At 35.3% G+C, this 272,249-nt stretch overlaps 12 protein-coding genes and 1 pseudogene across 23 annotated transcripts; 9 read left to right on the top strand and 4 right to left on the bottom strand.

Annotated features, from left to right (window-relative positions):
- Positions 1–1,476: 1,476 nt before the first annotated feature.
- LOC128230863 (sulfotransferase 1B1-like) lies at positions 1,477–2,726 on the top strand. Its single transcript, XM_052943296.1, has 4 exons — positions 1,477–1,561; positions 1,811–1,967; positions 2,250–2,368; positions 2,626–2,726. The coding sequence occupies exons 1-4, from the start codon at positions 1,477–1,479 to the stop codon at positions 2,724–2,726; spliced, it is 462 nt and encodes a 153-aa protein (XP_052799256.1).
- Positions 2,727–12,331: 9,605 nt separating this feature from the next.
- On the top strand, positions 12,332–16,750 carry LOC128230864 (sulfotransferase 1A1-like; annotated as a pseudogene).
- Positions 16,751–18,327: 1,577 nt separating this feature from the next.
- Positions 18,328–22,189, top strand: LOC128230866 (sulfotransferase 1B1-like). Its single transcript, XM_052943297.1, has 4 exons — positions 18,328–18,332; positions 19,728–19,839; positions 21,293–21,464; positions 22,059–22,189. Exons 1-4 carry the CDS (start codon positions 18,328–18,330, stop codon positions 22,187–22,189), a joined length of 420 nt encoding a protein of 139 aa, XP_052799257.1.
- A 2,122-nt stretch (positions 22,190–24,311) lies between these two features.
- On the top strand, positions 24,312–28,812 carry LOC128233086 (sulfotransferase 1A1-like). Its single transcript, XM_052946966.1, has 6 exons — positions 24,312–24,569; positions 24,972–25,128; positions 25,515–25,681; positions 25,912–26,015; positions 27,826–27,997; positions 28,593–28,812. Exons 1-6 carry the CDS (start codon positions 24,389–24,391, stop codon positions 28,721–28,723), a joined length of 912 nt encoding a protein of 303 aa, XP_052802926.1. The 5' UTR covers positions 24,312–24,388; the 3' UTR covers positions 28,724–28,812.
- A 2,117-nt stretch (positions 28,813–30,929) lies between these two features.
- Positions 30,930–56,602, bottom strand: LOC128231465 (mitogen-activated protein kinase 1-like). Its single transcript, XM_052944326.1, has 9 exons — positions 56,451–56,602; positions 54,606–54,732; positions 52,824–52,879; positions 48,195–48,384; positions 47,606–47,810; positions 41,716–41,874; positions 41,251–41,360; positions 37,859–37,973; positions 30,930–35,576 (listed from the first exon to the last, which is right to left on the bottom strand). Exons 1-9 carry the CDS (start codon positions 56,564–56,566, stop codon positions 35,563–35,565), a joined length of 1,092 nt encoding a protein of 363 aa, XP_052800286.1. The 5' UTR covers positions 56,567–56,602; the 3' UTR covers positions 30,930–35,562.
- A 9,521-nt stretch (positions 56,603–66,123) lies between these two features.
- LOC128230387 (SH2B adapter protein 1-like) lies at positions 66,124–94,773 on the top strand. Its single transcript, XM_052942605.1, has 7 exons — positions 66,124–67,040; positions 74,190–74,291; positions 75,276–75,412; positions 77,172–77,224; positions 77,692–77,820; positions 78,411–78,616; positions 90,415–94,773. Exons 1-7 carry the CDS (start codon positions 66,222–66,224, stop codon positions 90,808–90,810), a joined length of 1,842 nt encoding a protein of 613 aa, XP_052798565.1. The 5' UTR covers positions 66,124–66,221; the 3' UTR covers positions 90,811–94,773.
- Positions 94,774–95,109: 336 nt separating this feature from the next.
- On the bottom strand, positions 95,110–117,393 carry LOC128230388 (bleomycin hydrolase-like). Of its 3 annotated transcripts, none has more exons than XM_052942607.1 (12): positions 117,258–117,354; positions 113,234–113,254; positions 110,839–110,993; positions 110,307–110,459; positions 109,279–109,509; positions 108,740–108,832; positions 108,386–108,577; positions 104,651–104,812; positions 101,892–101,959; positions 101,345–101,462; positions 100,720–100,783; positions 95,110–95,927 (listed from the first exon to the last, which is right to left on the bottom strand). In XM_052942607.1, the coding sequence occupies exons 4-12, from the start codon at positions 110,436–110,438 to the stop codon at positions 95,773–95,775; spliced, it is 1,215 nt and encodes a 404-aa protein (XP_052798567.1). In that variant the 5' UTR covers positions 110,439–110,459; positions 110,839–110,993; positions 113,234–113,254; positions 117,258–117,354; the 3' UTR covers positions 95,110–95,772. The 3 variants fall into 3 exon arrangements, with proteins under 3 accessions (XP_052798567.1, XP_052798568.1, XP_052798566.1); XM_052942608.1 differs by having other exon boundaries at positions 113,234–113,251; positions 117,258–117,340; XM_052942606.1 differs by lacking the exon at positions 113,234–113,254 and having other exon boundaries at positions 117,258–117,393.
- A 3,473-nt stretch (positions 117,394–120,866) lies between these two features.
- LOC128231662 (palmitoyltransferase ZDHHC8B-like) lies at positions 120,867–138,559 on the bottom strand. 2 transcript variants are annotated; one of them, XM_052944715.1, is made up of 8 exons: positions 138,373–138,559; positions 135,860–135,978; positions 135,485–135,642; positions 134,725–134,897; positions 133,256–133,358; positions 132,833–132,924; positions 132,285–132,414; positions 120,867–128,058 (listed from the first exon to the last, which is right to left on the bottom strand). In XM_052944715.1, the coding sequence occupies exons 1-8, from the start codon at positions 138,462–138,464 to the stop codon at positions 127,306–127,308; spliced, it is 1,620 nt and encodes a 539-aa protein (XP_052800675.1). In that variant the 5' UTR covers positions 138,465–138,559; the 3' UTR covers positions 120,867–127,305. The 2 variants fall into 2 exon arrangements, with proteins under 2 accessions (XP_052800675.1, XP_052800674.1); XM_052944714.1 differs by having other exon boundaries at positions 120,867–128,211.
- Positions 138,560–138,781: 222 nt separating this feature from the next.
- LOC128231701 (uncharacterized) lies at positions 138,782–158,093 on the top strand. Its single transcript, XM_052944798.1, has 12 exons — positions 138,782–138,962; positions 141,503–141,568; positions 143,739–143,958; positions 144,238–144,350; positions 145,901–146,032; positions 147,364–147,555; positions 148,730–148,800; positions 149,350–149,448; positions 151,378–151,451; positions 151,689–151,843; positions 152,280–152,372; positions 152,736–158,093. The coding sequence occupies exons 1-12, from the start codon at positions 138,837–138,839 to the stop codon at positions 152,835–152,837; spliced, it is 1,443 nt and encodes a 480-aa protein (XP_052800758.1). The 5' UTR covers positions 138,782–138,836; the 3' UTR covers positions 152,838–158,093.
- A 1,358-nt stretch (positions 158,094–159,451) lies between these two features.
- Positions 159,452–169,121, bottom strand: LOC128232227 (pleckstrin homology domain-containing family A member 8-like). Its single transcript, XM_052945664.1, has 6 exons — positions 168,947–169,121; positions 167,749–167,804; positions 164,010–164,140; positions 163,279–163,447; positions 162,931–163,008; positions 159,452–162,776 (listed from the first exon to the last, which is right to left on the bottom strand). The coding sequence occupies exons 1-6, from the start codon at positions 169,053–169,055 to the stop codon at positions 162,666–162,668; spliced, it is 654 nt and encodes a 217-aa protein (XP_052801624.1). The 5' UTR covers positions 169,056–169,121; the 3' UTR covers positions 159,452–162,665.
- Positions 169,122–169,190: 69 nt separating this feature from the next.
- On the top strand, positions 169,191–176,530 carry LOC128232226 (DNA oxidative demethylase ALKBH2-like). The gene is made up of 7 exons (XM_052945663.1): positions 169,191–169,583; positions 173,044–173,186; positions 173,461–174,574; positions 174,933–175,113; positions 175,242–175,412; positions 175,816–175,974; positions 176,393–176,530. The coding sequence occupies exons 1-3, from the start codon at positions 169,272–169,274 to the stop codon at positions 173,804–173,806; spliced, it is 801 nt and encodes a 266-aa protein (XP_052801623.1). The 5' UTR covers positions 169,191–169,271; the 3' UTR covers positions 173,807–174,574; positions 174,933–175,113; positions 175,242–175,412; positions 175,816–175,974; positions 176,393–176,530.
- Positions 176,531–178,182: 1,652 nt separating this feature from the next.
- LOC128231690 (unconventional myosin-Ic-like) lies at positions 178,183–209,098 on the top strand. Of its 9 annotated transcripts, none has more exons than XM_052944775.1 (30): positions 178,183–178,200; positions 184,708–185,034; positions 185,395–185,510; positions 187,780–187,978; positions 189,477–189,557; positions 190,651–190,830; positions 191,205–191,303; positions 192,326–192,439; positions 193,199–193,270; positions 193,551–193,670; positions 196,162–196,229; positions 196,663–196,768; positions 197,042–197,122; positions 197,525–197,662; positions 197,955–198,050; positions 198,531–198,611; positions 199,035–199,258; positions 199,756–199,869; positions 200,128–200,204; positions 200,344–200,412; positions 200,731–200,815; positions 201,102–201,261; positions 201,750–201,833; positions 202,283–202,376; positions 202,778–202,836; positions 203,033–203,174; positions 204,136–204,212; positions 204,538–204,638; positions 205,135–205,238; positions 207,099–209,098. In XM_052944775.1, exons 2-30 carry the CDS (start codon positions 184,909–184,911, stop codon positions 207,161–207,163), a joined length of 3,132 nt encoding a protein of 1,043 aa, XP_052800735.1. In that variant the 5' UTR covers positions 178,183–178,200; positions 184,708–184,908; the 3' UTR covers positions 207,164–209,098. The 9 variants fall into 9 exon arrangements, with proteins under 9 accessions (XP_052800735.1, XP_052800730.1, XP_052800732.1 ...); XM_052944770.1 differs by lacking the exon at positions 178,183–178,200 and adding an exon at positions 179,765–179,900; XM_052944772.1 differs by lacking the exon at positions 178,183–178,200 and adding an exon at positions 181,592–181,709.
- A 2,927-nt stretch (positions 209,099–212,025) lies between these two features.
- Positions 212,026–218,619, top strand: LOC128230279 (sesquipedalian-1-like). Its single transcript, XM_052942414.1, has 4 exons — positions 212,026–212,123; positions 215,630–215,849; positions 216,361–216,503; positions 216,808–218,619. Exons 2-4 carry the CDS (start codon positions 215,675–215,677, stop codon positions 217,246–217,248), a joined length of 759 nt encoding a protein of 252 aa, XP_052798374.1. The 5' UTR covers positions 212,026–212,123; positions 215,630–215,674; the 3' UTR covers positions 217,249–218,619.
- Positions 218,620–272,249: the final 53,630 nt, after the last annotated feature.

A 272,249-nucleotide genomic window follows, 5' to 3' on the forward strand; every position in this document is an offset into this window, starting at 1 on the left:
GTTGCGTATTAAACGTATTAATTTGTCCCGTTCTTTCGTACTGATTCGTGATAAATTAAAACTCAAGACCAAACACGACCATCAACGATACCGATTCACCAGGATCACACAAGTATGACAAGAATAATTACGATTGCGTGAAGATGCGGTTGCGAATGTATTCACGATCTTCAAAGTCTCACCACGTTCGCGTGAAAATGCCGTTACGAATATATTCACGACCGGCAAAGAATCATCAGGATTTCTTGAAGATGTCGTTTAGAATGCATTCACGACTCATCAGGATTGTGTAAAGATGCCGTTGTGAACGTATTTAAGACTCACCAAGATTGATTAAGGATGCCGTTGTGAACGTATTCAAGAAGCACCACGAGCCAGCAAAATTGTGTACAGATGCCGTTGCAGTTGTATTCACGGCTTGCCAAGATCCACCAGAAGTGTGCAAAGATGCCGTTGTGAATGTTTTCAAGAAGCACCAAGACCTAACAAGATTGTGTACAGATGATGTTGTGAATGTATTCAAGACTTACCAGAACTGTGTAAAGATGCCGTTGTAAATGCATTCAAGTCAAACTAAGATTGTGTAAAGATGCCGTTACGAATGTATTCTCGAATTGCCAAGATCCACCAAGATTGTGTAAAGATGCCGTTGTGAATGTATTCAAGACTCAACAAGATTGAGTAAAGATGCCGTTGTGAATGTATTCAAGACTCAACAAGATTGTGTACAGATGCCGTTGTGAATGTATTCAAGACTCAACAAGATTGTGTAAAGATGCCGTTGTGAATGTATTCAAGACTCAACAAGATTGAGTAAAGATGCCGTTACAAATGTATAAACGACTTGCCAAGGCAAACCAAGATTGCGTGAGGATGCCGTAACGAATGTATAAACGACTTGCCAAGGCAAACCAAGATTGCAACGACTTGCCAAGGCAAACCAAGATTGCGTGAAGATGCCTTTACGAATGTATAAACGACTTGCCAAGGCAAACCAAGATTGCGTGAAGATGCCGTTACGAATGACTTAACGACCTACCAAGGCTCATCAAGATTGCGTGAAGATGCCGTTACGAATGTATTAACGACCTACCAAGGCTCTAATTTATAACAGTTTGAAGTCGACCCACAAAATGTTCGACCCAAAAACTGTTCTACATTTGATAGCTGTTGAATTTACTTTTCCACATACGCAAACAAACGTATTAAGTTATTAACCAATGAGAAATAGCACACTTCTTGTACTGACATCCATACAATTGTTGATAATTCAATCACATGCGACGATGAACGTTGTTTTGACTAAGGTTATTATTTTATGAGCTGTACTTCCAAGATCGATTTATTTCATAAACAGACAGCTAACAGTACCTTTCAAAACATAAATTCAATTTGGTATTTGGACGTAAGAGAAATTTGGTGTTGAGATCAAGATCGTATATACAGGACAAATTCTGCAAGGACACAATTACAACAATGTCACGTGTCCAGGAGAAGGACGATGGCGGGGAGACCTTGGAGTTTGTGGACATGGGCGATATCCGGACTCCCACCTTCTTTGGTTTAAAGACTGACGATGAACTCAGTCAAGAAAATTCTTTGACGGGAATTGTATTATTTAGACATGTTAAGTTTCCCTGTCTTTCAACAGGCAGTCGATACAAAAAAAAATCGTAAAAAATCCAATTATGTCCATTTAAGGTGTTAATTTGGACTAGTTACATGATTTGCTTATACACAATATATGTCTGAAATAAATTGTAAAAATGAATTGTGATGAATTATATGTGTTCCATACTCGTGTGGTCAGGAACGAATTGGATGTTTGAGGTGTTAATGATGTTACTGCGACGAAAGACGGAGCGGGTGGACATCAACAAGCTCGGGACTATGATTGAGGCACAGGAGACGGAGGATGTGGACAAGGTCTCCTCTCCCAGGGTCATCAACTGTCATCTCGCACCCAGGTAAGGAGTCCTCCAGAGACATACCCATAGGATAACCAAGGGGGAGGGGCCTTTAAAAATTGTCATTAAGCGGTTTAACAATAACAAGAATAACAATACTATGTAATATAATGAATCCTTTCCACGTTTCTTTTTATAATATCAAATCGTCATGATAGTACATTTTGTCGTTCGGCAATGCTAAATGCGTTCTCTTCCTTCCTTAAAACAATATTCCGGATAGGTTCTCTTCAAGTTCAATTTCTGCCTGCTAATATACACTACTTCTTCGCCTTTTTGTAGAGTTCTGCCCAAAGACCTGGCGCAGAAGAAGATCAAGACGGTGTTATTTTTGCGAAATCCAAAGGACACGGCCGTCTCATATTTCAACCATATGCGGGGCCTCAAAATGTACAACTACGGTACCGGACAATGGAAAAACTGGATGCGGCCTTACGTCCAGGGAAAATGTGATGTTTCTTACTTAATCATTAGGCCTACAAATTTGTTGTCACAACACACGTATGATTGCAGCAAGTCAAGCGAAAAGAAATCTACAAAAAATGAATAGTTTGCCTAAAAGGACGCTTAAAATATGTTGGTAGATCAGTTCGAAATTATCTTAATTGCATATGTATGTTATGGGTATTTACAATTTGACGAATTGACGGGTTTTCAGACGAGTACGGGCCATATCTTGCATACATAAACCAGTGGCAGGAAGCCATAGAGGTGGGACCGGGGTACCCGCTACACGTCATGTACTTCGAGGACCTATAAATGGTAAGTACGGGGCTAAACCCGCCTACCTGAACAAATTCCAAAACTTTATAAGGGCGATGCCACGGTACTTACTTCACGTCATGTACTTTGAGTACAGGGAAATGTTGAGTACTCCACGCACCTGAATGAACGGGGAGGAAGTATAGAGGCAGAGCCGCTACACGTCATGTATTTCTTGGACCTGAAAATGGTGAATACGGACCTTTCATCGCCTACCTGAACAAATGGGTGGAGGTTATAGAGGTGGGGCCGAGGTTTATTAATACATTTGTACATGTTATGTGCTTCGAGGATTTCAAACAGGTAATGGAGAAATAGACAAGTACGAGTGTTACCATGATATATAACATGTACTTCAAGAACCTGCAAATGCTGAGGAACCGTGCTGTGTGAAATAAAGCTTATTAAAACATGTTTCCATTAAACATATTAAATTTCACATCATAAATACCATATATCTGCCCGCCTATTTTTTATTTTACTAAAATGGTGCTACGACGATGTCTACCACGCGATTTTCCAATTGGGGATCAATTAATGCCTTTAGCATAAAAAACGAACAGAACATTTATCTATGTTGATGTATGCTTCAGACAGAAATATGAGGGTAACATGTTTTGGGGAATTGTGTTAATCGAAGTTGAACAATTTCAACATATCCGGTATAGTTTCAGTCACCCCACATTTCACATCCGTATTGCCTTTTTATGTGAAATCACTATATATGAAAAATACAAATTTAGTGTTTACCTTTTCTTAAGAACGGGATGGAAGAACTAGAAAGGCTTATTTCATTTCTAGAGATCGATATATCGGATAATTTGAAGAGAGATATATATACTAGACATGTGTAGCTTCCAGAAGATGGCTGCGGACATAATTACCAAAAAAGAAGAGGGTTTATTTAATGAAATCTTTCGATTCTTTAGAAAAGGTAGGCTATGTGCGAATACTGTGAATCTGTATAAATTATGAAGGCTACTGTGGTATTTTATTCTTTAAACATTAACGGTACATTTTATTTGTTTTAAATATGTGCACTTCCCATGAATAAGACATCGTCGGCTATTCACGCTATTACATGTCACTTCATCGTCAAAGCGGCGGTAGTGGTAACAAACTATGTGTATGATATTTTTTTTTTAAATTGAAGCATATACATCATTGTAACAAACGCATACATTAACGAAACTATTTTTTTGTTTTTTCTCACCTAGTAGAGAGAAGGGAAGGAAGCTCATAGCCCTTTAGAAAAACTGTCGATTTTGAAGAATAATTCCAACACTCACTGGGGTTGGTTGCCAAAATCCCTGTTGGAATGTTCCAGGCATCAGGAAGCAGTCAAAGTCTAAATGCCGGGTCCTTGATACCTACGGATATGTCTAAATCCCATCTGTCGGGATCAATTATCCTACCATAACCCTAAAGCAGCTGTTTGAATACCCCGTCGCCCCATTCCCGGCAAATTATTGATAAAGACATAAAATGTGTTTTCAATCGGATTTCAGGTGAGGTTGAGAACTGGAAGACCTGGTTTACGGTGGAACCGAACGAGTACTTCATTCCGAGTGGAACAAACAGATCCGGGCAGATACAATCTTTCAGTTTAAATACACACAGAAAAAAGCAAACTTGTGCAAACTTCTTTAACTTTTTTTACTGGATGGACGAATGTTATGAGGGTACCACATTGGAGTTTTTCATTGTTTTCGATCATTTAAGAACGGTTACCAATAGACAGAGATTTTACCGTATCTTACTCATCTTATAATAAAGTAAAAAAGGACAAAAACAGAGCAAAACTAAATGATGGATTTAAAATTAATAAAATATAAACATTATCCCGGAAGAGGTGGAATCATACCCTATAATTTAAATCCACGTGACGTGACACGCGTACACAACCAACAAGAAAGTGGGCAATTTTGATATTGTTTTTATTCCAAAAAAGAATAATATGCACAGGGGCGGTTCCATGAGTAAGCGATAATGGTGCAAAGGGGATGGGAGTTTCTTTACCTAAGAACAGTTTTGATATTTGTAGTACGAAAAGGTCTATTCTGGTGTATTTTGTCGTAAATGGTGTGGAGAGGTCGGCAGAGGGATTCTTTTACAGTTGAACCCCGCTGGTTCGAACTCCCGGCGAAAATACCTCAAGCCTCGAAAAATTCGAGCCAAGCGGGTATGTTTACCTTTAGTATAAAGAAATCGGTCCTTTACATCCAGTTTGAGCCAACGAGTAATTTGAGCCAAGCGTGATCGAGCCAACGGGGGTCGACTGTAGTTAAAGGTTACATGGATCAATCGAATATATATATATATATATATATAAACGTCTTATCGCCAGTTTGCAGTTGCTCAGAACTTTGTAAGATTGAGTAATGACATATATAGCCGGGATTGCTTATGTCTGGCTCTCACTGTCACGACTTCAACCCCAATTTCAGCCTACTTATCATAGAGGCAATATTCGTGTAGAATCGGGATAACATGGTCCCGATTTTATTATCGAATGAAAATTCTGACGATTATTTTACTGGTGGGAAAATAGCCATATCCTTTCGTACTGAATTAAGTATAATGAATCTCACGATCATCTACGATACCGATTAACTACGATCTCACAAGACAGTCATGAGTCACAACGATTGCATGAAGATGCCGTTACGAATATATTAACGACCTACCAAGGCTCATCAAGAATGCGTTACGATGCGTTACGAATGTATTAAAGTGACACCCTTATTCAAAATCAATACATACACATGTATCACAAACATAAGTTCTGAGTGATATACCTATAACTACATGAACTTACTAAATCATGCATTCATGAAAAATATTAAATACTAATAACAAAATTGTAAAAGTGTATTTAATAGCTGAAAACGCAAAAATATTAAATGATTGGTGGATGCTAAAAGATTTACTGTGATCTACTATAGTCTCATAAGGTAGATATACAATATTTTCTGTACATTTCTTTCAAATTAAACTTAAGGTATCCTTCATAAAAGCCATTGTTGTCGACATTTATTCATAATTTTGGTAAATCAAAACATTTGTATTAATTGTGGTAAATTTTATTTGGGAGTAAGAATGCATCTTTAACGACTTGTAAAGGCTTACCAAGATTGCGTGAAGATGCCGTTACGAATGTATTAACGACTTGCCAAGGGTCCCCAAGATTGCGTAGAGATGCCGTTACGAATGTATTAACGACTTGTCAAGGCTTACCAAGATTGCGTGAGGATGCCGTTACGAATGTATTAACGACTTTCCAAGACTCACCACGTTTTCGTGAAGATGCCGTTACGAATGTATTACTAGCCCGGCAGATTAAGTCAATATTTAGGAAAATCGTTCAGTTTGTGATACAGACTTCAAAATTGCATAGGTTCTCCTCTTAGGATACTTGTTTGAAAAAAACGTTAGCCATCTTTTTTTCAAAATGGCGGTCATTTTCACGATGGCCGCCAATCTCCATTGAAATATATTTTTCTAAATGCAAAAATTGACTTAGTAGTTCCAACTTAATGCTTTTTTGGCCAAATACATTGGCTTTTATAGAGAAGTCAAAATTTAAACTTTCATTAACGGGAGAAAGATAGTGAGTGACAAAGCACACTGGGCACACTGGTGAAACCACTGCTGTGAAACTCAGCATGTGGTTTAGTGTCAGCTAAATATTCACTTTAGTATAGTTAAATGTCCCAAATGCTATCTAACAAGCCCTATAATATTATACACTAACCGGTAGTCTGGCTAAATGCAGGGCCAGTTAGATAATAATGATACACTGAAAACTACAGGGACAAGCCCAGCTGTCGAAAATTCAAAGATTAAACCTTTTATAAGAGCACAAGGCAAGCGCACAAACTACAATGAACTATAAACACGAACACATTAACATCACATACTCAAACACAAACACCAAAAACAAACTTACACCCTAAACACAAATACAAACACCACAAACAAACCATTCCGTCATCGAATTTGCTTTACCGTCGTTAAAAGAGTCCAGTGGGTGCTTAAACTAGTTAGTATGGCCATAACATCACACCTGTCTCATCATTTATCAAAAATTACCAAATTAAAATATATAAGCCTTATTAGAGCAAGCATCAACTTGAAAACAATGAAGAATAACGCCAAAAATAAGATGTAACTGATAAATTAATTTCAAGTACTCAACGACCGGATACCAACATCAGCTGTAAACAAAGGAATCAAGACGGGGCAACAGTGCTAGCCCTCAGAGGTACAATAAAGTCATTCAAACAAAACTATCAGAAATAGCTCGCATTAACAAGGTTTAAAATTATGTCTTCATACAGTCTTATAATGAAAGTATCATTGTACAAACAATATGGAAATACACAGTCTATGCATTAGCAAACCAGATACAGTGGCATCAAACAGAAAAGTGTGGTGAAGAAAAAAATGTAATTATGTTTGGGGTCTATATATTAAAATGGCGGCGTTTCAGACATTTGGACGCTACCCTCAAAATAGTGACAGGAGCCATTGTCGAGGCAGGGACTGCTTCCTCGGGAACAACAGAATTCATCCTTTCTGCTTCAAATGTCACTAGGACACGGCAAATGCACCAGGTCACATTTAGCACTCTCTTCAAGCTACTTAAGATCCCAATGAACAAACACAGGATGTGCTAAGTATCGTTGACTGGTGTTAAAGACGCAAAACTGAATGTTCACAATTTCAATTTTGGAATCTAGTGTTGACAATGGAATCAACAATCATGTCCCTGGTCGGATCATTTCGAGAGGCAGACTTTACGTTATACCGTCAATCGTTGTGCGGGAAGATACCATTCTTTTTTGCAAACATCAATGTGAACTATACACAATGGCTCCCAATTCATCTCAGAGACATGATTTTGCTTGAGCATACACATATTCACCTAGCTGCAGAATTCGATAACGGAGAATTTGTTGTTCATACATATAATCGTGAATTTTCAGCGTTGGCTATTGACCAAGCTCATGAGCAAGCGAATGTTGTTATCAAAGGTGATGGTAGTGCCATTGGTTTGACTGAAAACTTATCCACACTACGACTGTGGATGGTTGCCGGCATGATTTCAGTCACTTGGTTGCTCAATATGAATCGGCATCTGAAGCCAAGGATGCAACTGAAAATAACAAACATCACGAACAGATAGAACACACAAAAGGCTTTCTTCGATAAAGAAAAGATGTTGTACAATGCAAGAAAGATATAGACAATACATTTACTTAGGAAACTTAGGGTCCTTTTACACTGGTTACAAAACTTAGTGCCAATATCCTAGTGCTGCTGAAATGGTTGCTTCTCATTATGATAACGGTAAAACTTGCTTCAATGAGTTCCTGAAAGGGATAGATGCAGAGGAGTGTTCATTTTATCAGCCAATCAAGAAGAACAAGCCACATTTCTTTCGGTAAAAGCCAGAGCCGAACGCGGATGATTCAAAGAAAAAAAACAAATAATGAATAAGGACGGCTGTTGTACAAACAGCTTGTTGTACTTACACGGGAATAGATATTGTGTTTTGACGTATACTGGTCCTCTAGTTTAAAAGCTGAATCATGATTGAAGCGAGGCATAGGCGCTAGTTGCAGAGTGACTCGAGGGCAGTAATATCTCGTGAAAACAATGCATGTCCTACCAGGCTTACCGATTCACTCAATGCACTTTATTTTTCAACTACAACTTTATACCATTTTCTTCGTACAAACCTCATCCGGCCCCGATTTCTCGAAAGTTCTGAAGTCCATTATAACAGGATTAAGCTAAGCTCACTATTTTTGGTTTTCAATAAATTGCATACTTTTAACCTTTTTAAGAGTTTTTATACTTGAGATAGGAATTATCATTATGATAATCACAATAAACATTTTTTCATTTATTAAAATTCTATTGAAGTATGTATTTTGGCTTATTGAAATAAGCTACTTAAGCCGGTTAAGCTTAAGAAGTTTCGAGAAATTGGGGCCGATACCTTGCTCTGGTCAATGACATATATTATTTTTGTTTACCGAGTGCAGATCACACTAATTCTGGTAAATTTATGGAACACTTAAAACGATTAAAGGCGTAGATTGTTTTTCCTTATCCTCATATTTGTACTAAAACAAGTATATGAAGGGTGATTATGATAAGTATTTCACAGCTCCCTGCTTAAAGTAGAACTATCCTTATATTTTGGAGGTCATATTTTAATACAGACAAAATATTTGTCTAAAACAGGCGTCATCGTAAACAAGCAATTGCTCTTCATTCGGTGCACAATGCCGTTTCTACAAGATATCGTTTAAAATATTGAGTGTCAATACTCACCGAATCGAGGACGTTTTTCACCCTAAACAGTGAGCCAGAAATGATGGGAGCACATGTCATTACTGCCCTTGTGGGTGTTCTGGGTGTGACAAAGATGTGCGAATGAATAAGTGTCTTTAATTCCTTATTGTTGTTTACAGGTAATTATTTGTGTTGTAAATATGTAAGTTGTATTATACATTTATATTGTATTTATGTATATTTGTTTTAAAGTACAAAGAAAATTAATATTTTACCTTTTCCCGATATTTTATCAATATGTTCATGAATATATAGAGGATATTAGTTTATTTCAGTGTCGTATTTTATTTCACGAATGTCATAAAAAAACATATGTTCGAATTGCGGACCCACGAGTGAAAATATAGTTTCTCTATGATTACTAATGTACGATGTTATATACTGAAATCAACAATTTTTCTGTTTCTTATATGCTTATCTTCGGTGTTTTATTAGTTTTAGTTTAAACAATATTTTATTACAAAAAATACAGACAATAGGTACAAAACATGAATATGGTAATTAATGGATTGGAAAACAAGTTAAATAACTTATATTTATTCCTTTCCATTTTTCTAAATACCCCGTATAAGTGTCAACGTTCAGCTATTTGGTCGCTCCTTCGTCAAACGTCGTGATGATTTCATCCATTGTTCAAATGCTTGAAACTGAATTCGGTCTTATTTCGACCTTCTAACGTGCAATATAATTGGATATTCTGTTTTTCCAAACATTTTGTCGATCTACATGATTTGGCTCTGCCCTCTACGCAAGCGTAAAGTAACTATCATTGACTATTGAGGCTGCCGCTGTCTAGAGGCAGTTGAAGCTTACGTCATGAACCCGAATCGGAAATAGATATGTAATCAGCTCTCAAATCGTATTGACATCTATTCAGTGCACAATTAAAATATTTCTGTGTCAAATTTCAAATGCAAACCCCATTTACGTTTCTTCTTTTAATATGTTCTTTATAACATACAACCAATCCAGCAAATTCAGTACCAAATTGTGCAATATTTTGTTGGGCATTATGAATGAAAAATTTAACGAGATCATCCAAGTAAAAATATTTACTATGCAAACATACCTATGTTATTTTGATAATCTTATTATCAACATTTGTTGAATTTTAAACAAAAATTTATTATTTTTCGGTGCTTTTCCATTTTTGTATATACATGAATCCATTTCATTTGCTTTTAAAAATTATTCACAAAGCTGCGACAATTTCGCCCGATACTCATTTAATGAACCTAACGAATGGTCGGTTTATTGTTCGCGCCAAAATAACGCGTGACTACTCAGAGGGCGGAGCAAATGGTCGATTTGGTGCAAACACCAAATAATCTACATAAAATGGTACGAGCTTTTCGGCCTGCGGCCTCGCTGCGCTCGCTCCATTTTCTGTAGACCGCCAAAATGAACTATAACAAATACATAGAGCATGCAAAATAAGAAATTATTATTATTGTATATGTCAAAAAATATCAAGTAATGAAATCAACATATGAGCAACACTAAATGATAATACATGGGGCAAAAATCATGGTCGACGGAGGCTTTCGTCTTAAAACACGTTCATCTTTTTCTGGGGCTCCCCTGGCTGCGTCGTTGAGCTCGTTTCGGATTCATGTTTCAACCGCAGATGGTTGAGCACATCCTCGGCACCCCAGCGTATCACAACCTATATGGTTATGATACGCTGGGATGCCGAGGATGTTTGAGCATGATTGTAGTGTCAACTCTTTTAAATTTCTTCATACTGTACTAGTTTGTTTACCTCATTAAAATGGACAATTCCCAATTAAAGACATCCACCAATCAATAGTTATGACCATTGCAAAAAAAAAAACGCCCATTAACCAATAAATGTTCATAATTTGCGCATCAATGTGTATTGTATGGTTAATAGTCTCTAATTGGTAAAACAACCGCCCCGATAGCTCAGTGGTAGATTGTTTGCTTCGGTGCGGAAGGTCGGGGATTTATACTTAACATATGGTGTCAGTAGTTCCCTTGCCTAGCGCTCGGCAATTAAAGGGTAGTACTGGGAAAATGGTGTGCTCAGTACTGCCTCAACCCTTGAAAGTTGTATCCCGTGTATCGGTGCTTTACACCGAGAACGTTAAAGAACGAAATGTCTATTCGCGGAAATCACAACCGGATCTCTTGTATGTCTGGATTTGACTGCAATTTGCAGTCACTTATATCTTGTGTTAATTATGGATTTAAAACACAAACAAAGCGGGGTCAAGCCATAATGCAGTCAATATTCGCGAGCAGACCATGAAGAACTTAAATATACAAACAAACAATTGTAACACAACAGACTAGAAATATGCAGGGAAAACTTCGGTCAGTGCAAAGTATGGCCCTCAGTTAACAATTTGTATTATCTCACAACAATTGTGATTAAATTCGATAAGGTCAATAATGTACCTAGCGAGGTTTTAAGGGTCTTTAGATTGTGTCATTTTTGGCATCGCGCCAGTACTGTAACATCGTTTGTATGTTGTCTGTATAGTGTGCATTATGTTAAATTGAAATGAATACTTTTTTATTTAATTTTATCCGAGTAATCGAGAAGTAAATAAGTATTCGATTACTCGGACGATCGATTGAGTACTCATATGATAATAACAATATACAATATAAAGGCAGTTTGCCCGGTCCGGTAGTTTGGGACATTTTGAAATTGAGTAATAACCAAACAAGGGAACACCATAAGTTTATCAACATTGGGCAGTCTAAATCGACTCGTAAGTATTTTTAACGGCCTTTATATATTTAGGAATATTTATGACTAAGAAGTTGTTCGAATCTTAATGTTAGAATATCGCTATGTGAGTAGAATATATTATAGATATCAGGTTGAAAATGATGCATTGTCCTATTGGTGACCCTCAAATTTATCTAGATAGCTGTTCTCGCTGTGTTTATTTTACATAAAAGCAAACAAAATCTGAAATTGAATAATATCACAAACCTTGTGCTTGGACGACTTCCGTACAGTTGATGCCTCATAATTAAATCAAATGGGACAGCGCTCATTGTTAAGGCTGGAATAATTATTATATGAGCTGTTCATATTCATATTTAGTTTGATCATCACCAACAGAGGGCTAACATAATTTTTAACAAAATCAAACATACCCTTACCAATTTTCATATTGGTCTTTGGACATAGGTGACCATAGGTGTCGAGATCTAGATCGCTTCTACTAGACAAGTGTAGCCAAAATACAATTGCAGCCATGTCACGTGTCCAGGAAAAGGACGATGGCGGGGAGACTTTGGAGTTTGTGGACATGGGGGGTATCCGGACACCCGCCTTTGGTATAAAGACTGACGATGAACTCAAGAAAATCTTTGACGCGATACCAGAATTCAAACACAGGGATGACGACGTTATGTTGTGCACATTTGCAAAGACCGGTATGATTTCGTAAATTGCGACGTGTCTAGTGGTTGACTCAATAAGGCATCGCTCAAATTTCTTAACAATATAAATCAATGCGCGTGAAATATACATTAGTCGCTTAACAAAATGTTTATTTGCGTCTTAAAACAATTGTTTTATTATTTCAAGAAGCGATATGTGTTCTAGAAGGACAACATCACTAGCGATATGTTTTTAAAAGATAATATGTTTTCAGTGAAACGTTTTTATTATTTGAACATGTTATTCGTTTCTTTCTTTCAATAGTCAAAACCAAAACTCGTAAAAATTCACTTAGTATCCATATAAAGTGTCAATAGTTACACGATTTGCTTAAATGCCTCAAATATATTGTAAACATGCATTGTGATGAATTATATGTGTTCCATATTCGTGCGGGCAGGTACGAACTGGATGTTTGAGGTGTTGATGATGTTGCTGCGGCGGAAGGCGGAGCGGGTGGATCTCAGCAAGATGCTGACTATGACACCGGGTGCGCCCGCCTTAATAAAATCGTCCAACTTTACTTTTTATTTTAATATAGGAGAAAAAAGTAATAAAATATGCGTAAAAGGCTCCATTTAGGACTAGAAATTGTTAACATTTTCTTATGGGAGTACCCCAAGACCTATCTGCCAACATTTTAAACCAAATAAGTTTCGGTCCTGATGGAGGGGCGCGAGTCAAAGCGTTACACCCCTTAGTTACGCCCCCTCTTCCGTGAAATCCCTGATGTCGTTTCATGAAGGAATATCGGCAGTCTAGTCGACCATTTTTTTTATTTTAATCAAACTTATTTGGTGTTTACTGGCCAGCGCATTCATCAGAAATCGTCAGAATCGATTTACGTAAAATGAATGAATAGAACATTTGAAAATCCTCTCATTGTCCTTGGCCAACACAAAAATGCAAACGCCTAGTAAATGCCACCTTTTACTACTGATTTACCTTAATACCTAAATAAGCATTGCTGGAAACATTGACTTACTGAAATATACTTTATGAAACTATTTTCAGGTGCTTTAGTCAGAATCGATCTACGTAATATTAATAAACGGGAAATTTGAAAAATCATCGATTGTCATTGTTCCCCACAAAAACCCAAACACCAAACATGATTATAAATCTTATCACACAGGGTTTTGTATACTATCAAATCTTAGTGGTTAGATTTAGAACATTTTGTCTTCTGCCAATGCTTAATGTGTTCTCCTCCTTCGTTAAGAAATATATTCGTGATTTTCGTGCTCAATTTCTTTCTGTCAACATGTTCTACTTCTTCTATTTTTTGTAGATTTCTGCCTAAAGACATGGCACAAAAGAAGATCAAGACGGTGTTATGTTTGCGAAATCCAAAGGACACGGCCGTCTCATACTTCAACCATATGCGAGGACTCAAAATGTACAGCTACGGTAACGGACAATGGAAAAACTGGATGCGGCCTTACGTCCAGGGAAAATGTGAGGTTTCTTACTTAATCATAATGCCTACAAAGTTTTTTTCTTTATAACCTGTATTGTCACAACAAATGTATGATCGAAGTCCTGTGTAAAGCAATATGCAAAAAAAATTGAATAGTTTGCCTATAAAGTCGTTTAATAAATACTAGAAGATCAGTTCGAAATTACAACGCGTATAAATTCTATTTTGTATAATTTATGTATGTAATCATTGTAATGAGTGTATGTAATTAGACGAATTGTACGGGTTCTAGACGAGTACGGGCCCTACCCTGCCTACCTGAACGAGTGGCAGGAAGACATAGAGATGGGACCTGGGTAGCCGATCCACGTGATGTTCTTCGAGGACCTGAAACTGGTGAGTACGGGCCTTTCTCCGCCTTACTGGGCGAGTTGTAATAGGAGCAAAGGTGCAAAGGAACCCATTATACGTCATTTACTAAGAGGATCCTAAAATGGTGAGTACAAAACTTACCACGCCTACCTAAAAATGGGTGGAGGTTATAGAGGCAGAGCCGGCATATCCGCAATAGGTCATGTACTCGACGTGGACCTTACAGAGCTCCTTGAACGAGTAACAGGGTTATAGAGGTGGGTTTCCAATAACTTGTCACGTTTTATGAGGATATCAATCAGGTAAGTGAGAAATACACATTTAAATTGTCAAGTTCGAGCCTTACCATGTCTACACGAACGCTGGGCGGCCGGGGTATCTGCTACATGGCCTGTTATGTTGAAGACCTGCTGATGGTGAGGAACCGTGTGTATAAAAAATAAAGCTCAGGTTTACATTTTACAGTTTCATCTGCCAGTCAGTTTTTCCTCTTATGCTTTTCGGTAAAATATCATGTTATTTTCACTGATGTTATTTTCACTTAAGTTCTAGATGTTTATTCCAGTATTGCTTAATTAAAGTAGCATAGCCTTCACTATGCCACCCATGTAATAACCCCACTAAACTGATTGCGTCACGAAGATGTCTTTCAGCCGACTTTCCCATTGGGATCAATTAAATTGACGTTTATCTTGATATGAAGCAACAACTCGGAAACAGAAAAAAATGTTGAATTTTGGTGTGATAAACATTTATTGTATTCGTGACAGTAAAAATAATATTTTCAATAGTGGCTACCCCAAAATCCAACAGATATCATAGTGATTAAAAGGTCAAATGCATATATATATATATATATATATATATATATATATATATATATATATATATATATATATATATATATATATATATATATATATATGCATTTGACCTTTTAATCACTATGATATCTGGGCTATTTATTTAAACCTGTTTTAGCAGCTGTGTTAGATACACTTTCTTGACCTTTTTAAGTTATTTTTATGACTTTTTTATTAAGATAAAACTAACATGTCTAATAACTAGAAACACTTGTAAAGATATCTGAATTTATTATATTCTAATCAATTTACTTTTCCATCTCCAACAGTGAAAATAAAGCACGCCGTATTGAACAACCCGTATCACCGTACTGTCGTTTTCTAATTCCGTATCATGCTAGTACGGTGTGTTGTCTAGGAACTACTGTCGTGTCACTAAAATAGCGTGACAAAGATACATAACATTACCTTAGTTTAGCCACTCCACCAGTAGCCTGTAAATATCCAGGAGCATGGTTTTCAAAGATACATGAAGAAAAGCACGAAGCAGAGAACACTTCCGATCTATCTAGACTACTAGTTGTTTGCAAATTCGAAGATCATTACTTGTAACATTACCATAGCCATGAGCAGCTCGCCAATACGAAAAAGAAGGCGAATTCGCGTCATCGATAGTGATAGCGATTGACTCACAAACTTCCCACAGTTCTGAATATTATGATCGTCAAAAAAATCCTACGAACATTCACTTTCGACTGAATGTAGGATAGTTATTGGTCCCAGCTTTAGCCCATGTTGTTAAATTGACCGCGTGACAGGTTACAAATGACGATTTGTTAATACTCGTAAAATAAGTACCTTTTATGTTTGATACGTGTTTACACACCGGACTCAACGTGAAACAGGTCACTAGAAAAGCGATCTATCATAATAACATATCCGGCTTATCCGGTATGGTTTCAGTCACTCCAAATTTCACTTTCATGTAGTTTTCCTACGTGAAATCACTATAGAAAATTCAATTTAGTGTTTACCCTTTTTCAGAACGGGATGAAAGAGATAGAAAGGCTTATACAATTTCTAGAGATCGATATATCGGATAGTTTGAAGAAAGATATACTAGATATGTGTGGCTTCCAGAAGATGGCTGCGGACAAATTCAACAAAAATGCAGAGCAGTTCTTCAATGGAAACTTTCGATTTTTTAGAAAAGGTAAGCTATTTGCTTTTAAGTTGTTTCTCATGCCTACCAGTATGAACTATGAAAGATGTGAATGTGGTATTTTGTCATTTAAACATTAACGGTAAATTTATTTACCATTTTGCATTGCCAAAATCAGAAATCCGACAAAGTCTAAATCCCGGGTCCCTCATTCCACAAGATTTCGGGAATCAATTAACCCCAAGCCTTACAGTAACCCTGAAGCTGCTATGTGAAGACTTCGTCACCCCATTCCCGGTAAAATATTGATAAGGAAATGAAATGTATTTTTGTCGGATTTCAGGTGAGGTTGGGGACTGGAAGAACTGGTTTACGGTGGAACAGAACGAATACTTCGACTCCGAGTGGAAGAAACAGATCCGGGCAGATACCATTTTCCAGTTCAAATACACACCAAATCCAGCAAACGAGTGATGATTAACATTCGAATCAAAATATCAGTATTACTGGAAACTCCTTTAACTTCCGTTTGCCGGATAGAAGAATGTTAATGAGTGTTCCATATTAGAGTGTTTCACTGCTTTTGTTCATTTCAGATCGGTTGCATTAAGGCCGCGTTATAAATGTACCTAACTGTACCTTACCTTATCTTATTACTAAAGTAAAGAGAGAAAAAACACGTAAATAGCAATACTGACTTATGTTTTATTTTTAGATAAAAAATTACTAGGACGCAATGAAAGATTAAACACGATCTGCGATCGTCCTAGTTAGGTAGTCCCAAGTTCCATTAAGAGAATGTTGAATCAAACTCTATAAATTTTATCAGCATAATGAGACAACAAATCGACAATTTAGATAAATGTGCACATTTGCTATTGTTGTCATTCTAAGAATGCACAGAGGCGATACCACGAGGAAGAGATGAAGGTGCAAAGGTGGTGGGGGTTTCTTCCCAAATTTTTTATATTTACAGTGGGAAAATGTCCATTCTGGTGCATTCCATCTGCAATTGTGAGGAGAGGTCGGTGGGGGCAGAGATTACAAATAGTTGAACGATAACATGGATCAATGGAATATATATGTTATTTTGCAATTTTGCAGTTGCCCAGAAATTTACAAATATAGCTATATATTGCTTATGTCTGGCTCTTACTGTCACGACGTCAGCCCCGATTCCTGCCTACTTATCATAGAGGCATTATTCGTGTTGAATCGGGATAACACTGGTGATATGTGAACGACTATTACGATTACATATATATTCGGAAGTTGCGTATTAAACGTATTAATTGTAACAATAGTCCCGTTCTTTCGTACTGATTCGATAAAATGAAACTCACAACCAATTATATGACCATCAACGATACCGATTCACTAGGATCGCACAAGTATGGCAAGAATAATAACGATTGCGTAAAGATGCGGTTGCGAATGTATTCACGATCTTCAAAGTTTCACCACGTTTGCGTGAAAATGCCGTTATGAATATATTCACGACCGGCAAAGAATCATCACGATTTCTTAAAGATGTCGTTTAGAATGCAATCACGACTCACCAATATTGCGTAAAAACATTCACGATTCACCAATATTATGTAAAGATGCTGTCGTGAATGTGTTCAAGACTCATCAAGATTGTGTAAAGATGCCGTTGTGAATGTATTCAAGACCAAACAAGATTGTGTCAAGATACCGCTGTAAATGTATTCAAGATTGTATAAAGATGCACCACGACCAAACAAGATTGTGTAATGATGCCGTTACAGATGTATTTAAGAATTGCCAAGATCCATAAATATTGTGTAAAGATGCCTTTGTGAATGTTTTCAAGAAGCACCCAACAAGATTGTGCCGTTGTGAATGTATTCAAGACCCACAAGGATAGTGTAAAGATGCCGTAGGGAATGTATTCAAGACATACCAAGATTGGGTAAAGATGCCGTTACGGATGTATTCTCGAATTGACAAGGCTCACCAAGATTGCGTGAACATGCCGTTACGAACGAATTAACGACTTGTCAAGGCTCACGTACCAAGATTGCGTGAAGATGCCGTAAGAAATGTATTATAGACTTGCCAAGTTTACAAAAATTGTGTTAATATTGCGTTATGAATGTATTCATGACCGATCAAGACTCACCAAGATTGTGTTAAGATGTCGTAACGAATGAAATTATGACCTGCCAAGATTCCCAACAAAGATTATGTTACGATTTTTCTCGCTCTGTGCAGAATCACCTCTTTCTTCTCGCTGGCAGTCGTAGGCAAAATCGTAACTGTAAGTCAGACTTTACGCCGGTGGTCATCAAAATTGACTGGGGCAGTGATTTAGTCGAACCATTGCAAATAAACATGTTTAAAAGAATGGCCTTGATAGGGATATTTTTAAAAGCTTTCGTGCTCCAATTATCCATTGCTGGTGGCATATGATTTCCGTAAAATAACCTGTTAAAGTTCGCGAATTGTTTGGTGTTTACCACTTAATTTTCGCGATAATTATCTAGCTATCTAGTTAAAATTCGCGGAACCTTTTCGGTAAGATAAATATCATCAGACTGAAAACTGGCTTGGAAGTGCCAAAAACTGCCACCTGTTACCTTTTTTAGATGTGCAACAACATTGACGGGATAACTAGTTATGGTTTGCGAATAAGTAGCTTACTAACTGGTTTACTAGATAAGATTCGTGTTAATTGTCTAATAGTTAGCTATAAATGCATTCCAAATTCAGGCGCTAACAGGTGATTTAGTTTTGGTTTGCGAATTACACTAAGTCAGTAACATACTAACTGGTTAACTAGATAAGATTCGTGTTTACTACTTCTTTGCACATTTATAAAGACCGGTATGGTTTCGTAAATTGCGACGTGTACAGTAGTTGACTTAATAAGGCATCATTCAAGTTGCTTTAATTTACAGTATAAATCAGTGCAAAGCATTCTTTGCTATCCAAAGTATTTATTTTTATCTAAAAATATAGTTAAAATAGCTATAATAATTTCAAGAAGCGAAATTGGTCATAAAAGTACAAGATCACTAGCGATATGTTTTAAAAAGCATTCTCAGTGAAACGTTTTTTATTGTTTAGACAGCTTACCTTTCCCTTTCCTTCACAGCCAGTCGATACCAAAATCTCGTAGAAGTCCCATAATGCCTATCTAAGGTGTTAATATGTACTCTTTGTATGATTTGCTTAAATGCCTGAAATAAATTATAAACATGCATTGTGATGAATTATTATGTGTTCCATACTCTTTGGGTCAGGTACGAACTGGCTGTTTGATGTGTTGATGATATTGCTGCGGTGGAAGGCGGAGCGGGTGAACCTCAACAAACTAGTGACTATGCTTGAGCTACATGGGGCGGAGAATGTGGATAATGTCCCCTCTCCCAGGGTCATCAACTGCCATCTCCCACCCAGGTTAGGAGCCAACCAGACTCGCCCATAGGTTTTCAGACGAGTACGGGCCCTATCCTGCCTACTTGAACGAGTGGCAGGAAGTCATAGAGGCGAGACCGGGGTACCCGATACACGTCATGTACTTCGAGGACCTGAAAATGGTGAGTACGGGGTTTAACCCGCTTACCTTAACGAATGGCAAGACGTTATAGAGGCCGTGCCACGATGCCTACTACACGTCATGTACATTGACTACCGGTAAATGGTAAGTACATGGCTTAACCCGCCTACCTCAATAAATGGCAAGACGTCCTATAGGCCGTGCCACGATACCTTCTACACGTCATGTACATTGACTACCGGCAAATGGTAAGTAGAGGGTTTAATCCGCCTACCTCAACGAATGGCAAGAAGTCATAGAGGCGATGCCACGGTATTAACAACACGTCATTTACTGTTTTTTGAGTACCGGGAAATGGTTAATACGAGGCTTAACCCGCCTACCTGAGCGAATGGCAAGACGCCATAGAGCGATGCCACGGTATCTACAACACGTCATGTACTTTGAGTACCAGAAATGGTGAGTAAGGGGCTTAACCCGCTTACCTGAGCGAATGGCAAGACGTCATAGAGCGATGCCACGGTATCTACACCACGTCATGTACTTTGAGTAAGGGGAACTGGTTAGTACGGGGCTTAACCCGCCTACCTGAACGAATGGCAAGACGTCATAGAGGCGGTACCACGGTACCTACTACACGTCATGCACTGAGAGTACCGGGAAATGGGACTACGCCCACCTGAATAGAGGGGAGGAAGTTAAAGAGGCAGAGCTGCTACAAGTCGTCATGTACTTTTACGCCCTAAAAATGGTGAATATGGACCTTACACCGCCTACCTGGGTAGAGGTAATGGAGGTGGGGCCGAAGTTTCCTACTACATGTTATGTGCTTCGAGGATATCAAACAGGTAATTGGAAAATAGACCAGTACTGGTCTTACCATATCTACACGAAAGAGTGGCAGGTTGTTATAGAGGACTCGGGCTTGAAGGCTAGCCATGTACCTGGTATATAACATGTGCCTCTAGGACATGCAAATGGTGGCAACCGTGCTGTGTGAAATAAAGCTTATTAAACATGTTTGCATTGAACATATTAAATTTCATTTCATTTATATCCTTTTCTGCCTGCCTATTTTTTTCTTTCATGCTTTTCGGTTAAATATCTTTTTCACTGCTGTTATTTTCACTTCAGTTCTAGATGCTAGATCCCGCATTACTTAATATAACAAACATAGCGTTCAATGTTTTGTGATAACCCCACTTAAATGGCGTTGCGATAATGTCTACCACGCGAGTGTCCTTTTGTGATCTATGAAATTGACGTTTTCTTAAATGTTAGCATAAAAAATAGAACATTTATATAAATGTTTATGTATATTTCAAACAAGTATATTAGGGTAGCATGTTTTGAGAAGTTGTGTTAATCGAAGTGGAACAATTTCAATATATCCGGTATAGTTTTAGTCGCCCCAAATTTCACTTCCGTATTGCCTTATTATGTGAAATCACTATAAATCAAATATACAAATTTAGTGTTTACCTTTTCTTCAGAATGGGATGAAAGAAATCGAAAGGCTTATTTCATTTCTAGAGATCGATATATCGGATAGTTTGCAGAGAGATATACTAGACATGTGTGGCTTCCAGAAGATGGCTGCGGACAAAATGCTCATACAAGATCAAGATGGGTTTTTTAATGAAAACTTTCGATTCTTTAGAAAAGGTAGGCTATGTGCGAGGCCTGTGAAGCTGTTTATATGCTAGTTTAAGGTGTTTGTCATACAATTTGAAATGATGAAGGCTACGAATGTGATGTTTTGTTGTTTAAACATTACCGGTGCATTTTATTTGTTATAAATATGTGCACTTCCCATGTTTGAGACATCGTCGGATATTTACGCTACTATGTGTCACTTTATTGTCACAGTGGTGGTAGTGGTAACATAATATGTGTATGCCATTGTTTAAACATTAAATATTTTGTCCGTTTTTGTGACGTACAACATACATTAACAAAACAATTTATAGTTGTTCTTACCAGGGAGCGAGGGAACTCAACGCCATTTAGAAAAAAATGTCGATTTTGTAGAATAAATCTAACGCTGGGTCTTGTTGCCTGTCGAAATGTGCAAGGCACCAGAAAGCCGGCAATGTCTAAATCCCGGGTCCCTGATCCCAACGAACATGCCTTAATCCCATCTGTCGGGAATCAACTTACCCTAACCATAACCCTGACGCTGCTGTTTGAATACCCCATCGCCCCATTCCCGGCAAAATATTGATGAAGAAATGAAATGTTATTATTGTTGGATTTTAGGTGAGGTTGGCGACTGGAAGAACTGGTTTACGGTGGAACAGAACGAATATTTCGACTCCGAATGGAACAAACAGATCCGGGCAGATACTATCTTTCAGTTCAAGTACACACAGAATCAAGCAAACTCCTAATAAAAGTGTGTTTGGCAGGTGGTCAATATGTATTTTCGTTCTTCGTTTCGGAATTAGGGGAAAAGGAAGTAAAAACAAAACAAAGAAAGTGGGTTCGGTATGGTCAAACTTTTTTTTTTAATTATACCCTTACTGAAGACTTCGTTTACCGGGTATTAGATTTTTTTAATTATTATGATTGTTCAAGAAAGAGTGTTTTGTGTATAATTGTCGGATTATATCAAATATATGAACAGTTTGTTATAATTAGCGATATAAACATGTATATGACCAAATAAATAAATATGACTCTGCAAGGTGGAGTTGTCGGACTATATCAGTTGAATGAACAGTTTATAATTATATTTTTATTAAATCTTTATATATTTATTCCCAAGTGTAAATTGTCGGACTATATCAATAATATGAATTGTTTATGATTGTTATCGTGTTATGTCTTGGTAAGAAAGGAAGTGTTTGTTGAAATTAAGTTTATCTCTTATTATATAATCGGCATATATGACTTTGCAAGGAGTGTTCACATTATAAAAAATGAACTGCTTTGAGTTAATCTTACGTGCCAGTATGGTATATCCAACCAGTTATTTGAAGCTGTACTAGCAATACGCATAATAAAGTTTGCTTTCATTTGTGCGCCTTTTTCATATTAGCTTTTTCACTTGGCGAATATATCAACGATTACCAACAACATATTTCATAAAGTAAAAGAAAATCCGTCCTTTTAATCCGGTTCGAGCCAACGAGGATATCGAGCCATGCGATATCGAGCCAACGAGTTTGTAGTTAAAATTTAATAAGCTTACTCAAATATGGTCTTAAAAGCCAATTGAATAAAAAAAAACTGGTTAATGCTTTGGTATGGTCAAATTTAGCCAAACTGTTTATTGATTGGCCAATATTTACAATTAACCAATCAAATCATGAAATCGTTCACACTGGCCAATAGATAACCTGTGGTTTTATACATTTGTTTACACTGGAGCGGTAAACACACTGACTGGAACACTCTTGACCCAAACTCCTAGCCATTCACATACATTAGTTATATGAAAGGTAACTTACAAAAAAAAACATCACGAGAACTATGATTATAATAAGCATGTACTTTCACAACTTGGACAGAAGAAATCAATAATTGTCACAGAAACGTGACGAGTGCTCCCTATAGGGCCCACCAGACGGGTAAGATATATATATCTGGAATGAAAAGTTTGATTCAAATCCCATTTATCTTAACAAATGCCTTCAAATTTTGCACTGCAAAAATGTAAAGATTGGTTGGGTGAGAAATAAGGTTTTGCTAAAAATCAATTTTGTGCAACAATGACCTCCTAATGATACCTTGACCATTGAGATGACGTCTCCCAAATGAGCTTGGTTAATCTGTAAATTTTCATTTATATTTAAAAAGTTAAGGCTGAGAAAAAAGGAGTGCAATGAAATATATAGTGTGCAAAATGACCTCAACGTGTGCGGTTTTATGAAATTAGATTGACTTCACATTAATTATGTTTGGCTTTGGTCTGAAGTGTATATTGTAAAGCATTGACCTCTAACTCTGATTTTCACATTAAAGATAAGAGCACAGACTTGATGCGCGACGGGTCTTCTTGTGGTGCTCTACAAATTAGGAAAAATGATTTCTAATAACTAGTTGTTAAAGGTATGACATATTGTTAGAGAGAAAATATTTCAAAATATTGTCATACAAGAGTGACATTTTGTCTGACACACTATTTCATGGTGTTGTGCGATACTGGGAAGTTGAATTGTATTGCCAATAACAGGTAAAACATTATAGCTGACACAGTAAGACACAAACTTTTGCTAAATAATCCATATTGTATAAACAAATCGCTGTGTCATAAATTTATAATAGATAAGAGTTAGAAGGCGACCCACAAAATGTTCTATATCTGATAGTTGTGCGTTTACTTTAGCGCATATGCAAACAAACGTATAAAATGATGAGAAATAGGACACCACTTGCACTTGCCTGACCGCCATACAAGTGTTGATAATTTATTCACATGCGACGAACGTTGTTTCAACTGGAGTTATAAGTTTATGAGCTGTACTTCCAAGACCGTGTTTTTCACACATACTGCTAACATTACCTTTAAAAAATCATTTTGGTATTTGGACGTAAGAGAAAGTTGGTGTTCGCAGTACACATTTTGCAAGGATACAGTACCAGTCATGTCACGTGTCCAGGAGAAGGACGATGGCGGGGAGACCTTGGAGTTTATGGACATGGGGGATATCCGGACACCCGCCTTTGGTATAAAGACTGACGATGAACTCAAGAAAATCTTTGACGGGATACCAGAATTCAAACACAGGGATGACGACGTTATGTTGTGCACATTTGCAAAGACCGGTATGATTTCGTAAATTGCGACGTGTATAGTGGTTGACTTAATAAGGCATCGCTCAAATTGCGTTACAGTTTAAATAAGTGTATTTCATTCTTTGCTATTCTAAGTTTATATTTTTATCTAAAAACAATAGTTAAAATCATTTCAAGAAGCGAAATTGGTGATAAAAGGACAAGATCTCTAGCGACATGTTTTAAAAGCCTTCTATGTGAAAGAATTTTTTGTTTAGACAGTTTACGTTTCCCTGTCCTTCAACAGCCAGTCAATACCAAAATCTTGTAAAACTCCCATAATGTCTATTCAAGGTGTCAATATGGACTAGTTAAACGATTTTTTTAATGCCTGAAATATATTGTAAACATGCATTGTGATGAATTATATGTGCTCCTTACTCGCGCGAGCAGGAACGAACTGGATGTATGAGGTATTGATGATGTTGCTGCGGCGGAAGGCGGAACGGGTGGATCTCAACAAGAGCATGACCATGCTTGAGCTACAGGGGGTGGAGGACGTGGACAAGGTCCCATCTCCCAGAGTAATCAACTGTCATCTCCCACCCAGGTAAGGAGCCCTCTAGACTCACCCATAGGTTAACCTAACTTGTCGATAAATGAATCAATACAATGCCAGCCTATATCCACTACCGGATCGGGGGGAGGGGGCCAGATCGTTATAAAATCGTCGTAAAGCGGGCATAGGTCGAGGTATCCCGCTACACTTTCTGTTGATCGTCAAAATTGGACTGTTACTTATTTGGTGTTTGTTGGTGTATGCGTCAAAACTGATCTACATAGAATTCATGAACATACAATTTGCAAATTACTCGATTGATATTGGCCCAAAAATACAAACACCACGCAGCTATTTTTAATATAAAATCGTCATAACAAGAGCTTCAAGCCCAATTTCTGCCAACTTACATGTACTACCTCTTCTCCTTTTTGTAGATTTCTGCCCAAAGACCTGGCTCAGAAGAAGATCAAGACGGTGTTATGTTTGCGAAATCCAAAGGACACGGCCGTCTCATACTTCAACCATATGCGGGGCATCAAAATGTACAACTACGGTAACGGACAATGGAAAAACTGGATGCGGCCATACGTCCAGGGAAAATGTGAGATTTCTTACTTAATCATTATGCCTACACAATTACAGGTTTTTTCCCCTGTATTGTCACAACACACGTATGATTGCAGCAGGTCAAGTGAAAAGAAATATACAAAAAAATGAATAGTTTTCCTAGAAGGTCGCTTAATAAATGTTGGTAGATCAACTCGAATTCATCTAAATTGCATATGTAAAATAATGTGTATGTACAATATGACGAATTGTACGGGTTTTCAGACGAGTACGGGCCCTATCCTGCCTACTTGAACGAGTGGCAGGAAGTCATAGAGGCGGGACCGAGGTACCCGATACACGTCATGTTCTTCGAGGACCTGAAAATGGTGAGTACGTGGTTTAACCCGCTTACCTTAACGAATGGCAAGACGTTATAGAGGCCGTGCCACGATACCTACTACACGTCATGTACATTGACTACCGGTAAATGGTAAGTACATGGCTTAACCCGCCTACCTTAATGAATGGCAAGACGTCCTATAGGCCGTGCCACGATACCTACTACACGTCATGTACATTGACTACCGGCAAATGGCAAGTAAAGGGTTTAATCCGCCTACCTCAACGAATGGCAAGACGTCACAGAGGCGATGCCACGGTATTAACAACACGTCATGTCCTTTTTTTTGAGTACCGGGAAATGGTTAGTACTAGGCTTAACCCGCCTACCTGAGCGAATAGCAAGACGTCATAGAGCGATGCCACGGTATCTACAACACGTCATGTACTTTGAGTACCAGAAATGGTGAGTAAGGGGCTTAACCCGCTTACCTAAACGAATGGGAAGACGTCATAGAGCGATGCCACGGTATCTACACCACGTCATGTACTTTGAGTACGGGGAACTGGTTAGTACGGGGCTTAACGCGCCTACCTGAACGAATGGGAAGACGTCATAAAGGCGGTACCACGGTACCTACTACACGTCATGTACATTGACTACCAGAAATGGTGAGTAAGGGGCTTAACCCGCCTACCTGAGCGAATGGCAAGACGTCATAGAGCGATGCCACGGTATCTACAACACGTCATGTACTTTGAGTACCAGAAATGGTGAGTAAGGGGCTTAACCCGCCTACCTGAGCGAATGGCAAGACGTCATAGAGCGAAGCCACGGTATCTACAACACGTCATGTACTTTGAGTAACAGAAATGGTGAGTAAGCTGCTTAACCCGCTTACCTGAGCGAATGGCAAGACGTCATAGAGCGATGCCACGGTATCTACAACACGTCATGTACTTTGAGTAACAGAAATGGTGAGTAAGGGGCTTAACCCGCCTACCTGAGCGAATGGCAAGACGTCATAGAGCGATGCCACGGTATCTACACCACGTCATGTACTTTGAGTACGGGGAACTGGTTAGTACGGGGCTTAACCCGCCTACCTGAACGAATGGGAAGACGTAATGGAGGCGGTACCACGGTACCTACTACACGTCATGCACTGAGAGTACCGGGAAATGGGACTACGCCCACCTGAATAGAGGGGAGGAAGTTAAAGAGGCAGAGCTGCTACAAGTCATGTACTTTTACGCCCTAAAAATGGTGAATATGGACCTTACACCGCCTGCCTGGGTAGAGGTAATGGAGGTGGGGCCGAGGTTTCCTACTACATGTTATGTGCTTCGAGGATATCAAACAGGTAATTGGAAAATAGACCAGTACTGGTCTTACCATATCCACAGGAAAGAGTGGCAGGTTGTTATAGAGGACTCGGGCTTGAAGGCTAGCCCTGTACCTGGTTTATAACATGTGCCTCTAGGACATGCAAATGGTGAAAACCGTGCTGTGTGAAATAAAGCTTATTAAACATGTTTGCATTGAACATATTAAATTTCATTTCATTTATATCCTTTTCTGTCTGCCTATTTTTTTTCTTTCATGCTTTTCGGTTAAATATCTTTTTCACTGCTGTTATTTTCACTTCAGTTCTAGATGCTAGATCCCACCTTACCTAATATAACAAACATAGCGTTCAATGTGTTGTGATAACCCCACTTAAATGGCGTTGCGATAATGTCTACCACGCGAGTGTCCTTTTGTGATCTATGAAATTGACGTTTTCTTAAATGTTAGCATAAAAAACAGAACATTTATATAAATGTATACAAATTTAGTGTTTACCTTTTCTTCAGAATGGGATGAAAGAAATCGAAAGGCTTATTTCCTTTCTAGAGATCGATATATCGGATAGTTTGCAGAGAGATATACTAGACATGTGTGGCTTCCAGAAGATGGCTGCGGACAAAATGCTCATACAAGATCAAGATGGGTTTTTTAATGAAAACTTTCGATTCTTTAGAAAAGGTAGGCTATGTGCGAGGCCTGTGAAGCTGTTTATATGCTAGTTTAAGGTGTTTGTCATACAATTTGAAATGATGAAGGCTACGAATGTGATGTTTTGTTGTTTAAATATTACCGGTGCATTTTATTTGTTATAAATATGTGCACTTCCCATGTTTGAGACATCGTCGGATATTAACGCTACTATGTGTCACTTTATTGTCACAGTGGTGGTAGTGGTAACATAATATGTGTATGCCATTGTGTAAACATTGAATAATTTATCCGTTTTTGTGACGTACAACATACATGTACGAAACTATTTATAGTTCCTCCTCACCAGGGAGGGAGGGAGTCCAATGCCATTTAGAAAAAAACTGTTGATTTTGTGAATAAATCTAACGCTGTGTCTGGTTGCCTGTCGAAATGTTCAAGGCACCAGAAAGCCGGCAATGTCTAAATCCCGGGTCCCTGATCCCACCGGATATGACTTAAATCCATCTGTCGGGAATCAACTTACCCTAACCATAACCCTGACGTTGCTGTTTGAATACCCCATCGCCCCATTCCCGGCAAATATTTAATAAAGAAATAAAATGCTATTATTGTTGGATTTCAGGTGAGGTTGGGGACTGGAAGAACTGGTTTACGGTGGAACAGAACGAATACTTCGACTCCGAATGGAACAAACAGATCCGGGCAGATACAATCTTCCAGTTCAAGTACACACATAGTCAAGGAAACTCCTAATAAAAGTGTGTTTGGCCAACTCACTAAAATACCCATAACCCGAACATTTGTTTAGCTTCCCCGGTGGTCGTTTGTATGTTCGTTCTTCGTTTCGGAATAAGGGGAAAAGGAAGTAAAAACAAAACAAAGAATTTGGGTTCGGTATGGTCAAACATTTTTTAATTATGCCCTTACTGAAGACTTAGTTTACCGGGTAGTAGATTTTTTTTTATTATTATGATTGTGCAAGAAAGAGTGTTTCGGGTAAAATTGTTGGATTATATCAAATATATGAGAAGTTTTTATTATTCTGGATATACACATGTATATGACCAAAGATATATGTAAGACTCTGCAAGGTAAATTTGACAGACTATATCAATTGAATGAACAGTTTATAATTATATTTTTTATTAAATCGTTATATATTTATTTCCAAGTGGAAATTGTCGGAATAAATCAATAATATGAATTGTTATGATTGTTATCGTGTTATGTCTTGGTAAGAAAGGAAGTGCAATTAAGTGACTATGCAAGGAGTGTTCCCCATTATAAAAAAATGAACTGCACTAGAAATACGCATAATAAAGTTTGCTTTCATTTGTGCGCCTTTTTCATATTAGCTTTGTTTTAACTTGGCGAATATATCAACGATAACCATCAACATAGTTCATAAAGTAAAAAAAAAATCGGTCCTTTTAATCCGGTTCTAGCCAACGAGGATATCGAGCCATGCGATATCGAGCCAACGAGTTTCGAATGTAGTTGAAATTTAATACGCTTACTCAAATTTGGTCTTGAATGCCAATTTTATATAAAAAAAAACTGGTTTATGCTTGGGTGTGTTAAATTTAGCAAAAATGTTTATTGATTGGCCAATAATTACAAATAAATACAATCAAATCATTGAAACGTTCACACTGGCCAAAAGACTGTGGTTTTATACATTTGTTTACACTGGGGCGGTAAACAGGCTGACTGGAACACTCTTGAACCAAACTCCTAGCCATGCACATACATGTAATTATGTGATAGGTAACTTTAAAACAAGTGGGCCAAGATGGCCCTATATCGCTCACCTCAGTAAAATTTTGTGCTATAGACTTGTTGATAATTAAAGGGCAAAAACAGGGATTCGGCTTCTCTGATGTATGAAATTGTTACCTCGAGAGTGTTAACAAGGTATTTCCATATTTGGGCTCTGTGACCCAGTTTTTGACCCCAGATGCAAATCTGTGAAGATTGATTGGATGAGAAATGAGGCATTGCTTAAAATCCATATTGTGCAACATTGACCTCCTAATGTGACCTTGACCTTCGAGATGACACCACACAAAATGAGTCTGGAATGTCAATGGATTTTCATTACTATTTAAAAAGATATAGCTGTGAAAAAGAGTTACTTTGAAATCACTGTGTCAAATGACCCAAAAGTGTGCAATTCTGTGAAAAACGATAGCATTCACATTAGTTTTGGCGAAGACAGGAGGCTTTTGGTATGAAGTGCATATTGTAAAATATTGACTTCTAAGTCTGACCTCTAGCTTTAAGATAAGAGCAAAGACTGCATGCGTGACAGGTCTTCTTTTGGTGCTTTACAAATTAGGGAAATTGAATTCCAATCAATAATTAAGTTATGACTGAGACATGAAATATTGCTATAAAGACCAGATTTTAAAAATTTGACAATCAAGAAAGACCTTTTTGTCTAACACACCTTTCCATGGTGCTGTACAATTCTGGAAGTTGAATTGAATTGCTATTACTAGTTAAAAGGTTATAGCCGAGACAGTGAGACACAAAATAGTGCTATGAAATTGATATTGTATAGTATTGACCTCTTAGAATGACCTTGACTCTTGTGATAAGAACTCAAATTCTTTGTGCGACACTTCAGTACGGGGCTCTTCAATTCTGGGAAGTTTGATTGAATTCCCATAAATAGTTTATATGTTAAGGCCAAGACACATACTTTTACTATGAAATCAATATTGTACAACATTGAACTCTAATTGCGTGTGACCTTGGCCTTAGATATGAGCAAGGATTTTATGCACAACACACCTTAAGGTTTTCTACGATTCTGTGAAAGAAATCTAATGAACAATTAAAAATGTTATGGCTGACACAATGCTGTTTCAGACAAAGATGGATGAAATGTGATAACTATATGCCACACTTCTGGGGCATAAAAAGGAATGAAAATTTAAACAAAACAAGCTTGTTTAGTTGTTCCATTTTTAATTAATCTTCAAAAGACAAATAAAAGACAACAACTCCAATATTGTAATATATAAAACATCTATACAATAGTTAGAGTTAGCACTTGTTTTTGGAAATTAACATAAAATGTTTAGAATATATTTCAGAATAAAAAATTATCTGGATGTAAACAAACAACCATAGTCTCATTTCTTTTTTTTTTGTTATCTTATATAAGTCGAAAGAAAAGTGAAAATTACTACATTAATTTGAATTATTTCTAACTATAAAACTATGAAATGTCAAATGTTGTATGCATGAGAGGATATTAAGTGAACAAATTAATAACATTATAAATCTTCAATCAATAAATAGTTTATAAATTCATATAAACTGCCATTTACTTATTAAACACCCTAATTGAATGTGCACAATCCTTGCAGAGGTTACTTCCCTTTGTTACAGTACAGTATCCTACTTGTCAGGGGAGATCACCGCATAAGAGATTGTTTTGTACAAAATTGTGTACAAACTACATGGTATAAAGTAAATAACAGTCAAAGAAAGTAAAAGTTAACAGTAGTACATCTATCTTACTTGAGATAGTAAAGTGTTGTGTAAATAATCAAACAGTTTTCACCTGTCATGTACTAAACAAATATGAATAAAGTCAACAAGAAAATATAAATGCAATATTCACCATATAACAGACAAAAAATATACAAAAAATTGTTACTAAGTAATACACTTGGAAACATATCTTCATGATACAGCAATATTCACAAAAAACGTTTAAATATACTTAAATTCACTCAAATTATTTTCAATTACCACAATACATGCAGTCGAGTTCAGCAGAGAGGAAGTTAAGAATTAAGAATTCATGAAATCACATAAATCATGTCTGTTCTCCAGACACATGTTTACATCATTTTTTTAGATTTCGTCTCAGAAGATTATCTAAATGTATCTGTGTTATTATGAAACGTTTCAAAAAATAATTTAATGCTCATAAGTATTTTAAAGTTGGTTTAGAACAACACACTGGAAGTCAATCCACAAAGTTCATAATAATGAAAATATTTCCGCCCAAAACTATCTTCACAAAACAAATAATGAAACTATTTATCAAACATTCCAGTCATTCCTATTTCTCGAAAATATTTAGGGAGTAGAATTATAATCAACTCGCCACCGATGCAAGGAATATAGAATATAGAATTACGAAAAAGTACAGTATTATAAAGTGTAATATACACTATGCATTATTATCATTAGATTGTGTAATTTGACATAAAAAACTTTGAATAACTGAAAAAGTAACACATATGATACTGTTAAACATTCCAAGCTTACAAGAAATACACATTACAAGTTATATAATTAAACTACCATTTGAAAACCTTATTTTCTGTTACAATCATTTTATGAACATATGGCTGTTTCAAACAATAGTTTTCAATGGTCAAAATGATTTCCACAAACATTTTCCTATTGACATTTTTTTTCAGTAAAGGTGCATCAGTTAAAAGTTTGTAGTATGTGTCAAACAATTAAGACCTCTTTAATTACAAGGGCGCTCAAGGGTAAGGTTTTCACATTCAAACAAGGGCCATAACTCAACAGTGATTGAAGCCAAAGTTTTAAGCCATGCTATAAATATGCATCTCTTGTTTTATTTGTTTATATTGAGAAACTTTGAATTATGGCCAAGTTTTAAGTTTTTGCACAATGCCAGTGATGACACCAAGGCTATGATAATACCAAGATTTATTTTCTATGAAAACCAAAAAAGCTGAAATCAGACAAAAGAAATACTGCCTGGAAATACTTCTGACCAAAGAAAACATGAACTCTGACCTTAGATACAAGGAAGATGCAGCTATTGCACATAATCTGGGCATGCAACACATGAACACATTACAATACTACGATCATAATAATGCAGCTTAAGGTTTAACACTCAACACGCTCAAACATATGGTACATGGTCTTGAGTATATTTCATGACAAGCTTACAAACTACACCCTTCAGCTAGTCAACATATGACATTTATTAATGCTCTTCTATCCAGACGGCAAAGTATCTTTACTGGCTTTTTAACTTTGCAATTATATACTATTAAAAATCAACATATAAGTCAAAATTTATTCATTCTTCTATTAAAATATTAAGAAAAGCAACCATCAAGATTTCCATGTCTTTTGTTTAGAATCAGATAAATAACGCCTTATACATTTGACATTTCACTGAATAACAGTAATGATTGCCATGTAAGGCCAGTGACATTCAGAGCCAAATAGAAGTCCTTCCTGCACCAGAATTCCATACAATCTTGATTAAACTTGAGATTGATGCACAATACAGACAAGGAACTTATGAGAAATACTCTCTATCATAAAAAGAGGTAAAAACATGATGATCTCAGTCTGATAACTTTGTTCTGAGATCATTGATTTCAGTATGTTCTTGCCTGTAAGTTTTTTGGTACTTTAAAACACCTAGGCAACATATCCTTATCATTGTTTTAATGTTTACATATCACATTAACTGCCACTTTTAAACATTCAAATACCAAGTGTATCGAGAAAGAAAATAAATCAGATTTTCGATACAATCTTACATAATCAGGAGCAATTTATTTTACAAAAATAAAATCACTTAAAGTTCATGAATAGCTGAATTACAACATCCATGTAAATGTTTAGGAATCTTGAAGTCTCGCAAATAACCATGCTTTAGCAATAATATCATTGGTAAAATATGTGCAATGATGGTAAAACAAGGTTTCATGAAGCCATAATGAAATGGGTTAAGCTCCAGATAGACACTACATCAATAGAAGATAGAAACTGTGCCACAGAATGTTACTGGTGCTGTCTCTCCGATACACAGTCATAAACAGGGCCTTGTGAAGCAACCAGTCAGAATCCGAACATTCCATTGGTTGTTTTTGTAATTTAAACTAGACTGGTTTATTAAAATATAAATTGTTAAATTTTGAATAAACTTCACTAGTACCGTAATTAACAAGTGCTGGGTTTGCGACTAGTCTTAATTTTGACCAATGCTAGTCCAGAGTCTTATTATCCAGGATAGTTACAGCCAAAGAATCCTAAAAATTTTGAAAATTTAGTTTGAGTATGAGCAATTCTGACTTATAACAAGGTTGGAGGCTTAGACCACTGTTCTAATTGCTTTCAAAGCCATTTATATCCACTTCAAGGTACTTCTCATTACTTTCAATGCGTATGTTCAGACAAATAAATAATAACAAAATGTAAACAAGTCTTAACTTAAAAAAATACTATCCGCCATGACCTGGTACTTGATTTCTTGGTACATGGACATACAAGTTTGGGGTCCAGTGACAGTGATTTTGCACATAGGTTGAAGGCCTACTATCATGTAAACATTAACTTCACAAAATTCAGGAACGATGGGTGAGAAACACGATAGAGAGAAAGACCAAGCATAGCTGACAACATAAATATTTGGCAATTAGTTAATACACCAAATAAAGAGTAGATTGATATTATTAAAGAATTTCTCACACCAAATAAAGAGTAGATTGATATTATTAAAGAATTTCTCACAACAACATTATAATATAAAGCAATATGTATATCCAGTGAAGGTTTCTGTTTATGAGTATGATAATTATACTGTAAGACTGATTACAATTTGTGCGATACTTTTTTTGTGGTTTTTCAGTTTTTGACCACGTTATGAGATTAATAAAAATATTTGAGAAGCGATGATGATTAAAATCACTTCAATAAGCATGATTGTTTTTTCATACATTATTAGCAAAGTTAAGAATTCACAACATGATTGAAATGTGAATATTAGCAAAAATAAAACATGCACTAAATTAAAGCATTCTACAGTATTGAAATCATATAAGTTATAACCTCTTACATTTCATGAAAGATTTAGGTTTAAACACAGTACAAAATATCAAGGAATAAATATGATAAGCATAATATGACAGACAATCTAGTACAGGGAAGAAACAATAAGCACAAAATAAACCAATAATAACAAGCTATACAAACAATATAATTTGGTACAAAACAAACAAAATCTTCCCTCAATGTTGAGATATGTTTTAAATGGAGATTAAGTAGCAACAGGTCATTATTCATGACCGTCTAGAGAACATGTGAGTGGTTACCTGGACGAAGCCAGGAAACAAGGAAACCACTTCTGCATTCTTGACACTCCCATTAATCTTGTGCAATTCATAAAATTATCAAACAGAAAAAAAATTGCAGAGAATAATCTGAGAATAATCAAGTTCAATCCATTAATCTTAAATCTTTGACCACAAGATTATTTTAAAAAAATGACATTAAAAATGAAAATTATCCCATGTGCTTAGCAATGGTTCATCTCATTTGAATGTCCAAACATATTGTCTTATAACACAAAGTTATGAATAACTGTAGGTGATAGCCGATTCCCTATTTCCAAGTTTCACAAGGTACCCCAAGCATCACCTCCAGATGAGAATGTAGATAATGGTCGTAGCACTTAGCAGCACACAGATCTATGGTAGCTCTCAAAGCCAGCGAACTCCAATGTCGAGATGAGTTTTAGTGGTTGTGATACACATGCTGTAATGACTGGCTTCCCGCCTCCAGATGCAGGCCATCTATAATATACCCGCTGAAATAAAGAACAAGGTAATAACATGGGGATTTGGATTCTATAAACAAATCTGAATAAGTATTTTCATTTATTATCAGAGAATAATCAAAAAAATATATTTTTCTTAATAAGTATGTACCTAGAAACAGCATAAACAGCGAACAAGTACATACATGGGCTAGATTGCATTTTATATATTTCAGAGCCAGTTGGCTTTATATGCTGTACACAAATAAGCCAATACAATTCAATCATGTTTCGTTTTACAGCAAATATATGATGTAGTTACAAGTTATAAAATTATTTTTTTACATTCAACTTTATATACCCAGAGTAAATATTTGTTGAATTTTAAATTTCACCTCAGATGCCTATGCTTTGTTTGGACTAACTACTATTTTAAAATTCAATGGATTGGCAAACTATGCAGATCGGGGGAAATCAAGAGGGAAGAGGTCAATAATGTTTTTCAAACTTTGAAACTTCATAAGTATTAAAATCAAATAACTGATCTTCATCCATTTTGTAAAGAAAATTCACTCTTAATTTTTGTTATGTTAAGATGACATCCATGTATTGTAACTCTCAAAGGGAGACAAAAAAATGTACTAAAAATGAAGACCGATCACAAATAACATATATTGCGTTATTGTGCACAGTGTGAATTATTTTCCTTAACATTTGGATTTAAGTTGTTGAGGTACCTATCAAGAAGCGACATCGTTCTAGATCAACAAAATTGGTTGCCGTCGACCTGATGTTGTCAGCGATAATTATTAACTTCTACTCAATAATTGTTCAACATCAATTTTCTTAATTATGACTAAATCTAACTTGGTAAAATGTAGCCTTTACCCTTTTAATACCAATATGTTGCTTTACTACATGTTGGTGAAGTATGTTAGGCTTTCTTAAACACTCATGGAAGAATATTAGCAAATACCAACAGCAATCAAAGACTAACACACAAAAAATGAGCGCTGCAGACAAAACCACTCAGCACGTAGTGGGCCTTGCATAAATTGTGTGTGTATTGTCTGTGGAAACGTTTGTACCAAGGTTGATTACAATATCATGAAAGCTTTTTGAGTCATGACCTATAAAAGCAAGGCTACTTCAGAACCCCACCTTAATGAATTCGTAACAAGAGGCCCAAAAGGGCCTATGCTCTACTGGCATGGCTTTTGTGGTCATATCAATCTACAGCATGTATGTATGGGTAAAAGGCAACAGACATATAGTTTATGTTTTGTGTTTGGGTTGCCTGAAAACGTAGCACGTTCAACATCTGAGCCCAGAAAGTATTGTAAGCAGATTAGTTGCATGAACTATTTTAATATGTGCCAAGTAAAAGTCATCTGACAAAAAAAAATGCTTTCAAAACTGTACTCATAGTAAAAATGTCTGTAGTTTTAAAAGTTAAAAAAAGTTGGTCAAAAGGTCAAAGTCAAGGGCATCCTAGGACAACATTGATCAATTTGAACAAACATTCACAATCAATTGTGCTGAGATGGATGCACGAACACACAAAAGGATTTTCAAACCTTTCCAGATTTATGTTTACCAAACCTGTGAACCCTGGGTGTGGCCAGTAATGACACCAGGTGCATAACTTAAACATTCACAACCAATTTTGTTAAGATGAATGCGCAAACTACAGAACTTAAAGCTAAAAAATGGCCTTTGGGCTTTCAACAAGAACAAGGCAGAGTAATTCACAAAATCAACTGCAGAAGCAAAAGGCAAATTGTCTCTCAAAATCTTAGACTTGCAAATTGTCTCTCTAAACTCTAGACTTGAATTTACATGTACATGTAAACTTGGCTAAAAATAGAATTCGCTCATGCAGACCTGGCTAAAAATAGAAAGCATTTCTTTAAAACTTTCATGGCCCATAATCTAGGCCTTTATGGGCGGATCTGGCTTGTTTTCGAAAGGAACCAAGCTCTAATGGATATCTAGATACTGTACAAGTTTCATCGAGATACAATCAAAACTGAAGACTGTATCGTGTTCACAACCAATTGTTTACAGAGGCACGAATGCACGACCGCACGGATGCGCATACTACGTACACATTACCATCGCATAAAAAACAAGGGAGCAAACAAAGTAGTGATCTTCTCTTCAGTAGGGGCTGGCTGGATTGCCTAATTAAGTTGTCTTACCTTGATTATTTGATTAACATTTATTTCTATGTGCTTGAGAACTCAATCTCAATCAACAGTCTTTTACAATTAAAGAATTAATGGCAAAATTACCGCATTAAAAATTACCCCAGTGTCACCATGTATACATACCCTGCTTGTTTTTCTGCATGAGCATGTTTATTTCCTCATAGATCATCTCCTTAAGCCGCTCCTTCGGCAAGTCGTCAAGCTCCATCTCAAACGTGAAGGGCTCCTCTGCAACCGGCTGTAGTATAAGATGTAAACTTTGATAAAGGCATTGGACAAGGTATTACATAAAGAATTTAGATAAAGAGCCATAAGTGGGCTTGCTGCCAGGCCTTAAGTAGGCTAGCTGCAGGGCGGCTGGGCCTTAAGTGGGCTAGCTGCAGGGCCATAAGTGGGCTTGCTGCCAGGCCTTAAGTAGGCTAGCTGCAGGGCCTTAAGTGGGCCAGCTGCCAGGCCTTTAGTGGGCTAGTTGCAGGGCCATAAGTAGGCTTGCTGCCAGGCCTTAAGTGGGCTAGCTGCAGAGCCTTAAGTGGACTAGCTGCAGGGCCATAAGTGGGCTAGCTGCAGGGCCATAAGTGGGCTTGCTACGAGGCCTTAAGTAGGCTAGCTGCAGGGCCTTAAGTAGGCTAGCTGCAGGGCCTTAAGTGGGCTAGCTGCAGGTCATTAAGTGGGCTAGCTGCAGGGCCTTAAGTGGGCTAGCTGCAGGGTCATAAGTGGGCGAGCTGCAGGGCCTTAAGTGGGCTAGCTGCAGGGCCTTAAGTAGGCTAGCTGCAGGGCCTTAAGTGGGCTAGCTGCCAGGCCTTAAGTGGGCTTGCTGCAGGGCCTTAAGTGGGCTTGCTGCCAGGCCTTAAGTAGGCTAGCTGCAGGGCCTTAAGTGGGCTAGCTGCAGGGCCATAAGTGGGCTTGCTACGAGGCCTTAAGTAGGCTAGCTGCAGGGCCTTAAGTGGGCTAGCAGCAGGGCCATAAGTGGGCTTGCTACGAGGCCTTAAGTAGGCTAGCTGCAGGGCCTTAAGTGGGCTAGCAGCAGGGCCATAAGTGGGCTTGCTGCCAGGCATAAAGGAGGCTAGCTGCAGGGCCTTAAGTGGGCTAGCTGCAGGGCCATAAGTGGGCTAGCTGCAGGGCCATAAGTGGGCTTGCTGCAGGGCCTTAAGTAGGCTAGCAGCAGGGCCATAAGTGGGCTTGCTACGAGGCCTTAAGTAGGCTAGCTGCAGGGCCTTAAGTGGGCTAGCAGCAGGGCCATAAGTGGGCTTGCTGCCAGGCATAAAGGAGGCTAGCTGCAGGGCCTTAAGTGGGCTAGCAGCAGGGCCATAAGTGGGCTTGCTGCCAGGCATTAAGGAGGCTAGCTGCAGGGCCTTAAGTAGGCTAGCTGCAGGGCTATAATCAAACTAGCTGCAGGGCATTGATTGGAGAAGTTGCAGGGCCTTATGTAGACTAACTTAAGGGCCATATGTGGATTAGTTGAAGGCCCATAAGCTGGCTAGCTGCAAGGTCATAAGCAGGGGATAGCTGCAGGGCCAAACCTATGTATGTACTCTACAGCAGGGCATACAATACATTGTGGTCCTTAATGGAAATTTAATTTGAAGCTTATTCTTTAAATTGCTTTTAATATATACTGAATTATGCTAATAAACATAGTTATTCAACAGGGTTTCTGCAATTATTTGCATGACTCAGCACCTAGCAGTTTTGCAGACAATCTGTGAAACATTTGCATGTGAATTTAATTTTTCCATTTAAAATCAAATTTAATAGCAACTTGGGAAATCATGGGGTGCAGCATAAACTTCATAATCATAGTTCATTGATCAGTTCAAAAATAATAATTATTGAGAATTCTATAGGGGGACAATCGTAGATGCAGTTTAGGAAATTGTGTTAGTGATCAATAAACAAGGTAGACTAATAGGCCGTCACTTTTAATTCAGCGTTGACATTGAAAAATTATACATATATTTCTACATCAAGAATGTCAGGTATTTGCTTATCATGCTACAAGTTCATTTTTTTTTTAATTATGATATTCAAGATATGAAAAGAGAGAGTGACAAATTTTGATAGACATGTTGGATAGACTTGTTGTAGATTTTTCAAGCTTACAGTCATAGTGTGAATGTTAAAGAAGAATGGAATAAATGGAAAATGTTGCTTGCTTTGTTCTATTACTTGGTCTACCGTCTAAAACTACACTTAAGTTAATACGTTTGTCAAGCTTGAAGGATTAAAACTAGACTTGAGGTTAAAAGATAAAAATTCACTTACAAAAGAAGAAAAAAATATACCATATGTACTAGAGGAGTTAAAACACAGCAAAGCCAGGCTGTTGGGTGACAATTGGCTCCAATGATCATAACGTTCATCCACTACTTCTCTGGCCTTTATGAGACACAGCCCATTTTCACCCAATGGCCCCACAATGTCATATATTAACCTCTAAATTTATCATGTTAACACAAGAATTGGCACTTCTGCCACCTCGATCCATACTAAATTATTAAACAGCAAAGTGGAAAATGCCCACCTCATATTTACAGGCAACAGAAAAATCAATTAACAAACTGATGACAACAAACAAAGCATTTTTCCAATGGGAATGGACCCCCTTCTGTACGTGACATCAGCACGTCAACATGAAGTCTGTGGAGCACGCATGCTTCAATAAAATGGGTGTGCTAATGTACATACGTATATATAAGTGGGACTGTCTTTACCATCCAAAAGCAAACAAATAAATAGGTTATTCACAATTTTGCCATAAATAGTTACATATTTAATGGGAAAACAAGGCAGTTTAAAGCACTATAGATATTTAAAGAATTGCGTGACACAGAACACTGCCAAAAATAGCAACAAGCTGGTACAAACATTACTATTCACGTTTCTTGCTATACTGTTTTCACTAGGCTTACACTAACAAAACCCAAACTGAGACAATCTTATACTGAATTCAGGATAGTATTGTCATTGTGTCAAACAATTTCCTTCAAACCCCTTTGTCGATAGCACAGGTAAATAAATTTAATCAAACAAAATTCAATAACAAAGACAGAACAACAAAACTTATATATTCCTTTAAAACAACAATGCCATAACTTAATAGGATGATAGCAGACAGATGCAAATTCTTCAACGTCTTGTCAGTTTTTTTTATGTGTTCAAGGGGCATAATTCAACAAATATTTTAGCCATTTTTGGCTATGCTTCAAATTTGAGTATCTTCATTGTGGACATGTGTACAAATTTCATGACATTCTCTAAAGATATTCAAGAAATACCAAGTTTCAGGTTAGTATCTGTTTCATTGTTTAACTTATAGCCAACAATGAATGCCAATGACAAGACCATCAACATATATAACCTTTCCATTGGAAAAACTGGACAGTTGAACATGCACCAAAACATACCACAATAATGCTTCACTTCAACAAAATGTTCAATGGTGGAAGTTGAACCTCAACATCTTGTCAGGGTATGGATAAGGACAATACAATTCTCATTTGTACAAGTACACTAACCTCATCTGCGGGGTCATAGTACTGCTCGAGGTAGGGATGGGCCAGCGCCTCCTCCACATTTATACGCCGGTGAGGGTTGAATGTCAGCATCTTGTCCAGCAGGTCCAGGGCTACAAAAACAATCATACAGTGCAGGCTTCTTACATGGTTTTAATTACTAGAGTTCAATTTAGATCATTTGCAAAGACAGCCATACTAAGATATGCATCATTTTTGAGTCTGTTACCTAGGTACCTTTAGTACCTTTTCTATTACTACTCCACTATAACTTCTTTATCAGCAGATTGGTATGTAATTGACTGATCTGTTTCAAATATCAACTACAATCAATGTTGTTGTTTTTTAATTTTAAAGTTATCACACAAATTATGGATAGAACACATTTTGTTTTTTGAACTTGTTCTAAATCTAACATTCAACTAAACATGATTTTACAGTATTGTCAAAAACATTTAGCAAACAAACCTTTAGGGTCAGCGCGTGGGAAACTGCGTGCCCAGGAGATTTTCGACTTGTAGGGGAGTGACTGAATGTATCCGCGGGCCTTCTCATTGACGATGCAGTTGAGATCCTCCTGGGAGGGGGAACCTATCACCCCTAGGATCAAGTTCAACTGGTCCAAGTCTGGAATAGAAAACCACAGGTGCTTTACAGGTAAAATATAATAACACAGGTATTTGAAGAGTTGATATGACAACAAAGGTGCTGAAAGTTAAAACATGAATGATAAATTGTGAACATTATACCACAAGTGCTCAAAGATGGTATAACACAACATCACACTTGCTTGAAGATAGTGAACATTATACCACAGGTCCACAAAGATAGTATAACATAATATCACACTTGCTTGAAGATAGTGAACATTATACCACAGGTCCACAAAGATGGTATAACATAATATCACACTTGCTTGAAGATAGTGAACATTATACCACAGGTCCACAAAGATGGTATAACATAATATCACACTTGCTTGAAGATAGTGAACATTATATCACAGGTGCTCAAAGACGGTTAAACAAAATATCAGACTTGCTTGAAGAAGGTGAGGGTTATATAAAACATTATAGTAACTTAAAGAATGTAACATTATTTGTATTTTCGAGTGCTATGTAGAATAGCAAAGAACAGATTGTCTGATGCAGTACAAGTTTATAAAGATTAGTGTTGCATGTGAATTTCATGCAGGTTGATATTGATTATTTAAAATAGTCATTCTACCTGGCAGTTTCTTTAGTTCACATCAAATTTAGCAGTACTGAACTATTATAAGCCATTTTTGCAATTGAGGTCTGACACTGACTTGATACCTTCTACCAGCAAAAGGGCACACAGTCATTTCCAGTGTTGTTGTTTTTATTTCGAAGAGTTTTTAACTCTGTTTTTGTGGGCGATTTGAGTCACAGCTGAGTATTCATTTATTTAATTTTGTAACTGGCTAATTTTTTGTTGTTGTTGTTTTAACAATGTTCAATACAATCATTGTGTACAATCAGATGTTGAATAAGTGCATGCTTATACGGCAATTACTGTTTTGCCACAGCTGTTAGGGGGCGTCGTCAGGTTGCAGAAAAGAATGTGACTGAACATTTCAAGATATGGTTTTAGGTGAAATAAAATAACAACTTCTTCAAATCTTCAAATGTATCGAAGTGTGTCTCAATTTGTAGAAAATAAAATGACAACCTTAGCATAAATGTTCTTCAATTCAAATGTTTGTAAAATTATCAAACATTTCCCAAATTTCCAATTCTAATTTTTTTTAGAGAAGAAAAGTAAACTTTTAACTTGTCTTAATAAAAACCTAAACAAGAATGCCATCTCCCAGCAATTCCAAGGGATTTTGCCATGGGTGTATTTTGGGCCTGGTCATTTTCTGGCCGATGTAAAAAGAGCGGCCTGTTTTCAGGCAAGAAACTGCCAGGTTTCAATCCACTTTTGACCTAACACTTTGCCAGCGGCCAAGATACGCCCAACCCCGTTGTAGCAGAAATAGTGGCAGGCATTTTTTATTTATATAAGAAGACAACATATAGTGGATAAATTCCCAACTTCCAAAGAAGATATAAATATCAACAATGCTCACTCAGGACCTTAATATTTGCAAATTACAGCTAATATTTTAAAGGATGCAACATAGCAACGTTCAATCAAAAAAAAGAAAGCTGTGAAACATCACACGCAAAACTGGAACTATGCAATGGTTTGTACTCAAAATTACCGTAACAAAAGTGTGATACATGGTGTAGTTACCGGTGCTTGGCAAGTATGCAGGCCAGTGATTTTCATAATCATCTGGATTGATTTACCACAACCCCTAAGGTACATGGAATATTAATGGCATAAACTTTTACATGCAATACAAATTTAAGGCATCCCTGTCAGACAGATTCATATCTTGTGCCATTACAAATGAAGGAATTTAGAAATCTCTACGTAAAATATGCACAGGATTATGCATAAGGCTGCTTACTTAATGTAGCCAAATGTATAAAGTTGTGCAAAAGCACCACAAGCATCAAAAGGGTGCCATAATCCTAAATATTTACATTCACACTTCATTCCTTAACGATGGTTGTTGTTTATCAATTGCACTTTATTTCTGTATAAAGTGCAATGGCATTTCCCATCGATATCACGTGCGTTTGTTCGATACTTCTGTCCTGTCATTGGGCGCAATAATACCAAGGGGCGGGGCATATTTACTACGGAACTATTTTTTTTAATGAAATCGTAGTACAATTATTGGCAACATGCAAAACTGTAATCTGCAGTAAAGCAGTTAAAACAAAATAAGCAACGATTATTTGATTGATTTTAATGTAGATAATTTCATGATGGATGGAACAGTTGAAGAAAAGTTTGTGTTTAAAAATGCTGTTAAATGTCACGAAAATGCAAAAACATTAGTTCAAAATAACCTCTATAATGGGTGCTTGTATGACGTCATGAGTGATGTCATTGAAAAAGTTTTACATTAAGCTCGATTCGGGCCGCAACATAACTCGGCAGCTGCATTTTGTTTCGACGCCATTTTTTGCAGTGTTCATTCGTTTTGAAAGTGTTGTTTTTCGAAAAGTGACTGGATTACTGGGATTATTTACACACAATACCTATTGGGTAATCAATTAATTACCTATGCAGTCCTACTTTAACCATTATTTGTTTTGATAACTAATTTAAGCCTGAAAATTTTGTAAACATGTTCTTGATAAAATGTACAGCATCTTCAGCATCAGAGAAAAAATATTTGAAATTTCTTTGTTCATTGCATACGACATAGTGGAATCATGTCCATATAAGTCGTATGTTCTGAATAAAATCGACAGAAATAACTAAAAGTTCAGAGGAGTTAGTCGTTTTAGACATAATTTAGTGCTTTTAATAGTCAAAACAACTGCAGAAAAAACTATTTGGTAAACACATCAGCTTGCCAGGAAAAGACAACTCAGCAGAAAATATGTAAGTTATATGACTTTTGTGGTTTATTTCCTGTTTTGGTATTTGTATGCATCTACATTATATATTCTAAAATATGTTTTTGTGCAAAAGTTTGCATCGTTGACCAACTTTCGGTCAGAAACCAGGTCGCTCAGCCTTCATTATTATGATGCGGGCCTTAAAAGAGCATATGTAAAACAAAAAAACGGGCATTAACGGCACGTGAATTTACTGAATAATGACCGTTTTCTACCGAAAACGCCCGGGTTTTTGCGTTTTAATACACCACGATAACGGACCGAAAACACACATTGTATGCAAAAATACGTATTTATAATATTCTTGACCTTGAAAAGATAGAAAATAAACATATAAATAAGGAACTATTTTATCTGTGCATTTATTGTCGTATACAATTAGGTTACGATAGCTGTTCTAATTTACCCACCGTTGAGAACAACGAGAGAAAGAAAAGAGAAAATGCTCTTGAATAATCAATTTATTTTAGCAGAAATGTAGATTTAAATGAATGTAAATATAAGTATTAAAATTCGACATGTTGCATTTTATCGGGGTATGGTAAGCAATGGCGCAGTTCAAAATGTTGGTGGAGTCCTTCGGACTCCACCCATTTTGAACAGCCCCATTGCATACCATACCCCGATAAAATGCAACATGTCGAATTTTAATCCTTAAACATTTGCGAGGTACATTTAAGCAAAATTATATTATTTTATATTTCTTATGTCCAGATGCAGGTCACATCATTATATTTGTAATATGGTTATGTCGGCTTACTTGACAATTTAACATCTGGTAAAAGCAATTTGTCTTTTTTCTTTATGTTCAGTTCTTTATAATCTAAGCAGAGCTAAGACATGACAGGTTCTTTAAGATGGTGAAACATAACACACGGCTTGCTTAAAAATAAAATATGTTCATTTAAAAGGACAACTTTAAGGAGTCCTTTAAGATGCAACATAAACTATGATCACAGGGATTGCCATGCTATAATGGATCACAGTCAACATTCTACAGCATTAATGCCGTTTTATATCCCCTCATGGGAAAAATACAGATGTTTTACCTCCATGACAATATCTTAAATAAGTGCTTCCGATGCAATAATAGCTTTTATTTCTACATTTGTAAATCTAAAACCAATAAAATCATTATTTATCACCTTTATTATATGGGTTTCAAACTTTTTGTTATAGCATTATTACCAGAATTGTGTATTTGTGAATTGCTTGCCAGAACTATTTTTCTCATGTTGAGTAGTGCACGAGTAACAAATAATACAATATGAAGTGTTTTGTAACCCTTATCAAGCTTATATATAGATATTAAATTGCTGCTTAAAATACTTTCTAAAACTTAAACAATTTTCTTCAACTAGACACATGTTCAGCTGAGAGTTCTGGTTGATATTGTAATATTGGAATGTTATCTGCATGTGGGCTGCATGTTTTTGTTGAATCTTATCGTTTGTGTAATTTTCTTGGCATATTTTCAGTACTCATCACACTTGTCAATGGCCGAGTTGTTGAACTTTAAGCTATTTAGGCCTTTCAAGATTTTCTGACATTGTTTTACTGCAGTAATTCATAGCTATTTTTAAGCTCAATTGTTGGTAGAGTGACCCCTTTGACAAAACTATAGAGTAAATAAATACTTTTAGGTTAAATATTACTAAAGATTTTAAAGGTTATATGACACCAAATCAGGAATTAATTCCCGTCAAATGACTGTGGCTTCAGACATCACCAGGACTTATTCTTAACTAGAGAGAAAATAAATACTTTTAGGTTAAATATCACTTAAGATTTCAAAGGTCATATGACACCAAAGCAGTTCATTCCCTTCAAATGACTGTAGCTTCAGTCCATCACCAGGACTTATTTGTCTAGAAAATTATAAATCAATATCAAAACATCAAAAACATTCTACCATATTGACAGTTAAGAAATAAACGCTGTCAGAAAAGTGAGTCTGGCTTATGAAAGGAAACAACATATGAACTCAGTGACATTTTCATAACCTAAGTAAAGTTTTAACTAAGATTTACAGTCGAACATAGTATGTCACAGTAAGCATAGCAAACACAGGGCTTTCGTTAATTACTCCCTATAAATGGGTTTAAACTTTCAAAACTGATGCCTTGGAAGTACAAAAACTTCCACCATTTTTTAGAAAACTTCCAAAGTTGAAAGAAGGCTTGGAAGTTCAAAATATCATCCCCTGGTGTCAATGTTACTTTTATGGTGACATTTTCACTCAGTCTTGAAGTTACATGAATAATTATTCTATAAAAGTGAGATGTTGTCAAGAAATAGTGTTTTGAAATTTCTTTTTAATTTTTTAACATTGAAGTTGAAAAATAATGGAACAAAATGTAATTGTAGTGTTTGAGAGACTTTAACTTCCACATTTCAGCAAAAAACTTTCAATATTTATGGTAAGGAAGTTCATACTTCCAGTTTCAAATTCTGAATGGAAGTGCTGCAGCAGGAATCCAAGTCATAACCCAGACACATAACCTAAAATGAGTTTAATGAAAGACTTAAAATTTGAATTATGATCAGATGTATATGCATATATGCAGCATTCCATAATGATAAACCTTCAAATGTGACCTTGACCCTTGAGGTAGGGATGTACATGTATGTCTCGCACTTGTCATTTTAATGTACTGAACACAAGTGCAAAGAAATTTTAAACTCCACCACTGCATGACAAAGATACCCTGACACAGAAAAACGGCCAGATCTACATACAGACAGAGGCAAGTAGTTCTACACCTTCGACAATTATTTCATTAATGCATATTTTTTTAGGAGATGTTAATTATACACTGTGCTCGAACTCATCAGTATATCCTTGTAGTATAGAATGTGTAAAAATGTCTTACAATGCTTTCCAGGAAAGAGTGGCTTGTTTGCGAGCATTTCAGCAAGGATGCACCCAACAGACCAGACATCAATAGATTTGGTGTAGCCTTTAGAGTTCAGCATAATCTCGGGGGCACGATACCAGCGCGTGGCCACATACTCTGTCAGAAATCCCGTGTGATCGTGGTCAGGGTCTGCAACTCTTGCGAGACCAAAATCACATATCTGAAATGACAAAGTAGATATATAAAAAATATTATTTCATTAAAGTTCTTGAATGAAGTTTATTTTATTTGTAATGAATGGCTTGTTAATTATAATACACATCTGTAACACATTGTAATTAAAATACATACACAAGAGATCTTTTTATAAAATACATTTATTAAAACTTTACATACTCATGGAAGCTTGACTAAAATAAAGAGACATTTCTTTTAATATCATGATCTATTATTAAAATGATATTCAGGCCAAAGCTTAAACTGCCTACATTATTGGTTTGAACGGCCAGTGAATATGCATGTTAAATGAAAAATATACTGAAATTCATAAATCTTACATATTATTAATATCATGTTTTTAATAATAACATGTTTTGGCACCCACCTTGAGATCGCAAGTGGTGTTAAGTAGCAGATTACTGGGCTTGAGATCCCTGTGGAGCACGTTAGCAGAGTGAATGTACTTGAGCCCGCGCAGGATTTGGTAGAGGAAGTAGCACACATGGTCATTACTCAGCGTCTGCGTCTTCAGGAGCTTGTACATGTCTGTCTCCATTAAACACTGGACAATATAGCTTCCCAGGAGTCAAGGAAAATGGCAAAGAAACAACATGTTCAGTGACTACACAACATTTCGATTTACATGTCAAAAATATATGCATACATGTAATGTGTAGATTTATTGTTATTTTGCAGTCAATGTTAATTTCTTTGCTTCTTAAATTGCGGGGTTTTATTCGGCAAATTAAGTGATTTCAAAATTTATGACAATCACATCATTGGAGAAGCTGCTGTTGGTGTGTTACAAATTCGCAGTCTCTCCAGTGCATCATGGCATTGCAATAATGCCTTGTTTAACTGAATGACAATTATGTTTATTTGCAAACAGCAGTACCTCTAATGTGCATCTTTTATAGAAAAGGCTCCATACAAAACCTTCTCCCAAGATCATTAATGTTGATACATGCATATCCAACACAGGGTTTATATTATATGTATTAATTTAACAGATTACATACAGGAACTATGCATGTTTATTTGTTAACATTGTGATAAGACTGATTTATCTACAAACATAATAGATAGTGTTTTATCATAAATAAGTAACAAATATTTTCCTCATAATTTGATAGGCTTTTTTTGTAATTTTATTTTCAGATGAAAATCCATGAATATCTGTAAAATCAACTTTTAAGAAAAGTAATAAGTATTAAAGATAAACCTGGTATAAGCTTCCCCAATAAAACGATCCAGTTTACATGCATTAGAGGGCCCCAATAAAGGTTTTACGCTTCACAGATGCACAAAATAAATGTATTCATTTTAATGCACTATTATGTTCAGCTCATTTGACTTAATGATCAAAACAGACAAAGCATTATTATGATTTGTGTACTGTGAGATAAAAAATATAAACCTAAAAATATAAATAATATGAGTGTGGCTTTAAATTAATAGTTGCATAGCCACAAAGTACCCAGTTAAAAAAAGCGCCAAAATACAATTCTCATGTATCGATAATATTTTTATCTGTATTCTATCTGTACACAAATCATATGCTTTTTTTGTTTGATCATTCAAGTCATATGAGTTTAACACAATGCATTGACATCAATGTTTCTTTTGGGCATCTTTGAATTGTTAACCTGTACTGTGCCCCTTTAACTGTGGCAGTATAAGATCAGCTAAATCGGGAATTCCCAGATGCTTGGAATATTATTTCCGTCTAATGTCTCCAGTATATGCATACTCACAGGCCCCAATGTTTAATAAATCTGTCTTGAGCCTTGTGACATTCAATATTAAGAGAAATTCTTGCCAGCTTCTTTCACACTAAGCCTGTTCCCTTGCCTTGAACACTCATTGATTTCTACCGCTATTTTTCCCATTTAGATGTGTCAAGCATCTTGTCCCTGGTGTTAGGTTCTGACAGGCATTTCTGTCTTAAGACATGTTGTTGTTGTTGTTGTTGTTGTGTTTTCGAGGGGTGGAAACTGAATGAAAATCCCAACCCTGAGAATTTATTTGGAGCAAAAAAGAAGTCAGGCCAGAGGAATAGAAAAGGATAAGGGGTCCCTGTTAAAAAACAATTTTATAAAAAATTGAAAATAGTTCACGTAGTTACATCTTATAAGTTAAATGCAAGTGTCCAGCATTTTCTTCTTAAAGATATACAGCATGTTTAAATAGAAAACTCTTAATCCTGCTTTCAAAATTAATCCTGAATTTGATCATCCCTTCTTCTTTAAGAAATGATTATTTTTTTACCGTCACTATTAAATGCACCTACTGTGGAATTTTTTATATTTGTGGGCTTGATATTTCATGGGTTCTTAAATGCGTGCACTTAAATTTTTGGTTTAAAAAAATAAATAGTCGAAACTGCAATCCTAAATTGTCTGCTAATTTACCATCCACTGACATCGTACTATGTATCATCTATATCACGCTGCGTTTATGATAAGCGCAGATACCCATGTCAGTGATCACTTCATAAGTAATTTAAGGGTCATAAATAAAAATATAAAAATGCAACCACATCACACACTCAGGGATATAGAAAAGTGAAGCCATTGAATGTGTTTTTGCAAACTGTGAAAAATTGATTATATATTTGATCAAAGAAACAAAAAGTGGCGATGCTCAATACACGACCTTAATATTCAGCATGTTTAACTAGACCGTGGATCAACCATACATATGATAAGTAATATTTTGAGCAGACCACCGTGACAAGACTAAAATGCATCAAACCAGAGAGTAATATTAGTGGGAAAAAATGCTGTACAACAGCATTTGTCAAACAAAACATATAATTATCAGGTTTAACAACATTTAATGAGTCCAAGGGCGGAACTCAAAATAATGCTATAAACTTATCCCGAGACATGCCACAGTGACTCCATTCAGTCTATCGGCTTATTAATATTAGAGTCCTATTAAAGCAAGCAGAATCTACTGTTGAAATTACATTAAATTTATGGTGGTTATTAAATACAATCCCATGAGTCTAAAATCCAAGGATCAATTTATTTGGTGTATACACTAAAGAGATATCTAGTTTTCTAGAAACGAAATAGTCATACTACCCGTATCGGAACAGAATAGGAACTATAAATCAACTATTTTAATACAATAACGAAAATATAAGCATTCAATTTTTACCGACCCACCCATTAGTCATCAAACATAACCAGGAATAGTCTCACATTTGAACAAAATCTAAGTAAGAGAAACTTCTCAAGTCTCTGCTAATCTCTTTCATTTATAGAAAAACCAATTCGAGAACTATTTGTCTTTTCAATGTAAGCATTATTTCAAAGTTTAGAAACATAGAGAACAAGAGATGTTAGTGAAACATTTATGCCCCCTTGGGAGCCAAATTGTTAGTAGGATTTGGACACTTAAATAAAATATGGACAATCAGAAAACCTTTTTTCAGCTTACAGTCACACTGACCTTGACCTTTGACCCACTGACCTCAAAATCAATAGGGTTCATCTGCTGGTCATGACCAATAAGCCTACCTAGTATGAGGTCCCTGGGTCAAAGCGTTCTCAAGTTATTGATCGGAAACCGTTTTTCATGTTAAGGTCACACTGACCTTGACCTTTGACCCACTGACCTCAAAATCAATAGGGTTCATCTGCTGGTCATGACCAATACACCTACCAAGTATGAGGTTCCTGGGTCAAAGCGTTCTCAAGTTATTGATCGGAAACCGTTTTTCATGTAAAGGTCACACTGACCTTGACCTTTGACCCACTGACCTCAAAATCAATAGGGTTCATCTGCTGGTGATGACCAATACACATACCAAGTATGAGGTCCCTCGGTCAAAGCGTTCTCAAGTTATTGATCGGAAACCATTTGGTATTCCGACCGACCGACAGACAGACCGACCGACCGACCGACATGTGCAAAACAATATACCCCACTTTTTTCAAAAGGGGGCATAAAAAGCTGCAAAGGATCCTACTTTTCTGCTATGAAAATGTTGCGATATCTTTTCTTCAATATTATTTCTTTACGATATTTCTACAAAATCTGGCATATGAACATAAGGCCAAAGAAATTAAATGATTTGGTTAGGCTAACATCTATTCATAAACAGGTAGGGTAGTAGGCTTTTTTTATATTGAAGTAATATTCTGTTTTAAAATTCATATAAAACCACAAAGACTTTTTTTACCAACTGACTTTAAAAATGGTTGGGTTAGGGCCTTATTTGAAGGTAGGCTGGGTAGCTCAAACCAAACATATTAGGCCTTTAATGATAAGGCATAAGAGCAAATTTTCTAAATTAATTATGTGAAGGCTTTATTCATCAATTAAAGAGCAATAACTGACCCTAGGGGTTTAGTGATAGTTACATCCTTTACAAATACAGGTAGGGTAGGAAGGCTTTTCTTTATTTTTTTATTAGGCTTTATATAAGAACATTGACATTGGAGAATGGTGTTAAAGTAATATTTTGTATAAAGCTTTAAATGTTTTAAACTACGTATTAAAACACTCACTTAAAAAATGTTTTTGTTTTTAAGGCCCAACCTGACCAAAACTTAAGCATACACCACCATTCCATGATTAATTGTATACACACCTATACATTCTTAGACTAGAACATTATGTTCATTGGTTACATAGTAATGCATTTGGATGGACAATTTAACCTTTTCATTAAGTAAGGCACATTAACTAAGGATCACTCTATGGTTATAACTTATACAGTTAACTATTTTGTTAATTGCACAAAATTCTGTCAAATAAGTCTCACAGAACTGGCTTCAGACTTACACATTAATAATCGCTTTTTTCATTAACTCAGGTCAAGGGCAATAACTCTTAAAATGTTACATAACTGATCCAAGCGAATCCAGTCCACTATGGGTATGCATGTATACAATTAAGTGTGACAGCTAATTCAAGAAACATTTTTTACCATTCCACTATCATCAGTTGCTACAATTTTCAATTCTGGGTAAATAGATAGCTTTGCCACAGAAAAGGATACACATCTCTCATCTCCTCCAAGGAATTTGCCTTGATAATGTCTTGTATGTTAATAATCTGAAATGAAATGTTAAATCTTAAAACTCATTGAAATTGCATGGTACATAAACACAAATCATGCATCCTACATTACCAATAAAACAACTTTTATATCTGAGTAATGGACCTTAGAAGTGACAAATTCATCAGGGCTTCCATTAAGAATTTGAAACTGGAAGTGTGAACTTCCTGTGAATCACTTTTGGAAGTTTTACACTGAAATATGGAAGTTTAAGTCTCCATAATACAATATCTTTTTCAACTATTATTCAACAAATACATTAAAAATCAAATAATTTTCACTTTAACTTATATTATTATAATTCCTTTTACTTAAAAACACTTAAACTGATTGAAATTATGACTATAAAAGTAATATTGACAAAAGGTTTTGATTTTTTGTACTTCCAAGCTTTCAACTTTGGAAGTTTTCTTCAAAATTATGGAAGTTTTTGTACTTCCAAGGAATCAATTTTGGAAGTTTTAACCCATTTCTAGGGAGTAATATACTTCCAAACTTCCTTTAACGGAAGCCCTGATTCATCCACTGTTGGTGTTTGTTTTGGAAACAGGAAAGGTGCCACAGGGGCCTATCTGATTGGGAAAAATGCATCCTTTACTAAAATTGGTAATTCAAATAAAGCCTTGAAATGCTTCAAACAATAGACAGTAAAGATAAAAAATATGTGATAGTTTAATTTGTTTGTTTCATTAACAATACACAAACTCTTCAACACATTGGGTCAATCTTATTTGATTAAAAAATAAAATAAAATTATTAAATAACAAAATGGGAATTTAATTTTCACATTTGGAAAAAAAATAATGTATATTTGACTTTAGCATTGGGAATGGGGCCAAATTTTGACTCAAAATAGATTAGAAAAAAGCAAATATTCCATATGCCCGAACACACTTTTACTAGGTCACATGGAATTACAGCAATAAATATTTTCTTCAGAGCATATACTGATTAATTGACTATGTAGCAGGATTGAAATTTAATGTTTTTTCCTTCAAATATTTTTTTTAAATACTTTCAAAAATACTTGTCAAGAGAATGCTGCACGCTAACAAATTGAAAGAATTTTTCTTTTAAGTTTTTGTCTCGGAATCAGCTGATTTTGGTATCAATGCCTTTAATCAATTCAGTTGTATAAGATGACTCACAATAGAACAGATCTAAATTTCATTTCTGTTAGTAATGCTTTTAGCCATAAAACATCAATTTTCAAACATAAATATAAAAAACAGTAATCTGATATTCTATCAGCTGTCTTGATTCACTGGTTCCCAGACAATTATGCAAAAATGGATCATTCCAAGACAAAAAAAAATTGTTTTAACAGTCAATGGTTGATCAGATTACCAGTGCTCCAGCTAGGCCTAAATAGCAGGGTGGGGCACCCTGCTGCCCTTTTCCAGCACCCTGCTGCCCTTAACTACACCCAGCTGTGCCCTTTTTGTTTGACAGAGTCAATTTTCAGAAATAAGTATAAAAATAATAAACAGAAATAGTTTTGACACTAAATTAAAGAAAACAGGTAAGGTATTCATAACTAACTATTAGGATTGAAAGTAATTACAACAAATACACAATAAAAATTCAACATTGGCCGTTGCAAGTGCCCGATCAAGGCTCATTGAAAGTGCCCTTTTTAACCTAGCACCCTGCCCTTTTCAAATCCTGGCTGGAGCACTGGATTACCAGAAGGAAAAAATTATAGCGGAAGTTCTTACTTACATTTTCATGCTTAAATCTTGTTAGAATTTTTATTTCTCTTAATGTCCTTTGGCAGTAAGTCTGGTGTTCAAATGGGGATATTTTCTTCACTGCTACTTTTGTCTTTGTAATATTATCTGTGACTGACCTGAAATAACAAAAACAATAAATGAATAAATAATCAACATAATCTTACAGATAACACATGCTCTTTTACAACAAAAACATTTTGTAGACTGGCGACTGAACTTTAAAACCTGTTAATATCAAAACAACTTCCTTCATTTCAGCTTCATCTTGCGATTTGGAACAACTAAGATTTGAACCAGTAAACCTTGAGTGGGTTCAGTTTCAACATACCATATTTCATGGGTTCAGCATTTTGACTTAATGTCAGAGAAACATATTTTATGTCATCCATTAAGAGTACATAAAGAGGTGTTGGAAATGTGTAGCAGGAAATGGAATGCAAAGTTCAAACCCTCAACCTAGTATTTACTTGATCTATACTTTTAGGTTGTTAAAAATAAAACGCAGATGATACATGAAATGCTACATTAACATTCTTGACCTTTTGCCTTTACATTGAGTCAGTTTGGTTCCAACATTCAGCAAGTTGTCCGATGAGCAAAAGATGAAAAGGTAACAAAATTTTCATTGACATCCTCAAAAGGCCACATTCCCAATTCCACAAGATGAAATTGTTTTTACCGAATGTTTAATGGTTTAGACCCCAAATAGAAGAGAAGATGATTTCTGAAAGAAATATTCTACCCTCCCACATTGTGTAGGATAAACTGAGATTACATGCAAAACAAATCAAGAAAATGTAGTACCATTGACACTAGTCCAAATAATTGTACGTTGACAGATTTTTTTTACGATTTTTGATATGGCAAATCCTTCATGTACAAATTGTTTTGTACCAAAAGTGGGTAGGTATTTCGATTGGGATTCTGGGTTAAAGCATATTGCATCTATAAAATATCATAAAAACAAGAAATATTACCAGATAATGTTATTTTATATTATTTCTGTACACAGAAAATAAATATCCAAGGAATTATGATGAACACTTCAGCCATGGCCGAGTTGTTATGATTGTATTTACGACGTCTATCTCGAAGCTTGCCAGGATGGTCGAGTTATTATGATTGGCATAATGGTTGTCTGTGTCAGTCAAGTTTCATTATCTAGGTAAATCCTGTATTTTAATGCATTTAATGCTTCTTCTGTGCAAAATATCGTTGCACATACATGATAAAATATGAATATAAACCTTTATCATCCATTTCAAACATAAAATACTTCCCTAAATACAATTCAATATTTTTTTCAAAACCCCCCTGCTTTTGCACAAACCCATTTAGACGTTTGGGATTGGAAGAATTCTGTACAACACGTCTATTATTTTAGACTACATTGACACAACAGCTGATCAAATTAAAAACTCATCATGACAAACAAAATAACTAATGGAATTGAGTTACAGAATCATCAGAAAGTTAACAACATAGCAAATAATGACATATTTTTTTCATGAGACACCTTTATGATATCAGATCACACAACAAGTCCAAATATCTGGTAATACAATTTTAATTGGAACAGGTGCTTGTACCCCACCCACCATACCACAACTGCAAATACAACTGACTTTCAAATGTGGTTACACAATTCAATTTATTTCAACACCTTAGGTTTTGATTGTTTTATTGATATTTATAATACAATATCACACAATACGTGGGAAAATAGCGTTGAGGCAGAAGGAATGTCGCATAATTTTGAAATGCACGTTTCCGCTGTTCATCCGAGCTTATCCTATAATTCAATCAGTAATGCAACAAAATGTAAGAAACTTACACAACCATCCCATATGCGCCTTCGCCAACATATTGCAAATTTGTGTAGCGTGGGCCTATCTCGAATATATTGCCTTTCACAAGCTCTTGATTAGGATTCTTAATTTCTGCAGCCATCTTGCTTGTTGATAGTCAAGTTTGGTCACGTGACGTGAAAACGGACGTCACAGTAAACTAAAATTAGAATGATAGGTCTCTAGGGTTAAAGTGTAGAAAACCTTGAGTTTAATCGAGAAGTCTCCACTAACCATGTTGGTTAAAAAAAATCGACAAGATTATTTTTGGACAGTTTGTGAATAAAATGATTTGATTATTCAACAGCAATTTATGGACTTATAAACCAAACCAAACAATAGACCAATTTACTAAAGAATATGCAATTGGAGTTTGCTGTTTTTGGACCAAAAATAAGATTTCGAGGTAATGCATCTGAAAGCACTCATTTGACTGTATGGTATAGAAACTGCAGAAAAAAAATACATCTTAAGTTTAAAGACATATTTTGATTTTAGTGGCAAACCCATGCCGATAAAGTCAAGGGGAATAAAAAAACGACGGCTTAACCACTTGGCCACACGGTGTTGTCACAGTTTTGAGTTTATAAAGGTCTGCCCGCGCCTAAAGTGGCTGCATTATGGCTTGACCCCGTCACGTCCCCAAGTGTGACTGAAACATATTTTTTTATGCCAAAGGGGGAGTTTTATTCACAACGTTTTGTGGGATAATCACCAAATGAGTAATTTTGAACCCCAAATGGCGATGGTCCTACGATGAATGACATCTAGAGTGGTCCCACAGCTCTGACTATTGGATATGGTTTTATTTCTTTTGGTCTTAACTTGTTGTAATTTAAAGATAGATAGCACGCGCGTCTAAAAATCTTTAACTATTGTAAGTTTGGATTTTTTTAAAGGATGAGGAAGACTCGCGGACAGTTCCTTGGCAAGAAAGTTTTTTGAGAACAGGACGTTTTGTCCAGTCTGCATACGTATATAATTATGTGAACCGACCTATTTGTTGTCGAATCCCGAGTTGCCTCACTATTTATATTCCAAAACTTCTTCAAGACCAAAGAATGCGTTGATATTTTTATTTTTTTATTTTAAATTGATTTATTTTCCTGATTGTTCTCTTAAATGTTGATACATATATATGTTGTTGTTGTTTTTTTCATTTATTTTTTTAATATTTCCACCGGCCCGAGCCCGATTTTGTTCCATTTAAATATGCATCTGCGGGATAATTATCATCCATACTGGACTATCTAGACATACACATGTAGCCCCTGGTCAAGTGTATATTCACATAATTCATATAATTAATTTTCTCAATTTTCATACAATGTGTCTGGACCAGAAGCGTTATTAAAACAACACCATCACCTTGCATAACATGCCATAAACTTGGCCACGCGGACTAATAAGAAAGTATTTGATATTTTGACCCTTTAACAACACATTGTTAACCTCACGTGATAATGCCAATCAACCAATCACGCAACAACCAATCGCTTTGCCACACTTTATTTCATATTAAAAGGTGCATGATCATGAGCGAGACCCTTTAAAGGCCTTCAGTATAGTACCGAAAAGGCACTGTCTGAAAATGTTTACTTTTTGTAAATGTTCTTAAAGGGGCTGTCTCACGTATGATAAAATAGCGAAAAAAATGTTTGTCAAAAACTGACATAAACTTGGCATCGATGTGTACAACGCATTGAAAAATACTAACTGAAGTACCACATAGGTTACAATTTATTTAAGTTTAGCAGTTACATTGTATTTTTTCCATTAAAAAAGATTACTGGGTATGTCTACCAGGTAGAATTCATTCCTTATGCGTGATTGGCTAGTCGGTGTTATCACGTGATATTACCGAGGTAGGTGTATAGCTTAATTATGTCACCCGATTAGTGTGAGCCTTTGTAGCTCACTGAGTAAGACGCTGGACTTCAATTTTGGCGACCCGGGTTCGAACCCGTTCTCCGACACAATTTTGTTTAAATTTTGGTACTTTTTTTACAATTATGATATCAAAGCGTAACACATTCTATTAGATAATTGTCCTGAGATTCGTTACAGAAAAACACTTTTTTTGGTGCCAATCTGTGACACAGTCCCTTCAATATGTATATGAAGTCCAAAAAGTTCTTGAAAAAGTCTATAAATATGTGTATAAAAGTACTTTTTAGATCTTGCGATGTAATATAACCATATATTATATAACCATATAAAGTACGTTGATTGAAATCATTTCCAACGGAACCCTTTTGGTTTGTTGCTGAAGTGACAGCCGAACGAAAAAAATAGTATGAGATATATATACAAGGATAAATGACCCTTTGGTTCGCTCTGATATTAAATAAACCTTATTAACCGTAAAGACACTTATAAATTATCCGGTATAAGTTACATATCAGTTTATAATCAAAATAATAAAGAAGAATACGTATAACTATTCACACTAGCTGTTGAAAAGATAGTGAAATCAATAAATGAGCATTTAATCAGTGTTATTAATAAGACAAGACAAGATAAGATAATTTTATTTAATGTCGGTAATATTCAAACATGGTCACACTAGCTACAAGCTATTGTCCGACAAAACATGATTATGCAGTAACAATCAAACAAAAGTCCTGTAAAAGAGGGGTAATTTAAACACAATTATCACAAGAGTACAATTAAGTTGATTAAAACATATATAGAATTGGCATAGAAACTCTTAAGTACATAGTAGGAAAATACTATAAACCTATATAAAAGTGATAAGTTAACAGACAGACAGACAGACAGACATTTTTATTTAGACTTGTACAATGTACATCATCTACATAAACATATATATTTTCATAAAACATGTCAACGTGTATATACAACATGTAATGGTAAATACGTTTTTGTTTTATATAACACAACATACTATGTGTAACAAAGCAACATACTATCATTTACTATGTGTAACAAAAAATGGAGGCTGAACTTAATATTTATCTTTCAACATTCAACAAATTATTTCGAATAACAAGAGCATATTTAATATACAAAGCTAGTTTAATTAATTCATTTCTATCATTTGATTTCAATAATCGTAGAAATTTGTATACAGAAGGGTGCATATAGTAACAACGTTTTAAATATTTCTTCCTAACATCGGAATAACATGGACATATGTATATAAAATGAAATTCATCTTCAATATCGTTAGTATTGCAAGTTAAACAGTACCGTTCCTCTCGAGGTATTCGGTTTCTGGCATACCTACCAGTCTGAATTCTCAGAGGAAATACAGATAACCTTAGTCTGGAGAAGTACAAGCGTAAATTTGTTGGTAAAATATCGAGGTATTTTTCGTATTCTAATGAAGGTTTAATCTCTTTATATATAGTTAAAACTGTACTATTGTTAAGTGTTCCGAGCCAATTTTGCTGAAAAATATCTAGTAATCTACGTTTAAATTCATACAAAAAAACTTTACAATCTATATTGGCAACATTGTCAAATATATAAGAAAAACCATGCGCGTCTAACAAATTCTTAACATTTGATACCCAATTTCTTTTACCATTATTACAATCTGACAAAGCTTGCTCATATACAGTTTTTAAAATAATATTATCAGTTTTAACTACTTTAAACCAATAGTTCATTATTCTCATATATATATGTATATAAAGCGGATATCTTCCTAGTTCACCATAGATACAGGCATTACATGTATTTGGCCTAACCTTCAGTAGTCTTTTGCAAAATTTTAAGTGTATTCTCTCTATTTCTTTTGATTTAGAATTTCCCCAAATTTCACAAGCATAATTCAAAACAGACAAAACAAAAGCGTCAAACAATTGGCAAAACGTTTTTGGACTAATGTCATAATCTTTACATTTGCATAATAGAACATTCATAGCCTTAAGGGCTTTGCCAATTAAATGTTCTTGATTAAGTGCAAAATTACCCGTGTAGTTGAAAACAGTTCCAAGATAGTTAAAATCATTTACTACATCGATAACGTTTCCATTATAGGTCCAACGCTCAGTGTCTAATAACCCACCACGTTTACGAAAAACCATAATTTTAGTTTTAGTGGTATTCACTTTGAGTCCCCATGTATTACAATATTCGAATAATGTGTCTAAATGATCTTGCAATTCTTTAGGTGTTTTACCTACAATGGCCATATCATCTGCGAATAACAGTAACATCAATACTATATCATCAAATTGTAAACCGGATTCAACATTGTTTTGTAAATACAATTCAAAGTCTTCAACAAAGACAGAAAATAAAAGAGGGGACATTACCTCCCCTTGGCGTAAGCCAACAGCATAATTAAAATACTCAGAATAATTAGAACATGATTTGACACAGGATTTAACTTGTTTGTACATATCGCGTATAATTCTAAGAATTTTGCCTTGGATTCCACATTTATACATTTTAAGCCATAATGCATTTCTATATATGGAATCAAAACATTTCATCATATCGACAAATATAACATATAATCGTTTATTTTCATTTAAATAGTTTTGTACTAATGACATAAGTATAAATATTGCATCAACCGTAGATCTGCCTTTGCGAAATCCGAATTGTGCATCCGAAATTATGTTATGTTCATTGCAAAAAAGTTCAATTCGTGTGTTAAGCACAGAGGTAAATAACTTAGACATACAACTAACAAGGGTAATACCTCTATAATTGTTTACATCATTAACATTGCCTTTTTGATGCAAAGTGATTATAATACCATCCCTCCACTTATCCGGATAAATACCCGAGTTCAAAATACAATTGAATAGATCACATAAATGTGCCGATAATAAATCTATACTTTCAATAAAATATTCATTTAGCAAGCAATCACTGCCATATGCTTTTCCACTTTTCAGAGACTTAACAGCTTTTAAAATTTCATCTACAACGATAGGTTGGTCAAGTTCTGGGAACGTTTCATTTTGTTTATCAAAATCATTATTTTCACAAAAATCTTCAGCTTCTTCGTTTGAACAATCAAACACATTACTGCCAAGATTTTCAAAATATTCTCGAAAGGATTCTAACTCTATTTTATTAGAAACCGACTTATTCTTATTTTTAAAATATTTCCAAAAATCTTTTGGTTTAGCTTTCTTCAAATTTTCTATTTCAGACATTTTGCGTACATAAAATGCATTTTTCTTTTTGCGTATAATATTCTTATATTGCATTTTACGTTCGCATAAATCTAACCTATTTACATTTGTTTTATCACAATTATACAAGTTTAATGCATTCAAATAAACATTACGAGAATTAACACATTCTTGATCAAACCAGTCAGTATTTTTCATATAACTCTCTGTCTCAAAACTAGGTTTATTGTCAAAATAAGTACGTTTTGAAAATAAAGGGTCTAAAACATGGTAAAAGTAATATAATGCAAATATACATAAAATATGAAAGAGAAAAAATATAAAAAAATAAAAACATCATTTGGCAAAGCTAAAATAACTGAGACTCGCTTAAATACATTAAATGGAATAAGATAGAAAGACACACCTGAAAAAATATACAATAAAACAAATATCATTAAACTAATTAAAAAGCATGATGAAGCAGTACAAAGGAAATCAATGGTAAAACAACAAAAGCATAACTAGGAAGGCATACATTACACTCTCATAAAATTATAGCAAGACGAAAGACAAAGACAGCAGCTACTAAATCATTCTAAAACAACATATGCACACATATATATTACAGGCACATCACACATGCAGGTACACACATACCGTACAAACTATGTACACACAGAACAGCCCCACTTGAAGCCACTCCAGGTCTGGATCAATCTCCTGTCCTCACCATAGTCTGTGCTCGTTCTGATGTCATTTGGAAGAGAGTGTTGTTGTTGTTGAGTTTATAAAGGTCTGCCCGCGCCCTATAATGGCTGCATTATGGCTTGACCCCGTCACATCCCCAAGTGTGACTAAAACAGAATTTTGAAGCCAAAGGGGGAGTTTTACTCCCATCGGTTGATGGGATATTCGCCAAAGGAGTCATTTTGTATCCGAAGTGCCGCGAAACCGGCGATGAATGACATCTTGAGTGGTCCCACAGCTCTACACTACTGAATGTTGTTATTGTTGGGGTTATAAAGGTTTGCCTGCGCACTATGGCTGCATTATGGTTTGAGCCCGCCACATCCCCTAGTGTGACTGAAACATATTTTTGAGGCCAAAGGAGGAGTTTTATTCCCACCAGTTTGTGGGATATTCGCCAAACGAGTAATTTTGATCTCAAAATGCCGCGGGCTCTTCAATGAATGACACCTAGAATGGTCCCACAGCTCTGACTCTTTGATTTGATTGTATTACTTTGGTCTTATAATGTAGTATAGGAATTGGATAGCACGCTTGCCTTAAAATATTTAACTACTCTAAATGTGGAAGAATGAGCAAGAGTTGCGGACAGTTCATTGTTAAAAAAGTGTTCTGAGAACAGGACGTTTCGTCCAGTATGCATATACATATATATAGTTATGTGAACTGCCCTTATTGTTGTCGAATTCCGAGTTGCCTCATTATTTAAATTCTAAAACTTATTCAAGACCAAAGAATGCGTTAATATATATATATATATATTTTTTTTTTTTTTTAACCTGATTGTTTTCTAAATGTACAAGTATCTATATACACAATTTTTAATACACAGCATGTCCAGTGTATGCTTTATTTGCGTATATTTATATTTATTTACTAAATTTGAATATCTTTTTTCTTTTTTTAATCAATTAGGCGTGGGTCAAAAGCGTTTTTCATACAATGCGCCTGGACCTGAGGCGTTATTAAAACAACACCGCCACCTTGCATAGCATATAACATGCATCATCATGAACTTCTACTGAAACTATGGCTGTGTACAAGCTTTAATTTAGAAGAATTTGTTGAGCCTTTATAATTTTGATTTTATCCCCTTCCAGGCACAATATAATTTGGTTTCGTTTGGCGTTATTTTGTTGAGGTGACCTGCATTTACTAATTTATGCTTAGTTCGATGTGTAACATCATACTCTGTTATACCTCGTCCCTTCAAGAGAGTTTCATACCTGGGTGGTTTTATAGCGAAAACTATTCCCACCATATGTCACAGTCTTGAAACGAGGGACATCAAGAGCATTGTTACGCATGTAAGAATATTGTTTAGAGTTTACATTTACAAGTTCTTGTACATATACAGGGGCAAGTTTTTGATGACATTTAAACACTTCCTTTGCTATTTGTCTCAAGCGACTGACATAAAGAGTTGGCATATTTACATTATTTAACAATTGTGTGTAGCTAGATGTAAAATCATTTAAAAAAAATCTCAATGCTCTATACTGTAATCGTTCAAGTTTGTTCGGTATTTGCTTTATTGCAAAAGTGCCACCTTAGTGGACAATAATTAAAATTTGATCTTATAAAATACGTATAAATCAGCAGTCTAATATCACGGTCTTTATAATTATACAGTCGTGCCAATACATTTACTTGTCTTGCTGCATTTTTTACAAACAGAAGACACATGTTGTTCAAAATTCAGCATTGAATCAATTTAAAATTTCTGAAGTTTGACACTAGTTTCACATGAAGTAATGGAGTCATCAATTTTAAAATCCTTAATTACATTCACTTGTGTTTTTACCAATACATATATTGCTTGAAACTTTTCAGGATTGGCTTGCATATGATTGCTTTCAAACCTGGAAATTGAAACTGCACCGTGGCTCTCACTTTCTAGAACAAGTTTCAAACTGTCGATACTTTTGTCCCAGTAGGTGAGATTGTTATCATCTACGTTATTGAAACATTTGGCCTTTTCTACAAATTTGAAAATATTAAAGATCAGAGGACCCAGAATTGATCCATGAGGCACCCCTTTAGTAATGAACATCCGCTCACTACGAAATTGTCTAATTTTACGGATTGTTTTCGGTTTGAAAGATAATCATTTGGGAGAGCGGCAGAAGACGAGAGCCCGTAGGCTTGAAGTTTCTGAACAATCAGCTGATAAGGAGACAGTCGAAAGCATTGGACAGGTCCATGAGAATGGCTGCAACATATTCATGTCTGTCCAAGGCGCACGTCCAATCTTCCACTAGCCCTAGAAGAGTTGTTAGGCAACCGTATGAGCTTCTGAACGCAGAAAGAAAATTATGAAATATGTCTTTTTCAAAATATGCAGTTATAATAGATCGGAGATTGATTGTTCAAGAACTTTTTATATAGCTGGCAGAATACTAACTGGCCTGTATTTTTTTCTTCGTGAAAGGATCCTCTTTTTGTAGATAGGGTTCGTTTGGGCTTGCTTTAGACAATATATGAATAAGGGAATTGTGATTTATCAAAACATGTGTTAACAATTTTGGTCAAAGGGCCTGTTAGTGATTCAGCACCAGCTTTAATCACCCTTGGTGGTAGATTATCCACTCTAGTGGGTTTTTTTATCCACAGAAGTTAAGATTTTGTGTACATACTTTAGTGTTCAACATGGCTAAAGCTAAAAATACCTAGGTTTGAATTGTTAATTTTGATAGCTTCTATATTAGGATGTTTATCATTGATTTCAACTGAGCCATTTATACCTGTTATTTGCAATCATCATGATTCACATAAAAATGATTCAATATATCTTAAACAGACATTTGATCAGATACAAGAATAATATAATATAAGATAAGATAATCTTTATTTAAAGTCGGTTATGATTAACATAAATAACACTAGCTGATAGCTATTTTCCGACATAACAGATTATCCAATAACAAGACAAACAAAAGACCTACCAGAAAAGATTCAAGATCATAATATCACATGTTAAAATGTTAATACATAGGTTGCAATAAGATTATAGGCTTCATTATAAAAAATACCAGATACATCAAAAGTTACAAGATAAACTGTATTTATGATTAAAATAATAGTCCAATACATTAAGTGAAATTTAAATGAAGGCAACAGTAAGGCACAAAACATGTGATTAAAACAGCAATACATATTTAAGTGATAAGAAAGTAAGAAAGTAGTATCATTCTCATTACAAATAATCTTAGCATCAGACTTTTTTACAGAGGCGCTGGACAAAAACATTGTTTACATAAATTGTTTAGATTTAGATTGACTCCCTTTTTAATTCTACTACTAAGTTTCTTCAAGTGTCAAGACAAGTGTGTACTGTACTGTAGGTATTCCAATTTGAATCAGATCTATTTTAAAAAAAATATATATTCTTTATTAATACAAAACCTTTGACTTCCATTCATCACTGAGAACTAAAACTACTTAAACCATTTTAACATCAGTCATTTTATTCTCAAGTTTTGATATTTGGCATCAGATAATTATACTAAGAAATATTTACTACATCATAATATGATGTTGTGCTTTAGTATAGATATCATCCCTTATACTTTGTTAATCATTCTGTGATATAACTTTATGAGATATTTGGTTTGTTACTTTGACATAATTATATATATATATATGCACGAATAAATCTATCTATCTATCTATCTATCTATCTATCTATCTATCTATCTATCTATCTATCTATCTATCTATCTTATCTATCTATCTATCTATCTATCTATCTATCTATCTATAATAGTTACTACACCATAACCGTTATGCGCACAAATTCTGCGCACGCGAACAATGTTGTCTTCCGGTTACCAATTGACATATTTTCCTGAATGAGTTAAACATTAGCCATTGTTTTATTCGTTTCGTATTGTTGATCATGAGTTTGCAATGGAAACATTAAGTCTGGTGTCAAATGGATCTCCACTTCGACCTGGCTGGATGGATTTCTGTGACAAACATGCAAGATCAGCGTCCGAAGAGTTCTTTGCTAGCTTCCTGGTGTATCTGAAAGCCCATCCTACTTCTGAATTTAGACCAAGGGATCCGGTGGACTTTGCCAAAAAATTTGTTGAGTTGTTTCTGAAGTATTTCGAGAAAAAGATACAAAATGACAAGCCTGCAGACAGTGAAGAAATCAATCAAAAGCCTTTAGAGGGCGCAACTGGGTGGTCAAACTATGGTGGCGATTTTGGTGGGTCCAATGGTTTTGATGATTCTAGTGCAATTGAACAATCATTTCAGTCATCTAATGGACAAGATCAGTTTAATGAATCGTCAAATGTTGTTGTACTATCAGATGAACATTCAGCTGCTGAAGCACCGAGTCCAAGTCATCAAACATCATCAATGTTAAAGCCGCCAAAAGGAAGTATTCTCAAAAGGTTTTCATTTAGAAAAATTAAACAGCACAATTTATTCAAGCAACATTCAGATGAAGTTGAATTATCTTCTGGATCAAATGAAAATTATTCTCGTGAGAGACATTTGCAAGATCAAAAACAAGCAAAGAGATCCAAAAAGCTAATGAAAGAATCAAAACAAAAATTACCGCCACTACCATCACATCCGGGACAAGTTAAAAAAGAAGGAATTGTGTATGTGTTTAATGGGGAGGACTCAAAAGGGAAATCAAAGTGGGAAAAAACAAGACTTTTGTTGTGTAAAGCAGATAAAGACTATTCACTTGAGTTTTTCTCACCACCAAAGGTATTGTATATAGTATGGAGTACTCACTACTACACAATTTAGTATATCCATTTGTGAAATAATCAGTTGTCCTTTAGCACAAGACTGCATTTTCCATATATTTGACTTTTTATGATGTTCAATTTAGTCTAGCAAACTGTGAATAATGCATTGAATTTGTGAATTATAAAACCAAATAACGAGAAAGTGTTGCGAATATTATAAAATTGCAAACAATATAGACATTATCTTGTATATTGAAATTATAATACTACTTATAAATTGTAGCAATTTTGTCCAAAAATGTCTGAAATTGCTCGGACTTCTATATTTCACAGACTTTTATTTAAGGAATGAATTGCGGGGATAATGACATCAACACCGCAATTCTTTCCTTATATTTACACCAATAGTTCATTATTTTATTCAAGAAACGTTAAAAAATACTTCATTTCATTTCGGATTACCTTTCAGTAATGCTTCCTTACCCATTCTGTAAATAGGACGACCCGACTGTTACCGGAAACATTTTTCCAAAGACGTCACAATAATGCGGGAAAGATCTACCACTTGAAATCACATTTTAACGTAAAATTGAAACACTTTTGGCAACAAAACGTTTAAAATATAATAACTTAGCACTTTCTAAAATGTTGATTTATATTTTACGGGACCTGCTGACACAATACAAACAATAACAAGATCAATAGTTTTCATGTATATTGTTATGATGTGGTATCATTCATAGTTTATCAATTATTTGTAATAAGTTGTTAAACAAAACAGAAGCATTTCTTTATAAACCCAGAAGTTGCATGTGCTCATCGCAATGAGGATTGAAGGGTCAGACAGGTACCGAAAAAGGACAGGGTTTAGAATACTGAATACTCTTCTAAAATCTTCTAAAACTGCCCAGCTAAAGTCCTAACATAGCCTAGCACAATGCATAGCATATTCCCAATGTTAAAACATTTACATGTACCTTTTTCCCCCAAACATGAAAATGAATTTCCCAATTTTACGCTTTGAATTTCTTTTCTTATAAAAAAAATGGACTCCCAAATCATTGTTGCACGGATGTGTAGGTGTAATCTTAAAGGAAAAAACTTTTTTTTATTGTGTACTTTTTATATCATTCTTGTTCATTTCTAAGCAAAATAAAAGTTCACAATTAAGTTAAAATGACACATTTTTTCCAATCAGAAAGTCTCTGACCCTGTTCCCTAAGTTGTGGGAAAAAACACTGTCTAGTTACCGTACCTAAGTACGGATGTGATAATATGGAATTCCATATTAAAGCTGCATATTATATATTTTTAAATTAATAACCACAGTGTACATGGACATCATTTAAGAATGTTTACAAATACATTCTTAAATTGTACATTTTAAAAATCATCATGTGATGTTCCACTTTTTAACTTAAAATCTACATTTTTTCTTAGAAAATAGATAAAGTCAATTGATTACTTCTCTTGACCATAGTCTCCAGACTATGGCCTTAGTCAGTCCTGCTCCTCGAAGTTTTCAACTCACCAGCGTAAATGTATTTTGTTTATTTGAATGGTATACATGTAAAATATGTGGATATATTCTAAGACTTGTTAATAATTTATTTAAAAAATGCTGGTAAATTACTAAGAAACTGTTCACAAGCATGCAGTTATACAAGTTACTACTAAGGGCTGTCAGTGTTTGTATAATAGTATTTATATAACTACTAAGGGCTGTCAGTGTTTGTATGATAGTATTTATATAACTACTAAGGGCTGTCAGTGTTTGTATGATAGTATTTATATAACTACTAAGGGCTGTCAGTGTTTGTATGATAGTATTTATATAACTACTAAGGGCTGTCAGTGTTTGTATGATAGTATTTATATAACTACTAAGGGCTGTCAGTGTTTGTATGATAGTATTTATATAACTACTAAGGGCTGTCAGTGTTTGTATGATAGTATTTATATAACTACTAAGGGCTGTCAGTGTTTGTATGATAGTATTTATATAACTACTAAGGGCTGTCAGTGTTTGTATGATAGTATTTATATAACTACTAAGGGCTGTCAGTGTTTGTATGATAGTATTTATATAACTACTAAGGGCTGTCAGTGTTTGTATGATAGTATTTATATAACTACTAAGGGCTGTCAGTGTTTGTATGATAGTATTTATATAACTACTAAGGGCTGTCAGTGTTTGTATGATAGTATTTATATAACTACTAAGGGCTGTCAGTGTTTGTATGATAGTATTTATATAACTACTAAGGGCTGTCAGTGTTTGTATGATAGTATTTATATAACTACTAAGGGCTGTCAGTGTTTGTATGATAGTATTTGTATAACTACTAAGGGCTGTCAGTGTTTGTATGATAGTATTTATATAACTACTAAGGGCTGTCAGTGTTTGTATGATAGTATTTATATAACTACTAAGGGCTGTCAGTGTTTGTATGATAGTATTTATATAACTACTAAGGGCTGTCAGTGTTTGTATGATAGTATTTATATAACTACTAAGGGCTGTCAGTGTTTGTATGATAGTATTTATATAACTACTAAGGGCTGTCAGTGTTTGTATGATAGTATTTATATAACTACTAAGGGCTGTCAGTGTTTGTATGATAGTATTTATATAACTACTAAGGGCTGTCAGTGTTTGTATGATAGTATTTATATAACTACTAAGGGCTGTCAGTGTTTGTATGATAGTATTTATATAACTACTAAGGGCTGTCAGTGTTTGTATGATAGTATTTATATAACTACTAAGGGCTGTCAGTGTTTGTATGATAGTATTTATATAACTACTAAGGGCTGTCAGTGTTTGTATAATAGTATTTATTAATGTCATTTTGGCAGTTCATCTGGTACATAATACATTTACTTGATTATGTCAATATATTTTGTTTTTAAATATAGTTTTATTACTTTAATTAAATTATTGCAAGTATACATCAAAGCAAAAAACAACAACGGTATAATCAAGTTCTTTTTAAGGTACAATAAAAATACCACAAGTTATGACCTATCATCACAATTAAGCCTGAGGCATATATATATATATATACATTATGTAGATGCAAACAATACAAAGTAAACAACTTAATTTGCCTTAAGACTGACTATTGTTAACTGATGTAGAACAGTGATATTTTGATGTTTCTTTTCCTACATGTTTAATGAAGCTGCATATAGTATTGTCGATGGATCTTATAAAAACTTGAATTTCTATCTTGAGTGGTGATAATCCTCAAGTTGTGACAAACTTAAGCCATGTTAAGTCCCTATTGAATTTTGATATCATGAGAATGGAAAATTCACATTGTTTTGTGTAATCTCTTAGATAAGTCCTTTTAAACTTCCTGGTACTTGAAATAAAAATTGAATAACACAAATATTTGGTGCTTTATTGTATATTTTTTGTTAAGGATCTTATTCAGCCCTTCAAAAATAATTATGGTACACTTAAACAACATTTCTGAGGCTTTCTAAGAAAGTGAAGATAACATTTGAAATTTGATCATATTATTACACATTTTAAAATGCTCTTGAAGAAAAATGACAAAAAAAATATTATCGTTAGTTTCAACTCATAGTCTAATAAAAAACAAGTTTTTATTTAAGGCATAACACTGAAATTGGTATTTGTTTATGTGTAAAGTTTACAACTTCGATATCTTACTGAAGTGGTGACAAGGGCCTTTTTTTAATAAGATATTATGCTACTGATGAGTGCTTAGGTACACTGGTAAAGTTACGGGCAGAATATATGCCATATCATAAATGTCCCTACAAGATCTTATTTGAAATGCATTTAATGCCAAAAACATGGTAATGCTTTGAAAATTTTGATCTTGAGCCTTTGGTACATTTTTATTGGAAATGGGGCCCAGGATCATAATTGAGGCACACTTTGTGAGGCCCAATTGAAAGTTAATGTGCCTTAACTTATTTTTAAATCAAACTATTGATTAAATTTATCCATTGACAAACAAAGTAAATGTGGACAAACATCTCACAGGGGCTCAAATTTGGAAGTCAGTGAATGGACACTTGCAGATAATCTATAAGGACAGCGTAGACTCTTGTAAAAACATTGTAGTTCGCATTTAAACATATTACATATATATAAAATTGGTTGTAATTTATTTAATTCTGATGTTTGTGTGTATATGAGTTGAGATGTGCAATGTCATTGATAAACCAATAGAAATATTATGCTACAAAACAGAAATGATATGTATTGATATTTAGGGACAATTGTTTCTCCCTCCTCAGATAAGTAGATCCAATAATTTAACCATGCTAGATATTCTTATCTTGCCTACGGGCGAAGATAAAATGCCCATATGGAACTTCTTTTTAATGGTCACCACATTGTAATTACCTCCCTTGTTGAAGACTGTCGTCAGTAGCATCAAGGAAATCTTGTCTTATGGTAATATTTAGAACGCTAATTAATTATTTCTCGCTTCAAATGTCACCATAAAACAGTTTTCACGCACCTTTCAAGAAATAATGCTTCATTCGCCATAGAACTATTTAAAAAGACCGATTTGACTATTAACATTAGGGCCTAAAAAAAAAATTGTTTGGTTAGGGTTACATCCGTTTCAAAAATAGGTAGGGTAGGTAGGCTTTTTTTTTTTTTTTTTTTTTTTTTTTTTTTATTAGGCTTTATATAAGAATGTCATTTTCATCATTGGAGAATGGTGTTAAAGTTATCTTCTATATAAGCAATTAAGGTTTTAAACTACATACTGAAAAGCAAAAAAAAAAGAATTTTTTTTTTTTTAGTTTTTCATTTTTAGCTCTACTGGCCAAAGGCCAGAAGAGCTTATGCGATGGTAATGTGTACGTAGTATGTGCATCCGTGCGTCCGTGCGTCAGTGCGGTCGTGCGTCCGTGCGTCTGTAAACAATTGCTTGTGAACACGATACAGTCTTCAGTTTTGATTGTATCTCGATGAAACTTGTACAGTATATAGATATCCATTAGAGCTCGGTTCCTTTCGAAAACCAGCCAGATCCGTCCATAAATGCCTACAATGCCTCGGTAAACCTCGTTTCCGCAAAACACCCTACGCTCGGGTCGGAATGAACCTATCTTACACTCTCGGCCATGGAAGATACTTATAATCTTTTTATCAGTGATGTATTCTTCTGTATTATATGGTGTAATGAGTTGTCTGTATGTAATAGTTTCCAGTTTTGTTAAATAAATTTTTCTTGAGTATAATAATGTACATGATAGTGATAACAGTAAAACCTTTTATTATTTTTGGTCACAATTACATAATTATTCAATATTGTCATTCACTATCTTTATTTTATTTAGACAGAAAGTGAAATAATGATGATACATGTATTAAACTGAAAACTTAATTAATTACCATGGATAATGTTTATGTTTTTATGCCCCCGAAGGTGGGCATATTAAAATCGCACCGTCCGTCCGTCCGTCCGTCCGGCTCTGTAACTTCCCCTTGTATGGACAGATTTTAAAATAACTTGCCACATGTGTTCCACATACCAAGACGACGTGTCACCTGCAAGACCCGTTTCCCTACCTCTAAGGTCAAGGTCACACTTAGTGTTTATTCACAATGGAGTGCTGCATAGAAGGACATAGAATATAGGTTGTCGTGTCCGGGCTGTAACTTTCCCTTGTATGGACAGATTTTAAAATAACTTGCCACATGTGTTCCACATACCAAGACGACGTGTCGCGTGCAAGACCCGTGTCCCTACCTCAAAGGTCAAGGTCACACTTAGTGTTTATTTACAATGGAGTGCTGCATATAATGACATAAAGTATAGATTGTCGTGTCAGGGCTGTAACTTTCTCTTGTATGGACAGATTTTAAAATAACTTGCCACATGTGTACCACATACCAAGACAACGTGTCGCGTGCAAGATCCGTGTCCCTACCTCAAAGGTCAAGGTCACACTTAGTGTTTATTCACAATGGAGTGCTGCATATAAGGACATAGAGTATAGGTTGTCGTGTCCGGGCTGTAACTTTCCCTTGTATGGACAGATTTTAAAATAACTTGCAACATGTGTTCCACATACCAAGACGACGTGTCACGTGCAAGACCCGTGTCCCTACCTCAAAGGTCAAGGTCACACTTAGCGTTTATTCACAATGGAATGCTGCATATAAGGACATAACAGTATAGGTTGTCGTGTCCGGGCTGTAACTTTCTCTTGTATGGACAGATTTTAAACTAACTTGCCACATGTGTTCCACATACCAAGACGACGTGTCGCGTGCAAGACCCGTGTCCCTATCTCAAAGGTCAAGGTCACACTTAGTGTTTATTTACAATGGAGTGCTGCATATAAGGACATAGAGTATAGATTGTCGTGTCCGGGCTGTAACTTTCCCTTGTATGGACAGATTTTAAAATAATTTGCCACATGTGTTCCACATACCAAGACAACGTGTCGCGTGCAAGACCCGTGTCCCTACCTCAAAGGTCAAGGTCACACTTAGTGTTTATTCACAATGGAGTGCTGCATATAAGGACATAGAGTATAGGTTGTCGTGTCCGGGCTGTAACTTTCTCTTGTATGGACAGATTTTAAAATAACTTGCCACATGTGTTCCACATACCAAGACGACGTGTCACGTGCAAGACCCGTGTCCCTGCCTCAAAGGTCAAGGTCACACATATTGTTTATTCACAATGGAGTGCTGCATATAAGGACATAGAGTATAGGTTGTCGTGTCCGGGCTGTAACTTTCCCTTGTATGGACAGATTTTAAAATAACTTGCCACATGTGTTCCACATACCAAGTCGACATGTCGTGTGCAAGACCCATGTCCTTACCTCTAAGGTGAAAGATACACTAAGTGTTTATTCACAAGGGAATTCTGAATATAAGGACATAACAGTGTAGGTTGTCAAGTATGGGTGGTATTTTTTTATGTTCAGAGGCAATTTAAAATAACTTGCCATATGTATTTGACACGTAAAGGCAAGATCAACTTTTCATGTACTGACCTTGTTCGTAGGTCAATGTCACATTCGGGGGCATTCGTCACATACTGTGACAGCTCTTGTTTTATTATTTCAAATGATTATCATGATAAGCTCTGAATTACTGTTATGATGTTGTGATTCATTTTTGCCTGTTATACCCATCCCTATATTTCAGTCTGTGAAACCAAAGCAAGGTTTATTCTGCACAATGATAACTGAGGCACGAGTAACAACACCCCTCGAAATGCCTGACCATCAGCACTCGTTTGTTTTAAAGGTAAGGTAATTGATATATCATGCTCAATCCAATTATGACTTTCCTTGCCATCATAGTTCACATGTTTGCCAAGGGCTGTCATATGACTTGTAAATCTTAGGTGCAACCATTCTGAATATTCGTTAGTTCCGTGACATGGCAATTCTGCAGAGATTCCATTTTCACAGTACTATGAGTGTTGATATAAACATCTCCTTAAACATTTGAAACAAATTGTGAGGTAATATTTGCTTAAAGTAGTCATTTTATGTCTTGTGTAGACAATAACTTTTTTATTATTCAATTTTGATGAAACTTAGTGACAGTGTTTTGGTTTGTTTGATCCTTGGTTAAATGGCATCAGTAAAGCAGGAGTAACTGCTGTTCCCCTTTTATGATAAAAATGGTAGATTTATGACTTATGTGGACAATAACTTTACTATATAATTGTCCAATCATGATAAAACTTGGCGACTGTCTTTTTCAGTCATAATATCTCGGTCAAGTTTGAAAAGGCTTTAATCATATCAGTAAGGCCAGAGTTACAGGGAATGCCCCTTTTACTTTTAAACAAAGTAGTTTCATGTCTTTTGCAGAGACAATTATTAAAAGTATTAATCATCCAATTATAATGAAACTTGGTGACAGTGTATGTAGGCATAATATCACAGTCAAGTTTGATTGTGTCATCAACTGCCTCAGTATTTCAATTTACCACAAACATTGCTCATTTAACATTACATATGATTGGCACTCCAAACAAGCTACATCTCCAATAACCAAATTCATAATTCTAGTTAAAGATTTGTGTTCAGTGGCCAAATGAAATGACTATTTCTTTTTTCAGATTTATGTTACTGGTTACTTTTTTAGAGAGCAAAAACATTTGAGAGAAAAAAAAGAGTTTTAGAAGGTATTATATAAAATTCATTGTTATAACCAACTGCTGAAAAATATCTACTGATAACCCACACTGTGACTTTATATCTTAAATGTGTTTTACAGGGTGCTGTTACAACAGAGTACATCATAGAGGCCCCCTCCCAGAGTGAGATGAACTCATGGTTGGCTGCACTGGAATGTTGTATCTCCCCTGTCCAACACCTGGATGTGGACAGCGACCACGATCTTACTCCAGAAACGTAAGTGCTTGACTTCTTTTTATTCTAAACCTGCAAGTTTAGTCACATCGTTGGCAAGCATGGTACATAATTCAATTATAATAAAATACCGTGGGACAATTGACTGACAAAATCTTATTCTGTTGAATATGCATGAGGCAGGGAAGACAACTCTTCCAATGAATTTGTGTTTGACAACTTAATATTTTTCATTAACCCTGAAGGGACTGCAGCCTTCATGGCTGTGTGGTCTTGACTGCTGTGAACAATTATTGTACTGAAAAGGCGGACTCAGTCCATACAAAAATAATATAATGGTTAATAAATATAAATTAGAAATGCAACAGTATAGCAAAATTGATATTAGAGTATTTGATATTTTTCTATGAAATATTCAAATATTTATTATTAAAAAGTAACAGCAAGGGTGTTTTTACCCTTCTTTGTCATAGTCGGTATCTTCGATGGACTTTGTTTTTCCCCCCAAAGTAACCTCTGAAAGTCCCCTCTTCAAGGGAAAAGCAAACAAAAAGCAATATTATAACAAACCAAAAGCAAAATTGAATATTTTTAATTCCAATGCGTTATTTGTAAACCAGGCAAAGAGAGCTTGGTGCAATTCGTAAATTCTCGATTGAATGATGTTATGTGCCAACGGAGGGTCGTTAATAGTCACAGGACCACAATAGTCGAGAGGGGTATATAATTTTAGATATTCTACATTACCTGGCACCTTGCTCTCAGATTGACCTTTACTAAATATATCTATGGGAAATAAAAAGCAACTATGTTACGAAAACAAACATTCATTTCTACTCATCTATTGTATAACAATATAGGTAATAACTCCTTAAATGCTATACTAAACAGCATGAACGTTATATCTAGACATGCAAAACAGTTTATAGCAGATATTTAGCACTTCTTATTCATATCATGAATTTTGCGTTTGAAAATCCAAATGTTAAATGTAATATTCAAATATTCGTCTGCATCCTTTATAATACCGTAATATGAATTAAACATAGAAATATCTAAAATGCACTAGCACGTCTTTGTATCCTAATGATGGATGGACTACCTTAAGTTTGCCATTCAGTGTACATCACCCAGTGACCAATTTGCAATTCAAGGACTATGGGTTAGCCAAAATACCTCTCATGGGTGTTTGGAATGTTTTCTATGGACATTTTATGTTTCCCATGAGTTTTACATTACCAGATATCATACACAACTTAAGATGTCTATTCATATAGACCAGAGGTGGCACCTTCCCAGAGGAATTAGAATTCCCATGATCAAAGTCCAAAAAAGACATGTATATCTGTGAGCAGGAAGTAAAACTTAATTGAGACACCACTGAGTTGTAATTCGAAAGGAAAGCAGGAAGGCCTATTTTCATCTCTTTATATACAAATAAGGAAAATAAGATCACTAACAGTTACCGGTAGTTAACATGATTCACTTGTGAATTATTCAGCACTGATTATCACTTAAATGTACATGTACCTAGCTGTGAACGACTTATCATCACTTCACTACATACAAGCTGTATTCCTAACAACAATAGTACAAATTCATTTTCACTAAGGTCTAGGTTGATAATTACTATATACGTTATTTAAAAGTCATATAGTAGTTTTGTAAGAGCTTTGTACATCAAAAAGTTTTACCCAACACATTGCAGAATATAAGAACAATTGCTGAGAAAATAATTGTGCTATTGTTTTATTGGTAGCTCTGTTCTCAGGATGTTCATTTTCAAGCGTTGTAACTTCAGGCGTCCCCGTTTACCTTCGGCTCCAGGGGGCTCAGTCAGTCACAGCAATACAGGTTAGTTTGTAATTGGAGCCCAGTTTGTGTGAACAGATCAGTGTTATAAATGTTTGCTGTTATTCTTTAAAAGATCATAAAACTCAATGTCTTAGTTATTTGCTTTTATTGTTATTAACTATTTTTTTTTAAAATAGGGGGCATAGGTTCTTCTTTATGTTTGTCATTTGTGAATATTTTTAATGTAAAGACAAAAATCATCCTTGTACTATTTCTCCTATAAAGATTGTTGAAAGAAGATTATTTGCATTTGCAATTTGTAAGAATTTTAGGTTTTGGGAATTAATTCTGCCATAGTAATATTTACCCGGTAAGCTTTATTTCTGAAAGCATCTGACAAAAACAATTGTTCTGTTTAATCATTTATTGGTTTTATTACGAAGATTTTTGTAAGAAAGGAAGGATTTGTGTAAGAGAAATTATTCATGTCAAGTCTCATTATATCCAAGTCATTCCATATTGCATAGATTCCCTGATGTTTGGGAGTCCAAGGCGGAGCACTTCCCAGGGCAGCGTAAACAGCAATCCACCGGAAATCCCACCCCGTCCTGCTGGCTCTAGTCCACGGTCATTCAACTACCCGTTAGGCCCAGATGGTATGTAGAAAAATATATAACTGACTGTCTGACAGCAGCAGTCTTAAATTTTAGTTACTACTAATATGTTTGCGGAACTGGTCTATCAAAACAAGAATTATAAAAGAGGCATCTTGTAAAAATCTGTTGTTTTTTTCATCAAAGCATTCCATTCAATGCATTTTCAGAGTCCATGCAAGCATTAAAATAATGTAGAATAAGAATGTCACACCAAAATTTGATGATTTACAGGGATGTGATTTGTCCACAGATTCGCAGTTTTCTGTGGATCTAATGGCTCCTAGGACAAAAACAAAAACACTTTTTTTAACTGATTAAAAAGGTGATCTGGTTGCTGTTTGTTGATACTTTATCTCTTGTTAGTATTTGCGCTCCACTTTCAAATTCAAAGTAAGGAGAGTGCTCAAAAGTGTTTCTTAAAAGCCAGTTCTGTTTCTGTGGGAGGGTGCTTCACTCCCTTTGACTCTAATTTGGGGCTTAATGTGCCCCCCTAAACCCTATAGTCGAAATGGTTTCTGCACTTCAGCTGCCAGGTCAATCCATGATTTTTATCAAAGAAAGGTGTATCTAACATTACCATAATGCTTCAGATCACCATGATGGTGGATCTGGTGACCACAACATTGATGTGATGTTGCGTGAGTATCCCTGGTTTCATGGCACATTGAGTCGCCTGGAGGCTGCGCAACTCGTGTTACAACAGGGGCCCAATGGCCATGGCGTGTTCCTTGTCCGCCAGAGTGAAACGCGCAAGGGAGAGTACGTCCTCACTTTCAACTTCCAGGCTAGAGCAAAGGTAGGTGATTAGCATCTTAAGTGCAGCCCCTTTTTGGACAATTTTTTAGCTTACTAGTATCATCATATACAGTTCATGGTCAATATGGACAACAATGGCGCCATCCATCCATTAAGGTCTCAATATCCACCAGGTTATCTTTCTCATGTCATCTACAGATTGAAATCACCACTACTTCTACCCAGGAGTTGGACTGAAGCGTGATTCTATAAGCAAACAGTTTTCATTTTAATCAAGCTTAAAGAAGAAACTTAAGTTGTTTGTTAGAAATTTATGAAATGACTTGTTACCTTGACTATTCGAAGAATAAGGAGAGATATACGACTCATTCTGGCATTGGCGGTGGCATTACACCTTGGTTAAGGTTTTGCATGTAAGCACCTTCAAGTCATTATCTCAGCAAATACATCATGAATTTCATGGCAACGTTAGATATGTGTTCCCAACTATGCAACCTACTTAATTAATGAAGTCAGATAACACTGTTTTGAATTTAATGCAAATTATAGCCTTTATCATTCGACTTAAAAGTTCTGGTCAAGGTTTTGCATTTTACCACATTTTAGTCGTTATCTCAGCTAATACATAATGTTTTGCATTAAAACTTTAGACATGTCTTCCAACTATCAAACCAGCTTCATAAATCAAGTAAGATTACTAAATCCTGCATATATTGCTGCTTTTGCAAATTATTGCCCTTTATTGTATGACTTAAAAAATCTGGTTTAGGTTTTTTTATGTAAGCACACATAGGTTAATATACATGTATCAGCAACTACTTGATTTATTGCAACCATCCAACCTACTTTGAATAACCAGGTTAGATAACTTTTTTTGCATATAATGCAAATAATGGCCCTTTGTTATTCAACTTAGAAATTCTGGTTAAGGGTTTGCATGTAACTACCGGTACATTTAATTCAATATCTCAGCAAATATAACATGTTTTGCATTAAAACTATCTTCAATATAATGCAAATTATTGCCCTTTATTATTTGACTTAGGAATACATAGTTTAATATCGGCTATTTATACTTTGCGGAACGGAACGAAACGGAACGGAACAAACATTGAGGCACCACACGGGGCACAGCATTTTTTTACTAATATGTAAATATATTAAATAATAATAATGATATATTGAAACTGCCTAGCGAACAGTCGATCAAGGGCTTTTTCGAACTGAACCATCTGAAAACCCACTTCTAAATGGATATTAAAATCTTCGGGACTGCAAACAGTTGTTCCGTTTCGTTCCGCAAAGTATAAATATCCCCTAGGATAATGATATTTAGCGGAACGGAACGGAACAAGATTTTTTTTTCTTGTCAATGGAATTTTTCATCCTGGTATATTACAGGTACACGAATTTATTACATGCAACCTAGCTGTTTTAAAAAACTATGTTCTTGACTTAGTCAATATAGGAAATCCTATCGCCATAAAATTTATATATTTAAATGTTTTGCACTTGTTGCAGTAATTTAATATTTATTATTCATATAAACTGACGAATGAAAAAAAATGAGTAGACAATCTAAATATTTTTTGGCGATATCAGGACCTCTTTAATATGTATCGAATGGCCGTCATATCCAGTACACTCATTTTGTATTATATAAAATTCTAAAAAATATTAATAATCATCGTAAACAAATTAAATTTGAAAACATGCTGGCCATATATAAATTGATATTACATGCACTAATAAAGTTGAAATATCACTATTACAGTCGGCATTGTGTACAAACCATGTCTTCAACTTTATAAATTGTGATTCCGTTTCGTTCCGCAAAGTATAAATATCCCCTAGGATAATGATATTTAGCGGAACGGAACGGAACAAGATTTGTAGCTGCCAACTTCCCTACATGAATCAGAGGTGGAGGACAAATGATGTCAGACTAAATGTCTTATCAAATCGGCACGGAGAACATTGCCCGCCCATGATCGAACTTAGACACCGACGCTCCTACTTATTGATCTAAGCGGGCGGGTTGGAAACTTCTATAATTATCGTAAACAAATTCAATTTAAAAACATATGATTTGAATGTGCATGCACTAATAAAGCTGAAATACATGCATCACTATTACAGTCATCATTGTGTACAAACCATGTCTTCAACTCTATAAATTGTGATTCCGTTTCGTTCCGCAAAGTATAAATATCCCCTAGGATAATGATATTTAGCGGAACGGAACGGAACAAGATTTTTTTTTCTTGTCAATGGAATTTTTCATCCTGGTATATTACAGGTACACGAATTTACTACATGCAACCTAGCTGTTTTAAAAAACTATGTTCTTGACTTAGTCAATATAGGAAATCCTATCGCCATAAAATTTATATATTTAAATGTTTTGCACTTGTTGCAGTAATTTAATATTTATTATTCATATAAACTGACGAATGAAAAAAAAATGAGTAGACAATCTAAATATTTTTTGGCGATATCAGGACCTCTTTAATATGTATCGAATGGCCGTCATATCCAGTACACTCATTTTGTATTATATAAAATTCTAAAAAAATATTAATAATCATCGTCAACAAATTAAATTTGAAAACATGCTTGCCATATATAAATTGATATTACATGCACTAATAAAGTTGAAATATCACTATTACAGTCGGCATTGTGTACAAACCATGTCTTCAACTTTATAAATTGTGATTCCGTTTCGTTCCGCAAAGTATAAATATCCCCTAGGATAATGATATTTAGCGGAACGGAACGGAACAAGATTTTTTTTTATTTTAAACAAATTCAATTTAAAAACATATAATTTGAATGTGCATGCACTAATAAAGCTGAAATACATGTATCACTATTACAGTCCGGCGTCCGCCAGTCTGTCCGTCCGTCTGTTAACATTTACCTCGTATACACACTACAGGCTTCATTATTCAAGCAATCTTAAAGAATGTTGATCAAAATGTATCCATTTAAAAAAAAGTTCATTGTACATGCAATCTTGATCTAATTTGACCAGACTGTATTCTTCTATGAAATTTTGGTTCCTTTCGAAATTGGTTTAGGTCAGGTCAAAAAATAGGTCGTGAGCTTAGTTATTTACAAAAAGTAACAGAGAAGCCATGCAGCACATCATTGAAGTCTGAGACTTCTTGCTTATTAGAACTTAAATGAATACCTGCGAAATACTTTTATTAATCGTGAATGGAATGAAACACCAAAAACTGATTTTAAGAATAGTAATTACATTACACACTTTTCACTACATACTTGAATGTTTTGACGAGCAGCTATGTTACGACGTAGAATAAGTTACTCGTGGTACAACCTGGTGCCTAAGTGTCATTGATGATGCAATTTATAAACAAACACAGCGTCGCCTGCTCATCCAAATTAAATAAAGTGTTAATTGAATTGACTAGAATTTGCGAACACTATTATACCATTATAAGTTTTGTAATTTATCACCCCATCTTACCGACTTTGAACCTGTAATTTATTTACATTGAGCAAATATGTTCCAATACACAGTCGATTCAATACATTGTTCCTCATCAGAGAATCAGACGCCCGGATTAACCTGTTTATGCAACGAATCATAAATCTGATTAATGTGCACGTGCCATGGATGTATCAAGCTGAGAGATAGCTGTACATATGGAGTTCTATTAATTATTGTGCGTAAGATGTTGATTAACAAATGACTGTTCAGTCTAACCCACAAGTGTCTTAGCTCTGGGAGATAGTTTTACTACCGACTGCAGGTTCTCAGCGGGTATCAATTAACACCTCCTTGATAATGGACTGGAGAATTGATGAGGGATTATGATCCCTAACTGCCCTGTAACATGTAAAGGGGTTTCTTATTTTCAAAACGCCGTTACAAAAAATAAATTATTAAATATGAAAAACAAGATGCAATTCCATTTCACTTACAATAATGTCATAAAATTTGAACTAAAATGTTCACATAAATTTAATTTGTATATTAAGTGTACAAGAGATAATATGCATGGTTATATAACATAGGGAAAAAAACTTATGGAAATGTAGTGGTCAGTCAAAACATTTCTTACATTTTTGTTGTTTTTATAAAGTTTTAAAGTGATATCCTCAGTATTTCTAAATGATTTTTATTAATTCATTGTAATTGATTAAATTGAAGTGAAAGAACTTGTTTAAAATGATTTTTACACAAAGATTTCTTATACATACTTTAAGACTCAGCACCGCCAGATTCTGCTGTTTTTTTTCTATTTATTTTACTTAATTATTCTGACCTCCTTTTTAAGATATTATGATGATTTTTTTATATTGTTTTTTAACATATTGTCAAATAAAACAATAATAAAAAATAATTATATAACCATTTGGTGATGATACTTACAAAACAAAATTAAGGTATTTTTGACAAAATGACTGCACAACCCGATTTTGCCTTTTTTTCTCCTCCATTTATTTTACTTAATTATACTGACGTCATTTTTTAAGAAATCATACCAATGTTTTTTATATTGTTCGTTAAAATATTGCCGAATAGTACAATCAAATAGAACAATAATTCTGTAAACCGTTTGGTCAGCATAACTTCAACATTTTGACAAAATTGACCGCGTCACACGATGTTGCTGTTTTTTTTTTCTTTTATGAACTCCTATGACACACATGTACATGTATGACACATAGACATGTAAAGAGTCTTTCGGACGAGACTTTAAACCGAGGTCCCGTGTTGATGTTCTATCTGCATCTGGCACGTATAAGAACCAGGGAAGCTTCTGGAATTGGAGTGTCTTCTGTATCTTGCGCTATCCTCCGCAACCTAAAATCACTAACACTCTTCTGGAGGCGTCACCCATATGGGCAACCGGTTGCGACGATAAATAAACGCAAAAACAAACAAACATAGACTTGTATGCATATGTCATAGCTACAATTTAAGACTATAAGCATGTATGTAGGGGCGATACTGAGGTCACAACATTGATTATGGCTTAAATAAATGGTATTTTTAAATTTTAGTTTCAAATCTTTTGGTTGGACAAATGCTATTTAATAAAAATGACGTTTTGTCGAAATTAAACAAACTTTAATTGCTAAGGCTTTGAAGCTATGTCGAGTATTTTAAAATACTGTTATGTTTCAGAACATTAAACTTATCACCGTGCTATCGATTTGCCTTTTCTGTTTCATTTTACACACTACTACAACTGGTAAGATATTTCGAATATGGGTGAGAGAAAGGGTTCTTTGAAGATGTCCAACAGCGCTTACATTCATACTGAATAACTTAATGACACAATTACTTCGTTATCATTTATTAGTTCATGCATATTCAAATTATATATGGCAAATGTGTTTTCAAATTTATTTTGTTTACGATAATTATATAACTTTCCAACCCGCCCGCTTAGATCAGTAGGTAGGAGCATCAGTGTCGCGAGTTCGATGCGGAACGAAACGGAATCACAAGTTATAGAGTTAAAGACAAGGATTGTACACAACGCTGACTGTAATAGTGATATTTCAGCTTTATTAGTGCATGTAATTTCATATAATATATGGCAAACATGTTCTCAAATTTAATTTGTGTAAGATTAGATAGTTTTCACATTTCTGTATTTGATTAATATGTTGTTATTTCTAAAAACAAAGTGACGAGTCTTCATTAGCAGGATAGGTAGTTTGCTTTTTAATTTATGCATCATAACTGATTATATATAAGTGAAGTTTATACAAGCATTATAAAGGAGGAAATGAGTCATAAATAACAAATCTTGTTCCGTTCCGTTCCGCTAAATATCATTATCCTAGGGGATATTTATACTTTGCGGAACGAAGCGGAATCACAATTTATAGAGTTGAAGACAAGGTTTGTACACACTGCTGACTGTAATAGTGATATTTCAGCTTTATTAGTGCATGTAATTTCAAAAATATATGGCAAACATGTTCTCAAATTTAATTTGTGTAAGATTAGATAGTTTCCACTTTTCTGTATATGATTAATATGTTGTCATTTCTAAAAAAAGTGAAGAGTCTTCATTAGCAGCGCAGGATAGCAGGATAACTGTTTATATATAAGTGAAGTTTATACAAGCATTATAAAGGAGGAAATGAGTCATAAATAACAAATCTTGTTCCGTTCCGTTCCGCTAAATATCATTATCCTAGGGGATATTTATACTTTGCGGAACGAAACGGAATCACAATTTATAGAGTTGAAGACATGGTTTGTACACAATGCTGACTGTAATAATGATACATGTATTTCAGCTTTATTAGTGCATGCACATTCAAATTATATGTTTTTAAATTGAATTTGTTTACGATTATTATAGAAGTTTCCAACCCGCCCGCTTAGATCAATAAGTAGGAGCGTCGGTGTCTAAGTTCGATCCTTGGGCGGGCAATGTTCTCCGTGCCGATTTGATAAGACATTTAGTCTGACATCATTTGTCCTCCACCTCTGATTCATGTAGGGAAGTTGGCAGCTACAAATCTTGTTCCGTTCCGTTCCGCTAAATATCATTATCCTAGGGGATATTTATACTTTGCGGAACGAAACGGAATCACAATTTATAAAGTTGAAGACATGGTTTGTACACAATGCCGACTGTAATAGTGATATTTCAACTTTATTAGTGCATGTAATATCAATTTATATATGGCCAGCATGTTTTCAAATTTAATTTGTTTACGATGATTATTAATATTTTTTAGAATTTTATATAATACAAAATGAGTGTACTGGATATGACGGCCATTCGATACATATTAAAGAGGTCCTGATATCGCCAAAAAATATTTAGATTGTCTACTCATTTTTTTTTTCATTCGTCAGTTTATATGAATAATAAATATTAAATTACTGCAACAAGTGCAAAATATTTAAATATATAAATTTTATGGCGATAGGATTTCCTATATTGACTTAGTCAAGAACATAGTTTTTTAAAACAGCTAGGGTGCATGTAATAAATTCGTGTACCTGTAATATACCAGGATGAAAAATTCCATTGACAAGAAAAAATAAATCTTGTTCCGTTCCGTTCCGCTAAATATCATTATCCTAGGGGATATTTATACTTTGCAGAACGAAACGGAATCACAATTTATAGAGTTGAAGACATGGTTTGTACACAATGCTGACTGTAATAATGATACATGTATTTCAGCTTTATTAGTGCATGCACATTCAAATTATATGTTTTTAAATTGAATTTGTTTACGATTATTATAGAAGTTTCCAACCCGCCCGCTTAGATCAATAAGTAGGAGCGTCGGTGTCTAAGTTCGATCCTTGGGCGGGCAATGTTCTCCGTGCCGATTTGATAAGACATTTAGTCTGACATCATTTGTCCTCCACCTCTGATTCATGTAGGGAAGTTGGCAGCTACAAATCTTGTTCCGTTCCGTTCCGCTAAATATCATTATCCTAGGGGATATTTATACTTTGCGGAACGAAACGGAATCACAATTTATAAAGTTGAAGACATGGTTTGTACACAATGCCGACTGTAATAGTGATATTTCAACTTTATTAGTGCATGTAATATCAATTTATATATGGCAAGCATGTTTTCAAATTTAATTTGTTGACGATGATTATTAATATTTTTTTAGAATTTTATATAATACAAAATGAGTGTACTGGATATGACGGCCATTCGATACATATTAAAGAGGTCCTGATATCGCCAAAAAATATTTAGATTGTCTACTCATTATGTTTTTAAATTGAATTTGTTTACGATAATATAGAAGTTTCCAACCCGCCCGCTTAGATCAATAAGTAGGAGCGTCGGTGTCTAAGTTCGATCATGGGCGGGCAATGTTCTCCGTGCCGATTTGATAAGACATAGTTTTTTAAAACAGCTAGGTTGCATGTAATAAATTCGTGTACCTGTAATATACCAGGATGAAAAATTCCATTGACAAGGAAAAAAAATCTTGTTCCGTTCCGTTCTGCTAAATATCATTATCCTAGGGGATATTTATACTTTGCGGAACGAAACGGAACAACTGTTTGCAGTCCCGAAGATTTTAATATCCATTTAGAAGTGGGTTTTCAGATGGTTCAGTTCGAAAAAGCCCTTGATCGACTGTTCGCTAGGCAGTCTCAATATATCATTATTATTATTTAATATATTTACATATTAGTAAAAAAATGCTGTGCCCCGTGTGGTGCCTCAATGTTTGTTCCGTTCCGTTTCGTTCCGTTCCGCAAAGTATAAATAGCCTTAATATCTCTGCAACTACTTGATGTATTGCACTGAGACTTTTTACATTGGTACTCAACCATCAAATCTACTTCAATAAACAAGTTTGATAACTCTATTTTGCATACAATTTAAGCTATGTTCCTTATTATTCCACACAGAAATTGGTTGAGGTTTTGCATATATCCACGTATAAGTCAAATATCTCAGCTAAAACATCATGTAATGCATTGAAACTTTAGACATGTGTTCCCAACTACCCAATCTACGTAATTAATAAAGTAATATGACTCAAATTATGCACATTATGGCCCTTTTTTTATTTGACTTTGAAATTTTATTTGACTTTGAAATTCGGTTAAGGTTTTTTACAGCCCTGTTATTACCAGACTTGGACATTTTATTCGAATCGATCTAATTTTACAGAGATCCATGAATGTTTCACCAAAACTTTGCAATCCTTTAAATTTCAAGCGGCAGAATATTCAAGAAGCCTTCTTTGTGACAGCTCTCATTTTTAGCTCCACTGGCTGAAGGCCATGGAGCTTATGTCGTCACAGATTGTCCGTCGTGAGTGCGTACGTTTGGCGTGCGTGCGTGCGTGCGTGCGTAAACTTTTACTTTAAACGACATCTCCTCTGAAACTGATAAGCGGATTTTGACAAAACTTCACAGGAATGTTCCTTTGGTGGTCCTTTACCAAAATTGCTTAAATGGTTCCGGTCCATTGCACAATATGGCCGCCAGAGCTAAAAATAGCAAAATCTTTAAACGACATCTCCTCTGAAACGGTTCGGCAGATTTTGATGAAACTTGACAGTAATGTTCCTTGGGTGGTCCTTTATTAAAATTGCTCAAATGGTTCTGGTCCATTGCACAATATGGCCGCCACAGCTAAAAATAGCAAAATCTTTAAACGACATCTCCTCTGAAACGGATAGGCAGATTTTGATGAAACTTGACAGAATTGTTCCTTGGGTGGTCCTTAACCAAAATTGCTCAAATGGTTCCGGTCCGCTGCACAACATGGCTGCCAGGGCAAAAAAATAGAAAAACCTTTAAAGAACATCTTCTCAGAAACCGATGATCAGATTTTGATGAAACTTAACAGAAATGTTCCTTGGATGGTCCTTTATCAAATTTGCTTCAATGGTTTCGGTCCACTGCACAAGATGGCCCCCAGAGGTAAAAATAGAAAAACCTTTAAACGACTTCTCCTCAGAAACCGATGATCGTATTGCAATGAAACTTGACAGAAATGTTACTTGGGTAGTCATTAACCAAAATTTGTTAAATGGTTCCAGTCCACTGCACACCATGGCTGCCAGAGCTAAAAAATAAAAAAAACTTTATACGACTTGTCGTCGAAACCGATGACCTTTTTTCGATAAAACTTGACAGAAATGTTTGTTTGGTGCTCCTTAACTCAAATTGCCCAAATCATTTCGGTCCACTGCACAACATGGCAGCCAGAGCTATTAAAGTAAAAAAAATTTTTAAATAACTTCTCCTCAAAAATTGATGATTGTATTTCTATGAAACTTGACGAAAATGTTCGTTAGGTGGTCTTTGCTTGAACCTTTTGGCCAGTGGAGCACATGCACTGATGTGCCTCTTGTTTCATTGATATAATTGCAAAACCTATACTAGAAGCGCCCCAATGCGACGAAACCAGGTTTTTGTTATTGGCAATCAGAAATTATAGCCAATTAATTTGTTGTATGAGCAAGTTCAATCTGCAACTTCATATGAGCTATATTCACACTAAGATTCATCACTATCCATCAATTCTAAATAAGTTATTGGGCGGAAACCAATTTTCTATTTTTAGTAATAGTGCCCTTGACCTTAGCCCCTCCCCACTCAAAAGCAATTCCAAGCTAGCTCTTCACATAAGCTACCTACACACTAAGTTTCATCAATATCTATCAATGCTAACTTATGTTATTGGGCAGAAACCATTTTTCTATTTTTAGTAACAGGCGACCTTGACCTTAGCCCCACCCCCTCAAAAGCAATCCCAAGCTAGCTCTATACATAAGCTACCTACACACCAAGTTTCATCAATATCGGTCAATGCTAACTAAAGTTATTGGGCAGAAACCATTTTTTTATTTTTATCCCCCGCCTATGAAATAGGGAGGGGGATATTGAAATGGCGTTGTCCGTCCGTCTTTCCTTCCGTCCGTCCTTCCTTCCGTCCGTCACCTGCGTTTTCTCAGTAACTAGCCGGTATAATTTCATGAAACTTAAAATGAATATGAACCACTATACTGGAATGATGCCCGTCAAAAAAAAAATTTGATTGGTCAATTGTCCATGGAGTTATTGCCCTTGATTTTTTGAAAAATGCACATTCACAGCCATTTCTCAGTCACTAGCTGGCAGAATTTCATGAAACTTAAAATAAATATGAATTACTATACTGGGATGATGCCTGTGTATTTTTTTTTTGGATTGGTCAATTGTACTTGGAGTTATTGCCCTTGATTTTTTGAAAAACTCTCATTTATAGCCATTTCTCAGTAACTAGTTGGTAGAAATTCTTGAAACTTGAAATAAATATGAACCAACATACTCCGATGATGCCTGTTTATTTAAATTTTGGATTGTGTAATTTCTATATGAGTTATTTGCCCTTGATTTATTAAAAGATCCATGTTTGCAGCCTTTTCTATGCAACTAGCTGGTAGAATTTCATGACACTTGGAATAAATAAGAACCAACATACTGTGATGATGCCTGTCTATTTTTCTTTTGGATTGGTCAATTTTCCTTAGAGTTATTGTCCTTGATTTATTAAAAAATCATTGTTTGCAGCCGTTTCTCAGTAAAACCAATGTGCTTATCTTACTCTTTCTGAGATTTTTTTTAACCTTCAAGCACAAACAAGCCATCAAGCACAAACAAGCCATCGTTGGCGGGGGATATCTTTTCACTGAAAATGCTTGTAAGTAACAGTGACCTTGACCATTTTTCTATTTTAAGTAATAGTGACCTTGACCTTAGCCCCTCCCCACTCAAAAGCAATCCCAAGCTAGCTCTTCACATAAGCAACTAACACACCAAGTTTCATCAATATCTATCAATGCTAACTAAAGTTATTGGGCAGAAACCATTTTTCTTTTTTTAGTAACAGTGACCTTGACCTTAGCCCCACCCCCCTCAAAAGCAATCCCAAGCTAGCTCTTCCCATAAGCTACCTACACACCAAGTTTCATCAATATCTATCAATGCTAACTAAAGTTATTGAACAGAAACCAATGTTTGACGCCCGCCCGCCCGCCCAACGACAACCTCATTCTAATAACCCGGTTTTCATTGGAAACCTGGTTAAAAAGTATGAGGTTCTTATTTACTGCTTAACTAAATTTTACAACATTACAAACAGCATCGCTATTTTTTAAAGGTGAACTTTATGGTAACATGCTCATATATCAAGATAAAACATCTTCATCTGAAACAGGTGTCTTAAATCTTGTTAGAAATTCTGCAAATCACATGTGTGTTCATTTTAGATCCAGAGAGAAGTAAAAATTTGAAAGTTAACAATGATGATGTTAACACTATTGTTTACTTTTATTTTGTTTTCTCGCAGCACCTGAGAATGACTATCAACAATGAAGGACAGTGTAGAGTCCAGCATTTGTGGTTCAACTCTATCTTTGACATGCTGGAACACTTTCGCACCCACCCCATACCTCTAGAATCAGGCGGCACATCAGACGTGACCCTGACGGACTATGTGGTGTCGCTAGATCGACCCATGACCCCTACCCAGGGATCGCCGAGCCAAGGGTCACTGGAAACTGGCTCCAACCCTAATCTGAGTTCACGTCAAGGGGAGGGGCGCGACATCATTGTGATAAGTGGGTCAATTCGTGCAAGGACAGAGTCAATAGAGAACGTGATGCGGGAACAGGCACAACAGCATCATGGGAGTCAACAAGGACTTCATGGGCGGGCGGTGGAGAATCACTACTCTTTTGTGTGAAACAGCACTGTGATGTCCAACAGATAGACCTTTATGTGTAGGGCTGAATGAAAATAAGTTCTAATACTTATGTGCAAAATATAAAGACGCTCAAGTCTGATTTAATTTCTATACTAAAATTTAAGTACTAGAATCAATTTTGCATTCACCCCTTCATATTCAAAGCTAGGAAGATCTGACCTACTTATTGTTTTGTGATGTTTTTAAGCATTATGTGGATGTTCATGCATTATTTGCACTCATGAAAATGAGGCAATTTGCATGAAAAGCAATACTGTTGTATTATACTAGAGATTCCATGTTATAGCAATGTATGTTTTTGAGATATTTGAAGACCAAAATACATTTTATACTTTGTATAAAGAGTTGTATTTACATAATACATGTATAGATATAATGGTTTACAACCCTCTGATAGCAATACATGTACATATAAATGTATAAAACTGTACTAGTGACCTGGAATACACAGGCTGGGGTATATTGCTTAAGCTGTTAAATCTCGGGTGCTTTATGAAACAATCCTGTGTAACAGCAGATTATAAGAGAGCCCTTCATACTCTCCTAGCTCTGGAATTTTACTACCTCATAGGGAGTGCTATTTTGATTCAGGTCATTACATAGAAAATCTGCATCTGAACAATAAATTGAGGTGGACTATCTGGTGACAGAGGTTTAACCTTTCCCACCTTTCTTATGCTTTTTTATGTTTCAACCAAAAGCACTTTTAAAATAAATTAGCTACTTAGGGAAGGAGGGCTCTTATGTGTTTCTCACTAACATGATTTTGTATTCTCAGCCTAGCCATGGATAAGGTAGACAGGTGATAACAGTTTTACTGCAATATCTTAATTAAGGGCCTTACACAGTGCAAAAGTGGGTGAGGAAGGCCAAATATTAAAGCGTTTTAAAAGTTAATGTTTTTTTTTTAGTTTTGAGGAACAATCTTTTTCACGAGTAAAACATACATACTAGTACTTTGTAACATGTTTTGGGGTTAAAGGAGTTGACCAAACTTTATGAAAGAAGATTTAATCAGATTTTGAAAATAAAGCATTTGCATTTTTTCGTAAAAGTCTGTTTACAATGTATTTCATGTTTTTGCATTAAAATGCCCTAGACAAAATAATAAACAAAGTCTTGCGGGTTCTTGAAGATGTCTTTTTAAAAAAGAAACAGGGTCAATAAAATAATGAAATATAGTGAATTAAATTTATATACTGGTTACAAAAATGCAAATATCTTTCTTAAAATAGCTGCAATCAGCACAAAGCCCCAAGACATTGTTGTTTGGGTAGTATGGACTATTTTGACAAAAACAATCATTTTGTATCAAGACATTTCCGGAAAAATGCAAGTGCTTTTTAATTGGAAATCTGATAAAATCTTCTTCCATAAATGTTGGTCAACTCCTAATTATAGCAACTCATGTTGCAAAGTATTATGCTTGCTAAATATTGAACCTCAAAACTCAAGAAATGACATTTTTAAACATTATTTATTTTGGTCCTTCGATTGACATTTGCACTGTTGAAAGTCCCTTAATATGTACTTACAAGATTTCCCTAAAATGTGTAAATAATGTTCTAATGCATGCCCTAAACTGTTGTACGTCATGTAGAATTTAATGACATTTTAAAATTTGTTGTACTACACAGCTGGTCTGTAGATTGTAGAATTCAACACAATTGTGGTGACTGTTAAAATGGTTGTTTTGAATGGAGTAAAGTTATGTCAAGTAGAACACAGAAATGAGTTGACTATACATGTTAATTATCTGAAATCGGTTATACTACCACTTTTCAATTAGCTTGATAACTTTTTAGGAACATATGGATTATGTTGTATAATTAATACAAAATGAATATTTTCAATAGCTATGGTCTCTTTTGTACTAAGTTTACATGTAGTTTACCGGTAATTTCATATAAATTTACAGACATGCTGTAAAAGTAAGAATTATTACCATACATAACTATTCTGTAACTAATTGGTAATTATTTATAGACGGTTAGTTCTACATTATATTTATGGACAACAAATAGATGCAAATGAGATAGCTACTAAGAGGTTTCGTTATTCACTGATTGTTTTGCCAATTACCGTACATCATATTTAATGTGATTCAATGTTTTGCCAATTACCGTACATCATATTTAATGTGATTCAACAATCACGATTATATATTAAATTGCTAATATTTTATGAAGGAAACAAACTCTGTAAATGTGAAACATGGAAAAAAATAGCCTGGGAAAATGTAAATCTTGAATGATCAACACTACATGTATATACCCATCATATTGAATCATTTATTGCAGATTTTCTGAACAGATTTTTTGTGCATGCTTTAAAATTCAACTGTCTGAATTATTGCGTTACAACTTTTATATTCAAGTGTTCTATATTTCAAGTTTGTAAGTGTTCTCTGATTCTAGTCTTAAGTAAGCAGAATTTCATTGTTTTATTCATCATGTTTTTTAATCATAGATTTCATTTTGGTATATCTTTTCATGTGCTGCAGTTTATCAACGAAAACCAGTATTTAACATCTATACTTGCATCCATAGAAATCATAAGTTGTACACTCAATTATCAATTCCGGGGGTACACTTTTTCATATATTCAGATGGTCCTAAAAAACATACTGGTGCCATTATCGGCAATTTTGGCCTTAATTCAGATATATATTTCTTTATTTACATGCATCAACGGAAATGGTACATATACACTTCAGTAAAATGTGCTATCACTTTGTCTGTGCTACAACATTTTTATACACTTCCATTTTTTAAAAAGGAATATACATATATGAGATGACATATACATGTTTAACTTATTATATTCATTTTGATAATAGCACACTGACCAAGGCAAAAAAGAGCTCTGGTGCTCACTTGGTGAAGTTGATTGCTATCTTGCACCGAAACAATTATTCTTCTATATACAAGCCCCAGACTGCTTGGGCCCACTGTAGTTCTACCTCAAAGTTTACCGCTGTAAGAATTTCCTCTGTGCAAGGTACATACCCGGTATATTCCTGCTGCTGAGAGTTTTGTAATGGTGGTAACACCAAAGTTGGCTATATTTTTAGATCAATTATATTTCATGGATATTGTATTGTTTTGTATTGCACACACTTCTGACCAAAGTCATAGGTATTAAAAATATCACTTCAGAACATTGTAGTCAATACTCTCTAGTAGACACTGAACTGAAGATAAACCATTGTTGGCTATTCCATTTAAACATACCACCCACCACAGGAAGGTAATTTTAAATTGACAATCCCTTTTTAAAAAAACAGGAACCTACCCTATATGGACAATCCGAGCACCTGTCATCTTCCATTACAAGTAACCTGCGATGTATATGGAGGGTTTACAATGTCAGAATTCTTTACATTTAACTACGCTGTAAGTAGATTTCATAGCAATTTTAATTGAGCAATAAAGTCTTTGGACTTTACTCTCAGGAGCATCAATAATATTTTTCACTGGGAATTGATTTGAACTTCACAGATTAAGTAAAAATTACAATTTTAAAACACTACAAATTTAACAAACTATTTTACTAATGCATCTGCATACATCCAAGGATTGTTGTTTGCGGAGGTGTTCCGATCGCTTTATAGAATGTTCTTATTTTGCCTTTGAGGGGTGAGTTAAATGGAATAGCCCTGTCTATATGCAGCTGAACAGTTTTTTTTCTAAACTGTTTGAAGACAATACTTATTTGCTCATCTGAATTAGACTGCACTTGAAAACAAAGCTATTTGCATGTATTGTTGTTATTGCTTTATTATATGTACAAAGATTTTTGTTAAGACTGTAGGATGGGTTTGTTAACAAGCACAGTAACACATTTTTGAGTGATATATTTATTCATTTGTTGTGTATTTTGTATGAACAACTGTATGGTGAAATCATTGTAAAGTATAGACAATAAAAACATAGAAATCTCTGACATGTTACTTTACTTAAGTACAGACTGGTCAGTCACTGACCATGAAATCTCTGACAAGATGTTACTTTACTTAAGTACAGACTAGTCAGTCACTGACCAAGAAATCCCTGACAAGATGTTACTTTACTTTTTACGACAAGATGTTACTTTACTTTTTTCTTAAGTACGGACTGGTCAGTCACTGACCATGAAATCTCTGACAAGATGTTACTTTTCTTAAGTACAGGCTGGTCAGTCACTGACATTGAAATCTCTGACAAGATGTTACTTTACTTAAATACAGACTGGTCAGTCACTGACCATGAAATCTCTGACAAGATATTACTTTACTACAAGTACAGACCAGTCAGTTACTGACCATGAAATCTCTGACAAGATGTTACTTTACTTAAGTACAGACTGGTCAGTCACTGACCATGAAATATCTGACAGGATATTACTTTACTTAAGTACAGACTGGTCAGTCACTGACCATGAAATCTCTGACAAGATATTACTTTATTACAAGCACTGATAGATTATAGCCACACAGTTAATAAGTTCCAATGGAATGTTAAGATGAATATCAAAACACTGGACAAAATACATACAGTACATGTATTCTAACATTTAAAAATAAATAACCTGTAGTCAGAAATGATATACTGAAAAATAAATAACCTGTAGTCAGAAATGATATGTGCTGCCATCATGCTTCATGATTGAGGCAAAACCTGTATAACTACCCCTCTCAATAGACACCAAAACATCTTAGTAATTTTCATTTCCACAGAATTAAATATCTAATTTTAAATAAACACAATTAGAGTTCCTATCATTGTACTCTTCTGATTAATATTTATCACAATTCATTCAGACAAGTCTTCACAATCTACACTACAAGGAGATTTCTATAGAACAACATGAGCTACATGTATACAGAAAAAAATTGAAGATGCAGGTTGGATTTCTACTAAATATTGCTAGCATTCAATATTATTTAAATCAAGATGAAGGTCAATGTGCGAGAGCACCCATGGGGTCCCAGGCCGGCAGGACGGTTGGCTCCTGGTTTAGAACGTCCAGTATTGACTGGTCCTCTATCAACTTCTTGTTCACCACCACCTCGTACACAAACTCTGTGAACCAGTCGTCTGTCATCATCAGGTAACCTGAAATGTCAGTTTGTATGTACCGCCTGCTTGAACAAAGTTTCAAAGTTTATTCATACACTCAATGTAAAACAGAGTTTACAAACATGAGGATATCATAAGTGCTAAGTATAACGAGGCTTTATGCAGGCACATAGTAAATACATATATGAAAACAAAGTGTACAATGAGGTTGATGTTGTCTGAAAGGAATGATACATGAGTTTCAAATTACAAATAGAATTACAATTATCAATAATCAGAATCAAAACTATGTCAAGTTTAATCATTTTAAAACAGAAAAATCAACAGTATGCCAATTATCAAAATTCTCCAGAAGAGTATGTACCTTTAAGGTATATAGCATGGGATAATTCTCCAATTTAATAAGCCAAATAAACGAGTTATATACGTTTACATAATGAACAGTTGTTAACACTAAGTGGTAAACAATTTTAATGGTTTCCTAAAATCATTTTCATTCGTACTTGTAAATCGGTTCAGGAATTCAACATAACTTGGTGTAACATAAAATACATGTTTTTCTCAGATTTAAAATCAGGACATTCTATTATATAGTGGTATTCGTCACCTATCGTTCTATTGCAACGCGTGTATTTTCTATTCTCGTATGGGACATTACTCCATCGCCCAGTTTCACATGGTAATTTGTGATTTCTCATTCATAATTTTGCATAACTTTTTGTATTTATGTCATAGGTGTTATAAAGATATTTTTCCATTTCAAACTTTCTTTTAATTGTTTTATAAAATCGGAAGCTTGTGGATGTGTTTAATGTACTGTACCAGTCAGTAATAAACAAATCTTTTAACTTTTGTGATACTGAGAGTGTTAACCATCTACAGTTAGTAAATGTATGTGATAGCCAAATTCCATACATTCCTGTTTTTATTAACATAGTTTTAATATTATTTATCCAGATTAATTTATTTTGACTCCCGTTATTTTGAAGATCATCATAAAGACAATACATCGCATAGTAAAGTTTTGTAGACAATTTTATTTTCGAAGGTTATACTAGGTGTGCCCAAAATTTAACCATCCGTGTTTCTATGTCAATTTGTATAGGAAATACACCAGGAACATGACGTGGACATCTGCACAGTATCAAAATTGCACATGAATTTACACACAAAATCACAAAAAATGAAAGCAAAGCCATTTGATGCAAGTTGACCGGCTAAAACATGGAAATATGCCATAGACTAAATCCAGGACTCTTTTTCACAAACATTTTAAGTTTGAGACTCAAGATTCAATACTGCATATTTCAACTTTGATTATAAGAATAACAAGAGCTGTCACAGAGACAGCGCGCTAGACAATTCCGCTGCTTTTAAGGATTGAAAAGTTTTGGCGAAACATGCATGGATCACTGTTAGATTAGATTTCAATGCAATACAGTCATGATGTGCTGAGATATTAACATAAATGTGGTTACATGCAAAATTTTAACCAGAATTTTTTAGTCTAATAATAAAGGGCCAGTATTTGTAAAATACAGTTTATCTAACTTGGTTATTCAATTAGGTTGGGTGGTTGAATACCATTGTATAAAGTCTCAATGCAATACATCAAGTAGTTGCTGAGATATTATCTTATGTGTGCTAACATGCAAGACCTTAACCAGAATTTCTAAGTCGCATGATAAAGGGGCAAAATTATATTATATGAAAGATAGAGTTATCTTACTTGATTAAATAAGAAGGTTAAATGGTTTGGAGCCTGTGTGTAAATATCAATGCAATAGATGATGTATTCGCTGAGGTATTGACTTAAAAGTGGTTACATGCAAAACCTTAACCAGAATTTCTATGTCGAATAAAAAAGGGGCCATTATTTGAATTTAATCCAAACTAGAGTTATCTTACTTTGTTATTTAAGTAGATTGGAATTCTGCGGATCTAATGGCCCCAGAGACCCCCTCCCCCCCCCCCCCAATTTTTTTTTTATTTTTTTTTTACCTGAAAAAAATTATTTGGTTGCTTTTAGTTGTTTAAGTTAATTTTCCAGTTTGCTTCAAATTTAAAGTCAGGAGAGCCCCCAAAAGAGCTAAAAAGCCATTTTTTCTTCTACAGCAGTGCGCTTTTGACCCAAAGAGCGCCCCCTAAACCCATGGCCGAAATAGTTTCAGCCCTCCAGCTGCCATGTCAATCACATCCCTGTGCTTACATGCAAAACCTTAACCAGAATTTCTAAGTCAAATAATAAAGGCCAATGATTTGCATTATTTTCAAAAAAGTGTTATCTTACTTCATTAATTTAGTAGGTTAGATAGTTGGGAATACATATCTAAAGTTTCAATGCAATACATGATATATTTGCCGAGATATTGACTTAAATGTGGTTACATTCAAAACCTTAACCAGAATTTATAAGTCGAATAATAAAGGGCATTTTTTTGCATTAAATGCAAACTAGAGTTATCTAACTTGGTATATTAGGTAGGTTGGATGGTTGAGTACCATTGTATAAAGTCTCAATGCAATACCTCAAGTAGTTGCTGAGATATTAACCTATGTGTGCTTGCACGCAAAACCTTAACCAGAATTTCTAAGTCAAATAATAAAGGCCTATTATTTGCATTAAATGCAAACTAGAGTTATCTAATTTGGTTAATTAAGTAGGTTGGATAGTTGAGTACCATTGTATAAAGTCTCATTGCAATACCTCAAGTAGTTGCTGAGATATTAACCTATGTGTGCTTGCACGCAAAACCTTAACCAGAATTTCTAAGTCAAATAATAAAGGCCTATTATTTGCATTAAATGCAAACTAGAGTTATCTTACTTGGTTAATTAAGTAGGTTGGATTGTTGAGTACCATTGTATCAAGTCTCAATGCAATACCTCAAGTAGTTGCTGAGATATTAACCTATGTGTGCTTGCATGCAAAACCTTAACCAGAATGTCTAAGTCAAATAATAAAGGCCTATTATTTGCATTAAATTCAAACTAGAGTTATCTTACTTGGTTAATTAAGTAGGTTGGATTGTTGAGTACCATTGTATCAAGTCTAAATGCAATACCTCAAGTAGTTGCTGAGATATTAACCTATGTGTGCTTGCATGCAAAACCTTAACCAGAATTTCTAAGTCAAATAATAAAGGCCTATTATTTGCATTAAATTCAAACTAGAGTTATCTTACTTGGTTAATTAAGTAGGTTGGATTGTTGAGTAACATTCTTTAAAGTCTCAATGTAATACCTCAAGTAGTTGCTGAGGTATTAACCTATGTGTGCTTGCACGCAAAACCTTAACCAAGGTGTGATGCCGACGCCGACGCTAGGGTGTGTAGTATAGCTCTCCTTATTCTTCGAATAGTCGAGCTAATAATGCTAGACTAGGTATACCTTAAAACATGAGGCCCAAGATGGCCTTATATGGCTAACCTGATTGGACAGAGTTCTAAAATTATTGATCGGACAACATACTGGACACTGTCGCCTGTATGCCAAAGCTGAAACTGTAGTATGTCCCGTTTTTAAACAGGCATAAAAAACATAAAATTTGTTTAGAAGGTTCATTACTTTTGCAGCACATTGTTATTGTGAATAAGTTCATGAAATTTGAAGTTGATATCCTTAATGATTGTAAAACAATGAAATAATTATAAAACAATGAATAAAAAAATAAAAGGTGAATGAATTTTGAAATTGGGCCAATGGTTTCTCAAGAGAAGTTTTCCATAAAGACATATAAGTAGCCCCGCTCCTGGCAACCATGTTATATATTATCAACATGGTGTGAAGGAATTTGATAGAACCTCACCTTCGGTACATTTCTGTGAAATTATTTGGTAATCGGGCAGGAAAACAGTTTCTGATGAGAAGATTTTCAATGTCTTCCATATAGGCATAAAGTGAAAAGTAGCTCGGCCCGTTGGCCAGGTTTTTTTTAATGAATCAACATGGGGCGAAGGAATTTGATAGAGGGTCACTGTAGGAACATTTCTGTGAAATTATTTTGAAATCAGGTCAAAAGTTTCTGAAGAGAAGGTTTTCAAAGTTTTTCATATAGACATATAGTGAAAAGTGAACCCACCCCCTTGCGGCCATGTTTTTTTATGAATCAACATGGGGTGAAGGAAGAACCTAAGGAACATTTCTGTGTAATGATTTTAATATCTGGCCAGTAAATTCTCAAGAGAAGATTTTTAAAGTTTTCCATATAGACAAAAAGTGAAAATTAGTGCCGCCCCTTCGCGGTCATGCTTTTTTTTTCAAATCAACATGGGGTGAAAGAATCTGATACATGGTCAGCAGTTTCTGAGAAAAAGATTTCTGCATGGAACAACTTTAATTGAAGGAATCTGGAAGAGGACCACAAAAGGAACATTGCAGTGAAGTTTGGTTGAAATTGTCTCAGTGGTTTAGGAGGAAAAATTGTTTTAAGATACATGCGGACAAGAACGGACATTAAACCCTATCACAATAGCTCACATGGATCAATATGTGCTCAGGTGAGCTAAAAACATGTCCTACAATCAGGCACATGTCTTTTTCTTTAAAAATATATTCAAGATATCAAGAAACATTTAAGAATTCCTTTTTTGTGCTTAGTCTCAAACTAAGACGTTAATAAAGATGACTCGAGACAAATCATAGGTTTGTTATTTGAATACATCTCAAACTACCATCTCTTGTGCTTAAACAATGTACTTGTACAAATATACACAGAAACCTATTAAACTTCCAAGAGCAAACAGTTTATAGTAGTGGGTTGGCAAATAGAAAATGGGTCAGTTGTTCTATGCATCATTTTGTGAGTTGTTCTATGCACCCCATGTACCTTTTTCTCCATTCTTGTCTCCCCAGGAGTTCTCCACCCGCCATTTATCTGCACTACCGTTAGCCTGTAATGTATGTACGATATCTTGTGAACCATAATGCTAGTTAAGTTATACAATAAAGGCATACATGCTCCGGGCCCACAGTCATTAACGTATTTACTCAGAGATTGGAACCTGTGCTGCAAAACTTAATTCGTATTGTTATATTGCCAATTCATGGCCAATAATGGTAAGATATGTTTATATAACATATTGTACAATAATTCACACGTCTTTTGTCAATAAATAATGCTATTAAAGATATTTTGTTACATTACAAAAACTCGCTTTTCTCAAGTCTCAGACTTATGGAGTAAGTAAATATGTGCCTTACTTAAAATGGTTTAGATAAGCTTAAATACAACAATACAAGAACATCACAAGCAGATGCCAATACTTGTCCACTTTTCGGTTGGTCAAAGGGCATAACTTGACAAAAGTAAAACCCTTTGCAGGCCACAACCACACCAAGTCTATGACAATACCTCCCAAAAAACAAAAATCTTTAATCCTTTAAAAAATATGTAGAAAAACACTTTTTCATTTCATAATTTAACTTATAATGAAAGCTCTCAGTAGTCCAACCTTAGTATTAACACCAGTGAAGACCATGGCATGGGTCATGAGGGACTCGCCATACATGAGGCGGTCAGCCTTGTTCAACTGGAGAGTGTCCACTCCCAACGTCAGCTTGAAGTCAAGCCTGAAAAAATGTAACATTCCTCTGTAGGTAGATTCCCAACAAAATACATATGAACTGTGTTAAGTTGAATGGGATTTTTATAATTAATTGTTGAATGGTCTATTTTGGGCATCATATCAAATATATATTCTTTAGAAAAGTCGCAAAACCTGCCATAATGACAATGGACCGTTACAAAACGTCTAAGTCATACTAAAGCGGGCCACCATTTTAATTTAAGTCAGGAGAAACTAAGTAGTCATATTTTCATCATCATATACTTTAGGCTCTATTTTTGCATATTGTAGTCTGTTTGCAATCAATCTTACTGGTAATTTGAGGGAGGTTAAAATATACAACATGCATTATTTTATATCTAAGTTGCTGACCAGTTGAACATGGGTGATTTTGACTTAACAATTAGTGCTTAAAAAGCATTCTGATATTTACGAGTTCAAGTCCAGACAGCCTTCCTTGGATCTGAAGAACTTGCCTACATCAGTTCCAAACCATACAGCCTGAAATAAGAAAAATCAAAATAATCTATTCCATTTAAACATACAACACATCCCAGGAAGGAAAAGAAAAGAAAAAATCTGTGGGGGAGGAACCTGTTCAATTTTCAACTTACATTACATCATCTACTCATCTACGTTAGTTACTGGCTACGCAGCGTGTGAGCGTTGAATTTTTAGATCTGCCAACATACTCATGAATGACACTTTTTCTTATATACCTGGATCTTTAAATGCTATTTTTTAGGGATGCAAACGAATGGCAAAATCGATATTCGAATATTCGGTAATTCTTTCGATCGAATATTCGAATATTCGATAAAAATTGAATCTTTAAAAAGTTATAGTTATCTATTAATTTTAGTTATAAACCACGATACCCTTTTCTTTATCTGTCGAATGTTTCCAGTGTTTTCGTAATACAATACAATACATAGCAGCGTGTCGAATATTATTACATCGACATATGAAATACATATCTAGCACATAACAAGCACATAACAAGCACATACAATTCAATGAAATCACTCATCAATAAAATCATCACATATGATGGCCTTGTTCTTATTCAGAAATATTATCTTATCAACAAGATCACATGACAGTCTGTTTCTAAGTTTGTTAACAATGAGTCCGGCGCAGGAGAAAATTCTTTCTGATGGCACAGACGTCGCAGGTATCCCAAGCAGTTGGCGAGCAACATGTGCAACGCGAGGAAAGCGTCCCTCGTTCTTTTTCCATCATGCAAGTGGAGTGGCCTCCTCGTCGGAAGGTTCGTGCCGGTACCGATGCAGCTCGTCGTTAGCCGTCTTGGTCGTCTTTGGAACCATGAAGCTAAGACGGGGTCGTTTGGAGGGTGTTGACGCACTCTCGTCGGGGTTGGCAACCGAAATGGAACATCGTCCAATCTACTCTCGAGCGCGTCTTCCGTGTAGCGCCGCTGTTCAGACAGACAGGAAGTCCAGGTCTTTGTAGCGGGGGTCCAATAGAGCGGCAAGGACTAGGATGGATGTGGCGGTGGCATCGTTCGAAGGTCGGAAGCGGCGACGAAGCTCAGCAGCAATAACACCCTTCACTTCCTTGACGACATGGGAGTCAGCCTCGCATGCACGGAATGTGTTGTCCAAAAGACTTGTCACGATGAGATAAACTTCACTGCATGACACGTTCTTCTCCGTTGACATATACGAAGTCGTCTCAGTCAAATGACTGAGTACGTCGCTCAGCTCGGAGACGACGGTCCACTCGCCGTCCTTCAACGACAGGTGCTGGTCGGCCTTCCGGGTAACCCGAGTGTCCAGCATGAGGTCGGACAGGACGCGGCGTTGCTCGTTCAGCCGGGCCAGTATAGCATGCGTGATGTTCCATCGGGTTGTAACATCCTGCACCAGCTCGTGTTTGGGCACCTTTAGAGTAGCTTGGCGCTTGCGCATTTCGGCCGTCAATGTAATCGAGTGTTTGATGTGCCCGACCAGCTTACGACATCTGGAGACGACCCTGTTGACATCCGGGAGAGCAAATGCCGGCTTGATGGCCAGCTGCAGTGTTTGCCCAAAGCACCCAGAACACAAATCATGTTTAAGACCAGAAACGGTAAACTTTTTCATTGATTGCTGTTTACTGCTTTCACTTTGAGAACTCGGATGCTTAGCCTTCACATGATTCCAGAGATTAGTCGTCGTGCCCATGTACGACAACCTCACACTGCATAGTTTGCACGTGACAGATTTCTTGTCAACAGAGCGGGTGAAAAAAGTCCATACTTCAGATGTGGCTGGCATCTTTTACGTTGTTAAGAAATACAAATCTAATATATAATAATAATAATAAGTTTAACTTATTATGTTTTGCGAACATATATTCTGAAGGAATGAAGTGGTATCTACTTTCAGCGTATAATATCAATCACCGATTTGAGCAATATTGCTCAGCTTAATTGGCAGGCAAACTGACAAGAGGGTGTGAAGGCCGCTTCCTTAAATTCTTAATTGGCATGGTCATTTAAAAGAACTGAAAATCAATTAAACTTGTTTGATGTCACTTCCTAATAGCCAGTTATTTTATAATTATGGACACTGTTTATAGTACCCTACGATCGATCCCTAATTGACACATGACGCACACACGATTGTCATCTTGTTAACGCCTCAGGCACAAGATGCGTATTGTTGTAAAAACAAGACAATATCATTTTAAACACAACAACTGCCCTAAAGACTCAAGGTTTATATCATTATTTTTTGAAAAAAATAATCGAATATTCGAATACCGATTTTAACATTCGAATACTAAACGTTCGATCGAATATTCGTTTGCATCCCTACTATTTTTATACTCTTCATCAAATAGCGTATGCGTTGTTGTTTAAGTTGAAGTAAATGCAAAATAGTTGTGAAAAAACCTCACTGTTTTAAGGTTTTAAGGTTGTTGCATTTTTTTTATTTAAATAAATTTTGACTATGCACTTCTAAATCACATCACATTTAATCCTGTATAATTATCTATTAAACTATTATTCTGAATTGTCGCAAATATTGTATTTTTTGAAGACATCTATCATCCAAATTTATATGTCATATCAATTATTTTAATTGTCCATTGAACGCACCCAATATTTTATAACTAACTTGAAATTTAAGATGTTAATGGGATAGGCTCTCTGCTTATTCACATGATAACCAAACAAAATCCCACCTCATTGCAATCCACGATAGATTTGATGGTGAGTTTCTTGAGGACATCTACCGGCTGGTTGATATAGAGAACACGCGGGCCTCCAGTCATGTTACCTAGGTACTCCACTGTATACAGGCGGTTGTAAGGGCTACTGGGACGTGGGTCATTCACCAAACACACCTGGGAGAGAAGTTACAATAAATATAAATATTTAGATGAATAGATTTATCCTGACAAGGTGGGAGCATCTGGCTGATTGAAATAGAATTATCCTTGTGTATTAACGTAGGGATACAAACGAATCGCAAACTCAATATTCGGTAATTCTTTCGATAGAATATTCGATAACTGAAATACATATTTTATAAGATGTAGTAAAATACCATTAGTATTCGCTAAAGTAATAGCCGGGGTATTTTTATCCCGTAATTTGTTGTAGCCAGTATGTGGCCCAACATCCAAGTCAAGTTTGAGGGCCATGGGTGCAGGCATTGTCAAGTTATCACTCAGACAACATTTTATCATTCAAGGTCACTGTGACCTTGACGTTTGGCCCAATGACCGTAAAATCAATAGGGCCCATCTTCTGGCCAGGCCCAACCTCCAAGTCAAGTTTGAGGGCCATGGGTGCAGGCATTGTCGAGTTATCACTCGGATAACCTTTTACTATTCCAGGTCACTGGGACCTTGACCTTTGGCCCAATGACCACTAAAATCAATAGGGACCATCTTCTGGCCAGGCCCAACCTCCAAGTCAAGTTTGAGGGACATGGGTGCAGGCATTGTTGAGTTATCACTCTGACAACCTTTTACCATTCCAGGTCACTGTGACCTTGACCTTTGGCCAGATGACCCCCAAAAACCATAGGGGTTATCTCCTGGTCAGGCCAATTCTCCAAGTCAAGTTTGAGGCCCATGGGTGCAGGCATTGTCGAGTTATCACTCGGACAACCTTTTACCATTCAAGGTACATGTGACCTTGGCCTTTGGTCCAATGACCCCAAAAAACAATAGGGGTCATTTACTGGTCAGGCCCAACCTCCAAGTCAAGTTTGAGGGCCATGGGTGCAGGCATTGTCAAGTAATCACTTGGACAACCTTTTACCATTTAAGTTCACTGTGACCTTGACCTTTGGCCTGATGACCCCCCAAAACATAAGGGGTCATGTACTGGACAGGCCCAATCTCCAAGTCAAGTTTGAGGGCCATGGGTGCAGGCATTGTCAAGTTATCACACGGAAAACCTCTAACCATTCAAGGTGACTGTGACCTTGACCTTTGGCCAGATGACCCCCAAAAACAATAGGGGTCATGTACTGGACAGGCCCAATCTCCAAGTCAAGTTTGAGGGCCATGGGTGCAGGCATTGTCAAGTTATCACACGGAAAACCTCTAATCATTCAAAGTGACTGTGACCTTGACCTTGGCCAGATGACCCCAAAAAACAATAGGGGTCATGTACTTGTCAGGCCCAATCTCCAAGTCAAGTTTGGGGGCCATGGGTGCAGGCATTGTCAAGTTATCACACGGAAAACCTCTAACCATTCAAGGTGACTGTGACCTTGACCTTTGGCCCGATGACCCCCAAAAACAATAAGGGTCTTCTACTGGTCAGGCCCAACCTCCAATTCAATTATGAGGGCCATGGGTGCAGGCATTGTCGAGTTATCACTCGGACAACCTTTTACCATTCAAGGTCACTGTGACCTTGACCTTTGGCCCGATGACCCCCCAAAACAATAGGGGTCAGCTACTGGTCAGGCCCAACCTCCAATTCAATTATGCGGGCCATGGGTGCAGGCATTGTTGAGTTATCACTCGGACAACCTTTTACCATACAAGGTCACTGTGACCTTGACCTTTGGCCCGATGACCCCCAAAAACAATAGGCAGGGCTGTGATTGACCTGGCAGCTGGAGGGCTGAAACCATTTGGGCCATGGGTTCTTGGGGTACTTTTGGGGTCAAAAGCACACTGCCGTAGAAAAAAAACTGGCTTTTTAGAAGCTCTTTTAAGGGTTTTTCTGACTTTAAATTTGAAGCAAACTGGGATATTAACTCTAACAAAAGCACACTAGTAACCTTTTTTATCAGCTAAAATCAATTTTTTTATTTATTTATTTATTATTATTTTTTTTTATTTATTTATTTTTTTTTGGGGGGGGGGGGGTCCCTGGGGCTATTAGATCCGCGGAATTCCGCGAATCCGCGGACAAATCACATCCCTGAATAGGGGTCATCTACTGGTCAGGCCCAACCTCCAATTCAATGATGCGGGCCATGGGTGCAGGCATTGTTGAGTTATCACTCAGACAACCTTTTACCATTCAAGGTCACTGTGAACTTGACCTTTGACCCGATGAGCCCCAAAAACAATAGGGGTCAGCTACTTGTCAGGCCCAACCTCCAAGTCAAGTTTGAGGGCCATGGGTGCAGGCATTGTCACGTTATCACTCGGACAACCTTTTAGCATTCAAGGTCACTGTGACCTTGACCTTCAGCCTGATGACCCCCAAAAACAATAGGGGTCATCTACTGCTCAGGCCCAATTTCCATGTCAAGTTTGAGGGCCATGGGTGCAGGCATTGTCGAGTTATCACTCGGACAAGCTCTAAAATTATTTTAACATTAAAGGTCACTGTGACCTTGACCTTTGACCTGATGACCCCCAAAATCAATAGGGGTCATCTTCTGGTCAGGCCCAACCTTCATGTGAAGTTTGATGACCATACGTCCAGGAATTGTTGAGTTATCACTCGGACAAGCTTTGGTCTACCGACGGACCGACGGACCGACCGACATACCGACATGCCTGTGCAAAGCAATATACCCCTCTTCTTCGAAGGGGGGCATAATAAATCAAAATAATATGTGAATTTGAGGTATGTTACACAGCTTAATTTGCAGCCAAGACAACACATTGGTGTTAAAGCCGATTCCTAGCCAGATATTGTAAATGTAGGGGGACTTTTTATAGTACCCGAGGATAAGTCCCTAAATGACATATGACGCATGTTTAGTGTATCGTCACTTTCACACCTCTGGCATTAGGGGCCAATCGTTGTAAAAACAAGACAAATAAATTTTATAAACCACAACAGTGGTGTAGGCAAAAGGTTTTTTTATTCTCTTTATTGAACTTTTTTATTCGAATATTCGAATACCGATTTTGACATTCGAATACCAAACGTTTGATCGAATATTCGTTTGCATCCCTAATCAAAAGGGACTGATGATGTTTTGACATTGTTGACAACCAGAAGTTTTACAGTACTTTTAGACACAAATCATAAAACAAATGAAGACACATTACAAAATGAATTTAAAAAACCATGATTCAGTAAGTCAATATGCTGGATCTATAAACCAAATAATAAGTCAATAAAAAAGTGTTGTGGTTCCAAATTTCACATTTTAATGCCAATATGCATAGTGCTAAAAATTGAAAACAGCATGAACGCTAATGAAATATACCAATGTTTCGATATAATTGCACATAGCACTTAGCAAAAATACCCTGACAGTTAACAATATCTAGATTTTGAAACCACAGTTCACTGGACCATGTACACTAACTCTGAAGTTAAGGATGGGAGCCGACGGAAGTCCTTCATTTACATATCATTATTTACATTATTAATTACGGTAGGTTTTAATATGCAAAAGGTATCATTTTCATTACTCAAAACTGAAAGACCATGAAAACACAAAGAAAAAATACCATAAGAGGTATAGAAATCCAATTTAGAATTACCATATCCTCGAGATTGAAGCAGTCGGGTTTGATGAGTTTGTGGTAGAAATCCCTTGGAGAGATAGGGCCAATTTCACTGCAAGAGGATTTCCCAGCCTCATTACCCTCCTCCTCCTTTTCCTTACGTGGAGAGTATTGGAATGTTATCTCCCTAGGAGGCGTGCCCAACACTATACACATGATCCGGTATATCTGTTGTATCAAAGAGTTTCAGTAAACATTGAAGTTTTACAAGATGCCAACAGCTGCACTGTCAATACTTAAACTTTATAATACCTGAACCTTTTACTCAAAAACAGACAAGCTAAATATTTACAAACATTATATTTGATAACCACTGTTTAAATGTTCTACCTCTTCCATTCTCTTTGTGATTTCTGCGTCGATGTCTGCCTGTGATTTACTGTCAGCCACCATCTTGTGCAGCACCCAACACCCCTCACGCAACTGAACAAATACACAAACTTCATGTCATTTTGGAAAATGAAACTTTATTATTTAGATTTATTATTATTATTTAAGTATTATTTTATTCATAGATATATGTATTATTAAGCAGACATACGTATACACTGCTCATAGTTTAACTATGGGTATGATAGGCTGATGAGGCAAATACATTTTTTAAAAGCGTTAATTTGACTATCTTCAACAAAAGCCCCTTCATCTATACATATGTATGTATTCTCTTTAATTGTAGATCTTATATATATATATATATTGCATAAATTACACAAAAGCAAAACGATTTGAATAGATCAAAATAAAACCAAAACCAAAACCATTGAAAAGCCAATGTTTGGCATATGTGATGGTACATTGTATGTATGGTGGATGTTGTTTTAACAAAAAATGATTAAATAATAGTTAAATTTATGAAGCAAAACCCAAACCCTGTTATTGAGCACCCTGCAAATACGGTTACTATTTTCTGCACTCCATGCCTCAGGGAAGCAAACTTTTGGGACGATCCCGTACTTCTCAATTAAACCGGTGAGCATGTCCCACTGCCCCCCATCCTCTGACGGGTTTTTGAGGAGATGGGTAACCAGTCTCCCATCATATGCCTCACCTTTCCTCGCACACGCCACAAACACATTCAGAAGGTAGTGGGCCCTCTCAACCTACAGTAGATGATTGTGTTTGACTTTTTATTCATGTATAGCAGTATTCACTATACAATACATGTATATAAACTAATAATACTTTATTCATTATTGTACCACCTTTACAAGTTTGATACACTACAAAATGTACTATTTTGATTTTCAGCTCTGTTTCAGGTTAAGACACTTTGAAAATATGACAGTGACAGAACTTGTTACTTGTTAGCACAGTTATTTCAATTACATATTGAATTTCATTTATAAACAAGAGCTATCAAAGAATGTGATTAATTCCCTGCCTTAGCCCATGTACCGGAAATACTGCTGGGATAGACTCTACAATTTAAGAAATCAAGAGGAGCATGTTCCACTGAAGGTTAACATGCCACAGAATTGTCAATAATGTAGAGACATGAGGAAGATTGGAAAATATTGTTACTGTTATGTGACACAAACTGTCATCAGTAAGGCCTATATAGCTGCAAGCAGACACAAAGTTCAGAAGTTTGCAGGGACACATCCACATGCAATGGTGGTCACTTCGGCCAAATAATTTTAAATTCCGACCAAGAATGAGAAATATATGGACCGAACAAAAATGGGATGAATGAAAGATTGTGGTGACGCACATGTACATAGTCTCCACTTTGTGAAGCAGAGGTATAATAAACAGAAATTGAAAAGACAGCATTAAATAGTATGAAGGTAAAATACACAAAAGTATACAAGATCTATTATCACAAAAAACGTTGGTAAGTCAGGACCAGCTGTAGACAACATACTAGTTTTTTTAAATGATCTGAATATCTGTTAACCTTATCCCAGAAGTAAACGTAGGTCTGGCTGAACTCAAAACTGTCTAGTTTGTATTTCTTCATGAATGGAATACGCATAATGTTAAGACAGGCAAATATCCAGCACCGACCTGAATGTTGCTGGTCGGTCATTGGTGTACCCTCCTTCTCAACCTAAAATTGTTTATAATATCATTATCAATTTTTAAAAAACAACTCAAGTCATTAATCACATAAAAATTATTATATAAAATAAAGAATGTTTGTATCACAAGAAGGTATCATTTAAAAAGTCATCTAGATTAGACTTAGTATTAAAATGTACGACAAACACTTCAGAAGTGTGCGGCTCACTGGCTTGCCCTTATTTTGACCACCGGTTGAAAGTGCTACATTTTCAAATATTTCAGAGACAGAAGTTCAAATCTCCAATGCATCAATGTGTAAGCATGATGAACTATTAAAGAAATGAGAGGAATATGATAAATTATGTAGTTACTATTAATACTTAAGTGAAAAGTTGGAAACCAACAAATTGTAAATGAAGTCTAACCTTGTGGTTGAAACAGTGCTGTGTCGCTTGCTTGCAGGCGCGGGAGGCCAGCACGTCCCACAGGGGATGGGCTGTGCAAACATTTTGGGCCAATATGTTCTTCTCGCTTTTCTCAAACTGGGACTGGAATCTGTCCAACAGCTCTTGAGACACACCTTGAATAAATGTATAAAATAGCGGAATATTGCAAACTATAAATATTACCACATTGAACTAGGTTGGGACCAAATAAAATATAAGTACATGCTACAGAAAGATGTTGATACCAATTCTTGCTAAAAGCCACTTATAGCTACTTAGAACTACTAACATCTTCTAAGAACTTTTGAAAACTATTAAGAGCTTCTAAGAACTTTTAAAAACTATTAAGAGCTTCTATTAGAACTTTTAAAAACTTCTAAGAGATACTTTAAAAGCACTGTGAAATGTATTAAAATGAAGTATTATGACAATATTTAACATCAGAAAGGAAGTTCTTCTGAAATTGTTCCTTGTATTTACATATTTTTCAAAAACCTGTTCTAAAGAATTTTTGAGAAAAGGTTGTGCTATCTGATTGTTCTACATTTCATAGAAAAAGGGTCTCTTGCATACCGGACATGTGTTTCCGGTCATGTGACCGGTGCAGGAAAAACTCATCTTACACCCACCATGTAAGATGAGTCACGCGCAACAACGCGCCACTAATTATTTCTTTTATTGTATGGTTTATGAGAAGTTTATTATGCAATTTCAATAAAGCGGAATCAAAAATATAAGTATACAATACTTTTAATTAAAATTGAAAATAAATAATTGTTAAAAGCGCGATTTTTAAAGGAACTATTTGACGTCGATAGTGTTTTAAAATTACTGCGCTTTATGACGTCAGTACACAACGTCGCACGCGCTTTTTGGTGAAATGTACAAAAGTGCGTTTTCTACCTCAATTTTTCCACAAATTCATAATTTTAGGTATGCAAGAAAAAATATCAATCATGTGTTTCCGGTACGGATAGAAAAATCTGACCCTCGGGCAGGCTGTGTGACCGGTAACTTGGCAAGCCTCGTTACCGGCTTACGCGCGTGCCCTCAGGTCGGATTTTTCTATCCGTACCGGAAACACATGAAAGATACTTATACTCTATACAGACATTGTCATTATAGACATACATTGATTTAAAGAATCTGGCAGGCAAAGCGTTTAAAAATGGCCCGCAAAATTTCGAAATAATATTTAGTTGGAAGTAGCATGTGTCCTTTTAATTGTAATCAGATAATGAGATATCAGGACCTTTTCTGTCCAATTTGGGGAAAAAGACCCAAGACAAATTGGGACATTTTGCGACGTTAAATTTACAGATTACGGAAAAAAATTCAGGCATTTTTGTCAATTTTGGATAAAGTACTTGCAAAACTAGTTTTTTTCAAGTCGTGTAATTGGTCAAATTGGTCAAATTTTAACAATTAATCGGATATTGCTCAAGAGTTAAGGGGCCTGTCATTAAAGTTAAGTATAATATATTGGTGTAAGTTCAGTGTTCTCAATAGGAATCGGCTGCTGGACAAAATGGACAGTTTAAATAGCAATTGGTCTGATTCAAATTTTCAAAATATTGTGTAGAATAAGTAGGAGATCGTCCGTTATTTCACTACTTGAGACGGTTCAACGAAAACTTATTGTGAACCCTGAGTAGCTCATGTAATGGTGATTTTAAAAGTTCTTGGAAGAGCTCTTGTCATATCCTTAATAGTAATTCTATAAGTAGTTCTAGTAATAATGTACAGTGTTCTCAATATTAAAATGTTGACAATTTGCTTCTTTTAACTCAGCGCATGCATTCTTAGTGGTAATTAAGTTCTAATTTCATACACAATTTTTTAACACATAGTGAATTTCTTGCAATCTGGCTTTAAGCTGGACCCTTTATATGATATATACAATTATATTAGAAGCAAACAAGAGCTGTCAAAGAGACAGCTAGCATGCTCAACTATTCCACCGCTTTTCAGTGTAAGGATTGAAAAGTTTTGGCGAAACATGCATGGATCACTGTTAGATTAGATTTCAATGCAATACATGATGTGCTGAGATTTTAACATTAATGTGGTTACATGGAAAATTTTAACCAGAATTTTTAAATGAAATAATAAAGGGCTATTATTTGCAAAAATCAGTTATCTAACTTGGCTATTCAATTACGTTAGGTGGTTAAATACCATTGTATAAAGTCTCAATGCAATACATCAAGTAGTTGCTGAGATATTATCCTGTATTTTATATTTATTTATTTATTAAAGTCTCATCCACATATATTCAAATCAGTTAAAACATAGTATGTACAGAACAGGATATATATGCAGCCATTATATTATCTATTATAGAATTACAAGAGACTATAAAACTTTTACATACCATTTCACAGTGTGCAAACTGCTTCAAATAACACATATGAATACATTATATATCATTGTATACTAGGACACAATAATACACTAAAAGGTAGGTTGAGTCATTTAATCGTGACCACTAGGTGTCTAAAAGAAGTCTTAAAAGAGAGAAGAACATAAAATGTAACAGCTGTATCTTTGGTGCTTTAAATAAGCTCTGGTAAGAAATATTTTAATAAACCTTATGTGTATCACCTCTAACTAGGTTAGGAGCGAACAGATTAACTGCCTCATCCTACCATTATATAAAAAGGTTGAACATAATAAAATGCAAAGACATGTTTCATTTTTAAAACATCTGATATTATTAGTACTCAGGCATCATGAATATAACTATCATGATAACTGTATACATATATATACAGAACTGACTAGCTACAATATATTGTTTCTAACGGTTAAAATCTCATGACAGGTTTTTTTGGCTAATGTTCTAGTTAAATCTGGATGGGTGAATATAAGTATGAACTTATCATCATCATTTAAACTACCATAGTTTGAAACTAACGGTATGAACTTATCATCATCATTTAAACTACCATAGTTTGAAACTAACGTTTTACATTTCTCAATGAGTAACTTTCTATGCTCATTGTATGTTGGACAATGTAGAATAACATGTTTTTCAGACTCAATAACATCAGTACAGAAGGGGCATACCATTTCCATTTCTGGAATATTCTGATAACAACCTGTTTCAATACTCAGGGGTGCAACCCCGCATCTAAACTTAGCTAGAGCAGATCTGTGTGGAAAAGAAAAACTCAATTTACAATACAGTTCAGTTTCATATGAGTGCTTATACAATTTATATGTTCTAAGTTTTCTAAAATTTATATTCACATCATTCTTCCATAACTCAACATGTTTTTTTAACATTGCATCTGTCAGATCTGAAACAAGTTTACTATATGAAAATGGTAGCTGGAGATATGAATTCAGATTCAGAGACAACAATTTATTCTTTACAGCAAATGCCCAATTTCTACATCTATTATTCCCTTTTACTGCAGCCCAATCAAATACTTTCTTGTTAATTCTTGATACATCATATTTAAGACATCTATTCCAATGATAACAGACTAATTTCCATTGATCAACAATGATTGGTTTCCAACCCATATCTCCATAAACTGCAGCATTAGGGGTATATTTGCCTGTGCTTAGGAAAAACCTCATTGCTCTGCGATGTATTGCATTTATACATGAAAAAAACCGTGTTCCCCAAACAGCAGCCCCATATGTTATTATAGGCACTACACAGGAGTAACAAAGCTTTGAATACATGTCAAATGGAAAACCACCATTGTTTTTAAACTTAGCGATGAGAAGTCCCAAGGCACGACCAGCACTTTGGGCAACAATTTTAGCGGTTATATTAAAGTCTATATGTTCTGTGAGTGTTACACCAAGATAATTATACATATCTGTCTGAATATTTTAAAGTGGATGGACCCACGTCAGAACGTTTCACTGAATTTGGTCTAAAATGTACAACATTGCTCTTCATAGTGTTAACATTCATATCGTTTGAATTGCACCAAGAATTTAAAGTTGATAACATGGATTGCAGATAATTTGCATTCTCTGCTATTAGAACAATGTCATTTGCATATAGTAGTATACACAATTTTTCATTGCCTATTTCTATACATGTACCTTTTCCCAAACTTTTAAGCATTAATGTCAAGTCATTTAAGTATAAACTGAAAAGTACTGTTGACAAAGAACAGCCCTGTCGCAGGCCAGTATTTATGCTAAACCATTCTGTATAGTGGCCATTGATTCGGACACAGGATGAAATATTGTGATACAGGGATTTCACTGCTGAGAGCATTTTAGTTGTCATGCCAATATTTTCCAAAGCAAATTTCTTTTAACCGAGTCGAACGCTTTACTAAAATCAATAAATGCACAAAAAATAGATTGCTTATTTTTCTTTCGTGTGTCAACAAGATTTTGCTCATCAGTAATTTGATCATTATCATCAGCCCATTTTACAATACGTTCATTCAATATTCTGGTATACATTTTGTACATACTAGGAGCTAGTGTAATGCCTCTATAGGAGAGGGGGTCATTTGGATTTTTACGACTAGATTTAGGAATTGTGTTTATAATACTTCTGGACCAAAGCTTTGGTATTATTCCAGTTTGAAAACATACATTAAAAGACTATGTAGAACTATAATAAAGCAGTTTCATTTTTCAGAGTTTCGGATGGTATACAGTCAACACCTGCTGCTTTACATCGCTTAGCATTCCCAACAGCTTTGACAATTTCATTAATACTTATACCAACATCAAGGTCAAAATTTGGTACATTTTCAATATTTGTTTCATTCATGTGTACATCATGTTCAACGTTTAGTAACTTACTGAAATCTTTTTGCCATTTTATAAGTACAGTTTTAACATCATCAGATACACTCCCATCCTCAAGTACAGCGTGCATTGGTATTGATTAATTACGATCTGAAACAATGCCAATTTTACCAATTTTTTTTCAGAACTCTTTTTGATCATCTTCTAAATCAGAGAGCAAATCACTCTGTGTTTTGTGCCAGTGTGCACGTTTGCATTTTTGAACCTGATTTTGGAGTCTCACATCTAACTATACTGGCCGGCGTGAACACTGCATCAATATAGTCTTTGGCAGCCCTAATATCATCACCACTACCCTCGGCCATGGTTAAATGTCAAATGTTTACTAGTCACGAAAACTGGTGACATACAATATTATCCGGTGCGCAGGCTAGCACCTCCTCGCGGAAGTGGTGGTAGTAAATTAAAACTGCTTTCTACAACCTCTCCGGTTAGTCTACCAAATCTTGCCGTATTTAAGACAGACCTCTGTACACCATAGACCTTCTGAGCACGATTATTTCAGCTATTGAGAACTGTAAATAACACAAAAAACGCAATTTTCTTCACATGGTGAAACGTGCAACTTCTCTTCCATAGCAGACAACAGGTGCCCAACATGCAAGACCTTAACCAGAATTTCTAAGTCTCATAATAAAGGGGCAAAAATTATATTATTATGTGTGCTTACACGCAAAACCTTAACCAGAATTTCTAAGTCAAATAATAACAGCCTATTATTTGCATTAAATGCAACTAAGAGTTATCTAACTTGGTTAATTAAGTAGGTTGGATGGTTGAGTACCATTGTATCAAGTCTCAATGCAATACCTGAAGTAGTTGCTGAGATATTAATTTATGTGTGCTTGCACGAAAAACCTTAACCAGAATTTCTAAGTCTCATAATAAAGGGGCAAAAATTTTATAATATGAAAGATAGAGTTATCTTACTTGGTAAATTAAGTAGGTTGGATGGTTGAGTACCATTGTATCAAGTCTCAATGCAATACCTCAAGTAGTTGCTGAGATATTAACTATGTGTGCTTGCATGCAAAACCTTAACCAAGGTGTGTCGCCAACGCTCATGCCAAATTCAATTTGGCATGAGCGTTGGCGACACTTCTTGGTCAAAGCTTGGGTGAGTAGTAAAGCTCTCCATATTCTTCGCATAGTCGAGCTAAAAATATATGTCATTTCGCATAGTCGAGCTAAAAATATATGTCATTATTTATTCTTTGTTTGAGAAAACATAAATAATTCATTAATTGCCTTACTTTGAATTCATATTCAAAGTTTTAAACATTCTTTTTTAGCACAAATGGGAAACGCATAATAAGGATATAGCCGTGGTTACAATTGACTTGTACATAAGGCACATCATTTTTGCTAATTTATGCTTTATACCAACATTCACGTGATATTATGGTTAAACGAATTCTATATCTTCAAACCCAGATAACTTTTTTCAAAATGTTACGCGCTAACGTAATATCATATTCAGTTCAAAAATGTTTATCCGACTGTCTTATTATCCGAATTACCCTTACTGTTGGTAAACCTTTCCGTGTCCTTTTGCCCCAGCAGTTAAAATAATTAATTGATTTGTTTATTAAAATTATACATACCTGTTTTAGATGTCATTTTACAAGTAAATTTCCTTCCTGATTTTCAAGCGACAATATTTCTCTTCTCTACGTGTCCCCTGCCGTCTGTTAGTGTTCGTAAATGCATTCGGAACTCCTCGGCCATTTTTAAAAAAAAAATGCCGAAGAATTCCGAATGCTCGTAACATTCGGAGCTCCTCGGCCATAGGTTGTTTTAGATATAAATGGCCGAGGAGTTCCGAATGTGCTCGTAAATGTTAGACTAGTACCCTTCGTTACTTTTTGATTAAAATCTAACGACAGCAGCGCGTTCAGTAAAGATGTTTGCGGCGAACGTTTGCTGTTTGGTTTCCCGCTTAACGTCTATGCGCTGCGTTGCAACAGGGATACAAAAAACAACGTCTGCGAGCGTTTTGTAAACACTCGCCTGACTGAACGCACTGGTCTCTTTTTGCAGAAAAGAGAATAAGGGTACCAGTCTAGTAAATGTTGTAACGTATCAGTTTAGTGTAGCCTTGACTGTGACTAATTCCCGTCACATTTCCGTACCGTACAGTCAAATGAGTAGTAAAAAAAGGTTCGTGTCCCATACCGGGCGCCCTTTTTCTCCTAGCTTTACCTTACGAGCTATTTCGATGAGCGGGCATACTGTATAGTGAGACCAGAAATTACATTAAATTCTTTAAAGTGTAAATCATAAAAAGATGTTAATATAGTTAAATTGCCAATACCATGAATACACAAATTGCAAGATTCTGAAAATTCATGTTAATTCATAAATAGTCAGTAATTCTGCATGGAGAACACTTTTTCCAGAATTAGATTGGTAAATTTCTATATGGTTCTTATCTTTTCACATAATTATGGAAAGACAACTTACTTAAATTTGCCTTCAATGTCTAACTCTATGTCTCAGCCACCTTCTGAACGAAGCTTTGGCCCGTCCCGTTTTTGTCCGATTCATATCTTTCTCATTCGTGGTCGGAGTTAAAGTTACTTGGCAAAAGTTACATGATAGCACGATATTGTGTAACACACAACACCCTTGTACCTATCTTTTTCATTCATTGTCGGATTTCGAATTTATTTGGCATATGTAACCACCATAGCTGATTAAGATGTGTCCTACACAAGACACTTGTTCCTACCTTTAGGTCAATGTCACAGCAATCTTCTGAACTTAGTATGGTTTGCTATATAGGTCATATTCATCATAGTTCGTTTCCGTTTCAACTCTCCTTTATAGTCGGATTCTAAGATAATTTGTCTGAAGTGACCACCAAAGTATGAGGACATGTCGCGCTCAAGACCCGTGCTCCTATATTTAAGGTCAAGGTTAAAGCAGCCTTCTGATGTTTTGCTATATTAGCTTTTCTGTTAATAATTCCGTGTCCGGTCCATATCATTCTCATGCATGGTCGGATTTTAAAGTTACTTGGCAGAAGTGACATCATAGTATGTGGACGTGTCGCGCTTAAGAAACGTGTTCCTACCTTCAATGTCAAGGTCTAAGCCACCTTCTGAACTTAGTTTTAGTTTGCCCGTCCCGTTTTTATCCGATCGATATCTTTGTCATTCATGGTCGGATTTTAAAGTTACTTGACAGGAGAGACCTCATAGTATGAGGACGTGTCGCGCTCAAGAAACGTGTTCCTACCTTCAATGTCAAGGTCTCAGCCACCTTCTGAACTAACTTTTAGTTTGTCCGTCCCGTCATCTGATCCATATATTTTTCTTAATCATTGTCGGATTTAAAAATTATTTGGCAGATGTGACCACCATAGCATAAGATATTCCTACATTCAATGTCAAAGTCACAGCTCCCTTCTGAACTTGGTCCGGTTTGCTATGTAAGCCTTATTAATAATGGTTCGTTTCCGATCAAGATCCTTCTCATGCATAATCTGAATTTAAAACTGTTTAGCAGAAGTGACCTCCATAGTATTAGGATGTGTCGCGCTCAAGACTCGTGTTCCTACCTTTCAGGTCAAGATCAAAGCAACTTCCTACACTTCCTGAATGTTTTGCTATTTAAGTTTTCTGATAATAGTTCCGTGTCCGGCCCATGTCCTTGCCTACAACTTTGGATTTAAAAAGAATTTGTCTGATGTGACCACCATAATAAAAGGACTGTACCGCTTATGACCGGTGTCCCTAAATTCGAGGTGAAGGTCACAACAACCTTCTGAACTTTGTATGTTTTGCTATATAATCCTGACTGATAACAGTTTGTGTCACAGAACAGTGCCAATATTTTCAATTCTTCCACATGTATGTCTCTACTTTATTAGCAAATGTGTGGCACTTTTACCTTCAATAAAACACGTTCAACTTGATTTCTTTTGTTCTATCCGAGCAGTAATTCCGACACTTGGGCGTGCAGTTGCATTAATCGAATTGTGTGATAGCTCTAGTTTTAATCAGGCCCATAAAGTCTCGGGAATGCCATGTGTTAACATCAAACATTTTACAGTACTACAACATGGTGCAGCTCCTTGAAGCTTTTTAGTTCATGTGTAGTTTCTAATGGGTCCAAATGTGCACTTCCTTTATCAGGGGTTCGAACAGCTGATAATTGTCAACCCTGAAAAATACTGTATAGGTTGTTTCAGTGTCATGATTTCGTGCTGTAAAGCAGGGTAACAGTGCTTAGACACCATTTGAAATTCGTTCCAAATTCATTTCATGGTTCTTCCTACTATTTCTGATGCAATTGTCTGAGCAAAAAACAAACAATTTTTACAACTTAACAATAGTCTGCAGAGATTAGTCATGAACTTCAGAAGCCTTGTTTATACACTGCATACCATTAATTTTAACGGAATAAAGAGGGTCGGCCTGTGGCTAATGAGCATAGACAACCAGTCTCACAAAACTATCACACATAAATGTGTCCCTCAATATAACGTAAGAACATGTTACTTGGGTGTGATATTTTAGTTTTGTCAATTTAAGAACCAAGTAGTTTAGGTCGCCTAATACTTATGAACAGGCAGTTTGAGTAAACTTTGTTCCTATAACTTGTTGACGGGATCACAGACTTGCTTGTCAAAAAGACCAATAAGTCAATCTTAACATCATTCAGGTTTAAGTTACCATTGACATGTTGAAACTTGGTTATCAACCCATGGACAGGAGCACCTAACTTGCCAATGAAGATTCCAGAGTTTGATCTCCATACTTTCCACCTGGTTTTCAGGATGCTGTATTTTGCGGTCAATATCACATTTTACTCTCACTGCTTCGAAATTGCTATGAAAGCAACAACATGTTCCTGCCATGACAGAACTGTAAGGATGTTTTCAACTGTTGTGATGTGTATTGTGAGCTTGTTTACCCTCGTTTTTTGTTAAGACACATTCAGCAAGCACTTGTGTTTTGACTTGTAGATCACCTATATTATGTCAACAATCAAGGTCACAGACAAAACCCTTGAACTCTTAGGACTTATTGTGCTGGTTAGTCTTGTTCGCTAGATTATTCCTGTATCTTTTTAGCAATTGTGCAAAATGTATTTGATATATTTACATAGATTTTTAATTTGTTATAGCAAGATTGTTGACCAAGCTACCTAAGTAAAGCTTTTCTGTTCACTGTCATACAATTTAAATATCATTAACTGAAACATGATATAGTTATAGTTATCACATTTATTTTTATTCTTTAAAAATACATTTAAAACAAAATACATTTAAAATACAACATTATTTAAATAAAAAAAATATGTTTTGAAATTAAAGTATTTACAATCAATGGTTAAAATGCAATTAATTGACAAATGAGTTTACAATTTACTAACACAAATACGAAATGGAATAAGCTCTATAACCAATACATACACTTAGCAGTTTTAAATACAAGGTGTACAATAGGATCAGAGAAGTCACATGACAACGGCATATTACCATGGAGTAACTAATCACAAAGTGAGACTTACATTATTAAATGTGTTTCATAATAAAATCAAACATTAACATAACATTTTTATAAAAGCAAAGAAACTGAATTGTCAATGCAAGATAAACATTTACATGAAACAAAAACTACCTATTACACCTAGGCCTATAAAACTGCTACTTTTATCTAAGAAATGAAAAAAAAAAATGGAAACAAAACGTTACTCAAATAATGAATCGTCACCTCTTCCTAAGCCATTACCCTATCCTAGGCATTATATACAACAAAATGACCCACAATTTCTCATTCAAAAAAGGTATTGGTAAGTTAATTTCATTTCAGCTATTATAAATACATTTTGTTAAATACATTAACAGACTATGACTCAACAAACCTATCAATTATCATTTTCAAATTATTATTATACAGTAAAACTGCAATCACTTGAGGACGCAAGGGTCCGAGCTAAAACCTCGAAGGAACTGATGTTTTGAACGACCCATGATTCAATTTCCCAGTCTGTTATGAGTTGTCTATCAGTGTATTTTAAGTTTAAAGTCTTCAAACCAAATTACATCCGACACCGATTATGTATTGCATTGTGGAAATCAATCATCTGTTGAAAGGCTAACATATACCGTAAAAGTAAAACAAAAAATGAATATATAGTAAAGTTTAGTTTTAAGAAAAGCACATTTTCAGTAACATTGAAATATGGTGGATATTATAATCATAATTATCTTCTCAAATGCCGTTATCAACTAATAGTGGTCATTAATAAACATAGATAAACGGTTTTTCATACTTTATCAAACTTCCTTTCAACTGTCATTGCAATTCTTACAACTTGTGAAAGTTTTAACACGTAGCCATTGTTTGTTTATTTTGAAACATGTGTTCGCGAAAAAAGTGTAGAATTATGACCTTGAGGGAGTGATAAGGTTTTGTGCATAATTTGTTTATTTGGGACAAGCATTTGTGCTTGACTTATTTAGGTTTCGATGCAGCGTTGGTATATTTTATATGAAAATAGAAGGAAAAGTGTTTGGGACTAAGCTACGACCTCAAGGGACCGCCTGTTCTCGAACGACCACCTGTTAAAACGACCGCAGTTTCACTGTAGTATAATTTGACAAATTCTGAGAATAGATACATAATACAAATAATTTTAAATTTGTAAGTAAGTTTTTGGATAGAATTTGTGACACTATTGTAATATCAAGCAGAAATACTTGATACTATAATAGTTTGTCTTACATTCAGTGATAAGATTGTCAGTACTCAGTCAAGCACATACTAGTATTACTGAAACTTAAGAACCTACTGTGAATAGAATAGACTCGAGTGAACACAGCCAAGTCTGTAACTGTCATTAAACAGACTGACACTGTAACTGTCATTAAACAGACTGACACTGTAACTGTCATTAAACAGACCGACACTGTAACTGTCATTAAACAGACCGACACTGTAACTGTCATTAAACAGACCGACACTGTAACTGTCATTAAACAGACTGACACTGTAACTGTCATTAAACAGACCGACACTGTAACTGTCATTAAACAGACTGACACTGTTACTGTCATTAAACAGACCGACACTGTAACTGTCATTGAACAGACTAACACTATAACTGTCATTAAACAGACTGACACTGTAACTGTCATTAAACAGACCGACACTGTAACTGTCATTAAACAGACCTACACTAACTGTCATTGAACAGACTGTCACTATAACTGTCATTAAACAGACTGACACTTTTACTGTCATTGAACAGACCTACACTGTAAATCAAAGGGACAGGCAAACACTACATCGATTATATACAAAATATAACATGACAGCATCACGCCAACGCCAAGGCTATCACAATACCTTCAGGTTTGTTTTTAGAAATATGGACAAGCTAAATTGCAAAAAAATATAAAAATATAATTTATATGAAAAGAAAGGCTAATGGTGCTTTACAAGAAATAGGTCATTTACTCAGCATTATTAAAGTATATTGTAGATCCAGCTGAACAGCTCTGACACAAGTAACTTACTTGTGCATTTATATTTATTTAAACAATTAAAAAACATTTACCAGCACTAAACTGAAATCGAAGCAAACAATCACATTTTTTTTGTACTTCACGTTTTAGAATAGAAATTTCCACGGCTCAGTACGAACCTATCAAGCAACGAAATTTTATTATTGTACAAAAAATCCAAACTTGAATAGATGGATGTTCCCTGAAACTATGACAAGAAAATACATTACAATTTTGCAAATCCATACAAAAAGCATAGTCAACAAACACAGAACTTATATGAACTCCTGTGGAATGATTTATGAGGATATAGGTTATAGTCATAACATTAAACTTACAAAATGCAGACAGATTTCTCGGTCAGTGAATATGCCGTAAGTTGAATGTTAAACACAAGTTGAAAATTCACTAATTTATCTTATAGTAAAAAGAAAAAAGGAGATGTGGGTAAAACGAAGCCATGTCATTTAAACGGTAACAGCATATAATTTACACTAAGTCATGTCATTTGAATGGTAAAGGGAGAAAGGTTAACCTAAGCTGTGTCAACAGAATGGTAACAACTAAGTATCTGACTAGATATCCAGTAGAAAACGAAGATACAAAAACATTTCGGTTTAAATTTCCAGTTAAGAAGTTACTATTTTTACAAATCCCACTCCCGTAAACAACAACAAGTGTCTAAAATACGTTCATTTTGACTTTGACATAGAGTAATCAGTTTTGGATGGTGTGCCTGTTAAAAGCTGATTTAAAGCAATTATTTTATCATTTCATTTAGACATTATGCCACAAATTAATGAAAAAAAAAACATATCCAAAAACTAAACCAAATAGAATTTAATTTTGAAAATGGAAAATGAAAGTTAAATAATTGCAAGAACAAATGTATACCCAGAACAAGTACACTGGAAGGCTTGGTAATATAGACACAAACTAGCATGTCCTTGATGAAAATAGGAAATTGAATCTCAAAAGCTGAGATGTTACAAAAAATAACGTAGAAGCACCATATACTTGGACGAAAACCAAAAACTTTTACAAGTATTTTTTTTTTCTCAGAACAAAACTCTTTCAAGTGTGAACTTTGAATAAAGAGTATACTCCAAAAGCTTAGAACCACAGGGACAAGCTGCCCCAAAACAAAAAAGCTCCCTTTTGGCAGACTATAATTATTACAAAGTATGCAAATATTCAATCCGAGCACCTCACCTGATTTCCATCAAAAACAACCTTGAATGTATGCCGGTGCATTAGTAGAAAAGGTTCCTAAATTTAATAATAACAAGAGATGTTTGTCAAACATTATGCCCCCCCTGAGCGCCATGTTGTCAGGATTATATGGACAATTGAATGAAATATGCATGGACCGAAATGACAGCTGTTTTGTTGCTGTTTTAAGATTATGACCATTAAAGTGTGAGGATAAAGTGTGATATGACCGTCATGACCTTTGACTCTATGAACTCAAAATCCAGAGTCATCAGCTGGTCACCTGAAACCTAAATGTCAAGTTTGAGGGCCATGGGTGCAGGCATTGTCAAGTTATCACAAGACAAGTTTTTTTCATTCAAGGTCACTGTGACCTTGACCTTTGACCCGATGACCCCTTAAATCATAAGGGGTCATCTACAAGTCAGATGCAACTCCAATTCAAGTTTGAAGGCCATGGGTTCAGGCATTGTTGAGTTATCACTCGAACAACCTTTACCATTCAAGATCACTGTGACCTTGACCTTTGGCTCTATGAATCCTAAAATCAATAAGGGTGATCTACTGGTCAGGCTTAACATCCATGTCAAATTTAATGATCATAGGTTCAGGCATTGTTAAGATATCAGTGGGGGAAGATTTGATAACTTTTTGCTTAAAGGTTACTGTGACATTGACCTTGGCCTGATGACCCCCAAAGTCAATAGGGGTCATCTACTGGGCAGGCCTAACCTTCATGTCAAGTTTGATGACCATAGGTTCAAGAATTGTCGAGTTTGCTTTCAAGATCACTGTGACCATGACCTTTGACCCCTAAAATCAATAGGGGTCATCTACTGGTCAGGCCCAACCTCCATGTCAAGTTTAAGGGCCATGGATACAGGCATTGTTGAGTTATCACTTGGACAACCTTTTATCATTCAAGGTCACTGTGACCTTGACCTTTGGCCCAATGACCCCTAAAATTAATAGGGACAATCTTCTGGCCAGGCTCAACCTCCAAATCAAGTTTAAAGGCCATGGGTGCAGTCATTGTCAAGTTATCACTCGGACAACCTTTTACTATCCAGGTCACTGTGACCTTGACCTTTGGCCCAATGACCCCTTAAATCAATCGGGACCATCTTCTGGCCAGGCCCAACCTCCAAGTCAAGTTTGAGGGTCATGGGTGCAGGCATTGTTGAGTTATCACTCGGACAACCTTTTACCATTCCAGGTCACTGTGACCTTGACCTTTGACCAGATGACCCCCAAAACCATAGGGGTCATCTTCCGGTCAGGCCAATTCTCCAAGTCAAGTTTGAGGGCCATGGGTGCAGGCATTGTTGAGTTATCAATCGGACAACCTTTTACCATTCAAGGTCACTGTGACCTTGACCTTTGGCCCAATGACCCCCAAAAACAATAGGGGTCATTGACTGGTCAGGCCCAACCTCCAAGTCAAGTTTGAGGGCCATGGGTGCAGGCATTGTTGAGTTATCACTCGAACAACCTTTTACCATTGAAGGTCACTGTGACCTTGACCTTTGACCCATTGAGCCCAAAAAACAATAGGGGTCAGCTACTCGTCAGGCCCAACCTCCAAGTCAAGTGTGAGGGCCATGGGTGCAGGCATTGTCACGTTATCACTCGGACAACCTTTTACCATTCAAGGTCACTGTGACCTTGACCTTTAGCCTGATGATCCCCAAAAACAATAGGGGTCATCTACTGGTCAGGCCCAACCTCCATGTCAAGTTTGAGGGCCATGGGTGCAGGCATTGTTGAGTTATCACTCGGACAAGCTTTAAAAAAAAAATACCATTAAAGGTCACTGTGACCTTGACCTTTGACCCGATGACCCCCAAAATCAATAGGGTTCATCTACTGGTCAGGCCCAACCTTCATGTGAAGTTTTATGACCATACGTCCAGGAATTGTTGAGTTATCACTCGGACAAGCTTTGGTCTACCGACGGACCGACCGACTGACCGACATGCCTGTGCAAAGCAATATACCCCTCTTCTTCGAAGGGGGGCATAATAATAATATTAATTAATTGAAGCAATTTTGTCATAATTGTTTCACAGTGATACGTATTATTGCATAAATAATATTCCTAAGGGTAAAGTCCTTAAGTTTAACTGCTAAGTTGAAATTACTTTACAATCTACTTGCAGCGTAGTTAAATGTAAAGAATTCTGACATTGTAAACCGTCCATATACATCCGAGGCTGTTTTCGGTGGAAAATGGCCAAGTTGTCCCAATTGGCAAATATTTTGTCAAAATAACTGTGATGCACCAATGTTTCTTTTGACATTTAGTACAATACAAATCCAAGAAAAGCCAATATAACAGGCAATAATTATTATAAAGTAGGTAACATTCATACAAACTTGCAGGTTGGTATGACAATGGCCCCTGTGCCAAGGCAGAAAATAAGAATGATAATTTTGAAATATTCAATCTAAATTATGCAAACATTCACAATTTACTTTCATCTGAATCATGGCAGTCAAAATGTTTAAGCTATGAAAATATTCTTCGAACTCTTATTATTAAATATATATATGATAATGAATGATAAATAAAACATACATTATTACAAACAAAGAAAGGAATTCTGATGACATTGAAGTAAGCTGATGACTCATAGAAAATTAACAAAAGACAAACAAAAGTGTCGCGGAGCAAACACAAATGCTAGTCTGTTGTTCTTTTTTTCAGTCGAAAATGGGGTCAAAGGTGGATTTAAGGGCCTTGCTTCACATATGTGTATTGTATTTCTCAACACGTGTACCAAGTTTCATTTAAGTATCTTTAATAGCTTTTGAGTAATGGCCAAGATTGCAGTTTTTGCACAACAACATTAATGACAACAAGGCTATCACAAGACCTCCTGTTTGTTTATATTCATAAAATTTACGAGCTAACAAAACCATTAAACAGAAATCTCATATGAAGAGTCATACACACTTTTCTTTTTCTCTTCTTTTGTGACTTGTTGTGAAATGTGTTGCTGCGAGTTTTGTTGTGGAGCACTGAAGTCTTTACCACGAGCTGAGAGCATAACTTCGCTCATTTCTAGTGCTTTTACAAATGACATTGGCCGTTTGTAGTCTGCATCATCACTTTCAGCAGCGTCTGAATACTGCTGCCCACTGGCAGCGTTAGTCACATGCCTACCTTGGCTGGGCATAGTTTTGCTTGTTCCCCTCTGGTTGTACTGTGGACCCCTATGGTCTAAATATTCATGGGATCTCCGTGTCATTTTATCAGGGTATCTGTTATGCCCTCTGGAGGTAGGATGATTACTGTAATTGTTATCACTATCCCTGAATCTTTCTTCACTAGCACTCCTCACTGGATACCCATTGTATTTATTAGTGTAAGGAGCATCTTGACCTTGACCTGCCCTCTGCCCCCTGTCAAAGTCAATTGGCCTTGTATGCCCTGTTGGTGGTTTGGAAACATTTGGTCTACCCACTCCAGGGCTATTCATTACTGTTCTTGGTTTTGAGCCTTTTATTGGTGAAAAATCTTCAGGAATTGCGAGTGGGGGATCCTTCTGTGGGACTGAGAGAGCAGAAGGGGTGTCTCTATGTCTCTGTGACCGATCATACTGCTGCTGTTTACTGCGACTAGTATGTGGGCTCGCACGGCTATGTTGGTATGATGCACCGACCGGCGTGGGCTGCGAAGTGTCAAAAAGATTTGTGTAAGAAGCTGATTGCTGTTGTTGGTTCGTGGCAATGTCCAGGCTTATGCTATCCTGAGACGGAGTGGCATCATCATCCACGTTGTCATCGTAATCTTCGACGAGTGAGAGGCGCATTCCATCACGATCCTGGTGTGCAAAGAATGATGGGAAGAATTAACGGAAAGGGCAGAGCGAATATGTGAGCACACTCTAACACTAGTGCATACGCCAGAGCAAATTAATATTTTGCTACTGTTACTGATGAGCTTACAACAAACTCTGCCACCACACTGATATATAAATAGCTAAGCACAAGATGATCTTCCCTAAACTGGCGTCATTGTGCCCTGTGAAAGAAAACATGACAATTAGCTCACCACCACCTATTAGTAATAATTACTTGCTATTTAAGTATGAATCAATGGTTTTTAATTTTTCTGATTTTAAAAACTGGTCTGTAAATGTTGACACACTTTTTAAAGCTCCAGCAATCAGAAATCAGATAAAAAAACTTGTACTGGTTAGGGACCACTTTATCACTCATACCTATTTTTTGCCAGTACCAATTATTCGCCCACCCAGTTAAGCCACTTGGGAGCAATAAATACTTTTCCATTTTATGATTGTTTCTCATAGAAATTATCTTTTGTGTTCAATAAAGCTCCAAAATGAGAAAACAAATATTTTTCTGTGATAAAAAGCAATTTATCAGCAATATTGAAATTGCACCAGGTTGCGCCATATTTCTTTAAGAGTGGGAAATATCAATACCTCTCAACAATATGGAAAATATTTCTACCCAAAATGTTTAAAAGAGCAACACCTTCAGATTTTTACCAAATAGAAAGAAGCAAAATGTTAGTCAGAAATTTTAAATAATTACAACTTTCTAAAGTTTGTGAATTATTGGTACTTAACACTGTCATTTCAGTGAATTAAATGCACATGATTTGCATGAAAATTTGTTCTTGAATTAAGCATGATACAAACAAAGTACATTTTAATTCTATCATTCTTTTTTTTACATTAGGTGATTAACTTGTACCCTATGAAATTTCATTTGAAATATATTTACAATTTCTCTAATTATAAAAAAAACACTGAAAAGGGGGGCCCCTCACCAGTACTTCAGAATTCATAAACAGTTGTTTATGTTTTCAAATTGATAATAAAAAATAATAAAAATTAACTAAACAATATGAAACAATTTATTTCAAAAGAGGAACCATTAAGATTTAACCAATTTTCCAAAATGAAAAAAGTGTTCCTCAAATGTTAATGTATCTATTTTGTACAAGAATGTGTTACAAACATAAAACAGGAAGTTTATGTTAGGTGTAAAAATGTGTTCAGATCTAAAAATTTGAAATTTTATTTCTTTAAGACTCAAGTATCAATGGTATAATTATTTTCAGAACAGTTAAGATTAAGAAAGGCTGCAATGCAACAAAACCAGGTTTTAAATATGGGTAATCAAAGATTATAGCCAATTAATTTCTTGTATGAGTTAGGGAAAAGAAGCAGCCTAATTTAATAATGCCAAAAACATTTTATTATTTTTAGTTACAGTGACTTTGACCTTGCCCAACCCCCTCAAATGCAATCCCAAGCTAGCTATTTACAAATCTACACACAAAGCTACACACACACCAACTTTCATTACTATCCATCAATTCTTTAAGTTATTGGGCTGAACCTAATATTTCCTCCATTTTCCTATTTTCAGTAACGATGACCTTAACTGTAACCTTGACCCTAACCCACTTAAAAGCAATCCAAAGCTAGTGCTTCACATAAGCGTCCTACACACAAACTTTAATTACTATCCATCAATGCTTAAGTTAATTAGCAAAGCAATATTTCCCCTATTTTTCTATTTTTATTAACAGTGACCATTCCCTTCGCCCCACCCCTCAAAAGCAATCATAAGCTAGCTCTTCACATAAGCTACCTACACATCAACTTTCATCACTTTTCATCAATTCTTATTTAAGTTAATGGGCTTAACCATTTTTATTTTTTTTTATCAACAGTGACCTTGACCCCCCCCCCCCCCCCCCCTCAAAAGCAACCCCAAGCTAGCTCTTCACATAAGCCTTCATTACTTTAATGCAATGCTAGCTCAAGTATTTGGGCAGAAACAAATATTTGACGTACACCTCCCGCCAAACAACATCCCTATTCTAAGAACCTGGTTTTGATTGAAAAATTGGTTAAAAACAATAACAGAAAGTTAACTACATGAACACAACTCACACATTTCTGAAGATGTCATGCAAGGTTGATAACAATAAAAGCTTTTATGAATACAGTGTACTGAAACACCCATCACCACATTGGCACAGGCAATCTGTTTGTTTTTAAACAAAATATAAGGAAATCAATATCAAATCGGAAGAAATCCTTTATATTTGGTTATATTGACGCATGTATCCTTAAGAAAAGAAAGATGTTTTATGGAAACGGCCCTGAATTACATACCAGTACACACACGTTTTGCAAGTCAAAACATTCGAAACTCTCAGATTAAAAACTTCCATCATAAGAATAAATACATATTGAAAATTATAGGTAAGATGTCTCCTGATAATTCTTAACATACATTGACCATATCGGCAAACTTTAATTATTTGTACCACATAGTACATGCTGAATACATGGATGGGAGAACCCAGAATACAAGGGAGAACCCAGACTAAAGCCAATTGCGTATGCGTGTGGTGCTGAAGAAAACAATACAACAAAGAAAGCATAAGCACCGAAACAGGAGAGGGGGGGGGGGGGAATGGTGGTATAACAACAGCTTCTAGCATGCCTGAAATATTCAATGAATTCATTAATCATAGATGCATGATCATGAGTACATCCTCTTTACATACAGGATGAAACATGTAGATATATAAATTTGAAGGGTTGCCAGCTAGACTGCAGTTATTCAATCTCAAATTCAATTATCTCCCTTGAAAAACAGTGAAGATCACAGCCAGTATGTAGCAAAAATAACTGGATTTCTGCTTTACTGTTTTTACAAAATTAAGTCCATCTCATGATCTCAATCAATTATCCCATTTTGTTTTGTTTAATGAAATCTTCAAAATAAATGTTTCATATCATAGTTAAAAAGAAAAAAAATTCTTTCAAGACGAACAGTCACTTGATTTTGATTTTCATCACATGATTTTGTTTCAGATTATCAACACCTGATACATTTCCAGCAGTCATTACAAAAAACAACAAAGGGAGGTTACTGCTACATGGTCCGATACATTTGACTGTAGTGATTACTGAAGAACAAAGGGAGGTAACTGCTACACATAAAATGTGGCTGGTAATATCTATTTTTTAAATAAGAGGATACTACAGTCTTGCAGGCAACCTTCTTTACAAGATATTTCTCTAACCAGTCTACTATTTTTTCATACAATTTAATATTTTGTTGGAGTATAACACATTTTAAAGGTTAATTCTGAAAAACATGTAACATGCTGAGGGTGTTAGTTAACTGATTTTGATCATCAGGGTGAAATGAATATAGTTTTATTAAACATGCAGTGAATTAAAATTTTCAAACATATTAAATGCTGCTACTATTCAAATTTAAATTAATCATTCAACACTAGAAATTTAACATCAAAATGATCTCTCATTTTTCTTTAAAAATAACCAAGAAGGTCAGTGTAATAAAATGTACCGTAGATATTTCTGAAGAACAAATAATTTTTCTGAAAGAACCATACCAAAGGATTTTCTACATGTTAATTAGAATTTAGACACTGATTCAATTTTGACATATATATAAAGAATACAGAGAAAACATTAAAAGGAGAAGCTCAAATATCCAATCAATATTGATTATTCACTGATACTCGCAGGTGCTACAAAGCAAATGAAGATGCAACTCGATCATTGTGGGACAATGAATGTCAGCTGTAAAAAGGAAACATGCTTTATGCCTGCCAGGAGAGCAAATCAATTATAAACATTTACAAATATTGAACACAACAGTCATAAAACAGAGTCTTAATATTACTTATTCTTACAGACTGTAACAGTGTTTCCCCCCAATATTAATGATATTATAGTACATACTTAGTAAACAAATCTAACTGAAATATTAAGAGATTCTTTGCAATGATGGAACAAATAAGACCCTGTTATGATAGAAGGATTGGATTAAGAATTTATGTGAGAAAGAATTCGACAATAAAAGAAGAACTTACATTTTTCATATTCCGTTTGACTCCGTTACTAGTATCAGCATACACCTTGACTTCTTTATCTGCTGCTATATATGTCACTTTTGTGGAATCTAACTGAATTGTTCTAGTTTTTCTTACATATGATTTTAATCTGAAAGAAAATAAATCAAATGAAATCAAATGATAAAGTGTAGAAAACAAAAGCAAGGGTACCATAACAGTCGTCAATATTCATCTGTTTTTTTTAGACAATCAACACACTCCACAAATATTTAAGCCATTTGCCTAATTATACTTAACATGCATACCAAGTTTCGTGTCAATTTTCTGAACAAATTTTAAGCTTTGGACAACATTATACATGTGTAGCTTGTGTATGCTGGTGGAATGACAGCTTTGACACTGATCCTGATTCTTTCCTTCAACCTAAAGATCATCTGTTTCAGAGATCAAATGATACGTGAAGATTTACTTCTAGATCACAATTTGTAAGGAATGTTTAACATACAAAACATTTACATTTTTTCAAAACCCATATAACATGCTAAAAATGGGTGAAATTTGCTTACTTTGGCCATACTGGTCCACAGAGAGCATATCTGCAGTTTTGTGAGCAGCCACGAGTGAAAGGATTATGACCACCTTTAAATTTCCCAGTGACCTGAAACAACACTCAACATCATAACAATGTTATGTAACAATATTTAATCAAACAAAATAGTACAACTCAATATATGCTGTTTGTTTTATTCTATTTAAATATTTGCTTATAGAAATTGTAACAAATCTGGCTATTTCACAAGATCTGAATTTTGAACAACCCTATTAACCATTTTCCTATTGCCTGCATTTAGATGTTTTTTTGCTTATTTGAACCAAAATTTATGCGTAAACATTTATTTGTGAATAACAACTATTACTACAGACATTATGTCCAAAAGATATCATGCATATAATGGACACATCGATAGATGTAACTAATCTGCTCCTACTTGTTCATTTGTGGTTCTACCCCGGGAAACTAGGACAACATGAAAGCATGTCAGCCCTCCCACCGGGATGATAAGCAGTCCTATGATGCACATTGTCACAATACTGAAACACAATAAACAAATATCATTTTAGCTTCAAGCTTAAAAATGATATGAAATAAATGAAACAAAGAGTACTTAACTCTGAATTTCATGATGTATTTAACCCTTAATGCCATGATGTAATAACACTGAATGTAATGATGTATTTAACCCAGAATGTTGTGATGTATATAACCCTTAATGTCATGATGTACTGAGCCATGATAGTAATGTATTTAACCCTGAATGTTATGATGTATTTAACCCTGCATGTCATGATGTACTGAACCCTGCATGTCATGATGTATTTAACCCAGAATGTCATGATGTATTAAACCCTGAATGTCATTATGTATTTAACCCTAAATGATGTATTTAGCCCTGAATGTCATTATGTATTTAACCCTGAATGTTATGATGTACTGAACCCTGATAGACATGTATTTAACGCAGAATGTCATGATGTATATAACCCTGAATGTCATGATGTATTTAACCCTAAATGTCATGATGTATTTAACCCTGAATGTCATGATGTATTTAACCCTAAATGTCATGATGTACTAACCCTGGTAGTCATGTATTTAACCTTGAATGTCATTATGTTTTTAACCCTGAATGTCTTGATGTACTGAACCCTGATAGTCATGTATTTAACTCAGAATGTCATGATGTATTTAACCCTGAATGTCATGATGTATTTAACCCTGAATGTCATGATGTTTTTAACCCTGAATGTCATGATGTATTTAACCCTAAATGTCATGATGTACTGGACCCTGATAGCCATGTATTTAACCCAGAATGTCACGATATATATAACACTGAATGTCATGATGTGTTTAAACCTAAATGTCATGATGTATTGAACCCTGATCTTTATGTATTTAACCCTGAATGTCATGATGTTTATAACCCTGTATGTCATGATGTATTTAACCCTAAATGTCATGATGTACTGAACCCTGATAGTCATGATGTATTTAACCCTGAATGTTATGATTTATTTTACCCTGAATTTCATGTTAAACCCTGAATATAAGGATGTACTTAAATCTAAATTTCGTGATATATTTTGTGATGAACATAGCCATGAATAGTGTGCTGTACTTATCCCTTATTATCATGATGTACCTAATACTGATTATTGTGTCAGATGTACATAACCTTCATTATCATGTTGTTATCTCCAAAAAATTAGTGTCTCATATGATTAAGCAAAATAAAATACTTAAACTAGATTATACAACATGATAATGATTTTTAGTCATTAAAATATATCTCAATTAGCAAGGAAAATGTCACACAATTTTAACAAAAGAAAAAAGTTTGCTGGGCTCGATCCTATTATAAGGGTCTTAAGATTAATGGATCAGATCTAGCCTCACCTGACAATGCTGGGAATGGTAGAAAGCGAGTCCTTATGTTTGAGGACGTAGAATAGACTGAGAGCGAACAGTGAGACCATCAGTATGCTAAGGGAGAGTAAAAACTGGAAAAAGTAGCGGTAGTTACGCCGTCCTATACAGTTGTTCACCCATGGACAGTGATGGTCAAACGTCTGAAATGTACATTGATTAAGTGGTCATAAATACACTTAACTATAACACATAGAATATTGCATTAAGTGTCTAAAACTGTCAAAACCTTAGGCCAAAAAAAAAAAAATTGTTTGTTTAGGGTAACCTTCCCAAAATTTCTAGGTAGGGTAGGTAGGGATTTTTTATTTATTTTTTTTCAAAATCTGTCGAGTGTTTTCTTGCACATGGCAGTCTTTCCTACATTACTGTCATTGCCTGTCTTTGTTTTTTCATATAAACAATAATTCTGATTAAAATCTGCTTTTATCCGCCCTTCGTAACTCTATTCGCTAACAAATTTTTTTTTTGCTCAGAAACGAAAAAAAAAAGTTAGGGTCAGCGCATTTTTATAGGTAGGGTAGGGTTACCCGAAACAGACATTATTTTTTTTTAGGCCTTATGCACAAAAACAATTTTTTTTTATATGTTTCATCTTTATATTAATTTAATTATTATAATTGACATATTCTTCATGTACATCAAAGTTAAGCAGTAGAACAACATGTATCTTGTGCAAGGGTAACTGGAGTTTGGATCAAAGGATATTCAAGTTTTAAGCTGAACCAACCTCAATACAGGTGTTGCAGACACTACAGTGAGAACATCTTGGTGGCCGGTAGAACTGACATGTGGCACACCACTTCATGCGAACTGTGATGCCTTTGATTTCAACATTCTTGTACAGTGGTGCTCGGAAATCATCATCCTTTACTTCATCTTCATGTGCTTTAACAAATTTGACATTGTTATCATCTATTTAATTAAACCTATAATCCTATTCTTAGCTCAGCTATTAATTTAATTTTATATCAAATTCGTTAAGTTCAGCAAAATAATAATAAATATTGTACATGTATGCCATAGTCTGCGAATTATTTAGACCTCAACATATTTCTTATTTTTCATGAAGATATGAAAAATAATGCAGGAATACAAACACTACCTTTAGGATAAACACCAGGGTCCATAAAAGTGGCTAATCCAAAGTTTGCTATCACAAATATTGCTGTCAGTCCAACATATATCGGAAGCCCAATGCTAATTGAATAGAGATAGGGAGACCTGCAATAAAAATCATTTTGTTATTTTGATATGACTGTACTTGCAGGCTTCTTTCTGCCCATTTTGGGCATTTTGACTCTAGACATTTTAGTAAATGTTTGCGTTGCGAAATATGCCATTTTGAGAATAAAATCATCGCTTAACATAACAAAATTGAACTTTTTTCAGTCTAAGGATTAAGCTTCTCTGTCTCATGCAAATCAGGAAATTATCAAAATATGAATTTTATTTTATTTTTTAAAATACCTGAAATGGCTAAAATATCAGTCCTTTGGATGTAAATATCTATTGCAATAAATCATGACAGTTGATATTGCATACTGATCTCTGAATGTGATGAAAAATTGAACATCACATAATTCATTAGGTTGCTGAATGAACCATTACATGTAACAAGAATATCAAAAAAAAAAAATGAATTTTAATAAAAAATATTTTTTTTATTTTTACTTCTGATTGGGATTTTTTTTCTCCAGATTTGGAAAAATACCATACATTTTGTTAGGGGAATGGGTCCGATAGTCGGACCCGTGGGTACTATAGAAAAAGGCCTGATATGTCATTTCATATTAAATGCTTTAATAAAGTTTTTATGTCAGATTGTCACCATAATATTGCAAATTTTTTGTAAAAATGAAAATGCTCAGCATTGCTGGGAACAAGAAATAGATGTAGGATATCACATGTATGCAGCACATATTTTATAGATATAAGATGTTTCCATGTCACCAGCAATCACACATGTTTGGTGATTTCAATAGTAAACAAGCAAATTCATTGAATTGATATCCCCCTACAGATTAGGCAAAGTAGCTGGCATTGAAATCATGTGTTGGTGAAATATTCCAATCAAACCAAGCAAAACAGCTGCAGAGTAATGGCCTCTTATCAACATTGGATATGAGATATGACTTTGTTTGCAACTGTTTGAAATAAAAGAATATCATATATAGTGTAGCATTTAAATTGACATTGTGACCTTGATTTTGACCCCAATTACCCAGTTTCAAACCAATAAAACATTTCAGGCCAGATGGGACCAAAAATATAGCCTCTACAGTGTTCCAAAGGTTTTCTAAAACTTGACCTTGTGTTTGACCAAGTTTCACACTAAGCCAACATTTCATCAAGGCAGTTTCATTAAGTTTGAAATGGATATATATATTGTATCTGTTCACAACTTTTCTTTAAGATTTGACCTAATGAACTTGTTTCTGCCCCCATGTGACAATCTTTTAAAATCTACCAAGACTACATGAAGAGGATCATTTTGACCACAGTTTGAAAACACTCTGATCAATCAATACCAGTATTTGGTTTCAGACAGGTTTTTTTTTAAAGATCTGACCTAGATTCTGATCTCATGACACCAAGTTTCAAACAACTCATTGATTTTATCAAGGAAAACATACTCATTAAGTTTCTTAAATAAAGGACCAGATGTAATGCATCTGGTATGTTTTTTTATATTTTTCTAAGAATTTGCCTATTTTCATCATTGTTGGATACCCAAAAACACACTATGCTATGTAGTGTGTGTAGGTAAGAACCAGCCGCCCGGTTAGCTCAGTTGGTTAGAGCGCCGTACTAGTGTTCCGGCGGTCGTGGCTTCGATCCCCACACCAGGCGCACTTTTCCTCCCAGGTTTACTTTAGCTATGCTTTAGTGTACCGTGGGCAACTTGGCTATGAAAATCTTATATTGACCAATATTTGAGTGTAACATGCAAATTTATTGAAAGAGTTGTTCACTCCTGCCTCATGCACATTCATCAAAATAAGATTTTGTCTGTCAATTATCCCACAATATGAATGAAATGTAGCGGGAAAAAAGTAACGTGGTTGCTGGTTTATTTACAACTTAGTTTCAAATTAATCATGGAGTATACCAAGGAATTTTGAATAATTATTCATGAATATTTGACTTAATACAATGTTTGAAGTGTTTTCCAAAGATTTTCATTAGACCTGACCTAGTTTTAGACGCCAATTGTTACCCGCATTACAAGCAGTCTGGTCAAGATTTTAAGAAGGGGAAGTTCTGTCCAAGTTTGAACATCATCTGACCAATCTATAGCTAGATATGATTCCAGACAGAAAAAATGGACTAACTGATGGAAGGACCCACAATGCCAAAACGGTGTTTCTCACCCGAAACCTTCAATTCGCTGGGGATAAAAAAAATTGGTCAAGAAATGACAGGAATATACATTTCTATGACAGTTAATGGCTTTATATCACATTGCTATCCCTTAATGGTGAGTCCATTCAAAACTCGGTCCGAAGGATCTGAGTTTACAATATTTTTGCAAGACTGAGACGCTCGTAATAACTTAGTTCTGTAGATTAGCATTCATTTTACCCCACCCACTTTTAAAACAACAAAATTCCTTACACAAAAGCGATAAATACACCGGTCGTGCCAAGTAAGAGCGTCCATGCGCAAACTGCGGGAATTATTTTAGTAGAGCACTCGCACTTCGCCATAATGTCAATTGTAGTTTTACATAAACCATCGATAAAATGTTAAAATTATGGGCAAGTTTGCTCTTTCAATAAACATTTTTTACCGAAGCCTTACAACGGTGCTGGGGTTGTTTATACGCAAACAAATAGTTCTAAGATAAACAATCGCTGTTATAAGATAACTTGAATAAATTTATTTCCCATTAACAAATAATATCTTTAACTGACACTTTAAACTGGTTTTAAATAAGATTAACATGATATACTATCATTTTGTAAGGCGGATTAATACTTAAAAAAAACAATCGCCTACATGATGAGAACTAAACAGACAGGAACTTCCGGTCGACTGTCAACACGAGTCAGCTGACATTGTTGGCTTACAAGTGTAGAATGGGGAACAGTCATTCACATCATCCAAATGAAAGTGTGGAAAAGCCAGATTTTTCCGTTCGACGAAGGTCCAGTGCAAAACAAATCACATCAGCCCATGTTCCAGCGCTAGAAAGACTGTTTCAGGTAAACGGTGACGTTATTAAAAGCTATCCAGCAAAACGTTCCTAGTAATAATGGTTACAATAATTGTACTTAAAAAGGAATGGGTGTGATTCTCTATAACGCATCATGATATAAAATCAGTGTATCATGCTGCATAATGGGGCATATTCTTTGGAAAAAAGAGATAACGCTTTTCGGATGACCTGTAAAGACTGTATGATTATGACATCGAGTTTGGTCTGTAATCACAGTGATGGTGAATCTGGCGAGACCACGTAGTGGTGAAGAAGGATGTACATTTATTCACCACACAAGACATGATACGGCTTCAGAAAAGCATCCTGTCTTAATATTCCGTTAATGTCTCCTTTGATTATTTCCATGTTTAAATGCACTGCTTTTAAGTATAAACCAATAAAATTTACACAATATTTCCCGTAAATATTGTAAATACTTAAAACATTTAAATTTTTATACTGTTTGAAGTGTTTTTAGTGTTTAACAAAAGCCATTATTCTAATTTACTACAAGTATAACATTATAATCATATAATATCCATACACTGAACGATTATCATTACATGTTTATGTCTGAATCGCAATTCAAATGACTTTTCTAATTGTTTAAGAAACTTACATTTGATAGCTGATTTCATAATTGACATGGATTCTTTTTTGTACATAAATGTCTTTTACCTTCTGATTTATTTACAAGTTATAATCTTCATTGTTTGAATTAAAGTGACACTCTTATTCAAAATCAATACGTACACATGTGCAGTATAACAAACATCACTTTTGACTGAAAAACCTTTGACTACTTACTAAATAATGCTTTTATGGAAAACATTAATTACTGATAACTAGATTGTTACCGTGTATTTAATAGAAGAAAGCGCAAAAAATATTAAATGAATGGTAAACGCTAAAATATTTACTGTGGTCTAATACAGTTTCATAAGGTAAAAATACCGTGTTTTATGCTCATTTCTTTTAAGTAAAAATCGGTATGCTTCATAAGAACCATCGTTTTCGACATTTATTCATCCTTTTTTGAATATTAAAACAATATTATTATTAACTGTGGTAAATCTTATCTGGGAGTAAGAGTGCATCTTTAAATTTACTGTTATCTTTTATAAAACATGGTATTCTAGTGTTTTACAATTTTCCATATATATATATATATATATATATATATATATATATATATATATATATATATATATATATATCTTATTCTATATATATGGAGAAACATGTTATTTCAAATGTCATTTTCTTTTTGTTTAATTTTACTGCTGAATTTCGGCTGTTTCCCCTTGCTGCCATTTCCCCCCAAATTAATTATTTTTTCTGGCACTAACCAAATTTCCCTTTGTCTTAAATTTACTCTTGTAAATTCCTCTTCAAATTTTTTGACATTCGGATGATATCTTTCTTTGTGTTTCAGGCCAATATCCAGTCAGAAAAACACCCTTATTTTCCCTATTAAAAAGGCAGTCAATAAAATTATTTCTTTAAAAAAGTCACAGTTCTTCATTTTATTTGGAAGTGAGTGATAAGTAATGTTAAGTGCATTAAATCTGTTCACTCCAGCTATTAAGTACTATTATGTGGCAGTATACAAAATATATAAGACTGTAAGATGCTTTTGTCTGCAAAATGGAACCTATGATTATTATTTATTTATCTTTATTTTTTTCCAATTGTCTATTCCAATATTTTGACCTGCCAACTGCTATATTGTGACTATATGATTAGATACTTGTTATTTTCTTTTATGTGTGAATATTTGATGAATTTATTATCATGTTACAACATATCACATTGAAATGTTCTTCAAAATTGCAGACATGTGTATACATAATCATATATGTCCCTTAAAAATGAAGGGATCTAAGTGATACCAGGATCTTCTTAAGACTCCATTGTTTTTCCTACTATACATTGGTTATCCTTGATCATAAGATCTTAAAATGTTCTATTGTGGTATATTGTCTCCAGAGTATTTGTGCTTTACCCAAGGAGTTTATTTGGAAAGAGCTTGGGTTTTGATTCCTGATCTTCTCTCAAGTATCTCTCCATTTCATCAACTCTCAGTGTGTGTGTATACCATGTGATAAATGATGTCGTATATGCTACGTAAGAAGGCAACATTTTGCTTAAAATGATGACTTAAATCAAAGATAACTTTTCTTTTACAACACCATTTTAAATAAAACAAAGGGCAGTCTATGCCGCTTAAAGAGCCCCGCATTTGCTTTATTACCGAACTTTGACGTATTGTGAAAAAAATGTCGAAGTGTTTTAGACTGCACTCTGTTTCATTTAAAATGGTGAAGAAATTTTGAAGTTATTTTGTTTAAAGTCTTTTTTCAAATCAAAATATTGCCTTCCAACGTAGCATTTATGATGCAATTTATCATGTGGTATACACACACTGACTCTGCTGTCCCTTCAGCAAATGTATTCATTCTCACTAGGGGTGTGACAAATGAAAGTTTGAAAGTTTCATTATGACTGCACTTCTTTTAATATTTTACTCTTTTTTTTACACAGAAGCTTGAACTGACTGCAGAAGACGACAATGGTCATCCTGGGGAGATCACAAGGGCAACGTTTGAGGTAAACAGTAGTTGCTTTTATTACCTTGTTTAGTTTTTAAAGAGAATAACTAGAGGTATTGTGATGGTCTTGGTGTGGTTTTTACTTGGGCTCCGAATACAATTAACCTTAGCCATAAATATAAACACTTATTGCATGTGTTGTCAGAGATAAGATACACATAAGAAGCAAGACCCATAAATCTGGCTTTGATAATTGTTGAGTAATTTGTCTTCAACTGCAAAAACAAAAACCGACAAGCATTGGCATCAGCTTGATTTTCTCTTATTATAAAACATAAAAATTGGCGAAAAAATAGTAACTTACAGTCTGTGAAATGAAAGCAATTCAGAGTCATTACCAATAATGCAGTGGTTGAAATTACCTCAAGCCCGCAAGCCGTACAAAATGCTTTAGGGACTTGCTAAAATTCTGGATTTTAAATGCAGGACCTTGTCAAAAATTTGATGCCATGTAATAATATAAGAATTTTGGCTTGTTCATACAAAAGTCCCAATTTCCATGATTGATAATGGTCACAAGCATAGTTTCTTCTCTTTACAGTATTTATTATTTCATTATGGAGAAATATTCATGTTGATACAAGAAATTAGGAGGATCAGTGGCCCTTTTTGAGTACAAGAATTCTTTAGATAGCATATTACTTAAAGTGTATTTTACACCTAAGTTTCATTCAATAAAGTGTAATGGTCATTCTTAAAGTCTACTGGCACATTGGAGTGTAAACGCGCATGTATTTTACATAAATGATAGACTTGATCTCAAACATAACCAAATTAAAACAACGCTAACTTCCCTTTGCATTGTAAAACACAACTCTCATAAAGAAAATCAATGTGTTGAAGTGATTCTACAACAGCCATTTCGTTCAAAACAGTTCTTCCTGAAATAGTCATAAATTTCCCTTAGCAATGGCACACACTTCTAAAAATTTAATTTGTACCGATACAAACAGTTTGTTATTTATACATTTTAAAGCGTTTTTATGCCAATAATGACTCTTATCTGTAGCTGTGCTTATAAGTTAGCTGTAATCGACCATCACTGATACAAAAAATGAGGTCCTCTTATTTGATTTATCCAGATACCTTATTGGTAAAGAACTAAATCAATTGACACAGATTATTGCCTATGACATACATGTTAATCTACAAATATATTTTGTGTGTCACTAAGTGTGTGTCGATTAGGATCATAGATCTAGCAGTGAAAACTATATATATGCAGACATCATGAAAGTTCAGAAAAAGTATCGGTCATTTGGACCGACAGCTATTATTATGATATTTTGTCGGTCCGAAAGAAAATTTGCAGGTCCGACAATTTTTGTTTGAAAACTTGCTTTTTCAAAGCCTTTGTTGCTTATTTTACATTTTAAATTACAAGAAATAAAAATGCATTAAGATATTAACCAGTTAAACTTGAACACTAATAACAGTTCACACTGACATAAACTTGGCATCGATGTGTACAATGCATTGAAACTTACTAACTGAAGTACCACATAGTTTACAATTTATTTAAGTTTAGCAGTTATTTCCTATTTTTCTATTAAAAAAGATTACTGGGTATGTCTACCAGGTAGAATTCATTCCTTATGCGTGATTGGCTAGTCGGTGTTATCACATGATATTACCAAGGTAGGTGTATAGCTTAATTATGTCACCCAATTAGAGTAAGCTGTCGTAGCTCAATGGATACGACGCTGGACTGCAATTTTGGCGACACAGGTTCGAACCCATTCTCCAACACAATTTTTTGTTTACATTTTAGTACTTTTTTTACAATTATGATATCAAAGCGTAACACATTCTATTAGATAATTGTCCTGAGATTCGTTACAGAAAAAAACTTTTTTTGGTGCCAATCTGGTGTACAGTCCCTTTAAGCGGTGTTTGAAAATTGATAAAGATTAAATCTTCATTATTTTTTACATCTGGCCGTGAAAACTGTCAGTCAGACGGGCTGACCCCATCACAAATTTAGTCGGACCGAGTCAGATTTTACCGTCGGACCGATGGTTTTGGCGATGTCTGTATATGTATATTTGCTTATATGCAGTATAACACAAGTACACTGTTTTCTTTAGTTATAGCAGGAATGCAAATCTCTCTAAAAACAACAAGATCACATTTTTCATGTAACTATCCCATAACAAATACTTTTACAGAATGTGTTCCATGGGCCCCTGCAACTATTTGGTAAGCTGCTGTATGAGCAGATGGTCACAAATGGCCACCATCACCATGGGGACAAAGTGCGCGGCAGAATCACCTGTGAACAGTTTGTCAAGGCAGGAAAGGAAGTGCTCAAGCTTTTTAATGAGACAGATCAACACAAATACTACTTCAAACTCTTCTCGCAGGGAAAGGAACAGCTGGACAAGGAAGGTGTGTGGTGATCACAAACTATTGAGTATATAATGTTGACTTTGATTTATCTGAAGTTCTATTCTAAATTTATGTAAAACATATGAATAATTTAAGTATCTCACATCTGTATTGTTCCTTTACATTGGTTAAATATATCCGTGTTCAAAATCTGGTAATTTTACATAGCAGGACTTGGTATAATCTTGAATTCAGATGTGTAATGTAAATGTTCATGCTTGTTCATCAGAAAGTTTAATTTTGTTGACTGCCTTGAATGATGTATTATTTTATTTGCAGGTGCCTTGCGCATGATACACATAGCCTATGCATTGACATTGTCTTCATCAATGGTTCCATATGCAAAGAATGAAAAGGATGAACAGGTGTTCAATGCCGTTCTTGAGAGCATGGTAGGTTTAATCCTGTTAAATGTTAAAAGTAGGGATGCAAACGAATATTCGAATATTCGAATATTCGATCAAACGTTTGGTATTCGAATGTCAACATCGGTATTCGAATATTCGAAAAAAAGAGTAATAATGCTAATTCTCAATAAAGAGAATAAAAAAACCTTTTGCCTACAACACTGTTGTTGTTTATAAAGTTCGTTTGTTTTGTTTTTACAACGACTGGCCCCTAATGCCAGAGGTGTGAATGTGATGACAATACACTAAACACGTGTCATATGTCATTTAGGGACATATCGTCGGTACTGTAAAAAGTCCCCCTACTGTTACAATGTCTGACTAGGAATCGGCTTTAACACTAATGTTTTGTCTTGGCTGGAAATTAAGCTGTACAACATAATTTAGAGGTCAATCTCAGAACCAGGCCGCTTGTCCCTCCATTGGCGCAAAAAGCTATTTGACTAGGAATGCATCTTATTTCACATTGTTTACAAATATAAAGGCAGTGGAATTGAAATTATTTGATTTTGTTGTTTGTCTGTTTTTAATGTACTGGTTTTTTTTATTCCTGAAAATATCGAATTTCAAAGGCTCATTTAGGGGAAATCAGGGTCCACCGCGCGACAAAGTAGGGTAAAATTGCCCGGGCTATTACTTAAGCGAATAATAATAGTAGTTTTCTACATCTTCCAAAATATGTATATCGGTGATCGAATATTCGAATATTCGTTCGAAAGAATTACCGAATATTCGAATATCAATTTTGCCATTCGTTTGCATCCCTAGTTAAAAGACATCTGTGTAGTATAATGACATGAAGAGTATTTTTGAAATGATGTATGAAGTTTTTTTGATCCCTTTGGAAAAAGGGGGTGTTGGTTACCAGGTTGTAGGTTGGTCATTCAGTCTGTTGGTCTGTCTATCTGTTTGTTGTGTCTTATCCATACAATAACACTGGATTAGTTTGACCCAGGGCCAGTAACTTCGGTGGAAGGTTGCTCATGACCATTAGATGTCCTTGTATGCGTTATGGATCATTGCGTCAGTCTTTATTATGAAAACTTTGTCAGCACAATAACTGAAGAATAGATTGACATGGGGCCATGAAACTTCAGTGGTAGGTTGTCCTCAACCTGTACATAACCTATTGTTTTCGACATCAGTAGATCCAAGGGTTTATATCACAAACAGCAATCTTACAAAACTTTGTCTGCATACAAACTCGATATAGGGCTGTGAAACATAAGTGGTGGGTTGCCCTTGACTAGTAGGTCAGTAGGTGAAAGGTAAATAGTCTTGAGAATACTCTGTCTGCACAATAACTAAGCATTTCTTCTTAAAACAAATTGGCTACAGGGGTTATGATGTTTGACAAACATCTCTGTTTCTGTTGTATTTATCATCTTGACATATTAATAATACATAAAATTATTACATATTTTCCCAAATTAGTCAAATTGTTCAACAGGCTTTAACATTATGATTAATTCAAAAGCATTTCATAGAAAACATGTATAGTACACTTTTACTGATTGACCTATTGCTTGTTTCAGTTTGGGATGAAGTCAGAGATCAAGTTTTCAGAGATGGAGCGGTGGATGGAATCCAACTGCCCTCATATGGTTGCTGGCGTCCACAACTGGGTATACACTATCCTAACTGGATCAAAGATGCCTGAAGAACTGGTAATTGTTTTGATCGTTGAAAAAATAATTAAAAGATTACATTTAAACAGTGTTAATCCAAACACCTATTATCTGAAATTATCAATATGTCAAATAGTTCGGTCTTGATTTTATTTTTTCTTTGCTTGAACAAAATTTCCATCAATGCTCAGATTTCTAAATTATAGCTATTTCGAAAATTACAGTCCTGATTCAGTGGTTCACACCTCATAGTTTTCACATGATAGCACACGGGCATCGGTTTGAGTTGATAATGAAGCACATTAAGCGCTTGTTAAGAATGACATTGAGCAGACGTATGTAACAAACATCGATGTCAGATAAAGATCTAGACCGCTGTCTTTTTCAAAGAATTTTCTTATAATGGTTAAAATGAACTATCTTTATGACCCGAAGTTTTAATTTGGGTCCTGATGACTTTCGATTAACGGTTTTTAAATGTATTTCAATTGACATACTATAACATGGTCTCTAGATTTTGAAATAGATTTACTCCACATTCTTAGCAAAAAAACGGCACTGTGTCAAGCTTTATCCCTTTAAGGCTAAGTTCTAATAAATTGCACTGACATATTTTATAATTATATTAATGAATCCCTGTATACAAAACTTAATTTTTCCAAACCCAGATGTCTGTTCATTTGGCACCATTTCATCTTCGTTCTGTATCTCCTTAACCCCTTGAAGGATTTGAATGAAACTCTGGTCAAATGTTCACCACATCAAGACCATGTTACAGGCGCGCCAGTTCAAGGTCAAAGTCACAGTCCAAGGTCAATGTTTCAAGCCAAAGATTTTGTGTCTGGTCCATATCTTTAAAACCCATTTTCATGAGCATTGGGTAAAATATTCATCTCATAGACAAAACACCCACAATACACTCCATGTTTACCAATGTCTAATGTCATGGAACAGAATTAGACAAGCATTGGGGGAGTATTTTGATTTTGTTTTTGAAAAACAACCAACTTAAAAATCCTGTGGTATAACTTTTCTCACATTTGAGGTTGCAAGATTGTGAATGCTTAAAAGTTTACAGAGTGGAAGCCCAACTTTACAATGTTGAACAGTGTTGTCCGCCTCCCTGCCGTAGAAACACAAAGCAAAATTGTCCAATACTGTATAAACTAAAACAAATATGAGTGTTGAACTACTGGACTACCAATAGGTTTCCGGAGTTCTTGTGCTGGACCAGTTTACAGAGCTCATCAATGTTGGACGCTTGAAATAGTATGGATGTTGTCTGCCTCCCTGCCATACATTTACCCACAAAGCCATATTTCCAAATAAACTAGATTTAATGAACCAATGTTTTTCTTTTTGGAAACCAGGAGGTCTCGCGAGTGCCAATGTTGGAACGGTTTACAGAGGGTCAACACTGTATGACGATGGGTATGGTATGGATGTTGACTGGCTCTCTGCCCCACATGTTCACACACACAGAGGAGAAGGACACGGACCCGGCTGCTCAGGCTGGCACCAAGAACCCACTACTCACATCTTTTCAATTTCTAATGAAACTGGTTAGATTTTTTTAAGTTATTTTTGTTGGTGAATGCCAGAGTTTCTTTCATTAAAGGATCTTAGACATAACTGAAAGTGACACTCTTATTCAAAATCAATACATACACATGTATAACAAACATCAATTTCGACTGATTAACCTTTAACTACTTACTAAATTATGCATTTATGGAAAATATTATTAACTGATAACAAGATTGTAACCGTGTATTTAATAGCAGAAAGCGCAAAAATATTAAATGATTGGTGAATGCTTAAAGATTTATTGTGTTCTACTTTAGTCTCATGAGGTGGAAATACTGTGTTTTATGCTCATCTCTTTCAAATTAAACTAGGTATCATTCACAAGAACCATTGTTTTTGACATTTATTCATCCTTTTTGGAATATTTAAACAATATTAATTGTGGTAAATATTATTTGGGAGTAAGAATGCAGTACGGGTATCTTAAATGATTAAATCTATATAAACATCATAGATATCGATTGTATTATTTCCTAAACTTTGTTTTCATTTTAAATATTGGCTAAAGATCAATTAACAGAAATTTGTTGCAAATAAACAAAATTATGGCTCCAAGTTAATATGGATGTATGACAAGAACTGTCTAAGATAGCCTTAGATCTTGATTGAAAATGGCTGCAGTGCTTCAGGTACCAGACTTCTATTAAGCCTAATATCGCTTGGGCCCCAGTGGCACTAACCCATATAGTTATGTATTATGTTTTTACATTTATCATATTTTGTAGAAAATTTCATATCAGTGTTTTTTGTCGACAAACTTTGAGTTTGTCTGCCCTTTATTGGAAATGACTGATATCAAATTTCCTTAATCATTTATTAAATTCATATATCACATGCAGTTATCAGAAAAGACATCTGGACAAACAAGCCAGAAATCTTACAAAAGTGCTTGGCAACAAAAATGAATTTAGCAAGCTCTGCTACATATATATAAAATCCACAATGCATGTCAACAATTTGCCTATATTAAGGTCTGATTATGCGTACTTAAATGAGTGTATACCGACTATTGAAATATTTTCTGCTGTAGTCACATTGGTAACTGATTTATACAGAACATGAATTTATTTCACATCCCATTGTACAATTTTACATTATGGCTGTTGAAATTGATTATAAAGCTTTTGTAATATTTTATGGTTTTTTTAGGCTCGACTTAGTCGTTGTCAGAGCTGGGTGAATCTTTATGACAGTGATGAACATGGGCTTTCAATGAACAGGTAACATAATATTGTAATTATCCTATATATTATATCCTATAATGATTTTAGTACCTGATCCTTAGAAATGTTAAAGATGCAGCAATAGATAAGCAACTCACGTTTACTAAGAATAACTGTGTAAGTGCATCTGTATGGAACAGGCCTTTTATACATTATCTAATGGGTCAGATATACTTATCTAATGGGTCAGATATACTTTAAATAATGCAGATTTACCAATGTTGACAAGTAACTTAAAGAATTTTCACTCCCAATTCAAGGATTTTTGTGATAAGTCTTCTAAAGCTTTTTGTAACTTCTCTATTATGTTTTTGATCTCAAAATGCCTAGACAAAAGCCTGAGTTATTAACAATACAAAGCATGCAACTTCAGTGACATTATAGCAAGACTTAGACTTAAGACTTAGTATTAAGTACTTCAATAACATTTAGAAAAAAACACTTTATTGTGGTTTCCTTTTGGAGAGTTTTCATTTTTGTTTTGTACAAATAAAATCCTTTTCCACTTTCAAATACATGTATTATTTTTGTGTTGTAACATTTCAGATTTAGTCATCATGTGACCTCGTACAATGATCCCACAATAACCCTGGTATCGTTTGAGGGGAGAAATATATACTGTATAGCAGAGGATGTTCCCTGGAGGTATGAGTGTGTTTACACTGTGGCATGTTGCATGTTTCTACATTTTAATTGTATGAGTGTGCATTTAAGAGGTTATAAGTTGTATTATTACCGTACATAAGTTCCAATATAAATCACCGGTCTACACGTAGTTTTACACATCTACCGGTATATTGACAAGTATTTCAAAAGCAGTCAACAGCTCAAAAAAATTTATGGGTCAAATATTGTTTTGCATGCATGACATATACCCTGTCGGGGGAAAAATTCCAAAGAACTTTTATCCATCCCCTGGTCTCCAAGCAGGGACAAATATCCCCATGACTTTAAAAAAAGAGCAACGTTCTTCATTTACGCAAACTTCATTAAAGGGTTGATTAACATTTTATCAGGGTGTTTATGGTAATGCTCTATCTACCCTGAAGCTTAATTGGATTATCGATTACTAGAGTGTAGAAACTAGCAAGGCACATTGGTTGTTTTGATTGTGCCTTTTCGATATTGGTAAGAACAAGTGTCAATAAGACTGATCAGATGAAAGGTTGCTTTCATCAGTTGAACTATTAAAATAACAATAACACCCTAATCAAGGATCAAGTTGTTACACATTATGACATCATTATAAAACTATAAAAACATTATATTAACAATGTGGCCATTTTTTAAGAGAAACATATCAATACTTTTGACATTTGCACAATAACTAGAATAAGTCAATAATATTAAATAAGAGATCATATAACAGAATAACAGTTCTTCAGGCTTACGTCAGTTTAAAACCAGATAATTAATAAAGATACTATAAAGGTGACAGTAAATGATTTGGTACGGATTAAATCACTTATAGACAAGGTATTTGCTTTTTCATGCTTTACCGATATATTTATTTAGGTACAAACATTGAAGGGCAAAAACCCCAAAGTGAAACTGAAAGTAAACAAACAACACTTTATGGAAAAAATGACTTTGCTAATTACAATGATTTTTTTATCAATGCCAACATGTTTATCAAAAAAGTGATAAATTTATTTCTTATTAAAAGGATCAAAGACAAGTATATCTGACTATTTTGGAAATGGTAGAAATGATCACTTGATAATGTTTGTACCATTCATTCTATTTGTCTGAATGTCGGCTTTTCTGATAGTAAGCAGTTTTTTGAATTGACCTTAAAGGAAGGTAAGCTCATTAAATTGTCTCTTAAATGTATTTTTCTATGAAATATTAAGTTCAGCAAGTGCATCATATTTGTATATGCAGTGCCTCTTAAAAGTATATGTGATTTATATAGAAATATTTTAAAATGCTTTTATAAGTATCAAATATGTAGAATAAGGTAAAATGATGCTTGCTTGAAACTGATGTTAATTGATGATAATTCCCAAGTCTTGTGTCAAATTCCCCTGGAATTAAAAAAAATAAAATGTCAAAATACTCTCGGATAGTCCCTGGAAATATGGCGTGTATGCTTTTGGTTTCTTGCTTATTCTTTCATTTTGCAACATATTTTGTTGCATATTTGTAATTGGAAATGAAAACATTTCATTTGTCAAAACTGCCTGATTAAAATCAAACTGTGCTTCAAGGTAAGGCAGCTTGTACTTGTAATGAAATGGGTGTTTGTTTATAATGAAATGTGTGTTTGTTTACAATTTGACTTGTAACAAGGGAAGTCACTCAAAAATAAAGTGTATAATACTAATAACTTGTTAGTACACTTTTAGCCACACCATGCCACTTATTTGATCAAATTGTATTGTAATTACTTTAGTTCAAATAATTTAAATATTTCTCTATCAAAAAGAACCTTGGTTTGGGTTAGTGGTTTAATATTCAAGGCAAAAAGTCAAAATGGTATAGTGCTATAAAAAAATAATGCAAAGACTGAAATCTGATATGACATGTGGACCATAGAAGCATGTTTATTGACAAGTGTTATGTCTCTTGCAGGGAGGGAACATCTAAGTTTGGAAGAGAAGACACTCGCCTTATTCAAATAACTCCAGTATATAGAGTAGTGCAATGTAAGTATTTCAACAACTACAGCTTTGAAAAAAAAACAGAAAATGTCTTAAAAATATGTAATATCATAATGTTAGATTTAATTCCTCCTTTTAGATTAACTGTTAGTGAAATAGTGGGGATTTCTGAATTTACTGAAATGTAAATAAAAATGATACTTAATAATTTTATTACAGGGCTTCCTTCAACGTAATCTTATTCCATATTTGCAAACAAAAAAAATAGTGTGTTTTTTTCAGCTGGAGGACCATTAGTTCAATGGAGCATAACTGATCGTAATATTCCAAAGGGGATTCATTTTGGACAATCAGGGAGATTGGAAGTCTTGTCAATACCACTGGACTTTGATATGGCAAAACATTATGGAGTTCAATGTCAGCTCCATCATGTGGAAGTAAGTTATTAGCTTGTATGTTTTTGGATGAAAATATGTTGATTTATTGTCAAGTTATGGCTCAAAGTGTGTTATGAAAGAACGTGAACCTTAGTTAAAGCTTAAAAATGGTGTATGATATTCAAAAGAAACAAGATTAAGATGTTAAAATGTCTCCATAGGAACATAGTCAGATCTATAACTGTTATCTTTAATAATTGTTGAAATTTCCCCAATTTCTATTGAAAAAATAGCAACGGAAAAGCATAAGCGATAATTCCAAATTGGCAGAATTTACCAGTGTCAATTAAAACCTTGGCACTAACATTGACACTTGTTTGTATTGTTTATGAACATTTTATATCCCGTTTTCAACCCCCTGTTATGTTTCATATGTGATGATACTGGGTAGATTATATGAGCATGTAGGTGATTATCGAACTTTACTGTATTTCAGATGTGGGGCTGTGGTCGTGTGGAGAGCCTACAACTGCAACAGAAACAGAAGCAGTGGGAACGCAAGGAGGTGGAGAAACAACGCTCACGCAAGGTCAGTGGGGGGGGGGGGGTCATCATGGTTGAAGTGTACTGTTATTTCAAATGTACATTGTTTGACTTCTAAATAGTGCCATTATTAGTGATACTAACAGCAGTTTAGAATAATTGATAAATGATTGCAGGTTTTGTTTGCAAAGAAACATGAACGCATTTGTTTTGAAACACAAACATTCTCAAAATGCATTTATGAACAACTTTTTATTAAGTCTGGACATAATACCGTAGATATTAACAGGGCTTCACCCTGTTAGTGATCCTGAGACAAAGCCCCAGTAAATTTGACAATTGTCTTACGCCCAAGAGTAGACTATTTGTTGGAAAGACTGTGTCACAGTATCATGTTTTCTGCATTCAGCTGCACAGGGATGTTAACTGGGAGGAGAATCCGGACAAACAACTACTGTCCTGGGGCGGAGTAGAAGTCAACCATCAGTATAGCAGGAGCGGGGCCATGTGACTTCTTGTCATGTAGAAACAATGCCATAATACAAGCTTATTTGGTGAAAACGTTGCCATCTCACGAAACTGACAAGTGCAGGGCCATGTGACACGTCTTTCATACGACATCTGTCTTTCCTGATGTGTAACATTAGTGCCATGATATGTGCATGTCATGTTTTCAGGGTTCGAATTTAACTTTTTTTGATACTCGCAAATTTTTGCGAGTGCTTATATTTTCAACTCGCAAAACCAGACACTCGCTTGCATTTTTTTAAAGCAAACCTTTGTGCTAGGAAAAATATATTGTTTGGTATAGTGTATTTTTTTTAATGAATTATCATGTTATTGTACATTAAACGATATCATCATATATGTAACGCTGACTGTACGTACTGAGGAAGTCTGATCAGGCCAGTTTTGGTCTGTGCAAAATATTTTGAAAACGTTCCTTTCGTCATCTGTGTTGAGGGTCAATTTGATGTTCAACGCTCTCTTCCACATCGAAACAGTTTTAACGGTCGGATTATTTCTTTTTGATTTCTTTTTTTTTTTAACTGATTGATTATTGCCATCTGCCGTCGGCGATTTTAAAATCAACACGCTTAAAAAGCTTATCTTTTTGCTTGTCACCATTATACAGACTGTGTCTCGATACGATAATCACTAAATACTGCCGTTAAAAAATGGAAACGAGAGACCAGTCTACAAAAATACATAGTAACGAGTACCTGCCACATAGTAACAAGTACCTGCCTGTGCGCATAACGTTAATCTACGTCAATTTCTGTGTGATTATCGGAAAATGAAAGTAGGTATTTCTGAAATTAGTTTTATATCTACTGTGCAGGAAATGATCACCGATTATGTTGATATCTATTTCAAGGATTGCATATATTCTGCAAATTTTGAACTCGCAAATTTTTGCGATTGTCTTTAAATTCAACTCGCATCTTTCAATTTTGCGAGTGTGCGAGTGCTAAATTCGAACCCTGGTTTAACATGTGCATATCATGTGATGTCTGTGCCTTGTGACAACCCTGCCATTGTTATATTGTGGACAAAGCATGACAGAAGACATACCTTTGATAAGCATGACCAGCCTTGTCATTTAGATGTTAATATCATTTTTATAAGGCCACAATTAAAAAAATGCTTTGTAAGACTAGCCGATCTGTAGGTAGGTAGGTACATTTCTGTTTTGTTTTTTACTTTATAACCCCTTTTTGCTGTATAAAAGAAACAAGAACAAAAAAGATGACCACTGGAGGGGCTAAAATACTTTCGGGGCTAAAAATACTTTTCAGTCTTCTGTATTTTTGTGAGTAGGTCTGGTAAGGTCCAACAAAGTATGTTTTAATTGTGGCCTAATTAAGCTATTAAGGAAAATATAATTCAATGAATTTTGAGACAGGGTGATAATTGAAATGTATAAAAGATTATATGTAACATGCATACAAAACTATGTTGTTTTAGAGTTATTGTAATTGTTTTTGAAAACCTTGTGTGAGGCGTCCATTACAGATCTGATATTAAGTGACTCATTATCAGTTCCGTTTTATTGAAGTACTCTGTTGTGCTGTGATATGTAAATAGATATTTACAATGTTTGTATGTTTGAATGTGTTTAGAGATTAGTAGTCGTAATCCAATCCTCACACCTCCCATGCAAATTAATATGGACATGTCATACCATCCAGCCACTTGATTGGCTCTGTTTACCAGTAATTCTCTGTCTAATTTGAGTATCCTTTTTTTCTTCAAATTTTTTATTTATTTTTCGTTGTTTTGATTTTAATGAAAGTTCAAAAATGCCTCTGTTAAGCAGCACTTTGTTAAGAATTCTTTCTTTGTCTTTTTTTCATTGTACATTAGATCAATGTTACATAAACATCACTGGTGCTCAAATACATTCTAATGTTACAGTTAGCATGATAATTCTTCCTGCTTACATGGCTTGATGTATTAGGCCTTCCCTATTGGATTAATCATTTGAATTATGATGAAAGTCTTGATAGAATATTTTCATACACATGAAGCAATGTTTGAATAATAGCAGTATATCTCATGTAAAACAACATATACATTTAGCTTAGCTTATGATGTATTGCAATATTTGTTTGTTGTTAAGTATGATTAACATTAATATCTTTCATTATTTTAAGTTCCTATCAATACATGTATTTGTGTATTATACATATTATGCAATTTGGTGTAAAAATATATATATGATTTTATTCCAATAGTCGAGGTGATTGGGCAATAAGTTAAACAACATAATAAATCCCTATCCATGAAATTGAGGTGCTGTATATTATGTGGTTACATAAGGGTGTTTTTTCCAAGCGCACCCATGCGCTGTATGTTCTTCCACAACTACTGTGATACTGTTTTCATCTGTTCCACATATTGACCAACTGAAATGGTTTAAGATAAATTTTATTTTTTTAACAAAATTTTATTTATTTACCATTCAAACGTTATCTAACACTAACCATTAAGAATTAACAAAACTATTTAGTCAAGGGATAATCAATTTCAGAAATTATCAAGATTACCAGCTTTCAAACAAATGTACATTTGTGAAGTTTGTTATGGCCTGAATTAAAGATACTTGAATTGCATATAAATGGGTTGAATTTTTATTTCAACAGGGCTCTTAGGTCGCTTAATCCTGCTCTTGGCCTAAATCCCTCATACTCAAACCAAGTGTTTTAAGATTTTGATTTTAGCCTCTTAGCCAAGTTCAATTGAATTTTCATTTATGGACTTCTTCCCTATGCATATTGAAGAAAAATGTAACCGAAAGTGTGTTATAGATTGCTTTGTAAATTTACATACCATATCATATCTGCCTGGTTCTTCAGTATGTGAAACAAATAACATACCCACTTTAGAAATCCATTGTAACAATGTATGACTTTGCATTCGTCCTTGCCATGCAGTGTTGTTGTTGACAATTTTGAGTGAATACTGTTTGTGTAATATGTATGTTTATTTTGGTGAAATTTCAAAATGTTATCCCGATTTTCATCAGAATTTATTTTATTTTTGTTTGCTTTCTTTTCCGAAAGTAAAATGCTCAATTATAAATCTCGCTACGTCATAATAGTGTTTGCTCTCATTGGATTGGCACACAGTTTCTGACAAAATATATTTTGAAGGTCTCTGGCATAAACATCTTCCTAAACTTCTTAAGAACAGAATCAATTGAAGCCGAATGGAATTTTGTCATTTTTTGATAAGATTTAAGCAATACAATATGACAATATGATCAAATAAAATTCCTGAAAAAGTGAATAACTGAAATCCAGCTGTTTATTGTATGTGGTGGCAGAGAAGGTCTATTGTAAATGTTATATGGGAAACAAAATCAAGTTTTGAGGGGATTCAATTTTGGAATACTTTAGGGTTAGGGTTACTAGTTTTATGACATTATCTGATTTTGAATCACCTCAATCATCTAAAACATTTCCCATATTACCTCCACCAAGATCTTTCTGCTTCTTAAGGGAAATCACTGCATAGGAGATTGCTTAAACACTAGTAAATATACTGTTTTTATCATCATATGAATCTCAGACTGAATTGAGTACATGGTGGAGAAATATTGATAAAATTGTGTTTTGTTTGAAACACTTATCTACGGTATATAAAAACATAAAACTGACATTAATTTTTGTACAAAGTATATGGCATTTTTTTATGAAAAAGTAATTGCTTTCATTGATTTAAAGCATATATCTGTCTACATTTTGTTTTAGCAATGCTTAGGTTTCTATTCAACATTTTTCGACCAGCCACCAATTCACTATTGTATATTACCGGTAAATAATCAGAATGGCTGCCGATGTAATACATGTACAGGCTGAAATATTGTAGGGCCATATTAGCCCTCTTGTTTATCATTTGGTCGATTGTTCAGAACTTTTTTTACCTTGACAATGTTGTTTTAAGTTAACAATGTTGTTTCAGGTCAAGAACGTTGTTTTAAATTAACAACATTGTTCTAAGTTAACAACGCTGTTTTAAGTTAACAACATAGTTTGAAGTGAACTAGTTAAACACAATGACATAAACTATGCTATTGACTTGATGAAAGTTCTGAGCAATTGGCCCAATGTCTGTGACAGTAAAATTTAACTTTTTGTCAATTGTTGTTTTTATGTATGTATTCTTTAAGAATAGCACTTTTGTGCTTTGATGCTTAACGTTGGCAGGGAAACAATCACATCTTAGAATATTCTAGATTCATTTGTTTTTTTGTGAACAATTTGAATTTGATCTTCTAGTTGCTTAGTCAAACCCTTTAATGATAATAGATGGCTACAATCAGATAGATTTGCTTATATTCTTCACAAAACATCTTCCATTCTTTATTTTTTTGTCACATAAAAACATTGAAAATTATCCACTTGTTTGCAGTCTGCTTATAAATGTACAATGTAGCACAACTAAAGCCATGAGGTATTGTTCAATGTAGCACAACTAACGCCATGTGGTATTGTACAATGTCGTGCAACTAACGCCATGTGATATTGACCAATGTCGTGCAACTAATGCCATGTGGTATTGTACAATGTCGTGCAACTAATGCCATGTGGTATTGTACAATGTCGTGCAACTAATGCCATGTGGTATTGTACAATGTCGTGCAACTAATGCCATGTGGTATTGTACAATGTCGTGCAACTAATGCCATGTGATATTGTACAATGTCGTGCAACTAATGCCATGTGGTATTGTACAATGTCGTGCAACAAATGCCATGTGGTATTGTACAATGTCGTGCAACTAATGCCATGTGGTATTGTACAATGTCGTGCAACTAATGCAATGTGGTATTGTACAATGTCGTGCAACTAATGCAATGTGGTATTGTACAATGTCGTGCAACTAATGCCATGTGATATTGACCAATGTTGGACAATGTGTGCTCATGTTTTCTTGATCTAATCCTATATTTGAATCCAAATATTGCTTTAATTGCACATAAAATGAGCTTTTTCCATTTATGGAAATTGCTTAGTTGTTCAGATTGTTATAAAAAAGGTAAGGTTTTTAAATGGTTAACTTGGTATATGGTGAACTAAGTATTTGTATTATTCCCATTTCCATGATATAAGTTGCATGAAATAGAAATTTCTTTCTTTTTAACAAATGATGTAATTCTCTATCACTGGTACATCATCGACATATTGACAATAGCAGGCCTGTTGTCTAATTGTTAGTCTTAGAATGTGAATTAATTATTAACAATAAAATATCAAACCTATTTCTTTGTTATATAAATGTCTTATATTCATGCTGAATCTACAGTTTTAAAAATGTGTATACATTATTAAGATTCAAAAGTATTTTTTTAATACGTCAGCTGCCATTTGTTTAAAGTTGGTTAAATCCTTTTGTTTGGTCAATGTTAACCAAAATGTTTATTGATTACCCGGTAAACAACATAAGTCCATTTTACTAAAACACTTTCAAAATAATTGAACAATATGACTGTAACAGATTTCAGATGTCAATATATTTTTCCAAAAAATACATAAAAAGTACTATTAACCAATCATATTATTTAAATGTACAAACTCGACGAAAGATTACGTGTGGACAAAGTTTCAAGGTTTTTTTTCAATTGGCTGCAGTTGTTCTTAGCTTGTCTGTTTTATGAAGAAGAAAGTTGAGGTATTGTATGACCTTGATGCCTTTGTCACCTTGGCCATTAAAGGTTTCAAATGGAACTTGGTCAATATGTTGCAAATGTCAATACTCACATATTTAAGAAGGTCTATTACAGAGGCAACAATTATTGTTGAGTTATACCCTTTTTAGACCAAAAAAACAACATCAGTTGAGCATTGGTGTTCGCTGAGCATTATCTGATATCATTATCACCAAATAGCTTTGGTTTCATCTTGGAGGGCTGTGTTAGATCTTTAGCAACTAAATTATGAGAAAACGTTTTTTTTTCACCTCAAGGTCACCTTGACCTTTGACCTTCTGATTTCAAAATCAATATGGGTCATCTACTGGGCATGACTAACATACATACCAATTATGAAGTTCCTGGGTCCAAGCCTTCTATAGTTATTGAGCTGACACATCTACACATCTTTAACAATAATTAAAACACATTTGTATTCTATGATGAAGAAGTCTGATGATCAAAGTACTTTTAGGAACACAATGTGATGGAGCCTTAAGATTCTTAAAATTTAAAAATCCAAACAGTTTCATGGCATCTTTCAGTATTTGTAAGGAAGTGAAGGACATAAGATTCTCCCAACAAATTCACCAATTTTGGCATAGGGAGACAGGTCCGCCAATACATTTGAACTATTTTTTTATATTGCATGTCAGTTAAACGTTGTTGAAATGTAATATAATGAACTGTTATGTAACTTGTACAATATGTATATTCTTCTAAAATGGCAAGAAAAGTATATGGGGGGATTTCTTTCCACCCATGCAATTAATTATTGGTGGGGGGATATTTTGTCAAGGGGGAAATTGTCTGTCTTCCCCAGTCATCCGTAGGCACCCCAGCGTATCATAACCTGAGGGAGCCCTCAGTAAGCATTCCAGGTTTTCAAATATGCATATTATGCCTAAAGTAAAAGTCAAAGACATACAAACGACTTGTAACCGCTTTATTTCAAAACAAATTAAGCTTTATTGCAGTGAAGCAGAGTTACAAATTATAATACATGAAATAATCATAAATGCTTTGGAAACAAAAAAATATCAAGAAAATCAGACATAAAGAAGTTTAAAAATGTACTTGAAACAATTTAAACAAAGCAAAAGCATGAATAAAGGTTCTATATTTTAATATCTATTCATAAGCTATGAGCAAGTACCGTAGTCTGTGGTGCAGTTACCTTCTTCAATTTTGTTACAGCATGGGTTTCAATTTGTCATCCAACTCTTGCGAAGCATTTTGGTAAGAGCAATACATAATGACATTTACAACTGTGGTCCAGTTTCCTCGTATAATTTTGTCGTAGTGTGGGTTTCAATTTATCTACCAATACTAACCCAGCATTTTGGTGAGAGTAATAGGTTACAACATTTACCGAACACTTCAAATTTCATAGGTGGCTGTATCGACCAGAGATGGTGTTTTCATGTATATATATATAAAGTGGATAAAAGTTTGTTTCAGTGTAAGATTTTAATATATACCTCGAATGAAATATTCATTTTTGGTGTTCATGATGTAGATCACCATCTTACACAGAAACAAACAATTTTCAATTAGTAAATTGTTGTTTATCAGAAAGCCAAATTGTATGCAAAAATACGATCATTTTTGATATGATGAAATTGTGTCTCAGCCCTGTTCTGATGTTTGATTTGGGCTAAAATTACAAAAACAGTAAAAATGATCAAAATATTGTTGCACTGTTTGAAACAGTGAAATATCATTTTTATTTCACTGATGAATCTCTATAAGCCACCAGAAAATCAAAAATAAATAATAACATAAAATTATCACTCATCAATACAGCCAGCAATGCAAGTAAAACTATCACATTATAAATCATTCTTTACGTTATCATTATCAGGGCTTCTAAAACTTTGGAACCTCTATCGGTCCGGACCCGGCGACGACCCCCCCCCCCAAAAAAAATAAATAATCCCATTCATTATAATCTGTTTACAATAGACATGTATGATATGTTTTGATAAAGCACACTTTTGAAAATATATGTAATCTATATAAATTATTTCTACAATTTACATGTGGTCAGTTATTTCATTATATACATGGAACATAATTTAACATGTATTATGACATGTACACTAGCAGAATAAATTAACTATGCATGCAAAACACACAACATGTTTTTCTAGATTAAGTCCAAAAATAGCATCTTTTAAAGATGATTTAATTCTTAAAATTGCGAGATCATAATGTGGTTGTAATGATCTGTTATGGAGGCAATCAACATGTTTTCTCCAAACATCTCAAGAACTTTGAACACAAATTTCTTATCAAGCACATTTAACTTTTAATGCTAATATCATAAGTTACATGGTCAGTAGGTGACACAATACAGGATATACGGGACAAGGAAACCATATCGGGGGTGACAATGACTCCCATATCAGGTCTCCTACTAGCCCCGTAAAGTATATATCTCCCCAACAACCTCCATTCATCAAGACACCAACATTACTTGGAAATGCTTCATTAATTCATTGGAATCGGAAAAACAGACGCCATTTTGTGACATGATATAAAGATTAGCCACCCAGACCAAAGGCATTATGTTATTCATGTTGGAGGCGTGATATACTTTCATGTCATACAAATCAGTTCTACAACATTTTGTACAAAGAGTGCCTGTTTATTGCCTATTTATAATACATGATTGTTTAAACCATTGCACATTTCCATTTCTAATCCAATTATTGCATGATGTAAGTAAAGTTAAGCACTATAATTAAACAAGCATCCCATATTTCTAGAAACATGTTAAATCACATGATTAAGCTAAACCCGATATTTTTATTTTAGTAAAGTTAGTGTTATTGTGACATTCTTAAAGCTGTACTCTCACAGATATACTGTTTTTACAACTTTCTTTATTTTTTGTTTTGGAAAGAGCAAATTTTTGCGTAAATACCTGCAAGCCAATGATAAAAGGTTGCTGACAAAAGATCAGATCGCATATTTTCATATTTCCGTTCGAAAATTAAATGTTTTATGGCTTAAACCGTTACTAACGGTTTAAGAAAAATGCATAAAACATCTTGAAAATAAAAATCTGCAATCTAATATTCTGTCAACAAACTTATTTAACAGGTTTCCATGCATTTCGCAAAAAATGGCTCGTTTCAAGACAAAAAATTAAAAAAGTTGTCAAAATGTTCAATCTGTGAGAGTGCAGCTTTAAGAGATTTTGACCATGCAATGAGATTATCTATAATATGATAATCAAGACCAACTTATTTATATTCGCTAAAATCAAGACAGAGTAAGAAATGCAGCATAATAAAATAAAGTACTAAACTTATTATTCTTAAGAATTTTAAAAAACAAATTGACGCCAGGGCAAAGGGCGAAAAGTATGCCATTTTTCAACAGGAATGTAACCATTTAGATGTTTCATACAAAAATCAAATTTGCATGATAATGTTTTACAAAAAAAACCTCTCATGATCAGATATGATCATATACATGTTTATGTACAAGTACAAAAATTAATCAATGACTATCAATATAAAAAAAACATGAATTTAAAGCAGAAATTATTTTCAAGTAAATTACACCCACTCTTTCATAGATTTTCAACACAATGGCAGCAGAAATACCCATTGTTTTCCATTCAAAAACAAAACAAAACTTAGGGCTTTAATAAAAATGCATAGTACACAACATACATTTCAATTATGTATCATGTGTGTAAAGGATCTTTGTACTACGAATCAAAACAACAACCCACAAAGCAGTATTTAAAACAGAAATAACAAACGAGAACAACATCAGTAGACTTTAATGCTTGTCTGTATTCCTCAGTCATTCAAGGGCAATAACTTGACAAAACTTACAGCGACATGTATGCACCAAGCCAAAAATGTGCATATTGTCATTGGTAACATCATTACATGTGAACTTAGTCCAAGATTTTTTTGGCCAAGGTTGAAGATTTTACATGACACCACCCATGATGCGGATAACACCAAAGCTTTGACAAAACCTAGATGTTTTTCTTCAACAAACAAAAACAAATGAGCTAATAAGCTAATGGTGACTATATCTGCATATATGAGATTTCATTAATAGCACAATAAATATTCAGCCATCTTCCAGGAACACAGTCATTGCAGGGGGATGTCATTAGTGAGATTCAATGCAATCATCTTTGTGCCCAAAATCATTGAACAGTTTCCCCGCGATGATCACAAAGGCTCGCAGTGGTGGCTCATAGGCTTTCAAGTCATCTGTAACCTGGATGGGAATAGAAGTGTGAAAACGGTGTTAAAACATTTCGTGGTGCCATGTCACAATAAAGAGCTTTAAAAGCAAAGTTGCAAAAGATTAAATGAAAACTTCTATATGAAAAAAAGTTGAAAGTATCAAACTATGCAAAACATGGGCAAACCTCATCATCCTTCCCTTTCTCGCCCTTGGCCAGATTTGTCATCAGAGTCTCCTTGTATGGGGAAACCATCAAAGCACCCTGAAATACAATAAATATAAAAAATCCTTCCACTTTTTCTGATCTCTTCACAATGGCACTACCACATCATAAACAATAATCAATCAAAAATAACACTTTGAATATAAAAGTACTTGAACACCACTAATTTATAAAAAAAACAGTAAATAATTTTTTCTAACAACTATGACTTTTAATCAAGTTTAGAACTTCTGATAGCTTACAATCAATAAGGAGTAACGAGTACATGCACGTCCATCAAAGTGACAAACACATGACAAAAGCCATTACCTTTACAATCATCCTAGTGGCCATGTTGTGGTGTTTAGTGAGCGTTTTCTTGTAGGCGTTGCTGCAGGCAACCTTAACTGCCCCGCTGTCTGACTTCCCCCCAGGTTGCTTGCTCGCCTCGTGCTCTGTGATCAATTCCCAAAACACCTCACACAGGTACTCCAGACCTCTGTAGGAAAACTTGGATCGTGAAGTAAATGTTTATGAAGCTTACCATTAAACATAGAGGATTGAACATAGAACTACATGATATTTATTTGAGATCTAGAAAATTGGGGAAGTAACCATAAACATAAGAGCAAGTGCATATTATTTTGATTATGCAAGGAATATATATTAATTTTACTCATAGCATAGTTTACTGCTTAAATAGATGTATAAAGTTAATATAGTAAAACATCCCGAGATTTTATATACCTGTACTGTTGGAACAGTTACATTTTGTACCACTAGAGAAAATAGAGATAATGTCTAGTGCCTGGGGCAGGACAGCTCTGTTCAGAGCTTAAAATTTGTCTCCCACTGTCCCCCCCCCCCCCCCCCCCCCCTTGCTTTTTGGTATTAAAACTTTATTACTGAGGTGATTTCATGTGTTGGCCCTTGTTATTCAGCCAAAGACTTTCATATTTACCTGAGGCTGCTGGCAATACTTGTAGTTATCACTAAATGGAGACTTCATAATGCTCTTATAACTACATGTACATAGCATCGTAAACTATTAAATATCCCACCGTTTGAGCCAGAGAGCACCAACTGTGCCAGACTTGTCGTTCTTGTCCTCTTTTTTATCTTTCTCATCCTGCAGCAGGTCCTTTAACTGGCGGAATTTCTCCCGATCTGTATCAAACTTTGTGCGCACTTTCTGAAATTTATACATCCAGATAATGACTGAACACAATAATTAAAGCGCTGATAGTGCTGCATGAACAGGGTTTTATACGGGTTTTCACCATTATGATTCACCATCATGTGTGTATTAATAAGGTGCTGATATGTAGCACAGCGAATCTAAGAGTCCCCGTGTATAACAACCACAGGGCCAGATTTTGGCCCCAGGTTTATTGAAGCATGATGGTAAATGACAAATTAATATTTTATTGACAATAAAGTTAATATCGCTGTGTAAGCAGGCAAACGAGGATCCTAGCATAACTCCATCCTATGGTGTTACAATATGAGTTAGGCTTGCCAAGGATTTATTAACTAAAGAAATAAAATAGAAATTGGTTTATCATTCAGGGTGAATTTAAAATATACACTAAAACTGTTTCCGGTTGGTAATTAGATGTTGGCATTAACACAGACTATACTAATTATGAAATTGAAAACGATCCTTTTCAGGGCCACTGTTAAAATTTTAAATAGTATTTTAAAATGATATATACATTATTTACATAAACAAGAGGGCCCTGAAGGCCCTGTATCGCTCACCTGATCCAATTCAAGTGTGAAATAAGTGTTTTCAGGGCGAGGGCAATTGTGACAAAACTCTTCCCTATCAGCCTTAGACCACAATTTGAAGGGTCATCTTTATTTCAGCTACTTAAGATCATATAAGGTAAAGTAAGATGGTAAATTGGTTATATGGGCTTTACCGCATACCAATTCAGGTTATATGGTGCAAAACAGGACTAAAGATTTGGGTTTCACATCTCATTCACATCCAAATATAATCATGAGGTATGGAATCAAAACATTTTTACCTGCTGGAATTAAAAAATATATTACTTAGATCCTTCCTAGTGACCAATTTCTTTTTTATAATATTACGGATGATTTTTTTAATATCAACGATGACCCAGTTGCAAACCTTACCTTGCTGTAATAAGTACATTCTGATCAGGTTTCATATAGATAAAGTAGAAAATATGGCCTCAACAGTGCTTTAACAATGTTTTCTATGATTTGACTACGTGACCTAGTTTTTGAACTCAGGTTATCCAGTTTCAAACATGACATAGACTTCATAAACACAAACATTCTGACATAGTTTCATGGGGATTAAAGAGAGAATGCAACCTCTATAGTGTTTACAAAGTTTTTCTATGATTTAACCTAGTGGCCTGGTTTTTGACCTCTGATTACCCAGTTTCAAACTCTACCTAAAGATCATCATGAATAACATTCTGATCAAGTTCCATGAACATAAAGTCATAAATGTGACCACTAGAGTGTTAACAAGCTTTTCCTTCAATTTGACCTGGTGACCTAGTTTTTCACCGCACATGAATAAGATTTGAACTTGGCCTATCAATCAATATACATTCTGAAAGTTCATGAACATACAGTCATAAATGTGACCTCTAGAGTGCTAACAAGCTTTTCCTTTGATTTGACCTGGTGACCTAGTTTTTGACCGCACATGACCCAGATTTAAACTTGACTTAAAGATTATTAATATAAACATTCTGACCAACTTTAATGAAGATACAGTCATAAATGTGACCTCTAGAGTGTTAACAAGCTTTTCCTTCAATTTGACCTGGTGACCTAGTTTTAAACCGCACATAACCCAGATTCGAACTTGACCTAGAGATCATTAATATTAACATTCTGACCAACTTTCCTGAAGATACAGTCATAAATGTGACCTCAAAAGTGTTAACAAGCTTTTCCTTCAATTTGACCCAGTGACCTATTTTTTACCGCACATGACCCAGATTTAAACTTGACTTAGAGATTATTAATAATAACATTCTGGCCAACTTTCATGATAAACATTTATAAATGTGACCTCTAGATTGTTAACAAGCTTTTCCTTAAATGTGATCTGGTGACCTAGTTTTTGACCGCACATGACTATGATTCGAACTTGGCCTAGAATTAATCAATATATACATTCTGACTAAGTTTCATGAACATACAGTCATAAATGTGACCTCTAGAGTGCTAACAAGCTTTTCCTATGATTTGACCTGGTGACCTAGTTTTTGACCGCACATGACCCAGATTTAAATTTGACTTAGAGATTATTTATATAAACATTCTGACTAACTTTCATGAAGATACAGTCATAAATGTGACCTCTAGAGTGTTGACAAGCTTTTCCTTCAATTTGACCTGGTGACCTAGTTCTTGACCGCACATGACCCAGATTCGAAATTGCCCTAGAGATCATTAATATTAACATTCTGCCCAACTTTCATGAAGATACAGTCATAAATGTGACCTCTAGAGTGTTAAGCTTTTCCTTCAATTTGACCTGGTGTCCTTGTTTTTGACTGCACATGATCCAGATTCGAACTTGACCTAGAGATCATTAATATTAACATTCTGACCAACTTTCATGAAGATACAGTCATAAATGTGACCTCTAGAGTGTTAACAAGCTTTTCCTTCAATTTGACCTGGTGACCTAGTTTTTGACCGCACATGACCCAGATTCGAACTTAGCCTAGAGATCGTTAATATTAACATTCTGACCAAGCTTCCTGAAGATACAGTCATAAATGTGACCTCTTAGAGTGTTAACAAGCTTTTCCTTTAATTTGACCTGGTGACCTAGTTTTTAACCCCAGATGACCAAATATCGAACTCATCCAAGATTTTATTGAGGGTATCATTCTGACCAAGTTTCATTAAGATTGTGCCAAAATTGTGACCTCTAAAGTGTTAAAAGTCAAATTGTTGACGACGGACGACGACGACGGACACAGGGCGATCACAATAGCTCACTATCATGTGATGTTTTAAGCGGGGAAACTGTACGATCATTGAGATCAATGAGATCTTTGTGTCACGTGATGGAATGATGCGCTTTGAGTGGATAGTAATTCTTTGTTTACGTTTCGATGTTCATTCATTTTTGGGCGCAGGGATACTACTTTAATATTATCTTTATTTAAGTTCAACAAATTAAATGATTCAAATAGATATTGCGTTATGATTGCTTCTTGCTTTGTCAAATCTAGCTCGGTTATTGGAAACATAGCTTGCAATTTATATAGTCCGCACTTTCTCAAACTATATTTTGGGTGGTAAAGAGGCAGACGACACTTGTTACTATTAATAGGCATTTTATGTTGAGAGTGTCAAGTTTGTGGCTACACTGAACAGGGTTGAAAACAACCCCGTTCAAAAATTGTTTCTCCGCTCTTTTACATTAAATATCATGAGTCTATAACAATTCATCATTGACAGTGTTATGATGTTTTATTTCACTATGATTTCCAAAACTGTTTTGAAGTTTATATTTTGCATTGTATAAAGGTTTATCAAGATATTATTAAAAATATTGACTTAGATCCAAGACTGTTTCAAGCTACAACTTAATCTTCAATGAAATGACAAACACTTCATTAAAACGTTTAATTTATGAAACATTTTTTTAAATAAAACAGTACAGCAAGTTCTGCTTATTTATACAATAGAACATGAACTTAGTAAAAAATATATGAAAAGGTAAGACAACTTTTCCATTTAAAATTCTGATCAGGTTAACTGAATAACGGTAGATTTCAGCTCACTTACCGTTATATTTCCTAGCATATCATCCCTTGTCATTGAAAACTGTGAGCCCATTGACTCTGAAAATGGAATTAAATGTCATTCATAGAATGTAAAGATTGTATTTTGATATTATGAATTATATTATGAAAACAGTGTTAATTGCTGAAGAGAAATAATGGTTGTATTTCTTAAGATCCATTACCAAAAAAAAAAATTTAGGAAATACTGTTCTGTTCTTCAGTAAAAATGAGTTTAAAGGGTTTTAAATCCTGGGACTACATAATATTTACCTGTATGGATGGAAAAGTTACCATGGCACGGGGTTTAAGACAACAGACTTTAAAAAATTGTCTATCGTACCCATGTTACCCCCGCCCCACTTCGTACCATCCAGCTGGAGAGATTGTACCACATATAGATCATATAGTCAAATGTGTTTGATCGAGTGAATTAACAATTATTACAAATTGTATTATAAAAATATATTTACAAAATTTGATGTTTGTGTTAAATTAGTATATAATTATAATCAATAATGGCCCACAAAATTGTGAAATTTTAATTTAAAAGTACCCAGTTTATTTCACAATGGTTTATATTGTTACAATGCTCAAACATTGTGCTAGATAATGTGCTTCACTTGCATGTTGTTGATAATAATTAATATCTTATGTTTATATATGAAAACAAAATACAATTTTAAAAGTAAAAATTCCCTTTATCTCGGGAGTTACATGCTAGTACATTGTGATAAAGCTGCTTTATATGAAATAAATATATAATCGATATATAATTCTAGTCGTATGTCATGTTTTTACACCACTGTGTTCTACTAAGAGAGACGTTTCACACCATTTTATCTCCATTAGGGACCACATTAGCTCATACTTAAAACACTGTAAAAAACCGCCTTTAATAGTTTATACATGTATGTGGTACGATGTCTCCAAGAATGGTATGATATTAAAAAGTGGTACGATATTATAATGGTATGAAGTCTCCTACATCTGACCCAAGCCCCTCCCCCCATCAGCACTACCTTCACCCTTGATAACCTTTAAGCGTTCTCGTAACTGAAACTAAGCCGTACTTGTTTCAATATATCTTCTATTTGTAACTCATACAGTACTATACACAATACTGAAACTTAGTGTAACGTAACCTAAGAATTGTGTTGCCTGCCACAAACTCAAAAATAACACATAAAATGGTAACTTACTGACAATCTCAGCAGCACCAGACGCTGCCTCTAGAAATTCTTCTGTTAAGACACCATCTGTGTTGTCGACAGTTGGGAATTTTTTCTGTTCTGCAATTACGGTCGGCATTTTGGTTTCTTTTCTGTTTAGTTGCAACGTCGCCGGTTTCCGGAAATGAGTGTTCCTAAAATAAACAAAATAAAGAAACATCTAGACCCCGGCAACCGGTACACCGTAATGTTGTTTGTTACCTTCATTGGTGTTACTTCCCTTAGAAAATGCTGCTTCATTTACCACGATGTAAACAAAGAGTTGCATAATGATTTTGCAAGAATAGATACAGTAATGATGGATAAATTTCTCGTAAACAAGAGGAAATTGGAGAGTGCCGATGATTTCGATGAAAATCATCACACAAAAAAGTACAAACAGGAAGCAAATGACTATGAGGCGCTGTCCATTAAAACTTTGATCATCAGACCATTAAAATGGCGTGACTTAAGGGCTGAAAACTTGGATTGTGACTATGGCATATTGTTTAGCAAAGTCAATGCAGACCGTATTCTTTGCCAATGCGAACGTATGTTGAATTATAATGAAGGGCAGCTGGCAAAAGTTAAAATATTTGGCAAATGGCACGACATTCCAAGAAAGCAGGTACGTTCCCATCTTCCCATGGTTTTAAAGTGTATCATGCTGTAAAAAAACGTCACTGTCAACACTGTCTCTCAGCTTTTTGCGTATGGGGTCGGTCCTTTCATGCGGGGAAATTTGCCACACAAAGCTACACGGTATTTCGAATTTATAAACACTATTACGTGAAATTGAATTGACACATGTCATATACAGTAGAGAATCACATACAGTTAGTTGAAGCTTGATAGTAGTGACAGCATACTGCAGGCAAAAAGTACATAATTTTACATGTATCTTGGCTATATCTGGGACCAATAACAAATTTCATCCTACTCCCCGGCTAAATTTTGTCCAATTTTGAAATGAATATTAATTGTTCATGCTAGGACAACCCAACGCGGTATTTTGATCTATATACATCTTTGGAGAAGCTATTCGCTTTTAAATAACGTGGACGGTACGGAAACTCTTATTCTTTTTACAGTATCGATGCAGGGCCACGTGTGTGGCAATATCGCACCGTTTGGACTATTTGTATTCACAAGTGAGGGAGGGTCCCAAGTGAAAACTTTAAAAGCAGGTTAAAGCAAAGTGCATATTATGTGGTATTATATCAGTGCTTTGAAGGCACCTAAGGTGGTGGATGTGACAAGGCTCTTTGGGAGGCGGTTTCCTAGAACAATCGTGTCACTCCTTAAGTACTGAATGATGCCCTGCAATAGCGGGTCATGTATCTCACCAAGAGACCTTTAAATGACATTCCCTGTGGGTGTTAGCCTTGGCTAGGTACAGCGATTAGGTTGTTAACTACCATATAGAGCATGACCGCTTTAGCCTAGTCCCTCTCCGCTGCTGTAGGCTCTCCCAATCTAGTATTTTGAGCATTGCGGAGACGCTGCTTTTACTTGAGCAATTTCCAAAGACGAATCTGGCAGTTCTGCGTTGCACCGCATCAACTTTGTTGATGTTGGTTTGTGTGTAGCGGTCCCAGATAGTGACAGCATATTCGACTTGGGACCTGATGAAGGTCTTGTAGCAGGCCTCTTTAGTGGCTCATGGGCATGATAATAAGTTTGGGCTAAGGAAGGTTGTAATGTCTTTTGCGTTTTTGGTTCTCATATCGATATGCACATTCAAGGACAGGTTGACTGGAGAGTAGTTAACGTCTCACGTACATGTATTGTGAAGTAGGGAGATATGAGCAAACAATCAAACTACAGACCATTTTCCCTTACTGTGCGTCCCAACTGAACATGACAATCAACAACCTCCAAACAAGCCTCGTCAGCTCTCAACAGGTAGACGCCATCTTGTTTGGCCTGTGGAAAGTGTTCGACAAGGCGTCCCACAAGCGCCTTGCACTGAAGCTAAACCACTATGGTGTGCGAGGGAAGTTATTGGATTTGATCAACAGCTTTCTAGGTTACCGAAGCCAGTAAGTCACCCTGAATAAGAAATTTTCAAGGTCTGTACATGTAACATCAGGTGTCCGTCCCCAAGGAACCTTTATCTCCTGTTCTTATATTAATGTATATCAATGACCTGCCTCAGTGTGTTCAGTCTTCCACTAGACTGTTTGACGATGATGTATAGGATCATCAAGACCGCTGCAGATGTTCAGGCCCTACAGGACGACCTTAACACACTACAGGATTGGGAAAAGAAGTGGCTAATGGGATTCAACCCTGACAAGAGTGCGGACCCCCGTATCTCTAACAAGCGGAAGTACATAACTGCCGAATCCATGTATATAGCTAATCTAAGAAATCAAAATATTTTGGAGCTGTCCTCACTAACAACCTGTCATCTCGATATTCTTGTCTCTGCATCATTTGCAGGCATGCTTATAAATCTGTTAATGTGCCTGCATAATGCGTCTGTTAGCCTATCTATGGCACGCCCCACAGATGGGTGGGAAATTCCATGTATTTCAGCAATTAATAAATGGTGAGCTTCCGTGGCGAAAATATAAGGGTAACAAGCACAGAGAGCAGATGTAGCGGCAAGTTTCGTCTTGTTGGAGCATCAAGTTCATTGAAAACAACACCCACTATCATGACGATTGTTTCTGGATAAAAACGGTATCTCTCCCGAACTTCCACTCTTGACAAACTCTCCAACGGGTTGGCCCTGTCCTTGAGTACTCTGGGAATCCGCTGTTGCCCATACATTGCGATTCTCTGCAAACGCTGGAATCGATCTACATAGTTGTCGGCCATTTTTTGAGTTTGAGACAAAAATTGAGAGTGCTACAAGGCTGTCTCAAATGTTGGACTTTGATTTCTTGAATTTGAGAGTGAGGTATTTTGTGAACATTGAAATGAGTTTCGGGAATCGAGAGGGTATAGAGTCAGGCTCGGTGGCTTTGTTGGGGTTAAGACCATGAACCATTTACAGACCGACATTATACATCAGGGTAAGGGATTTCTGCGTGTTCAGGTAACGGTGTATTACCCTCATTGGCAAATACTAAATAATGACGAAAACTGCATGTTCAGTATTTCTTTCTTCATGGTCGCATCAACGTGATTTATACCATTTCTCTTTGTGGTGCGACACCGTGCTGTAACACTTTTTACTTTTCACAGAGGTGTAAAGCTTCTAGGTCTTGTCCCCTGACACCAGTTCGCTGATGTACTGGTTACGGTCCTTCTAGCATTCCTTCCCTGTGGCGAGTTGGATCTTTCTGTACTTTTCTCAATCTTGTCTTGTATCGGATCGTCGAGCTTTCTTGTATGCACGTTTCTTCATGTAAGTTGAACGGCGAATGGAGCGGTTACACTGCGGTTGGTTGTAGCGAGCTGAAGTCATCCTCGACGGGACAAACTTGCTTATAGCAGCAGTGCACTCCTTCTTGAATGTATTCCATAATGTGTTGATAGGCGTGGAAGTACAGAACTCTGCAGTGAACAGGGATGCAAAATTATGTATGTTTGATACCAATGCTTACTAAGTCAGCTGATTTCCAGAGATGAATAAGGTGGGGTTTAGGTTTAAGTCGGGGATCGAGGTGCGTGGCCCAGGGTTTGGGTGACTGTCATGGACAGTTTGGAGTAGAATTGATGGGTGGTACAGATGATGGTCATTAACAATGTGCTTTCGGTAGTACGAGCTGTTGCAAAAATGTGATTGGATCATAAGAGTTCGGCGCAAAAACACATTAGTAAATGATCCGTACAGACCTGAGAGGATTTTCAACATGCTCTCAATTATTTGATTACCGTCTGTCGGCTCAACCTGGCTGATATTTTTGTACATTTTAGACCGTTGACACACAATAGCCTATTTAAATATAAACAACCTAAACTCGCCTGTTCTCCAATATTTATGCGTTTTTGTTGTATCTATGTATATTGTTTGTCTATTTAGATTTGGCTTTTGGCCCTTGACAGTTGTAATAAATTAGTTATGCCTGTTGGGCTTGTCCCTGTAGTTTCCGCTGCTTTATTATGTTATATAAACAGTTTGTATTATCGTGCAGGTTGCGCATGGTGACCCGGGATTGTCATACACGTTTTCAAACAACACGGTGCCCGCCCGGCCATGGACACCATTCCTCGATGACATCAGGGATGCCGTCTCAGATGTCACCGGTCACTCCTTCGACTTTGTTCTCATCAACAGGTTAATTTGTCTTTCGTAAAAAATACCGCATTTATTATTTTCTCGTTTTCATTTTAAAACATTTGTAAATATTGTTTTTGTGCAGCCATTTAGCTGTAACTACATGCATATCAAATAGAGCGTAACTTCCGACTTCTGTAAACTAAAAATTGCCAGTCACATTGACAAGTACAAATGTAAATAATTATAATTATTTTACCATTTCACTTTGCATTTATTGTATATTAAAAATGGTGTTAATTTGCATGCTGAAAACAAGTGAAAATGACTTCAGATATAAGAACGGTTGCGATCACATGGGGGAACACCGCGATGACGAGAAAGACCTCGTGCACGGGTACCCAATAGCGTCCCTGTCGTTAGGACAACCTCGCGATTTCATCTTTAAGCACGCGGATTCCCGCGGCAAGAAAGCTAAACGCAGTATAGAACCCTTGAAACTCCTGCTGGAGCACGGGAGCCTGTTGTTGATGAAACACCCGACAAACACATACTGGTACCACGCTTTGCCTCAGCGGAAGCGTCTCTTAGGTGTGAGGATTAACATGACGTTTAGGCAGATGGTTCCAGCGTCCAATAGCGGAAATAAGACTACAAAGCCTAAAGCAGAACTTCCTTAACGTTCAATCTATGCTTTTATCCTGCAATTTTCCTGTTGAATGGGACTTCGAAGAATCGTTTGAACTTGTCTTTGAAATACAAACTTGTTTTGTGAACTCTTTGAGCGTATCATCTCATTTTCAGACAAATACTTTAGATTTAGAACTTATGCCAATCGGAGCCAAACTTTGTCTTGAAGTTATATTTTCAGCTTGAGTAAGACCAGTTTAAGTAAGCTACATGTATTTATGCATTAATGCCTGCTACATTCACAGTCGTTTGGTGGGAATGAAGTCCTGCTTCGGTGTCATATAACCTGTAAAAATAATGACTCTTTCCAGATTTCAGATTACACTTTGATATATCTGAAAAATAATTACTTTCTGGTTAAATGTCACTAAATTATTTACAGTTCGTATGAAACCAAAGCATGAGTTCATTCCCATCAAACAACTGTGGCTACATTCTGAGCGCATGACGGGTGTAACTACATGTAGTTATATTCGTTATTATAAAACCTGCCATCCATGTAATGAACATACAAGTCTGTCCAGAATGATGTATTTGTTTTTCACTTTCTAAAGATGATCGTTTGTTTTAGCGCCAGCGGGTCAATTGCACTCAAATCCTGGGTTACTAGACGACACATGAGCGTTCTTATCATGTCCCGGAGTTTTTATTAAAATGAGAATAATCTGATAAAGCCAACATGTATCTAGATAAGCATTTGCACACTGTGAACACAAGGATGAGATTGGTGAAATTGGTTCTTTTTAGTGTTGTCATCGGTATGTTTATGTTTATACATATGATCATTATTTATCAATTTCATTTTGGTATTTTAATCATGTCATTTTGTGTGCCTTCAGTTTGATTAAGCAAATTATTCCCAATATATATACAAATGTGTTAGTGCGTGTACGTGTGTGTGAGATACTGTTTGCTCGGTTTAACATTTCAAAACACCTCCGACCCCAGAGTATTTTACAAACCTACGTGCAGCAGTGGTTCCATTTAACTGGTCAATATTTGCTGATTGTCTATATCAGTTCCCTTGTTGTACTCCATACCATCCGCAGTATGGCAAAACATTCATTAAGAAGGCCAATAAGCTATACAGTAAGCACTATCTTTAATACCGGACAGGCCTGACGACGGCTGGAAAAGAAGAGGAAGTAAACGCGGCTCTAGATCACGTAAACGGCACGTACCAACATCATCTATGTGACGAGATTAAGAAATTGCACTGCGACCATCTCGACCACCATATTGAAGTGCACGTGGACGGGGCGGTGTGCGGCACGGATGGAGTCACTTACAGCAGTCAGTGGGTGATACACAACTTTATGTATTGCTTTGACACCAAGAATAATTTGTATTTACCCAAATATAACAACACGTACATGTACACATGTGGGCGTTTAAACTTATTTATTCTTTTTTATATTTATTCAGTTGCGAATTCGCGAAGAGCCGATGTTACTACATACTAAATCATAACAACTACTATGCCCATAGCCACATCCAGATAGTGTCACTCAACGTCCACAACCTGGGCCCGTGTCCTGCCCGCACGACCGCTCCTCCCACACCAACCATCGTCGCGGCATCTACACAAGCTGCAAGGTGTCAAGATATTTTTCCGATCAATATATTTTAACAAGACTATCGAGCCCATAACACATCGCACGCTGTCAGCCTGTTGTTCACGTATCTTATCTTACTAAATATATATGTCTTACGCGTACATTAAGTTCAGTCATATATGCTTAACATGTCAAACAGATGGGGGATCACTTTCAAATAAATGTAGTTTGTTTTTCCTTTAAGTTATCGTAGGTTTGCGGCGTTGGTGCAACAATTTCGAAGCGGGTGTTCAATTTTCCATGATGGATATTTTGAAATAAGTTTTCACAAAGTTTAGCACATATTGACATCAAAGGCAACGCCACATCAAAAAGGTGCCGACATGCAAAGACATTTGACATAAATTATATCATTTATATTCATTTTGAACCCGCTTTACTAGCATGGTTGGACAAAATCTGTCCAGCAGTCCTCCGACGACGACGGTGTCGGCGACCGCACTTATGATGGCGGTGTTTTGTCTGAACAAAGCCACCATTCCTTGTAATTCCGGTCACATACAGCTTACATGTGGCTCCGATGGCAGACTTTATCCGAACCCGTGAGTTGTTATTCTGTTATATACAAGAGGAAACAATTACTTAGTATTTTGTTTATTTCACATGGTCTAGTGGTATACATGTACATGTATTTACGTGCCTCCTCCTTGTCACACAAACTTCTAAGAGATCTTGGGTTCTAGCAACAGCAAAAACATGTAGGCTTGAGTTTAACCGATGAAACGGTCTCCAGTTTAATTCATTGTATCAGCTTATATATCTTGGTGTCTTCACAATCGATCACAAACTAATTCTATTTAAGTACCGTGACATTTTTAACGTAACGATTTTTTACCACTGATGGTTTTATCCTTGGTGTTCTTTATTGTACGTTTTCTGACAGAAGAAGATCCAGTTTGTCGTATACTAGTGATATCTTGCCGACTTGACATACATCTTATCTTACTTGATCTTGTACAGGTGCGAGTTGCTGAAGGAGCAGTGTAACACTCCTAACCTTGCGACGTCTCCCCTCTCGGTATGCGGTGCTTGAGAACGACACGACCATGTGGAGCATTGTACAACTGCAAATGCGTTCAATAAAATGATTTGAATTTTGTCATTTGTTGGTCCCCCCCCCCGAATATAACGTATATACCAAATTCAATTTAGCTCAAGGGAGGAGGCATGATTTGAGTTCTCTGGCCCTTCTTCAACAGCAACGTCAAATTCACTGTCGAGTCGGTATCATAGCGAACGTTTTGTTTTTAATTGTGGTATACAGCTCTCTAAATGGAAACCAAATAACCCTGCGTTTTCCCCATGTCCCTTTCTGGTAGTTTTATAGGTATCTTTCTATGGTTTGTAGGCTCGCGCAATTTGGACAGAATTGTATACACATCATAAAAATGCAATTTAATTTAATTGGCACTATATATAAGCGGGAAGTATGAACCCGTTTGATCAAAAAGTACATTTGCATTTCATTTTTTCTCGCTTGATTCGCTCTTTCGTCATTTATTTTCTATACATTTTATTGTCTTTATCTGTTTTTGAATATATTATTATATAAGAAATAAAAGTTTTGCGCTGGATTATAATTCGACTTCGTCTCGCAATACGTGAACTATATTGGACATATGTAACAAATTATCAGAGAAACCACGATGGAAATAAAATATAAGAACTTACAATATTGGGTTATTTATTAATTATTTGTACTTAAAGGTCTTTGGAATCCATTTAAAATTTAAGCAGTATTACGGTTTCCGGTCCTACAATAAACGTTACGCCGGATTCCAGTGACACTTTTATGATAGTGTTCTATATACGGAAATAATTTCTAATAGATCATAAACATGTTCCAATTTTCTTCAAACGTTGGCAGGAACAGGAAAAGCGGGAATATAATAAATAAATAATTTAAAACGCAGTCGTCTCTAATACTTTCGATCAAGACGAAGACTTCGGCGCAAGGGTATGATTTCGATCATAAGCGAATGTGGATACAGATTGCACGATGGTCAAATATATAATCGAATCAATCTTCTTCAGCTTAAGTGCGTCGTGGGCTCAAATGTCACATCCCCCTTTCCCAATTATAACAAATGACAGTCAATTTGTTAATTAGAAACAAAATTCGTAACGTTGGTGTCGACTATGTTCCATTTAAAAACATAATTCACTCTAGATGAACACAGAGTTAAGAAGTGCCCTTTAAGCGAGGAGCCTGGCTAATCAACGGGGTTGAGAATGGGCAAAGAAGACTACTCCGGGCCAGAACGAACTGGCAATAAAACCAGCTGTGCACATTATAACCTGTATGTCCATTTAGTATGCGATATTTGGAATATAGCTCATTCTTTTAATGATTGGGATGTCGTCTTCAGACAAACTGCGGCAATAACACTTGACGTCATCAGTGCTGCAATAAAAAGCTGCCAGAGGTCCGCTAAAAAGCAATGTTGCCAACGATGGTCAATTTACCATTTATCTATAATTAATAATTTAATGGTGTATTATATATTAATAGCTATTACTTTAAATGGAAAAATATAATGGTCTGATGTTTTATTGTGAGTTATTTGAAAATATACAAGTGCGTATTGCGACGCGGTAAGGGGGAGAATTGTGTTGATCTTCAGAGCACATTATTGTAGGGAAGCTAGCCGTTTTGACTTATATTGACTATAATCGATTCAATAAATAATAGTCAAGCCCGACGTCACTTTTCTCGGGCAATATGATGAAGGTGTCGGATTAGTAATAAAAGCCGTCTGTCTGGACATGTCAGTATAAAATAATGTGTTTGCTAGCAATCGTGTAAAGGCACCTTTTTGAAAACAGTCCTGTTTGTTGTTTTTTTTTCGAAAATCAAAATACTCGAACCCTTCCCGAATCCAGCCACTCCCATATATTGCAAAACTGCTTTGTTGAAATGAAATCGTGTCGTATGTCGCGCCACAATGCACTATTCCATATAATAACCTTTACAAACCAACAATGGTAATAAATGTGCATCCATGATTTGACGATATGGTAGGTCAGATGATAGTGAAGGTGGCGTTACTCAGAACATGCTTTGTCCATTGGTCTGCATCTGTTGTAAAATCATATATCAATTATAATGAGATTTTATTGTGTGAGAAATTCAGGAAAATGACATAGTTCCGTTTGCTGCTGTACGCTACTGTAGGTATGTTTATATAGTTATAATGGCATAAACTAAAATTACTGACTAAGTCTTCGACACAAGATTCATTCTTAATAATCCTTTATTACATCCATACCAATAACAACATCACAGAATATTATCAGGCTGTATGTCACCAGCAATCAGAGGACAAAAACCAGGTAGCATTGATTTTCTCCTCTGTCTGATGATAAAATACCTGAATAAGCATTTTTTCCCAGCATCTTTTTAGATTGGGTGTGGCACTTGATGGTGAACCAAAAATACAGGATAAAACAACCAAACAACAAAAACACTAAAACACACTGGGTAATGTTTTACCTGGAATGTTGAAATATTTGAGGAATGTTTGGAATTTGTTTAAAAGGAAACTGATGATATTATTTACTATGTTTATAAATTAGCGAAGGATTTAGACACTTGTAGGTCAGTTGAACTTACTTCACCTTAATCAGAGAGGTTTCGTTGATCAAAGTTTAAACCACATTTTGTTGTATTTACTATTATGTGCATTAGTACAAATGTAATAAGATTAATACTTTGAACAAAAAATCTAATTACTGTAATGTAATAATACTCAGAGATTTATGGTGAAATGGACAGTTTTGAGCTGTTTTATGTTTGTTTTTCTAAGGGATTATGTGAAGTAAATATCAATGGTGTTTTGTTGTTGTTGTTGTTGTTGTCATAATTGTCATGCATAGACATCAGTAAAATTCATAATTCAGACATCATGCATCATTAAAAATTCTATATATATAACATATGAGCAGGATTAAATGCCGAATGTGCAGCAGGTCCCATAACTCTAGCTAATTAACAGTTATGTCCCTTAATTATTTGGGGAAAAGCAGATAAGCCTTAATATCCGCTTGCGGTTGTTTTGTTTTTTTGTTATCTTTCTGCAGCTTTTTAATGAAGCATTTTAAGTATTTCCTTAGATATATGCTTACATCTGCAGCCACATCTCATCTACTCCCCAGAAAATTTCCCTTTCTTTGTTTAAGTTGATGATTGATGCTTTATAAACATTCAATCTGACATCACAGTGCCAATTAAAATATCTTAAACAAGCAGCTTTGAGCTGTGGTGAGCAAGAACATAGAGAATTAATTCTCAGGTATAGATTTGAGTGAGTGCTGGTGTACAAGTTTTGATTTTCTGTGGATTTATAATGTGGGAAAAAAATACCCCAAAATGATTGAATTAAATGTGATTAAAAAAATGACATGATAATAATACATCATTTACATGGACTATTTTATTAATGACTTGTGCAAGAAATGGAACTTAAAGGTAATTAACAATTTTTTCATATATTTATTTTGTCTCAAATTGATATTATTATAGATTTTTTTTATTTTACTGATATACAAGTGTCCTGAATATTCATGTCTGCCCCATTCATGGGGAGGCTATTGTTTTTGCCCTGTCCGTCAATAAGTCTGGCTGCACAGTCCATCTGAGTCATTTCATTCATCACACTTTGTTTGCACTAAATAACTTCAGAACACTAAGGCCAAAGAACTTCATACTTGGTATGCAAGTTGTGGTCATGACCAGTAGATGACCGCTATTGATTTTGAGATCAGAAGGTCAAAGGTCAAGGTGACCTTGAGTTTAAAAAATGGTTTCCACTCATCTTTTGGGTCCAGGAAATTTATTATTGATATGCAAGTAGTCATGACAAGTAGATGACCTGTATCTCTTTTGAGAACAGTAGGTCAAGGTTTCTGTGACCTTCAGGTGAAAAACGATATGATTGTGGTGACTATATTAAGGCTGGAAATGGTTTCTGCTCAATAACTAAAAAACACTTTATTATAGCACCCAGGAACTTCAAACTTGGTATGCTAGTTGGTCATGACTTGTAAATGACACCTATTGATTTTGATATAAATAGGACAAAGGTCAAAGTTGGGATGACCTTGAGGTAAAAAAAATCAGTTTCGGCTAATAACTTGAGAAGGCTTTCACCCAGGAACTTCATACTTGGTATGCCAGTTGGTCAGGACTAATAGTTGACCCATATTGATTTTGTGTTAGTTTTTCACAAAAACATTGATCAGTGATCATTGCATACGCCTGGTCATAAAACCCAAAATGGTTATTCTTACATCCATGTAACAATTATCATATTTATTCTTAATATTCTTAGGATCACTGATCTTATGCAGAAGATGTTCACTATAATTAAAAGGTGTAAATAAGCCAAACCTCAAGGTCACTTTTGGTTTTGGTCCAAAAGTACTAATTTCATATCCATCATCGATTATTTCTTGGCTATGCATGACCACACAACAGGGATGACGAGCACTTTTCAAAAACGCACATGAACGAAATTTTTTAGGCCAACTTAAACAAACCACTTCTATATAAGAAATGAATTAATTTAATGAAATCTATGTAGATAAATGAATGTATGTTTGCCCTGGACTGTGTACAGATACCCAGGCACCTGTACCGCCTCATTATCTGCAGATAAATGCCTTACAAAAGCTGGTTGGAAATAAATTCTGGTTTAATTTCAGTGTTGTTTATTTATTTAACAATATTGCTGTGAAATGACTTACTTTTGGCAATGGGACTGTGAATTAATATGTCTTAATGGTGACGAATTATAATTTAAAGATGAAAAATTATGATGTAACAATAAATAATAACTGACTTTTGAATTAAAACAAATAGTTGATTTGTAATTATTCATTTTGTTTCTTAAGTATATAATTATATGGAAATAAGTCAAAATATTGTCAAGATCATTTTGTGATATATGCTTTAGGATACTATGACCTTCAGATAATGTTTTATTGTCATATTGACATATATTATTGATTGTCCTTGTAAAATATAAACAAACTCTTTACAAATATTGAACAAAGATCCTTCTATTATTCGTAGGAAGGCTTTAAATGCTGTTTGTTATTTCATGATAGAGACCATTGATTACTTCCGAATCCACTTCCTCATAAAACAACCCCATGAATCACACATGTATCTACAGCATGAAAATGCATTTTATGGGTGTAGTAAATTTTCCTGTACTTTAACATTTACCTAGACTGCATCTCAGTCTTAAAATAAGTTATTGAAATCACAGCAGAGGTTTGTTAATATTTTTTTCCTTTTTATAAAATATACGTTTATTTATTACCACAAAGATAAAAAAATTTACATGAAGCTATAGCTGGTTTATTCTGTGGAATGTGATCTATGATAAATTTACCATTTAATAACCATAACCATTAATATAAGGTGCATGTTTGATAATTAGTATTAGTCATTTAGTATAGGATTGGTTTTACTGGTGTTTATTTCATGGTAAATGTTTAAAATAACAGTTAACTGCTCATTCACAAAAAGGTTTAAATGATTTTTGGGATTAGATGTAAAACATATTTCTAAATTTCATTATATAAAAAACCTATTGGATATACCACTGTTTGTTTCTCTGGACATCTAAATGTAATAAGCCAAAAGGTTAGATATTAATTTTTTGATTGTAATTAAGTGATAATTATATGTGTATCCCAGCATTGGATATTAATTTTTGGATATTAAAGATTAATATGGAACTGTATCATTTAGAAAAATACCGAAGCAGCGTTATCTGATGTTTTTGTCCATTTGGGAGCTAAATTTAAGGACTTGTTTTCAACTTCTGATAAATGTTACATTTAAGGTCAAACAGGGAGCTAAGGATTTGAGTAAAATATTTTGTCAGAGATTATCATTATCTCGTATAGGAAGTTAGGTAGTGCGGTTTTGGAAAGGAGTCTGGTTAATCACCGGGGTTGTGAATGTTTGACAGAAGGATCAAACAACGCCATCCTGGTGACTATGTTATGTTTCAACAACTTACAAAGTTTGAGATATTTGTAAACCGATTTGGGGACAGATCAGGTGTTGGTTCTGACTGCACAGTGCCCCTAAGGACATAGTGAATATATGGATAGTTAACTTATGTTAAAGTCACTCTGGTTGAAGGTAAGCTTTGGTAATAAATGAATGAATAAATAAATAAATGAATAATAATCATGAGTGCTGAAAAGTGAATTATTAGAGGACTTTTCCACAAGTAATGGATGTAAAGGAATCGGGTGCAAAAATATTTCATTTGATCTGCCAGAATGCGCTAGCATAGCAGTGACTTCAAACTTTGAAAGGTTGGGTGTGAACCAGTCTTCTGACATAACGTACCTGACCATGTTTAACTGATTGACTAGCACTTTAATCATCAAGTTTATTTGCAAATAGTATACACATTTTATATATTATAGTGTGCCAGTCTTCACAGCAGCAGACGGTGCTTTTGATCAGTGCAATCAATCGTCTGTATTAAACGCCTTGATATTTTTTGTGACGACTTTGTCAGCTACGAGAGTCCGATGCTTCAATACTTTGAAATGCTAAGTGCATTTGCAAACAGTAGTATGAATCATTGATTTATGTATTAATCTTATCTAATATTTAAAATTCTAGCTTAAAGCTGCACTCTCACAGATTTACCATTTTACAACTTTTTTATTTTTTGTCTTGGAAAGTGCATTTTTTTTGCGTAGATATCTGCAAACCAATATTATAAGGTTGTTGACAAAAAATCAGATCGTAGATTTTCATATTTCCATTCGAAAATTGATGTTTTATGGTTTAAACCGTTACTAAAGGTTTAAGAAAAATGCATAAAACATCAATTTTTTAACTTAAATATAAAAATCTGCGATCTGATTTTTTATCAGCAGTCTTGTATCATAAACTGGTTTCCATGGATTTTCGCGAAAATTGGCTCGTTCTAAGACAAAAAGTAAAAAAGTTGTCGAAACGTTCAATCTGTGAGAGTGCAGCTTTTAATCTCAATAAAAGTCCTGTTCCTTATTAAATAATAATAATACAAGAATTCTTGTAGGAATTATTATTATGTAAAAGTGTTTCATCAAGTATGAGTGTATTTGAGGAAGTTAATTGAAAAATACTATTAAATTGATTAAATAACTACATGCATGTACAGTGTGTAATTTAAGTTATATAGAAATATATACTTGAACAATCACAGTACAATTTGAATTCAAAGTTGTGAATTAGTATTAAAAAGGTAAGTTATTTAATCACTTGGGTTTAAAGCTTCCTGATTCAGTTTATGGGTATTTACATGCATAATTTATTAAAGGCTTACTGTTTACTGAATGGGTGCATTAATTGCCGTGCTTGCCAAATTTGCTGAATATTGTAAATTTGGTTTTGTTTAACAATTGTGTAAATACTAAACTGTGGTATTTATTTTTCTTAAACATTTGTTTATTCAAGTATCTGGCTTAAGTGTTGAAGTCTTAAGAGTTTGGAACACTGCTTTTGGATAACTTGGCTTTAAGTTTCATTTGAGGATATTTCTGCAAGAGAGACAATGGAGATTTGTTGAATGATATCTGAGTGAAGTTGTTGAAAGCAGTTTACTGAGGTCAGCTTGAGGATTTGTTAGATGACCTTATTTGGCATTTAAATGTTCTCTGGGTAGATATTAACCCTGGGCGTGCTTGATCTCTGTGCTTTGTAGAGCACTTTGATTTATGAGGTCACTTTAAGATTATGGTCAAGATGGAAACAAAATCTTACAACACAAGCCTGTTTGCTTTCTCCTACTTAACTGATAAATTTTCACATCCATGTAAATTGCAGGGGTGGATCCAGCAGGATTAGGCATTAGAGGGTGGGTACTTCAGATGTGCGCACGGGGACATCTCCAAGATAAGGACAGTTTATAGTTTAAGCGTGGTAAGGGGGACAGGGGTCCACCCCAACATAAAGTTTGGCTATTTGAAGTTTGAAATTGTGGTATATACTATTCATATTAATTTCCCAATATTTACAAAAAAAATCTAATTCACAAATTGGGGTAGGTTAGGGGAGGGGGGGCAAAAGCTGTCCCCCTCTCTCTTAAAGCTGCCAGTGAGTGAACAGCAATGTTTACAAGTATTGTTTGCTCAAATTTCATTACCTAGTAATTTTATTTGAAAATTTGATACTGAAGTATTAACAACCTTACTGGTTGATATATCCCTCTCAAAAGGTTGTTTGGTTACTTATAGGTACATAATTATCTTTTCAGATGAGTCATGTTCATCATATAGGATTTTATAACTTAAGTGTGAGGACATTTAAGAGGCATTAATAAAACAGGTCATTGGATATTGCCTTGCGGACCCAGGATTAAGTACAGAAACTATTAATTTGGTACCCAGCTTTGATAACCAAGGATATTGGTACCTCTAGCTTTCCACTATCGGTACCCATCCCTCTGTAGTGACCAATGGAGGATCACCTGCACAGAAGGGACCACACTGGGGTCCAGGACTTTGTGCTGCTTGAGGATTACAGGAACCCAGATGCCTTTCTGGAAAACCTGAAGAAACGGTTCCATGAAGATCTGATATATGTAAGTCCAGAAGGTGTGAGTCTTATGACATGTATATTGGATTAGGTAGAAATGTTGATACAACATAGAAATCTTTACATATTTATATACTAGTACCATAACTTTTGGTCATCAGAAGAAGCATGTTTATTATTTAATTATTGTTATTTTAAATTGATATTTATTACAGAATGAATTTCGGTTCTAGGAAATGAAATTATCAATAATTGGTTTTAATTAACTGACAGCTAAATGAAATATGTAAGTGGTTCAAGCCATTACATTTTAATGAAACTACTGTTTAGAGAGACTGGCTATAGACATTTATAAAATAATATATGATTATATACATTTTAACCCCTTTGATGTTCATATTTACAGACATACATAGGGCCAGTCCTCGTGTCAGTGAACCCATACCATGAACTGGACATCTACAACCCTGAGATCATACACAGCTACAAGAATGTCAACTTTTACGAGCTACCTCCGCATGTGTATGTATAATTATGTGTGTGTAATAAATCTGATTTTAACTGCTACATGACTGAGCAGATTATGGTAATGGGTTTTCCATGTAAAGGTGCAGCATGCAACTGCCAGTATCTCTTCCGTTTTCTTTTTTTCATAAATGGATACAAAATTGTATTATCCTGTATCTGTAAGGCAATAAAATAAAATTCGTTGAAAAACAGCAATTTTAATGAAAAATTATGCAATCTGAGGTTTTCTAACAATTGCAGAAATGATCCAAAGGTAGCTTCATTCATTGCTTCTTTACTACGTATTGTGAGATTAGATATCAGATTGCAGATCTTGAAAGTCAAATTTCATGACTTGCTGTGCAATCCAATGAACACATAAAATAACTACAATAGAACTCCGTCGCTGTAGTGCACATAATGTATAAGGGTATTTACCTGTATACACATTGCAATAAAAAAAAAACGGTTTCATAAACTAGTGAAATGTTAATGTCTCGCAATTAATGGCACGGTGCTTTTTTATATAGTCTATAATGGTTAAAATATTTTTTTGAGCAATGGGAATGGCAACATTTTTTAAAACATTACATTTGACATTTAAAGTCCATTTTGATCAATGTTATACATGCCATACTTTGTAGTTAAAACATCAACATATTGGCTGTTTACAGTGAGGTTAAAACATAAGCTTTAAATACTTCCGCTGCGCCAGGTTTGAACATTAAAATTCATAAAGAATGATAAAAAAAATAACCTGTACATACTATGCAAATCATCTTGTAATAAGAATCAAATATTGTCACATGCAAAGTACTTTTCTTTCTAAAGAAACTCTACCCTAATTTATTTTGTAATATGACTACTTGCAAAAGCAAACTCTGTAAAAAAACACAAAAAGGGAATGTTATATGTAAGTGGAATATGTGTGAAACATTCTTGAAACAGATAAAGTTGTAACAGCATGTTGGGTTAGCATCTGTTGCAGCTATAAATCCTCTTATGAAGTGGTTTTCATCCTCATGTACTTGATATCTACAAGTATTTCTTTTCCCCTGTTGAATTGTTATTACTCACGATGAAAAACTTGAACAAGGATATGGGTGTTGTTTTATGATTCAATCATCAAATTGTCTGAAGAGGTTGATTTCAATTAATTAAATTGCATGTTTATTATTATTTCTCATTGCTTTGAACCCTTGACATTTTATGATACAAATAAACTTCTTTACTTTGTATATTTGTATGAAAATGACCTTATTAAATAGATTAGCAAAATCAAAATCCTTTTGTTGTAAGACATTAACTCTTTAATATAAGGCACTGGCCTTATGGATCATTTATTACAATGTATCTGGGTAATCAGGCATTATTTCACCGTTCTTCTTAAGCCAAAGGCATGCCAGACTTTTTAATAATCATTGATCTACTGTGTAATGACTGTTCCTCTTTTAACAAAGTAACTGTCTCATTTTTCTATTATCTCACCTTGTTACATACGTTTTCCATTTAGCAGAGTCAAATGTCACTGACAGATGTCATTATTTTGGTACAAATAAACTTGATATTAATCTCTCATAGTCATCTTACAAGTAAATTGTTTACTGTCAAATGTATTATGTTAACATAACTTAGTATAAGGCCGAAACATAATATTTCCTTTGTATCATGCCATACATTGAAAAAGTATACAAAAGTCGTGATTATCCTATTTTCCTGTCATATCTTATACATTTTATTATAATATTCTTTACTTTATATGTATCAATGAAAAGAAAAATTGCATAGTTTTATAATCATCAAACCTAACATGACTTTTTTTTGAAATTACATATAAAATCATTACATTTATATATGCCAGTTTTAAATATCAGCTTGTCCATTGTAGAAGATTTTGCAAATTTAGTTTAAACATATTTATTTTACAACGATTGTGAAACAAGTTATAACAACATTATATAAATCACTCTTGTTGGCATGATTTTACACGAAAGTGTGGTCATGTGTTGTGGGGGAAAACGGAGAACCCAGAGAATACCCACTTGTGAGGCTTGGTGACCACATATCAAACTCACATGCGCCCAAGCCGGGAATCAAACCCAGGTCGCCTAGGTGAGAAGCGAGTGTGCTAACTAGACAACCTTAAATTTTGATTTTGATATCAATGTTTATTTGTCATAATGAAGTCTCGTTAATAGTGCCTCAGCAAACAGTTTCAGTTTGTTCCAACACACGATATTATAAGCTAATGACACTTGATTTATGATTTTACGGTACACTCCAGGTTTGCCATAGCGGATGCGTCCTATCGGAGCATGCGTGGTGAGAATCGTGACCAGTGTATCCTGATATCTGGGGAGAGTGGCGCTGGCAAGACTGAGGCTTCAAAGAAGGTTTTGTTGTATATTGCGGCCAGCAGCACACACTCTAGCGATGTTGAACGCGTCAAGGACAGGCTGCTGGAGTCTAACCCCCTATTGGAGGTTTGTCTCGAGATCGATTAACAGTTGATATCAATTATAATTATTGAAGTATATGCTTATTTGTTTCAAGCAGGTTAATAGCTAGCTATACAGGCATGTTTGTACCATCAGTTGGAATAGGGAAAGTCAAATATTATTAATACTAAAATCTATAAAATGGAGGAAAAAAGAGAGCAAAGAAGGTAAGGCTCAATGTTGTGAGTGATTTGTTATTTTAAAAATGACCTGTACATGTGAAGTGATGTTCATGCGAAGACTTTTGTAAATTTGCTTTTGAGCTCACCTGAGCACGAAGTGCTCAAGGTGAGCTATTGTGATCGCCCTGTGTCCGTCGTCGTCCGTTGCCAACAATTTGATTGTTAACACTCTAGAGGTCACAATTTGGGCACAATCTAAATGAAACTTGGTCAGAATGTTACCCTCAATAAAATCTTGGACAAGTGCGGTCAAAAACTAGGTCACCAGGTCAAATTGAAGGAAAAGCTTGTTAACACACTAGAGATCACATTTATGACTGTATCTTCATGAAAGTTGGTCAGAATGTTTATATTAATAATCTCTAAATCAAGTTTAAATCTGGGTCATGTGCGATCAAAAACTAGGTCATTAGGTCAAATCATAGGAAAAGCTTGTTAGCACTCTAGAGGTCACATTTATGACTTTATGTTCATGAAACTTAATCAGAATGTTAATATTAATAATGTCTAAGTCAAGTTTGAATCTTGGTCATGTGTGGTCAAAATCTAGGTCATTAGGTCAAATCATAGGAAAAGCTTGTTAGCACTCTAGAGGTCACATTTATGACTGTATGTTCATGAAACTTAGTCAGAATGTTTATATTGATAAGCTCTAGGCCAAGGTAGAATCTGGGTCATGTGTGGTCAAAATCTAGGTCATTAGGTCAAATCATAGGAAAAGCATGTTAACACTCTAGAGGCCACATTTATGACCATATGTTCATGGAACTTGATCAGAATGTTATTCTTGATGATCTTAAGGTAGAGTTTGAAACTGAATTATAAGAAGTCAAAAACCAGGCCACTAGGTCAAATTATAGAAAAACTTTGTAAACACTGTAGAGGTGATATTCTCTCTTTGATCACCATGAAACTATGTCAGAATGTTTGTGTTTATGAAGTCTATGTCAAGTTTGAAACTGGGTAAACTGAGTTCAAAAACTAGGTCATGAAGTCTAATCATGGAAAACATTGTTAAAACACTTTGGAGGTCATATTTTCGACTTTTTTTATATGAAACCTGGTCAAAATGTACTTATTACAGCAAGGTAATTGAATTGGATCAGGTGAGCAATACAGGGCCTTCAGGGCCCTCTTGTTTAAGTTATGATAGTGATTAATTAAGAACTGTTGTTGTTTCTCAGACCTACGGCTTAAATCTTTAATGACAAAACCAGAGTTTCTTTTCAAACTACGGGAAACATTTTAGAATTAAACAAATTGTGTTTATTAAAAATACATGATTTTCTTTTGATTTTCAGGCTTTTGGAAACGCCAAGACTACCAGGAATGACAACTCCAGCAGGTTTGGGAAATACATGGACATCCAGTTTGACTACAAGGTATTAGAACTTTAATAGTTAATATTTCATAGCCTGTCATCTTCTTGCCTAGTGATTCAGATGGTTACAGTCTTGGTTGTAAAGATTTATATACTTCTTTCTTCTCATTCTCAGTGGCCTTATGATTGTGTATTATTAAAATAATTCTAAAGTTGGTACATACGGTATACAATAATAATTATATATATATATATAAATATATATGAACAATTTCCACTTTTGTATTGTATTCAACAAAGTGAAGAATGAGTATCTTGTAATAAAGAGGAACATGCTACGGTATATAATTTTGTCTTATTAATGGCAAAGTCAGATGTGTATTTTGCCATAGCATAAAAACTCATTAAAATGTCATTTTTACTTTCTTAGGTATTAATAATTAGTCATATAGTCACTGATTATTTTTATCTTGAAAAGTCATGGGTGATACATGCCCCAGAGGAGAAAAATAACTTAAGACTGGGTGTGTCTTTAGTAAGAGGGAGATTAATAGAGGTTGACTATGGGTTATATCCGACTGGGAGACCCCTTTGGAGGACACTCCTTAACTGCCTACTAGGGAAGTCGTGGGTGGAACACATAGCCCCTGGGGATGGGAAAATAGGTGTGTCTTAATAAGAGAGAGAGGTTGTGGACCCTATTCTGTAGAGATTGACTATGGGTTGTATTCAACCAGGAGCCCCCTGGACGATCACATCCTAAACTATCTCCTAGGGAAGATGTGGGTGGTACCCATGTCCTAGTATAGGAGATGAAGCTTAACAAGAGAGGCAGAGTGTCGTAAAGAAAGGGAGGGTCTCTTAGTAAATGGTGACTGATCTGTATTGACAGAGAGCAACAATGGGAGTTTTTTTACTGGATAATTCAAGTGAGGACTTTTAAAATTTAGAGAGGAAATTTTTTCAGTAACTTGGTTGTCTGTTACAGTTTGCCTCTGACAGCGGCCCTTGGGAAGTTACCTTTTTACTTTCATCTGAAGAAATAAGGAATGGTACACCATGCTGGCTGGGAAAAAGGAGGAACAGTTTTTAATGTGAGAGAATCATACTGTAGTTATGTTTATACTAAAGCTTGGTTTGTTTCATTCTGGCAGGGAGCGCCTGTGGGAGGTCACATCCTGAACTACCTGCTAGAGAAGTCACGAGTGGTACATCAGGCCCCAGGGGAGAGGAACTTCCATGCATTTTACCAGCTCCTGAATGGCGCCTCGCCCATTACCCTTAAACAGCTTAGCCTCACCGCTGAGCCTGACGCATACTTCTATCTCAACCAGGTGGGTTCCATTACCATTTGGTTGGAAACTCATTTAGAAATGAAAAATATTTATTTAAACAATGCTTGGTACAGACTAACTCAAATTTGCTCTAAATATAACACTAGAAATACTCTATTTGTATGGTCATTTTATGACAATAAATGTAGTACATTGTACATTGGGTACAATTTACTCAACAATGTATAGATAAATATTCTATGACTAGTACAAATGACAGAGTGAGAGTAGCAGTCTTCATACTATGGATGACCAGCCCAACTCGCAGGCCAAACACCACAGTCTTTATGCCCTAGACTTCTCACAGCAACAACAGAAGATGCCAAACCTTGTATCACATGTGTAACTAAAAGAGAGTTGTCTATATTTTACAGGGTGAGAGTAGCAGCCTTCAGACAATGGATGACCAGGCCAATTGGAGGGCTGTACAACACAGTCTGGATGTCCTAGACTTCTCACAGCAACAACAGAAGGTACGAGACCTTGTGGTTGTAGTGTGTGTTTAACTCTACTGAAGTTCAGCCTTGTTTTCAAACTTACTTAAAATCTTATGAACAAAGACAAGGGGTCTGTGCGTTTATTTTAAGATGCAACAGGCTTATTAACATATACATGTAGCACTGTCCCATGTCACTGTCACATTGAAGACCCCATTAACGTTCCTCCAGAAGACAGTATTTTTTACCGTGTTTGCAATGAAAACCAGGTTATTAGGATTGGGATGTTGTTGGGCGATGTGGGTCAAACATTGGTTTTCACCCAAATACTTCAGCTAGCATTGATGGATAGTAATGAATGTTGGTATGTAGGTAGCCTATGTGAAGAGCTAGCTTGGGATTGCTTTTGAGGGAGGTGGGGTCAATGTCAATTTCACTATAAAAAATAGAAGAATGGTTTCCGCCCAACAGCTTTAGTTAGAATTGATTGAAACTAAACTCATAAGATACTTAATTAGAATAATTTTCAGTTATGTCTCTTTTTGATAAAAGTAAAGATATAAAGGCTGGTGTTTTTTCCTAACTGAGAAATTAATTAACTATAATTTCTGATTGCCAATATTAAAAGCCTGGTTTCGTCGCATTGCAGTGCTTCTAGTTAGTAGTTAGCGGGGGATCAAACCTGTTATGCCTGGATCTACTTTGTAACCTCTTAACCATGGATCCATCCCAAAAATATCAGACTGACAGCTAAATATATAGTGCATAAAAAGCTCACTGCTAAAAAATAGTACCCATGCACAAAAAGCTGTTACTAAAATATAGTGCACCATATTATACACAAAGGCTGATTTTTATAAATTTATAATAGATCAAATGTGAACCTCAATTACGAGCTATCAACAACACAGTGAAAACATAGATAAGAAGCTTTTATTGCCAGTTCAATGTTTAGCATATATGCAATTTAAGATGTTTATAGCATTATTTCTGGAATCTAACAATAAAATAATCTACATGTATGTTCAACTTTAAGTGATTTTTTCTATATTTCATAGGCACTGTTTGCCATAGTAGCTTCTGTGTTACACCTGGGCAATGTGAAGTTTGAGGCTGATGGCAAGGACATGGCACACATCTCCAACCCCAATCTGGTTGCCACGGTAGCAGAGGTGGGTAGCATTCTATGTCAGTTTAGGTTATAACCTACATCAGCCTTCAATCAGTACCATGCTTCATCATTTGGATTTATAGTTGTACAACTAAACAGACACAATGTGGTAATTTGGTTGCTCAACTGCTGAAAATAGGTTATGGTACAATCAAAGACATTTAGAACATGTAAAGGTCCAATTGCTTCGCTCCCTCAGCGTTTTTCATTATTTAGATTTTATCTAATATTTTCTAACTATTACAAAGATTGAAGTTCCTCAATGTACCTTTTAATATGGTAAAAGGACAAAAAGGTTGCCTTGCCTAATAAGTTTCATGGGGAATATTGTCATGTACTGATGCAGTGACAGGAAGAACTTGCTCTTTAGATACAAAAAAAGTCAGCTGCATTATATATAGTTATATGTTAACTATAATAACCAGTAAGATATTTATCAACGCCACTTTGACACAAAGGCTGTCAGAACATTATAGTTATGCTATTAATTATTCATTATTTTTTCTCATTCAGTTATTGGAGGTTCTTTGCATACTTATTCATAACTGTGATGTATGGAATCAATTTTGTATTAGATGTAATGATCATTTGCTTACAATTCATACCATTGTATTTGGAAGTTACTATGGAAACAAAGTCATTTTATTCTGATCAAAACATCATTCTTCCATGATAACATTATTTAATGAAAATGTTGTATGTTTTACGGAAATTAATTTGTGGGTTTATAATCAATACATATCATGTTATTTTTCCCCAGTTGCTTGGATGTCAGGAAGATAAGCTACTGTTGGCACTTCAGAACAAAACTATAGAGGCAAACAATGAAAAGGTATATCCGTCAATAAAATCAGGATGTTTAAAGGGAAGATAAAAAGTCACGCATATGAGAATTATGAGTTATTGGTATCTTTGATATCACACTGTTTAAAAGAGATCAGAAAAGAAATTTGTGTAAATTTAAACATCAAAGTTATAATATTATCCCAGATAATTCCATCAAAAAATATTAATTTTCTTGCAATATGAAATATGTATGATCATTTGTCCATAACCATTCAGTGTTGTTTTTGTTTATATTTAGAATCTGTGTTGTAATATCTGTATTTTAGCTGAGATCCCCGTTAACTGTGGACCAGGCCCTGTATGCACGAGATGCTCTCGCTAAGGGGATTTATGACCGCCTCTTTACCTGGATAGTCCACAAGATCAACTCCTCACTCTCCAACAGGGTAGCGTGTTTAGCTGTTGTTAGCTCCCCTGAGCACTTCTGATGCTCAAGGCTGAGCTTTTGTGATAGGGGACTGTCTGTTGTCCATTGTCAGTCATCTGTTGTCCGTCGTCAACATCTCCTCGTGAACAACTTTGCCAAATTTTACAGGAATGTTCATTGGATAGCCTTCTTCAAGATTTCTTAAAATGATATGGTTCCTTTTAGAACTATTATTGCCATGGCAACCAAAAGGAAAAGCTTTGAAAAAGTTCTCCTCAGGAACTACTGGCCAGATTTAAAAAATGCTTTTACAGACATGTTGGTTTGTTTAAAACACTGCAGACAGGAGGCGGTGCTAGTTTTAACTATATTACTAAATTGTACATGTATTTGTAGCATGATTCATTTCTTGTAAGAAAAATAACTCCAGTTGGAAGAGGTAGTTGGTTTATCAGAAAATCCCCCTTTGAATATTCTTTTCTGAAATTGCATGGCCCAGATGTTTGATATTTCGTATGTAGCATTATGTTGTGGTCCTTCACCAAAATTGTTTTAGGCAAGCAGCAATATCTTTAATAAGCACTGACATGTTGGTCATTTAAATCAAGTGTGCAGATAGGGCAATCTCAGCCATCTTGTTTTAATCATGTGTTGTACAAACAAAAATAAATGAATAGAATTTGGCTTATTTGCAAATTCAGTTGCATACAGTTTATAAGGTAGTCCATAGTCTGAAAAAAATTAGGAATTGTCATAGCCTTGATTGCTTCTTCATCAGCAGTATGTGAAAACTGGGCCATGATGATAGGCATGCGATAAGTAATTATACCCCTACAAACGAAGTTTGAGGGGGTATATAGGAGTGAGCTTGTCGGTCGGTCGGTCGGTTGGTCAGTCTGTCTGTCGGTCGGTCTGTCGGTTTTCATGGTTTCCGGACGATAACTCATGAAAGGCTAGACAGATTTGAAAAATATTTGGTACACAGGTGTAACATCAGAAGATACAGGTCAACTTTGATATTGGGGCTGGTGGGGCCAAGGTCAAGGTCACTGTTACTAAAAATAGAAAAACGGTTTCCGGACGATAACTCATGAAAGGCTTGACAGATTTGAACAATTTTTGGTACACAGGTGTAACATCAGAAGATACAGGTCAAGTTCGATATCGGGGCTGGTGGGGCCAAGGTCAAGATCATTGTTACTAAAAATAGAAAAACGGTTTCTGGACGATAACTCATAAAAGGCTTGACAGATTTGAACAGTTTTTGGTACACAGGTGTAACATCAGAAGATACAGGTCAAGATTGATATTGGGGCTGGTGGGGCCAAGGTCAAGGTCACTGTTACTAAAAATAGAAAAACGGTTTCCGGACAATAACTCATGAAAGGCTTGACAGATTTGAACAGTTTTTGGTACACAGGTGTAACATCAGAAGATACAGGTCAAGTTCGATATTGGGGCTGGTGGGGCCAAGGTCAAGGTCACTGTTACTAAAAATAGAAAAACGGTTTCCAGACGATAACTCATGAAAGGCTAGACAGATTTGAACAATTTTTGGTACACAGGTGTAACATCAGAAGATACAGTTTGGTACACAGGTGTAACATCAGAAGATATAGGTCAAGTTCGATATTGGGGCTGGTGGGGCCAAGGTCAAGGTCACTGTTACTAAAAATAGAAAAAAGGTTTCCGGACGATAACTCATGAAAGGCTTGACAGATTTGAACGATTTTTGGTACACAGGTGTAACATCAGAAGATACAGGTCAAGTTCGATATTGGGGCTGGTGGGGCCAAAGTCAAGGTCACTGTTACTAAAAATAGAAAAACAGTTTCCGGACGATAAATCATGAAAGGCTTGACAGATTTGAACAGTTTCTGGTACACAGGTGTAACATCAGAAGATACAGGTCAAGTTCGATATTGGGGCTGGTGGGGCCAAGGTCAAGGTCACTGTTACTAAAAATAGAAAAACTGTTTCCAGACGATAACTCATGAAAGGCTAGACAGATTTGAAAAATTTTTGGTACACAGGTGTAACATCAGAAGATACAGGTCAAGTTTGATATTGGGGCTGGTGGGGCCAAGGTCAATGTTACTGTTACTAAAAATAGAAAAACGGTTTCCTGACGATAACTCATGAAAGGCTAGTTTTTCTTGTCAGTTGTGTAACTTCTGAATTACTCAACAGATTTAAATAAAACAATACATGCATGATAAAAGAAGATGCAGTGTGCAGTAACCTTGGAGTTATGGCCTGTTTTCAAAGAAATGGTTTGCCATTCCTGTGTCCAGGCGGCATGTGGGGGTATTCGTCACTCCTGTGAGAGCTCTAGTTGTTCTCACTCTGACCATAATATTTGTGAAATTATGCCCCTTGAGCAACTCATTCAGACATCTACTTGCAGTGCTTCTGTTTCTTTAAGCGTTCTGTAGTAGTTTGTACTTCATAGGTTTGTTTTTATCAAACTAAATAAATGTCATTATCACTATGCTTTTTGTTTATTTCAGTGTAAAATCAAATGCAGTCTGATGGGATTGCTTGATATCTATGGCTTTGAAATATTTCAAGTCAACTGGTAAGTAAGGCATATACATGTATAAAGGAAGCATTTAGTTGCCCTAAGATGGATGAAATGTTTTTTATCATCATTTTCTTACTGTACACATGTAGTTATTTTTAGGTTTTGCCAATTTGTGCACTGTTTATTGACAGTTTTTTTTATAAAATATTGACTTGATGCTAATTTTTAAATGCGCTCCGTAATGTATAACAACAGAATCTGTTAAATCTACAAAGAGTTTTTTTTGCAGTTGCTAGTCGCCAGGGATTTTTTCACTTGCTGGTCTTGAAAATTCAAATCAGGGCATATAGGTGTCCTGTCAATCAAATTTATAACTTCTAAGAACATTTTTTAAGTTAAATGCTGTTAGTTTTAGTAACAAAGTTGGCAGATATGTATGTATATATGATATTATATTACACATATAGTTTAAAATGTATTTCTACAGCTTTGAGCAGTTTTGCATCAACTACTGCAATGAGAAACTGCAGCAGCTCTTCATCGAGCTCACACTGAAGTCTGAACAGGAAGAGTACCAAAGGGAGGGAATCCAGGTACAAACTATTCACTCTTAATAATACCCAAATTATAGGCATTTCATTAATGGTAGCATGGAACATTCAAAATTAAGTACTTAGAAGTTCACAAATTGCCATTATTTTGTGGAAAGTTTCCGAATTTGAAGGCCTTGGAGTTCAAAATATCAAAACCTGGTTCTTAAATATGTTTTGATTAATTTTTAATTATTTGGTGAAATTGGCCAATATTAACAGTAAGATGCTGGCCTTTTCCTGTGATTGACCATTATAATATTTTGTTGATTTCAGTGGGAGCCAGTGGAATACTTCAACAACAAAATCATCTGTGACCTCATTGAAGCAAAACCAATAGGCATCATGTCAGTCCTGGTAGGTCCTTGGCATTCCTTCTTCATATAATTACTTATTATATTTCATTGTTTTTTTAAAAACAAACAAACAAACCAGGGAATGGACCCATTTTATCATCACCATTGATGTCAGTTATGCTTTGCTTTTAGAAAATTGGCATTTAAAAAACAACAACAAAAAACAGTCACAGTACATTTGAACCTGTAGATGGTGTTCCTGGTTCTTTTTTATTTTTCAAAAATCTCAGTCTGATTGTTCAATATGATAAATAAGAGGTAGCATTTATCCATCTCTCTACGCTTTATTTTCAAAAATATTCATTTGCGATTGACTATTTCCATTGATTTAACTTATATAGACTAAAAGATATGCAATTTATTGCATGTTATAGCAACTCTTAATTGTTTGCAAAACTTTCAGGATGAGGAGTGTTTAAGACCAGGGGACACAACTGATGCCACATTCCTGTCAAAACTAGGGGAGACAATTGGGAAACATCCGCACTTCATATCACACAGTGTGGCAGACAATGCTACCAGGAAAACCATCGCTAGAGATGTGAGAGGGACTGTTTACTTTGATAGTTTGACAAAATTAAAGAAAGTGACAACAGAAGAACATACAATAACACAATTTAAGTATATGTTATGTTTGTAAACTTTCTTTGTTAAAATATTTGTGTTGAGATTAATAATTTTTCAAATGTCTTGGTTGAAATTACATGTTAAACCTGATAACTTCTCAGTATATTGTCTTTGTGACAATGCATGTCTGAAAATGAGTTTTTATGTTCTGATTGTTTACAACAATCGTTATGAAAGGTGTTGAAGTTTAAACATTGATTTGGCAGGAATTCCGTATGCTGCATTATGCTGGAGACGTGACATACAACATCAAGGGGTTCCTCGATAAAAACAATGACCTGCTCTTTAGAGATCTTAAAGAAGTAAGTCTTCTATATTGTAAATGGTTAAAGCCAAAGAGTTCTAATAGACACATACAATTGAAATAGTTAAGTACCTATCCATGTTTTCACAGCCCAACGGGTAGAGCATATAGGGGACTTAAGACAGTGGGTGATGGGGTTTTGACAGATTTTAGATCGTCCAGACCCTAGGGATTTTGACAAATTTTCCTGCTCCAAGATTGCGATTTAAACAACCATATATGCAGTTTGTCTAAATCTGCTGTTGGTGCCTGTTGCCCTTCAAGTGAGGAAAAACAAAGACGAGTATAATCTAGAATCCTAGAATTATTCCTTAGTTTTATTCTTTTAAATTAAAGTCAGGAGTTCTTTGACTATTTAAGGGATATGCCTGCCTTACATGTACCCCTACTTTGATTGCTATTGAATGATTATATTGAACTTTGCGTCTGCTAGAAGAACAAAATCTGTGACTGTTCATGTTATGATTGCATACTTCAGGCCATGGTGGAGACCACTAATGCCATAACCAGCCAGTGTTTCACCAAGGCTGAGCTTATCAGTAAGAAGAGACCAGAAACTGTAAGTTTGTGTATTGTTATTTAAAAAGAATTGTGTTAAGAAACCTCAATAAAGTGTTTATATAAGATGTTTTACCATTTAGAATGGTGGAAATAACGTACTGGTATTTAAATATTTTTATCACTAATTTATTTTTAGCAAGACAGCTTTATTCTGATATGAATTGCTCTCGAGTGCATTTCCTGGAAAGAAACCGGTACTGGTGTCCCTTATCAGAGGTCATGGGAAAATACTCCAGGTGATGCTTGAACCCACAATCTTGGGTGAGAGGCAGACACCTTAACCACTTCACCACTCTCACCCATATCTATTTGCTAACTGTTTATCCTTATGTTAAAAAATCACAAATGATAGCCCTTGTGCTCTTTAACTTAAATAAATTTTCCTATGGTGCCTCTGATTTTTTTTATTTGTGCTTTACAGGCAGCCACCCAGTTCAAGACAAGTCTAGCTCAGCTGATGGACATCCTTATGTCCAAGGAGCCATCGTATGTGCGATGTATCAAGCCAAACGACTACAAGCGTGCGGGCCAGTTTGACGAGAAAATTGTCCTTCACCAGGTCAAGTACCTGGGGTTGATGGAGAACCTTAGAGTACACCGGGCAGGGTTTGCCTACAGGAGGCCGTATGAGGTCTTCCTAAAAAGGTAAAGATGATTAATAACGTAAATGTCTTAACTGTTTTGGGTTGTTTCTGTCAATTTGTTAAATATATTCACTTGAGAATAGTTTTTTATGTTGTGTTGTACAGTAACAATTTGTATACCAACTGAGAAAAACAAAGAAACATTTGCATAAGTCGCAGTGTCATTGCTTCTTAATACATGGTAACATTTCTCCATGGATATAATTTTAATCCCCATCATAATGTGGTGAGGGCTATATAAGAATCAACATGTCTGGTCTGTTTGTCCGTCTGTCCTGGGACATCATGTCAAGTCTACTTTTCGCCATTACTCGATATGTTAATGAGGTATTGACTTCAAACTTCAGACACATATTGACCGTGTTAAGGAGAAGTGCTGTGCATGGCAGCATGGGTATTAATCACATCAATTGATAGCTCTAGCTATTTTGTGATACCAGTACTACAACACTAACATGTTGATGGATTACTGATATAATCTGCTGATGGTTGTTCCAGGTACAAGTCCCTGTGCCCCGCCACCTGGCCCAGCTACCGGGGACACCCAAAAGATGGAGTGCAGGCCCTGGTGTCCCATCTCAAGTATGGAGAGGATGACTACAGGCTTGGAAAGTAGGGATGGTTTAAAGTTGATCTTCAGATGAAATGCTGTAATATGTACCTTATTTCAATGGTAGAGCAATTTCTGCATTGTCCAGTTTTAAAGTGAAAGTTATTTTTCACCTTTGTGAATTTAAACACAGAGATTTATTTGTAATAAATGTTCTTGAGGTTTATAATACGAAGCTTAAGTCCTAACAAATAATAAAATGAATACTTCATATACCGAAAAATAATGGCATCATTTTTAACATCTAATGTTGGTTTCAGGACAAAGATTTTTATCCGGTTTCCAAGAGTTCTGTTTGCAACAGAGGATGCCTTCCAAAGGCGAAAACATGAGCTAGGTAACGGAACTTGATTTCTTTGTTTCTTTGTAAACATTATATTTTATCTGAGTGACTCAAATTAATTTTTCATGACTAAATCCACTTGCCTAGTATGTACTGCTCTAAAGTGTATCTTCGTTCTATGTTTTATGTTTAGCCACCCAGATCCAGTCCAAGTACAGATGCTTTCACCAGAGGAAGGTCTTCCTTCGAATGAAAATATCAGGTACAGAATCTAACATTAAACTCCTACATGTACACTATTACATAATTAAGCTGATTAACATTATTACTCTCTATTTATCACAAATGATGTTGAAGAAACCTTGTATGTAATTTGAATAGCACTTATGTTGTAACTTCTATATTAATATAACATACATATGTACTAAGTTCATTGATATATAAGAAAATAACCACATAAAAAAAGTATTGAAAACCTCCCTCTATAGGTGTGCATGTCACTTGTCATGATCTGGCAAACAATGAATGTGGGCTTGAAGTATGCATAATCTAATGTGACTTAATTCATTTGTTACTTCAGCCATTTTAATCCAGTGTCATTGGCGACGAGTCATTGCACAACGATTGCTGGAACGAAGGAGGAAGGCAGCACTGGTTATACGCAAGTAAGACTTTGCTTCATAACAAAGGTGTTTAGTCAAACACAAGTGTTTTTTAATAGAGATTAAGACAAAATCTGGATGCACATACAGTAGTATTTTAAGATATTACTTTTAGATCACTTGATCATTATCAATTCAACACTATGTGGAAAAAATGATTGAATCATGTAAGAGCTAAATAATCCACCTAAATTATGGAATATAAGATCCATCAATTTTCCAAAGTAAAAAGGATTCTGGTTCCAGAATGTGATTAAAATAACAACAGAATGACTGTTTGTTTCCCCAGATTTGTGAAAGGTTTCCGGTACCGTAATGAGCCGGAGTGTGAAGAGAACAGGGAGTTTGTGAAGTTCACTAAGATGAACTGGCTAAAGCGCCTCGCCCAGGCGGCGCCACAGTCAGTGTTAGACAAGACCTGGATACCGGCACCCAGGCTGCTGGCAGAGGTAAGTGGTGGAAAAAGACTTGCTGATAAATATTTAAAACAGGATCTGTGCTTTATTGTATGACAGTTTCTAAATTAATTGTCAGACAGTGTTTTAGGAGTGTTCAAGCACAACCAAGTGAAATAATTATATTATCAAAATTGAATATGCAGTATTGGTAACACAAAGTATCCCTTGCAAGCTTGACTGTTTTTGAAATAAAAATAAGTGAGGTTAATAGACATAGCCTTGTTGTGGTTGTCATCCTTGGTGTCATTGTTGGCAATATGGTCGGCATGCAAAAATCATTTAACCTTGGCCATAATTCAAGAACCATTCAAATGAAACTTAATTTAATGGTACATATGTTGTCGGAGATTATACTCACATGTGTAGCAAGGCCCATAACTCTGGCTTAAATAATGTTTGTGTTATGCTCCTTTTCAGTGCTCTTGTTATCAATGTCACAATGTTCTTTTTTGTTTTAAAAATGTTTTCATTGTTTTCAGACATCTGGTCATCTGCAGAAACTTTGTACTAGAAATCTAGTCCTCAAATATGTGAAGAAAATTACACCAACCATGAAATCCCAGGCAAGTGTTTTGCACACATCAGTGATTTTAACTGAAATAACAGATTAACATAATAATATTACTGTAATAAGATAAACATATAGTTTACAACCACACAATATTAACTTTCAAGTAATTTTCTCTTTTCCTCTTTTTTTGCTGTGAGTGAAGGTAATCGATACAATTTTAGTCTTCGGGTGTATTCATATACAATGACCTAAGCAAAGTCAAAGGTCCTGATATGACACTGACATTTTCAACATTTATTACTGATACATCCATTAGAGAAAAATGTTAAATCCCCTGAATGTAATGTTTCCTCGTCTGGACTGATTTTGCAGCGCATGTTACATGAAACTTGTAGTACACAAGTAACCAATGACAATCATCATGTCAACTAAGGCTTTTGACACCAGCAGTGTTCTTGAATAACATTTCATTATAACGCTGTGTTTTTGTACTGAAATTAGATGAAGCAGAAGGTAGTTGCGGAACGGCTGTTCAAGGGCAAGAAGGATGTCTACCCTCACAGTGTCAAGGACCACTTTGTAGATTCCAGACTTGGTAAAGATAATCAGTTCACTTCTAACTTCAAGTTAAGAATTAAAATGACTCGTAACATTGCTAAAAGAATGTGCATCTTCACCTAATGTCACCAGGTTCTGTGTAGACCGCTTGGTAAGGCATGCCAGTTTGATGATTGAGCATTTTAAATGTATTTTAAATGGTGGGATTTTATTAAGTTTAAAAAGTACAAAATAAATGCTATACATATTTGCTGATGTTTATCAAAAGAATGGTTTGTGGTGAAGTGTACAATAATTAGTACTGCTCAGTCATGTAAACATGTGAAGTTTACCAAAATGCTATGAACAATTACTTTAAAAAAGTGATAAGTATTCCTTCTTTCACTACAAAGCTACCCTAACCCTATCTTGGCATTATAACTTGCATTTCTTTTGCAGCTCCACATCATGCCACTTTGAAGGACAAGCTACAAAAACTGACAAATGAAAATATCAAGGTTTGTTACAAGATGCAGAATTTTTTTAAAGGTTTACAAAAAGGACATAAATGTATACAGTAATAATCGGAATCATTGAGATGAACTTTGAGAGTTAATTGAACGTAGTTTTAATAAATCAATATCCTTGACCTATGATATGTTTATCAAGCACAGTTAATTTGATGAACAATTGTCTAACAATATCTTATTACAGTACTGCACATACGTGACGAAGTATGATCGCCATGGCTACAAGTCTCGTAAGCGTGTTCTGTTCCTGGCAGTGACAACCCTGTTTGTTGTGGACGAGAAAGATTGTAAGGTGAAGGACAGGGTTCCTTACAGCAGCATTAAAGGTTGGTTTATACAAATGTTTGCTTTCCAATTTAGACAAAAGACTTTTTCTTAACTTGTTTCTTACATTTTTGTATTAAATGGCAACTCATGTCAGATTCTACATACAGTTGAACACCGTTAATTCGAAATTGTAGGGACCCAACAAATTACTTTGGAATAGCGATGTTTCGGATTAACAATTTTTATTAATACGATACACTCGGTTTGAGTTATCTTTCGTACACAAAAATATTTGTTGATTTAGTGTTTAATATTTGGCAAATAATTCGTTATTATACTTCTTTATTAAAACAACATAAAACATTTAAAACAAAATGACAGCAGATGTATGCAAAGCGGTGATCGATTCAGATGAGGTAGACATTTTCGAATGATATTTTCAGATTGTGTTTAAAACCAGCAATTACATGTATACACACTACATCACCCAAATGAATCGCTCATTTTCTGACATCGATGTTTGTAACATACGCGTTCTCAATATCATTCTTTAACAAGAGCTAATTGTGCTCCATTGTCACCTCAAGCCCATGCCCGAGTGCATTTGCAGAATGGTGTAAAAAAATATGACACGATCGAGTTCGAAATAAGAAATGATAAATAGGTGTGAAAACCAAATCGGGACCGTAATTTTTACTTCGGAATAGCGATTATTTCGGAATAGTGATTACGGATTAAAGACCAAAAATTTAGTTAAACAAAGAAGATGTAAAATCGGGACCGAAATGTTCGGAATAACGGTGTTCAACTGTATATATAAATTTGTTTCAATGAAAACTACAGGAACAAGCCCAGTAGTCGAAGATTAAAAAATAGATCCTGTTTAGAGGAACAAGTCAAGGGCTCAACCGACACAGCACTACAGACTCAAACATATAAATAGCACATTGAACCCTCAAACACATTCCATTTATTTGCCCGTCAGTACACATTGTATGTCTGTATTTGCTGTGTTACCAGGTGTCCATACAAGTAACCTGATGGATGGCGTGTTTGTCATTGTGGTGGCTGCCTCAGAGGAGAATGGAGCATGCAAGGTAATCACATACGGAGGTTATTACACATGCATGTGTCATAGAAGAAATACTGAGCATTATGACTACAGGGGAAAATAAATGATAAAGTATATTTCATATTTGCCTCTGGTACATATTAACATGTAGAATGGTATTTTTTAATAGAGGACATGAACTTTGATTGTTGATTGAAGCTCCAGATTTCACCTACACTGCTAGAATTGATTTAGATATGTAATAAAGGTGACTTAGGGTTTAAAATGTGTGTTGATGAAGCTTTCTATATGTGTTCAGTATTCATTTTATTCTCAGTAATATTCAAGAAAGGACTTTTATTTTTTTTCAGGGTGACATTATTCTACAAAGTGACCATGTGATTGAGACACTAACTAAACTTGTGATGATATCCAACAATGAAAGTGTTCTACAAATTGCGGCCAGTGGAGTGTAAGTTGCCAATTTACCTTTTGAATAAATGAACCTTGAAGGAATTATATACAGTGAATCAATCTGATTTTTAAGCCTTCCCTTTATTAGCAATACATTTAAAAATAAAAAATTCTGTCTTCGGTCTTGTATAAATTTTGTTTGAACTTATTTGATTTATCTTGATATTTAAGCTGTGCAGACATCTCAACGCTGATTTAAATCACTCTTAAGTCTGTTTCCTGGATAGAAACCAGTCCTTTCTAAAGGCCATGGGAAAGTATCACTGGTGCTCTCACCCTGGTGGTGATACCTATATACCCTGGTGGTGACACCTATATTCACCCTAGTGGTGACACCTATATTCACCCTGGTGGTGACACCTACATGTATACCACTGGACCATTCTCACCCTTATAATGTACATATTGAGTTGTTTTATTCGATTTTTTTGTGCACAAGATAATTTGTCAAGTATAACATGTTCATGAACCCATTAATTCCTTTTGGTTTTCAGAATCAATCATGACCTTGCGGGTGGAAAGCAGGGTCAGATTGAGTTTTCCAAGGGAGACAATTACCTGGTGAAGAAGGGGAAAGGGGGACAACTGCTAGTAGTAGGTATAATTTGCACTTGCACGAGACACACTGGGTTTGTTTAATTCACTCCTAAATGTTCATGTTGTTCAATAACACAATTTTGATAAGAGTTGTTCAATAGAATGCACAGTTACTAACAACTTGTATTAACACGCATTTAGAAAATGAATTGGATTACTAGTTATATCTAGTGTTAACATTGGATGAAATATTTTCATGTTCTAAAAAAACGAAAAATATAATCATATACTTTGTTTATGTTTTAAAAGAATTGCAAGTTTTAAGTTAAGGTATCCCATCCTTCATTTAGGTTTACATATTCTTTGAATGTCTCATTTTCTGTAAGGTTGAATTTTGATGCTTGGCAACTGCAAGTATATCATATTTGTATCCTTTGAAAGAGTTTTGGCTACTGATGCAGAATAATTTTTATCACATGCTTACCCTTGTTTTCCGTGTAATATACCCATTACGAATATTTTTTTTCTTACACATGTGTAAGATAACATATCAGACATTTCTATTGGCTAGACTAATCACACGCGACCTAGATATCCCTCCGCATTGTTTGTAAACAAAATGGTTTAAACGCAACAAATACTTACCTCAATAATGAAGCGGTAGGACTTCCGGGAGACAAATGGCTAACGAATCATAGTGCCAGAAAGCATCTTGTTCGAAAACTTTCTGATAACAATGTTCCGCCAACCAGATAATGCAGATTAATAGTCACAGAAATATCCAGTCAGTCAACAAATACAGCCACATTAGTGACAAACAACACGAGAACATTTCAAACATCTCCATCTTAACAGGCAATATGCGACCAATGCCATAAAATTTGCTTGCCAGTTTAATCAGCTGTCGGTTAACAAAACACAAATACGAATTCCGCAGCACAGGTTTTCTCTCCATACGTACGTCCCAAGACGGTAAGAACAGCTTGTTCTCTGGAAACCTTCTTGATGGAACTTTTTCAACATCAACATCCATGCAGTGCAGAGTAAGGCTTCGTCGTAATCATCTGCATGTTGTGAAAATCCATGTACACTAAGAAAACGCTTCAAAGTCATCGTAAAAAGCGACAGCGAATAACTTTTAAATCCGTGCACACAGTAAAACTTGACAGACCGATGTAGGTCACATAAACCGCGTAAAGCATGTACTCTCAGTGTGACGTCATCAAATACTTATTGTGGTTTAATGGTTAAAATTGTTCGTTATTCATGTTGTTGGATATTTTACTACACATTTTCATACTTGTGACTTGTTCAGCGCTTTATCAGAATTAAAACTTGATAACTGCTAGCTGTTTTTGTCATTTTCATTTGGAACCATTTATATGGCGCATCGTTGACATTCCACTCAGTGTACTTTGGCTGTCAAACAATGGGTTTAGAAAGTGGAAGGTGGGACTGAATTGGTAATAAAAACACCGTTTTAAGCATGTGATAAAAAAGATCTGACACTCGTTGTCATTTTATACAAGATTTTTATTAAACTCGTCCATGAAAGTTGTTAGTAAGCTCGCCAGAGGCTCGCTTACTAACAAATTTCATGAACTCGTTTAATAAAATCTGGTACTAAATGACAACTCGTGTCAGATCCTATATATATATAAATCAAATGGCCAGAATGGCCAGAAATGCAGTATAGACATTAGTTTTTGTGGTGTTTAGGCTATGCTCTATACTCCTATTGTAATTGAGCATGATATACAATATGTGTACTGTAACGAGATTTGCCATCTCTCATTGCAAAAAATGCATTTTGTGATAAAAAAAATAAAAATCTGCAACCTAATGCTTTCAAATGATACCAGCTGTAACTGATGTTACCAGTGGACAAAATACCCTCATTTCCACCTTTTGTCTTTTACAGATGGCTCCAATGAACTACGGCTGACCAATTCTGACCTTGACCTTGGAGCAGAAAGGACGAGTTAAATGTGCTGACCTTGACATTAGAATTTCAAGAAAAGACAAGTTAAATATGCTCCCACGCAGGGATGCTGTTTGATCTTGCCATAACTTTTGTTAGCCCAGCTAGTATAAGAAAATGTATTTCCTTGTAATTTTTTTTTTTAATAATTATGGTGTTGTCATTATACCATGAGTCAGTTTTGAATAGCATTAGCTGATGGAATTCACATTGGCCAGCATGGTGTACACATGTAGAAGGATATCATACAATTGTTGAAGAAATTAAAGAAATGGTGCTGTTGACTGTTTATATAATTATACCATGACTCGTCTATGTGATTTCATATTTACATTTTTTTTGAGATGCCACGTAACAGTGCCATGAATTTTGTGAGCTTAGCTCATGTCATTGATATTAGTGGTAGAACTACCTACATTTGTGTATGAAAGATGTACAGAGCGGTTGTATATGATCCAACTCATTCTTTACTAGCTATTGTTTTCCGATATCACCGCTCCTGAAATCGAAAAATAGGGTTGGTTGGTCAGGATTATTTTGAGGAATAAAATGGGGTAAGGTATATAAAAATAGGGTGGGGTAAAAAAAATGGCTGGTGGGGAAACTGGAAACAATTTTGTGTTTGTTATGTATACAAGGCAATCTCAGAACTATTATGAGACAATGTGTTAAACATTTGACAGACTTTTATAGTGCCTTAAAGGGACTTGTTCAGGTTTAATAGGGACAGACATTGCTTGCTTGTGTCTGGGACCAATAATCTTACTCTCTGCTTGTGTGGAATGTGAACAAAGTGCTGGTTTCAATTAATATCAACAGTTCATATTAGAGCTCTAAGACAGAAAATGCTCTATTAAGCCAAAAGAAGTTGGTATTACTCTTATAAATTGAATTATATTAGGCTTGGATTCACACATTTCTTCTCAAATGTTCATATAAGAAAGTAAAATTAATCAATTTTAATAAAGTTAAAAAAAACCTGTGAGTTGGACCCTTTAAAGACAGTTTGACTAAAAGTATGTAGTTCTCCATGTATACCTACATGTACATGTTAATGGTAACATAACAAGTAGTAACTAAGATATTATGAAAGTTATTTGTTTAATCCACAATGTATTGTGTTGCTTATTATGTTACATGTACATTATACATGTATGTTTGTTATGATATATTTTTCTAAACTAGAGTGCATACGCCTGTATATTTGTGATATTTTACAATAGTTAACCAAATTGATTTTGGACCAGGTAGCCTTTCCATATTTTTACATTGTTAGTCATTTAGCTGTACCAGAATTTATATTTGTCATTTTTCATCTTTTTACATGACTTTTGTATAAAAATCTAGATAATGTTCTGGAAAATTGTTTGCCAGTGCCTAAAATATTTTTTTATTAGATATTAATTGTTTGTGTCTTATAATGTGGGAACTTAATATCTTGCATTTTGAAATATTTTGGATAACAAATAAACGCCTAAGTAGCTGAACATTTAACAGATCCTAGATCGGATTCTACCATCAGGCGCGTAGCTAGGGCCAATTTGGGATAACCAGATCGATGACGGACAGCATATTAACCCCTCCACCCCCTATCCCCATTCGGTTTTTATTTCAAATTCAGGGGTTTTCCTATTACAAAAACTTTGACCTGTCAAAATTTTATTATGCAACTGCGTATTTGCGTACAGTCAGCTACGCGCCTGACCATTATCTGTTTTTGCATCATGTTTGCGTATTTTTTTTGTGTATCTTTTTTGCAACCATTACCGTAATATGATTGAAAACATATATGGAATATTTTTCCATGTGTAAATTTATGTTGTTTGTATTGGTGTATTTGTAAATATTTTATTCAGTGCAATTTTCAATCCATTTTGACTTACAAACATGAACATGTACTGTGTATGCTATCAATTCATAGAATAAACATTTTATTGTTATTAGTGTTATATTTCCTGTACCACTCTCATTCAAAACCACTATACATCACCGTTAGGGCCAATATCACAGTTACTAAGACAGAACTTATTATGCCCCCCTTCGAAAAAGAGGGGTATATTGCTTTGCACAGGCATGTCGGTCGGTCGGTCGATCGGTCCCCCTATTGTTTTGGGGGGGTCATTGGGCCAAAGGTCAGGGTCACAGTGACCTTTAATGGTAAAAGGTCTGAGTGATAACTCGACAATGCCTGCACCCATGGCCCTCAAACTTGACTTGGAGGTTGGGCCTGACCAGTAGATGACCTCTATTGATTTTACGGGTCTTTGGGCCAAAGGTCAAGGTCACAATGACCTTGAATGGTAAAATGTTGTCCGTGTGTTTACTCTACAATGCCTGCACCTATGGCGCTCAAACTTGACTTGGAGGTTGGGCCTGACCAGTAGATGACCCGTATTGTTTTTGGGGGTCATCGGGCCAAAGGTCAAGGTCACAGTAACCTTGAATGGTAAAAGGTTGTCCGAGTGATAACTCGACAATGCCTGCACCCATGGCCATCAAACTTGACTTGGAGGTTGGGCCTGACCAGTAGATGGCCCCTGTTGATTTAAGGGGTCAAAGGTCAAGGTCACAGTGACCTTGAAAGCAAACTCGACAATTCCTGGACCTATGGTCATCAAACTTGACTTGAAGGTTGGGCCTGACCAGTAGATGACCCCTCTTGACTTTGGGGATCATCAGGCCAAGGTAATTCAAAAACGTTAACAAATCTTCTCCCAGTGATATCTCAACAATGCTTGAATCTATGATCATCAAACTTGACATGTAAGTTGGGCCTGACCAGGAGTTGACCCTTATTGATTTTAGGAGTCATTGGGTCAAAGGTCAGGTTCACAGTGACCTTGAATGCGAAAATGTTTCAAGTGGTAATTGGACAATGCCTGCACCCATGGCCCTCAGACTTGACTTGGAGTTGTGTCTGACCTGTAGATGACCCCTTATGATTTTAGGGGTCATCGGGTTAAAGGTCAAGGTTACAGTGACCTTGAACGAAAAAAGCTTGTCTGTGTGATAACTTGTCAATGCCTGCACCCATGGCCCTCAAACTTAACATTTAGATTTTTGGTGACCAGCTGATGACTCCTATGGATTTTGAGGTCATAGAGTCAAAGGTCATGGTCATAACACACTCTATCCTCAAGTTTTGAATGGTCATAATGTTAAAACTGCCTCAACGGCATCCAATGTCAGCGACAAATCAGCTGTCATTTCGGTCCATGCATATTTCATTTAATTGTCCATATAATCCTGACAACATGGCGCTCAGGGGGGCATAATGTTTGACAAACATCTCTTGTTGAAATGTGTTTGATTATGGTACGCCATGGTTCAGTCGTTTCAACCCTGTCACTATAAGCTCGTGCATTCAATTAAATCTTCACAAAACTGAGTATTATAACTGCGGAAGTACTTTGTCTCGCCGGTCTTACTCTTAAATGTGTCGTTATAAATGTGATTTCGATATTTCTTTCCAACATTTAGAGCATCGCCCTAGGTCTCCATGTGTGCTATATTCAGAGCTACAGGAATCCTTAAAGCACAATTAAGTTACTTAAATTGAAGCACTTCTGAGAAATTTAATGCTCGGCATAGACATTCATGGTGTAATCAAAATAAATTATATAAAATAACTGTTTTCTGGATATGATCTAGTTTTCATTCATGGAATATGCTGAAAAATTTGGTCATGGTCCAGAAGCACTATCAAGAATACTTATTTATGCAGACAGTATGGTATCGCTTGAAATGGTTTTGTTTTGCGCATTGAAAGCTATATGTTTAAGGGTTGCATCCCGTGTTTCGTGCTTTCATGCAGTTTGAACTCTCGTGCACGATCATTACATTCACGAAGCGCGCTTTAAATTTTCCGAATAAACGAGCGCACGAAAGTCGGGATTCAATCCTTTTATTTGCATTTTATTTTTTCATTTTAAATGTTTTAATTTCAATTGATTAACGACTTTAGTTGAGTTACAGTAAATGACAAAAGTTATTTAAAGCGTTTGACCTTGGCGAGCAGAAATTATTACGCGTTGTCGGTAAAGATCTTTTTCCAAAAAAAACAAACTTTCGAACGACACCAATACTAAATGTCTGAGTTTACCGTCTTTGATCTTACATCAAAGGTCTTTATAATAGGATGATAAAACATATGTCTGAGTGTGTGTCGCCTTACCCCCTCCCCCTTTGGTAAGGCGGAATCAGGGTCATTTTGGGCGGTATCCCGGATGCCGATGTAGGTACGCCGGATTCTAAAACAACAGCAAACTGGTGGATTCGGATCCCATAAGAAAACAAGCAAACATAAATGACAGTTATAAACTGCTTTTGCTCTACAAATAAATCGTCAATGTGTCAACAATTTTGGTGTTAACATGCACACATTTCTCGGGAGAGAGCCTCAGAAAACCCCGCACCCCATTCAAACCTAATTCGTTTGACTCTGGGAAGAGCATATTCCAAGTTATCCGACCATTCGACACCCAGTGAGTATATAGTCACGTATAATTCATATACAAGTAAAATTTAACACGTCTGGGATAACAAATATAGTTCAAAAACGATATTTAATTTTGAACAAGGTTGACAGGATAAAATTTATAACATTTTTGACGTTAAAGTGCAATATCTATACTAAATGTGGTTTTCCCATATCAAGAAAACTGAGTTTTAGAGTTATTCCGGGTTTTATGGGTAGGCAGATGGGACAAAACCCTCATTTGTTGAAAAATATTTAAAATAAATGCATATATCTTAAAAGTGTCATGTCTTTAAGAATGGTGGCAGCCTCTATGCCGTTTTCCATGCTGATTCGTTCCCAAAACTGTTGACTGCTTCAAAATACGTTTCCCTTAAATTTTCTTTCGCGTAAAAGTTGAAACGAGCTCTACCGAAATTTTAGAGCTGTCAAACTTAGGAAAAATAATTAAACGATGTTAAATGATCCTTAAAACATAGTTTGTGTAGGTAAGTTAAAGCATTTCATGAATTAAATGTAGACAATCAATATTAAATACTTGAGGACGAGGAGATAACTAAGAGCTAAAATTATTACCTCTCCTATTTTAAGTTTTACAGACACAGGTAAATTTTATTTAAATTTCCTGTTTATAATCTGTTTAACAGGTTGAGTAGATATCTTCTTATCTGGATAATGATAGGAATTTTATTTCCATTTTTTTTACTGACCATATCTGACAATCTTGTGGAAGGATAACTTTGTAGAGGTGCAATGATTTGCTGCGATGCATTGAAAAAACGTTTTTAAACTCGCCGATTAGATTGAATAGAGAAACCCAAAAATTCGATTCGATATTAAACATGCATGTACAAAATGACCTGTTGTACCCGCATTTTAAACATGTAGACTTTTGGTACGGGGCGTTGATAGTTAAATTGGCATCTCCATCGATGTGTTCAAACTTAAAAAAAGTCCATCAAATTTGATATGTACAGAAAACACCACACATTTATACCAGAAACTATCTTTTAATTAAATTGATAATTAATATTTGATATTGGAATCGAATCGAGCTTTAAGTGAATTGTTGCAGCTCTAAATCAAACGTCAAAAGTGATTTAGTATTTAGCTATCAAATATTTGCAAACATTTATTCTGAGTCTGAATATATATTAAGAATTTCAACTTTTGCCGGTGTTTAAAGGTCTACCTACTGTCAGTCACCAAAGACAATCTCCCTTGGTCATATTTTATGGTGATAATGTAACAGCAAGTGAGGTTAGTCTAAGGCAGTTAGATGTCCTGAAAAATAATCTAAATGATTAAGTATTGACCTCATATTATCTAACTATTACATTTAACTAAACTTAAAAAAATAACTAAATTTTAATGTGAGCCCCTATTGTGTTAAAGTCATTATTGGTGTTTCTTTGACCATGATACCCATACAGATATGGAGTTGTGATTTAAACAAGTTCAGTATTTGTTGTAGGTCTGTTATGAATACTTGCTCAAGCTTCATTTTGTAGGTCATTGCAGAGTAACATCTGAAGTTTGAGTTTTTGCAGAGTAACATCTGAAGCTTAAGTATTTGCAGAGTAACATCTGAAGCTAGTGTTTTTGCAGAGTAACATCTGAAGTTTGAATTATACACAGGAAATTAAGTTAACACAATAACTTTTTTAAGTATTTTTACATTATAGTCCCTTATAGTCAGTAAAAATGCTCTGCAACTTGCATGTTTATTGTTTTTTGCCTTGCTGAATTTTAATAAATGATATCTTAATAAACGTTAATCTTGGGACCAATTATTTATTGACCTACCCCAGTATTCCAATGATACGCCATCTTTCTTCAAGTGGGGTAGTTGTCTAAAGGTCTGCCCTTGCCCATTGGCTGCATAATTGCTTGACTCCAACATCATGACTTAAAATGTATTTAAATACTTAAGGGGCATGTGTAATGAGGAACTGCAGTTCCCAGTCACATTGAAACTAGTTGTTTTATGCCAATGATAGAAGAAAGGGGAATACTATGAATAATTGGTGCTCCTTAGTCCTAATGGGTTGGGTTGTGTAGTAGACATTTTTGCACTATATATTTTGGTTATTAGGGCCAGGAGAAACATTTTTTCTGTCCTTCTTAGTAATTCTTTGAATAATCTCTCCAATCATTCCATTGTGAAAAAATGTGAAAAAATATTTGAGCAGCGATTTGTTTGAGTCAGCAGGATGTATGAACAGGTCAAGATGGGGTGTAAAGTTTTGAATATAGGGTTTGTTACCCAGACGAGACATGAACTGACCAACTTTCCAGTGGGGGATGGACCTTTCAGTTTAATTGCATTAAATTTGTTTAATTTAATATTTAAATATTTGAAATGAAGAAAAAATCACACCAATTGTTGAATTAATAAAATGTTTCAAACACACAAACTTTTGATAAGATAATATAAGTAGGGGGTCAAAAGCGACTACCCACTAAGATAAGATTAGATAAGATTAGATAAAATAAAATAATCTTTCTTTAAAGTTGGTTTTAATAAACATGATACCACTAGCTAATAGCTTTTTTCCAACACAACATAGATTATCCAGTGACAAGCAAACAAATGTTCTGAAAGGAAATACATACTGAAAATATTTCACTCCAAACATGAACATTTGTTGGTATTTTAAAAAAAAAATAATACACAATTTAGAGTTGGGAAATATTTGTACTTAGTGGCCAGTGATAAATAGACTTTTGATCAAGTTTGGAAACTTTGCTCTGTTCTGTGGATAATTGACATTAATTTCTTACATAAAATATGTGCTTAATTACAGTTCTTTTAGGTACTCAATAATTTTTGACTGTTTTATTTGGAAATTCTTAAAGCTGCACTCTCACAGATTGAACGTTTTGACAACTTTTTTATTTTTTGTCTTGGAACGAGACAACTTTTGCGAAAATCCATGGAAAACAGTGATATAAGACTGCTGACAGATCGTAGATCTTTATATTTAAGGTCAAAATTAATGTTTTATACATTTTTCTTTTACCATTACTAACCGTTTAAGCCATAAAACATTGATTTTCGAACAGAATTATACAAATTTGCGATCTGATCTTTGTTCAGCAATCTTTTATCATTGGTTTGCAGATATTTACGCAAAAATTTGCTTTTTCCAAGACAAAAAATAAAAAAGTTGTAAAAATGGTAAATCTGTGAGAGTGCAGCTTTGAAGTTGTCATTGTTGTGCTTGTTAATATGATATATAGTTTAAGGAAGAAATCCACTTGAGTCAAGCGCCTAAAGTAGTCATGTATGAGAGACAATCTTGAACTCAAGATTAAGATCTCTGAACTTCAGACTTTTGTTGATTTGTTTAGATTGTTATTGTTTTTTTGCTAGGCATTTGCAACAAAAACAGTAGGAAATTGAAATGAATATAAATGACTTTGGAAACAATTTCAAAAGGAGTAAAAGCCCCTTTTCCCTGGGAATGAATTCATCATACTCAAATAGACCCCTGGCTGTTTTTCAGGATTGACCAACCACAACTATTAGAAACTTTCATAGCACAGTGATTTGGCAAAAAGAAATTATTATTATGCGGGGGTAAATTGCTCTGCATATGTCTGTCCGTCTGTCCGTCAGCCCATCGGTCGGTAGAACAAACCTAGTCTGATTGATGATTGGAGTATGCTTGGGCCTAAGGTCCTCAAACTTGGGAAGGAGGCTGGTCATGACCAGCAGATAACTCTTTAAACACATACTTTTCTAAACAAGTATTTAAGTGAATGTTATGGTGAAGGTAACCTGGCTTTGAGTTATAGCCTTTGAATGGTACATTTACGTCTCCCCTGATAAATTTTCTTAGCACTGTGTAGTTAAGATAATAATATAAATGTACAATGTATTCTTACTTTCCAGGTTGTATAAAGTACTTACATGTTGGATTTGCATGTGTTCACCCATGAACATGGTTTATATTGAAAGTTTGATCCAACCTGATTGCAATTCTTTCAGATTTAAGAGCAAGAGCGTCAAGAGTATGCTTGAGGCTCATGCAAAATGAAAATAAATGAAAAAAGCCTGGCCAAGTATGCAGGATCAGGTGTTCCACCTGACCGAGAAGGTTTCCTCCTCAAGAAGGGGGTTTTACATAAGGCATTCCAGAGACGATGGTTCATACTGAAGGGTAATCTGCTGTTTTACTATGAGAAAAGAGCGGATAAGGATCCCTTAGGTAAGCTACAAGTATGGTTTGTGTATAAGCACACACATTCACCAACTCTTAGATAAAATTAGCATGATTATTACTGGTAAATTTATACTATGGTATGTACATTAGGGTTAAAGCTTAAGACTTATGGAAGGGTGCTGCACTCTGTCCTTTTTTGGTAGTAAAGAGATCAGTATGTGCACCATAGAATTAAATTATTAAGACTGTGAAATTTTTCTTGGTTTTTTATTAAAACTTTTAATGAGATTATAAATACATACAAACTTCACATATTAGACTGTAATCTTTAAGCTCTTTATAACCTTATAAGAAATTCATAAATAAATAGTAGTGTTGAGTGATATGACATGCACAATGCAAATATCCAGAACACATTGTATTTGTCCCATTCTTTACAGAATGTGAGGACAGAATTTTTTTGTATAGAAGTGTATATTTATAGTAATATGGATTTAACAGCACAAACTGACTAAACTTTAAATATAGGTTTGTCATTTTCTTGAATTCCTACCAGGTGTGCTAGTACTGGAGGGTTGTACCGTGGAGCTATCAGACCTGGAGGATGGGTTCATGTTCATGCTCCACTTTCCCGGAACCAGCTCGAGGACGTATGTCCTGGCAGCAGACAGCCAGGAGGACATGGAGGGCTGGATGAAGGTGAGTTATGCAGCTAGGTATCATCATAAGCATCAGCATTGATATATGAACTGTAAAAATCTCTGCTCAAAACAGTTATGCATAATAAATAGTAGGTTTCTTTACGATAAAAAATAAGCTTGTCTTAAAAAAGAGTCAAAGACACATTGGAGTGGCCTCTTTTCTTGTTCTGTAACCTCACACTACAAGCCTGTCACATAATTTATTGCCTTTTTGACATAAAGAACCAAGACTATATGTAAACAAAACATATCTTGAAGAAACTTTGACTTGTTTACATTTGATTTTACTCCTTTTTTGGCAGGCGCTGTCAGGGGCTAGTTATGACTATTTGAAAATCTGTGTGACAGAGCTTCAGAAAACACTAAAAGACTTGGAAACCAATTCAAACTTGGCACTTCTAAAAGGTGCTGTGAAGGAGAGAAAAAATTTAGTGGAATCGGGTTTCATTAAGGACTCATCCATGTCTGCCAGTTCTAGTTCCTCAAATCACGTTGCTACTCATCACCGACATAACCCATTTAACGCTGATTACTCATTTGATCGTGGCAGTGTCTCAAGTCAGTCGGAGAACTCACCCGATTATACCGATAGTTCAAGGGTTTCAACAGTGGAGAAGAAAGCTAGGACATTCCTTGAAATGCATGCTGATTTAAGTGAACAAATTAGTGAGATAAGCAAGTTATGGCTTGAGGCAAACCCACATTCCAAGCTAAAATGGCCTTCAAACAAAAACTGTACTTAATGTGTTCATCATTGTGCCGAGTGTTGTCAAATCATGTGATTTATTTGTAGAAAACTTGTATTTGATGAAAAAATAGTTCATATTATTGTTTCAATATCACATTCCTCTATCCTGAGTTATATTTTTGGCCAGAAAATTTCATAAGTCTAATATTATATTATTGGCTCAGGTGGTTCAGTGACTGTCAAGTAATCCGTAGTAAAGCTCTCAATATGATATTAAGTTTCAATTTGATAGAAGGTCTTTTATCTATTTTCCATATATATGTCATGGTTTTAAATACTTTGAATCAAACATTGTTTACACTTAAAGCTGCACTCTTCCAGATAGAACGTTTTGACAACTTTTTTTATAATTTGTCTTGGAAGGAGCCGTTTTTTGAGAAAATGCATGGAAACCAGTTATATAAGAATGCTGATGAAAAATGGAATGAAAATTTTATATTTAAGTTCAAAAATTGATATTTTATGCATTTTTCTTAAACCGTTAGTTAAGCCATAAAACATTAATTTTCGAATGGAAAAATGAAAGTCTGCGATCTGATCTTTTGTCAGCAATTTTTTATCATTGGTTTGCCGATATTTACGCCAAAATATGCTCTTTCCAAGACTAAAAATAAAAAAGTTGTGTAAACAGTTTATCTGTGAGAGTGCAGCTTTAAATGATATATTAAATGTATTCATACATATGTAATCTTCTAAAGTGAGCATTCTTCCCCTTATTAGTGTAAGTAAAAATATTTGGAGAGGAACATAATAAGCTCTGCTTTTTTTGTTGTCCATTTCAGTACATAATACTTTTTCTGTAGTAAAACAAATAATGTGCAATCTAATGTTTGATATATATGTTGAATAAAATATGTTTACATGACTGAAGATCGTCACATGTAAATTGACTTGATAAGTTTTCGCCTATAATAATAAACAATACTCATTTGTTAAAATCTTTATTAATTTTTATTGTAATAGCTGTATATAAGTTTATACATGTAATAGACACATTGGGATCATTCAAACCTTTTTTTAACTAAAGACTAGCTGTAAATTATTTGTATTGGTGTATTGGACCACATATGGATATAATTTGGTATAATAAAAAAAATCAAGAATTGTCATAAATGGACACTGTTTCTGTTACAATAAGTGTATTTTGCCAGGTAACATATTTTCTGTTTATTTCTCTTATGTATTAACATGTGTCAAACTTCTATAAGGGTACGTTTTGTATTTTATTAAATTTTATTGTTCTTATATGCCATTTATCAGATATTGAAAGATCAATAGTTTTATGGCTCAGATCATGTATGGAAATCAGAAATGTGTTCTTTGATTTAAATGTTACTTGTTATTCTGAATAAAAACTAATTGTGTGTGTTGTTTGTACTGACATTATGCATACATGTATTTGTAGCCTTAATAATGTAATAAGACAGTGTTCGTACATGTATTATGACAGTGTGTGTAAATTTAATGCTGCAAGTTTTAAGAGAGGATATAGTGGATGTTTCATCCATCCATCAGTCTATAGCCAGTTTATCTCGACCAATATCGATAACCATCCATGCCACACCAGTAACTTCATGGTTATGCACAATGAACCGTCACCAGACATGGACAATATTTATTTTTTATGTTTACTGGCAGAATATCTTGGCAAAGTTCGATAAAAAGTCATGTCGACCAGTTTTACTCAGAGTTATGGCCAATGACACAAAAAATCACTTAATTTTGACAGGCAAATCTTGTAAAAAATTGCCACTCTTGATCATCTTCAACCTTGACACCACCATTTTCAAATGATACCCAAAAGTACACATTCACACGGGGCTGCTACATACTCTATTTCATCAATATGTACATAATTCTTAGCATAAAATCGCTTTTTTAATAGCGAAATAAAACCTATCAATACCAAACGCAATACACTATGTTAACACCTTTTTATAAGCTTGTTTCTTGCTACAAGTGCACGGGTAATTTTAACTCCCATGTTCTTACTTGAAATGTTTTTTGTAATAACAGTGACCCAGGCCTTTACTGCATTTCTCCCATGTATTTTAATTTAGGCAGCGTCAAACTCACCAATGGTATTGAATAATTTTAGTTAGGTTTGACATATGGTGACCAAACATGGTATATTAAAGAAGGGTTTATGAAAATTTTTCATGGGATTGCATTTGGGTCATGGTCAAGTTCACTAAAGGTCAGAGTACACAGGCTGTTTTCGCGCTATAATTTACTTATGCATTTATGGATTACCATAAAACTTAGTACAAATGTTGTCCTCATTGAGACGATGTGCAGTGACCTTGGCCCTGGTACATACCTCAATAGTCAAGGTCAAACGAGACATGTAAAGGTCAGAGTATGCATGCGTGTCTGCGCTGTAAATTAGTTATGCATTGATGGATTATTATAAAACTTGGTTCAAATTTTGACCTCATTAAGTTACCGTTCCTACCTATTGGAAATTTCTGTTGTGAATACATAAAAATATCTCCTGGATCTCATCAATTTCATTATGTAAGTATTTATCGCTTTAGTATATCACCTAGCATCTTCTATTTTATATGGCACCTTTCAAGCTCACTCGGATACCTCACATATAGATCAAATGATTTTTGCTCATTGTAGTTTTTTTAAATTGTTATTATCCCCCGCCTTGAAAAGGCGAGGGGATATAGTAATGGTAGGCGCGATTCCGTGTGTGTGTCCGTGTGTGTGTGCGTGTATGTGTGTGTGTGCGTCCGTCCGTCCCATTCATTTCTTTGCATCTCCTCTTACATTTCTCATGCGATTTCTATCAAACTTTCACAGATTGATTATCATAAAGTGAAGCAGCGCATAATGTCTGGCTTTTGCGATTCGACCATTTTTGAAAGAGTTATAGCCCTTTGTTTATTTTACATTTTAAATTGGTTTCTTCGAACTCTTCTTATGTTTTTCATGCTTTTTCTACCAAACTTTCACAGATTGATGAGCATAAAGTGAAGCAGCGCATATTGTCTGGCTTTCCTGATTTGACCATTTTTGAAAGAGTTATTGCCCTTTGCTTATTTTACATTTAAAATTGTTTTTTTTGCAACTCCTCTTACGTTTTTCATGCGATTTCTACCAAACTTTCACAGATTGATGATCATAAAGTGAAGCAGCGCATATTGTCGGGCTTTTGCGATTCGACCATTTTTAAAAGAGTTATAGCCTTTTGTTTATTTTACATTTAATATTGGTTTCTTCATAACTCCTCTTATGTTTTTCATGCGATTTCTACCAAACTTTCACAGATTGATGAGCATAAAGTTAAGCAGCGCATATTGTCTGGCTTTCCTGATTTGACCATTTTTGAAAGAGTTATTGCCCTTTGCTTATTTTACATTTAAAATTGTTTTTTTCGCAACTCCTCTTACGTTTTCATGCGATTTCTACCAAACTTTCACAGATTGATGAGCATAAAGTTAAGCAGCGCATATTGTCTGGCTTTCCTGATTTGACCATTTTTGAAAGAGTTATTGCCCTTTGCTTATTTTACATTTAAAATTGGTTTATTCGCAACTCCTCTTACATTTTTCATGCGATTTCTACCAAACTTTCACAGATTGATGAGCATAAAGTTAAGCAGCGCATATTGTCGGGCTTTCCTGATTTGACCATTTTTGAAAGAGAAATTGCCCTTTGCTTATTTTACATTTAAAATTGGTTTATTCGATACTCTTCTTACGTTTTTCATGCCATTTATACCAAACTTTTACCGATTGATTATCATAAAGTGAAGCAGCGCATATTGTCTGGCTTTCCTGATTTGACCATTTTTGAAAGAGTTATTGCCCTTTGCTTATTTTACATTTAAAATTGGTTTCTTCGCAACTCCTCTTACGTTTTTCATGCAATTTATACCAAACTTTTACAGATTGATGATCATAAAGTGAAGCAGCGCATATTGTCTGGCTTTTGCAATTCGACCATTTTTGAAAGAGTTATTGCCCTTTGCTTATTTTACATTTAAAATTGGTTTCTTCGCAACTCCTCTTACGTTTTTCATGCGATTTCTACCAAACTTTCACAGATTGATGAGCATAAAGTGAAGCAGCGCATATTGTCTGGCTTTCCTGATTTGACCATTTTTGAAAGAGTTATTGCCCTTTGCTTATTTTACATTTAAAATTGGTTTCTTCGCAACTCCTCTTACGTTTTTCATGCGATTTCTACCAAACTTTCACAGATTGATGAGCATAAAGTGAAGCAGCACATATTGTCGGGCTTTCCTGATTTGACCATTTTTGAAAGAGTTATTGCCCTTTGCTTATTTTACATTTAAAATTGGTTTCTTCGCAACTCCTCTTATGTTTATGACTACAAAGAGACACAGTGCATATTGTCAGGCTTTTGCAATTCGACCTTTTTTGAAAGAGTTATTGCCCTTTCTTAATTTTATGCATTTCTTATGTTCCCTTTCCATTGATTGGCTTTCGTTACAAAAAATGTCCCCATGAGGCGGGGGATATAGCTGTCTGTGACTGCTCTTGTTCATTCAAAAATATGATAACATTGCAACTCAAGGGACAATTTTATTAGTAACCAGGTTTTCACATAGTGAAACCTAGTTATTAGAATAACGTACATCGTTTTTTAGGGGAGCGGGCGGCGTCTAACCTGTGAAACTGAATGACTTGAGTTAGGGTTGACTTATCTTGACCACATTTTGTATATAGGAAGAGATTAAGCGAACCTGTCATGTAATTGAGTTTGGGACCCCTAGTGCCAAGGACAAGGTCACTGTTACTAAAAATAGAAAAAAAACCCGGTGGAATCTGAATAACTTGAGTTAGGGTTGACGTATTTTGACCTTACTGATACATTAGAAGAGTTTATGCAGACCTTGCATGCGTTTTCGTTTTGGGCCTTTTGAGTCAAGGCCAAGGTCACTCTTACTAAAAAAGAAAAATGGTTGGAACTGAATAACTTTAGTAAGGTTTGACATATTGCGACCAAACTTGGTATATAGAAAGAGTTATTGGAGACCTTAGATGGGACCGCATTTAGAACCTTTAGGGTCAAGGTCACTGTTATTAAAAATATATGACCGTTTGGTACTTAATTACTTTAGTTAGGGTAAATATATTGTGACCAAACTTGAAATGTAGGAAGAGTTTATGGAGGACTTCAATTGGGTTGGATTTGGGGCCCCTAGAACCAAGGTGAAGGTCACTGTTACTAAAAATAGAAGAAAAAAGTTAAAGCTAAATTTAACTTTTTTAAAATTTGTCTTTTTATTGCTATCGGCAGGCAAATATTACATCATTATTGTATTCATTTCTAACACAAAGCGGCATATAGTCGAGCGCGACGTCCTACAACAGCTCTTATTCTATTTTTAGTAATAGGCACCGACTTAAAATACCGTCAAAATGTACGTCTTTACATGCGCTTGCTACCAATTATATTACATTGAATAAAGTCAATCCTTACTCAAGTTATTAAGCGAGAAACACAAGTTAAGCTCACCCCTTATTGGCCGGTTTTCAATAAAACCCTAGTTACCAACAACACTATCATGCGTTTGCACATCTATTTATTATCCAACGACAAGCTCCTCTCCTGCCTCCGCTAAGAGAAATCCCGAGAATATTGAATGAAGGTCACCATGTACGGATTGTCCATTGGAAACGGAATCCATGGCCTGTATAGCCACGTCATCCCTTTGCGAAAGTTTGAGTATGATCGAGCCTCCGGCAGTGTCATAGTCGCCGCCCCCGTGGCCGCCCATGTACATTCTGTAGACTACCGTGCCGTTCTTCATAAGCTCAAAGTTTCCGCTGACTCCCGCGTGAGAAAGAAGGGTAGCGCTGAAAACATACGTGCCGCTGACGGGAGCTACGAATGCGCCATAATGCGGGTTATACCCATTCCCTTCGTTTGTGATGACGGTGTCGAACAGGACCTTCTGATGAATACCTAAATGTTCCTGGTGACTTTGCAGAGTTGCACTGAAAGCAATAAGGGGCGTCTGGGCGTGTCGTTTGGTCTTGGTTCCGATGTCTGGAAGAACGTAAATACAAATGATTATAACATCTACGTTGACTATATAGAAAATATATGGCAGGTGCCGAGATGGTTGAATTTTATATTGGTTTAATAAATAAGGTTTGCATAAAATCGTCCATAGCATCCAAAACCAATTAACTTTTAATCAATAAACTTTAAATTACATTTGAAGTCTGGAGAAGCAATTTTGAACCCTTTTTTTGGTCAAATCTCGTTTAGAGCAGAAAGGTAAGGTTTCTGCTGTTTGACTAGGTACACGTGTTTCTTAGAATATAGTTTAATAGCGTTTCTTTTTATTTCCTACAAAACTGACCACAATATATGACATTTAATTCATGTTTTTTTTTAAAAAAAATGTGCTTATATTAAGTTATATACTATTGCCTTGTACAATCGTCTGATCGCTGATTTTTCAACATTTCAACATTGACAATGGGCCGTCGGTTCAGAACGTCGTTAAAGCTAACAACGTTGTTAACAGCATCGTTGTTAATTTCAAAGCTTCAACACTCTAGAAGTTTTAAGAATACCTTTGTAATCTGCGGTATTTCAAATCAGATATGAGACAATAGTTTCAGTTGTTCTTGTGTATTAAAATAAATGAACACATTGAAAGGTGTTCAACGTTTATAAGTTCATACTGATGCAGTTAACAACATTGTTAAATCAACACAATTCTGAACAATCGGCCCATTGTTTGAACTATGAATGCTTCCAAGTGAAACCATTAATTATGAGCTGTTTAAGAATGCAATTACATATACTATGTTTGTGGGTTATTAAATTATGAAATAAAATCATTAAGCACGAATGAAGAAAGCTAAGTACCACTTTGTTTTTCGAGCTTTTTTCCGAGAGCGTTAATGACAGTCTGTTGGTGGTCGATTCGTTTTAGCAGTGTTGTTATCGTCTTGTCGAATTCCTGTCTTGTAACGAACTTCTCTTCGTCACCATAAACGCAGTTCACAGCCAAGAACACAAAGCACAGCGGTAGAAGTATTGAGATGTTCATCATTAAGAACGCTGTAAATGGAATCAAGTTGTATTAGTTACCGTGACCCTTAACCGGCATTAAAGGTACTTAATATAATCACAATGTATTGCATAACAAAAAAATATATGTACATGCAAGCAAATGATTATTATACATTAAGGTAGCACATTCCTAATGGGCACCTTTTCAAACTATGATCAGTTTGATAATTTCTTGATGTGTATCATTTCCTGGATTCAAAAACAAAATTTAAAGGAAATTTACCGTCAAATAATAAGTTTATTTAAATTTGAATTACCCTACCCCCATTTCAGAATTGTCGATAAAAATGACATCACCCGAGAGACAAGAAAAGTCCTGTATTTCATTTATTTTTCAACATTTTGGTTATAATTTGGTATCAGAGTAACAAGAAATATATTTGCTTTCAGAAATAATACAGTATCACCAACAAATAAAATCATACTTTACTGAAATAGCCATATGGTAATTCAATTTTAACATACTGTTTTGACCGCGTAATATTGGAACGATGTTTAAAAGCAAAATCAACAAGTTCTAGAAATACTCATGACCTGTTCTTTATAGATAATTATCTTTAATCTTTTGGGAACATTATGCCAAAAAAAAAATGTTTTACTGTCTCATTTTAAAATAAATAAAGTTTGTAATTACCATCCACCTATTTCAGCCGTGCCTGCAAATTATAAAATCTTCACAGAAGCTAATATTTATGTGTCGAAATGTATTTAATTACTTTTTAATGAAAATACAATATTGGCTTCTGTAAAGAATGTTAGCTAATGAAAACAAAGAAGAAGTGAAGAGGTTTGCATTAGGGGTATGCTACCTTAAAACCAACATTTCCACCAAAGCATGCGTATCTGTGTTCAATAAGTAGTATACTTAATCGGGTGGAGGTCATATTATTATTTAAATGAGGAGAGAAAGTCAGTTAATGTCGTAAAACTACTTATTTGATATATAAGCACCGCGTGTATTTGCATATAAGGGATCCAGTTTTGGTGCATTACTATATGGGATTCAAAACTGGATCCCCTAAAACATTTCTTTTTAGAAATATGGTTGACGAGTTAAGAACGGTCAAAACCGGATCCCATATAGCACAATGTATACAGAAAAACGTATTTGATTAAATCTGATTTGGATCCCATAAGATCAAAACTATACCTGATCTTACTATTTTATGTTTTCTGAATTTGGATTCTTTTATAACATATATCTAATTATGACAACATAAAATTGATGTTTCTAACCCTAACCCTAACTGACACTTACCCGTTACGTAACTCCAAACTCGAAACTCGTAATCTCAAATAAAACTCTTACTATGAGGCAGGGCCGCACGTTCGTAAATGAAAGAGAATGACTTGAAGAACAACTGTGCCAAGTTTGGTGCTTGTTACAGAAAGTGCACAATTATTTCACATATATAGCCAATGTATCACGAATTATTTACGGTATTCAGAATGATTTACGTTATGCATTGTACCCAAATCCCCTAAATAGTCTTTTTCGTTTCCCATATAACACATACCACTTCATAGTTAAGCATTGCACATTAACGACTTAACAGATATGACAGTATATTTTTGTCCTGCTGTAAACATCGTATAATCTAAGACAGTTAGAACATGCTAGACTAAGAATGTTTACGATATTCAATGAGATGTGTTCTGCTCATGGATGGAATGGAGGAGCACCATTACAATCATATGGTAAAGGAATAGGTTACTCCTAACTGTAAAAATACTGTTACAGTAAACCTGGGACATTGTGTCCCCAATAGCTATAGACAAGGAACAAGAAACTACAGTCATTGATAAAGTAGCAAAGATGGAACAGAGGCAAAACATGCTGGCTGTGACAACGGGCCGTTAATTGGTGGGCGCAATAATGCCTTAGTGATTCCTGGGCACTCAAACACGCACACACACTTGGTACACCGATATCTACTGAAGCCAGAGGTGACAATGAATTTTCAAGCTTGGGTAAAATCTCTACCATACACAAACGAGTTATTTGGAGATGAGTTGTCAGTGGTTTGTCTCCGTGGGTGGATTCTTCAGAGGCAGACCTAGTTTTTCAGCTAAAGGCCCGGGGGGTGGGGTAAGAAAGATGTATATTCTCCAATGAGTGCACCGTTTGTAGCGGGTTGATTGAAATATTTTAACTGAGATTGGGAAAACATTTTAAGTGTACACTGCCTTGTTAAATTCATATATGGCATGCCTTCAAGGCAAGGAATGATGATACATTTTTATTCCATAATATCTTACGGCCAAAGAAAAACGAGTATAGAATTATACTACATTGGTAGAAAGAGAAATGCGCATGTTCCATATCATCCTTTCAAAATGAACAACTTTGAAACAGCTCTCAATTAAAAAAAAAAACATTCACAAATTCTGCATCTGATATACGACATGCTCATTACTCGCTGAGCATCAAAACTATTTTCGGCAAACTATTTCAATAATCTGTATGGGTGAAAAGAGGGTCCCAGACTATGGAATAGTTGAAGGTTATATTTGCGCAGGTTTTATCGATGACAGCTTGCTAATGGTAACCAAACATAAGGACTGTTTACAAACACTTTGGGTATCCCATGAGCTACTCTAAAAATGAGAGTATCTCTTCAAAAATGTTATGTTCGTTATGATGCCATGTCGGAGTAGGATATATTAAAAGGTTTTCTTACAGATTTACTACTGAATTATTGCCATATTGATTCAAGAAAAAAGAGACGACTTTTTAGCACTGTGTACACGTGTAAGACTATGTGGCTCAAGCCATTGGGTTGTTGATATCTTCGTCTTCAGCAGTCGAGAATAGAGAATATCAAATTGTTCCATCGGAAACTAAAAATAAGTTTTTGTCTAACATGTAAGAACCCCTAATGGCATCAAATTAAGAACTTACGGTTAAATTTATGTGGGTGCATTTAAAGAACCTACATCCCCTCAAAGTTTATGAGGTATTGTGATTGAATGTTGTAACAGGGTTTTTGATCAGTTATAGTTCCCAGTAAAACATGTATGCGTCCTCCTGACAAAATTGAACTAGTTAAATAGACAATATAAAGTTTAGAAATATTGGCAATGTAGATAACTGCTTAAAAGTCAATTGATGTGGAAAACAATATGTTTTTTTTCTTTGAATGATACAACAATCATCAATTTCTTGCACTTTCAAGCAAAATGGTTTAGTTAGTAATCATTGTGTGTATCTTTTTTAATTATTTTATGTAAAAGATGGTGACCTTGACCTTGATCTGCCATATGGTCAGGACCTCCCTACTAAGTTTGAGGACCGCTCACACACAAGCTAGTCATCAATCGAACAAGCTGTTTTGGTTGAAGGTCACCGTGATCGTGACTTTGACAATGTGAATGTTTTTTACTCGACTTGATCATTATTAAAGGACGAACCGATCCGATACCGATACTGATGCCAACAAAACGATACGGCATTTTTCGATACCGATACTGATACCAACAAAACGATACGGCATTTTTCGATACCGATACTGATACCAACAAAACGATACGGAATTATTCAATACCGATACTGATACCAACAAAACGATACGGCATTTTTCGAAACCGATACTGATACCAACAAAACGATACGGCATTTTTCGATACCAATACTGATACCAACAAAACGATACGGCATTTTTATACTGATACCTTGTCCCGTATATTATGCCTTTACGGTACTTTAAGTACATCTGACCAGCAATATTTGGGTTTTATCTACCCTTTTGATTGTAAATACAGCGATTCAAACATTTGTATATGTGGTAACATTTAAAATATTCATTTAAAGAAGTTAAATTAATTTAGTAGACTTGTTGCTTGTCCAGGACTAGAATGGCTGTTGTAATGTTGTTGTTTTTACTTAACACAGAAAATAAATCTTATCTAACTCCAGATTATTCTTAGATTCGACTGACTAGTTTCACTCGCGAAAGTCGATAAGTTTTTTTACTTAAATATAAGCTCATTTTCGTAGTTTTTGTGTTTCTATAATTTACGTTTGCGTTTTGACAAAATATTATGTAATGTTTGAAAAATTTCTTCATTACCATTTATTCTTGATGTATCATCTAAAATGACAGGAAAACATTTCTTTTTGAAAATAATCGCTAGAATGCGAAACTATGCTCTTTGCTTCGACGGTGTCAGAATATAAATTGTTACCATTTAATGTCGACTCTCGTCTTACGATATTTGCATAGTTTCTGCTTAAATTTAGCCGAAATTTATTCAGAATGTGTATTTAATTGTGATGGAAATATCGATATATGAACCGGTTCTTTTCAAAACGTTAAATAATGTTTGTTTTCAAAGTAATTATTCGGTATGGTACAAGTGCACAAACCTATTAATTACACTGAGTAGGTGTCTACTGAGCACATTACGAATTGTATTTGCTTTGCGTGTTACGTTGCAAACGTGTCCCTTCTATGTCAGACCCGATGTTTGTTCAAAGCCGAGGTAAACATGATGATGGAGAATGTTTTCTTTAAAAAAAAAGAGATAGCTCTTATCTAAGTAGTTGGATTTTCTTTTCAGTTATCTTTAAGTGATTTGGAGACATTAAAAGCAAAATGTATTAATAACTCATTCTGCTCAACCGCAAAGGTAAATGGCGTGGTTAACATAGAATGAAATTCTCCAATTTTCAATTCTCCATTTTATTTGAAAATGGCCTTAACTTGGTAATATTAATTCACAATTTGCTTTCAACTAAATTGAACTTTTAAGTAAATAACAACTCATTTACGTGTATCCTGTAGAAATAGCCGGGCTTACTATTCCTTCTCGCTGATGTGTTGGTAATATAGGTCACCAGTTATAAAATTTACTACCACGCATGCGCAGTGTTATAATTAGCCGATGCTCAACCTTCTTTGCGACTCGTTTTCGCACAAGAACAAACATTTCACAACATAGTGTGGTGGGAATGACAGCATCATCAGGTTAACACCAAATCTACTAACACTAACTACTTGTAAAGTGACGGAATTGCGGATGGTGTCACAACGGAAGTGTCATCTTGACGTTGGCGAATATGACAATGCGTATGCGTGGTAGATAGTACATATTGCAAGGGTAAGGACACAACTGTACCTCGGCGGATTCGTGGTCTAATGGTTACACACTTGACTGTCAATCGAGGATCGCAGGTTCGACTAAAATAATGTCAATCGTTTACCGGGAGCGACGTTGAATGAGGGTCCCATGTGACAGTGCTATACACTGGTGCACGTTTAAGGACCAGGGTAGCTCAAACCAGGGTTAAATTCTGTCTGTGCACTATGCTTCAAAAACCTTAAAATAACTAACAATCTTGTCGGAGCACTTGCCGAATGGACACGGCTCGAGTGCGAGTATAAGCGTACATACACACACTAGCTACTGTCTGTATATTTACTGTTCCGAAAAAAAACGTGAGTAAAGGGTTTCATCGACGTGTTGCCCAGAAGTCTATTCGCATCACATAATGTTAAGGCCTGACTGGTGAAAGCTAAACGTAAATTGTCTGAATATATATTTTATAATACAGTCATCTTAAAATGTTTTTATTTCGAGGGAGGATGGCAAAGAATTGCTAGCTTCCGCAATTATCGTGCAAATCGAGTCCCGAACCTCCTCCCTCCAAAGTTTAGTTTGGTCACCTGGGGCTTAATAACCCACACAGGAATCTATCGTAGATGATGCTAACGCAAAATATTTATTGACAATTATTTAATATGTTTGGCCAGTTGTGCGCCATTCTCCCCATAATGATATGTATGTGAAAAACTACAGAAACAAGCTCAGTAGCCAATAGTTTAAACATAAACCCCGCTTAAAGCACAGGGTTATTCCAGTACGATAATGTTCCCATCCACAGAACAGAAATAGGAAAAGAATCAAATTTCTCCCCATGAGCTAAATAACTAACGTTTTCTGATATATTTATTGCATGGTACAACCGTTTTTTACTGTATGTTAAAATAAAAATAAATAAAACATTATTTAATAACAGCGTCCGTTGACTATTTTATTTGTACAACATACAACTACATGAAACTACATCGATTGAATACTTCTTATCTTGAAAATTGACACTACTATATTAGTACATATACCAAGAGCATATATAGTTAGAATATTTGTTGATTGAAACCAACAGTTTTCCTTTTTCTTTTTTGTTCATACTTGGAGATATATTAATATTTACTAATATAGATATATACATATACTTTTGCTAAAAGTGCATACCCTTTGAGGGCCTCCAACCCAAACCTATATAAATCCGGAAGAGCACTTGACGAGCAAATGCCACAATAGGTAATCAACTATTGTATGGTTTATCATTGACTCCTGTTTTATTTCAAACATTATTTTCTCAATATTGAAGAGATACTTTGTATTTATCATTTCGATGATTCAAGCAACTATTCTCTAAGAGCAAAAAACAAGTTAATTAAACATTGTATGGGGTGAACAGGTATCAAAATTTAACATTAATATAAGGTGAATTGAGCTATAAAAGAATTAGCTTATGTGTGGGTTGGTTTCCTACAATTCAAAAGCATCCGACAAAGTCCTCTTGTTGGCGCCTTGTTCTCTAGCAGGATTATATAAGGTATGAAACATGACGTATTGTAGCTTACAGTAATGTTAGATACTAACAGATTAAAATGACACTGTGACATACACTTGTTAAAGACGCCAGATGCCTAAGACTATATAAAGTTAATCTCTACCGAATATCAGTAAGAAGGCACAAACCGGTCATGAAACATTTTGATATTTTTATGGGTTTTGTCATACGAAGTTGTAATTAAAACTTTGCCTGGATAAACAAAAAGGACCGGAAAGGTATTTTTCTTATTTTTCAATGATATTTTGTTCATAGCAATGATGTTTGATTTCATACACGACAAATAACTTATGTTAAACATGTTAAACCTAATCATATGATTATTTCATCTAATATTACAGGCACACACAGAGAGACAAAAATGTTCTAGCCGACTGCATTTTGTTTGACATTTCTTGCAATCATTTTGGGGTCCGAAGGGCAGCTGAATATGACCGAAATGTGCCCGTATAACACTTTCTGCACATCAGGGCCATTAAAGGTTTGTCTGTTACATTAATGACCCTATGCATTGTTCAGTTCACATTTAAAAGCAAACTAAGTAAGTTCATGAAAGCAGACCTAGACGGTTAAAATCTATATGTTTACAATCATCATTCATACGGAACTATATATACTATATAACGTTGCTCTGAAAAGAGATTCAGCCTAACAGTAATTTTTAGTGTTCCAGAGGGACTATTTAATGTATAACTACATTTACAAAATGGACAGAGTATTGCAGTGTTGCGACAGACTAGGTACGTGTTTGTTTATAATCTTATTAAATATATAGTTGTAAATAAATGTTTATTATTTTGAAACAATCATGGACGCGAGATGAACATGAAAGCACGTGTTGCGAACATTGTCTCTGTACTGAGGACTGCGAATTGTTTGGAAAATGCTGTTATGAATATGAACCTAAAAGGGACATTGAACAAACCCATAAATGCTACACTCATGATCATCTTTATAACGATCCCAGGAATATAATTGCCGGAGGCGTGGACGGAGGTTTCATTTTCATAACCTTCTGTCCAGGAGAGGACAAAGGCTATGAATCTTGTCAGAAATGCAGAATTTTGATGATTTCATTCCAGTGTCGAGGAATACCGACGGCCGCATTTATGTTAACCGCAAATGTGCACTTTGTAATGGAGTTGAAGATGTTGTCGAATCGACTCTTAATATCATGGACTGTCCACATATTATAAGGAACACATTCAACAGCACTGACCACTTTGAAAAGACGGTTTTGGAATCCTGCGAGCTTTACTCGATGCCTCCAATCAGCTTATATGAGCATGTTCTCAAATATGAATGTGCAGGTACGCGTGCAGTTTTAAACATGTGTGGCCAATTTGGTGATATAAATGAAGAGGTCATTACCGAAAACGAGATAAAATGTAAACTCGATAACAAACTACCATACATCATTCAACGCAAACACGTATACGGGAATGCCTATTGTCTTCGTTGCTTTCGGAGTGCAGTAAACGTTGACTATATGTGTGTAGATACTAATTTGATAGGCAAGTCTGACGAACAAGCTTTCATGATGATTTTGAACACAAAAATGAACGAAACGACGCTCCGAGATGTGGCAAAGAGGAGATGTTTGATCCATTACAGGTATTTCAACTTTGATTGATACTTATTTATTTAAAATCTTTTGTAAATAGAGATGCTGGCTGATGGAAAGTGGAAACCTAGGAGTACATTTATGAATTTATGTCAACCCATTGATTTGTTTCGAAATAACCAAGCGTTGAACCGTCCGCATGCTGAGAAATATCCTTGCTCTTAATAAATATTTTCAAATTGTGCCATGTGATGATCTTAAAATGCGCTGACTCGGAGTTTTGGCATTGTTGACATCTTTGTGTGTTTGTGTTCTCACGATTATATTCCTTGTGCTTTTTATCTTATTTTGATATGACTTCTCCTTTTTACAAACTATAGTTATATTTCAGAAATCCTGCATACAGCTCTACTGTCCAACATTTTGCCTCCCTGGATTGGGGGTTTGTCATGCATTTGCTGGATCAGCTATTAATTTCGTAATGCACCTTGCCTTTTCTACCGAAACAAACGGAGAAACAGTGGATCCAGATCAGCTAGGATTGCATCTTGTTCGTTTTTTTTAAGAATAACCTCCACATCAATGTGGTCAAAAATGCAAACTTGCAAAGATGTAATTTGGTCTCGCTAGCATTACTGAAGTTCGATTACAGTCCGAATACAGTTGTTATTCATATTAGGATGATGACAACCGAACTCTGCACCATCTATGATGTTCTTAGAGATGCGAAATACTTAACGCAATGGACTGCTTAAAAAAGGTTCGACTTCCAGAATTCTGACACCTCTATATCTAACATCACAATGTTACGGACATTTAGCTTGTTTGCAGCGGAGTACATATACATGAAAGCGGTTTATATTGGTGGTTTGGGGTCGTGTTTCGTAACACCTGAGGTTTTAGAAGAATGTCCATCAGCTGAAATAGACATCAGACAACATCCGCTGAAGAACGAAATTGAAGAATCCGTACAGAAAAGCAAACTCCAAGGGGATAAAAGTATGGTTAAAATCTGTGTTGAAGATTACCTGGCGTTAATAAGTGACGCTGGTCACCATTTAATATCAAAACCGATTTTGATTATCATTTTCCTTTTCACGAAAAATAATGTTTTCATTTAAACGATTGATATACGCTGAACCCCTTTGTTAATTTAATAGTCGACCATGGAAAACATGAAGTTGGACGAAATAAACAACTCTAAATATTACGGCTAAAAATGTAGTTTATAATATATGTCGATAAACATGACTGTTCTTGTAAACCTACCTACAGCAGTTTATGCAGTTGTCGCAACACTACCTTGTGATAAATTAAGGAAGTCTGCTATGTTACCCCCCCTCGTTTTTTGCCCAACCTTCACATATCATACGCCCAGGTTTTCTGACCCTCGCATAGGCGTGTCAGGTGGTCAGGCATTGTGATTTTCAGGAAACAGGGAGTTCCGGGTTACCGATTAGTCGCAATATTTACCACAGACAAGCGTCTTTATGTATATTCTTTAAAAACATAAATGACCCTTTGATAAAACATTTCATAATATAGATGCTTCTGTGCGTTTTGTTGCATTTGATATCGTTCAAAGGTATCAATATATTCATTCCTTATAATGGATAATATAATTAGTAAGAGCATCAATCACAAATAACATAAAATGAAATGAAGTGGTTCAATTAAGGGTTTTTTCGAAGTTCAAACACTATTCCGCAGGTTAGCTTAGATCTGGTAAAATTCTTCTCTATTCTTGTTCTTTTGTAATTTTTTTGGAAGGTATTTCGCGACTGTCATTATAGCTTTCATTGAGGTCATGGAATGCTACTTAAGGCAAAACGGCACTTTTATGACTCGGAAGATTTGACCGTCTTCTCAATAGTACCCACACGCACGTCTAGTTGATGCTGTCATACCGTACTTGCCTTAGCCAATCTTCCTACCATCACAGAGTAACTTTACAGTGAATCTCCTAAGGGTTTGTTCTTCAACTGTTTAAGATTTGTTTATTAGCGGATAATTTTTTTTACTAAGCATCACATACGGTGACTGTAGGAGTTGGTTCTTGACCATTTGAAGGTCATTGTTTAAACAGACATAGAAAATGTGTGGACAGGAAGCGTCGTCTCATCATCAACATCTCTTGGGGCGCCGCCTCACCCACCTGGTGTTATAAAACACATTATTGGTAGATTGGGAACAAACATTTAGTATGCCACACAATGTATATACCTGAGGTACTGGGTGAATTAGTGACTACCTATAGTACAATACATAACTGGTCTCTCTTGTCTGAAGGTCGAAGCTGGCGCGATATTTGTCAGACTCATAAAATATGACTTAATCACCGAGGCAAGGCTGCCATTGACCAGAATAGAGCAGTGTCTTTACGTTGCTACAATACAGAAAAAAACTACTATGTGGTGAAAATTAGCAGTACAAGTTGGTGCACATAATTTCTACATTAAAAAGATTCGTTTTTTAATGCTCAAGAAGATATTTGGTATAAACATTACAGCTCAAAAGAACAGGATGCACGGTAACAAACTAGACGTGACTTAACATATATCATACTACCTCCTATAACATGTGTACCTTTAGCTACATTATCTATTTCTCCACCAGTTCAGAGATTTGGTTCGCAAGGGATCGAGTTTGTAATGAAACATTTATATTGGCAAAACTTAAATTCAAATGATCTTAAGAATTCAAGTTCCCGTCGATTTACCTAAATAACGAAGACCTCAATGCCTTAATGCTCGCATGCGTTAAGTGAGTGGATTAGGCACTCTCTCAGAATGCTTTCATATTGAAATTTTCTCTGTTATTGTTTTATGATTAATATTACCCGGTAATAGTAGTACAACGTTATTAAAACAATCTGCTGTATGACCTTCATTCTATAAGTAATGGAAGTATACACACTTTCATAAGAAGAAGTTGTGCACCGTCTGTGTCAAACCAAAGAAAACTTGTAGTAATATTTTTTGTTAAAACTATAGAACATGTATTAAAGCTTTCCAATAAAATCATCATACAAAAATAATATAAGAGACGCCGGAAGTAATGAGAATTCGTCCATGGGTATATAAAGAAAACCCAAGCTGGTTCAGGCACCACTGCCAGCACCTTACCGGACAACTGTTTGTTAGTTTTTTTTATATATTGTTCAAATTATGCTTAAACTTAAAATTGGCCAGAAAAAACATTATCTTATGTTGATTATTATTAGGCCTAAAAAAATATATGTCTGTTTCGGGTTACCCGACCCTATATAAAAATGCGCCGACCATAACTATTTTTTTTCCGTTTCTGAGCAAAATAAATATTCGTCAGCGAATAGAGAGTTACTAAGGGCGGATAAATGCAGATTTAAATCAGAATTATTGTTTATATGATAAAACAAAGTCAGGCAATGACAGTAATGTAGGAAAGACTGCCATGTGCAAGAAAACACTCTGAACTTACGACAGATTTTGAAAAAAAAAAATCCTACCTACCCTACCTAGAAATTATTTTGTTTAAGGCTGCAAGTGAAAATGTATATAGTGATTATTGTTGTTCATATCAAAGTTAAACTAATGCATCAAAGAGTTGTTATACTTTAATATCAGGGTAACATTGCTATTTTCCATTGACATTGAATTAATGAATTAATTAATAACGTTCATATTATTGTTTAGGTATAACAACTAATAGTTTTATGTATTTTTGTGTGCCACTGCCTGTATATTTCGAATAAAATACTTGACGGACACATACTTGTTACTTCAAGCTGAAACCAAACAATCAGAAAGAGTTGCGCTTGTCGGAACCTTTAAACAACTATTACACACAGTTGTTAATAAGATGTAGGAACCCACTAAAACTGCCGTCAATGGATGGCGCTCTCATATGCTTCCGGGATCCGCTCCGGCTGAACGAGCTTTGTCACATGCTGTGGAGAATGTCTGTGCCCTGTAGGATACAATCTAATATTAGTGTTTCCTATATACATTTCTTATATATAAAAGCTGTTGAGGTTAAGGTTTCTTTTAATAGATATTTCTAGAATTTCTTGTATGCAGAAACCACATTCTTCCAGAAAGTTTAATAAAGCTGTTGTCTGTGGCCGTTGATGTCATTTCGTGTTATCACTTTTTTATGAGAAAGTCAGAAAATGCAACGAAGGCGAACAATTGCTCATTGTCGCATTTTCGCCGATAAGTGATGACAACACGACTAGTTCTACGTTTGTTCTCAAATGTTCGCCTTCCTTAGGGCATGCCAAAAATGGCATGAAAGGAAAATTACGGCTGCCTTTTCAAACCTATGCATGTATAAACCATTTTAACAACGAAACGTTGCTTACACTAATGTAATGTGAAACACTTGTAGATGCAATTATTGAATTGAATGGTGTATTCGTGGAAAGGTTTAAACCTATTCGGATATGCGAGTACCTACCAGAAGAGGAATGGGGGTCCCGTGTGACAGTGCTATCTTCAAGGGTAGCTCTAACCAGGGTTACATTCTGCCTGTGCATTATGCTCCAAAATATCTAAAATTACTAACAATCTTATCGGAGCACTCGCCGAATGGGCAAGGCCCGAATGCGAGTACAAATAAGCATTCTTACATATTTTTGAACAGCAACTTGGCTGGCGCGCTTTGCCCCGCTGTGGACTGTTCATCCCGCCACTTTGTGCATTTGCGCCTTGAAAATGCGAAAACACGAAATGGCAGAAATCAACCACCATAGTGTGAAGCAAAAATACAAAAATCCGTACTTTCGAAGTATAGAATCAATTAAACTATAGTCTATCTAGTTATAAATATGAAAACCTGAACAGATATATAGACAAACGGGTTCTTCGACCAACACACAGTTACTTTGGACCAACAAAAGTTTTTTCTACCAGCAAATAGGTACCGTTCAACTATATACGGCCTCATAACGTGGTGTCAAACGTCAACTCAATCATCGCTTTACTTGAGCGCGACACGTTATCCTCGCAGTCATCAGGCATGCGGCCTAATTGGATATTGTGATTCTCAATGTCAAGCTGTTCAAAGAGATGCTTTACTTTGTTAAGCGCATTCCTGAAGTTTCGTTTCCCGCGTTGTCAGTCTCTTGTTCTGCCGCGTACTTGAAGGTATGGCAATTATGATGTATAAAACTAGATAACTCACTGTTTGTTACCGCAGGCTAAAATGAAGGGAAATTGAATGTGGTGTATTGTTTGGTTGTTGCCAGTTAGATTGCATAGAGATAGAGAAAACGCGCAACTTAGAACTGTTGATTTATTGAGCAATTAATAGTTGATAAATGCAAATGAAATAAAAATAATATTAAAGCAATGAGATGTTTTGAGTAGAGTTATCATTGTTTTCAGAACAGCTACGAGAAGCTCGTTTATCCTTAGCCAGACGGTTTAATAGGAAAATGAATCACTTTATAATGTTAGCAAGGTCACAAGGTCTTTAAGGCAGTTGAATCTATAATGTGCACAACAAGTTCACTTAAGGACTAGGTTTCAAATACGTACATGTATAAAGAACGTTAAAACTAGGTCGAACACTTTTACTAAAATAGGAAAACAAAACTATTCAAAATACATCGGCAGCGCTGCTGATTTCTTAACCATATCATTGTATTGAGTATCGCATTACACACATCTTTGTTTAAGTACTAAGAAATTTAGATAGGCTAAAGTTTTCAAATTAATGCTACACATTCACGTAATAGAATATTGATTACATCATAATGAGTCATTTACATAATACTAGTAAAATAACCGAACACGTATGTATTGCAACTCCGACTGCGATATATTCAGTGTCTTCAAAGCTGCTCAAACGGATGATTTGCTCATCATTGAAGCCAACTATGAGTCGCATTTTCCGGTCCTACGACAAAGGCGATGTACCGGACAACGGCGCGAATCGCCTTTTGCTCGACCGCCTCCATGTAGCGGATGGGACTCAAAAAACGTTTGACACCAAGAAGGTGTATTTATAAGTATGCATTAAGAGCCCGTAAATTTCCACTAACTATCTTATTTAACTTGTTTAACGTTCAGCTTACAGTGGTGTTCTACCAAACTCCCCATAAACACATTTATTCTGAGATTGTGTTCTAAAAAGATACAAGATGCAATATTCTTTATTTAAAGTCAGGTATATGATAACAAGATGCTATAAATAAATATGATAATATTTTAGATATTCCAGTAGTACTTAACATTTTCAAAAACAGTTCTATCCGTAATTTGACATCAACCTTTGGCTTATTCAATCAACGTCTGTGGCTTGAAGTCTAATGCAAATAGTGTCTTAAACAATTAAGGTTTTACGCAACTCAGTAATAAAACAAATGGCACTAATGAATTCTACGAATTTAGTATATACAAGCCAGTTGCCTTAAACAAAAAATCACCACGCAAAGTTTGTTCCATACAAATGGTACCATAATAAGTCCCTATTCTTTGTCAAGTCCAACGCTGTTATAGAAAAGCCAATGAAACGCTATCAAAGTAAACTTAGGACTTACCAAAATGCATAACTACACATAGCATGTTGGTCTAACAGTATGCCCCTGAGCGCCGCTTTGTCGGAAACGTGTGGACGACAATTGCTCCTGCAAGTTCTCAGTAAAGTGATGAAACACAAATATACCTCTTAACTGCGAAAAAAGTGTTGGTAAGACTGTACACCGTACCTTTGGATCTACTGACTACTCCTCCCCCTCTCACACACACAGCAAATAATATATAAAGAAAAAGAAGGTCACCTTCCAACGGGGTTAATATTTAAACTTTCGGCTACTGAGCTTGTTGCTGAATTTTTTCATATAAATATTGTTGAGGTCAAAACAACACTTCAGTTCATTGTCCTAGGTGTAGTCGTAAAGACACAAGACGTTCGACCATGGCTTTAAGCCTACTGACCTCAAATACAAAAGGAGCCATCTACTGTTTAAGGGCAACATACCATTGAGGTGTCATGGTTATAGGTCAAAGTGTTCTCAAGTTTCTGTGTGGACACAACTTTCATAACACTAGTGATCATGACCTACTGACCTTCACGCTACTAGCCGCATAACAATAAGTGTCATCAACTAGTCATGTACAACGAGTGAAGTTTAATGGTCCTACGTAAAACCGTTATCAAGTTATCGTTTGAACAATACGTGATCTAACGACCGATAGGACAACCATCCAACCTTATGGCATCTATGACACGATCGGTTAGCATTTCGCCTCGTTGTATAACAAACACATACACTTGAGAAACGCCCAACTAAAGCTCTTGGCGACTCTACGCCTATGCAGCTTAACGTGATTGAATCGGAGTACTAATATGTTAAGTCTGTTAATATTTGTGGTTTGTGATTTTTTTTCTTCACACCGAATGTTCTAGAAGATTGTCCATCAATTAATCACGTAAGACAAAATCCACTGAATCAAGAAATTGAAAAGTACGTACAAAAGGCAAACTCCAAAATGATGAAAGTATGGTAAATATGTGTGTTGACAAATACTTACAATCGTAACCATTCACTTTATTTATTTACCAACATATTCAAACCTATTTCTCATGTTTATGATTTTGAATTTGAGTTCAAACCATTTTGATAACTTCTAGTGAGCATAATACACCTCTCAACCGTAACATTCTGAAAAGCATGTTTTTGTATCTTCTATAAGTATAAAGTAAAAATTATAAGTATAAAGGAAATTGAAACAATTCGGTAAATATTTCATTATACAAAGAAAAAAAATCATATAAAAATCCCTGAAATACGTTTTTGGCAGGTGAGTAATTATTTTGTACGTAACTAATAAAAAATCAAAGACATCCCATAAAGGCTCAAAACTATTGCATATATTATTTTAAATGCTTTTTAATGAATTAGGTTGTAAAGTCGATGCCTTAAAGGTAAAGAAAATGAAAGATAAACACTCTTTTGGTTAAAAAATTGATATTTGATTTTATTGAAAGTTCGTGATTAACATAGGTATAGAAATTTTGCTGTTAAAATGAACGATCCATGCCGCCAAATCTCTATTGAATTATCGACTAAGATAGCATAATTATGCAAATCATCTCTCTTATTGTGCATTGCGTTATAAATATTTGATTTCATAATTGTAATGAGAATAGGTAACAATATCACATCATATGAAGCTCTACAGTTTTAACCAAGTTTTGACAAATTTGTCAACTTGTCTGAACACGAGTTTGATACTGTGTCGTCGGAAACACCATTTGAATCACGGGGTTTAACCACAAGAAGCTCTTGTTCACACCACACCACAAAAGTCAATATTCTTGAACAATCTGAATGTATTTTGGACTTCTTTAATGCCATAACACTTGGGGTAGTAAATTAAGACAAAATATATCAAATCATTCAAAGGCAACAGTTGACACGGAGTAGTGAACGGCTGATCGGTTCTAAAGACGATATTTTAATAGATTGTCTCAGAACTGACGAAGGTTTCCTTAGCTATCATCAGAGTCTGTTGTAAGTGCAATAATTCTTAACATCCAAGTTAAAGTACTATGTTTATGGCTGTCAGTGTTTAATGATAACAGACATATAATACGCAGACGCACAAGCGTTAAACATAAACAATACACTTATTAATGTAAGTCGACAGCGATATTTTTTAAGCCATCTGAAATTCAGGTTATTGGCAAATTTTCTGATGCAACTTTCTCGGCATTTATTCATCATCTTGATGGAATGTAAAGGTCCGGTGGCAGAAAATACCTATATGAAAATGGCATCGTTGTGGAAACTTAAAGCACAAACTGTACCTAGGTTTTTTTCTCTTACTAAGACAAAATGCCATTTCCCACATTATTCAGCTGTTTGATGTGGATATTATGGTAAAACTCAATTAAATTAAAACTTTTGCTAATAAACAATAGGATTATTTATGATATTGAGAAGTCACGTTGTTTATGGAACTTACATGCCGGGGATTCTCTTTTTTAAATTGTACATTTCATTTTATTAGTAAAAATTGGAAAAGATAGATTTATTTCAAATTCATTTTTCTTTTCCATATATCAACCAATAACTCGAGTAACATGAACAGCATTTTATGGGTTAAATTGAAAATTGTGTGAAGGAAATAATTTTTCTACCATACGTTTTTCACCTGAGAACCTGAAATATTCAAGGCAGGAAATCGGTGTGACTAAATTGTACTGATGTGATTGTTTCATTTGACCAATTGTCAATTAATAGAACCTGGCATTTTTATTTTTATTTAAAGGAAACAACATAAAGGTTATTAGTTGTTGATTGTTTTAGTAGTGACTGTGTGTATTGTTAAGTGATGAATAATAGACAATAAACCGTTATAACTCATACGTGACAGAACAGGCATCTAAAGCAGCAATTTGTCAATGCGTATCTACTACTGTTCTATGACATTCCAGATATTGTATATGGGAGGTCAGGGTTTGTGTCAAATGCCGTTGTTGCAAAAGTACATATATACCACTAAACATTTTTATAGTAAAACCACGTTAAACTTTTATGTTAAGTGATATGGTTATCTTGATTGATTTCCATTGCTTGTTGGTTTGAGTTGATTTTTTCTGAAATTGAAGACAAGCTATATATCAATACGGATACGATAAATCAAACTTATAAATGAATTCGCGGCGACATCAACTTAATTAATTACATAATGATAAGAATATTTGTCACCTTGCAGAGTGGTTAAGAAGCGCTACGTGTATGAATACGTGTACGTGTGACCAACATTTGGATTGCAACGTCATACAGGCACTGGACTGTACGTGTACTCTGCAGAAGTTGTTTATTCGGTAAGTAGAACGACAAGGTCTATGTATGAGAAGGTTTGTGCAATGTAATAATACATAATCACAAAGAACGCGAGTTTTTGAGGGTCGATCAGCATGCCCGTTCAAATAAAATGATAGCTTTCGCCAAATACAAACTGTACGGGTAGCTACAATTTAGCGCGTACACATCGCACAGCATGATTTACGTGACTTCATCCTACCATAATTATTATCATATCGTGTTTAACATTGATAAATATGAAATAAAGGTATACCGATGCCCCTATTAGTTACTAGCGAAATGCCTTCATTATATCAATATTGCATATTGGACAAAGAGCAGAAAGTCTGTAACATATTAAATGAATGGACGAATATGAATAAATCACAAGCAATTGCAATACAGATGCCAAAAACAAACAAAACATGTTCTTACCATCATATAGTGACTGAAGGATTTTGTCAATGACCTGTTCAAGGCCAGTGTAGAAGCGGGTAAAACATAAACTTACCATCACATGGTTACTTAAGCATATTGCCTTAGCCTGTTGAAGGTCAATGTAGGAGCGGACCTGGAAAACACGTTGGCTTTAAGGGTCGTCACACATGAACAACATCTCCTCCTGTGGCACCTCCTGTTGTTTTAAAGGCAACTCATTAGTTGATGAGAAACAGCACAATCAGTATATCACACAGTAGTGATACTAAAAACACCGGATGACATGAGTGGTCACATTTAGTATACCACCTAGCCAGTTGTTCTGGTCTAAGGGTCGAAACTGTCGCGGGGCATAGTCAGACTCATAGATATCGCGTACTGATTTAGAATGGACTTTGTCCTTGAAAGACTGGCCTTGACAAGAATACATGTATTTCTAGACTTTACTATAGTATAGAAGTATATACAATGACGTATATAGCAGCAGTTTTAATAATAGGAAGTCAAATGATCGCAACTACGTTCAAATGGACCCATAATAGTTTTCAAATTAAAACAAATCGTCTTTCAATGTTTATATTTAGCAGCATAATTTATTGCTCGACCATGGGTGTAAATATTTGTTTAGCGAGGGATCGAGTTTGCAAAGACGCATATAATTGTGCAATATCTAAATGCAAGTGATCTTGAAATTTAAAGTACCGGTCTATTTACATGAATAACGCAGAAATCAATGCCGTATATCTTCAGTGAGTGTCTTGAGTGGCTCTTCAAGGCCTCTGTCAAGGATCTGAATAGTGCATCCGGAATCCACATTATTTTAGAAAGTTTTTATAGAACTGTTTTCTATCGCGGCTGATTTATGTCGTTATTGTGTTTTGGCCTTTTCGACAGGATGTCGAACAATGCAAAGAATGCCAACGTTTACACATTGTCGCATTGCCACCGAGAAATGTCGAAAACTCGGCTAGTGGTACTTTCGTTTTCGCATTTTTTTCCTGCAGGTAGGCATTTAAAAAACGTTATGAAAGCAAATAAACCGCTACCTTTTTTAAACATTTGGAAGTACCTTTTTAACGCCGAAACCTACCGAACATTAATTCAATTTGCATAATTTGTATATGTAATTATTGAATATAATGGTGTATTCTTGAAATGGTTGAAAACAATTTGGAAATGCGCACGTCTAACGGAATACAAACATATGGCAAGCGGCGTGACGAGATCGTGACAATGAAACACAACGCTGGATTCTTATACACATTCACACCGCAACTTGGCGCCTTTTCGTCCCGACGTTTGCGCATTGTCGCATGTTCAGCCCGTCACTTGGCACATTTTCGCCGTGAAATTGCGATAACGCGAAATAGAAGAAATCAGTGTACAACACTGAACAATAAAACATCTTCACACAATCTCCCTTTCATCTAACAACAAAATGTTTATCGAAATCCGTAGTTTCTAAATATGACATCAATTAAAAAGCATACCTATTGATATCTAGATATTTATATGAAAGCGTGGAGTGATATATGGACACGTTCTTTCAATACATAAGTCTTGCATTGGAGAACGCATCCTGACCAACATACGGGATCTTATGACCAGTATGCGGTAACTTTGGACCAGCATATGGTTACATTGATCCAAGACACATGTTCTCTAGACAATTAAACTGTGACTTAGGACCAACACACATTTGTTTTTGTACCAGCAAATGGATACCTTTGAACATTATGCGTGCTCTTAATCCATATTTAAAAATACAACAACCCTCGCGGTGCCGTACGTCAGACATGCAGCCCTCTTGGATATGGTTGATGTCAAGTCAAGCAGGTGCTTTACGATGTCAAGCCCCTCTTTTCGAGTTTCACTTTCCCGCGTTCACACTAGCCATTACAAACAAGATGTCGGTTTATTGTTACCGCAGCCTTACATATATGGGAATAATGGTGTTCATTACTGAATTACATCATGAGTAACCACAGACTGAAATGTATGGCAATAATTGTGTTTATTACTAAATTACATCGTGTTTACTACCAAAGAATGAAATGTATGGCAATAATGGTGTTTATTACTAGATTACATCGTGTTTCCTACCCCAGTCTTGAATCAATGGAAACATGGTGTATATAACAAGATTACATCGTGTTTGCAACCGCAGGCTTGAATGTATGATAATGATGGTGTATATAACTAAATAACATAACCTTTGCTACTTCAGGCTCAATTGTAGGGCAATAATGCTGTACTTTTTAGTTGTCACCTGCAATAGTACATAGTGATAGAGAAAACGGGCAATTACGGTTGATTTAATGGGCAATGGTAAATGTGTATGAAATTAGATTATATTTTTTGAAAGCAATGACAAAACATTAGAGAACTCAAGGTAGCGGATAGGACTTCCGGTCAATTTTTGACCTACTTGGACGTGTCTTCTATCTTTAGGAATGGGACAAAATGTTGAGAGTATTGTAAACTAATCAATTCACTATCAAAACATCAAATGCGTGTTTGATATACATCAGACAGAATCTAATTGATTTATGCATTTTATTCGTTCTTTTTTAATGTTAATAAAAACACATTTAATCGTTTTATTTAAGGATTGATCGCATTTGTTCTTGCATTGATGCTGTATGAACGGAGAAGGGCACGTGGGAAAAGTCCATGAAGCGTTTTAGTCTATGGCCCTATGTAAACCATTCTTAACTTATTTTGAAGACCCATTTTTCATTAGAACATCTGAAAAAGTACCTACTGACCTCAAAAATAAATGGTGGAATCGACTTGTTTAGGGCAAATTAAGACTAAAGTTGTCCTTGGTCAAGTCGTTATTGTAAGAACAAAGTTTTGTTACGAAGTTTGACCATGGCCTTGCCATTTAACCTTTTGACCTTGAAAATATAGGACCAATCTACTGTTTAAGGGCAGCACTCCACGGAAGCTTTCGACAAGCTGTTTGCAAGGTTTTATGCTGACAAAACTTTCATTACGATAATGATTATGACCTACTGACCTCAATAGGAGTCATCTAAGTATCAAAGGCAACCATTGTTATAGGTCAAATCGTTATTGTGCTGGCAACGGTTTAAATATTTTGTTGACCATGGTCTTGACCTTTAAGCCACTGGCCTCATAACAGTAAATGGCATCAACTGGTCAAGTGCAACCTACAAGTGGAGTTTGACGGTCTACGTCGAACTGTTATCAAATTATCGTTTAAAGTTACCAAGTAAAGGTTTTTCATAGTAAGCATGTTATGATATCTTTTATAAGCATAAAGGAACTTGAAACATATAAATAAATATTGTAGTATACAAAGAAAAAAATATATCATTATTATAATCCTTGAAATCCGTTCTGAGCGGTTTCGTAATTAGTTTATTCTCATACTAATTCAAAATCAATGGCATATTTTAAAGGATCAAAACTGTTGCATAGGTTATTTTTATTACATCAGTTTGTAACACGGCAAGATAAAAGCACCATTTTGGTGAAAATTAAAAACTGAATTTTTATTGAAAGTTTCTGCTTATTAAAGGTTGAAACTTTGCAGATAAGACGAACAGTTATGCCGGCTAATCTCTATTATATGTAATATATATACTAGCATATGCTTATTATTTTCATGTTTGTGCATAGCGTTATAAATATTTGCTTTTATAATTGTAATGAGTAAAAGGTCACAATGCCACGTCATAAGAAACTCTACAGTTTAAACCCAGTTATGACAAATATTTTTGAATTGTGTGAACACGAGTGTGATACTGTATCGTCGGAAACATCATTTGAATCACTGGGGTGAACAAAAGGAAGCACTTTTTAACACCACACAAGGCAATATTCTTGAACAATCTAAAAATAATTTTGGACTTGTTGAATGCCATATCTCTTGGGGTAGAGAAATAAGACAAACTATATCATCATTCAAAGGCAACTGTTCACATTGAATCCTTATGTCGTGCATCAGCGTTTTTATAAATTCATATTAAGATTTATTTAATTGTGTAATACCTTACGAAGGTTTCCTTAGCAATCATCATCGTATTATTTTTATTGTCGTCATTGTGTAATGACAGCAGATATCTTATACGCAGACGCTCAAGCGTTATGCATAAATAATGCACTTATGTAAGTATAAAGCAATCTATTTTAAGCTAACTGAATTCAGGTTATTGGCATATTTTCTGATGCAACTGTCTCGGCATTTATTCACGATCTTGATGGAATGTATATGCCAGGGGCAGAATTTTTCTTTATAAACACACTTTCTTTAATGCGAAAAGCTGCAGAAACAAGCTCAGTAGAAAAAAGTTTAAACATAAACCCGGTTTTATGCCACTGGGTAAACGCCAAAGACATAGAACATAAAATCACAAACAAGAAACATGGAAGAACAGCACAAAACCCCACAAAAAGCACAGTGCATACATACTATTTATATGTTGACCAAGGTTAGGTAGAACGAAAACCAGTCTTAGGCGAACTTGTATGGACGAAGGGAAAAACAAACACGTTGATTGAATGAAAAAAGGGCATTTATTCAAAAATGCCATAAACGTGTTCTAAACTAATATATATACACATGCAGTTTTTCCAAGAGATCATATCTGGGTGGATAAAACCGCCCCATAAAAGTGTTAAGAACTAATATACATACACATGTAGTTTTTACATAAAGGAAATAAAAGTTACACATAGAAATCATGGACAGGAAAAATGTAAATAATATGAAATAAAAATATTCTCATAGGAGGAGGAGATGAGGAGGTAATAAATTTTTTATTAAGTTTGGCGAGGCAATCGCCCACGCCGAAAAATATCTGAGAATGGCCAAGAACAATGGCATTGGCTTAGGCGTGCCACGTGATGAAATTAGTCAAATGATTGGTTAAAAATAATAAACAATGCTAAGAAAATACCCTAACAGTTAAAAAGGTGACACACAACTAATAGTTTATTTGTTCAAGTTTATAAATGATTTTATGTTTTTCCATAAAATTTCGTTTAGGTTAGGTAGAACGAAAACCAGTCTAAGGCGAACTTGTATGGACGAAGGGAAAAACAAACACGTTGATTACATGAAAAAAGGGCATTTATTAAAAAATGCCATAAAAGTGTTCTAAACTAATATATATACACATGTAGTTTTTCTAAGAGACGGGACATAAATGGCGGGTGGGTTGACGGGAAAAAGGGACAGCAGAAGGCCGTCCTTGGGAATGTTTATATTGTTTCAGAATAATAGAAAAGAGGAAACCATAGAGTGGCAGCATTGAATAGAAACATCCTCACGTTTGACTAGGTTTTGGGATCCTTTCGGGGAATATGCGATTTCTCCAACACGAAAGAGTCCGAAGAAGGCCAGGAGGAACATTGCATGCAAAAGTGTACGCGTGAAATGGTCCGATACTACATGTTTAAGGGCAGTTAATAGGGCGCTGAGCTGTGCTAGAGAGAAAGGTTGTCGAATGTCTGAACATTTATTACGACGTAGACCGTGCAGTAATTTCTTGAGAAATGAGTCAGCGTGAACAGCCATATTGTGTAGTTTGTGGACATAGCTTATTGCGGAAATGTAAGAAGTTATGGTGGAGGCTTGAAGACCGCGGCTGTTACAAACAGCAATGAATTGCGCAAGGCGGTCAGCGGAAACCGGAAGTAACGGTGTTTGTGAGTAAAAAGTGTGGTGGAAAACGTGGTAGTGCTTAAGAGCATTCTGATAGTTGGATTTTGTGAAAGGTGCCAGGGAAGATTCAAGAAGGGTGTACACCGCTTGGTTCAATGGAGCAAGTGACCTGGAACTGTGTATGGGTGCTTGTCCATGTGTGTAGCCAGCATGTGGAATTTCTCGATCTGCACACGAGAAAGGAGATCAGGTAAATGATTGTATTTGCCTGCTATATGTTCCGATCGTAGAAGAATATTGAATTTCATGCTGGCCAAGACCAATCGACGGACGAGTGACATAACTGGAGCAGATTTGCATGTTTGTTTATTAATGATGTGAACAGCTGCATTATCAGTATGAAGGGTAATGCATTGGTTGATGAGCTGTGGGCCCCAGATTTCAAGGGATAAAACTATGGACAGTAGTTCCTTGAAAGTAATCTCGCTGCCAAAGAGAAGGCCAATAACCGTAAAACCAATGAGATTTGAAAATAGCGCCGTAACCAAGGGATCCAGATGCATCTGTATGCAAATGTAAGGAAAAAGATGTAACCCATCGTTGATGTAGGAGCAAATTGCGGCCGTTGAAATGATCAACGAATAAATGCCAAGCATGGAGATCTTTTCGGCTCTCTCGGGATAGAGTGATCCGGTGGTGTGGATTGGAGACATTTTTGGCGAGATCGGTCAAACGGCGTAAGAAACAACGACCTGGTAGAACAACCTGGCAACAGAAATTTAACAAGTCGAGCAAAGACTGTAGGTCTCTTAGAGTGATTTTCCGGGATTTAGAAGCAGAGGCAAGAAGAGAACGTAGCTTAATCAATTTGTCATGAGGCAATCGAGCTTCCATAAGCATAAAGTCCAGTTCTAAACCCATAAAAGTAATAATAGGTGTGGCATTTTCACATGTGTGGTTTTTTCGTGTTTTATTGGAACCCCTATAAGGGCACAAAACTGTAGGAAATTGTCTAAATCAGTCTGGCATGTGGAAGAGTTGGATGGGCCCATTATCAAGAAATCATCAAGAATATGAACCATATGATGAATATGAAGGACATTATTGGCAATGTGGTGGAGAGCAGAACTGAAACGTTCGAAAATGGCACAAGAAGATGAAGAACCCATTGGGAGGCATGTATCGAAGTAGTAATTGTCATCAAATTTAAAACCAAGGAGGTGGTGATCAGTGTTATGAATAGGGATGAGGCGGAAAGCGGAATCAATGTCGCTCTTACTAAAAAGTGTACCTTGGCCAAGTTCCAGTAGGTGTGCAACAGCATCATCGAAAGAACTGTAATTGACCGTAGACAAATCTGCGTCAATAACGTCGTTAACAGAACTGCCCTTCGGGTAGCTAAGGTGATGAATTATCCTGAATTGCCCTACGGCTTTTTAGGAACCAAACCAATGGGGCTAAAGCGTAAATTTTTAAAAGCAGGGGAAGGAAAATGTCCCTGAACACCGCCGGTGTCTAATTCCTTCTGTATCTTAATGCGGACCATGTCAGGATGGTCAAAGCAAGATTTGAGGTTGGAAGAAGATGTGGCAAGGCGAGGGCCGTGGTAACCCAGTTAAAAACCATGTAGGAAACCTTGGATCAAGTAATCTGCAAAAGAATAACCCAACAGGAATGGAGCAAGGATATGTATCTTGATAGGGGTGACAGGGGAGCTAAGTTGTTTTCCTATTGGGGGGAGGGGGTTTGGTTGCCAGAGCTTTGTCGGCCTCATCTTTGCTGGAGAATTTGCAGTTGAAGGCTGTATGCTGACCTTAACAGAAACCACAGATGTGGTGGAAGTTGCAGTGGGAGTTGCGGCATTGAGAATGCTTGTTGTAGTTCCAACAGATGTGGGGATGGAAAGGTCGAGAGTGGGTTTGGGGGCTAGATCGAAAGGATCGGAGAGGTTGACGGGAGGCTCGAAAGGACTGGGGAGTAGCCTGTTGAAAAGAAGTGCAGGCCATTAACCAGAACTCCGTGTGGAGTCGATCCCATGGAAGGAGGACAGATTTTCGAAGCATGCGAAACTGAGAATCATATTTTTTCGTGAGCGTGAGGTTGGCTGGAAGGAGATGTTGGAGTTGTTGTCTAATTGTAAAGTATATTGAGGAGTAGATGGAGAAGTGGTGGTAGGCAAAAGAGATGCGAAATCAATGAAACGGTTAGCCCAAATGTCTTCACGTGTTGATTTGGGGATTTGGTTAAGGATAGGAGTACTAATAGGCTCTGTAAATTGAACACCGTTACCTGGCAACAAATTTGCGGAATGGGCCTGAAGAAAGTGTGGCATGTCCTGGGCGTAATCGTCACTGTCGGAATCGGATGAAATGTTCATAGGGTTGTGAAGGCCCTGGTTTGGCACGGAAGATTGCACGGAAGATTGTTCTGGCATGGCAAAGGTGTCCAGCAGTGATCGCTGTCTAACACCAGCGGTCAGATGATGGGATTGTTGGAGCAGAAGTTCAGAGTCGTAGTCCACTGGAGGAGAAGTAGTAGTAAATGGTAGGTCCATTGGATTGTCAACAGTGTCCAATTGTGGGGCGAGTGGGAGGTTGGGTCCATTAGCGTCAGACCTCTGAAGAGGCGGAGTTGGAACAGCAGTTCTTTTCCTGGATTTCCCCTGTTTTGATTGTCTCGGATGGTCAGATGAGCCCAAGAGAGGCGAAGCCACCAACGGTGCAGAGTCCTGGACTCCTTGTGGTCGAGTCGCTGTGGCACAGCATGCACAGGCAGGTGTGGAATTGGCCCGTTTACGTTTCTTTGTGGGCTTCATCTGAAAAATACACCCTATAAGATGTAATATAAAAATGAACAAAACAATGACGGCTGTCCAATAAAATTAGAAATATGATAAAACACCTGAGTGAAGGAATTATAAGATTACTAACAAATTCAGGTTTAACAGTTACCCAATCATCAAAAGATACTGTTGTAATATATGACAAAGGTAAAGAATCACAACAGACACAGGAAAAAACTCGCATGTAAACTAAGCAATATGCGAACGTAAGCGTGGCATGGAAGCAAAATGAGTGTATAACGCATCGCATGAAAACTAAGCCATATGCGAGCAAAAGTATCATTGGATAGCTGGCATGGAAATAAACCGTACCAACCAAAAGAAAGGGGATAACGCGTCGCATGAAAATAAGCCCTATGCGAGTCAACCATACAGAAGGGAGCATAGTAATAAGCACGTAAACTAACCATGTGCGTACAATACCAGCAAATATACAGATAAGTATAAAAATATGCACGAAAACTAAACCATATTCATATATATAAAAAAATGGTTCGTGACGATGTGAAGATGTAATGGTAAAAAGCACGACAACTGGGCTGCAGTTGGGCAGAATAAAGAGCACGTAACCACTGGAAAAGTGAGGTATGCAATGCACCAATGTAACAACGTAAACAAAGAAAAAGGAACAAACAAGCAGATACGTATCTGGTATATCAATGAGTGATGGACTTTCGCAGGGCAGCGACAACAGCAGCTCTGATATTGCTAACAAAGCGAAGCTGACCGTCATGAGAAAGATGCCAGCCATCCGGGGCAAAATTCCGGTGTTTGCATTCAGGCGACCAGAAACCCTTCAACCGCCATAAATAGGAACGGCGGTGTTTGGTGTGGTTGAGCCTGTCCAGAAGCAGCATGTTAAGTTCGTCAACTCTCGCATTGAACCAATGTATGTCGACTGGAAATATGGTATGCACGAGACATGGTTATCTGTGAAGCGTCTGCAGAACTATCACTTTTGGGATATGGTGAACAAACAATAACGTGTCCACTAAGTCGGTAATGTTCGCTGCAACAGTCAGTGGAGACACATCGTTGGAATACACGTCGTTTGTTCCGAAGACAAGAACGAGAATATCCGGTCCGAAACTGTGTCCAAATGATGACGTAACGTGGACACAGTAGCGCCGGGAAAGCCTGTATATTGAATCAGTGGAGAACCCTGAAAGCCCAAATGAAACTGCAACGTGCTCGACTGACGAATGAAATCCCGAAGACGTTTGACGTAGGAATGTCCCAAGATTTGTATTATACAATTTTCTGAGATGGGCGACGCCATCTTGCATCTCGTCCTATCACAAAGGAATCGCGAGAGAGCCGCTGTGTGAGAGAAATTGTTGTACTATGTCCACTTTGCACCCGAAATAACACCTGTTTTAAGGTCGCCGCCCCGTTATCATTCGTCCATATAACAAAGAAAGTACTGAGGTAATGAAAGTCACAAAGGAATAACCTTGAATTCCTGGAATCACTGTACAAATAATCAAAAATTTATTAAGTTTGGCGAGGCAATCGCCCACGCCGAAAAATATCTGAGAATGGCCAAGAACAATGTCATTGGCTTAGGCGTGTCACGTGATGGAATTAAGTCAAATGATTGGTTAAAAATAATAAACAATGCTAAGAACGGAATACTACCCTAACGGTTAAAAAGGTGACACACAACTAATATTTTATTTGTTCAAGTTTATAAATGATTTTATGTTTTTCCATAAAATTTCATATATAAAATACTAGGTGTGTTTATCAAGGATTGTTAGGTAGCACCTCGGAACGGTCAGTAAAATGCAAATGTAAACCAACGTGGAAATTGTACCTAGTTGTTACCTTTAACTTACATTTACCCATACGCATACCTGTATATTGGCCCTATAAAAGTAGTTTCTTCAGCCCATGTATGACCTTTCCCACCTTATTCAGATGTTAAATTTGGATATGATGCTCAAACTCAATTAAATTAAAACTTGCTAATGAACATGGCATTGGTAGGGAACTCCATTGCTTATGAAACTACTTTGCTCTGGGTTCTCTATTTTAAATTGTACATTCCATTGTAAAAGAAGAAATTGATAAAGTTAGATGTATTTTAAATTCGTTTTTCCTTTCTTAATTTCATCCAAAAACACATTAATCTGTACGCAATTTTATGGGCGAAATTATATTTTCTTCAAGGAAGCACTTTATCTTATATACTTTTTGTACCTTAGAACCTGGAATATTCAAGGCAGGGAATCGGCGTGACTAAGTTAAATTGAATGTTTAATTTGATAAATTGTCAATAAATCGAACCTGACTTTTTTTTACTTAAAGGGATTCTTTTTTTAAATGTTATTAGTTGTTGATAATTTTAGTATATCTGGTTTGTGATTGTTTGTTTTTGTTTTCTATGCGTTGACCCTGTGCCATTTAATTGTTTTTATGTTTTAAGTTTCGACGACTGTACTTGTTTCTGTAGTTTTTCATATAAATATTGACTGTAGGTATTGTTAAGTGTAGTAAAACAGACAATTTCTTCAACAGCTTTATATTATACTTGGCAGAACAGGCACGTAAAGCAGCGTTTTGCTAATGCGGATCTGCTACTGTTCCATTACATTTTAGATGTTTTATATGAGAGGTCAGTGTTTGTTGTCAATTACCATTGTTGCAAAAGTGTATGAACATGTCACTAAAATAGTTTTTTTTTAAGTAAAACCACATTCATGGTATGTGATATGGTAATCTTGGTGGCTTTCAATGTTGGTTTAAGTTGGGGTTTTTTCTACTCGAAGACAAGCAATATATTAATATGGATAGGGTATAAAACTCATTAATGTATAAATTAATCAAATATAATGTGAAGAATATCTGCCAATAAACAGGGAGGTTAAGAAGCGGTACTTGTGCATGTAAGTGTACGTGTGATCAACATTTTGAGAGCAACGTCATACTGGTGCTAGACCTTACAATGGCCTTTACATACTCACAAAGAAAGCGGGGTTTTGAGGATCGATCATGATACCCGTTCACATGAAATGATAGGTTTCACCATGTACAAATTGTACAGGTAGGTGCATTTTAGCGCGTAGACATCGTTAACGGCATTAATGTTGCGACTACATCCTGCCATAAGTATCATCATATCGTATTTAACATTGATAAATATGTTATAAAGTTATGCCCGATGTCCCTATTAGTTACTAGCGAAATGCTTTCATCGTCGTGGTGTTAAACATATTGCAATATGTCTTTTGTCATGCAAGAGAGCAGACATAAAAATAATCAAATACTTATCCAGCGTTGGATAACATGAAATACGGAAGGGTTTGTCGGATGTCACAGTCATCAGTAATTTGCTGTGGATATTGAGGTTGCTGCTACGCTCATGGCGCTTACAGTACTAGGGGGCCCGCAACTCATCAAAATAGTCTGCGTTAGCGGCTCTAAAGGTTACGTTTCCGACACATATGAGGTCAATTCTGTATTTAATACATACCTTGCTGTAAATATTAGCGGAAATGTATGATGTTCGTGCGAACATTGGACACAAGGTTTGTGCTTACATTCCGAGTTGTTTTTTTCTAAAATTGTAGACAGGCTAAACAAACGTACATTACATACATAGTGACCAAACTTTTCTCAAACGTCTCAGTCATGTCTGGTGAGGTTCATTTCCCGTGTATCGCGGCATGCCGTGAAATATAGTACCAGTATGAATAAGGTTTTATTGATAATACCGTTTTGAGGCAAACAGGATACGAACTCAAGACGTTCTATTGTAGCAAAAATTTCATTTCTTCCACAAAGTACAAAATGATATCAATATTACATATTGCACAAATATCAGAAAGGCTGTAACATATAGCTGAATGAATGAACATGATTAAATCACAAGCAACTGCAAGAGAGATAGGATGTCCAAAACAAACAATACATGTTTTAATCATTAATTTTGTTTGCATATTACCTCTTTTTATTTATGGCCAAGATTAAGAATGTATGTACTACGATGAAAAACAGACGAGCTAAAAACGTTTAAATCATGTAATTCATTATGAACTAGAAATGCTTTTAAACGGATAAAAGAAGGCTCATTTCGTGTATGCTTCGAATGTTCTACAAGCTATTGAAACAAACAAAATCCATTGTAAGTGTTTTTGCAATTAATTTTGAGATTTATTTCGTGACAGCGCTGTTTTGACTCGGAAGATTTGACATCCATCTAAAATGTACGCATGCATACTTCCTACCGTAGTTGCCTTAGCTAATCTACGTACCATCACAGAGTGACTGTACAGTCAATCCTCATAGAGTTCGTTCTTGACTTGTTGAAAGTAGGTGTAGGTCAGATAAATCATGTACTAATCATCACACATTGACTGAAGATGTTTGTCCTTGACCTGTTATAGGTCAGTGTAGAAGCGGGTAAAACATGTACTTATCATCACGTAGTGACTAGAGGAGTTTGTCTTTGACCTGTTGAAGGTCAGTGTAGAAGCAGATAAAACATGATCTTATCATCACATCGTAACTAAAGGTGTTTGTCCTTAACCTGTTATAGGTCAGAGTAGGAGCGGGTAAAACAAATTCGTACCAACACATAATGTCTTTAGCATACTTTGTCTGGCCTGTTGAAGGTCAGTGTAGGAGCGTGAATCATCTAATGCTATTGTTTTTATCTACTTTCAACTTTGTACTTTTAGCAGCATAATTTATTGCTCCAGCATGCGTTCAAATATTTGTTTTGCAAGGGATCGAGTTTGCAAAGAAGCATTTAATTGGACAATATCTAAATGCCTCAATACCGTATATTTTCAGCGAGTGTCTTAAGTGGTTCTTCAAGGATACTGTAAATGACGAGGATGGCGATCTTTGCGTGCATCCGGGAACTGGTGCTGTTGAACGAGTCTCGCCGCATATTGTGGAGAATATTGTGGACGTCTGTGCCCTATAGGATCCAATCTACTATTAGTGTTCCTAATATTCATAATACAGCTGTTAAAGTTCAGGTTACTTTTTAGAGGTATTTCTAAAATTAATATAATGCAGAAACGACATTCTTTAAAAAACCTGTTTTCTATGGCGGCTGATTTATGTCATTTCGTGTTTTGGCATTTTCCCAAGTCAGGCATGCGGAAAAAGGTATGAAAGCAAATAATATCACTGCATCTTTTTGAGGTTCATACATGCATATGTCTGAATAGGCAGGTATTATTTGCTTTCATACAGGTTTTCGGTATAACTGCATGTGCAAATTATTCAAACTGGCAAAATGAAAACCTTCTGTACATAAATGCAGTTTGAAAAATTGTAAACCAATTCGAAAATGCGCATGCTTAACGGAAGGCGAACATATAGCAAGTGGCTTGACGAAAACGCGACAATGAAACAACCGTTGCATACTTATACATCTTCCCACCGCAACTTGGCGCATTTTCGCCCCGCCACATTTTCACCCCTCCCTTTGGAATATTTTTGCGCCGCCAATTTGCGAATTTTCGCTTTTGAAAACCAGAAATGGCAGAAATATACAACCATAATGTGTACATACACAATCTTACTTCAAACAAACATCAAGATACATATCGCTATACGTAGTTTCAAAATATGATAATAATTAAACGCAGACCTTTTAATATATAGTTATTAGTGTGAACCTGGACAGATATACAGACACGTTCTTTTAATGCATAAGTCTTACTATTGGTAACGCATACCGACGGGTTCTAATGACCAGTATGCGGTTACTTTGTACCAGAATTCGGTGACTCTGGACAAAACACGGATTCTTTGGACGAGCATGCGGTAACTTTTGACCAACATACTGTAACTATGGACCAAGATATTGGTTCTTTGGATCAATTTTACCAGCATGGGGCTACGACCATCACACATGGTTACCTTTTTTACATTATACGTGCTCTTAAGGCATATTTAAAAACCAACCTTCACGGTGTAAAAGGTCAGACATGCGGCCCTCTTTGATATTATTGATGTCAAGTCAAGCTGTAGAAGCAGGTGCCTTACGATGTCAACAGCCTTTCTCGAGTTTCACTTTACTAGATGACATCGTGGCTTTTCCACAGGCTCAATGACCAGCATGGTGTATATAACAACATTACATCGTGTTTGCACCCGCCGGATGGAATGTATGGTAATGATGGTGTATATAACAACATTACATCGTGTTTGCACCCGCCGGATGGAATGTATGGAAATGATGGTGTATATAACAACATTACATCGTGTTTGCACCCGCCGGATGGAATGTATGGTAATGATGGTGTATATAACAACATTACATCGTGTTTGCACCCGCCGGATGGAATGTATGGTCATGATGGTGTATATAACAACATCACATCGTGTTTGCACCCGCCGGATGGAATGTATGGTAATGATGGTGTATATAACAACATTACATCGTGTTTGCACCCGCAGGATGGAATGTATGGTCATGATGGTGTATATAACAACATTACATCGTGTTTGCACCCGCCGGATGGAATGTATGGTAATGATGGTGTATATAACAACATTACATCGTGTTTGCACCCGCCGGATGGAATGTATGGTAATGATGGTGTTTAAAACAACATTACATCGTGTTTGCACCCGCCGGATGGAATGTATGGTAATGATGGTGTATATAACAATATTACATCGTGTTGCACCCGCCGGATGGAATGTATGGTCATGATGGTGTATATAACAACATTACATCGTGTTGCACCCGCCGGATGGAATGTATGGTAATGGTGGTGTATATAACAACATTACATCGTGTTTGCACCCGCCGGATGGAATGTATGGTAATGATGGTGTATATAACAACATTACATCGTGTTTGCACCCGCCGGATGGAATGTATGGTAATGATGGTGTATATAACAACATTACATCGTGTTGCACCCGCCGGATGAAATGTATGGTAATGATGGTGTATATAACAACATTACATCGTGTTTGCACCCGCCGGATGGAATGTATGGTAATGATGGTGTATATAACAACATTACATCGTGTTTGCACCCGCAGGATGGAATGTATGGTAATGATGGTGTATATAACTAAACAACATCGTCTTTGCTTCTGCAGGCTCAACTGTAGGGCAATAATGAAGTACTCTTTGGTTGTCGCCAGCTAGAGTACAAAGTGGTAGAGAAAAACGGGCAATTACAGTTGAATTAATTAGCAATGAGTAATGTTAAATGCGTATGAAATACGAAAATAGTTTTAAGGCAATGAGAAAACAATGTGAGTAAAATTGTCATTGTTTTTAAATTCATCATAATGTGCACCTGATACAAGTTCAAACTTTTGTCGCATGAAAGTTAGAATACAACAGCTATGTAAGTTTTGAAATATGTTTAGTTCTAATGAAATATAAACATAGGCTGAAATAAGCTGATCTTGTAGAAACTTCTGCGTAGACACTATTACAAAAATAGGTAATAAATCAAAATACATAAGCGGCTGATTTCTTTACCCGATCAGTGTGATTGCAGTGTATTATATTACAACCATCTTTACAGCAATACGAACTTTAAGTAGGTTTTAACATTCACATAAATGCTGTATAAACACGTAATGGAATATTTATTACACCATAATGGGTCATTTACATAACTCTAGCATAATAACTGATTACGCATGCATTGCATTTTCGACTACGATATATTCAGTGTCTTCAAAGCTGCCAAAACAGATGATTTGCATCATTATGATTTGCCGGCTATGAATCGTATTTTCCGGTCCTACGGCAAAGACGATGTACTGGACAACGGCGCGAATCGCCTTTTGGACGACTCAAGGTAGCTGATGGGACTTACGGTCAGTTTTTGACGCACTCGGACAGGTCTTCGATGTACTGGAATTTGGAACATAATACTTAACTCGCTGTAATCTTATCAACTCAGTATTGAAACAGCAATTACGCATTTGATATACATACGACAACATTGATTTATGCAGTTTACTCGTACTCTTGTTAGGTCACTCTGACTTAAAATCAACACAAATAAATACCCATTTACACATTCGAGAAAACGGGGAAATTGATATCGATTGTCATGGAGTATTTGACATTATATGAAAATACAAATTTATGTAAATGACCCATAAAAGATTTTAAAACATGTATAAACAGTATACATAGTTTGTGCATTGAAATTGTTCCTTTGAAACAATGGTAAATCACTCCTGTTACGCAATTACGCGTTTGATATACATACGACAACATTGATTTATTCAGTTTACTCGTACTCTTGTTAGGTCACTCTGGCTTATAATCAACACAAATAAATACCTATTTACACATTCGAGAAAACGGGGAAATTGATATCGATTGTCATGGAATATTTGACATTATATGAAAATACAAATTTATTTTCACATGAGTGATTTATCATTGTTCCAAAGGAACAATTTCAATGCATAAACTATGTATACTATTTATACATGTTTTAAAATCTTTTATGCACACCTAGGTCTTTCTTTTTCTCGTACTCAAAGACATGCAGCGAGTTATATCTCGTTTTTCATTAACCATTTATCATCACTTTTATTTTCTATAATTAGATAAATAATGACACATCGTTGTATGGTCCATTATGTAAAAGCAAGCAATGATGTCAACCATCGTAACATGATTTCAAATTACATGATTTATTTGAATTCATTTCAAACGAGGAACATTCTTTTGGTATAAATTCAAATGATGTATTGCTTTCCTTGTTCATGTGTGCACCTCCTTTATGATGCGGTATTGCGTATTTGCGGTCGTGAAATAACAACTGCCTTGCATTTAAAAGTCGCAAGGGCAAGCTGTAGGAATAAAAAAGGATATTTACTACTCCTTTAATGATATGTATATTACTACAAAAATTCATATACCACTATCGAAATGCGACAGGGTGCAAATATCCATATATCATAAATAAATATGGTAATACTTTAGATATTCCAGCATTTATATGCATTTTCAAATACAGTTTTATCCGAAATCTGACACTAACATTTGACTCAGTAACAATCAATCAAAGTCTGTGGCTAACGCATTGAAGACTACTGCAAATAGAATCATAAATTTACGCCAAAAAGTCATAAAAGAAATGTCACTCATGAATTAACCATATCCTTCTTCTACAAATTTAGTATAAACATGATAGTAAACATAAACAAAGAATCACAACGCTTCATAAGCCTCTATTCTGTCTGAATTTCAACGTTGTTGCGGAAAATCCGATGAAACTGTATCAGAGTAAACTTGCCAAAATGCAATTATAAACAAAACAGTTTCAAAAGTTTGAGGGGAAGTAAAGACACACTTTTAGACTTTTAACTGCGAAAGAAATAGTTAGGAAGACTGATGACCATACCATTGAATGTATTGATTAGCGCATTTGTCTACTGTCTTATGTCAAACCATTTTTAAGTCATTTTTGCCGAAACAATTTTGACTGTTGAATATCTGAAGATTTACCTTTGCCTTCGGGAACGTTATTATAATCACTAGGTTTAACCATAGGAAGCCGAAGAGGGTTAACACCACATTTCCTTAATGGAATTTCGGACTTGCTCAATGAGATAAAATTATATTGATATTACATGGAGTAGAAATATAAGACAATACATCATTCAAAAGCACCTGTACATATGGATCGGCTCTCAAGACGGAATATGAATGTCGTTTATCAGCGTTTTTATCCATAATATACTTATTTTAATTTGAATGTGCAATAACTGACGAATATTCTTAGGTTTTCTTAGTAATTATCAGATTCTTTTGAAGTGCTACACTTGTGTCTTTTCGTAGTTAAGGACTGTTGAATATCTGAAGATTTACCTACTGAACTCAAAAATAAATAGTGGAATCGACTTGTTAAAAACAAAATAAACATAAAACGTTTTAATTCTAGTCGTTATTTTATGGATAATGTTTCGTTAAGACTTTTCATCATGACATCCACCTTTAACCTTATGACCTCAAAAGCAACAGGAACCATCTACTGTGTAAGGGCAAGAAACCACTAAAGTTTCAAGGTCATAGGTCGAAGAGTGTTCAAGTTTTTGTGTTTACAACACTCATAAAAGTAGTGATCATTACCTTCTGATCTCAAAAACATTGGGCGGCATTTAAGGGTCAAGGGCAACCCTCGTCATAGGTCAAACCGTTAAGCTACTGACCTTTAAACAATGGTGTCATCAACTAGTCAAGTGCAATCTACGAGTGAAAATTCACGGTCCTACGTTAAACCGATATGAAGTTATTGTGCGAAGAAGTCATGATCTACCGACTGATAGGTCGACAATCTCACTTTCCTAAAATAGTTTTATGGCATGAATGACACGACCGCGTTTCATTTCGTCACTTTGTACAACAAACATACACTTGAGAAACTCCCAACTGAAGCTCTTGAATGAGGGCGAGGTCCATTCGATTTGATTTAATGTCTTGGTATATTTCATGTTTAAAGAAACTTTAATCCCCGAATTCCGGTCTTGGCAGGTGGGTAATAATGTTAATTCTAAAAGCGAATGTAAAAACAAAGACATTCTTTAAAAGCTCAAAACTATTGCAAAAATAACATCAAATGCCTTTTGATAAATCAGTTAGTACATTAGCTGCCTTATACGTAAATATAAGGCAAGATAAAATACTTTTTTGATTTAAAATGAATTCCATTTATTGAAAGTTATTGCTCCATTTAGGTTGAAACTTTGCAGATATTACGACCTTTGCAACCATCTCTCTTAAATTATCGACTTAGATTGTCTATAACATACGCATACCAACTTAATGTATTTATAATTCATTTTATATATTAAAGTTTATAACTGAAACAGACGAAATTTGATGTCTTTGAGGTAAACATAAGTTTTAAACATTAAAAAGGAGGGATGACATGAAGTAATACATAACAAATCCAACCATGAGAGGCGAAATTGTCAGAAACACGTAAAAGATTAAAAAAAACCTGCCGAAAGGCAGCAAGTTCGTCATTTTGTAGTACATGTCTGCGGAAAATTTTGAGGAGATATGTGGAAAATATTCCATACACGTAAGGTTGATATCTAGGTGCGAACTCGCCTTCTTGGAGTATATTAACAAGGCCTTTTTACCATCCTTTAGTTCTACAAGCGACGGACCATGTTTCTTCTCCTCCTCCAAAATAGCCTCTGAAATTCTTCATTTTTCTGAAAAAAATCACCAACAAAAAGGAATGTTTTTATCGTTAAAATTTCCGACAGGTATTTACAAAAAGAAAATGAAGTTTCATTTTTTTTTAGAGTTATTGCTCAATTCAGGTTGAAACTTTGCAGATAAAACGACCTTTGCACACATTTCTCTTAAATTATCTGCTTATATTGTCTATAACAAATGCATACCAACTTAATATATTATCATTACATTAAAGATATTAGCGTTGAAACAAGACGGAATTTGATGTAAGACATCCAAGACGCGGCTGAATAGTTTTAATTACATATTTATATTTATGATATTATGTTGATCATTATTCGAATTGAGTCAGACATAAGTTTGAAACATTACACAAGCAGGGATGACATAAGTTAATACAAAACATATCAAACCAGAAAGCCGCAAGTTGTCAGAAACATGTTAAAGATTAAATTAAATAAAATCACCCGTATGGAAGCCAGTTTGTCATTTCGCAGTTTATGTCGGCGAGACAATTTGAGGAGATATGAGGAAAGTCCATACACGTAATGTTGATATCTAAGTGCGTAATCGCCTTCTTGGAGTTTATAAACTGGGCCTTTTTTTCATCCTTTGTGTCATAACCGGTACTTCGCTAGTTCTACATGCGACGGACCCTGTTTTTTCTCCTCCACCAAATTTCTCTATTTTTCTGAAAATAATCACCAACAAAAAGGAATGTTTTTATCATTAAAATTCCGACAGGTATGCGCTTAAATATATGGCGATTTTTTTCAAACGCAGTGCCTTCCTTTGACAAAGGAAAATAACAACTGCGTCTGACTAGCGACCAATATAAACTAAACAAAGTCAATGAGTTTGTAGATTCTCGTAATAGCCGTCTTGCTAACATTTCTTTATAAAGCTTGTTATATATCGATTGTTGAACTATTCACGGACATCAAAACGGTTTCTTAACAGCAAAAATTATAGAAAGATGAAAGAAATGTGATATTGATAAGTATTCACTCTTCTTACAATCTATAAATTTGTCCGTAGACCCTAGTCCATTGCAAACATGTAAACATGAAATCGGGTCCTCGAGGCCGATAGGTCACTATGATAGGTCACTTTGTCATAACATAGAAACTCTACAGCTTTAACCGAGTAATGAAAACTATTTCAAATTGATACTTTGCCTTTGGGAACGTTATTATAATCACTAGGTTTAACCATAGGAAGCCGAAGAGGGTTAACACCACATTTCCTTAATGGAATTTCGGACTTGCTCAATGAGATAAAATTATATTGATATTACATGGAGTAGAAATATAAGACAATACATCATTCAAAAGCACCTGTACATATGGATCGGCTCTCAAGACGGAATATGAATGTCGTTTATCAGCGTTTTTATCCATAATATACTTATTTTGTTTTGAATGTGCAATAACTGACTAATATTCTTAGGTTTTCTTAGTAATTATCAGATTCTTTTGAAGTGCTACACTTGTGTCTTTTCGAAGTTAAGGTACTAATCTTATTGTTGTCAATATGTTATGATAACAAACATATGAAACGTAGATGCAAAAGTGTAATGCCCAAAACATCAACACTGTTAATGTAAGAAGAGAGTTGAATCGAGCAATGTAGTCATCTAGTTTTAAGTCATCTATTTTTAGCATCAGGTTATGGCATAATTTCTAATGCAACTTAATCCGGACTTATTCATGATTCATGTGATATGTAAATGCCCGGTGGCAGAAAATACCTATTTTAAAATAAAATTGTTATGCTAACCCAAATTGTACCCCTTATTGTACCTAGGTTTTTCTCTTACTTAGGCATTTCTGTAAATTGGCCCACTAAATGTAGTTGTTCAGTACTCGCATGTTAACAACGTGACCTTTCCCGCCTTATTTAGCTATTTGATTTGGATTTGGATATTATGATCTAACTCATTTAAAATAAAAGACTTTGGCTAATGAACAATGGGATTGCTAATAACATTGATAGAGAAATTACGCTGCATTTGAACTACTTTTCAACGACAAAATATTTTTGAAGTTTATATGTACTTTTGCAACACTGACACATATCCTACTCACCTCACACAAAAATATCAACTTATGTACACATTAAATCTATAGTTTATAGTATTTCGATTGTGACGAAGGCTGACAGCTATTGAATCACGTTCAAGTACGTGTCCCGGGAACCATGTTACTTGGAGTAAAAAAAAGAAGACAAAAAGTAGCATATGTGATTGCATTTTTGTATGGGCCAATGTCAGTCGAGGATTTTTTCAAAATGTTCTGTTCATAATTTTTTACGTAGATCGATTCTGACGAATGCACCGAAAACATCAAATAAACTAGAGTCCAATTTTGACGATCTATACTCACTGTATTTTATTCAGATCACCAAAATTGTAGTCAAACACAAACATATTTAAAGACAACTGTTCACTTGAGGTTAGAAAATAGCTGATCGATTCTCAAGACGGAGGTATATTGTTGAGAATTTGTAAATATTGTTTTCATGTTTGAAATTCTTTTATTGCTTAGGGTTCCTTTTTTGAATTGCAAGTTTCATTGTATGGGTAGAAATCACTAGAAATTATGTTGCTCGTTTATAACGATATCCGTTATTAAATTTGAATAAATGACATTTTTCACTTCCTATTCTGGTTTTGTCAAATACTCAAAACATTGAACTCAACTAATACTTTTAAGAAAAGATTCGTAAATATACTTGAAACCGTATTTCTTTTCCGCGTAATCTGTACGCCAGTTTATGGGTGAATAAAACCTTCAAAGAAACAACTTATCTGTCATACTGTTTTCAACATAGAACACCTAAATATTAATTGTACTATATAAATTATTGGTAAATATCATACTTGGCAGAACAGGCAGCATATTTTGTTATAGGGGCACAATATGGAATACACTTGATAGATGCAAAAAATATTTATTTATTTTTATTCTAATGCAATATTACGCTTATCTCATTTGACTTTTATGATAATAAAGCGGGTGAGCTGTGTACAGTTCGAAATATATTAGCCTTCAGAAATACGGCTTTCAATGAATATTTATGTGACCTCAAATTCGCAAGGTAAAAACGTGCCCAAATATCGCTAGTATGTGTTTATCCTATAGGTTAATAACATAGCTACCAGTTCGCTACGCGTGTACGTGTGATCTACTTTTTCAGTGTTCAGTGTTATCCAGGTATTTGTTCTTTATAGTTAAAAGTCAATGTGTGTAATCGGTAAAATGACAAGTTTACAGTGTATGTGTGATAAGGTTCGTGAATGGTAAACGTCAGTGGAACCTACATATTCACAGAGAAAGCGGGTTGTTGAGGGTTGATCAGCCTTCTCGCTCAAATGAAATGATAGCTTTCACCAAATACAACTTGTACAGATAACTGCATCTTTGCGCGAAACATCGTACGCCATTATGTTCACGACTACATCTCAACATAGCATGTCGTATTTAATATGAATATGCAATAAAGTTATGTCCCCATTCTTTACTAGCGAAATTCTTTCATCGTCGTGACGTAAGAAAATATTGCAGCATGTCTTTGCAGAATAAATATTTCTCAGTCATACTGTGCATTTATGTCTGCCATGTTACATTATGATGTTTTACAAACTTTGAATCTGGAGACTTGCTAGAAGTCTGCTTGCCATTGTGCTCTTTAAAAATACCGTTATGAAAAGCATGCGCTGATCAATGCCTAGAGTGCTTACGTTAACTTACGTCAATGAATGAACTAGCCACATATCTCACTAACCCGTACTCACACCGTACTCATGACTCAATCTATCGAATCACAATGCAAAAACATTAACTTTTAACTGTACAAAACGCGTCCGACCCGAAGTCACTCAAATGTAATTGTACAAAAACCCTACAATCTCGAGTGCATTTCTGTAATAATGCCGGAAAATTATCGGAGGCGCTTCCCTACCACGTCGAAACAACTCATAAGATTTCGTTAAATTTCAAACTTGTGCCAATATGAACCCTTTTAACGGCAAACCTACCGCATTTTATTGAATTTGAAACATTTGTACGTGAAATTATTGACTTTAATGGGGTATTCTTGGAAAGGTTTCAACCAACTATTTGGCGTATTCGCCCCACCGTTTGTGAATTGTCACATGCTCAGCAATTTACTTGGCACATTTTAGCCCCTTCACTCTTCACATTTTCGTCGTGAAACTATGAAAACACGAAATGGCAGAAATCAACCACAAAGTGTGCAGCACTAAACAGTTAAATATCTTCACAGAATCCTCTTTTCAACTAACATCAATATACAAACCGCAATCCGTAGTATCAAAATGTGATTTCAATAAAAGCATACATTTTCATATCTAAAGGTTATTTGAAAATCTAGACAGATATATATATATATATATATATATATATATATATATAAACACTTTCTTTCAATGCATACGTATTGCAATGGAGAATGGAAACGGACCAACATACGGGTTCTTAGGGCCAGTACGCGGTTTCTTTGGACCAAAACACGGGTTCTTTATTCTAACATGCGATAATTTTGAACCAAGACACAGGCTCTTTGGACCAACATGCGATGACTTTGTTCCAAGACAGGTTCTTTGGACCAGCATACGGTGACCTTAGGCCAAACAACTTATTTTTTACCAGCATGCTGCTTCTTTGCACCAGTGATTGACCATGAAATGGTTACCTTTTAACATTATGCGTGCTTTTAATCCATTTTTAAAAAAAATACCTTCGCGGTGCCAAACGTCAGACCTCTTAGATATTGATGGTGCCAAGACAAGCTATTTAAGCAGGTGCTTAATGTAGGCGCCTTTCTCGAGTTACGCTTTTCCGCTTTCACACTATCCATTACGAGCATGATGTCTGTCTAGTGTTTGCTACCACAGGCTTGTACATCGTGTGTTCTACCACGCGCTTAAATCAATGGCAATCATGGTGTATATAACAAGATTACATAGAGTTTGCACCCGCATGTTGAAATGTATGGAAATGATGGTGTATGTAACTAAGTAACATCGTCTTTGCTATTGCAGGCTTAAATGTAGGGCAATAATGAAGGTTGCCGGCAGCTAGAATACAAAGTGGTAGAGAAAAAACGGGCAATGACAGTTAAATTATTGAGCAATGATTTATATTTGTCGCATGAAAGTTTCAATACAACAGCTTTGTCCTAAGCCAAACGGTCCATAGGAATATTAATCACGTCATAACGGTTGCAAATTCGCATAGTCCTTTACGCAGTTTATACCTAAAATATAAACCTAGGCTGAAAACAAATCTTTTAGAACTACTGCGTAGACACTATTACAGAAATAGTTAAAAAATCAAAATGCTTAGGCGGCTGATTTTCTTACCAGATCAGTGTAATTAGAGAGTATAACATTACACGCATCTTTATTTCAGTAATACGAACTTTAAGTAGGTCTTAGCATTCACATGAATGCTGCATAAGCACGTAATAGAATATTTATTACACCATAATGGGTCATTTACATAACTCTAGTAAAATAACTGATAACGCATGCATTGCATCTTCGACTACGATATATTCATTCCGAAACAGGTGATTTGCTCATTATTGAAGCTGGCTATGAACCGTATTTTTTGGTTCTATGGAAAATGCGATATACTTGACAACGGGACGACAACATTCATTTATGCATTTTACTCGTACTCTTCTTAGGTCACTCTAACTTAAAAGTGACAACTATAAAGACACATTTGAGAAAGCGGATAAATCAAATTCAGTTGTCTTCGAGTTTTTGGCATTTAACTGTACTAAAACAATAACATTCGTTTTAAACTAAATCCAATTAAGTCATTACGTGATTGATCATTGTTTCAAAGGAACGATTTCAATGGATAAAATATGTATACTATTCATACATGTTTTATAATCTTTTATGTACACCTAAGTTTTTCAATTTCCCTTAGTCATATACATGCAATGAGCTATATCTCGTTTTAATTTAACCATTTATCATCACTATATTGATATTAATAATGACACACCGCTGCATGGTCCATTATGTAAAAGCAAGCAATGATGTCAACCACCGTAACATGATTTCAAATTACATGATTTATTTGAAATAATTTCAATGGAGGAACATTCCTTTGGGAAAAATTCAAATGATGTATTGCTTTCCTTGTTCATGTGTGCACCTCCATTATGATGCGGTATTGCGTATTTGCGGTCGTGAAATAACAACAGTCCTGCATTTAAAAGTCGCTAGGGCAAGCTCAAGGAATAATAAATTTTTTATTTACAACTCCTTCAATGATATGTATAGTACTACAAAAAATCATATACCACTATCGAAATGCGACAGGAGACATATTTCCATATATTTTAAATAAATATGGTAATATTTTAGATATTCCAGCATTGATAAGCATTTTCAAATACAGTTTTATCCCACTAACATTAGACTCAGTGACAATAACAAAGTTTGTGCATTAACGCATTGAAGTCCACTGCAAATAATATCATTAAATAAGTTTTACGCTAAAAAGTCATAAAAAGATTTGTCACTTTTGAATTAACGATATCCTGATTCTACGAATTTAGTATATACAAGATAGTTGACTTTAACAAAGTATCACCACGCAATGTTTGTTCCCTCTCTTTATATATTGTCATTTAATCATAAGCCTCTATCCTGTGTCAATTACAACTTTGTTACAGAAAATCCGATGCAACGTTACCAAAGTAAATTAACCGAATGCATAATAACACAGAATATTTTCTATTAATTCTAGGAAGAAAGAACTAGTTAGGAATAATGATGACCGTACCCTTGGATGTATTGGTTAGCCCAATTTTCTACGATCCTATATCAAACGATTCTATATCATTTATGATAAGACTCTTAAATACCTGAAGATTTACCAACTGACATAAATGGTGGAATCGACATGTCAAAAGCCAGATAAACATAAAAGTTTTATTTCTAGTCGTTATTTCAAGGATAAAGTTTCCTTTAGACTTTTGACCATGACATTGACCTTTAACCTTCTGACCTCAAAGACAATACGGGTCATCTACTGTGTACTGGCAACACACCACTAACGTTTCAAGGTCATAGGTCGAAGTGTTTTCATGATTCTGTACTAACAAAACTTTCATAACATTATTGATCAAAACTATCTGACCTCAATAACAATGGGCAGCATTTTAGGACCAAGTGCAACCCTTGTCATAGATCAAACCGTCATTTTGCGGACAAAGTTATGATAAGATTGTTGACCATGACCTTGACCTTTAAGGTACTGACCTTTAAAAAATAGATGTCATCAACTAGTCAAGTATAATCTACGAGTAAAGTTTCACGGTCCTACGTTAAACCGTTTTGAAGCTGTCGTGCGCAGAAGACATAATCTACCACCCGATAGGACGACAATACCACCTTCCTAAAATGGGTGTTTATGGCATAAATGACACGACCGGTTTTCATTGCGTCTCTTTGTACAACAAACATACACTTGAGATACCCCCAACTAAAGCTCTTGACTGAGGGCGAGGTCCATTCGATTTGATTTAATGTCTTTGTATATTTTCAGGTTTAAAGAAACTTGAATCAGATCTGTAAATCCCCAAAATCCGGTCTTGGCAGGAGGAAAATAATGTTAATTCTAAAAACTAATGAAAAATCAAAGACATCCTTCAAAAGCTCAAATCCATTGCAAAAAATGACTCCAAATGTTTTCTTTATAAATCAGCGTGTACATTAGCTGCCTTAAACGTAAAGATAAAGCAAGATAAAAGACATTTTTAATTTAAAAATAAAATTTCATTTTTTTTAAAGTTAATGTACTTAAGTTGTCAGAAACACGATATAAATTAAATAAAACCACCGGAATGGCAGCCAGTTTGTCATTTCGCTGTTATATATGCGGAACAATTTAAGGAGTTCTGTGGAAAATATTCCATACACGTTAATTTAATATTTAGGCGCGTAATCGCCTTCCTGGATTTTATAAACAGGGTTTTTTTACCATCCTTTCTCATAACAAATACCTCGCTAGTTCTACAATAGACGGACCCTGTTTTTCCCCGCAGTTTACATTTTACATTACAATTTACATTTACAGAAAATAATCACCGACAAAAAGCGATGTTCTAATCGTTAACATTTCTGACAAGTATGCGCCGTGTATATATTGCGACTTTTTTCGAAGCCAGTGTCTTCCTTTGACAAAGAAAAATAATAGCTGCGTCTGACTAGCGACCAGTATAAACTTAAAAAACAGTCCATAATTTTGTAGATTATCGTTATATCCGTCTTGCTAAGACTTCTCTATAAAGCTTTATATCGATTGCTTAACTATTCACGGACATCAAAGCGGTCCCTTTTCAGCAAAGATTAAAGAAGGCTGAAAGAAATGTGTTATTGATAAGCATTCACTTTTCATACAATCTAAACATTTGTCCGTATACTCAAGTCCATTGAAAACAAGTAAACATTTATCCTTATAGTCGCGGCCTCGAGGTCACTACGCTGGGTCGCAATATCAAAACATAAAAACTCTTCAGCTTTAACCCAGTAATGAGATCTATATCAAGTTTGATACTGTGTCTTCGGGAACGTCATTTAAATCATTTGACCATACGAAACTTTTGTTAACACCACGTATCCTTGACCAACCTGAATGGAATTTCGGATGTGATCAATGTCATATTACTTGGGGTAGAGACATAAGACAATATATCATTCAAAGGCACCTGTACAAATGGAGATGCAAACAGCTGATCGATCAGAAGGCGGAATATTAATGTCATTTATCATCGTTTTTGTCATTGATATATTTAACTATTTTTGAATATGCAATACCTGACGAATATACTTAGATTTTTTGGTATTTTTAAGATTCTGCTGTAAGTGCTGCACTTCTGTCTTTTCGAAGTTAAGGTACACATCTTATTGTCGTCAGTGTGTAATGATAGCAAACATATAAAACGTAGATGCAAAAGTGTTATAAACAAAACATCAACACCTTTTACTGCACGTATTAATGTAAGAAGAGAGCTGTGTAAGTCGACAGCTGAAGCACGCAATGTAGTTATGTATTTTGAAGTTATCTATTTTTATGCAATACAAAATCAGGTAATTGGCATCCTTTCTGATGCAACTTTCTCCGCACTTATTCATTATCCAGGTGGTATGTAAAGGGCCAGTGGCAGAAAATACCATTTGTGAAAATGATATCATTATACCAACCAAGGTACAAGTTGTACGTAGGCTTTTCTCTCACAAGGCATTTCTGTATATTGGCCATATAATTGTAGTTTTTCAGTACGCTCATGATAACAATGTGACCTTTCCCGCCTTATTCAGCTATTTGATTTGGATATTATGATCGAACGCAATGAAAATAAAAACTCTGGCTAATGAACAATGGGATTAATAATATAATTGATAGAGAAATCACGCTGCTAAATGTAGAAGAACATTTAATGATGAAAGGTTTTTGGTTCGTCAAAATTATCACCTTCCAAATATTTTTGAAGTTTATATGTACTTTTGCAACAATGGCAAACATACCACTTACCGCACACATAAAATATAAAGTTTGAAACACAGTCAATCTTTAGATTATACTATTTCTTTCTGCTCGATTGTGGCGAAGACTGACAGCCATTGAATCACGCTCAAGTACGTGTCCTGGAAGACGAGTAGTGGAGTAGAAAGAAAGTAAAATTGGTGGCGGCATTTTTGAATGGGCCATTGACACTCGAGGATCTCTTCAACATTTTCTCTGCATAAGTTTTGCCTAGATTGATTCTGACGAATGTACAGAAAACACCAAA

Source organism: Mya arenaria, chromosome 4, assembly GCF_026914265.1.
Source record: "Mya arenaria isolate MELC-2E11 chromosome 4, ASM2691426v1".
Lineage (NCBI taxonomy): Eukaryota > Metazoa > Mollusca > Bivalvia > Myida > Myidae > Mya > Mya arenaria.

Bases quoted from the DNA above. Each gene is read 5' to 3' on its own strand.
- LOC128231701 (XM_052944798.1), top strand. From the start codon at position 138,837: ATGGGGAACAGTCATTCACATCATCCAAATGAAAGTGTGGAAAAGCCA. The intron at 141,569-143,738 runs GTAAACAGTAGT...ATACTTTTACAG, and splicing joins TCACAAGGGCAACGTTTGAG to AATGTGTTCCATGGGCCCCT. The intron at 148,801-149,349 runs GTAACATAATAT...GTAACATTTCAG, and splicing joins CATGGGCTTTCAATGAACAG to ATTTAGTCATCATGTGACCT.
- LOC128230863 (XM_052943296.1), top strand. From the start codon at position 1,477: ATGTCACGTGTCCAGGAGAAGGACGATGGCGGGGAGACCTTGGAGTTT. The intron at 1,968-2,249 runs GTAAGGAGTCCT...GCCTTTTTGTAG, and splicing joins AACTGTCATCTCGCACCCAG to AGTTCTGCCCAAAGACCTGG. The intron at 2,369-2,625 runs GTACCGGACAAT...ACGGGTTTTCAG, and splicing joins CCTCAAAATGTACAACTACG to ACGAGTACGGGCCATATCTT.
- LOC128233086 (XM_052946966.1), top strand. From the start codon at position 24,389: ATGTCACGTGTCCAGGAGAAGGACGATGGCGGGGAGACCTTGGAGTTT. The intron at 25,129-25,514 runs GTAAGGAGCCCT...TCCTTTTTGTAG, and splicing joins AACTGTCATCTCCCACCCAG to ATTTCTGCCCAAAGACCTGG. The intron at 25,682-25,911 runs GTGAGATTTCTT...ACGGGTTTTCAG, and splicing joins GCCATACGTCCAGGGAAAAT to ACGAGTACGGGCCCTATCCT.
- LOC128232227 (XM_052945664.1), bottom strand. From the start codon at position 169,055: ATGCCGACCGTAATTGCAGAACAGAAAAAATTCCCAACTGTCGACAAC. The intron at 167,805-168,946 runs GTAAGTTACCAT...TTCCATTTTCAG, and splicing joins TGGTGCTGCTGAGATTGTCA to AGTCAATGGGCTCACAGTTT. The intron at 162,777-162,930 runs GTTTGCCCATGT...ATTCCCATCCAG, and splicing joins AGAAAGGGAAGGATGATGAG to GTTACAGATGACTTGAAAGC.
- LOC128231690 (XM_052944775.1), top strand. From the start codon at position 184,909: ATGGAGGATCACCTGCACAGAAGGGACCACACTGGGGTCCAGGACTTT. The intron at 185,511-187,779 runs GTATGTATAATT...GGTACACTCCAG, and splicing joins TACGAGCTACCTCCGCATGT to GTTTGCCATAGCGGATGCGT. The intron at 202,377-202,777 runs GTAAAGATAATC...TTTCTTTTGCAG, and splicing joins CTTTGTAGATTCCAGACTTG to CTCCACATCATGCCACTTTG.
- LOC128231465 (XM_052944326.1), bottom strand. From the start codon at position 56,566: ATGGCTGCAGAAATTAAGAATCCTAATCAAGAGCTTGTGAAAGGCAAT. The intron at 54,733-56,450 runs GTAAGTTTCTTA...TTGTTATTTCAG, and splicing joins GGCGCATATGGGATGGTTGT to GTCAGTCACAGATAATATTA. The intron at 52,880-54,605 runs GTAAGTAAGAAC...ATTTCATTTCAG, and splicing joins CAAGATTTAAGCATGAAAAT to ATTATTAACATACAAGACAT.
- LOC128230387 (XM_052942605.1), top strand. From the start codon at position 66,222: ATGGAAACATTAAGTCTGGTGTCAAATGGATCTCCACTTCGACCTGGC. The intron at 67,041-74,189 runs GTATTGTATATA...CCTATATTTCAG, and splicing joins AGTTTTTCTCACCACCAAAG to TCTGTGAAACCAAAGCAAGG. The intron at 77,821-78,410 runs GTATGTAGAAAA...ATAATGCTTCAG, and splicing joins CTACCCGTTAGGCCCAGATG to ATCACCATGATGGTGGATCT.
- LOC128230388 (XM_052942606.1), bottom strand. The intron at 109,510-110,306 runs GTTAACAGATAT...CATCTACTGTAG, and splicing joins ACGTTTACTTCTGGGATAAG to GTTGAGAGGGCCCACTACCT. The intron at 108,578-108,739 runs GTAGAACATTTA...TTGATACAACAG, and splicing joins TCACAAAGAGAATGGAAGAG to ATATACCGGATCATGTGTAT.
- LOC128230279 (XM_052942414.1), top strand. From the start codon at position 215,675: ATGAAAATAAATGAAAAAAGCCTGGCCAAGTATGCAGGATCAGGTGTT. The intron at 215,850-216,360 runs GTAAGCTACAAG...AATTCCTACCAG, and splicing joins AGCGGATAAGGATCCCTTAG to GTGTGCTAGTACTGGAGGGT. The intron at 216,504-216,807 runs GTGAGTTATGCA...CTTTTTTGGCAG, and splicing joins ACATGGAGGGCTGGATGAAG to GCGCTGTCAGGGGCTAGTTA.
- LOC128231662 (XM_052944714.1), bottom strand. From the start codon at position 138,464: ATGGCGAAGTGCGAGTGCTCTACTAAAATAATTCCCGCAGTTTGCGCA. The intron at 133,359-134,724 runs GTGAGGCTAGAT...ATTGTGTTTCAG, and splicing joins ACCATTCCCAGCATTGTCAG to TATTGTGACAATGTGCATCA. The intron at 132,925-133,255 runs GTAGGAGCAGAT...GTGTTGTTTCAG, and splicing joins GTAGAACCACAAATGAACAA to GTCACTGGGAAATTTAAAGG.
- LOC128230866 (XM_052943297.1), top strand. The intron at 19,840-21,292 runs GTGAGTACGGGG...CCTTTTCTTCAG, and splicing joins ACTTCGAGGACCTGAAAATG to AATGGGATGAAAGAAATCGA. The intron at 21,465-22,058 runs GTAGGCTATGTG...GTTGGATTTTAG, and splicing joins CTTTCGATTCTTTAGAAAAG to GTGAGGTTGGCGACTGGAAG.
- LOC128232226 (XM_052945663.1), top strand. From the start codon at position 169,272: ATGATGGATAAATTTCTCGTAAACAAGAGGAAATTGGAGAGTGCCGAT. The intron at 169,584-173,043 runs GTACGTTCCCAT...ATTATCGTGCAG, and splicing joins ACGACATTCCAAGAAAGCAG to GTTGCGCATGGTGACCCGGG. The intron at 173,187-173,460 runs GTTAATTTGTCT...AAATGACTTCAG, and splicing joins GACTTTGTTCTCATCAACAG to ATATAAGAACGGTTGCGATC.